The following is a 226,887-nucleotide window of genomic DNA, read 5'->3' as shown; positions in this document are numbered from 1 at the left end:
CCGAGGATCACCTGTGCCCTGGCATGATGGAAGCCTCTCAGATCTGAGCCTGACTGGGGAGGAGCTGGCAGCTGGAGGCAGCCCAGGGGACTCAGGCTCAGCCCTGAGTACCCAGTCCACTGAAGCTATGGAAGGGCTAAGTGAGCCTGTGCCCAAGGCTAGTGGGCGTCAGGATGAGGCCAGCACCCCCAGACGAGGGCTGGGTGCCCGCCTGCAACAGCTGCTCACTCCTTCTCGCCGCCGCTCCTCTGCCTCTCGCATTCCCCCACCTGAGCTGCCCCCTGACCTGCCTCCCCCAGCCCGCCGCAGCCCCATGGATAGCCTTCTGCACCCCCGGGAACGCCCTGGATCCACTGCCTCTGAGGTAGCCAGCAAGGGGAGGGTCCAGACACTTAAGCACCAGGAGGCCTGGGTGGGGAGGGTCTGCTAACAGGAGAGTGCCAGAGGGCCCTGAGGGGTGGTTGGAGTCAGCATCCTGGGTGAAGAGGAGCATGGGTTGGCTGACCATGCTTTCTCACGTAGAGCTCAGCCTCTCTGGGCAGTGAGCTGGACCTCTCAGAATCTTCTGTCAGCAGCCTGAGCCTTCGCCGTTCCTCAGAGCGCCTCACTGAAACCCCCGGATCCTTCCAGCCACCTTCCCTGGAAGTGAGGATAATCTCCCACACAGATGTGCTTGAACACACACACACACACACACACACACACACACACACACACACACACACACACAATCACACCCATTCACTCTGTCAAAGGTGGGGGCTGGGAGGAGGTGGAAGGAGGCTGGGCTGGGATTTGGAGGTAGGAGGGGCTGGGGAAGGAGCCTGGAGGCCAAGCAGGGCTTGTTTTTGTGGTCTTCTTACCTGCAGATCCTGCTGTCTAGCTGCTCCTTGTGCCGTGCCTGTGACTCGCTGGTATATGATGAGGAGATTATGGCTGGCTGGGCACCTGATGACTCCAACCTCAACACAACCTGCCCCTTCTGCGCCTGCCCCTTTGTGCCCCTGCTCAGTGTCCAGACTATTGATTCCCGACCCAGGTGCCCAAAGCAGGGCAGGTGCTTTGGGTGGGACAGGGAGGTGGAAGTCCAAGTGCTGAACCCTCCTGCTATCCCCCTGCAGTGCCCCCAGCCCCAAGCCTGCCCCTGCTGGTGCCAGTGGCAGCAAAGATGCTCCTGTCCCTGGGGGCCCAGGCCCTGTGCTCAGTGACCGCAGGCTCTGCCTTGCCCTGGATGAGCCCCAGCTATGCAACGGGCACATGGGGGTAAGGGCTGGGCCAGAGGAGCATGAGGAATGGGTGTGTGTTGCCCTGTGGGGGGGGGGGCCCAGTGGTGCTGTCGAGAGATGGGCATTGAGGGCATGGGGCATCCCAGAAGCTGTTGGACATGTGGAAGCATGGCTCTGAGGATGGGGCCATGGCACATGCCCTCCACTGCCCTCCCCATTTGTGCCCAACAGGGTGCCTCCCAGCGGGTCGAGGGTGGGGCATGGGCATACCTGAGCCCCCTGGTGCTGCGTAAGGAGCTGGAGTCCCTGGTAGAGAACGAGGGCAGTGAAGTGCTGGCGTTGCCTGAGCTGCCTGCTGCCCACCCCATCATCTTCTGGAACCTTCTGTGGTATTTCCAGAGGCTGCGCTTGCCCAGTATTCTGCCATGTCTGGTGCTAGCCTCCTGCAATGGGCCCCCACAGCCCCAGGTCAGTGCCCTCATGTGGTTCCCTGCTTCCTGAGTGCTTCCCTCATCGCCCAGCTCTCTCTCAGTCCTCTGTCCTTGGTACTGTAGGAAGAGTCTATGCTTTGGAGTCAGGCATGCTCGGCCTTACTCCTCAGCCTTTCACTTCACTACTGAGCCTTGATTCTCTCATCTATAAAAGGGCGTGAGTGTTCCCCCTCAGGGCTATTGTTAGACACCTTGTGAAATGCCTGGAACCCAGACAGTGATTCGTTAAGATTTGTCTACTCATTTTACCAATATTTATTGAGCACAGGCACAGTTTTTTAGGCACTAGGAATGTAGCAGATTATAGAACAAAGTCCTTGCTCTCAAAGAGCTTGCGTTCTCATGGGGGGCAAGAGTTCCTTTCCCTCTTCTCTTTGGCTATGACCTGTAGTGTCCCTGTGTGTCTTGGAACATCGTCTGTCCATGTCCTATCCTTCATGAGCCTCACCGTCCCCTTTTTCTTGGCCTCCTGCAGGCCCCGTCTCCTTGGCTAATGCCTGATCCAGCATCTGTGCAGGTGCGGCTGCTGTGGGATGTTCTGACCCCTGACCCCAATAGCTGCCCACCTCTCTATGTGCTCTGGAGAGTCCACAGTGAGTCTGGTATTTGGCCGAGGGTAGGAAGGGATGGGTCCCATGCCCCATGGCTCAATAATCCTGATTACCTTCCTTTCTTTCACCCAGGCCAGATCCCCCATCGGGTGGCATGGCCAGGCCCAGTACCTACATCCCTTACCCTGGAGTTGCTGGAGTCGGTGCTGCGTTTCGTTGGTCTCAATGAGGTGCACAAGGCTATAGGGCTCCTGCTAGGAACCCTAGGGCCCCCTCCCACAGGCCTGCACCTACAGAGGTATGGGGGCTCCCATCTTGGATTTGCTGGCCTGTACCAGACTCTGCATCCCCTTTCTCTCACTCATGTCCTTCTGCCTCCACTCCAGGGGCATCTACCGTGAGATCTTATTCCTGACAATGGCTGCTATGGGCAAGGACCACGTGGACATAGGTGAGGATGCAAGCAGGGGGCTGAAGAGTTTAGGGATCTGGGGTCAGGTATGAGAGGTTGGAATCTTTATATATTGACCTCCTTTTCACCCTCTTCCCTAGTAACCTTCGACAAGAGGTACAAGTCTGCCTTTAACAAGCTGGCCAGCAGCATGGGCAAGGAAGAACTGAGGCAGCGGCGGGCACAGATGCCCACCCCAAAGGCCATTGATTGCCGAAAATATTTTGGAGCACCTCTGGAATGCTAGGGATCCTTAAGCTTCCCCTTCCAACCTAGAGTGGGGAGGTAAGGGAGAAAGGATTCTAGAGATAATCTGCTTCCCTGTTCCTTTCATAGGGGAGCTGGGAACAGGCTAGGAGACATGCCCAGCCATAGGCTCCAAGTGGGGGCAACAGGAAGAGGGGCCCACTATTACCAAAAGTCACAATTCCCTGTCTCCAACCTGTCCAGTATGCTCATGCTGACATTGGAGGAGGTCTGGGGGCAGTTGGCACAGCTCTGTTTCTCCCTGTCCTATCCTAGGAACTCCCCTCCAGTGTACCCACAGATCTGCACTGCCCTGGTCATTTTATAAGTTTTTGTTTTAAAAAACAACTGGAAAGATACAGAGTTACTGAGCCTTTGCCTTGAATGGGAGGGAGGGCTGTCATTCTCCATCAAGGATGGTCCCTCTTCACTAGAATTGCTGAAGAAGTCCAAGGCTCTCCATGCCTTTCCAGCTTAGAATTTGTATTTTAAGTTATTTATTCTGGAGCCACAACCCCCTTGCTTATGAAGTTATTATGGATGTTGAAAAAGAAAAGGGAAATGGGGCCCCATGGTTCAGTGGTTTGTAGCGCCTTAAAAGTCAAGAAGTGGGAACTAGAGGAGTCCCAAACTCCCCTTAGGAAGAATTGGTGGCCCCTTTAAGTCCTAATCCTTCTTGTCCACTCTGCCTGGGGAATGCATCACCCACCCAGGGCCCTGACTGTGCAATAAGGATTGTTCCTCATGAAGTTTTGTTGGATGTAAATATAGTAAAAGCTGCTTTTGTCTTTTTTATTCTGCCTCCTGTTTCCTTTTCCCTTGGCTGCACATCTTCCCTTCCACCTTTCCACCCCTTGCAGGCTTCAGGTATACCTTGCTTTCCCTGACCAGGTCTGCTACTGGTCCCTTGAGGCACAGGGAGTTCTCAGAGCAGGAGAGGGGTGAATCTGGTGCTGGCTTTGGTGGTGCCAGTCTGTGTGGCACTTCCGGCCCTCCCACACAATCACCCCCTTGTCCCTCATCTGTCCACCCATACAAAGGCTCCATTCTCTGGGGACCCTGAGCTCATCTCTGCCTTCTTTCCTCTCCCCCAGCTCTCCTCTCCCAACTCCAGTACCTTCATAGGGATGACAACACTCTCCCCAATAGTTGGTGTTGGTGGCCCTCATGCATCCTAGGAGCCCTGGCAGTCATCCTAGGCCTCCTTGGTTGCTCTAGCTGGAGGAGGTACTTTTCCAACCAGGGTCTCAGCATGGGGACAGTGCCAGGAAAATAGGGCAAGATTTAAGGGGTTTACTGCATGTGTGCATCAGGGAGACAGGCATCATTTTTCTAATCCCTTTGGCCTACTCAGAGTTCTCCCTTTCTTTCCTGTATAATGAAACAGATACAGAAACAACTCCTAATAGAGCTTCAAAACCAATTACCAAAGGGAATTAGCCAACAAAACATAAATGCCTTGGGGAAGGAGGGTGGGAGTGTCAATGGAGGAAATAACTTACATAAGCGTTTAGCGCACATTCCTGGGCGTGAGATCAATGGATGAAAAGTACTACTGAATTCTGGGACCTTCAAGCCAGAGGACCCTTCACCATCTTGTCTTCAGCATGGTAAAGAAGCTGCACAGGAGGAAAGCAGGGGCTTAGGAAATGCCATCTGTTTTGCCAGGAACCAGGAGATGCCTTCTTCAGAGGGAATCCTCATGTCACCCCAGGTTCTGATCAGACCTCATTCCCAGCATCAACCTCTCCCTGTATCATTCTCAAGAACCTTCTGCAAGGGAGCCACTGCTTTCCTGAAATCATAAGTTTCTATTGAGTGTAATGTACCTAGCAATATGCTAAACCATCTGACATTGGAGAGATTTTTAGGGCTCAGTCCCTACCTTAATAGACCATACCATACAATCTTACTGGTCTAGAGGGCCTCTTGGTTCACAAACAATAATGGTAATCAACCCTGCCCCCAGCTTATGTTTCTCATTTTGGGGCTTCCTTCTAGAGGTCTACAGTCAGGTGTGCAGAACCACAGAATTCTTTAACGACAAGAATATCTGAGAATTCAATTAATAAAGTACTCACTATGGCATCTGATATCTCTCTGTCCTGTGGCTTAGGGAGCTGTATGAAGGGAAGGATATGAACATATTACCTGTCCCAGCTTCTCTTCCCAGACTTTAAAATGTATAGGCTTGAGTATGAAAAATTTTAGGTAAATCTTGTCTCTGCCACTTAATAATTGTATTACATCTGACAAGTTACTTATGCCTCAGTTTTTCCTCATCTGCAAATTGGAGAGGTTGTTTAAAGATTAATTATGAAATCCATATAAAATACTAACATGTAAAAAATGTTAGCTTCAAAAAGAAAATGAAGCGTCTGCATAGAGCAAAGGTCATGTCCACTACAGCAGTGGCCTCACTCGTCTTCCTTGGAACTTGATTATTCCAGATTAAAAGTCCCCCTTCATGGCCTGATTTTAATTTTGTTAGAAGGTATTTTCTCAGGCCTCATTAGTATCTTCTTTGGGCTGGTATCCACCAACACATTTCTTATGTCTCCTCACAGCCCTTAAAGAACGGCCCTTCAGATAGCAGAGAACACATTGGACTGATCATGGGTAAAGCAGCAAGTTAGGGAAAAAGGACTGTACCCTCCATGAGGGCAATGACTGTCTCATTTACTGTTACAGCCCCAGAACATAGAAGAGTGCCTGATGACATAATAGGTCCTCTATCATGTGTATTAAATAATAGTCAATGAAAGCACTGAAATTAAGGGGTTGTTAGAGAAATAATTTTCAGTTCAGTACAACTACTATTGGTAGAATACCAACTGAAGCTGAATTTTGAACTAAGAGGGTGAAATTGTTGGAAAAGTGAGGAAAACCCATAGGTTACTATTTATTATTTATTGAGTACTTAATGTAGCCTTAGCACTGTCCTGAGCATTTTCTTTCTTTTTTTAAAAAAACATGTTTTATTGATTTCAGAGAGAGGAAGGGAGAGGGAGAGAGATAGAAATATCAGTGATGACAGAGTCATTGATCAGCTGCCTCCTGCATGGCTCCTACTGGGGACTGAGCCCATGCCCTGACCGGGAATCAAACTGCAATCTCCTGGATCATAGGTCAATGCTCAACCGCTAAGCCACGCCAGCTGGGCCATCCTGAGCATTTTAAATGGACTATTTTATAATCCTCACAATTACCCTATGAGCTAGGTACTGTTATCGGTCATTCCCATTTTACAGACAGGGAAATTAAGGCATAGAGAATGGAGATTAAGTACCTTGCACCCAAATCACACAACTGGTAAGAGATAGAGCAAAGATGCAAACCCAGGTAGTCTGACTCCAGAGACCATGTTCTTGGACACTATACTAGAATGAAACAAGATTTTTTACCCACTTAAAATAAGAATTGGGACATGCCTCTGCGTGTGTGTGTGTGTGTGTGTGTGTGTTCAGGATCCTTCATTAGTGTGTGGCCATGTCCTTCATTAGTTTAATTTCCATTGCAGAGCATGACTTCTAAATAATTTGAAAAACATGTTCTAGTGCTTCTTGAATCAGTTGTTTCTGGGTTCAAACCACTGTTTAGTCACTAATCAGATGTCTGACCTTTGCAAGTTACTTAACCTCTCTGAGCCTGTTTCTTGAGCTATCTGAATTAGAATTTCAGCTCTGCCACTTAGCATGTGTAACTTTGGGTAAGCCATTTGATCTGTACCTCATTTTTCCTCATCTGTAAAATGATAACAATTACTCGACAGTTATGAGGAGTAAGGTAATCCATGTGAAGCTCTTAAAAGAATAACGCATGTATAATAGCACAGTGCCTGGCACAGCCTCTTTCCCAAAACATTAGCTATTATAATTCCCTCGACACTTGTTCCTTATCTGCGAGGTGCTCAAGAAATGTTAAGAAAGCTTAGGTGGGCCTAACAGCTCCCGGGAAGTAGGGAGGCGTGCAAGAAGAGTTGGGCCTTGAGTTGATCAGGTGGAGTGGGGTAGGAGGCTCTTTCCTTCACTGTGAACCTAACCAGACAAGATCCCGAGAGAAGGAACTAGGAGGGCTTTGCACACTGTAATTTCTCAGCAATTTGGCTAGCTGCCTTTTTTCTGCTGCTGTGGTTTAGTCACGACAGGACCGTGCTAGGGTACATGAAGACCAGGAAGCTCAAGGCCTTTGGCAGACGGAGACAGGCCACGCCCCAAATAGACAGCAAGGCCCAAGTGCCTAAAGATACTTCTATCTATCGTGAAATTCCTGGATTTTGTCAGGATGAAACACCACCTAACGCAGAGCCGAGCGCCGTTCACCACTTTCCATCTTTAGAATTGGAAGAACGAGAGCTGGCCAAAGGGGAATCCCGGTTTTGGGATTCTAGGGTACGGCGGCTGCCTGGGGACCAAAACGTCTCCAAGGTAAAGTTGCAGCCTGAAGCGATTTTTTAACCCCCGACACTTAATGGACTGCTGAAGACCCGGATGTGTCTGGGACTGGCCGAGGTACCCATTAACGCGCCCCCGCTAGACCATCCCCCTCCTCCGTTTACTATTGGGTCTCAGGTACGCCAATCATCTCTTCCCCAGCCACTCACTCTTCAAGGGTGGGGTGTAGTCTCGGCATCCCAACTTCTATTGGTATGGCCTAGAAGAAGAGGGCGGGGAGGCCGGCTTAGGTCGCCCAATGGGCGTCGTGGCGTGTGGAGAAGGCGGAGCCGAGGCGCTTGGCAGCTGCCCAATCAGCGTCCTTGTTTGTGTGGTGCCGCCGCCGGTGCAGCCGCCGCCGCCGCCGCTGCCCCCGTCTGTACCGCAGTGTCTGCTCCGCCCGCCCGTCCCGGTCCGGCCCGCCCCCCTCTCCCACCCCCATCCCTGGTCCGGTCAGCGGGGTCCGGAATCCACTGTGCCGTCGCCTCTTCCTTTTTCGACGCCTCCGCTGCCGCCTGAAGAGGCTAGCTAGCCGGGAGTTACACCGCCACCGCCAGGTGAGGAGCTCTGGCCTAGGCCAGCCTGGCCGCCTGCCCGCCCGGGGGCGGTGAGGAGCTAGGAAGGGAGGGAGGCTGGGAGGAGGCGGTGGTGACGGAGGTGGGGGAAGGGAAAGGTGGAGGGGCGGGGGAGGGGAAGCGCCCGCGAGCCGACGCCCGCCCGCGCGCCCCCGCCTTGCGTCCCCCTCCCCCCACCCCGGCACCGCGCGCCCCCGCATCGCGCTCCCCCTTCACCTCATCCCCTCCCCCCGCTCCGTGCGCGCGCCCCGGTCTTTCACTTCGGCCTCGCGCGCCCCCAGCTCGTGTCCCTTCATTCCTTCTCCTTTTACTCTTTCTCCCCTCCCTCGCGCCCCGTTTCCCCCGCCATCCCCGCTTTCACTCACTGCCTCATGCCCGCCATGCTCCCCTCCTTTCCTCTCTACGCGCCCCCCTTTAACTCTCCACCCCCAGGGGTGCCCTCAGGGTGCGGGGGCCGCTCCCTGCTTTCAGTGTGATGTGTGGCGGCGGTTGGGACGAATGGGGGATCCTGAAGGGTAAAGGAAGCACGAGATAATTATCTTTATTTAGGTAAAGGAATTAGGAGCGCAAAACCCGACCCCTTTATTTCGTCGTCCACGGTTCCCTCGCCCTCTCTTAGGAAAAAGGAATTGTCTCAGTCTGTGTTGGATACTTATTTTCTATAGGGACTAAACCACCCCTTTCCTCAGCTAGGCTTCTGGGGCACATCGGATCTGTATCCCAGTTCAGTGCCTGAGGGTCTATGGAACCAGAACTTACCCTTCCCTAACCATTCCGGGACTTAAGAGTACTTTTTGCTTCAGTTACGCTAAGGAGCTAGCCATTCCTGTAAGTGCAGAGGTTTGGGTGCCATTCGCTGGCCCGGGACCTTTCTTTCCTCATAAAGGTATGGTAGCCTCTTTGCACTCTTTCTCAGCATTAACTTCCCTCCAAACACAAGATGTTAGCTCACTAAGCTGGAGATGGAGGCACTGTGGTGGGTAGGTAGGTGGCTAACTACCAACCTTTTCTGCCCTGTCATCTGGAGAATCAGGTAGCCTCCCAAGAACCAGTTTTCTCATTTCTGATCAATGATTATTTGAAGGCCTTTTGTGTGAAACAGAGCTGGGAGATACTTAATAAATTTTAGCAAAGCAAAAGAGCAGACTGCAACAGAGATAATTGTACTGGGCAGCAGCTGGAGTAAAAGCAGGTTTAGCAGATCGGTGTTGGAGAAGAACTGATGTTTTTGAGGTTTTGACGTTTCTCTCTAAAAATTTATTTTTTGAATAGACTGCATATATGTGATACAAAAGTAAAAGAAATGTTCCTCCAGCTGTCCAACCCCCCTTTCAGTGCAGATGACTTCTGATTGTTTTCTGGCAGCAACATGGTGTCTATATGTTGTCTATATGTCAGAGATTAACCTATTTCTGAGTTTAGTGGTAACTTTATTGCTTTTTCTTTGATACACCGACTCTTCCTGAAAGTCTGATAACCTCTTGGATTCATGTTTTTGGTGCTGGAGCAGTCTTGATAAGAGTATTGTCCTAGAGTAGCATTTCTGTTGGTACTTGATTGGGAAGGAGGCTACTTCTGGAGCTGCTAAAGGTGTTACTAAGGAGGAGCTCAGTATATTTTCAGGGAAGGCTCACACCTGTTGGAAATGCTGCTGCTTTTTTTGTGACTGATATCCAACCTCTGACTGTTTTGGGATGGGCTAGGTTAAGGATAGTTTTTCCTTGGGCTTCTTGAGCAGATAGGTTGTATGAATAATGAGGTAATGGCAGTACTAATCTGGTAGTGCTGTCTTCCGTTTTTAGAGGAATATAGGTTTTAGTCTAGTGACAGTGATGGTCATCACAGTAAAGAATGAAGAAAATAAGTATTAATCAGCAGGAATCAGAAGGCTGGACCTGTGGGCTGAGTGACCCAGTTTGAGAAGAGGTGAAGCTTATGGACTTTTGTTCTGCCTGTTCCTTACTTAAGAACACTTTCCATGAGGTGAGAGTGATTTGTAGCTGACAGCAGCATCCATCTTTGTTTTATGACACTGTGGTTTGCTTCCCCTGTGTGTGATGTCTGTTAACTTCCTGTTTAGAGGCAGTCAGAATAGGGTCTGAATAGTATTCAAATACTTATCTAGGAACAATGTTAACCAGGTTCCCTGATCAGCACTTCACATCTAAGTTCTGGCAGTAACTTTTATTGCTGTGTTTAACAGCATAAGGCCACAGGGAGGTGGGGGAGGGAGATGTGAGAAATTTGTTCTGAACTTCACAGTGTTAAAGTACATTCAAAAACCTCTGTATTGCCCTCTCCCTTTTGGGGGACAAATGTTCCCGTCCGGACCCCATGTCCCACCCCCACCTCACACCTTTTTTCACCCTTCTAGCTGGGCCTGGCCACCAGGTTGGATTTTGGTGGTTAGAGAACAGCAGTATGAAAGAAGGGTCAGTGTGTCAATAATAGCATCCTAATCCTTTTCTGGGACCTCCAGATTCATACCAACCTTAAGCAGTGTCTTGTATGGAAACCAGGCCTCTCGTTTCAATTTACTGTTTTTTTTCTACTTTACGTCCCACACCCACCAAACTGGAGTTTCATGTGTAGGGGAACAGTACTGTGCTGTCCTGGTTTCTAGACTTGGGTGCATACCACCCCACTGGGAGTCATGCTGACAAGCAGACCCTCTGCATTCAGCTCAGAATGCTCATGTTGTTTGGCTCATTGAGAAAAACCAAACCAGCTTTGGTTGATTAAAACAGGTGCTATAGAAATCGTAAGATTTGAACCATCACTGGGACAGAGGGACTTTCTTTTCCACATCCTTTGCAGTACTTAAAGCCCTGCATCATTACATATCAAGGCACGATAGTCACGCATTTTCTGAGGCAGTTTGGAGGGGAAGAAAGAAAAAAGGCACACACCCAGATTGACTATAAATCTAGTCCTGGCATAAAGCTGTCCACCTCTTGCTCAGAAGAAAATGCAACCTATCAGACATTGCCACACAAAGTTGCAGTTCCCCTGCATTGGCTAAGCATGGGAAAAGATAACACATAAGGAAGTTCAATTTCTGTTGAAAAGGACTGGCTTTGGGGGGGAAAGCTTCTGTTAGCCATACTATTTGGTTTATTCTTAGTACTGTGATGCTTTTTCTATAGGTTACTTGTTGGGGATTTTGGTGGCTCCGGGGTCCATGAAGCAGAGAGGCTCCTCTATTTGTATAATGATGAAAACTTCTGAATAGATCTGATTTGAAATGCTCCCTCCTCATATTCCATCTTTTACCTTCTCTCTTATGGATATGTGAAATATTCCTATGCAGTTTGAGTTCATCCAGTAGGAAAGGACTGACCCAGGACCATTAAAGGCTTAACCTGTCTCATATACTTCTTAGATGGTGTCTCTTTCAAAATCCTCTAATTTTTGCCATTGCTTTAAGTTGCCATCAACTGTCAAACTATCAAGAGTTTTGGGTTATAGTACCAACAGCAACAGATGAATAAGAGCATATATTTTGTTACTTTTGAGGTATGAAGTGGTTAAATCCCAGACCTCAAAGAGTCATGAGTAATTGCAAAAGCTTCTTTGACAAAATAATTGTTGTTAATACATACCAGTGAACTATTAAGGGAAATGACAATACTTCCTGAGCCATTCCCTGGTTGCTTTTCACATCTGGCTAGTATACATTTTTAAAATAATTCAGGTTACTGTTACTTGAACCTGAAAGTCATGCTTTAAGCCTTGTGATCAAAGCATTCTTGATTTTGTCTCATTTGGGGGGAAGGTGGGATTTGTAATATCCTAAAATATAGACTGCAATGTTAGTAGGATTTAGATTAGACATTAGGATTCCCATTATGGTTGTGAGGGATTAGAAATATTAACTGGAGAGCTTGTGCATCTCTTACCTTAAAGGTATTTATAAAGTTAGCTTTTTGAGAGTTTTTAAATTTACATTTCCTGGGAGGGAGGTTGTCAGCTAATAAGTGGCAAATTGGAATAGTAGAACACAGGTATAAGAGTCTAGAAATCCTGGTTGAAATCCTAGCTGCTTTGCCATTTATTAACTATATGACTTTGAGTAAGGCTTGTAATTTTTGAATTCTCATTTCTCTCAGAGTAAAAGTCAGTCCTTATAGTGGCCTTATGTGATCTGCCTGCCCTCCCCACCCCTCTTCTCTTTTGATTACCTATCATTCTCCCTCTGCTCTCTGCACTCCAGCCACATTGACTTGTTCCTTAAATACAGGGATGGGCAAAAGTAGGTTTACAGTTGTGAGTATGTGAAACAGTTTATTCTTATATTACTTATTAATTATTGTATTATTTATTTGTATTATAATTATAAATCTACTTCGCCCACCCCTGTATATTAGCCACACTCCTTTTTTTAATCCTTACCTGAGGATGTGTTTTTAATTGATTTTTTTTTTTAGAGATAGGAAGGGAGAGGGAGAGAGAGAAACATCACTTGATTGCTTCCCTTACCTGCCCTGACTGGGGATTGTACCCCCAACCTGGGTATGTGCCCTAACTAGGAAGCGGACCCAAAATCCTTCCATGCACTGGACAATGCTCCAACCAACTGAGCCCTACCACACTGGCCAGGGCTCAGCCACATTTCCCCCCCCAAGTATATCTTTATTGATTTCAGAGAGAGGAAGGGAGAGGGGGAGAGAGAGTTGGAACATCATTGGTGAGAGAGTTGTCATTGATTGGCTGCCTCCTGCATGCCCCAGCTGGGGACTGAGCCCGCAACCGTGGCATGTGCCCTGACCAGGAATCAAACCGTGATCTCCTGGTTCTTAGGTCGATGCTCAACAGCCAAGCCACGCCTGGCAGGCTCAGTCACATTTTTTATCTTAGGACCTTTGCCCTAGCTATTCCCTCCAGTGGGAAATAGCGAGTTTTCCGCACAGAGATAACACAAATGAATTTTCTAATTTCCTTCAAGTCTTAGCTTAAATGTCACCTTTTTAAAATTATACCCCTATTTAAAATTATACCTTCAACTACCACCTCTCATTCCTAATCCTTCTTTACTCTGTTTTCATAGCACTTGAAACTTTATAATGTACTTATATGTTACATTTATTGCTTTTCGGTTCCCTCCTATTGTATAAGATCTATGAAGGTATGGCTTTATTTTGTATTTTGTTTAATGCCTACTACAGTACCTGACATACAGTTAATGCTCAAATATTTGTTGATCAAGTAGGAATAATAACTTTTCCTAACCTCATGTTTGTTTATAATGAAAGTATGAAGTGTGATAAGTATAATATGAGATCTTAAAACATTTTGTGAACTTTGAAACATTGTACAAATAATGATTATAAAATAATTGCCTTCCCATTGAAATGGTAAATAATACTTGGTTACTGAAAAAAGTCTTCACATATATAAATACTATCACATCTCTTCTCAACTCTAGTCCTGTGTTTCCAATTGTCTATAGTGTGCTGGACATGCCTACCTCTATTCCATTGATACCTCAAACTCAACATATTTATCATCAGTTCCCCTTCTGTGATTCATTGAGTCACCTAAGCCAAAAATGTGAGCATTGTTGTCAGTTCTCTCTTTCTTATCCATTACTTTTTAAATATTTCTGAATCTCTACCATTTCCTGTATTTCAATTGCTGGTCTTCTAATTGAAGCCCACAACACTTAATTCGGAATGTTGCCGTAACCTCTTACAGTTCTCTCTGCTTTTTAGTCTTGTTCCTTTTTAAAAAATATATTTTTTCTTGACTTTAGAGAAAGGATGGTAGACCGATAGAGAGAGAAAAACATCGATGAGAGAGAAACATCGACTGGCTGCCTCTTGCACTCCCCCAACTGGGGTTCCGAGTCCTCAACTGGAGCTTGTACCCTGATTGGGAATCAAACCTCTGTCTCCTGGTTCACGAGAGGATGTCCAACCAACTGAGCCACACTGGTCGGGCAGTCATGTTCCCTTTTATTTATTTATTTTTTAAAATTTATCTTGATTGATTTCAGAGAGAGGAAGGGAGAGGGAGAGATAGAAACATCAATGATGTGAGAGAGTCATTGATTGGCTTCCTCCTGCAGGCCCCCCTCTGGGGATCGAGCCTGAAACCCGGGCACGTGCGCTGATGGGGAATCAAATCGTGATCTCCTGGATCCTAGGTCGATGCTCAACTGCTGAGACACACCTGGCCGGGCCCTTTTATTTTATTTTTAATTTTTTCTTAATCCCCATCTGAGGGTATATTTTTATTGATTTCATAAAGAGAGAGGAACATTGATTGGTTGCCTCCCATATGCACCCTGACCAGGGATTGATTGAACCCGCAACCTAGGTATGTGTCCTTACCAGGAATCGAACCCACAACCTTTTGAGCATCTGGATGATGCTCCAACCAACTGAGTCACCTGGCCAGGGCATTCTTGTTCCCTTTAATTAATTAATTTTTTTGAAAATATATCTTTAATGATTTCAGAGAGAGGAAGGGAGAGGGAGAGAGAGAGAAACATCAATGGTGAGAGAGTCATTGATGGACTGCCTCCTGCACGCCCTGGACTGGGGATTGAGCCTGCAACCTGGGCATGTGCCCCGACGGGGAATTGAACCTCGATCTCCTGGATCTTAGGTCGATGCTCAACCGCTGAGCCCCGCCCCGCCAGGCTCTTGTTCCCTTTTAAACTCTTAGTCATATTGTCTTCAAAATGTTCTAACATAGATCTGATTCTTCTACTTCCCCTTCTCAAAAGTATTCAATAGTTTCCTTACATAGTATTCAAGGCCCTTTATAATTTTGGCCTTTGCCTTAGTCTTCCTTTTCTTCCTTGTAGTTTATATGTGAGCAAATAACAGTTCTTTTAGTTCCCATATTAGCTTCTGAATTTCATTTCAAATGCTGCTTTCTCTGGGAAGCCTTCCCTGACATGCCCAAAGAGACTTAGAAATGCTTTCTTCTTTGATCGCACTCTAATTTATAAATATTGTTTGTCTCCCCTCAGTGGTCTATGAACATCCTGAAAGAAGATGATACCATGTTTTATTTTACTATTGTGTCTCCAGTGCCTAGCATGGTGCCTGTCACCTAAAAGATATTTTAAAATATGAATAATCCTATGGGTTGAAAAAATGCTGCATACATTTAGAAGATGGTCCTTTTGTTATGTTCTGGAGGCAGAAGAACAAAGTTGGAGTTTTAGTTCTACCATTTATCATCTCTGTGACATTGGTCAAGTCATTTGAAGTCTCCAAGGCTGTGGTTTCCTCAGATTAGAAATGAAGATCAATAGCTGCTTTATCTATTTCACTAGGTTTGTCTGTCAGTCAGAGGAGATTATACATATAAAGGTGCTTTATAAATTGTAAAGCACTGTACAATTGTTAGTTATTACAAGCTGATACAAGCTGAGCTTTCCTTACAACTCATTTTTTTCTCATATCGATAATGAGGCCCTTTTATCATTGAAGTGATAAATATTCTTCTACATGTTCTCATGTTCATTTTCTTTCTTTTTCTTAAATTATTATTGATTTGATAGAGAGAAACATCGATTTGTTCCACTTATTTATGCATTCATTGGTTGCTCCTTGTATGTGCTGACCGGGGATTGAACTGGAAACCTTGGCATATCGGGATGACACTCTTAACCAGCTGAGCTACTCAGCCAGGGCCTCTTCATATTCATTTTCATTAGTAGGTGTAGTGTACTCCTGTATATCATCTTAAGTGTGGCACATTTAAAGGCTTTCCCAATATCCCATTGGATAAAAAGGTTGCAAAGTCCTGAGAAGTTGGACTTTTCATGGAGTCTCTTGGTCATGAATTCTATATTTTTTTCTCAGATTTAAAAGAAATTTACATTTTTGCAACTTTTAGAACTTAAAAGGAATTTTGTAAATGTAAGCTCATTTGTTCACTTTTTGTGTGTAAGACTTTTTACTATTCTTACAGTAACTCTGTGAGGGAGATCTTTTTACAGATGAGAAAACTCAATGCGGGGAAGTTGTCATTTTGCTAGAATCTCACAAATTAATAAAAGTGGAGAATCTAATATTTGAACAGCTCTGACTCTGAAAGTTGTGATCTTACCATACTCCTGTCATTTCTTATATAGAGTTTTGTTTTGCCTTTTAAAAAAACAAAACCTATGATAGTTCTCAGTATTAATAGGTTTTATGTAAAAAAAAGTTATGTGATCAAATAGGGTTTGAAAAACTCTGGGTTAAATTGAGGCAGATTTCCTTTTTTTATTTTAAATATGTTTTTGTTTTTTGGTTACTCCTCACCCAAGGATATTTTTTCCATTGATTTTTAGGAAGGGAGGGAAACAGAGAGAGAAGCATTGATGTGAGAGACATCAATTGGTTGCTTTCCAATGTGCCCTGACCAGGGCAGGGGATCAAACCTGCAACCCAGGTATGTGCCCTTGACCAGGAATCAAACCCATGACCCTTGTGTGTGGGGGACCATGCTTTAATAACTGAGCAACACCAGCCAGGGCTTAAATATGTTTTTATTGATTTTAGAGAAACAGAGGAAGGGAGGGGGGAGAGAGAGACACATTAATAAGAGAGAAACATCTATCTGCTCCCTCCTGCACGCCCCCAGGCATTTGCCCTGACTGGGAATCAAATTGGCAGCCTCTTGGTGCCTGGGACAGCGCTCAACACTGGTCAGGGCAAGGCAGATTTCTTTTCTTTGTTTTTCTAGAGGAAGGGAGAAAGAAACATCAATTTTTTTTGTTCCACTTATTTATGCATTTATTCGTTGGTTGATTCTTATATGTGCCCTGACTAGAGATCAAACCCACAACCTTGGCATATCAAGACGACACACTAACCAACTGAGCTATAGGCCAGGGCTCAGATTTCTTTATTGCTTGACTTCCCATATCCTTGCATTATGCATTGGGAGTGGTAAAAGAAAGGCTAAAGGATGCAGAGCTTCTCAAAATTATTTGACCATGAAAGAGCATCTTAGAGTACTAGTGATCTCACTGAATGCTTTGAACATACTGCACTTTGCTATTCTGCTTCCCTGTAGTTCTCTTTGGGTTGAATTGTTTTTAAAGAATTGCAACTTTGGAATGAGGGAATTGACTTGCTTTTGTGTGCTGGTTTTCCAGAGAAGTAGAATGGGGGTGGCATTAGGCCAGATATTTTTTAGAGACTTCATTGGTGTGGAGGCTGCATTCCCCCCATGAATCTTCTAAGGCAAGTGGCACAGCTCATTTAACTTGGCCCTGCCTTCATTGAGTTCCCAGGTGGATAACTGTAACTGAGCTGCTGCCTCCACCTTCTTTCATCTGACATGTTAGAAGCAGGAGAGTAAGGTTTCAACTTTGTGAGTGAGCAGAAACCCTTGAGCCAAGAGCAAGAAACCCTTTCTTTCTGTAAAGATGGTCATATCACAGTAAGAAATCTGTAAAGCCCATCATTTTTTCTCTTCTGTGAGACATGCAGACAGACCTGGGGATCAGGGGAGAGGTCAGTACCTTTAATTTTTCACCTTTTTAAAGGTGGTATATTGGCCTTTAAATTAAAACAGAACTTTGGGAATTTGTTCTCTGTCATTTAAATGCATAAAAGCTACCTGAATGGTGTTCACCCCTGAATTCCAAATTTTATAGTTTGAGCTACTAGTGAAAAATATTTCCCCAATAGGATAATGTTTTTAAATTGATTTTTAGAGAGAGAGGAAGGGGAGGGGGAGAGAAACATCGATACAGGCAATGTGAGAAGGAAACATCAATTGGTTGCTTATCTGCAGTGCATCCTAAGTATGGGCCCTAACCTGGAATCAAACTCACGGCCTTTTGGTTTATGGGACGACGCTCCAACCAGCTGAGCCACACTAGCCAGGGCTCCAATAGGATAACATTTTTTGGAAGGAGGGGCAGTTTTCTAATCACTCCTTAATACCTCTTTTGTTAGATCGTGTTGCTAGCAATTGGTCATGTGTATTGCTGTTAGCCAGGACAGGTTGGCTAGAAGAGTCTAGATTAAGTTGTGTGGAAATTTGATGTGAATAGCATCACACTCGTCCTATGTACTAAAGTTTGGCTTATAGTAAGTGTCTATGAATAAACTGATGTTACTCTGATGCCATTCTCATTTTGTAATTCAGGTAGTAAAGAATGCTTAGTTCTTCAGCTGAGTGCATTGTGAATTTGAAAGTTTTGCTTTTTTAGAGTATTTTAAATCCAGATATCTTCTGCCAAATAAATGGAAACTAGAAAATGGGTCTCTAATTGAACTAAGATCCAATCCTACGTTTTCATTAGCCTGCATTTTTAATTCTTCACTTTCTGCTTGGAGATCTATTTTCCAGTTGAATTCTGTATAATGCATTAATATTGAACCTGAAGGCTTTCAGGGAATGTGGGTGACTGGAAAAGAATCTTTAATAGGTGTATTTTGCATCTTTAAGAAACCTTAAGAATTCAAAGGAGTAAGACATTTTTAGCCTAAATAATGGTGAAAAAATTTCTTTGAGATCTAATGATTACTAGATACACACACACACACACACACACACACACACACACACACACACACACACACTCTCTATCTGTTAGGAATTTTTTTGATTGTTGCATGACTTTGTATTACCAAGGCCTTGATGTCTATCTAGTATTGTATTGTAGCTTCCCAATTTTGACAAATACAGAGTAATAGGTGTCACAAAAGGGTATAGCCAAGGATAGAATCTGGGCAGTCTTCATTTCCAAATTAAACCTTCTATTCTAGCTGGCTGATTACCTGATAATATTCACAGAGACAAAATACAATATGATAAAGTTGTACCAAAAAAAACCCATAAAAGTGTCTGTAGTTATGTGTGACTTTTGTGCTGTCTTCTGGATTTAGTTGTTTTGAGGGCGTGAAACAACTGTTATAGTGCAGAGAGTTGTTAGAGGGCAGTGAGATTTTTACTCATTGTTCTATAGTTTTATGAATTAACTAAAGAAACCTTTGGAAATTAGCATTTTAATTTTGTTGTTAATGGGGCTGTTTAGCACATCTTCCATGTGCTGTCTAGACTGCCACGTTAGTTTTTGCTGGTTTTTTTTTTTTTAAGGTTTTCAAAATATATAATTTTATTGATTTTTTTTTTTTTTAGAGAGAGAGAGAGGAAGGGAGAGGGGGAAAGAGAGAAACATCAGTGTAAGAGTGAAACATGAATCAGCTGCCTCCTGCACACCCCCTACCAGGGATCAAGCCTGCAACCTGGGCATGTACCCTGACAGAATCAAACCAGCAACCTTTTGGTCCACCAGACAGCATCCAACAACCAACTGAGCCACATTGGCCAGGGCTTTTGCTGGTTATTCTGAAAAGTTTTAGTTGTTGTCTCTCTCTCTCTCTCTCTCAGAACCAACCACTCTCAATGTTGTGTATAAATTGAACTTTGGTGTCTGGATATGAGAAAAATAGTTTAGTATGGGTACTGTTCTTAGTGGATGTTTTTCACTTGATTATTTGAAAGCTTTCCTTTTTTGGTTAAACTAGAATAACTTCTGGTCACTGTAAAGATTAAAACTATAGCTCTTCAGTCAGAAGGTCCTGGGTTCAAATTTCTCCACCACTAACTTGTAAGACCTTTTACTTCTCTGTGCCTGGCAGATAGTAACTATTCAGTAAATGTTAGACTTTCTTATAAAAGACAATGGTAAATTTAGCACGTAGTTTTTGTGTATGTGGGAAAATGTACATAACTTATTTTTAACATTTTAACCTTTTTTAATCCTCACCTCAGGATGTTTTTCACTGGTTTTAGAAAGAGGAAGGGAGAGAGAGAGAAAAACATCTATCGATTGCCTCCTGTATGCATCCTGGGGATCCAACCCGCAACCTGGGTATATGCCCTGACCAGTAATTGAACCCGCCATGTTTAGGTGTACAGGATGATGCTCCAACAGAGTCACACCAGCCAGGGCCCATTTTAACCATTTTTAAGTGTACAGTTCCTTGGCATTAAGTACATGCATATTTTTTGTGTAATCATCACCATTTTTATGTCCAGAACTTTTTCATCTTCTCTAGTCTGAAGCACTGTACCCATTAAAAATAACTTCCCATTATCCCTCCCCCCAGCCCCTGGCAACCACCATTCTACTTTCTGTTTCTATACCTTTGACTACTTTAGGTACCTCATGTAAGTGGAATCATACGATAGTTGTCCTTTTGTGTCTGGCTCATTTTACTTAGCATAATGTCTTCAGGATTTATCCATGTTGTAGCACAAGTCAGAATTTCATTCCTTTTTAAGGCTGAAGAATATTCCACTTTATGTATATACCATATTTTGTTTATCTGTTTATCAGTTTGATGGACACCTGGGTTGTCTACCTTTTGGCTATTGTGAATAATGCTGTTGTGAACATGAGCATACAGGTACCTGTTTTGAGTCCCTGCTTTCAATTCACTTAGGTATATATCCAGAATTGGAATTGCTGGATCATAAGTCGATTCTATGTTTAATTTTTTGAGGCGTTGAAATGCTGTTTTCTACAGTGATTGTACGATTTACATTCCCATCAGCAATGTACAAGTATTCCAGTTCTCTATATTCTTGCCAACACTGGTTATTTTCTCTTTGTTTTTATGAAAGCCATCCTAATTGATGTGAAGTGGTGTCTCATTGTGGTTTTTATTTGCATTTCTCTAATGATTAGTGATGTTGAGCATCTTTTCATATACTACTTGGTCATTTGTATATATATGTTCTTTGGAGAAATGTCTATTCAAGTCCTTGCCCATTTTTTAATTGGGTTGTTTTTGTTGTTGAGTGGTAGGAGTTCTTTCTATAGTTTGGATATTAATCATTTATCAGATATGGATTTGCAAATGTTTTCTCCCATTTTGAGGGTTGACTTTTTACTCTGTTGACAGTGTTCTTTGATGCATAAAAGTTTTTAATTTTGATTGGATCAAGTTTAGGTTTTCTTTTGTTGCTTGTGTTTTTGGTGTCATATTCAATAAATTGCTGCCAAATCTATTATCATAAAGCTTTTATAGTTTTAGTTATTACTTTTAGGTCTTTGATCCATTTTGAGTTAATTTTGTATATGATGTGTAAGATAAGGGTCCAACTTCATTCTTTTGTATGTGGATATCCATTTTTTTCCAGCACCACTTATTGAAGACATTTCTTTTTCCATTGAGTGGTCTTGGTACCCTTGTCAAAAATCATTTGATCATATATGCAAGGGTTTATTTCTGGGTGCTCTATTTTGTTTCATTGGTCTACATGTCTGTCTTTATGCCATTACCATATCATTTTGATTAGCATTTTGGTAAGTTTGAAAATCAAGAATTGTGAGTCCTCTGACTGTTCTCTTTTAAGATTATGTTGGCTATTTGGGATCCCCTGAGATGCCATATGAATTTTAGGCTGGGTTTTTCATTACTTTTTTTTTTTTTAATATATCTTTATTGATTTTAGAGAGAGGAAAGGAGAGGGAGAGAGTTAGAAACATCAATGATGAGAGTCATTGATCAGCTGCCTCCTGCACGCCCCCAACTGGGGATAGAGCCCACAACCGTGGCATGTGCCCTGACTGGGAATCGAACCCCGATCGCCTGGATCCTAGGTCGACGCTCAACCACTGAGCCACGCCTGGCCGGGCTTCAATACTTTTTTTATATTGGGTCAGACTATAAAGCTAAACTGAATGTAATTACATTATGGTAGCTGATTGCTGTCATAGAGTTTTAATTTCACCTGGCTTCTTGGATCACAGTAGTTTTCTTTATGGTATTAGAATCAAGGTTATGACAAATATCTTTGCTTTTATATTGTTATGATTGGAAAATCATTAAGTTTCATTCAAATTTTTATTATTTTTATTTTTTTTAAATATATCTTTATTGATTTCAGAGAGAGGAAAGGAGGGGGAGAGAGAGAGATAGAAACATCAATGATGAGAGAGTCATTGATCGGCTGCCTAGCCCACAACCCGGGCATGTGCCCTACCGGGAATCAAACCCCGATCTCCTGGATCCTAGGTCGATGCTCAACCTCTGAGCCACGCCTGGCTGGGCTGATTCAAATTTTTAAAAAAATCAAGATACACATCAAAAAGTTTCTCATTTCTGTTTCTGACCTGCCTAGTTTTAAACCCCATCACTGTCATTACCTTCTTTTATTATTTGAGTTTCTTTATATATGTGTGTTTATATATATAAGTAAATATGGATTTACTTTTAGTCTTTTTACACAAAAGATAGCATAGTTTTCCACATCATGCTTTTTTCCATTTAATAATATTGGAGGTGTGTTTTTTTCCTGTGCATAGAGAATTTTAAGTAAAAATTTTAAGGGTAAAAATCTTTCTATGCCTATATAAGAACTTCATTGAGAAATAAATATTTGAGTTTATGGCTGTGTACCTTTCCTGTTGCCTACAAGTCTTGCTCTTTAATGACTTTCATATCTGTTATTCTCTTAATTAACATTGGATAACATAATTTGAATAGTACTAGCTTTAATTTAGGAACGCTGTTACCTAGCTCATGAAGACTGTCTTGTAATTTCATCTGTAGTTCTAAATCCCAAATTCTGTCAGAAAACCCAAGGCCCTGATCAGTGAAATGGGGTTATTTTTCTAATTTCTGGAGTAGAGAGCCCAGGTGGTTTTCTCTATCCTATACAGGTTCAGTCTAGGAAAATGATAATTATTCTGATAAAGAGAAGATTTGGGTCCCACTTATCAGAGCTCTGTTTACTTTGTAACCACTTACCCCCACTAGTTTTGGGGAAAGGCCTGACCATTCATATAGTCACAGAGCATTTGTGTACACCTACTATGTAAAAAATATATACATAGGGCCCTGGCCGGTCGTCCCATGCACCAAAAGGTTGCCAGTTTGGATTCTGGTCAGAGCACATGCCTAGGTTGTGACCTCGATCCTCAGTAGGGGGCGAGCAGGAGGCAGCAGATCGATGTTTCGCTTTTGCATCCTTTCTCTTTCCCTCTCCTTTCCTCTCTCTAAAAAAAAAAAAAATACACACACACACACACACACACACACACACACAGGTGTTGTAGAGTACATGAAGATAAATGACATTACCTCAGTCCTTAAGAAGATACATAGTCCAGAAGAGGAGAGAAGACATGAATGAAAATAACTATAATATTAAATTCAATGTGCTTATAAATTAAGTAGTCAGCATATTAGGAACTGCCTCTTAAATAGGAACAGTGCCTTTATTCAGCACTTTTTTATTGTTGTAAATCCTTACCCAAGGATATTTTTTTCCATTGATTTTTAGAGCGGAAGGGTGGGGGGGCGGGGAGAGACATAGATGTGAGAGAGACACATTAATTGGTTGCCCCCCACATATACCCTGACTGGGGCTGGGGATCGAACCTGCAACCAGGTATATGCCCTTGACTGTGAATCGTACCCACGACCCTTCGGTGTACTGGCCGACACTAACCACTGAGCCACACTGGCCAGGGCTGTTCAGCACATTTTACACCTTAGGTCCAAGTGTGAGACAGGTTAGCCAAATCCTGAAAGTTCTGCTTTCAAAATTTCTATTCTATCTATTTGTGTCTATCCCAATTTCTCTTGCTCTAACTTCAGCCATTGTGATTGCTTGCTCATATCTATTTAGTGCTTTGTATATGTTTTTAATAATAACACTTAATTGGGCTTTTCTGTGTGACGGGCACTGTTCTAAGCACTTTACATTAATTAACTTTTTTAATCCTTGCAGTACTCTAAAGGTAGATGCTATTATCATTTTACAAATGAAAAACTGAGGTGCAGAGAGGTGTTAAGTGATTTGCATAAGGACACATATGTAGTTGAGTAAGAGCTCAGATATAGAATCAGGAACTCTTTTTTTTTTAAATGTATCTTTATTGATTTCAGAGAGAGGAAGGGAGAGGGAGAGAGTTGAAACATCAATGATTAGAGAGTCATTGATCGGTTGCCTCCTGCATGCCCCCAACTGGGGATCGAGCCTGCAAACTGGGCATGCGCCCTGACCAGGACTGGAGCCTCCATCTCCTGGATCATAGGTCGATGCTCAACAGCTGAGCCACACCGGCTGGGCAGGAAGTCTGACTCCTAAGCTCAAACTGTTGAGTATTATTCTGTACTCTTATCTGTGTGTGTGTGTGTTACATATATGTGTGTATGTGACACATGTATGTCATTGTTTAAATAGCTGTGTAAGATTTCATTGTACGAGTATACTTTAATTTACTTAATCTGTCCTCTCTAAGGAACATTTGGGATGCTCTCAGTGCTTGTGTGTGTGTGTGTGTGTGTACTGTCATAACCAGGATTCCAGTGAAACATCATATATGCACACCTTTTTTATGTAAGGAATGTCCAGATCTGTAGAGAATTTTTATAAGAGTTTATTTGAACTAAAACTGACAATTGCTAGGAAGCAAGATCTTAAATTCTCCAGAGAAAAAGTTTTGCATTTTCTTTTATGCACTTGAAATTGAGGGAACTAAGGAAGATTACATGAAGGTAGGAGAAAGAAAGGCAGGGATTGGATTACAGGGTAGTTAACAAGATTATGTACTCTCTTGGGGGTTCTTATTTTAAAGGTGAGTTAACCTAGATACACAAAAACAATGGACAGGGCTTACTTAAGGTAAAGATATACTAAAGAAGTTATATGCCAGGAAAGTGACTACCCACCATGACCTGCCCAATTAGGAATTTATGATCAGATAACCTTGTGAGATTACTTTTCATAGAACCTTTTTTTCATCTACAATCTTTACGCATTTTAGTATATCTGTAGGTAAAATTCCTAGAAATATAATTACTGGACCAAAGGGCTTGCACATTTAAAATTTTGTTAGATGGTATTAAATTATCCTCCAACTTTGTACCAATTTACATTCATACCAACAGGCTACAAGAGTTTCTAAAACTCAGCTGAAATCTAAATTTGAGGGAAGTAGTGTGACTGAACAGTGATGAGAACTGTCTTCAAATGTCTTTAGGAACAGTCATGTCATTCCTTTGTTCTGCAGATATCTTTGGATTTTGATTATTGGCTGTGTGACTGTAGCCCAATTGTTAGAAAGAGGAGTAAGCATTTTATTTATTTATTTTCTTTTTTATTAAATTTTTGGGGGTGATAATCGTTAATATGAACATACAGGTTTTAGGTGTGGGTTTCTGTGTTATAAGATTTGTATATTGCTCTGTGTGCCCACCATACAAAGTCTTACCTTTTCCTGTCAGTATATATTAAGACCTCCTTCACCCTCCCACCCCCTTCCCTCTGGCAACCACTACACTGCTGTTTGTGTCCACGAGTTTCAGTTTTATATGAGTGAAATCATATGGTTCTTAGTTTTTTCTGACTGTTTCACTTAGCATAATATTCTTAAGGTCCAACCATGTTGTTGCAAATGGCAGTATTTCATCCTTTCTTATGGCTGAGTAGTAGTCCATTGTGTACATGTACCACATCTTTATCCAGTCTTCTATCACAGGACACTTTGGTGGTTTCCATGTCTTGGCCACCTTGAATAATGCTGCAGTGAACATAGGGGCGCATATACCTTTGTGAATAAATGTTTTCGAGTTTTTTGGGTATCTACCTAGGAGAGGGATTGCTGGGTCATATGGTAGCTCTATTCTTAATTTTTGAGGAATCACCAGACTGCTTTCCATAGTGGTTGGAGTAGGCATTTTAAAAGAAAAATTTTCTGCCCTAGCAGGTTTGGCTCAGTGGTTAGAGTGTCGGCTTGTGGACTGAAGGATCCTAGGTTTGATTATGGCCAAGGGCATGTTCCTTGGTTGCAGGCTCAATCCCTGCAGCTTGCAGGAGGCAACCAATCATTGGAGTTTCTCTCTCTCTCTCTCCCTTCCACTGTCCCTGAAAAGCAATGGAAAAAATAATCCTCTGGTGAGGATTTAAAGGGAGGGAGGGAGGGAGGGAGGGAGGGAGGGAGGGAGGGAGGAAGGAAGGAAGGAAGGAAGGAAGGAAGGAAGGAAGGAAGGAAGGAAGGAAGAATTTTCTTTGAAATGCCCCTCAAATCTCTTGTCAATCTAAATGTAAAAGTTTTGATAAATTGATCTCTTGTAAATTTAGTCTTTTAAAATCAGGACAACTTCAGGAATAAGGACCATGTACAGTTCCCAGGTGACTGCTTACATAGAAACTCCTTCCTAGAGTTTTTGTTGAACTCCCAATAGGCAGAGACAGAGAGCTAACACAGTTATATCCGCAGGGTCATACTGTTTTCAGGGAATGGGGAGGTTAAGATGGATAAATGTCTTATAGGACTTAGATTTCCTTTCTAATTAGTTTTTCTTCGCAGTGGATCACTTACAGTGGTACCTTGGTTTTCGAATGTCTCCGTTGATGAACATTTCGGTTTTCGAACATGCCTTGGAAGTCAAACATGCCACACAGCTTCCGCTGAGTGCAGGATACTGAGGCTTAGTTGTCAGCTGTGGATCCCTCGGTTTTTAAACGTTCCAGAACTCGAATAGTCTTCTGGAACGGATTACATTTGAAAACCGAGGTACCACTGTATTTGTATTGCTCTTATCCCATTTCTCTGCTTCTAGGGTGGAGGTGATTTGTTTTATTCAGTAGATTTCAGTTTTGTTTAGTGAACTGAGAACTTACTAGTAGGTTTTCACCTGCCCAAATTAGGGTCAGAGTGTGTGTGTGGGGGGGTACCTTTGGTGGTACCATGGCCCCACATTCTTTTATCGCAAATTCAGGGCCTACTGTCAGGAGTAAAATGAAACAGACTTAGTTTTCATAAGTATTCTTAAGGAGTGACAGGAAATTTGACTGGTTCAAGAGCATGAGATGTGTTCAAATTTACCATCTTCTTTGAGATTAAAAGAGCATCGGAGATTTTTTCATTAATTTATTGGTGGTGGTGGTGCTGTCTTGCTTAATTCTTATTCAGGAAGTCTGTCATTTTACTTCTAACAGTAAAGCTTGTCTTCTAGACCTGTTAATTTGAGTTCTTTTAAGTTTTGGATTATTAAAACATTTTCTTCTGTTGATTAATTAAAAGATTTAGACCCACTGCTGATCTTTATCTTCCTTACTGTTTGACAGTTGGTTTTTGGAAATGAAGAGGAAAAGAAACTGGAAGTTTCAGTTGTCGTATCACTACTGACCTGTTTATCGTTTAAGCCTGAGCGAAGGCAACTGTGAAGGAGGTTCTAATTTTAAAATGTTGATAGCTTAATGATTCTGATATTTGAGGTGAAAGTTAATTCTGGAATTTTCCTTTATCTCTGGCTTAAGCCCTGGCCGGCGTGGCTCAGTGGTTACAGTGTTGGCCCGCCCACCACAAAGGGTCTTGGGTTCGATCCTGTCAAGGGCATGTACCTGAGTTGCAGGTTCAGTCCCAGCCCTGGTTGGGGTGTGTGTGGGAGGCGGCCAATGTGTCTCACATCCATGTTTCTCTCTGTCCTCCCTCCCCCCCTTCCACTTTCTCTAAAAGTCAATGGAAAAAATATCCTCGGGTGAAGATTAAAAAAAAAAGAAACATCTTAAATAAGCCTTAATGAAGGGGAAAGGATTTCTCTTCAATTTACTTAAGTTGTTGGCTTTTTATCCCTTCATGTTTTTCATTTTTCCAATAAAATTAGGCTAGGGCCACTTTTGGGACCTCATTAGGGAAAGAGAGAATATTAGTAAAGAGAAAGTGTCAGAGTCTATCAGAGTAAACCATGGAGGGAAGTATTTTGCCTCTTTCATGGTTGTAGCCCTTATACCTACAACCATCCTGCCATATAATATGTGATTAATTTGTTGAGGGAATAGGAAATAGAAAACTTAATTGTGGTATACTCCTACTTGGCATTCTGTACAACATGTAAGATGAATGTTTCAACTAGGGTAAAAATCAAAGTTAATATTAAAGGAGTTGCAAAGGGATATATGGTATATATGTGTGTATGTATGATACCATAAAAAATTTTAAACTTGCAAAACAATACAGTATTTTTTACATAGATATACCTGCACACATAAAGTAAAAGTACTAAAAAAAAACCCATGGCAATGATAAATACCAAGTCTAGTGTAGTAATTAATTACCTTTGAGGAAAAGAGGGAGGAAAGGGGATTTGAATATTCAGAGAACTTCAGTTTTATTTGTGATGTCTTATTTCTTAAGCTAGATGATAAGTAAATGGTTGTTTGTTGTTGTTTATACTTTTTTTGTAAATTTGAAATGTCTAATAAAAATAAATGAGAGTTAGATCAGAGGTCAGCAAACTAAGGACTGGTAGGCCAGATTTTGCTTGCTGCCTGTTTTTGTCCAGCTGATGAACTAAGAATTATGAATGGCTTTTACAATTTTAAATGGTTGAAAAAACAAAAGGATATTTTATGAGATGCAAAAATTATACAGAATTTATATTTTGGTGCCCGTAAATAAAGTTTCATTGGAAATAACCACACTTATTCTTTACATGTTACCTATGGCTGCTCTTCCACTGTTAGAGTGGTCAGAATTAGTAGTCACAAAGGTAAGACCCCCCCAAAGCCTAAAGTATTTACTGTCATTTTCTTTACAGATAAAGGCCAATCTGTGGTGTAAAATAATTTTGGTCTTAGAGTAATAGTGGCATAACTGGGCAAATGAACTATTATTTGGTGAATACTTGTAGTAACTTGGAGGTAATTATCCCCAGATAGTGTTTTTTGAAAGGACATTTTAATCAGAAGAAAATCAGTCAGCCAGATACTGACTCTTATGGAAGCTTCAAAATGGTTGTCCATTAGTAGTCTCAACTTATTGAATAAGTCTAAATCTTCAACTTACTTGTTATTAAAGTTCTTGATTCTAATTTAACCTTGGGTATTTGAAAGTTTGAAATACCTACTAGAGCAGTGTGATTTGGGATTGGTATTTTAGTAGCTTATTATTTTTTATTTCCAACAATTTTCAGTAAACCAGCAGCATTTTAGAGGAATGTTGTATTTGAATGTGTAAACATTCAAGTCACTGAAGTAAGAGTATCTTTTTCAGCAATCCTTCTTTTAGTTTTAAGGTGTAACAAACTTTGGCAAAGTGTTTAGATTTGGGAACTTGACTGTATAGCAGGAGTGGTGATTAGAATCCATTACAATATAGTTGGCATTTTTTAAAGACATAATGCTGGGTCCCTATAGAAGAAATTTTTCTTAAGCAGATACTTCCACTTCAGAGCAACATGATATAATTTTAATTATTTGTAGGAAAATACTGACTTACTTAGTAATTAGTATTTCCCTGAGAAGCACTAATCTTTTCCTTGCACTCCATAGTAGTAGTCAGACTCTTGTCACCAAAAGTCAAGTAATCCTATTAGAGGTAGCTCTCTCTTATTCACATTCTCCCCAGGTTGCATAAGATTATTCTGTTCTCATATTAGAAGAAACAGAAGAGGCAAAATCAGATGATTTGAGTGCTCTTTATCTTATAAAATGTTTTAAGAGAAATTGATTTAGTTTTCAAAGCTGTAGCTACAGTATTTTTTAATTTACTGGAAGTGTTTGCTTAACCATTTTCTCTTTTTAAAAGACCCTTCAAAAGGTATCTTAATAAAGTTGCCCTAGATATAAAAAGCAATGAAATGTAAAAGATCTAGTCTGATGACATTTTTTTCTCAAGAAATTTATGGATGTATAATTAGAATACAAGAAGATCTTCTAAATTCCTCTATAGTTAATATTTCTATAATATTGGGAATTGCTTTCTTGGTCTGAAATTTTTTCTGTCCACTCTTAAAGTCCACAGGCCATTCTGTTATATGGTCCCTCCTACTTTCCTCCCCCACCCCCCAGATTATCTGCTTTATCTGCCCTACTTGTTGGAGTAGAGAATTCAGTTCTTGTTTGAGTGGTGTTTTTGCTTGGGGATAGGCAACTGTCTTCTTATTAGGAGCCAATGTTTCATGCCTGATCTCATGCAGACCTCTTTAAAGATTTTTTTTATTAGAGGAGTTTTAGAAGAGCCTTTTTAAACTTCCAAAGTCAAAGGTATGAAAGTCTCAGTGAACAGGATACATTGACCCTGACCTCAGATATGATTATCAGTCTTACAAAGCTTTATAGGTAAGGAATGGGTAACTGGAGCTGTGTGGCTGAAGGAAGCATCTGAATACTGTCAAGTATCTTGAATTCAAGGGTAAATCGGTGTATTATCCAGAAATATTTAGGGACTTGTCTCCCTGCCCCCAGATAGATATCTGGGTTCTGTAATTCTAGCAGCGCTGAGGCAAGGAATACCATCTCTTGCTTATCAATTTTTGTTTTGTATTTTTAAATATATATTTTTATTGATTTCAGAGGAGGAAAGGAGAGAGAAAGAGAAAAATTGATGAGAGAGAAACATTGATCAGCTGCCTCCTGCACACCCCCAACTGGGGATCAAGCCAGCAACCTCCTGGTACATGGGAGGGTGTCCACCCACCTGAGCCACACCGGCTGGGCTGTTGTATTTTTTGGTAAACATTTTTTTTACTGAAGTATAATAATGTATACAGAAAAAGTGTTATAAGGAACCTAGATAGTGATATAGAAGATACCTCCACCCAGAAGGCTTTTTCATGCTCCCTCCTACTCATTATCCTTCCTTACCTCCAAAGGTAACCACTATTCTGACTTCCTCTGGTAGTATTTGTGTCCTAGGGTTGAAATTGTTGGTGATAATAGCCACAGACCTCCTTGCTGGTAAAATCATGTTGTTGTTGTTTAATGATTCTCAACTGGGAGGATTTTGTGCCCCAGAGGACATTTGGCTGTGTATGGGGACATTTTTGGTATTCAGAACTGGGGGATGGGGTACTACTGGCATCTAGTGTGTGCCAGAGGTGCTGCTAAGCATTCTGCACTGCATAGGACAGCTACCTGCAACAAAGAATTATCTGGCCGAAAGTATCAATTGCTAGAACTGAGGTTTCAAAACCCTGTTCTGATAACTAGGGCCTATTGAAGGGATTATGGCAATAAATGATACATTAAATTGTTGAAATTCTGCTTTTGAAACGTCTTTGAGAAATCATCAGAAATCTCTAATTTACAGGGAACTTTTAATGGTTAACTTTTTCTTTAGTATGTCTTTATTGATTTTAGAGGAAGGGAGAGGGAGAGAAAGAAACATCCCCACCCCTCACTCCTACTATTATAAGAATGAAGTTACTGATAACACAGGGCAGAGGAAAGAGTCGAACATGGGGTTGATTTGACTCTATTTGCTTTATTTCGGAATAAATGGAGTTAGCCATTAAAAAAAAAGAAAAAAAAAAAGCAGCAGCCAGGAACATCAATGATGAGAGAGGGTCATTGACCGGCTGCCTCCTGCAACGTCCCCTGCTGGGGATCGAGCCCAAAACCCAGGCATGTGCCCTGATCAGGAATTGAACCCAGATCTCCTGGATCATAGGTTGATGCTCAACTGCTGAGCAACACTGGCCAGGCAAGGATAAACTATTGGATAAACTACTTTTTTTTTTTTTTTAATATATCTTTATTGATTTCAGAGAGAGGAAAGGAGAGGGAGAGAGAGAGAGAGACATCAATGATGAGAGTCATTGATTGGCTGCCTCCTGCACAGCCCCAACTGGGGACCGAGCCCTCAACCTGGGCATGTGCCCTGACTGGGAATCGAACCCTGATCGCTGGGATCCTAGGTCGACGCTCAACCACTGAGCCACGCCCGGCCGGGCTAGGATAAACTTCTTAAGGTGAGCATCAACCTATGATCCAGGAGATTCCAGTTTGATGTCAGGGTAGGCTCAGTCCCCAGTAGGAGTGGTGCAGGAGGCAGCTGATCAATGACTTTCTCATCATTGATGTTTCTATCACTCTCTCCCCCTCTCCCTTCCTATCTATGAAATCAATAAGGACATACTTCAAAAAAAAAGCCCCGGCCAGGTGGCTCAGTTGGTTAGATCATCCCAATACACCAAGGCTGTGGGATTTTTGGTGTGTTTTTTTTAATCCTCACCCAAGGACAGTTTTTCCATTGATTTTTAGAGACTGGAAGGGGGGAAGAGAGAGAAAAGAGAGACAACCGTCTATCAACTGGTTGCCTCTTGCATGCACCGAGACTGAGCTGGGGATCAAACCTGTAACCCAGGTAGGTGCCCTTGACCAGGAATCGAACCTGCGACCCCTCGGTCCATGGACCAACACTTGAACCACTGAGCCAAACTGGCTGGGGCAAGGTTTCAGGTTTGATCCCTGGTCAGGGCACATACAAGAAGCAACCAATGAATGCATCAATAAGTGGAACAATAAATCAATGTTTCTCTCTCTCTCTCTTCCCCTCCCTCTCTTCCTCTCTCTCTAAAATCAATAAATAAATTTAAAAAACACTCCTCCCAATATGCTGCTTTCCTTTTTAAAAAAGTCACTTTAAATTTATAATGCCTGAATTATCTGTAGAAAGATACCAAGAAACAGGTAAGTTTTTAATTTATTTTTATTGATTTGAGAGAAAGGAAGGGAGGAAGGAAGAGAGAAACATCAATTTGTGGTTTCACTTACTAGGGCATTCATTGGTGGTGGTGGTTGTTTTTTAATTCTCACCTCAGTATATGTTTTTATTGATTTGAGAGAGAGAGAGGAAGAGAAGGGGAGGGAAGGGGGGAGGGAGAGAGAGACACACCGATGACAGAAACATCCATCAGTTGCCTCCCGCATATGCCCCAACCTGGGTATATGTCCTGACCGGAAATCAAGCCCATGATCCTTCGGTGCACAGGGATACTCCAACCGAGTCACACAGGCCAGAGTCATTGGTTGCTTCTTGTATGTGCTCTGATGGGGGATTGAACCTGCAACCTTGGCATATCAGGACAATGCTCGAACCAACTGAGCTACCTGGCTAGGGCCAAGAAACAGGTAAATTCTGCCTCCAGAAAAGTCCTGTTTTACTGAAATCCTTTTTCCAATTGTGAATACTGTACTATGTGCATATATTATCTATCCAAAAGTTTAATGAACTTCAAAAATAAAAATACTGGTTGAACTTAACATAATTTTAAAGGATATATATATATATATATATATGCACAATAATGTAAGGGATTAGCCAGAAGCAGCATAGGCCACTAGCAAAATTCAACAAGATTAGTAACAAGACTATTACAGTAGCATAGCATACAGAACACTAGTGAAGATACCTTTAACTTTTAGTAAGATCAGAGATCTAGGAAAAAAGATCTAGCTGACCAAATACTAAATATACTTGTAAGTTAAAGGGGTTTTTCAGAGTCAAAGCAGCACTACTCACCTAGAACTGTCAGTACTGCACAGGATTACACTAATATATATCTACTCAGTTAACTCGTAAATGGTCAAGAAAATTAAAATCAGAATTGATGGATGAAACATTCCAATAGGGCATTTTGAACGTTCATCATTCCTGTATAGTTGGGCATCAAAAAGGGCCCAGGATTAGATGTATCTTTCATCCAGTAACTTGCAAAAAACCTTCCTTACTGAAATGAAGGGAGAACATATTCATATAAAAGTGGATAAAGTGCTCTGAAATTGTACCTAAACAACAGGCCAAAAGGGGAAAACTTGCCTGGTCTGGATTTCACCTATGGGGAGCTTTTGGCAGTCTATTAGCTGAGATTTGCCTATCAACATTAAAAAGTACATGGAGCCTATACGACAAAAGGTGTCATTTTTCTTCAGTCTAGGGACAAAGATCTGGGACTACTGGTAGGATTTGGTATACTTGCCAAAAGTTTATCATTTTACCAAGCAGGTGAGGATTAAAAAAAAAAAATTGAAGTCAGAAATTGAGTGGAACATTAGCATGTACAGGGTAACTATCTTTTTTTGGTATTATTTTTGACTTGAGAGAACTCTGAAAATAAGAGCAGTCTTCACAACGGAAGTCAAAGATGAGAGGCTTAATGTAAATATCTGAATCTCTGAGTAAGGCTGTTTATAGACTGGGAGCTCTATCATTGTAAAACACTCCAGAGTGAGAGACACTGGTGGATACTTAGTAACAGAAAGAAAAGCCAGGTCAAAAAGTAAAATACAGCCAGGCTCAGTGGCTCAGTGGTTGAGCTTCAACCTATGATGCAGGAGATCTCATTTCAATTCCTGGTCAGGGTTTCGGGCTTAATCTCCAGCAGGGGGCATGCAAGAGGCAGCCGATCAGTGACTCTCATCATTGATATTTCTCTCTCTCTCCCTCTCCCTTTCCTCTCTCTGAAATCAATAAAAATATATATTTTTTAAAAAATAGAATACAAGTGCTTAGAAAAGCTGTGACAAAACATTAATATGACTACTAAAACACAACTTTTCTCTCTTTTCTCTGCACATAGTTAATGACAGGTGTTAGCACATTAAGATGTTTGAGTTGAATTTTTATATCAGAAAAGTATGAATATTTGTGACTTGTCTGAAAAGAACTTGGTGCCCCTACAAAGATACAGGAATGGTACAAATAGAGAATAAGTATAATCAGTCAGAATTCAAGTATTAAGAAATAAAATATTCTCAGGCCTGGTCACTGCAAATCATCAGCATGCTGCTGATGTAAGAATGAGAATAAATTAGGGATTCAGGACTATCCCAGTTAGGGTATCTTGTGGGGGTTAAATACTAATTTAATGCTTTAGGTGATTTTCATGTTTCTGTTTCCTAGGGATGGGCAGTGGAATTCGCCAGTGCCCTTGGGAAAATAACCCATCCTCATAGAAAAGACTGGTCTAGAAACATCTTGTATCAGATGAGAAATGAAATAGCTGGTTTAATTTACTTCCTCTATTTCTGTGTGGTGATTAAATCATTGAGAGTAGTAGGGTATGACAGTAATTTTTTATGCTTATTTCCAATACTTGAGTCAATAGAGGTCTTTATGGCTTCTACTACAATCTTATTTCCCATAAACCTAGACATAGTGAATACATTAAGGAATGCTACTTTGAGAAAAACAGTACATATGCCCTAATTTAAATGCTATCTCAGGACAGGGAGTCTTATTTTCATTTCCTCTTGTACATATGTAAAACCCAATCCATATTTTGCTTTATAAGGCAGTATATTTAGTTATATTCTACTTTAACCAAAATTTTAATAAATACATTCTCCCAGTTAGTGGTAGATGCTTTAGTGTCAGTCAGTCAGTTGCTATAACTCCCAAGTAATTGAAGATTGATTCCCCTCCCATTAAAATAGAAATTATTCTGTTTTAATTAATGAGCACAAATCACCTATTTCTAGAGACTAAACCAGTGCATTATTTTGGAAGTAATTTCCAGTTTCTGTATCATGTACTGGTAAAGCAAGATGGTTTTCTTTGTAGTACTGCTTGATTGCATGGTGCACCATTTGTAAATTTGAGGAGAAGGGACTCCTGTCTCCTAAAAATTAACTTCTTGCCCAGCCGGGCATGACTCAGTGGTTGAACGTCGACCTAGGATCCAGGCGATCGGGGTTCAATTCCCTGTCAGGGCACATGCCCGGGTTGCAGGCTCCATCCCCATTCAGGGGGCATGCAGGAGGCAGCCAATCAATGACTCTCTCATCATTGATGTTTCTATCTTTCTCTCTCCCTCTCCTTTCCTCCCTCTGAAATCAATAAAGATATATTTAAAAAAATAAAAATAAATAAATTAAAAAAATAAAAATTAACTTCTTTTAACTAGTTGAGCTTTTCCATACTTAATGAAAAAAAATTTGAAGCTTGTTATCATTTGAATGGGGTTCTGCTGTCTATGACCTGATTTTTTTATTGTTGTAATAGTAGCAATTTTGAGACATAATGAGCTAATTTCTCTAAAACTGTAGTTTTCAGTAGAGGACTAGCAGGTAAACTTTAGCTTGTTTTTTGGTAGACACCAATAAATTGTATGTGAAGTAATCTAAGTATAGGTTAAAAATTTTAAGTTGGCTTTTTAAAAAATATTTTTTGTTTTTCAGTCTTAGAATTGGTTCTTATGATCCGCTTGTTCTTTGACCCCAAGGAGATGTGTTAAAATCGGCACAAAAAATATAGCAAGTTACTTACAAAATTTGTGAAGAGCAAAGATGGCTACTTTATAGTTATAGTTTTTGCAGATTTATTTCTGATACTGCTGAATTTTTTTTTTTTGTATTTTGTTTTATTTTTAAGTGTTTGATTCTATAAAGTTCACATTTCTTTTATAGGAGTACCTTTAAGCTTTAATCATAATTAAATTGAACTCTGTTTCCTGAGCCCAGCTAGATATCACCTCATTCCTTATGGCTCTTACCTTTATGATTTGACCTTTGCAGATTATCTTATTTATCTATCAGATCTTTTTTGTACATATCTAGATTGTATGTACTTATTAGCTTTTCCAAAGAAGTCCTGGATGAAATCTTCTTTGAGTAGAAATTATATATGCCTGTCAAAGAGTTTGTATTTTTAAATTTTTTTAAGGATTTTAAATAGATTTTTAGAGAGAGAGGAAGGGGGAGAGAGAGAGAGAGAAACATCGATGTGAGAGCCAAACCTCAATTGGCCACCTCCTGCATGCCAGTTCACTAGGGACTGAGCCTAAAACCTGGGTATGTGCCCTGATTGGGAATGGAACTGGCAATCTCTGAGTGCAATTGAACCACCCTGGCTAGGGCAGAGAGTTTGCATTTTTTACTTCCATTTGGCTAATATTTTCTCTAATCCAGTGGTTTGGAGTGGAGATTGGCAAGGCAAGCCTACTGGGCTCTTGAGTTTTGGTCAAGAAATGCTCAAGTCATCATGGTATGGAATGAGTATGTCCTTTTCAGTGAGCATCTTCTATTGTTAGCTGAACAGTGACTGCATTCAAATTTCTTAATTTCACCAACTTAATATCCATATCTATAAAACAGGAAAAGGACTCTGCCTTCTGATTTGTTGTGTGGATTAAATAAATACTTAGTGCTTTAAATGTTAGTGAATGTTAGGTATTTTCTTTTCCTTAAGGAGTTTTATATTCTTTATAGCATCACAATTTGGATAACATTTACCAAGAAGTTTTTTTTGTTTTTGTTTTTTTAAAACTATATCTTTATTGATCTCAGAGAGAGGGAGAGAGGGAGAGAGAGAGAGAGAAACATCAACGAGAGATTGAGTCATTGATCAGCTGCCTCCTGCATGCCCCCAACTGGGAATCAAACCCGAAACCTGGGTGTGTGCCCTGACCGGGAATCTCCTGGATCCTAGGTCAATGCTCAACCGCTGAGCCACGCCCAGCCGGGCTACCAAGAAATATTTTTAAGTTTATAGTTTTCAGTTCACATAATTAAGCACCTTTGGTTTTGGGTGATTATAATTTAGCTGAAAAGAGCAACGTTGCTGGCTACCATATAGTTCTTAACGTTCCAGGGCTCTGAAGAAAAATACCTGTTGGTTTGGGAGTATCTACCTCTGGACTACTAATCAGTAATCAATTTAATATACAGAAGCAGATACAGTGGAACCTTGATATAACGGACTAATTTAGACAAGGGGGTGTCCATTAAAGCTGAAAGTCCATTATATAATAAAGTAGGTTTTCCAAATGTATGTTAAAAAATTGACAAATTGCCCTGGCCAGGTTTGCTCAGTGGTTAGAGCGTCAGCCCAAGGACTGAAGGGTCCTGGGTTCGATTCCGGCCAAGGGCACGTACGCCAGTTGCAGGCTTGATCCCTGGCCCCAACCAGGGTGCATGTGGGGAGGAAACCAATCGATGTGTCTCTCTCACATCGATGTTTCTCTCTCTCCCTCCCTCCCTCCCTCTCTCCTTTTCACTCTCTGAAAAGCAATGGAAAAAATATCCTCAAGTGAGGATTAAAAAATAAAAATGACAAATTAGTTAGTTTACCTGTTTATACTTATGTAGACATGTTTTTGTAATTAAAATTAAGTATGTATGAAAAGATTAATTTCACAAAAAGTTTTCTGTATGTATTACAGTAATTTTAAATTTATACTGAATAGGTCTAGTAAATGCTTGCATTCACCAGTCACTGTGAGAAAACAAATGCACACAGCTGAGGTGTGGCTTAGCACATTTGGCTAGCACACGTTAAAACTGCTGCAGCCCGGCCGGGCGTGGCTCAGCGGTTGAGCATCAACCTAGGATCCAGGCAATCAGGGTTCGATTCCTGGTCAGGGCACATGCCCAGTTGCAGGCTCGATCAATGACTCATCATTGATGTTTCTGTTTCTCTCCCTCTCCTTTCCTCTCTCTGAAATCAATAAAGATATATTTAAAAACAAAACTGCTGCAGAAAGTCGTCACATGACAACAGAACCCATTGCCGCTTGCTATGCAGTGTGATCACGTGCTAATCGTTCCATTGTTTATGAGCGGTGGCTCTTGGATATAAATATATAGACTATAGTTGTAAATATGTAATATTTATTTATATCAGTGAAATTACTACAGTGCTTTTTTCCAACATATGGCCTATTCAATAAAACCTGTTGCCTGGCCGGGTGTCGCTCAGCAGTTGAGCGTTGACCTACGATCCAGGCGATTGGGGTTCAATTCCCAGTCAGGGCACATGCCTGTGTTGCGGGCTCAATCCCTAGTCGGGGGTGTGCAGGAGGCAGCCAATCAAGGACTCTCTCATCATTGATGTTTCTCTCTCTCTCTCCCTCTCCTTTCCTTTCTCTGAAATCAACAAAGCTATATTTTAAAAAATAAATAAATAAAATTTGTTTAAAATAACAGTGAATTGGGATGGAGGAGGGTAGGTGGGTGGAAGGGGAGAGATTAACCAAAGAATTTATATGCGTATATGCACAACCCAAGGACATGGACAATGGTGTGGAAAGGGACTGGGGAGAGGGCTGGGATGGGGTGGAATGGGTCATTGGGGAGAAAAAGGGACATCTATAATATTTTGAACAAAAAAATAAATAAATAAAATAACAGTGAATTGCCCTAGCTGGTTTTCTCAGTCATTAGAGCATCAACCCATGGCCTGAAGGGTCCCGAGTTTGATTCCAGCCAAGGGCACTTGCCTTGGTTGCAGGCTCAGAGGCAACCAATAGATGTGTGTCTCTTACATCGATGTTTCTCTTTCTCTCTCTTTCCATTCCACTCTCTCTGGAAAGCAATAGAAAAAATATCCTCGGGTGAGGATTTAAAAAAACACATAAAGAACCCCAGTGAATTAATAACAAAAAATTAATCTGTTAATTTGCTTATAAGCAAATCTTGGTTAAAAGCATTTTAAAATTAACAGAGTGTTAACTTTCACATGTGACATACAGACCAGAAATTTTGTCTGTTAAATCTGAAGTTTGTTAAATCAAAGTCCGCAAAATCAAGGGTTTACTGTATTGTAGTAAACATAGTGTACTGCTTTATCCTATGTAATTGTTGGAGAATTAACTCATGGCTAATGGTAATCACTTCTGACAGCATAATTGTATCTAAGCCTTTTATGTTATCTTAAAGACTGATAAAAATTGACCAGTATTTAAATGCAGTCAAATGTATGCAGTATAAATGGGCTTGATCTGTGAATCATTATTAAAAGATAAGCAATCTTCCCTCCCCTGATCAAACATAGAACTAGTGAGCCTCAGTTTGAATTCATAGTTGGTCTCTTGTGGAAATGTTTTAAGTAAGAGGAAAATGGATTATTTTCTTTGCTGCGTATATCACAGACATCATTTTTTCCTTTATCTCCTAAAATGATAACAGTACCTAGATCTAAAGACCTCTGATGGGCTCCTATTAAGTACCACTTACTGTGACTGAGATGGTATATCAACAGCTTGAAGCTTAGCTTGGTATAGATGTAGGGTTTTCCTTTGTAGTTGGTAAATTATTGAATGTCTTATGCCAGTGGCCAATACTGTATTTCAGATTTAGCTCAGTATTCATTTTCTGAAAATTGAAGTTAATATTAAATTGCTCGGGAATGCTTTTTTTTACAGATTAATATCTTTGGATAGGGTGTTGAGTTTTTTCTCTATATTCTATAGACATTAGAAGCTTTAATATTTGGAAAAAGCAAGTGTTTCTGAGAGATTCTGATGGAGTCAGTACAATTATGATTTGAGTTTCAGAGGCCCAAATGAGGCAGGCATTTGGGTGGTATGTTGATAGGAGATATCAATTGAAAAGTAAGGAAACTCCCTCTTGTTATTCCTTGTTACTGTTCAGAAAGAACTTCTTCAAACAGAGATCCTAGAGTTAAGGTCCCCAGCCAGTAGATCTCCAAAACAGTTACCACTGCCTTGCCTCTTTGGTTTGCTTGACATTTTCCCCCACCAGTTTCAGGCCCCTTATAAGGACTTTTGGGAAAGGAAAGCGTCTTTTAAAAGGGATTGGAGACAGTTGCTCTAAAGCAGAAAAAGGAAGGTTAATCAGGAGACTAGGCTCAGATACGTCTAGAGTCTTGCTCTACCTATAGAATGACATAGGATATGTGTGGTAAGTGGTACAATGGTGGGTAAGGAGTTTGCTGGAATATGAAGAGGAAAGAGGTTCTAGATGGGACACAGAAAAATAAAATAATTTTGTAACCATATTATGGCTGGGCCTAAGCCAGTTAAAATTTATTATTTTTAAAGTTACGGTAAACACATAGATAACAAGGGCCTGAGCCATTTTTATAGTGTGCATATACTGTCATGACTACTTGGCTGTGAAAGCTTGCTATAATTTGTATTAAATGTGGATTCAACTGCCCTGAGCAGTTTGTGAATTGATAGGGCTAAATCAGATATCTACCTGTGGGACAATTTCAGGAAAAAATCTTTAAACACATCTGTCATATTGGTGCCTGTTCTCTACCACTAGCAGTAGGGGTTAAAGAAAAGGAGGTTGGTTGGCAGTATGTCTTTTTTTTTTTTTTTGTAATTTGACATATGTTTTGGTATTGTTTCAGTGATTTTCTGTCTTAGATGTTGGCTTTGGAAACTAAATGGTTAAAGCATCATGATTTGAGAGGAAACTAGCTCTCATGAATGAAGGCAAAGTTTGGCACTAGGCCAGAATAATTGGGGGGGGGGAGGTAGTTAGGATGGGGAGACTGACTTTTGTACCACAAATGACTTTTAAAAATTAAGAGATAATTCTATGTCCTGAGGTTATAAACCGGCTACAACTGGTTTTTCTCCCCCCTCCCCTGCCCTCGCTAGGCATCATGGGTAAAAGTAAGCATCCCCTTGTTTCTTTTGTTTAATATAACAGTACACCATGTGATTGGCAGGGCAGTGCCCGCTTGGAGAGACTGGGTTTGTGCAGGTCTCTCAAGGGGGCTGGCACGTATGGGGCCGCCCTGTGCCGTAGAAAGAGCTGCTTTTACGATAGGAAAGAAAAAGGGAATCTTCCCTCTCCTCCCCCCCTAAAAAAAACCCCATACTAAAACCTAAACCCATCTCTTATTCCTTCTTTTCCTCCTTTTTCTGTTTCCCCCCTTTTCTTGTCTCCAGCCTTCCTGGCAGCTAGAGGAGGGAGCAGAAAAATGTATACCTGTAAGTACTTTTAACTGTCTTGCTCGCCCCACCCCTCTTCTTTTTCTAAAAACAGAAACTCAGAATTGTTCTGAGTTTCTCACAGCCTTTTCCTATGTGTAGAGGTGATATGCTGATGTTTCTCATGAGATTGAAGTAATAAATACTGTCGCTTTTTGAAATTTGTTGCGGAGTAATTGTTCTCATACAAAGCTCCTTTCGGTTTGGATCCTCAACCCTTCTGCTTCATCCTTTTGCTGTAATGGTCTCTGGCTTCCAGTTTTCTTTGAGCTGGAGCTGTAAGAGGAATGTTATGCTAAGGTTTTCTTTTTTTTAAAAATTTCTTTTGTCTGTAGCAATGATGGTTCTGGTTCCCCCTTACCCTCACTACCCACCCCCTCCCTTTTCCATGTCAGCTCCAACCCTGCTCTGTGAATGGAATCAACCAGCTGACTGAGTGCTGGCATCATGCCAGTGGCTGCAAAGCAATGAGAATGTGTGCGCGCTCGCGTGTGTAAGTGTATACAGAACACAAAGGGAAAGGCCTGCAGTCTAGGAAATCACAGGCTATTATATAAGGAAGTCTGCGTCATCTCTGCTTACTTGGGCTGATGGACAAGGGAAGGTCAAGGCTTAGGGCAAGAAAAAGATCCTTTTCTCATGCACACACACACACACACACACTTTTTTCCTTGCTGTCTTAAAAATAAAAACAGGTATTTGTTGTGGCAGTATGAGAGAGAGCTTCTCTGTTTCAGTGATAGTGACCATGTTCCTAGTAGAAGTAGTAACTCTTTGGGGAGGTGAAGCAGTTTGTTTTGGGTCTCTTCTTCCTCCCCCCAGTCAGAGGAAGAAGAGGAATGACTAGAAGAGAAATGCCTCCTGGATTTAACAGCTGTAATTTGTTAAGATACTTTTTTCCCCTCCAAACTGTTTCTAATCATTCAGGGTTGCCAAGGGTACAGGGAGGGATGGGCAAGAGGGTGCTCTTAAGGAGAAACAAAAGCCAGATAATTGAGCAAAAAATATCTATTAGCTACTCCTTTGATTCCCCCCCTTTTTTCTCTTAAATTTTTCTTTATTTTTCTTTTAACCCTCACCCAAGGATATTTTTTCCATTGCTTTTTGGAGGGTGTGGAAATGGGGGGGGAGAGAGAGAGAAACATCGATGTGAGAAAGACCCTTCAGTCCACGGGCTGACACTCTAACCACTGAGACACACTGGCTAGGGCAAATTTCTTTCTTTTTTAAAAATTTTTATTGATTTTGAGAGCGAGAGATATCAGTCTGCTGTCCCACCCATGTATGTATTCATTGGTTGATTCTCCTATGTGCCCTGACCAGGGATTGAACCCGCACCTTGGTTGTATCAGGACAGTGCTCTAATCAACTGAGCTATCTGGCCTGGGCTGGGCTGGGTTTCCTTCCCTTCCCCTTCCCCTTCCCCCTTCCCTTCCCCCTTCCCCTTCCCCTTCCCCTTCCCCTTCCCTTTCCCCTTCCCTTTCCATTGAATTAAAAAAAATTTTTTTAATTATTTTTATTGATTTTGGGGAGAGAGAGAAACATGGATCAGTTGCCTCCAGTACTCACTGGGGATCGAATCAGCAACCTGACTATGTGCCCTGCCAGGAATCGAATCCATGACCCTTCAGTGCACGGGCTGACACTCAACCAACTGTGCTACACTGGCCAGGGTTTTATTGAAATTTTTGAGGTTACATTGGTTAATAAAATTATATAGGTTTAAAGTGTACAATTGTATAAATACATCACCTGTATATTGTGTGTTCACCACCCGTCATGTCTCTTTTCATCACCATTTATCCCCCCTTTACCCTCTCCTGCCTCCCCCACCCCCTTCCCTTATTTCTTTTATTTCTTGTTGTTCTATTTAGTATATTATAAAAATGCCGTAACCCCTCCCACACACACATACCATCTGCTGCATAGTTACAGTTGTACAAAAGGAAAGAAGGAAAAATTAGAGATCTAAGCCTCTAGATATGGCAGGCATCACAGTTTTGGTATTCAGTTGGAATAATTGTATCTCTCGTTGGTTATTAGGAATCTAACATTCATTCAGAAATTATATTTCAGCTTACCACCAATTTACCATGGTGCCTTTTTTCTTAATTTCTCTTTATGTGCTTCCTAGGTGTGGTACATATATGAAGTACCTCTAGCATTAGGTGGAAATGTGAAATAAAGTATATTAATGAATAAAAGGTCATACTGTAACACTTGTTTTATGAAAGCTTATTTTTGCCCCTGTCCGACCATTCAGAATAATGGCACTGATATGCAATATTTAGGTATGGGGAGTTTGGAGTGGGAGGGAACTTTTGAACTATTTTATCCTATAATAAGGTTTGTCAGGTTGTAGTCTAGAGGTAGCTCTTTAATGTTTTTGTTATAGTCTATGAATTTGTGATCTAGCCACATTTGCACAAGCAACAATCTTTGAATATATGTACATTTTCAGTTTTGGTGCAAGTGTTAGGAGGTACATATGAGGTTATGCTTTCTTTACGGGTTGCCGGATGGGATTTAGTAGAGTGGCTGTACTGCTCATTCCCTAGGCTGCCCCCAGTTATTTCTACACTCCAAGTACCTGGAGCCCACTCTTTTAAGTTTCCTTTATAAATGAATTAAGGGAGATCATTTCACAGTCAGTTGAATACTAGAAGACCAAACAGTTTGAAGAACAAGAATAAGTAATGATAGTAATGGATTATAACCCATGGGATAAAATAAATATTTACAAGTCTATACTGCTATAAATAAACATTTGACTAAATAAATGGAGGAGAGAGGTCAGCTGTTTATTACAGTAAAATTCAAATTAATAAATATGGAAGGACTGATGGAAACATTAGGCAAATACTACAGTAATAATTGTTGCAGGCAAGAATTACCTATGGATGCTAAAATTAGAGGGTGGAAGTTTGATGCAAAATGAGATTTTGCATAGCCTTAAAGTAGCTCCTCATAATAACTTTTCAGTGGAGAAATCTGGCAGACACCACCTCAGTCAACTGATCAAAGTTAATGTTAACCCATAGTGCAACATGCTGACATCATGTACTTCCTGATATGATACATTGAGAGAGGCACAACATTGCTTTTGTGATATTCTTTTCAAAAACACACACCCTTTTTTCTTTAAAAAAAAAATTGATTTCAGAGAGAAGAAAGGAGAGGGGGAGAGAGAGAGAGAAACAAACATCAGTGACGGGAGAGTCATTGATTGGCTGCCTCCTGCATGCCCCCCAACTTGGGGTGGAGCCCACAACCCGGGCATGTGCCCTGACCGGGAATCGAACCCCAATCACCTGGATCCTAGGTCGATGCTCAACTGCTGAGCCCCTCCCGGCCGGGCAACACACACCCTTATTCTAATCATAAAAAAACATCAGACCAACCTAAATTGAGGGGCATTTTATAAAAGAACTGAGCAGTACTTTTCAAAAATATGAAGGTGAGGAAAGAGGGAGGAAGAAGTTGTCACAGATTAAAGGAGAGCAAGTAGACATGACAGCTAGATACCCTGGATCTAAAAGGGATATTAGTAGGAAAACGGATGAAATTTGAATAAGGCCTGTAGAATAGTTAATAGTATTGTATCATTGCTACTTATTTCCTGGTTTCAGTAATACATAAGATGCTAACATTAGGGGGTGCAGGATGAAGAATATGTGGAACTTTTCTAAACTATTTTTGCACCTTTTCTGTAAGTTTAAAATTATTTCAAAGCTGAGAAGATTTTTTAAAGTAATGAGTTCATTAAAGACTTTACATTAAAAAAATACTCTTCCTTTTCTAACTACAGTACATATAGTGTAATACCAGATTTTTTCCCATATACTTCAGCTAAAACATATTATAGCAGATTGAATGCAGAAACAGCTATGAGAATCCAGCTGTCTTTTATTAAGCCAGACATTAACAAGATTAGCAAAATGTAAAATAATGCCACTCTTTTCACTAAATTTGTTCTCTTTTTTTGGAAAATAGTTACTTTTTATAAAGGATGTGTTATTTATGTTATCATGGAATGTGGACTTACTGTTCTTTGAAATAAATTAATATTTTTAAAATTCTGTTTTAATTTCTAATATGGTGACTGGTTTTTAAAATATGTTTTTATGGATTTTAGAGAGAGAGGAAGGGAGAGGCAGAGAGAGATAGAAATATTGATGAGTCAGAAACATCAATCACCTGCCTCCTGCATGCCCCCCACTAGGGATCAAGCCTGCAACCTGGGTTTGTGCCCTGACCAGGAATTGAACTGGTGACTGCTTGATGTATGGGACAGTGCTCCAGCAGCTGAGCCACACCAGCTGGGCTAATATGGTGACTATTGACAGCTATAGCCCACAAGCAAAATCTTTTTGGAGTCCTTGATTTTTAGGAGTGTTCTTTTAAAGGGATCCTGAGACCAAAATATTTTGAGAACCAGGAGAGTGTGCCTGACAGCTGCAACAAAAATCCAAAAATGCAATGGCTCAAACAAGATAGAAAGCATTTCTTTCCTGTAATTGACCAAGGTGAGTGGTTCCTGCTGTTCTGTTCCATGTAGTGATTCAGGAGCTTTGGTTCTTTTACACTAATTTTTCTTATGACCCCTAGTACAGTAGTCCTCACACTTTAGTGTGCATCAGAGTCACCTGCAGTGCTTGTTAAAACACAGTTCCTGGCCTGGCTGGCGTGGCTCAGTGGGTGAGTGTTGACCTGTGAACTAGGAGGTCATGGTTTGATTCCCAGTCAGGGCACATGCCCTATTGTAGGCTCCATCCACAGTAGGGGGTGTGCAGGAGGCAGCCAATCATTGACACTCTCTCTCATCATTGATGTTTCTATTTCTCTCCCTTCCTCTCTCTGAAATCAATAAAAACGTATTTCAAAACAAAAAACCCCCCAGTTCCTAGTTCCCATCCCCAGAATTTCTGATTCATAGGTCTGGGGGAAAGGGCTCAAGAGTTTGTACAGGGTGAGCAAAAGTAGGTAAATATGCCCAGCCAGTGTGCCTCAGTGGTTGAGTGTCAACCCATGAACCAGGAGTCATGGTTCAATTTCCAGTCAGGGTACATGCATGGGTAGCGGGCTCAATCCCCAGTAAAGGACGTGCAAGAGGCAGCCAATCTATGATTCTTGCTCATCATTGATGTCTCTCTCTCTCTCCTGTCCTCTCTCTGAAATCAATAAAAACAATAAATAAATAGATGGATGGATGGATGGATGGATGGATGGATGGATGGATGGAAGGAAGGAAGGAAGGAAGGAAGGAAGGAAGGAAGGAAGGAAGGAAGGAAGGAAGGAAGGAAGGAAGGAGAGGGAGAGAGAGAGAAAGAGAGAAAGAGAGAGAGAGAGAAAGAGAGAGAGAAAGAAAGAAAGAAAGAAAGAAAGAAAGAAAGAAAGAAAGAAAAGAAAGAGAAAGAAAGAAAGAAAGAAAGAAGAAAGAAAAGAAAGAAAGAAAGAAAAACGTGTTTCATGTACTCACAAATGTAAATCTACTTTTGGCCACCCCTGTATACATATTAGAATCTGAAAAAATTATTTGTTGAATGAGCGAAGTAGAAAGTAGTCACCTCACATGACTTTGTGGTTTCTGGGTTGGTCAAAGGGAATGATGGTATCTATTATAAATATGGAATACAAGAAAAGGAATAAGAGCAAAGGATCCCTTCTCACTTTAATATGACTCACAAGGCAGAAGCAAGAAGAATTTTGTAGGAAAGGGGAAGAAATAGAAATCAAAACCAGCTAGTCTGAGACTATTTCTTTAACAGTTTATACATACTTTATTCACTCAGTTGAAAAACTTTTCACGGTACATACAATGTTTTACTTAGTTGATCTTAACTTTGTTCACACTGACGTCAGTGAATTGTATTTGGGTTTTCTATGCTTGAGACCGCTCAATTGCTGCTATTGTCATTGGTTTGGTTTGTTGTTTTCAGGACCAAGGTGGGTACTTTCATATAACGTCTTTTTAAAATATATTTTTATTGATTTTAGGGAGAGGGGAGAGAGAAACATCAATGTGAGAGGGAGACATCTATGGGCTACCCCCCCAGGGGGTATCAAGCCCCAAACCCCAGCATGTGCAAAATGAAAAAGGATATGTTATAAGAGCTACTTTTTAAAATACAATTTATAAAAATATACAAACTGTACTATATATTATTTATGGATACATACAGATGAAATAAGCTTATAAAAATATTCACGAGAATGATAAATTTATCATAATGCCTTTTTCTGGGGAGAGGAGGGAGAATAAAGAATAGTTTGGGGGTAAAGTTACGCAGGGTGCTTCAACTGTATCTGTAATGTTTAATTTCACTGAAAATAAATTAGGAAGCCACATGTATGACAGATGACTAATGTCTAGAACATGTAAAGAACTCTCAAAACTCTGCAGTAAATAAAAAACCCAAACAGTTCAATTAGGAAATGGGCAAAAGACATGAACAGAAGTTTCACAAAAGAGGATTTACAGATGGCAATAAATACATAAAAAGATATTCAACATTATTAGCCATTAGGGAAATGCAAATTAAAGCCATAGTGAAGTATCACAACACACCTATTGAATGGCTTAAATAAAACGTAATTACAACACCAAATGCTAATGAGGATATGAAGAAACTGGATTTCTCAGACATTGTTTGTGGAACTATATGATGGTACCACTACTCTGGGAAACAGATTGGCAGTTTTTTATAAAACCAAACATTTCCCGGCTGGCGTGGCTTAGCGGTTGAGCGTTGACCTATGATCTAGGAAATCACAGTTCAATTCCCAGTCAGGGCACAAGCCCAGGTTCCGGGCTCAATCCCCAGTGGCAGCTGATCAGTGACTCTCTCATCATTGATGTTTCTCTCTCTTCCCCTCTCCCTTCCTCTCTCTGAAATCAATAAAGACATATTTTAAAAAATAAAGTAAAACTAAGCATTCATTTGCCGTATGACTCAGCAGTTGCATTCTTGGGCATTTATCCCAGATAAATGAAAACATGTTCCTACAAAAACTTGTATATGAATGTTTGTGGCACTTTTGTTATAGCAAAAAAACTAGAAACAACTCAGTTGTCCTTTAGCAGGTGAGTAAATGTAGTACATCCATACCATGGACTATTCAACAATAAAAAGGAACAAATTATTAGTACATGCAACAACTTGGATGAATCTCAAGGGAATTATGCTGAGTGGAAAAAACCCAATCCCAAAGTTATATACAGTATATAATTACAATTAATATATTTTTAAAGATTTTTTAAATTGATTTTTAGAGGGAGAGAGAGAGGAACATCAATGTGAGAGCGAAACATTGATCAGCTACCTCCTGCATGGCCCCTACTGGGGCTGGATCCTGCAATCTGGGATGTGCGCTGACCAGGAATCTAATTCAGTGAACAAGACAACACCCAACCAACTAAGCACCACTGGCCAGAGCTAAAATTGATTTTTTATTGTTAAAGAAATACTGTTTTGCTTTATAAGGACTACAGTGTCTTGTTCGGTATAAATACTGAGAATTCTTCATGAAGTAACGTCTTTTAGACTGTTGCTACTTTAAACTTTTAAAGCCATGTTATATTATTATAGGCTTAAAGTTCATCGTTTTTGAGAATTGGAGGCTTTTTAACTGAGCTGACAATTTAAATTTTTTAATTAATCCTCTGATATAAATGAGAGAACAAATATAAAGAACCGTCCACTCTGCCTAAATAGCAGGCACTCAGTAGATGCTAATTCATTTTGCTTACCCTCTCTCTCCCTTCATTCTCTTACCTCAGGATCCTCGTAAGTCTTTTTTGCAGATTAGGATTTTGGTTTGGGGGTAACAGTGAGGCAGAAACAAGCATGGATGTAGAGCAGTGTTGCCATTTGGCTATTCTTTTTTTTTACAACAGTCAACAGTAAAGTTAAAGCTGGACATTTTTTTGCTGTAATTGTTGGACACAATTAAGTACTCTCTTCTTGAAACTCTAATTTGTTGACATGCCATGCTTTCCTAGTTTCCCCCTAGCTCTCTGACCAGCCAACCCTTAAATGTAGATACTGCCTTGTCCATGGTTCTATCCTTGGCCCTTTTCCTTCTAACTATATATTCTTTTTTTTCTGGGTTTTTACACATCCCCATACTTCAATCACCTCCTTCACCCATTCAGATACTTATCTCCAGCTCTGGTCTGAGCTCTTGATTATTTTGTTTATGTGCCATGTATTTAGCTGCTTATTGGCTATCTTAACCTTGATTTTATATTGGCACTTCTGACAAGTTTTCTGTTAGAATATTTTCAGTTTAAGTAGCAGAAAACCTATCTCATACTGGCTTAAGCATTAAGGGTATTTATTGGCCTATATAACAGGAATCCAGAGACTAGCTTTAGGGTAGTTTGATCTGGTGGCACAGCTGTATAAATTAGCTCCCATTTTGGTGCTCTACTGTGCAGTGTCTGCTTTATCTGCTAGTTCTCTTCTTTCATGGTCACAAGGTCGCTGCTGGCAGCAGCATGCCAGGGCTACATATTTTCTCATTTACATTCAGAGGAACAGAATAGAATTGATTGGACTTGGTGACTTAGATTTAAGAGTCAGGAAACGTTAGGGATGATTCCCAGGGTTCTAGCTGTTGCCTCTGGATAAGTTGAATTCTCTTCACTGAAATACTGGAAAGAAAAGCAGGATATAGAAAGGCAGAAAAAATTAGTTCATGTAAACATCCAAATACTTATTTTAGTTATATGCACATCTCTCTCTTGTCAGAATGAAATTGTTAAAGATAGTGACATAATCTTCTTTCACCATTGTTCTTAGCACCTAACCCTGAACTTGGCACATAGTATATACGTAATATTTGGAGTGAGGGGGAATGGATGGGTGTGTAAATATGTGTATATATAATACTGCTTCTTGAGATTATCTATCTCTACCCTGAGCAGAACCCAAAATACCGAACTTATAAGAGTTCTTAATTAAAAATTAGGTGGGTACTATCAATAATAACAGTTATAATGGCAGTATTTATACAAAACCCCCAAGGAGACGGCTTGAGTTCTTGGTGGCCATGTGTTCAGAATTCTTTGTAAGTAATGTTATGTAGAATCCAAACTCATATTTCTAATGTATGTGTTCATATTTTATACAAAGGAATATCTTGACAATACCAACTATTGAATTATTTAAATCACTTGGTATTACAGGTGCTTTTTTTGTGGAGTAATCATGGTGTTTGAATATCAGCTCTAATACAGTTTATAGTATAGACTCTTAACTACACAGTGTACGATGTAGAAGTTAAGTGGAGGGGACATAGATATCAGCCAACCATAAATTCCTCCTCTGCTTCATACAGCTGTGTGCAGGGAGATGTACTATATAATAGATTTTTGAAGTGAGCTCAGCCAGTGTTGGAATTCTAGATTCACTAAAGCTTTGCAGTCTTGGGATACTTGCTTTAACACTTTTCCCAACTGTAAAATAGGGCTAATACCTCTTATTAACTAAGAACACATGATAAAGTACCTACTAGCATGTTTGGTTTTTAAGCAGCTACGTAAGAAATATTAGCTATTATTATTAGCAACCCAGAAGAAACAAAAAAAGTTGGTTAGGCTTTAAAAGGCAACATGTGCCTGTCCGGCATGGCTTAGTGGTTGAGCATTGACCCAGTGAGCCAAGAGGTTACCAGTTCGATTCCCAGTCAGGGCACATGCCTGGGTTGTGGGCTCAATCATTGGAGGGCATGCAGGAAGCAGCTGATCAATCCCTGACTGGGAATTCAACTTCCATGTCCTGGATCATAGGTCGATCCTCAACGGTTGAGCCACGTTGGCCAGGCTAAAAAAAATGTTTTAAGGTGTTATACAACATTCACTTTATAGAATTTTTGTTTTGCTTTTAGAGAGGAATTTTTGTGTGACTAGTTTACATTGAATATTATTTTTACAGCTTTATTGGAGTATAATTTAAGTGTACGATTCAGTAATTTTTTTTTTTAGTAAATTTACAAATTGTACAGCTGTCACCACAATCCAGTGTCACAATATTTCCATCGTCCCAAAAAAATAGCTTGTGCCATTTTATTTAGTCTCTATTACATTGAATTTTAAAAAAACGTTTTATTGTGACAAAATATACGTAACGTAAAATTTACCATTTTAACCATTTTTAAGTGTACACATTCAGCTGCTTTTAAGTACACTTACAGTGCTGTGCAACCATAACCTTATCTATTTTAAAACTTTTTCTCCATTCCAGGGACTGTTTCTATTAAATAATAATTCCTCACTCCCCTCCTCTCTAACTCTAACCACTGGTAGCCTCTGTTCTACTTTCTGTCTCTGTGAATTTGCCTATTCTAGGTACCTCAGATAAGTAGAACCATAAAATATTTGTCCTTCCATGTCCTTTGCTTAGCATTAAGTTTTCAAGATTCATTCATGTTTCCTCGGATTTTGAGGCAGGCATGGCTATGAGTACATAAAGTTGAGACTTACAGATCAGTTAAGTTGAGTGGGCAAGGAGCCCTGGCCGGTGGTTGAGCATTGTCCAGTACACCAAGAGGTTTCCAGTTTGATTGCGAGTCAAGGCACATGTCCAGGTTGTGGGTTTGATCCCCAGTAGGGGCATGCAGGAGGTAGCCAGCCTATCAATGTTTTTCTCTCTCTTCCTCTCCCTTCCATTCTCTCTTAAAAAAAAAAAAAAAAAAAAAAGGCAAGGAATTTGGGACAACATGGATGGACTTTGAGGGTATTTTTATGCTAAGTGAAACAGACGAATACCGTATGATCTCACTCATACTTGAAATATTTAAAAGTAAGTAAAACAGAAACAAACTCATGGATGCAGATAAAAGGCTGGTGGGTTACCAGAGGGGAAGGAGTCAGAGGGAGCTTGAAATGAGTAAAGGGGATCAGTTGCATGGGGACAGGTAAAAACTAGACATTTGGTGGTAAGAACACTCGTATCTATAATAGATGTCAAATTATAATATTGTACACCTGAAACTTACTATAAACCAATGTTACCTCTATTTTTTTTATCCTCACACGAGGATATTTTTTCCATTGCTTTTCATAGAGGGAGGGAGAGAAACATTGACGTGAGAGAGACACATCGATTGGTTGCCTCCTGCACATGCCCCATCCGCAGCCAGGGATCGAGCCTGCAACTGAGGTACATGCCATGCCCTTGGCTGAAATGGAACCCGGGACCCTTTAGTCCACAGGCAGACGCTCTGACCACTGAGCCAAACCAGAGAGAGTGGGCAAGGAAAATTTGATCAGAGTTCTCAAGCCATCTCTTGGGAAAGATTGCCTTAGACATTCAAATATTTGATTCTGGTTTCTCCCAACTTCTAATGTATCTGTTTGTGTCCTTGGAGTATAATAAGGGGAAATTATTTGAACTGTTTTCACCTGTTTGTATAACTGTCCATTGAAGAAGCCAGGATAATGGTGGCATCCCAGACTCCAGTCAGCTCTAGGTTATTGAGTTTTGTCATATACTTTCATTACTCATGAATATAATTTATCTTAAAACTTGGAACACTGTACCGTATTAAGTTTGTATATCTTGCTGTGTACTTTTCTGAAGTTCTTTTTGCACCTAGGTGTATAATCAGTTGAGTGATAGATTATTCCCACCCTCTGCAACTCCTGGTATTTTCATTTGTACTCTCAACATGAGATATTGATCAAGCTACCCAAGACATTGTTACTGTGGAGTTAGGGCTTAATTTTTGATGTTCCATATAGCATTCAGCTTTCCAGTCACTCCATCAGGCTATTTTTCACAGACAAACCACTTCAGAAGTAACACATGTCAAAATAACAAATGTTTGAGGACCTGTAGCTAAGTAATGTTTATATATTCTATAATACCTCGTATCTGAAACTGTTAACAGAGGACTAAGAGAGTATGGAGAAATTGGAACCCTCATACACTGCTGGTAGAAATGTGAAATGTTATGGCTACTTTGGAAAATAGTCTTTCAAATGTTAAACAGAGTGTTGCCATAGGACCCAGCAATTCTGCTTCTGGGTATATACCCAGGAAAATTAAAAATATATGTCCACACAAAAACTTGTACACAAAAGTTCTTGGCACCATTATTCATAATAGCAGAAAGGGGGAAAAGACAGATGTCCATCAATTGATAAATGAATAAACAGAATATGATACATCCATACAATGGAATACCATTCAGCCTTAAAAGATGTGGTCATGATATATGCTACAACATGAATGCACCTTTAAAAACTTAATGCTGCCCGGCCGGGTGTGGCTCAGTGGTTAAGCGTCAACCTAGGATCCAGGCGATCAGGGTTCGATTCCCGGTCAGGGCGCATGCCCGGGCTGCGGGCTGCAGCAGATCAATGACTCTCTCATCATTGATGTTTCTATCTCTCTCTCTCCCTCTCCTTTCCTCTCTCTGAAATCAATAAAGATATATTTAAAAAAAAACACAAAAAAACTTAATGCTAAGTAAAAGAAGCCAGTCACAAAAGACCACATGATTTCCTTTATATTAGAAGTTGAGAATAGGCAAATTTAGAGACAAAAAGTAAATTAGTGGGGAACAGAGATGGGGGTGGGTAGAGGAGAGTGACTGCTAATGGGTATGGGTTTTCTAGGCGGGAGATAATGAAATGTTCTAAATATTGATTGAGGTGATGGTTGCACAACTCTGTGAATATACTAAAAACCATTGAATTATACACTTTAAATTGGTGAATTGTATGATATTTGAATTATATCTCAGTAAAGCTATTCTTTTGAAAAAAGAGGATTAAGAAACACTAAAACTCTGAGTTCTGACTTTTCTCTGGTCTCCAAAAGATCTGTTTCCTTTCATTGGAAATTTTGTGTTAGTTACTCTTTTTCTTCATTATAACCAGATCAGAATTGGAATAGCTATTATTTTACTGTGCACTACAGAAAGGAAGATGCCTCAAGTACATACTTTTTTTTTTTTTGCAAGAGCACCAATTACCGTTGGTAGTCTTTTTCATCCTAATACTTGAGTCTGTGAATTTGGGGACATAATATCATATCTTAGGTATGAAAGTCATAGCCCAAGGGTAAAGAAATTAAATTTTGTTTAGCACCTTCTAAGTGCCCACTTTACAAACTTGGGGAGGTAAAGTAACTTGCTAAATTTTTTATCTTGTAGAAGTAAGCAGTTTGAACATATGTTTCTATGACTCAAAAAATTTTCTTTCCAGTGCCTCAGTTATTTCCTACTAAGAAAACAACCCTGGATTTAAAAGTGTTGGAGAAATTCTGTATTTACATTTCAAAGGTATAAAAAAACAAAGTGAGAAGGGAAAATGAAAATTAGCTTGTCTTTAATAATTTTGCTGCATTAGTAGAGAAAATACTACCTCTTAACAACTTTAGCACCTGAGTTGTTCATTAAATAAAGCCAAGTTTTGGGTTTTTTTTAAATATGTTTTTATTGATTTCAGAGAGGAAGGGAGAGAGAGAAACATCCATGAGAGGGAGTCCTTTATCGGCTGCCCCCTCCATGCCCCCTAATGGGGTTTAGAACATTTCATTAGCTCACGCCTAGAAAACCCATACCCATTAGCAGCCAGGCATGTGCCCTGACTGAGAATTGAACCGTGATCACCTGGTTCATAGGTCAACGCTTAACCATTGAGCCACACTGGCCAGACACAAAGCCAAGTATTTTAAGATAATGAATCTGTATCTGTAGAATTAAGGGCAAATAACAATGGGCTCCTCTGATCCTTGCTATATTCAGACAACTGAGGCTTCCTGTTAGATGCTCTTTATCTAATTCATCTTTCTCATATTTCTCCCTTTATAAGATAGACCAATTCAAGATAATGCGTGTGTGACGTGAAGAACTTTTACCATTCATAAGATTATTTTATGTGAGAGTTAAAACCAAAGCACCTGACTTTGAGTGCATGCACAAAAGGCCAGTCACAAAGGAATGTCTCTTTTTTGAGAGATGTAGACTCAATAGACTGTCCAGGTGAGTGTAGTGTTTGGTTTCAGGCATCTCTACAGTAAGGACCTAATTGACTGGAGAGTATTTGTAGTTTACTTAGTTTCTAGGAAGATATAGGTTAGGTTAGCTGAGTTAACTGAGCCTCCATGTATATATTTATGATTCTTCTCAGTACCTTTACCACCCCACCCTCTTTCCTTATGGACTATTTAAGCAACTTGATTCTGATTTCACTTGTATTTTTTTCCCACAGGATGGATAGGATGACAGAAGATGCTCTTCGCCTGAATCTATTGAAGCGGAGCTTGGACCCAGCAGATGAGCGAGATGACGTCCTGGCCAAGCGACTCAAAATGGAGGGGCATGAGGCCATGGAACGTCTGAAAATGTTGGCACTGCTCAAACGGAAGGATTTGGCAAATCTTGAGGTGCCTCATGAGTTACCCACCAAACAGGATGGCAGTGCTGTCAAGGGCTATGAAGAGAAACTCAATGGGAACCTCAGGCCTCATGGAGACAACAGGACTGCTGGAAGGCCAGGCAAAGAAAACATCAATGATGAGCCTGTGGATATGAGTGCTAGACGGAGGTATGGCTTGGTTCAGCTGCCTCCGGGGATAGTGTTTTCTCATAAACTAAGCCTATGAAAATGGAGTGAATTCCAATGAGAAGAGGGTTTTTTCCATCCTAAAGTTTCTCTTTTTCGCCCCGGCTGGTATGGCTCAGTTGGATCATCCTCCCGTGGACAGAAGGGTCTCGGGTTCAGTTACCAGTCAGGGCACATACCCAGGTTGTTGATTCAGTCCCCAGTTGGGGTGCATGCAGGAGGCAACTGATTAGTGTTTTTCCCCACCACCACCACTCTCTTCCTCTCTCTCTAAAAACCAGTAAGTAAATAAATGAAAACATTTAAAAAATTATTTTTTAAAAAAATTGATTTTTTTTTCCCCCCAAAATATATTTTTATTGATTTTTTTAGAGAGAGAGGAAGGGTGAGGAGGGAAGAGAGATAGAAACATCGATCTATCAGCTGCCTACTGCACTCCCCCAACCAGGGATTGAGCCGGCAACCTGGGCATGTGCCCTGACCAGGAATCAAACAGGTGACCTTTTGGTGCATGGAACAGTGCTCCACCAACTGAGCCACACCAGACAGGCTTAAAGTTTCTTGAAAGAAGACAGGGTGTGTGCCATATGGGTTGACCCTGAATTCCCTCTCATTTCCAAATGAAACTAGGTGTCTCAGAAATTGGCTTAGCATAGAGAGAATCATAGTTCTTACTCTTAAGATAAAGTAGTCGTGCCCTAGCTAATTTTCTCAGTGGTTAGAGCATTGGCCTGTGGACTGAAGGGTCCCGGCTTTGATTCTGGTGAAGGACATGTTTCAGGATCGGCTCGTCAGGACTTGTGCAGGAGGCAACTAATAAATGTGTAAATAAGTGGAACAGCAAATCAAGCTCTCTCCTTCTCTCTCTCTGCCCCTCTGTCTCCTTCTCTCTCCCTCTTCCCTACCTCTCCCTCTCTCTCAAGTCATTTTTTAAAAATTTACTTAAAAAGATAAAGTCATTTCTGAATAAAGGTGAGACTATAGTATTGATACCCCAATTAAGAGTGAGTTAATACACACTTTCACTCTAATCTTATGGCTATTTTAGGAGGAAAAAGTAGTCTCTTCTTCAGATCATCCCAGGAATTTTAGGACCTGTTTATTATGAAGTCCCAGCTTTTATTACATAAAAAAAACAAGGCCCAGCTTTTCTTGTGCCAACAAGGAAATTATCTCCATGTGGTAATTCTCTACATTCTTGCTTCATTTGTGCCACTTCCCAACATATGCATACAGATTCGCTTTTACACATAACACTCATGCTTTGTTCTCTTTCTCTCACACACACATAACACAAGCACACATTTTTACAGGCTTTTTTTCTGGTGTCAAGGTTGAGTACTTAAAACTGTGGAGTGCACACTGACAAGAGGAACCTAGAACTGGCTGAGGGTAGAGCCTCCCTTGACAGTGAATCACAGTATAGACAAACCCTAGTTTTAAAAACATTCAGTTTGTTGTGGTTCAGAAATAGCTGATAGGCATGAGAATTACTCTTCAGTGTTCAGTTGCTTTCCAGCTGATCTTCTGTCTTTGTCCTAGAACTGGTCCAAGGCAGGATCTTTAAACTGGACTGATGGAGAAAGATGAAAGGAGGAATGGCTATAACCTTACCTGAGTTTCTTTCTCTACACTTTTTTAAAAAATATATATCTTGCCCGGCCGGCATGACTCAGTGGTTGAGCATTGACCTAGGATCCAGGTGATCGGGGTTCGATTCCTGGTCAGGGCACATGCCCGGGTTGCAGGCTCGATCAATGGCTCTCTCATCATTGATGTTTCTATCTCTCTCCCTCCCTTTCCCTTCCTCTCTCTAAAATCAATAAAGATATATTTAAAAAAATAAAAATAAAAACATATCTTTATTGATTTCAGAGAGAGAAAAGGGAGAGGGAGAGAAAGAGAAAAACATCAGCGGTGAGAGAGAGTCATTGATTGGCAGCCTCCTGCACGCCCCCAAATGGGGATCAAGCCCGCAACCAGAGCATGCACCCTGACCAGGAATTGAACCGCGATCTCCTGGATCCTAGGGTTGATGCTCAGCCGCTGAGCCATGCCCAGCAGGGCTCTTTCTCTACATTTTATTGTTTACTTACTAGTATTATCTCAGGATTACCTTTTTAAGAAACACACAATGTGCCCGGCAGGGCGTGGCTCAGCAGTTGAGCGTCAACCTGGGATCCAGACAATCGGTTCGATTCCCGGTCAGGGCACATGCCCGGGTTGCGGGCTCGATCAGTGACTCTCTCATCATTAATGTTTCTGTCTCTCTGTCTCCCTCTCCTTTCCTCTCTCTGAAATCAATAAAGATATATTTAAAGAATAAACAAATAAATAAAGTCAAAATACATTCCCAAACCCCCTTTAAAAAAAAAAAAAGAAACACCCAATGAGGGAACATTATTCTTGGTATAGCATTAAAAACCCTTAGCACCCTGGCTGGTGTGGCTCAGTTGGTTGAGCGTCATCCCATGCACCGAAAGGTCACCAGTTTGATTCCTGGTCAAGGCACATACCCAAGTTGTGGGTTCAGTCCCCAGTCGGAGTACATGTGGGAGAGAACTGATCTGTGTGTGTCTCTCTCTCTCCCTCTCCCCCTCCCCCCTTCTCTAAAAAAAAACACATTAAAAAACAAAACAAAAGGAACCTTAGGAAATTTCCTTAGTGGTCCTGGAAGAGGAAAAAATCCTTGGAAGCTATAGGTAGTGTCAGCAAAATATTATGAAAAGAGGTCAATCCTTAGATCCTTTGGGGGAAAAACAATGTGGGTGAATGAGATCATGTATCTGAGCAACCCATTTGCCCCGTAATCACTCTTACCCTTCTGGAGCTAGTGACTAATTCTATTTCACTGGGGCAAGAGAAGAGGAAAAATGTTAGGTGGATTTCTCAACATCCCAAATTGAAACTGAAAATGCATTTTTCATAGAAACATTGTTACATGTTTTGGTAAGATCTCATTAGTGCTATTGGAATTATACAGTGTCACAGATAAATTCTGTATTAAAAAGCCAGACTACCCTGAAAACCCTACCATTGCTTTTAATTTTATTTTAGAGGGATGACCTTTTGGAACTTGATCCTCTATAAACTAGGAGTTTTTTTGATGGTCTCCAGGGAAAGAGGCCTGATGTAAACCAACTAGAATCCCATTCTACATAGAAAAGTAGGCCCTATTGGCCCATGTCTCTTCACCAGATATACTGACCAGATATTTCCACTTAGCCCCAAAGTTTTTATAAGAATGAGTAAGATAAAAAGCAGAAAGAAGGAAATGCTCTTGACATAGCCATATCATAATTGCCTTTTTTTTTTAATCATTTGAGCAAGTTATATCTACTATGAAGTAAGGTATAAATGAAAAGTACTGCTAATATTTTGTAATGCTAGAAAGACATGACAGTTTTCTTTCTATTTAGTTGTTTTTACTGTGGGGTTAAGGGTTAGGAATTTTATAGCTTCTGGGCATCTGCCAGTCTGAGTCACAAGTGATGTCAGCAGCAAGTCCAGCTTTTAATACTCTCTCTCTAACTCGTAGCATTTCATACTTAGGAACATAGAATATTGTTTATTATATTTGTTGGGGAAAGTGGCCATTTCTATCCCTGGAAAGTTTAATAAATGAGGCCGGAACCCCAAGTCAAAAGTTAATTAAAAATTTGAGGTATGAAATTTGACTTCAGCTTTATCTTACCTGTGCTGTCTAGCTATTGTGGGTCTGATTATATCTGGGAATAAAATACCATTTAGGGTTGTTCTCAGATACAACTTCCTGATAGATGTCACTCAGTTGCAAAATCTCCATTCAGGAATGTCTCTGCCTGTCTTGTTGCTGGGCAATCCCTAAGCAGTAGGTAGGTGGCACTCATTTGAGCAAGTAACAATTTCTTAACTTAGAAATATGTGGTGCATATATCCAGCAAGGACCAGAATGGAAAGAGCTTCTGACTATTGATGCAGTAAACATTGGGGAATCAAGTAGAAGTAGTAGAAATCTATCAGAGCTCAAAATTGTTCACCCATGTCAATGTTAGGGATGGTGGGGAGATGAAGGAATATAGAAATGACAGCCACCAAAAAAAAAAATGAATTCAAACACTTTGTTTAGGCCTGACCATTACTCCAGGAACTTGGGATTAGAGAACGAAACATTCTTTTTCCCCTCTAGTGCAGGGGTGGGGAATGTCCAAGCCCATGGGCCATATACAGCCCGCAAAATCATTTGGTCTGGCCCTGCCAAGGCCTCACCAGAGAGAAGCAGTTCCAGCCATCACATTAGGGGTGAGTTAATTAAATGTTTGTCCAAATATAGCAGGCTACTTTTCAAGTTGATAATTTTGTATGACCCTCAAATGATGTTATAAATATCCAAATGGCCCTTGGCAGAAAAAAGGTTCCCCACCCCTGCTCTAGTGGCTTCTTTTTCTATAACCCACATTCTCAGCTTGCTATGTCTTTAACTAGTGGTTATAGAGTAATCCAGAAGAATTGGATAATTATCAAGATAGTCATCCTTTTTTTTTTTTTTTTTTAAGCAATTTTTTACTTTTATTTTTTATTGATTTGAGACGAAGAGGAAGGGGGGGAGAAGAAAGAGAAATATCAATCAGTTGCCTTCCTCCTGCATGCAACCCAACTGGACCCTCAACCGGGTATGTGCCCTGACTGGGAACTGAACCCACCACCTTCTGGTGTACGGGACAGTGCTCCAACCAACTGAGCCACACCAGCCAGGGCCCAAGATTTTTTCTTCTTTTTTAATGTTTTTTTCATTGATTTCAGAGAGAGGAAGGGAGAGAGAGAGAAACGTCAATGATGAGAGTCATTGATCGGCTGCCTCCCGCACCCCCCCCCACTGGGGATCGAGCCCACAACCCCGGGCACGTGCCCTGACCGGGAATCAAACTGTGACCTCCTGGTTCATAGGTCAGTGTTCAACCACTGAGCCGCGCTGGCTGGGCAAGATAAGTCATTCATATTACTCTGTCCTCTTATTCTATTTCCTCTGCTAAATTTGGTTGATTTTTTTATAACTCAGTTTTGCCCTGTAGAGAAATTGAATGCCTATCCCAGCGATCCTGGTTGCCTAGTTTACAAGGCACATGTCAAGCCCTGAGAAGTGGTAGAGAAGCTTTCAGAACTAAAGGTCTGGGTATATTAAGAGTTTGAGTTATATGTTTATTTTATTTTATTTTAAACATATCTTTATTGATTTCAGAGAGAGGACAGGAGAGGGAGAGAGAGATATAGAAACATCCATGATGAGAGAGTCATTGATGGAGCCCGCAACCCGGGCATGTGCCCTGACCGGGAATCGAACCCCAATCGCCTGGATCCTAGGTCGACACGCCCGGTCGGGCTGAGTTACATGTTTAAATAAGACCTAAGAGCACATTGCTTAGACTTGTGTACTCCAACTACAGTGAAGAACTCAAGGAAGGAAGGTCTGGGAAGGTATCTTTGAGTTAAGAAAGTAGAGGAGAGGAGGAAGAAAGATAATGGTCATTGATTTGGGTACCTAAGTCAATTAGAATTTCCAGGATTCTTATTATCCAGGTCTTACGTGGTGAGTGCCATTTTTCATCATCTTAGTGAAACAAGTATGATTCCTTTAAGGCAAGCCCCTCAAAGACCAGAACTAGAGTTGTTTGATAATAAGCTCCAGGGAAACCAATGTGGAAGATTTAGATTTCAAATTCATTTCTAGACAGTTTCTTTCTGAGGAAAGGTGCTAAACAGAACTCTGACAAGTAGATGCAAATTTCATATATATTTACATCTGGAGTGTCCTCCAGAAGGCTTTTCTGTTCCCTCAAGCCAGTGAGAACACTATCTTCTTTTGCCTTAACTCTTGAAAGGGTAGACTATTATGGAGTTGTGATATAATCTCCTTTCTTGTAAGTCCTCAGATAACCAGGACCATGTTGTTACTGGTATAATGAGCTGCCTCCTTAGCAACATATCAGCTGTACCTGGGGTGGGCAACTAGGCTTTACTGCCTTTGCCCTTCTTCCCGTCAAGTTTGCCATTTTCTTCTTGCCCCTACGTAACTAATGAAACAACCCAAAGGAGTGTGGTATAGGGAGAACATTGAGAATTTTGATTTAATCAGTGTGATGAGAACATTGTTGTTTCCATTTCTGAAGCCTGTGTCTTTGTCTCTGCATTCTCTGTGAGGAATTTAGACAGGAAAAGTACTTTTGCTGAGGTTTTATCACTTATTTTAGTGTCCTCTTTTTCCTAGGATTTGAGCTCTCTGTCTTCCCGTGGATGAATCAGGACAGACATAAGTTCCCTTGAAGTCTTAATAACTTTTCTGTGAACTTTCACTGCTAGACATATCTTAATTTTTTTCTTTTCTTGTTAGTGAGCCAGACAGAGGAAGGCTAACTCCCTCCCCAGACATCATTGTTTTATCTGATAATGAGGCTTCCAGTCCCCGTTCCAGCTCCCGAATGGAAGAAAGACTCAAAGCAGCCAACCTAGAGATGTTTAAGGTAAAAAAAAGAAGGAAAAAAAAGAAAAAGAAAAATGTTTTTCTTACTCCTCCTATTCTCTTTAGTTCTGTAAGAGTCCCATTTCTGTTATTTTTATGGTTTACTTTTTAAATCTAAATAACTACCCATTGATGACACTTTATAAATGATTCTCAACCTTAAGGGAACTATTAGACTCAAGTGGAGAAAATAGTTTGAAAAAGCATAGTCAATATAATTTATCTTTGGAAAATGAAAACAAAACTTCCTAATTCAAGTTATATAAAGTAAACTGTTAGCTGGAAGGATACCTTCTACACTCTGCCTTGGGCTTTAGAATATGGAGAGATTCCTAAATTTTTAAGTATATATCTAGAGGAAACATGGCTTAAAGAGATTTAAAAACATTGTTTTAAAGGAAAGCAGTTGTCTCCCTTTGGTCATTCTTACATTTTGCCAGGAATCTGGTTGATTAGCATTTATATGTGGTCTCTCCTTTCATTCTATAAGTATTTTTGAGTACAGTAAGTTCTTGAATAATGTTTCATTCAACATCATTTTCTTACACTGTTGATGAGGGGGGGAATGAATATTCCCAGCCCGGGCCAATGTCTGTGTAGAGTTCACTTGTCATTCCCATGTCTGTGTGTGTTTTCGCTGGGTACTCTGGTTTCCTTCCATATCCCAGAGATGTGCACATTAGGTTAAATGGTGTGGCTCAGTTGTCAGTCTGAGTGGGATGTGGGTATGGGTTTGAGTGTGCAGTGTCGTGTGCAGGGTCAGCTCCCTCCTTGGGTCCTGAGCTGCCAGGATAGGCTCCAGCCACTCGCAATCCTGAACTGGAATAAATGAGTTGGAAAATAATTACCTTACTTGTTTTTATTAGTCTTTCTTAAATATATGTATAGCTTACATTTATTTTAGTGTTTAATATTAGAAATGTTTTGGTCTTTATTTAGAAATTTGGTGATGTTTTTATGACCAGAAATATGTCATAAGAATTCAACTCTTGTGTATATTAGTTAGCCTATGGCAAAATTGGTTCCATTATAAATTATTTTGCTTAAAGTTAGTTTCCAAGACCCTATTGATGATGTTAAGTTAGGACTTACTATACCTACTGAATACCAGGCACTGTGCCAGACCTTAAGAACACAAAGATAACAGTCCCATCACTAATCCTGCTGCTTGTGGAAGATGAAGGTTTCAGACCTAAAAGAAGGGATCATCTTGCAGGAAGGGATTCTGGGCACCTGCTACCATAGCTGATAGTCTCCATGTTTCCTTAGGGGAAAGGCATTGAGGAACGGCAGCAGCTCATCAAGCAGCTGAGGGATGAGCTGCGACTGGAAGAAGCTCGACTGGTGCTGTTAAAGAAACTAAGACAGAGTCAGCTACAGAAAGAGAATGTGGTACAGAAGGTAATGTGCCCTAGAAATAACGGTCTGGGGAAACAAAAGAAAAACTGGTTTGAGAATGGGATGCCCTAGGTAGATTCATCTGAGTGGCGTATTATTCTGTTTTTCCATGGTTTTTTAGTCTCTAGGAATGGTGATTTTTATTTATTTGTTTGTTTATTTATTAATGTTAGGCCTTAATTAATTAAGAAAACCTTGATTCTTCCCCCCCACCCCACCCCCGGTCAGTGGGAGCTTCACACTGAAAAGAACTGTAGAAGTTTAGGAGTGTTCCAAATTTCTACCTCTTTAGCCTTTTCCAACTGTTTCGTTTTCTATCCTTTCCCCCAGACTCCAGTTGTACAGAATGCAGCATCTATTGTTCAGCCATCTCCTGCCCATGTGGGACAGCAGGGCCTATCCAAGCTTCCCTCCCGGCCTGGGGCCCAAGGGGTTGAACCTCAGAATTTGAGAACATTACAGGTATGTGACCCATAGTGGGATCTTACTGTCAGAGGGCCATGAAAGAGGTGTTATTTCTGCAGACTATCCTGTTGTCCTTTATGGCGTGATGTAGTGTGCAATAGAAAGATGAATAACCCTCATCTTTCTACTCTAGTTTTTCTTTTCTAGAGGAGGTTTTCAGTTTAGCCCTTTTCCATATAGGGTTAGATAGCTTAAACCAAAAAAAACCCAGCCCGGCCGGGCATGGCTTAGTGGTTGAGCATCGACCTAGGATCCAGGAGATCGGGGTTCGATTCCCGGTGAGGGCACATGCCCAGGTTGCGGGCTAGGCAGCTGATCAGTGACTCTCTCATCATTGATGTTTCTCTCTCTCTCTTTCCCCCTCCTTTCCTTTCTCTGAAGTCAGTAAAGACATGTTTTAAAAAAAACCACAGGGAATTTCTAGCCACTAATGAGAGTTTACAGTGATGGTAGACTTATTCTATATTTCCACTCAGCTATGTGTTATAAACAGTGTTTTTCCTTTTGCATTTTGTGGGGCATTTTACCACCTATGACTAGCTCTTTTCCTTTTCTTCCCTTTCAGGGTCATAGTGTCATCCGTTCAGCAACCAATACCACCCTCCCACACATGTTGATGTCTCAGCGTGTTATTGCACCAAACCCAGCCCAGCTACAGGGTCAGCGTGGCCCACCTAAGCCTGGCCTTGTACGCACCACAACACCCAATATAAATCCCACCATCAATTACCAGCCGGTAAGAGAGAGCCCTGTGTGGAAACACAGAAATCTTTTATTTGCTTTCTCTGTTAAAAGAACCATAGATTTTACGTTTTTGGACATAGAAAAACTTAGGACAACAGAATAATTTTGGTGGAACTTGGACAGCTGTCCCAAAAAGTGGAAGCATTGAGGAATTATATGAAAGTAGAGGTGGAACAAAGAAGTTATACACTAGCACATCAATAAGCTGAAATCTGCCTAGAAGAAAGATAAAGAAATCTAGGGAATATTTTTATTTTTTATTTTTCCCTTAGCAGTTTTAGCTCATAGTCACTATCGTTCTTCTTTCCTATGTGCTGTAGTTCTTTTTCAGTGAAGAAGTTGGACACCTCCTGTCTTTCTCTGAGCTTGGGGAAGCTAAGTAGCCTAAACTAAGATCAGATAATGTTCTCTGCCACAAAAGCAAAAATTGGTCATTTCTCCCACATATCATCACTGACCCCTGTACTAAATCTATTACAGCAGTCAAGTTCTTCTGTTCCCTGTCAGCGCACAACATCCTCTGCCATCTATATGAATCTTGCCTCCCATATCCAGCCAGGGACCGTGAACAGAGTGTCCTCACCACTTCCTAGCCCCAGCGCTATGACCGATGCTGCCAACTCACAGGCTGCAGCCAAATTGGCTCTTCGCAAACAGCTGGAAAAGACACTCCTGGAGATTCCACCCCCTAAACCTCCTGCTCCCTTACTTCACTTTCTGCCTAGTGCAGCTAACAGCGAGTTCATCTACATGGTAGGCTTGGAAGAAGTCGTACAAAGTGTTATCGACAGCCAAGGTAAGACTTTTTTTTTTCTGGTCAGTCTTTTTATCTAAGCAAGAGGTTGCCAAGCCTGATTGACATAAGCAGAGTATCACAGGGTGTTGTGTAATATTAAATAACTTCTTCTTATTATATATTCCGTATTTTGTGTGTCTTGTATATTTTTTGCAGTATATTATTTCTTTTAAATGGTACCTAGCATGATTCATACATAATTTGATGACTAGAACACTTATTTTTAATGTCAGTGTTTATGATTCATTGTGTTACATTATTATATATTCAATCCCTGCCGTTTGAGAAAATAGACATAGGGATGTAGATAAATACCTATGACTACGTAAAAGTTTGTAAACTAACACTGAACCAGACTAGTTCAGTTACTACTGTGAAGTATTAACACCGTACAGTCTATACAAACATAAGTTATTAAGCCTGAATTTCCAAATATATGGGCTTAGGGGAATCCCTGACAGTAAAGTGCCTGAAGGGCTCAATATTGGCTAAATTCAAATCATAAAGTGAATAGTCACTGATAACTAAAAGTTATAAACGTGACAAGGATAAATGCAGTCTGAGGTAAAGAGATACTAAGAAGCAAAAATATTGGCTGAGTTAACCGGAGTCCTTTGAGTCTAAATTCACACTTTTTTCCCCCCCTCATTGTAATATAATAGGAAATCAGAAGACTTGGGTTCTTGTGCCAGTTTTGTCATTTAGGAGTTATGTTTCTTAGATTTTGTTTCCTCCTTTGTAAATCGGGATGGTACTATCTGAATTCACTAAAGTAATGTTACAATAAAAGGAAATAAAAGTATTTTATAAACTGTAGAGTATTCTTTTTGTAGAGTCTCTTTCTTAATTCAGCAGATTAAACTGGAAAAAGATTCATTTGATGAAGAGAAACAGGAGATAGGAAGGAAATGTGAAACCACTGATTATTATTCTTGTTGGCATCTAGGCAAAAGCTGTGCCTCACTTCTGCGGGTCGAACCCTTTGTTTGTGCCCAGTGCCGCACAGATTTCACCCCTCACTGGAAGCAAGAGAAGAATGGTAAGATTCTATGTGAGCAGTGTATGACCTCCAACCAGAAGAAGGCTCTAAAAGCTGAACACACCAACCGGCTGAAAAATGCTTTTGTTAAAGCTCTACAGCAGGAACAGGTAAGAATTCTGACTTCTCACCAACTACCTGCCCAGATTGGGTTTTCCCAAAAGGTAGTTACTTCTAATTTAGAGGAGCTGTCTATGTGATCCCCATGGCCCTGGTGATCTAGGTTCCTAAAACCTGGAGGCCTGGGTTCCCTTTTTTCCTACTTACCATTCTGTCTTTCCCATTTCCATTTGATTATTTCTGATTGGGTAAGAGCACGGTGAGTGATATATAATGACTGAGGTTAAGGGAAAGAGACAGAAAGCTTGAGACTCTTGGCTTTCCCTAATAGCACTAAAGAAATACCTTTATTCTCAACTTCATTTCCTCAAACAAATGGATTTTGATGGGAGGGATTTGTATTTGTACTAGAAATCTTTTTGAGAGAAGTAATTATCTGCAGTCCATATTTGACAAAGAAATGACAATGGAAAGGGTAGATTATAAAGTAGTCCAGTGAAGGTTAGTGGTGCTAGAGTGTGTGAACACCACCTATAGTATTAATACAATGAGTCTATCTTGAAGAGGGAAGGATGTGTTGGGAAACTCAGATTCTTTTCCTCTATCTCATTTTCCACCCCACCACCCATCAGACCTCTTTGGATAGCATCATGGACCTTCTGGAAAATGGGTAGACAGGAGTCAAAAATAAAACCTCAGTAACTCATCAGCCATAATGACACTGGTCAGCTCATTGCCACTACCCAGGTCTCTCCAGCCAGCTTCTGAGAGCCAGCTTTCCTGGAGAAAGGAACTACTTGTACCCAGAGATCTTAGTGCATCCTACCCACCACACTCTTTTGCCTTTTCCGTATCCCTCCAACTAGCTGGCAGCATTAGAGATAAGACCTCTAGGTTTTCTGGTTAGGAAATTGGATGCTGTCCTGCCCAACTTGACCTGATGACTCCCAACAGGAAATTGAACAGCGATTACAGCAGCAGGCAGCCCTCTCGCCGACTACAGCTCCAGCTGTGTCCAGTGTCAGTAAACAAGAGACCATAATGAGACATCATACACTTCGGCAGGTGAGGATTTCTCTCAGGATTTGTCAGCCATTTATCCCAACTTGGTTTTCCTTCTGCAGGAAATCATACTACAATCCTGCACTCCCATATCCTTACCTCCCCCTTAAACCTTCCATATGCAGAGTTGTGATGAACTGTCTCCTCATCGTTGCAGGCTCCACAGCCACAAAGCAGCCTCCAGCGTGGCATACCCACATCTGCCCGTTCCATGCTTTCCAACTTTGCACAGGCACCCCAGCTGTCTGTGCCAGGTGGCCTCCTTGGTATGCCAGGTAAGAAGGGTTGATCTGAGAACTTTTCTCAGGGATTGACTAGTTAGTGCACAACTCTTTAGAAGCTCCTTTCAGTGAATTGTTTCTCCTTTTGTTTTCTGCTCTCTTTAGGTCCTACTCCCCTCGCTCTTTTTTTATTCAGCAGATGTTTGCTAAATTCATATTACATGTCAAGCATAGTGCACTAGGGATATGGTGGTGAAAATGACAAAGTCCCTGCCATTAGAAATGTAATGTCCAGGGCACATACCTCGGTTGCAGGCTCAATCCCCGGCCCTGGTTGGTGCAGGAGGCAACCAATGAATATGTCTCTCTCATATCAATTTCTCTCTTTCTCTCTCTCCCTTCTACTCTCTCAAAAGCAATGGAAAAAATATCCTCGGGTGAGGATTAAAAAAAAGAGAAATTTAATATCTAATATGCCCCCTTGGTGGGCATGTGGTTATTGACCTCTTTTGGCCAGAACAGCAGGATCAACTGCCCTAATCCTGTTTGAATGATACAGGGATGCCTCTCCACAATCAGCAGCCCCAAAACCAAAGCAGATTCAATGATTTCATCTCTTTGCCTTGGTTATTTTCTTCTCAACACTGTTTTCTTCGACTCTCCTATATCATTAAGACACCATGTTTATTATTCCTGATAGAACTGAAGTTTCAGGAAGACCTCTTTCCCTAAAGCTTAGAGCAGAGGGATAGTTACTGCTGAAATAAACCTTAACTGAGTCTGGACAGAAGTAGGCAACTTCTGATATTTTCTCCCCATCTCCAGCTCTGCAGCCCCAAGTACCAGAAGAAGGCATCATTTCCTCTTTTAGTACCTGACCTCCACTTTTGTCTCCTGGGTCTAGGTGTCAACATTGCATACTTGAACACTGGCATCGGAGGACACAAAGCCCCCAGTTTGGCAGACCGACAGCGGGAATACCTTTTAGACATGATCCCTCCCCGGTCTATATCGCAATCCATCAGTGGACAGAAATAACGCCTGTTCCACTTGTACTTCCCCAACCTTGAATCCTTTACCCCTCTCTCCCTTTGCCCCAACTTCCGTCGCATGCAGTGCCTGTACTGGTGCCTACCATACACGGAAAACAAAACAGAAAAACAGAAGACAAAAAATAGAAATCAACAAGAAAACACATGCCCTGCCCCTTCACCTCCCCTTTATTTCACACTGCTGCGATATGTTCTTCTGCCGCTCTGTCTTCTCTCTTCAGTTTTCTTTAACAGTGAGGTGAATATTCACCTCTGACAGAGGTGAGAATGAGGTCCTGGGGAGAAATCTAAGCCCTCTGACGTGTGTTTCTAAAGTTTGTTTTTATGCTATAATGATTATCATTATTTTTAATGATGTTGTGTGTCCTCCCTTTGTTCAGTGGACGGTTAAACCTTTTTATTTCCCCCCAATATTTTTCTTTTCCTTTTTTCTTTCCCCCCCTCTTTTTTTTTTAAATAAACACAGATGACATTCAGTTAAATGATAGGAGCATTGCAGTAGGGTCCCAGCTGCCAGGTAGGAGGACATGACTAGGAGTGTTAGGGCAGAGTTCTTATGTATGCACTTAACCAGGAGAGGTGGTGGCATCAACCAAGGAGGAACAGCACACCCACTGTGGAGCCTCTGGGCTGGACAGTTCAGGAGGCAGTGTTCAGTATTGAAGTTGGTCTCTAAGAATGAGGGGGAAGAGCCTGGAGGGAGAAGCTTTAAAATGTAACCACCCTGCAGTTGACTCATAGAGAGGGGCACAAAGGCGCATGATGATGAGCATAATGTTGAGCCAAGGAGGACTGAGACCAGGTCCTGGCCTTCTGGGTGCTGGGGGGATAAGATTGGTCTCCTGATCCCAGTTGGAGACATGGAAGTCTATTCCAGGCTAACTGGCCCAAAATAATTATTTCATCTTATTTTCTTCATAAAACTTGTCCCCACCCCCACTTTTTTTTTTTTTTTTTTTAATCCTAATCTTCCCCTGGTAACCACAGCCCCATTTGTATTACAGAGGAATAGCTGTTCCCAGCCTGAGTTTGCTGGGTATCCTAGAGTTGGAACGGGCATGAGTTAGTGAAATGATGAAGGGAAGAAACAGACTTAAAGGGAGGAAGAGGGGCTTTCTCTCCCAGCAGTTGAGGCTCACATTTGTCTCTGTCTTCACCCTCTGAGTGCAGGAGGTGAGTGAGGGCACCTAATCAAGTTGGAGTCCTGCCCTGACCCTGCTGCACTGACTGCAGAACCAACTGCTCAGAACCAGATCACTCATGTCCAAACCAGCTTTGGGCCTGTGCTAGTAAAGTAGTTGTCTCCACCCACCCCTCCCCACCCCCTTGAATTCTATTAATTTTGTTTCCCCCACCCCCACCTTAAGCGCTACTAATGTAGAGAATGAATTGAATTGTGCAATGTTGCTGTTCTGGGGATTGGGGAGGTTAGCATCCCATTTGCCCATTCCATGGGGGAGGGGGAAGGGACCAGGCTGTTTTTGAGGTAAAGGGAAGTCCCATAAAGGTGGGGTTCCTGCTTTCATAGTGTACACCCACCTGCCTCTCCAGCTCTAGAAGCTATCACAGTGCGAGGAAGGGATACTCTTAAGCAGAGAGGTGTGAAGAGGAGTTCAACATTTTGCCCTTGAAAGCCACCTGGGGAAGTTCCCCCATTTTTATTTTTTAAAATTAAAATAATTTTTTTTAAGTAAGAAGGCACTTTTAAAATTAATACACACACAAACTGCACATCTTCCCTATAAAGTTTGGGGATGGGATGGGAGAAGGAGCTAGAATCAGGCTCAGTTCTCCCCACTCTGGCCTCTATTCCCCATACCCCAGAGCCACTGTGGGTGATTATACTGGCCCTGCAAGGCCTTCCTGGCTTTTTTCTTTCCTCCCTTCCCCCAAATTCATTGAGCACTTAATAAAGGAGCAGAGCTACAGCCTATGTCTGGGCTCCCCCAGTGGTGAAATGATCTGGAAGCTAGACACTAGTAACAGGTAGTGATGGGGTCGTTTCGAGTATTTTTCTGGGGAATGTGGTATCCCTGACTATAAGTGGTGGGAGGGGGGTGTTAATGGAACTGGGAGTGGGATTATTTTAAAATTATATATATATATATATATATATAAAGATATATTCTTACATCGTTTCTTTGCCCTCTGTGCTTTGAAAGCACTGGATAAATGGTTTGGTTTTGCTTTTCTCTCTTCCATGAAATTGGAAGCTTTTTTAAAAAAAATATTTTCCCTACAAGTCATCTTGCCTTGTGGCATGTCTGTCTAGCCTCTTCCTCCCCACCATGATGAAGTGCCATTTCTGTTATGTCTCCCCTCCCCCAGCTCAGAGGTGCTCAGAGGTACGAGGTCCCCAAGTTTGTCAGTTGAGATTAAAAGTAAGGAACAGAGAATGTGCAATACCGTTTGGCTGGGGGCTGTCCCTGCCCTGAGCTGAGCCCCTTCCCTGGGAGCCAGGCCACCTTTGAATAGTGTTTGGAAGTAAAGTGTAGAGAAAGGGGAATGTGATGGGGAAGGAAAGCCTATAGCTGAGTGCCTGCCAAGGTGCTGAGGCAATGGGGGAGAGGGTGGAGTCTTCCCTACTTTTATCCCCTCAGGGTCAATTACATAGAGGCTGCTTATTCACTAGTATAGCTCCATGACCCTTTGCTCAATCGCTGAGGTTTGATTTCTTACCCTCTCTTCCCATTTTCATACCCTTCCCAGGGGTTAGTGATGGGGGTAAGGTTTCCCTAATCATGATAAAGTGTTAGCCTTCCACCTCCTTCCTTCCCTCCCTCTCCCCTGTCCTCCTGTCTTCCTCATTTCTCTACTTTTTCACCACTGATTACCTTATGTCCCTCCAAGCCTATTGTTGCTGTCCATCCCCAGGCCTTGGGCCCCATAGACACTAAAGACAGGAGGAAAGACCCTCTGTTCAGAGCTATCCTTTACCCCAGAGAGCTCTGAAGCTCAGGATAATATAGTGAGGATCCCACTAGTTCTGCCTGGCTGTCTCCATCCCCAAAGGCTCTAAAAGTAGTAGTTTATGGACAGTGGCTTACTCCCTGGAACAGGTGGATGAGTGGTAAGGCTTGAGTAAAGCTGAGGGACAGAGGTCCTTATTTGTTTTTTTTTTTCCTTTCTTTTTTTTTCTTTTTGTCACCTGAACACAGCATCTGGACTTCCTCTATCCCTGGAATAAGTATTTTTTTCCACATTTTTGTATGTATGTATGGTAGACATTTTTTTTTAAGACAGAGATAAATGTGTTCCTGCTTTGGTTACCTTTCCTTTCCCCTTTAAAACGAATTAGCTATAGAACTGCTTTGTAAAGATGCTTCTTGATATTTTACTTTTGTTCCTTTTCCCCATCCACTCCCTTTTCTCCTCACTCTTCCAGAAGGTATAACCCTTCTTTCCACCCCACCCTACCCCAGTCCTAGGCTCCCTTCCCCTCCAACAAGACCTTCATTAGCTTATGATATTTGCTGCCGAGATGTTATAACAAGGACTCATTCGTGTATATAAGCTATTTCTTGATCCATTTAAAAGGAATTGTACATTGTGTAGAAAAAAAAAAAAAAAAACTGAAAAAGAGAAAAAAAAGCCCTAGCCATGGATATTGTGAAACCGTGTTATGTCATTTTGTAATGTGCCCGTTTGTGTATGATCCGTGCAAAAGGGTTTCTGGGGAAGGGGAGGGGGTAGGGAGGCAGGGCTGTGGAGGGTGGGTAGGAGAGTGGGCCGGGCCCAGCACACTGAGACTGGCAGCTGCTCCAACCTCATCCCTCCTTAGAGATGCCACCTCCCCCACCACCCACCCCTCATTTGTGCCTTGCCTCCCCACCCTGGAGTATTCCCTCCGGGTCACCAGCACTGCCTTGGCAGAGCCCACTCCCTACCCTAACCTGCCCACCCTCCCTATCCCCCAGCATTAGGGTGATACTGTGGGGAAGTGCTGGGGGTCGGGAGGTAGCCGAGGAATGGGGCAGTTCCCGGGGGCATTGAAACCAAGTATTATGAATTGTAATTGTATTTGCACTGTTTTTTTTTTCTCTTATTGCATCAGCATATATACAATATACCTATATAACAAAATTTAGTGTCAAGCTTTCTTACGCAAGGGATTTCCCTTACCTCACCCCCCCCCCCAAAAAAAAAACAAAAACCTAGTTTCCTGGGCCTTTGGGGGGGGATTGCCAGGGGATGATAGAAAGAAAGGACTTTAACAAGTCATCCTAAGAAAGTCTCACCTAGAGACAGCCACATCCGTCTGCGCACAGTTTTAGGCTTCATAAGTTGGGGTGAGGATAGGCTACTATGAAAGCTAAGGCTCCTAGTCCAGGCTGGAGAGTAAAGAGAACCACAACACAAAGCGGGGTGTGATGGTGGCACAGTCTGGAGACCTGGGGTCTAGTCCCAAACTTCCCTACTAACTTGCTATGGTAGAGTTAATTTTCTGGGTCTCAGTTTTCTTATTTGTGAAATGACAGTGGAAATCATCTTGCCACCAGTTAATGCTATGCTTCCTTCCCCAGCCTGCAAAACAACTTGAGGTGAGGAGAATGTTGGGCTGAAAAACCAGGGAGAAAACCAGAGTGACTAGTGCTGAAGTGGTTATATGTGTGACAGTGCCCTTGGAGAGCTGCCAGGCTTCTGCTGTTACTTTTGGTTTGGGAAAGGCAGCAGAGTGATGTCTTGGACATCGGTAAACCTGTAACATCTTTCCCCTTATGCCTCTAGTCATTTGAGGGTAGGGGCAAGCCTCAAGCCCCACCTCGCAAGCAGCCACAGGACCCTTAAGGGTGACTGACCAGTGAGTGCCCCAGGTTAGTGGTCTAGTGACTTACACCCTTTGTGAGCTACAGGTTTTGAAACTTCCCCTATCATCTTGGTGACATAGTAGGAGAGCTCAGACTTAGTCCGCATCTTGTCTCCTTTCCTCATATCCCATCTGAACTCCCTAAAGGCAGCTGTCTCACACACAGCCTGTCTCCTTCAGGGGCCCAATTTCCCCACAGCCTGGGCTAAATACTCCCACACGCTTTAGGTTCTTGGCTGGTAAAGCCTGGAGAGGATACAGGATGATGGATGAGGCCTTGGTGAAGGTAAAAGGATAGACTGGGATGGGGGGTGGGGAGCAGGGAGGTGGAACGGGGAATGGCCTTCTCTGAATGGGGTGGGTGGGAGGGGAACAAGACCCTTTTGCACAACTCTCTTTTAAGTTTCCTTTTTTTTTTTAAACTCATTCTAATTTTCTGCATTGTGTTTGGGAATTAAAATGAAGACTAAGACCAATAGAAACTGGGTTTCAAAAAGGCAAATACACTCCCATCTGTTTCAGATGCTGCTGAGCATTTCAGTAGTGACAGATTCAAATAATAAGCTAATTTTTGGAGAAAGGATTAAAAGAAAAAAACTTTGTAATATTTATCACTTGCAAGCTATGTTTAATAAAGAAAGGAATGGTTTCTAAACTTTCCTGTGGCTGTGCTTTAGTCATGGTGGGCAGTTTGGTGGGAGAATTTTAGGCGTAATTGGGAGATGAGCTATGGGTTGTACTCCCTACAGTCATGGGGTGCCTTTGGTTTGTACCCTCTCCTTCAATCCTTTAATTGTGATGGTTATTTAAAACCCTTCTGTATTCACATTCCCCTCCACCTTTATGTGGAGTTAGTGTTCTGGAAGCCACTGACCCCACTTTAGTTACCTGATGACTTAAGGTCTAAAGGTATCTGGAAGGAGGTAGCATTTATTTTATTTATTTATTTATTTATTTATTTATTTATTTATTTATTTATTTATTTATTTATTTATTTATTTAAAATATATCTTTATTGATTTCAGAGAGAGGAAGGGAGAGGGAGAGAGAGAGATAGAAACATCAGTGATGATAGAGTCATTGGTTGAGCCCGCAACCCAGGCATGTGCCCTGACCGGGAATCGAACCCCGATCGCCTGGATCCTAGGTCGACGCTCAACCGCTGAGCCATGCCCGGCCGGGCGGAGGTAGCATTTAACCCAAAGCCTGGGTCTCCATTCTGTCCTAGGGAGAGGTGTTTCCTACCCCTCCTCAGTCCTTCCCATCATACTGCTCTAGACTCCAGCAACTGAATCCTTTGTAACATGCTGGTTTCTCCAGGTGGGAACTTATAACAACAGCTCACACTGTTCTTAGCGAACTGCAGAATAGCTCCTTTATCTATATGCACCATCCCCTGAAAGACCTGGAATGCTGTATCTTACCACCTCATCAACCCACTCCCCCAAGTTTTCCTTTCAACCCAGGACATTAACCAGATCCTAATTTGTTTTTCCATTTTGGTTTTTTATTTCCAACAAAGCACTTAAGACCAGGCCCACACAGAGGAGAGGATGTCATTTCCCCAAGGACTTAAAGTTTGGGGCTGTTCTTAACCCTTGGTCCCCTGCAATATGCTTCCCCTCACACAGAGGAGCAGTTGTGGGGAGGCAGGGCCCAGCCTTGCTGGAGCCTGGTCATTGGTACTAGCATCACTTTATAAGAGCACAGGGGAGACAATGTTTGGGGTACCCTCAGCCCTGGGTTTTCCTTCCTCCAAGGCTCTCCTCGCTTTTTGGCACAATATTGGACAGCCGTGGAGGGAGAGGCTGATTGAGGGAGAGCCTGAGCCTGTGGCTTGGCTTTAGGGCCAGGTAGAGCTGGGTAAGGAGGGACAGCAGGGCCCTGAATGCCATAGGCTTGCAGAGGGAGGAGTGGGAAAGAGGCATTCTTTGGACACCTAGAATTGAGGGGAATAGGTGGGTGGTGTCCTTCACAGCCTCTGTACTCTTTCTGCAAGGGATTCAAGACCACCAAAACCCCAATTCAAACTAATACGTCCTTTCAAAAATAGAAATAAAATGGGGAGGGATGCCCCCTGAAGAAGGCCCAATGCTTTGGATCTGGAAAGGGAGAGAGGTGTATTTGGTTGCTCAGAGAAGCAGCTTATGTGAGCTCAGATGTTAAGGGCTCTTACGCTGTTGGGACAAGGGGGTAAGGAACTCGGCACCCCCTTTGCCCATCTGCCCACTCAGACCACAAGGAATGCAGGTTGCCCATCCCTGGGTCATACCTCAGCTTGGGCATGAGTAGACAAAAACAGATTTCAGACCGATTCTGGTTATGAGACAGAGGTGATGACAGAGTCCCTGGCCTGCCTCCCAGCTTTGGGGGGAACCCTTAAAGCTACATATCTTTGGGTAGATTCACATACTTGGATCAAGAAGGTATACTGGGTGGAGTTATGAGGCAGGAGTGGTGGGGTAACGCCCAGCTGACTTGATTTAGTTAGAGGTTACTTGGTATATTTGGGAGGGCATAGATTCTCCCATTTCTTGAGGAAGAGGGAGGAACAGAGAAATCACACCCTCTTCTCTCTCCTGATGGTCAGGCCTGCCCCTCCCGAGAGGGGCTGAGGGACTTTGGTTCTTTCCTGACTCCGGGATGGCAGGGACAGATGATGCAGATTCTTTGGTGGGACCAGAGTTAGTGGCATCTAGGAGGAAGTGAACTTGGAGGGCCCTAGGCTAAGGGCGGCTGTTCCAGGGTCACTTGAAGAGAAAGAAGGTGTTCAGATCTTGGCCCCACGGGCTAAGCGCACCACTTTCACTTACCCACTCCCCCTCGCTTGAATCCCCGTAGCTGGGTGATGGGTTCAGTCTTCCCCGGCTTCCCTCCACTCAGAGCCTGGCCTCGACGGCCCCCAGCTCTGTTCGAGGCAGGGTGAGGCACTGCCCAGCACTCTCAAGACCCCTGTCTACAGAAGAGGCTGCCCAGAGAGGAAGGGTTAGCACCATGACCTGTCTGGGGCCTCCCTCTGGCTTACCATCTGTTGGCCCTCGCCCTTCATCCTGTTGATACTCCCCAGGGATGGAGAGGCTGGGCCCCTGTGCAGGATGGCAGGGATGGGGCTCTGGCCCACTCTGCCTTCTGTCCTGTCCTTGGGAACCGCAGTGCTCTCTGTCCTGCTTCATGCAGCCCACCAGGCCTCCTCCTACGCCTGATACTACACAGCTCTGAGAACTGGTTCTCCCACTTAGCCTCATGTTCCTCATTTATAAAGTGGACTAACCCGGCCAGGCGTGGCTCAGCGGTTGAGCATCGACCTAGGATCCATGTGACCAGGGTTCGATTCCCAGTCAGGGCACATGCCCGGGTTGCGGGCTCGATCCCCAATCGGGAGCGTGCAGGAGGCAGCTGATCAGTGACTCTCATGATTGATATTTCTCTCTCTCTCCCTCTCCTTTTCTCTCTCTGAAATCAATAAAGATACATTTTTTTTTAAAAAGTGGACAAGTAATGGATAAGGTCTCCTTCTTGCTCTTTGGCCCTAAGCCACAGTCATGCAAGCCATCTTTCTAGCAGTTTTCCAAATTCTCCATCTTGACCCTTACCTATGTCTCCAGCCCAGGAGGAGGCAGAGGAGGCAAACAATGAGGGCAGCCAGGCCCATGTGAATGCCCACCACAACCCCAGGTAGTGAGCTGCTCTCATCCTGGCTGCATAAGCACCCAGCTTTGGACTCTGTGGACACAGTGCCATCTGTCAGAAGACCAGGATGGAGGCAAAGCCCGGCTCCTCCCCCCTGAAGACTGCCAGCCATGGTCTTATGGGAGGAGCCTTCTCTGACTCCAGGCCTACTACCCTCCTACTGGACCCCACTCACCAGCGGTGGCCAGGGACACATCACGCAAAGAGACCAAGTGAGCACTGCTGTCACCATCCCCATTGCCATTAAATGCCTGGAGCTTGATCTCATAGAGGGCTCCTGGCTCTGCGGGGAGCAGGAGATTGTGAGGGGAACAGGACTTTCTGGGCAGGAAACACAGTGCCTGGGGCAAGACCCCACTGAGAAGGGGATTCAGGCGGGGCACAAGAAGGTTCAGAGCCTCACCCAGATCTGTGTAGAGGAAGGAGCTGACACTGCTAGCCAAAGCAGGGGTCCCTCAAAATGGGCTGCTGACAACTTGCGGTGAAAGAATTTGAAGCCCTGGATGGGCCCCAACTGGGGTGGCAGCTCCCAGGAGGCCTGCATGGAGGTAGCATTGAGCACTCAGTGGAGAAGCCCAGGGCTGCAGGGGCTGCAGAGGAAATAGGATGAGCCACTTGGCAGCCCGTCTGCCTGAGGCCAGGAGGAGCTCTACAAGGCTGCAGGGGCTGTCACTCACTGCTACCCATGGTGGAGGCGTGGATGGAGGCAGAGTCTTGGCTGCACCCTCCGTCGAGTAGGCCCACAGGTGGATGGAATAGACTGGCGGGCTCCAGGTTGGAGAAGACATGCTCAAAGGTGCTGTTGCAACTCAGCATCCCACTCCCTCACTACAGACATCCCCCAGCCCACACAGTGGGCATGAAGCCCCTCCTGGTGCCTGGCTGGAGAGCAGGGAAGGGGCTGCAGAAGTTGGAGCTAGAGTGAGAAAGGCTGAGGATGGGAAAGGGCCAAGGAGCACAAGGAAGCACCAGAGGACCACAGCTCCAGAGGCCCAGCAAGAGTCTAGATGGGCCTGGGGTTGTGAAGAGCGAGAAGAACTTGCCCAGAAACACACCACTCACGGGTAGAGGTGGGCTGGAACCAGGGACCCCTGTTCACCCGCCCATACCCACCTCCCACAGGTCGGAGGTTCAGCACATAGCCGATGATGTCCCTGTTGGAGGGAGGCGCTTCCCAGGACACTCGAATGGCAGAGGTGGAGAGAGCCATCGCGCTCAGGCCCTTGGGGGTAGAGGGTGGCTCTGGGTCCCCTGTCACAGCCAGGTTGGAGCCCGCAGTGTTCTCTGCCACACATTGGTTGATGGCCTTGTCCTCGGCCGAGACCCCTGCCAGCATCAACGTGCTAGGGGAAGACCACAGCTGCTGGGGGCTCTTTCCCACCAAGCCCCCTGTCTGGTGGGGTGGCTGCTGTCTCAGAGACCCACAGACCTGTGTGTGGGCATTCCTTACAGTGGATCAGCTAGGCCAAGCCTCCTGTGGGTGGGGGCACTTGCTGGGGGTTTATGTGGATTATAGGAGAGTAGACTTAGGTACGGTTATGTGTAGGTAGGGAAGGGGGTGGGTGAGGGTACCTATTTGACAGGCAGGAAAAGGGAGGGGGCAAGACACCAATACCTGTTGTTTTGGGTCAGCCGAATGTTATCTCCAGGACTCAGTGCCTTCCCATTCTTCAACCAGACCACATGGAGCCCAGGGACACCCTGGGCCACGCAGGTGAAGATGGCACTGCTGCCTGGAGGCTTGTACAAGGACTGTGGCCACTGGACAAACTTGGGGGGAACTGGGCAGGCAACAGTGGAAGGAAAGGTGCCATGAGGCCTGGTCTCTTGTCCCCCTCCTGCCCTCCCCCTTCCCCATCCAGGTTCCCATGGGGGGATGGGATTCCCCAGGACCCTCTATACTGGGCCCTCAGCGCTCACCCTGCACAAGCACGACTCCCTGTGCTGTGCGCTGTACACGGGTGCCCGTTGGCAGCACAGACATAGATGCCTGAGTGCTGGACTGACACGTCAGAGATCATGAGGTTCCCGGTGCCCAGGACTTGGATCCCCTCCACGCCGATGGAGCAGCCGTCTGCAGGGAGGCGAGGGGTCAGGGCTGGCAAAGGTCAAGGGGCTGGGGGCTGGGGGAAGTGGGACAGAGCAGCTGCGCACCCACGCGGCTCCAGGAGACCAGTGGCCTTGGGTGGCCGGTGGCAATGCACTCCAGCACCGCCGTTTGGTGCACTGTAAGCATCAGGTTCTGAGGTCCCGACAGGATCTCGGGCTCCTGTAGCATCCTTAGGGATCCCACTGTGAGGTGGGACAGCAAGTTGAGAGATCAAGAAATAGAACCTCCCCCCACACCCAGTCCCTACTTCTCCCAGAGCCCCTTTCTAATCCTCAAGTCACCAGACCTCAGAGTGGCACTTAGCAGCTGCTATTTTATTCCCAGTTTACAAATAAAGACAATGATGTGCCCAAGGTCCCATGGCAGCATGCATCAGGGAAGAAGCTCTGGGCCCGGCCGGTTGAACATCGATCTATGATCCAGAAGATCTCGGTTCAATTCCCAGTCATGGCGCATGCCCGAATGGCCAGCTTGATCCCCAGCAGGGGGCGTGCAGGAGGCAGCTGATCAGTGACTCTCCTCATTGATGTTTCTATCTCTTTCCCCCTTCCTCTCTCTGAAATCAATAAAAACATACTAAAAATAAATAAATATGTAGACTATAGTTGTAAATATGTAATATTTATGTCAGTGAAATTACTACAGTGTTTTTTCAAACATATGGCCTATTCGCTAAAATTTGTTTAAAATAACAGTGAATTAATAACAAAAAAATAACCTGTTAATTTAATTATAAGCAAATCTTTGTTAAAAGCATTTTAAAATTAACAGGGTGTTAATTTTCACATATGACACACGGACCAGAAGTTTTGTCCATTAAATCCGAAGTCTGTTAAATCGAGGTCCACAAAATCAAAGGTTTACTATACACTATTTGGGTCTAAATGGCATCTTTGTTTTAAGCCACCCTCTCCCATTTTATTAGGTTATTTAACAAATCATCACTGGGGGTACCATGGCGAGGTGCTGTTCTCACACTGAAAGTGTGGCTATGACAACAGAGGGATAAATAGGCTTTTGTTTTCCTTTATCCTGTCCCCTTCTTTTTTGTTTTTCCGCTTTGTATTTTATGAGACTTTGTAACATATCTTTGACCCTTTCATATATGTCCTTTATTAAGAACCTCATACAAAATTTTGTGTCTCTAAAAATTTTCTCAAGGACTTGTATAAAGTCTTACAAATCTTTAAATATTCCTCAAGGCCTAGAATAGTATTTCATTCATTCATCCATCCATCCATTCCTACTTGGAGCCAGACTCTCCTCACTTTGTCTCTTTTAAGCTCCAGTTCAGCCAGGGGCTGTCCTGAAACATCCTGGCCTTGACCAAGGAGGCTGTGTTCCACCTGGTCAGACTGTTTCCTGGGGTAGAACTTGGACACTTTGTCTACCACTGGCTGAACCCCTCCTCATTCCCGGGCATTGTACTGTGAGCACACACGCCTTGTCTCACTTCATCCTCACTAAAGCCTGGGAGGCAAGTGCTTTAATTTCTCCAGTTTACAGATGAGAAGACCACGTGTCAGAGAGGTTGAGTAACTTGTCCAATGTCAGTGGGACTGGCAGAAATGGGACTCAAACCTGGGTCTTGGAGACACTGGCCAGCTGAGAACATACCCCTCCTGCCAATGTTAGCACCTTGAGAGTCTGGGAAATCCTGTCTCCCTGGTGCTGCCCAGAGTCAGACCCACCCCAGGGGAGTGCTTTAGGAGTGAATGGTTTAGGGCCTTGATCCCCAGCTCCTGTCCCTGGGAAAGAGGCTGCACTGACCCCAGCTGCTTTCTCAACATTCAGGAAACCTGGGAACCCTCTGCTACTGGTTGATCCTCTGCCCCCAACAGAGCTTGCTCCGCCTCCTGACTCCTGAGACTCTGGTCATTCATTTCCTTGCCTCCAAGGGCAGCAGGATGGAAGATCATGCATGCCCGCTACCCTGGCATTTGACCGGGAGCACCGAGCATCATGGAAGCATGGCATCCTGCCCTGCCCTCCTGCCCCAGGTGGTTGATGGGAATGGGAAGCAGGAAGCCAGAGGAACCCCACCCAGACTCCCCTCTGCTCTCAGGGAGGAGCCCCTGAACCCCACTCTATGCTTTCAGTTTCTAGGTTGGTTCCAGATCAGAGACACGACAGCTCCCTTCCTTTCCCTTTCAGTCTTCAATTTAAAAGTTATGCATCTGCTCTAGCAGATTTTGCTCCGTGGTTAGAGCGTCAGGCTGTGGACTGAAAGGTCCCAGGTTCGATTCCAGCCAAGGGCACATACCTCAGTTGTAGGCTCAATCCCTGGCCCCTGTGGAGAGGCAGCCAATCAATGTTACTTTCACATCAGTGTTTCTCTTTCTTTCTTTCTTTCTTTCTTTCTTTCTTTCTTTCTTTCTTTCTTTCTTTCTTTCTTTCTTTCTTTCTTTCTTTCTTTCTTTCTTTCTTTCTTTCTTTCTTCCTCTTTCTTTCTTTCTTTCTTTCTTTCTTTCTTTCTTTCTTTCTTTCTTTCTTTCTTTCTTTCTTTCTTTCTTTCTTTCTTTCTTTCTTTCTCTCTCTCTCTCTCTCTCTCTCTCCTCTCTCTCTCTCTCTCTCTCTCTCTCTCTCTCTCTCTCTCTCTCTCTCTCTCTCTTTCTTTCTTTCTTTCTTTCTTTCTTTTTCTCTTTCTTTCTTTCTCTTTCTTTCTCTCTCTCTCTCTCTTTCTTTTTCTCTCTTTTCTCCCCCCCCCTTCCACTCTCTCTGAAAAAGCAATGGAAAAAAATATCCTCTGGTGAGGATTAAAAAAAAAATCAGTGAACTTCTTAAATATATATATGTGTATATACATACAAAAGAAAATAAAAGTTATACATCTTTTGACCATGGCCGGTTTGCCTCAGTTGGTTGAGTGATCGACCTCCCATGTACCGAGAGGTCATGGTTCAATTCCAGGTCAGGGCACATGCCTGGGTTGGGGGCCCCATCCCCAGTAGGGGGTGACCCTCTCCCTCCCTCTCTCCAAAACCAATAAAAACACATTTTGTAATAAAACAAACAGGTGATATTTCTGGGAGTTCTCACAATAACTTAAAAAAAAAAAAAGTTATACATCCTTTGGTGAAATTTTGTCAGAAATGTTTTGGAAGTCTATGCCAAGGTTCCAGGACACTTTCCCAAGGTTCCCTTGTTATTTCTACTATGGAGCCCCCTAGTGGACAGTTCAGGTGCGCTGCCACCTCATACACCTGTGGCGTCCCCTTCAGGCTGAGGTGTCTGTCTCATCCTAGTCTCCTGCTAGGTACCAGCTCCTCAGAGGCTCTGGTGGGAGCCTCGCATTGGGCACAAAACTCTCCCACCCCACTAGGCCTGCACTTGGGGTCATCCTGGGCGTTTCGTCTCAGGTACGAAGCTATTGTCCTAACCCCAAGGAGAAAACATGCAAGCACACACAGGTACAAACACAGGCACACCCTCGCATGTACACACACACACACAACTGCACCCAGGCATCCACCCCAACCAAGACACAGACTGACTCTGAGCCCCCCACTCTAAACCCAAGGGTTCCCACAGCCTTCTGGATCAAGTCCCAACTCCTTTCCACAATGGGCCTGGCCTACAACGACTCTGTTACCCCCGGTTGGGCCCACTCTATTCTCACCTTGTGCCTTTACACAAGGAAATGTCCCCCTTTGACATCCAGCTTAGTAGAGCTTACTCCTGAAGCCCCTGACCATCTCCAGCCTACAGCTGGGTTAGAGGCCCTTCCCCTGGGTTCCCAGGGCCCCTCCCTCTGTACCAGGATGTTTGGGCTGCTTACTGCTGCACCCCCACAACCAGCAGTGCCTCACAGACAATAGGTGCTCCAAATGTCTGTCTTAAAAAGTATCTGTACCACCTACAACCACATAGGCCACACCTACTCCCAGTGGCACCAGCTCCCCATGCCCTCCTCTCTGCCTGGTGCCCACTCTGATTCCCCTGGTCCTTGCTTACCACTCAGGGTGAGCTGGGCATCCTGGCTGTGCTGGGTATTGGCCACATTGCGTGCCACACAGCGGTAGGTGCCCACCTCAGTCTGGCTCACGCTGGTGATGTGGAGGATGCCACCAGGCAGCAGTGTGACCCTGAGGATTAACAAAACAAAAAAGTACTGATACATGCCCCAACGGGATGAACCTCGAAAACGTTATGGTAAGTGAAAGTCACCATACACAAAAGTTGATTCTGGTGGTTGCCAGGGCCTTAGGGGAGGGAAATGGAGAGTGACTGCCAGTGGGTAGGGGTTTCATTTGGGGGTGATGAAAATGTTCTAAATTAGGTAGTGCCTATAGTTGCACAAACTTATGAATACACTAAAAACTCAAGTCTACATTTTTGAAGAACGATTTTTATGGTATGTGAATTACATCTCAAATAAAAAATAATTGCTCCGTGCGGTTGCCCTCTAGAGGCGCAGAGGAGAACTCCAGGCAGGTCGGCCCCGCCCCTCCGGCTTCCGCGGGAGCGCGGACGGCGGCGCCCTAGTGCGCAGGCGCCTCTCTGTGGCCCGAGACCCCGGGTCGCCTCCGGGCCTGGAGGGGCGCCCGCCGTGGGGACGTGGCCCCTGGGGCGCCAGCCGGCCGGCGGTAGGTGGGAGAGGAGCCGGGCTGCCGCGGGGTAGGGCCTTTCCTGCCTCGTGGTCCCGAGCGGCGCCCAGGCCGGGAGCCGGCGGCCCCGCCCCGCCGGGCGCCGCGGGAGCCGGGCCAGCGCGGGCTCGCCCTGCGCGCGGGAGGACTGCGGCCGGCGCCGCGCGGCGGGCGGCGCGGTGTTTCTCTTAGGGGCCACATAGTAAATATTTCATGCTTTGCAGGCCGTACGGTCTCTGCCACTACTCATCTCTGCTTCTGTAACACAGAAGCAGCCGCAGACAACCTATAAAGAAATGAGCGGGGCCTGTCCCAATAAAACTATAAACACTGGACTCTGAATGCCATATAATTTTTACATGTCGTGTAATATCCTTTTGATTTCCTTAACCATGTGAAAATATAAAACCATTCTTAGGCCACTGGCAGATTAGAGAGTGAGCAGAATAAGCTAAATTCTTCGTTTATTGGTCAGTGTGGGAAGATGTCACCCTACACACCCCAATGTGCACCTCAACTAGTCAGTTGGTGACGCTGAATCGGGTTTGTTGGGGGCGGGGGGGTGGTGAGCGAGGTGTTCATTTTGGAACTGGAGGGTTAGCCACAGGGACCCCAGGTTGGTGGTAGGGTGCTTCCTCATGTGGGGAGAGGAGTTGGAAGGGGAAAGACAACAAAAGGGGAAGTAGCAGAAAAGACGAGGACCCACAGCTTAAAACAGAGGCGGCTTTAGTTCTAGGAGAAGCAGGAGTTTGATCATTTCAAGCTTCTTTTTAAATATATCTTTATTGGTTTCAGAGAGAGGAGAGGAGAGAGAAACATCAATGATGAGAGGGTCATTGATTGAGTCCACAACCCAGGCACGTGCCCTGACCGGGAATCAAACTCCGATCGCCTGGATCCTAGGTAGATGCTCAACCGCTGAGCCACACCCGGCTGAGCCAGTTTAGGCTTTTAAATGATTAACTTTGATACCTCATTTGGGGATCAAGGCCTTTTTCCTTTTTTTTTAATCCTCAGCTGAAGATATTTTTTCCATCGATTTTCAGAGGAAGTGGGAGGGAGGGAGGGAGAGAAACACTGAACATTGATGTGAGACACAGATTGGTTGCCTTCCACATGTGCCCCGATCGAGCTTGCAACCGAGGCACGTGCCCTTGGCCAGAATTGAGCCCAGGACCCTTCAGTCCGCAGGCCGGCGCTCCAACCACTGAGCCAAACTGGCCGGAGGGGCCTTTTTCCTTTTGATTTCTCCATCCCTCCTGCTGCCACAGGCACACATGCACTCTGAGCCCTGCTCCAAGGAGGGTCCTCAGTCTCACTCTTCCCAGAACCTGCGGGGCCCCAGCCTCGCCTGCTACTTAAGGGAACATGACTAAGATGAGGTGAAACTGGGAACACCTGAGTTGGGAGGCTGCATGACCCTGCCCTTCCTCCTCACTGACTGGCTTATCAGAGACGGCTGTGAGGGAGAGCGGTGCCTACAGTGTCCTTTTCCCCAAAATCAAACCTTTGATTTTCCTCATGGAGACTTCCCCAGGCCCCACCACCTCTGAGTTTGTGGAGACAGTTTGGGGCAGTGTTTCTGACCACCTCTGCCTTCGAATCAACCCCTGGAGGCCTGCAGCTCACGGGAGAAAGTAGTGGGGGCCCTGAACTCAGAGTGAAGCTGGGACCAGATATACAAGAGCACAGACAGACATCAGTCACCAGGGTTCACCAAGAACAAGGATCATCTGGGGTCACCTGAGAGGAAAAACACCGAGGCCCACATAAAGTCAGGGCAGGAGGGCCCTGGCTCTGTGCCAGGAGCAAACATCGGAGGAAAAAAGTTCCTTAGCAGACAGGGAAGATGTACTAGACATGAGAAAGACAGCCAAACTGGCTCTGGCCACATTTATTACAAAATAATGATTACAAATCTGGTATAGAAAAGATCCCGGACAGCCCCGGTGCACCTGCAACACCCCTACCCCACAAAGCCCCTCTCAGCTGGGCATGGAGGGCTCTCAGATTCGAAGGTCCCCAGCCAGGAGGGCTCTGTACCGGGCGGGTGTGAGGGGCAGGTAGGCGCCCCCAGCCAGGTCCAGAATGTAGAGTGGGTCGGACAGTGTGCTCGGGTCAAAGCCCTCCTTTGCCATCCGAACCTTCTGCTGCTTGAAGGTCTCTGTGGTGGCCAGAGACTCCTGGGAAGGGGGCGTCAAAGGGAGTTGAAGGGAAGGGTACTCTGCCCAAGTGGCTCAGGTGAGTTGCCTGAATATTATTAAGGGCAGGTCTGGCAAAGGGGGGTAATGAGGTGGGGGTTTAGGGGAGGAGGTGACAGGAAAGAGAAGGAGCACGTCTGGGAAGGAGCTGCTCTTTCTCTTCAGAGTGTATTACGTGGGAGTCCCTTTGTGGGGTTTGGGAGCCACCGATTGCTGCGCATATATGGGGCAAGAGGTCACAGCAGGAGTGGATGGTTACCTGGAGCCTTAGGAACCGGGGCCAGGCATAAGGTGGCAAGTTCTCAGAAACATAGGTGTAGAGCTGCACAAGGTCCAACGAGTGCGGGGGACGCAGAACCAGGGCTGCCATTCCAGCCCTGCCTTCATGCCCTGGAGATGTTGGGGGATGACTCAGCGTCACGCTCCCCACACCCAAGTCATATCAATTCAGGGAGGTGGGCCAGGTGCCCCCCACCTCCCATGCTTGGGCACCTGGCACAGTGACTCCATAGACGTTCACCTCCTGTAGAAAATCCAGGGCCTCCAAGGCCTCTGCCACCTCAGTCGTGGCCACGTTCTCTCCCTTCCACCTGCCAGAAAGCAGAGATTCAAAACTAGGAGTCAGGAATCAGAGCCTTAAGAGCTGGGTGGGAAGACGGGTGTCAGAGATGAGGGCAGGGTGCCATACGGTCACAGGAAGCAGTGTTTAGTCTGAGATGTGAGGTTAGACGAGGAGCTGGGTTGGAGCAGGGGATTAGGGAGCTGAGATTTAGGGGGCTTGGGCCACAGAGATGAGATGCCCAGGAAGGAATCAAAGTTACGGGCAGATACCTGAAGGTGTCTCCAGTCCGATCATGGAAGCGAAGAAAGCCCTGGTCATCACAGACCAACAGGTCCCCAGTGTTGAAGAAAACATCCCCAGGCCGGAAGACATTCTTAAGCAGCTTTCCCTGGGCCAGCTCTGGTGCCCCAGCATAGCCCAGGAATGGGGACTGCTGGCTTACTGGGGCCACCAGTAGCCCTGGCTCACCTAGCAGAGTAACTGGGGTCAGGGGTGGCTGCCCATCTCCCCTGGAGCCTCCTGCCTCCCACCCCATCCTCCAATGCCAACCCTCCCTTGCCAGCTTTACCACCCCCCCACCCTCCCACCTGAGCACAGACCTGGAGATGTGGCCACACAGTGCCCTTGGGTGTCCCGAAATGGCTCCCCTGTGGTGACATCATAGCGAATCAAAGAGAAGGGGAAGACATGCTGGTGGAAGGGAGACCCAGGTACTGGGTCATTTCAGTTGCATGAGCCCCCTCCCAGCCAATCCCCCTGTCCCATGGGGTCTCCAGTTTCCTTCTTACCCCTCACCTTATAAAGCCAGGAAGCTCGGCCCACAGCACCCCGCTGTCCCGTGTAGTTGAAAGTGGCCACGTTCCCCTCTGTCAGTCCATATGTCTCCAGCACCTGCAGGGGCCCGAAGCGCCGCACAAAACGCTCCCAGGTGTCTGGGCGCAGCCCACTGCCCACTGCCAGTCGGACCTTATGTCCACGTTCTGCCTGGTTCTGAGAGGATTGCAGAGAGGGACAGGGGCTTCAACATCAAGATGCCAGCTCCCCAAAGCGAAGTCCTGTTCCCCATTCCCCAGAAGTCCTTTCCACTGTGATGCTCAGGTTCCCCAGGCGTCAGATGTCCCACCATTCCAGGATTCCTACTCTACCCTGCCATTTTCCTCTTGCTGCCTCTCCCTCTAACTCCCAGACAACTGTCTCAGTGTCTCCTGTCAACTGCCGGTCTCCCTGCCTTGGCGGCTCTGCCAGCATCTGTGCCCACGCACCGGGGGCTGGTTGACAAGATAACGGCATAACTCCCCGATGTACTGGAACACCGTCACCCTGTGCTTCTGGCAGTCCTCCCAGAACTGACCAGCTGAGAACTTGGACTTCAGCACCACGGTGGCCCCTGCCAGAAGTGGGGAGGGAGGAAAGAGGTGAGGTTAAAGGCTATCGGGGGAGCCCTGCCCCCTTCTTCCCAGATACTAGCTTGCACAGTAGTGCAGCTCCCCTGTGGCATTCCTTTTTTTTTTTTTTAAAAAAATATTTTTATTGATTTCAGAGAGAGGAAGGGAGATGGAGATAGAAACATCAATGATGAGTCATTGATCAGCTGCCTCCTGCACACTCCCTACTGGGGATGGAGCCCACAACCCGGGAATGCGCTCTGACTGGGAATCAAACCCTGGGATCTCCTGGATCGTAGGACGATGCTCAACTGCTGAGCCACGCCGGCTGAGCCCCTGTGGCATTCTCACTTGTGGGCCAGCCAAGTTGGCCCTCTTCCTTTTCCACCTGTGCCTCAGAGAGGTTAATGCCCTTTTCCTCTCCCCATCCCCAAACAGTCCATCTCTGTACTCTGCCCCAAGTCCCAACCCTCTTCTCCATTTGCCTCCTCCTGGGCTGACACTCCCAGCTCTTCCATCCCCTTGGCCCTGGAATCTGGAGTTCTGTGAACCATATGGCCTTCCAAATTGCTCAGTCTGCAGGTCTGTGCAGGTGACATTTCTCCATTGCACCAGGAGCTCCTGGAGAATAGGCTCTGGATTCTCTACCTGAAGGACTCAGGGGCATCTCAGGTAAGCACCACAACAGGTGCTTACTAAATGTGTGACAGAGGACTGAATGGGGGTTGGGTAGGGGAGACTGACCAATGCCCAAGCAGCCCACGATGCCCAACAGAGAGCCAGACATGTGGTAGAGTGGGAGGGCCACGTAGATCACATCCTCCTGGTGGGCACCACACAGCTGGTAGAACCCCTGGCACTGCAGGACCTTCAGGTGACTGATCCGAGCAGCCTTGGGGAGGCCTGGGGGGTGGGGAAGAGATGGGGGGAAGGGGCTCAGCTCCATGCCCTGTCTCCTTCTTCGCCCCTGCTGGGTTTCCCACAGAAAGAGGCAGAGAGGCAAGACTGAAGCTGAGAAGGGAGGCCAGACTATCTTGGAAATGTGGGAAGTTTAGGGAGGTGGGGAAACGGTCAGGGGTGAGAGGCTGGTGAGAGAGGACGCGGCCACTGGGATCAGCATCCCCTCTGAGGGGTTTGGAGGGGTGGTCTGGGAGTTGAGGAGTCCTCCTGTTCCCAGACCCTTGCCTTTCCTCTGCCTTACTTTCTGGGAGGTAAGCATGGCTACCAGCTCTTACCAGTAGTGCCAGAGGTGAAGATGTACAGGCACGTGTCCATTATGCTCTGGGGAGCAGATAGGTACCCGGGCACAGGGGCATCCACTTCAGCCGAGACCTCAGCCAGCAAATTGCTGATTCCAGCAGAACTGGTTTCAGGGCCTGCAGCCCACAGGTGGAGCCCCATTGCTCTCAGGGCCGGCAGGTCAGGCTCCAGGGACTCCAGGAACTCTGGATGCGGTAGGAAGGCAGTTCCGAGGCTCTACCTCCCGCCGCGCAGAAGCCTTCGCCACCCCTTAGCTTAGGTGCGTCGCCACTCTCCCCGCTTCCCCGGCCCCATACTGCTCTAGGGTGAGAGTAGAGTATGGACATCCCATCACTGGCCTGGGACTTGGAGCCCGACTCTTCGGGAATCCTTGGGAAACCAAAGACCCAGCTCCATCCCTTCGCAAATCCAGAGACGTGTCCCCACCCTCTGCGAACCCCAGGAAAAGTTCTTCGGTCCCTGCCGACCTCCAACACGCCCCTTTCCGGCCAGCCCCGCCCCGCAGGGCGCTCCAGCCTTACCTGGCGCCAGCACCAGCGCGCTCGCCCCGCAGCTGCGGAGGCAGTGCAGGAGGGGTCCTCGGCGCAGGGCGGTGGGCACAAAGGCCGTGAGCAGGCCGGCCTTGGCCAGCCCGAACCAGAGCCACAAGAACTCCGGGCTGGCAGGGAGGAGCAGCGCCACGGTGGCCCCGGGTGCCAGAGGGGCCGCGCCATCCCCTTCCCTCGCTGCCCGCGCCTCACGGCTTCCGGCTGCCTCCTCGCCCTCCCTGGCGCCCACCGAACGGCTGCCGCTGCCGCTGCCGCCGGGGCCCCCTTCCCAGCCCCGTGCGCGCAGGAAGGCGCGCGCCGCGCGGTTGCTCTGGCTCTCGGCCTCGGCGTAGCTAAACCGCCGCGCGCCGTGGATGAGGAAGGTGTGCGTCGGCCGCTCGCGAGCCAGTTGCGCGAGGCGCCAGGCCAGGCTGCAGCCTCCCTCGGGACTCTGCGGGTTGCCTGCGGCCGCGGCCAGGGCGCGTGCTCTGAGCGCGCGTTTGCATCGTAGGGCGCGTACCGCGAAGGCCAAGTCTGCCGCCAACCAGCGCCACTGTGGCCAGAGGTGCAGTAGCAGCGGCAGCAGCAGCAGCAGGGGCAGCAGGAGGAGGGCAGCCATGGTGTCCTCTTCCTCGACTTGGCGACGTCTGACCCCAGCCGCTCACTGCCAGCCCTGATACTCGCTTCCGAAAAGCTGGGGCCTCTCCTTCTGGCTCGGAGACCGCTCCTCCCCTGGAGCGCGCGTGCGCTGGCACACGCCCCTTCCCCCCCCCAAGAAGAGTGGGGGCGGAGGTGGGGGCCGCCCCCCCCCTCCCGGCCTCCCCACCCCTACGCTCCGCCCTGGGCGCGCTCCTTCTCGGCTACTCGGCTGAACCTCTCACCAGGTCCTGGGTGGTGCTCAAGCCTTCCCTTAATCCCAGGGTCATCTCATTTTAGGTCCCTTCTCAAGGGCGGTTTAGGCATCTGGCTGGACTTTGGCGTCCAGGTCTGAGCACCAGGACTTTGGATCAAAGTCCACCTCTCTCTCTTCTATCACATTTGCACCCGTGGGTGCCACTGCTCTCTCCCAAGAGACTGAAGAACTCGGCCCCTTGCCTGTTTGGTGCTGCAAGTCCCGGCACGGTAGCCAGACCCATGCCCTCCCTCCAGCTGCCAGCAGCAGCAGCAGCAGCAGCAGCAACCCCAGGGGATGGGTTGGGGCTGAGAGTTAAGTAGGGGAAAGGTGGAGGCCCAGCCAGCTAGATTTCCGGAGGGGCCATGGCTGAGGCCCCTCCCTTTGGGCAAGGGTACAATAATTGGGGCCAGCCAGCTAATGCTTTCCATCCTGGTTTTAATTGGGGCAGAGAAAACTGGGGAAGGAGAGAGGAAGGAAAAGAGGCCTCTGGCGGTTTAGACTTTCAAAGGAAGGGGTAGCAGCTTTGAGGGAGGGGAGAACCTGGATTCTGAGACAAGTTTGCAGGCTGAATAGGAGCTGTCTGCAGTCGGCCTGAACTTTGCTCCTCTCTTTAGCTGGCAACCCCACCTCCCTGGACAGCAGGGGAACAAAGAGTAGCCAAGGAGCTGTTTCTGCTGGTACACAGAATGTGGAAGAAAGAGGGAGCCTCCTCCCTGGCAACTGAACTCTCTCCATGCGTTCTTCAGGATCTGAGTTGGGAGCATTCCTCGTAGTTGGCATTTGGCCTTACTAAATGGAATGACAAATACTAGCTTGTGGAAGTCTCTAATTACTTGAGAGATGGTTTAAGGACAGACCTTGGCCTCCTGGGAGTTAGTGCATCAATTTCTGCCTGGACAGGCCAGAGCCTGGCCTTCGCTGCCAGTGGCAGCCAGAAGGATGGGGGAGAAAGCCAAGACAGGAAGAGGGGAGGACAGAAAGGGAAAAGAGGAAATTGTGAAGCCACAACAAGGGGTGGCCCATTAAACTGAGACTACCTATATATGCACAGGGTAAACTGGGGCAGCAACTTCAGCACAAAAGAGGTTCTGGCTTGTTTTATTGTCATTTAAAAACAACTTTTAAAACACGATTATCTCTGCCAAAAAACCCCAAAGACGACAACCAAGGAAACAGGACCATGTGACAGTTCTATGGAACGTTGTCTCTCAGACTCCCTAGGGCTCTGGCCCAGCTTGAGGTGCCAACCTCAGGCCAACACAAGCCTCCAGGGCACACCAGGTGGGGCTGCGGTCTCCCTCTCAGGTTCCTTCCTGAACCCTTCTGGCATTTGCCCCATGGAAAGAAATAGGCAGCCCAGCATTGTCACAGATGCCCATTTCATACGGGTGTATGGAGAGCAACTATAAAATGCCTGTTCAGGGTAAATCAAGACCTAAAGGGGGTTGGCAGAAGGGACACCAGCATCCTTGTCTTTCCTCTCATCCTTGTCTCTCTGGCCAGCTGCCCCTTTGCTATTTCTCTTCTTGGTTTAAATAGCTCTTTGGGAGGCTGAGGGAGGGGGCAGGGACCTGAGGACTTCCACCGCAGTCCAGGTTTTGCACAGCCTCTGGCTTCAGTGGGAACCCAAGTATTGGTGGGAGCAGCAGTGTGATGGGGCTGGAGGCCCCCGGGAGGGGGGAGGAGGGACTGGGGGCTGCATGGCAGCTTATCAGGCTTCCCACCAGGTGAGTTTTGGGATGGAGAGAGAGGATGTTTCCCCTACTATCTCCCCAGCCCCTATTAAACCTTTGATTCACCAAGGAGGAGAGGGTAGTCCAACTAGGAGTGGGATGGGAGCACGAGACTCAGTCACTGTCAGACCCCACTGCAGAGGACCCTTTCCGTTTCCGCTTGGTGGGCTTCGGTTTTGTGTCTTCTTCCTCCTGGAAGAGATTGAAATGAGAGGGAACATTAGCCTGATAGCTGCTGCCCCAATGCCACCTGCACCGCATGCTCATTTTCCTGTGCACTGGCTAGGGGGTCTCACTGAGGCACTGCTAGAACCAGACTCTTCTTCCGTGTTGGGGGGCTGTGTGGCATTCTTTCGACTCCGGGGGCTGGAGAGAGCTGCTTTTCGCCGGCTCTTGGGTGGCTTGGTGGAAGAGTCCTCATATTCCTCTGCCAGGGAGAAGAGGTCGCTGAACCTGAGGGGAGAACAAGCTCTCAGAGCGGGCCCCTCTGACTTCCTTCCCATCTCCTCTGCCCCATGCCCGCAGAGTCTCTTATTTCTCTTCAACTCCACGGTCTTTCTGGTCATTAAGTTTATGTCCCCCTCCCCTAGGCCTTCTCCCACTATATCCCAAGGAGCCTCACTTCATCTTGTGGGCTTCGTCACAGCTCGCCTGGACGTGCTGCAGAGCCTGGAGAATTGGGGTCTGGCTAAAAACTAGAGGGAGGAGGGAGGGACAGTAGGGAAGGAAGAACAGTCAGATATCTGAGAGCGTAACAAGCGGTACCCAGGGGTGATTTTCTCCCGCCCTTGCTCCCACCAGGCTCTAGGGGTGGTCTGAGCCAGGGCAGCACCAGGCATGCTAGATTCAGGGAGGGCTGGCAAGCATACAGTTCTGCTTAGTGTTGGTCAGGTTGAGACGCAGGTTGTCCAAGTGCTCCAGGATCTGCTCCAGAGTCAGCTGGGCCAGCTTGCTGCTGGAGCTCCTCAGGCTGCAGAGAAGTCACAAGAACCAGATTCTGAGCTCCAAGTGAGGGTTCGAGGAGTGCAAGACACTCTCCCACACCAGGGTCCCTCCTGAAGACAGAGGCAGCCCATACAGGGAGGGGACAGAGGGTTGGGAGAGGTGGAGTGGGATCAGGAAGGTGGGCTAGAATAGGGACTAGACACAGGGCACTAGGAAAAGAGGGGAAAGGGCCACAATAGTCGTGCTTGCCATGTAGCATCAGACCACTAGGTGTCACCCACAAGCCAGACAGGGACAGCATAGGCTGCTCTGGGGATGGCCTGTGGACAGCAGCAGCCTGGCCTGGAGGGTCCCAAAGGGGCCACTCCCACCTCTGCCTCTTGCGTGGGAGGCTGTTGTTCTTGATGAGCAGGGACTTGATGTGCTCCGCCAGCAGCTCATCGTGCTTCATGCACCAGTGTCGCAGGATGCTGGTGGTGAACTGGTCGTCAGGGTGGCAGGGCCGGCTCAGCACCATCTTCACCATCTCCTCGCTGGGCCTGGGGGTGTGAGGGGGCGATGGGCACCCTGCTCACACAACTGGCCTCAGGAACCTCCAGATCTCTCCCATGTACTTATTTCCTAAACCTCAGCCTTCCCCACCCCTGCCCCACCCAAGTCCTGCTGCAGCTTCCTCCTCTCACATCCCTCTCCATGTTCTCTCTGGGCCAAGGAATGCCTGGTTTCATCCTCTGCAGAAGCCAGGGGACAAGAAGTGAGATTCTTTAGTTTCTGTGGTAGTAGAAGGTACCTGTATGTATGTGGGGAAGGAAGCCCCCAGATCTCCCCCCTTTTGCCCAAAACAGTCAGGAAATGGGCCAGGGAGGCAAAAGGACAGCAGGTAGTGTGTGAACACTGCCCCCCCCCCCCCCAGCTGTTAGCCACCCTGGTATCCAGCCCAGGGAAGGCACAGGGTGAGGGCTGGGAAGTCACAGTCCCCACATAGCCCTCCAACCTTCCCACTTCCTTTAGGATGCTCTGTACCATTCTAGTCTCTCAGGCAAGAGAGGAGAAAAGGTGAAAGACAGACAAGAAGGTAGGAAGGAAAAGATGCACAGCTGTTGCACCATTTATGTGGGGCTGTTGCAAAAAAGCCTGGTAGAGCCTTGGCCCAAGCACTGGAGTCTTGGGTTCGATTCCCAGTCAAGGGCACATACTTGGGTTGCAGGTTTGATCCCCAGCCCTGTATGGAGTGTGTGCGGGAGGCAACCAATGGATGTGTCTATCTCACATCAATGTTTCTCTCTTTCCCCCTTCCACTCTCTCTAAAAAATCAACGGAAAAAATATCCTCTGGTGAGGATTAACAACAAAAAGTGCTGTGATGGAGGGAGGGGCCTCTCCGCCCAACCCCACCCAGCAGGGAGCACAGCAGGTTGAGGAGGAAGGTGGTGTGTGATTCTTCTGCTCTGACCCTTCCTCCTCTTAGATTAGCAGAGTGGTGGCCTCAAGAGCCTGGGGGAGGGGAGCAGAAGTCACCGGGATTAGAACTACTGTGGCAGCAGGAAACAGGGATGTCCGGTCCCCACCTCTCAGGGCAGCTCCTGGTGGGCAGGGGGGTAAAGTCTAGAGGAAGCCCAGATCTCAGGGGAGCTGCTTATTTGTAAATCACTTTGGGGGAAGGACAGAATAAGCCCATGTCAACAATAGTTTTGAAAAAACATGGCCAAAGGGGAAGGACCAAAGCCCTTGATTCAGCAGCATCTCTTGGTAGGTTGGACAGGGGACTCTTCAGCTCCTGGGGTAGAACTCACTTCTCTCTCCGGAGCTGAAGAAGAAGGCAGGACAATGCCTCTGGATGCTCTGTGGAGAAAGGGTAAAGGCCATTCAGAGGAATGCATAGTTACAGGAAGACATCATGGCACCTCTCCCATCCCCCAACCAACAGCTGACTGGGAGAAGCAAAAACAATCTTCAGGAGTCAGGAAGAACAATCCCCTACCCATTCCTGTAAAACCTGAGCCCCAGCCCAGCACCTGGCTCAGAATGGGCCTGCAGGACTCAGCTAAGAGCAGAAATAACTGACTGGGAGCCTGCCCTTCCACAAGGCGCTTCAGTGGGAAGGGGAACAGTGGGTCTGGGCTCATCTAGAAGTCTAGAAGCCTCAGCATTGCCCCAGCCAGACTAGGAGTGTCCCATCACCATGCTCCCTACCCACAACCCTACTCACCCTTGTATTTGAGGTGCTGCAAAATAGGGATGATGGTCTCTAGGGGTATGTTGTGGGCCAGGAAGAGCTGCCAGGCACAGTACTGCTCAAAGGTTTCCCAGTCTAGGCTTTGGACTGTGAGAGACAGTGAAGAGACATTTATTCTTTCTCTTTCTCTCCCTGCCTCCCTCTCTTCCCCTAACAACCAGCATCCCACTCCTAAGCCTACAGATACTTTTCCTTTCCACAAAAAGCATATTTCCAAAGCCTTCAGATAACTTCTGTAGCCCCAACAGCCCTGAGGCTGGAGGGCATCTTTCCATTTTACAGAGCAAGAAAGAGATTCAGAGAGATTTGACCCAAGACCACACATCAGGGTGGAGTGCCATTCTATCCCATTCTCAGCCCCAGAACCAGCTCTCCTGTTTCTATTATACACAGGGCTGCCACTCCCTCTTCTCCCAGGGTTCCTAAAGGGTCTGCTTACTTACTGAGTATGTTGAGGACTGAGTCTTTTCGAAACATGACCAGGTTCCCCATCATCACATGGCAGACCAGCTCCTGGAGCTAAGGAGGAAGAGGAGAAGGAAGAAGGCATAACCCATCGATTCTAAAAGAGGCCGGGAAGCTAGTATGGAAGGAGAACAAGGAGGGCTCATATGGGGGAAAATCAGAGGAAGTGAAAGCCTAGTTTTTAAAAGGACAGAGAGGAAATGGCATATGATGGATGCTAGTGACTCTGAAGGATAAAGGAGTCTGGGAAAGAAGCAATAGGCCTGAGTGGTAACCACAGGCCTATTTGGGGCAAAAATAGTTAAGTAAAACCACCTTTCACACCTTGAGGCAAGAAAATGGGCAATTTCTCTAACCTGGCCATAGTCAGGGCCTCTGGCGCATCCCAGCCTGTACCGAAGGAGGGAAGGGCCATGGGAGGCTGAGCTCTGGATTACAGGTGTGGGGGAAACCAAAGCAAAGGAAAGACTCTTGAGTATTAGGCTTCTTCCTCTATGGATGGGACAACCGAGTGGAGAGGAAGAACAGAAATGGGACCTCGTTCAGGCCTGAAAATGGACATAAGCAAAGCTATAGCTTCTTGGGGAGTATGCATGGTGGAAAGGTCAAACAGAAATGGTGTGACAATGTTCATCCTGGGTCAAGGGGGAGGCTGGTTGAAAGAAAAAACAATCCCCTCACTTTCCTTGTGGAACAGAAGTGCCCAAAGAATATAGAGAAGGGGAACCGCCCTGGGGGACTGCCAGCCCACCCTGCCTCTCTGGGGCTCTGCTTTCCTCCTAGCCCCATGGGGTAAAGTGCACACAGCGGCAGCCAAAAGCAGCTCGGATTCTCTGTCTGCAGGCCTGGTAAGAAGCAGAAGCCCCGATTTACAGTCCTGCCTCCCACACCTCTCGGGATGACAACTCGATGTTCACCTGTGCAGAGTCAATAACAGCCACAATCATGTTCAGCAGCTCCCCGCTCCGCAAGGTCTCATCTGGAAACTGGAGAGAAAAAAAGGGAAACTAGGGCAGGATTCCAGGACACACTCCTTGGCTTTCACCTCATAACCCATTCCCCTGCCTTACCACAGCTTAGGGGGTGGCTGGATTAACTAGACACAGGGTCCTAACAGAAATCCCTAAACAAAGACCCAACAGCTATGAAGCTGGGAACCTAACCACTGAGAACTGGATTGTGTTATGTGCGTGGTTGTGTGTGTGTGTGTGAGGAAAGGAATGGGAGCTAAGCAGAGACAAAGCGAGAGCCAAAAGGGATTGGACATGATGGTTTATTCTGTGTAGCAACAGAACACGTGTTTGCATTTCCGGCAGCAAAGAAATCCAATCTATTCTGACCCTTGGCCAAAGAAGAGAAGGTGTAGAGAGTAGGTGGATGTTCAGGGAGTATTTGGGGTGGGCAGGACCCCTACTGGAGAAACTAGTTCACCAGGGAAGGAGCAGAGAAGGAAAACTACCATCTGCTGGGCATCTGCACCCCTCCTCCCTCCAGTTTTGGCTGAAATCACAGTTCCTCCTGTCATGCGCACACCCTGTGCCATGATTTCCCAGTTCCTGTGAACTTTCACCAGAGGAGGAAGAGCTGATACCTCCTTGTATGTCCCAGTTCCTAGAGAAGACTGTGAGTGAGCTGGGGGAATGAAAGTTGTCTCCACCAGAGGCCCTGGTCTTTGGGAACAATTAGAAAGAATCCAAGAGTGATCCAGCAGCTGGCAAGAGGGCTGAGATCTGTGAATGTGAATCTGGATGGGGGACCCACCCTGGGTCCAGAGGATGGGGCCAAAGCTACAAAGCCAAATATATAGGCCCAGATCCCAACTCACACAACAAAGCACAGGTTAGAAACTTGGGAGCTTCTAGACATTTAAAAATCTTTAATAAAGAGGTTGAAGGTGGGGACAGCTGTGGTATGGGAAGAAATGGCTCATCAAGGCCAGTGGGGTGGGTAAAGGAGGGTCAGCATTGTGTGCAATGAGATGGGGCACACTGCTACCCCATCCCCATGGATAGGGGCAAGCACTGACCTCTGTGTAGATGGAGGGTGTGAGGTGGCACAGCAGTCGCACGTCGTCCTCCTGGCAGGCCTTCATGTCCATCATTAAGCAGGTGTGCAGATCACCCAGCTGGGTGGCCTGGGCAAATGACTCGTACAAGTTCATCTTCCCTGCGGCGGCTTTGCTGCAAGACCAGTTGAGCCTAAGCCAGCGCCCAACCTCAAACATCCCACAAGTAGGTTCCCATTAGAATCCTTTTGCTATCTCAGATGCCTGGGGCTAGTCTATTTCATGGCTCTCCCCTGCCTCCCCAAGAGCTTGATAGTTTATGGGAACTAGGAGACACTCTTCTTTCTCCCTATCCTTCCCCAGTGCTCTAGACAGGGCTCTGACTACAATTAGTAAGCTACTAAGTGATGAGAGTCAAGAACAGAAGAAAGAGGGCTCTGGTCAGGCTACAGAAACCTTTCTTTCCTGCTTTCTGGACTCTGAGCAATGAGGACAATAACACATGGAGACCCCTACCTCACAACACATACAAAACTTAACTCAAAACGGATTATAGGCCTAAATGTAAAAGCTAAAACTATATACTTCTTAGAAGAATAGATAAGCATAAATCTTCATGACACCAAAAGCACAAGTGACAAAAGAAAAAATAAACTGGACTCTTCAAAATTTAAAACTTTTGTGTTTCAAAGGATGCCATAAAGAAAGTGAAAAGATAACCCACAGAATGGGAGAAAATACATGCAAACCATATATTTGATAAGGAACTTGTATTCAGAATATGTAAAGAACTGTTAAAAATCAACAATAAAGAGGACAAATAACCTAATTAAAAAATAGGAACAAATTTGAACAGATATTTCTCCAAAGAAAATATGTAAATGCAAAAATAATTAATTAAAAAAAAAGAAAAGATGCAAATGCCCAATGAGCACATGAAAATATGCTCAACATCATTAGTCATCAGGGAAACAAATTAAAACCATAATGAAATACCACTTCACACTCATTAGGATCAAAAAGCCAAACAATAAGAAGTGTTGGGGAAGCATGTGGAAAACATAGAACTCACACACATTGCTGACGGAAATGTAAAATGGTTGCAGTCACTTTGGAAAATAGTTTGGCAGCTCCTCACAAATTTAAAACTAGCATTACTATTTAACCCAGCAATTCCATTCCTAGGTACATACCCAGGAAAACTAAAGCCGTATGTCCACCCACAAATTTGTACATGAATGTTCACAACAGCTCTATTCACAACAGACAAAGAAGTGGAAACAACTGCAACGTCCACCACTGAGTGAATGGCTAATACAAAATGTGGAGTATTACTCAGCCATAAAAAAGGAATAAAGTACGTTACGTGCTGCAGCGGGGATAAACCATAGAAACAGTAATGTTAAGTGAAAAAAAGCCAGGCACAAAAAAATCACACATTGTATAATTCCATTTATACGAAATATCCAGAATAAGTAAATCTACAGACAGAAAGCAATCAGTGGTTACTAGGGCTGGGAAAAGGGAGAATGGGAAAGCAACTGCCAAAGGGTACAGGCTTCTTTTTAGGGGGATAAAAATGCTATTAGATAGTAATAGTGGTACAACTTTGTGAATATGCTAAAACCCACTGAATTGTACTTTAAAGTTGTTATTTAGCCCAGCTGGTGTGGTTCAGTGGTTGAGCATTGACGTAGGATCCAGGAGATCGCGATTTGATTACTAGTCAGGGCACATGCCCAGATTGCAGGCTTGATCCCCAGTCGGGGGTGTGTGGGAGGCAGCCCATCAATGACTCTCTCATCATTGGTGTTTTTTCTCTCTCTTCTTTTCTCTCTCTAAAATCAATAAAGCTATATACTTTTTAAAAAAAGTTGTTATTTAATAAAAGAGAACACATGGAAGGCCCTGGTGATAACAGACAAGGGTGGGGGAATCAGCCTATGGCAGGAGAGAGGCTCTCTAGGATGCTTCCTGACCCCTTCTTTTTTTTTTAAATCCTCACAGGAGGATATTTTTCCCATTGCTTTTCAGAGTGGAAGGAAGAGGGAGAGAGAGAGAAACATCCATGTGAGAGAGACACATCGATTGGTTACTCCTGCATGTGCCCGTATGGGGGCCAAGCCTGCAATCGAGGTATGTGCCCTTGACCAGAATCGAAAGCAGGACCCTTTAGTCCACTGGTCGATGCTCTAACCACTGAACCAAACCAGCTAGGGCCTGACCCCTTCTTAAATGTGGGGACCATACCCACCTGGCCCTTAGGTAGTAGAGCAAGTGGTAGCCAATCTTGGGCTGCTTCTGATATAGCTCGGAGAGAAGGTCCAGAAGCAGAGAGAAACTGCTGTTGTCTTCCTGCATCTGGCATAGGTTCCTGGAGGTGGAAGATGGGAAGAAGGGAGCAGAGCTTACCTTGGGCAGACTCTCCTATGGAGCTTCTGGGGAGGCTTGGTCTGTTTGTGGTCACTGCATACCCCTTCCTTCCCGGAAAGGGGGGTCCCATCACCCCAGGACAGAAGCATGTGTGCTATGGGAAGGATGGAGGGCAGAGCAGTGTCTCCTACAGCTGGATGCTTACCTAAATATTAGGTACAGAGGCTTCCCCACAGATTCCTCCAGGGACCTATAAGAGGAAGGTGATATATGAGAGTTCATGTCAGTGGAGAGGGTGGACTACAAGTAGACGTTGTGGAGGACCAGCTTGAGGCAAGATGCCAGCCTGATGCTTTCCTAACTAAAGGTAAATGTCCTCCAGAGGCTTGGTCACAGAGAAAACAGGTTCACAACATGGGACTACATCTGGGTTGTCATCGTCATTGAAAGTGAGATTCCTGCCCTTCAGGGAAGATCCAGGGAAGGTCCGATCCCACCTGAAGCAGCAAGGGAAGGGCGCACAGGGCACATAACGCCTCAGTATGCTTGGCTTTCAGCAGGGAAAAATAAATCCTTGTTTAAATGACTTAGTACATACGAAAATAAAATCAGTTGAACAGATTATTTTTGTCAAGTCCCCAGCAAGGTGCCTCTTGGATTTGGGCTATAAGAGCACACTTCTGGCTGCTAAAGGCCCAGGGGGTCAGAAAGATGAGCCTTACTCCTCCGTGACCTCCTCGGGAAGCACCTCCCCTCGGAAGTGGGCCTTGAAGAGCTCCTGTAGGCAGGATGCAAGGACAGACAGCTGCTCTGAGTCAAAGTCTTCCTGGGTGGTGAGACAAGGGATAGGATATCACCATCAGACTCAAGCCTTACTGTCCCTACTACCCAGACTTATCAGCTTCCACATCCAGGATTAACCAGCCCCTCCCCGCAGAAGAGGGGACCCACTGGGCAAGGGGAAGGAGGCAGTCAGCTGCCAGGGGGGCTCGAAGCTGTGCAGGCTGGGCTGCTTCCTCCCTAAGGTGATGGGTTCCATCTTACCTCCAGGACCTGGTCCACAATTTCCTGCATGACCTCACACTGGGCTTCTGTATCACTGCAGTGCAGAAGTGATAGGGACATAAATGATAGCAGAGGGCAGGACAAACACCCACAACAGCAAGCTCACTCTCACGCACAGAGACAAAACAAAGGAGCTCTGTGTGAATCCGGGCTTGTGTGGGGAGGATTGGGGCAGAATTTGCTGCTCTCCAGGCAGAGGCCCTAAAGAAGCAAAATCCCCACAATCTTGCTTCAAAACTCATATGCTCAGAACATAAGGAATGAGAATATACAGAGTGAGAACCTGGGATGCTGGGGAATGAGACTGCCTCACTCTCAGTCCACCCCCCCCCCCCAATATAAACTGCAGAAGGCATCTCTCATGCAGCTTCAACTACCTCTCCATACACCTACTATGTCACCAGATACAGAGCCCGGGGCTGGATGTCTGGGGGCTGAGAAATGGGGTGCACCTACCTGCCCTTCTGTAGTTGGAGTACTTTGTCCCTTAGGGACTCATCCAGCTGGTCAAGGTAAGGGGTGATATCAACTGGCTCCTCCACAACTGTCTCCTTGATAGGGTGGAAGCGAAACTCTCTCTTCTTTCCTGAAGGGAGTGATTTGGGAAAGAAGCCACTTTGCCCAGACACCAGCAACAGAGACAGCCCCTCTAAACAACCTGTCCCTCCTCACACGTGCACTCAGCCCTGTGAGTGCCTGAAGCATTTCCCCGAATGTGTGCATGCCCTAGCCCTGAGGAGCAAACAAGGCCAGGGACCACTTCTTTTTTCCCCTCCAGATCCAGTGCCAAGTGCAGGGCTCCGCACCCTAGTCTCAGCCAGTACCCGTTAACAAAATTAACTCACAGAGGCAAAGGTGATAGAGAAACTGGGGAGAGGCTGCACCTATCAATGGGTCCTCCAGAGTTGACACACCCTGAACGACCCTTGCTTCTAGCCTCACCTTTGCTGTTGAGATCCTCCTCATCATCACTAAAGGCTGCTTCTGCATTGTCATAGCAACTCTCATCCTTGTCTGACATATGGTTGTCCATCTCCATGGAAACTGGCTCCTCAATTTTGACTTGGGAAAGAAAGATAAGGCATTTGATTACCTCCTATGTCCTCACACTTAGAAAAGAGGAGACTGAAGGGCAAGTGAGAGAATAAGGAGTTCGTGACCTAAATGGAATATGAACACTGGAAGGATAAAGGTCTTACCCTCCCAACCCTCTGAGACTTGCAGGGGGACTCTGCCAGGAATAAAGTAGCACAGGCCATGACTCCTCTGTGCTTAGCTCAGATCAGAGAGTAGACAAGACCAAGGTCAGTCCTAAGTACTCTTTAACTTAAAACCAAGTTGGGAAGTTTTGCTTGGCTTAACCCCTCCCCTCAAACAAAAAGTGTTTGTGTGTCTGGAATTGGGAGCAAGATTTGAGACCCAACATGACAACCTTTCTCCAAGGCCAGGGCCCTGGCTGGGAAAAGATGGATAAGATTAAAGTAAGGTAAACACATTCCATCATTCCATGAACTTATCTACCTACTGCAGACAGACAGGTTAATAAGAGGAAAAATAGGAGTTCAGAGAGGAAGAGAGATTAGCGCAAGTCAGATAAAATTAGATGAAAAGGCTCTGACTGGGTAATTTAGTCGGTTAGAGCAACGTCCTGATAGGTTGTGGGTTCAATTCCTAGTCAGAACACACACAAGAATCAACCAATGAATGCATACTTAAGTGGAACAACAAATCAATGCTTCTCTCTCTCTCCCTTCCTCTTTCTTTAAAGATCAATAAAAAAATTAGAAAATATTAGATGGAGAGGGAGAGCCTAGGAAGACAATGAAGATGAGTAAGAAGAGAAGTAGGGAAGGAAAAACAAATAGACAGTGTCAGAGAGGCAGAAAGCTGCACAGGTATACCTAAACAGGGGTTCTAGTCTGAAAGCCCTGAATGTCTCCGTTGCTCTTCTGAAGCAAAGGACAGAACTGGAGGGTTCCATACCTTCCACAGGTGGGCTGGGTGAACTGCAGAACTCAGGAAACTTCTCCCTCAGCATTGCCCGCAGCTCCTTATCCAATTTAGGGTTGTCAAACAGGGGAGCCAAATGCCTAACAGAAAACGTGAATGAAGATCAACATCAGAGCTCCTCACTTCTAACTCTACATGGAGGTCAAGGGGTAGGTCAAAGCCCAATCAGTATGACTGGGCTATCTAGTCAGATCCTTAGAAAGGGTCACCAGGGGACAAGGAAGGCATTTGAAGCCCTTTATACTATGATGGCAGGAGAAACATTCCTCTGAGTCAAAAGAACATATGCCTAGACTTCTGAGGTGGAGCCAGTACTTTTTATACCTCTCAAAGTAAAGGGTCAACAGTTGTATGGCAGTATCTGGATGTGCCTGACCTAGTGAGAAATGGGAAAACCCTTCCCTCTCCCCACAGACATAGAAAGTCCTTACGCCAACACCCGTTTCTCCACAATGTGGTTGAGGGAGGAAAAGACACCCTGCCGTACATGGCCCTCCAGTGGTGGATAGAAGTTGGGAATGATCTGGAAGGGAAGAAGCGGGGGAGAGAATGAGCATGGGATCTAAAAAGCTGCTTTAAAAAAATACTTGTATGAAACATTTCACGAATTTGCCTGTCATCCTTGCATAGGGGCCATGTTAATCTCTGCATCGTTCCAATTTTAGCCTTATGTGCTACTGAAGAGAGCACAAGCTGCTTTGGTTTTGGTCAAGGACCAAGAGAGAGTATGGTCCCAGAAAGGGCTAGAATGTTCCTGACTATTCCAGGTGCTAAAATGGGAAACTTACTGGACCTGGCTGCTCCTCAGGGAGACTAGAGTCTATGTTAAGTCACCATCCCTAAGGTTGAGAAACCTCACGGAGACATGGAAAGACCCAACTGGAGTCGACGATGGGGATAAAAGAAATATTTACTAACTTGGAGGATGAGACCTACGACCACTTCTGCTCCCAATCAAGGGGCACTGGGAAGACCTATTCACTGACAGAGAAGATTACAGGGAACTCACACTTAACTGCTCAGCCAGGCAAGAGGAGAAAAGAGGGTGGTGGCACTTACACGGCACATGAAGTCCAGGAGTGTGGCAGTGATGGCTGGGTGGGGCTTCATGGAGTGATGCATGACCAGAATGGCTGGCTCTGGAGAATGTGGAATTAAAGAGACCCCTATATTAGAGAGTCTGTTCCTAGCTCCATAAACCAAATGATCAATATATATGAATGGTTCCAGAGAGCTGTGTCTATCCCTGCCCCCTATTCCCACTGAGCAGATCCAAAAGCAGACAACCCCCCAAACAGCCGGTAGGCATCTCCCTCCTTGTCCCCAGTACTCAGGAGGAGGGAGATAACAGGAGAGGAGAAGTGGGATGTGGTACAGCCATTTCCTCTGCAGAGATCCCTCCACCCCCACCCTGAAATCTAAGCATCAGGCTGTAGGGAAAAGAGGGTGGAGTACTGCTTGGCCTCATCAAAGCAACTTTCCTTCTAGGTCAAGGGAGCACTGACGAGGAACAACGGAACTGCTCCCAGATAAGCTGCCTCCACACCACACTGCTGTGTGATTTATGACTGCTATCTCTGAGACCCGGGGGTTGGGGGAGGGGGGGTGGAGAGCGGCACTGCCTGGTCTCATTCACATACCTATGTTCATAATGCTATCCTTGTCTGGGCTAAAGAACAGCCAGTCGTAAAACAAAGCCAGCTTGGCATTAGAGGCAGCGACATTTGACTAGGAGAGAGAGGGGGAAAAAGAGGGCTAGTTTCATCAACCAGCTCCCTTTCCTTTAGAAGCCCAAGACAGATCCCAGAGCCCAAAATATTGCTCCATCTACAAAATTCATATCCTAGTGAGACAGAGTGGAACCCCCACAGAGGCGAGGGACACCCAAGTCTGTATACGTATGAGTCTCTTGTGGTCTCACCAACCCAGGGGCTGAGGCTCGGCCTGGGGTCTCACACATCCAGTAGAACACACCCTGTTCCCATAAGGGAAGACACCTGGGCCTGGGAGTCCCTGGTCACTCCTGAGCTGAGACAGCACTAGTCTGAGCCCTTGCTGGACTCTCCAGGCACATTCCTAAAGGAAAGACCCCTAGGAATAGCTTGCTATTATATCTGAATCAGCACATTCCAAGGAACCAGTCAGATGGGGGAGCGGGAGTCCTGTCAAAAGAGGTCAGAAGGCAACTAAATGGGAGGGAACATAGAGTTTCCCACCCTGAGCATAGGAGGGAAATGCTGGGAAGGAGGTGGTTCCATCGTAAATTCACTACTTTTAGAGAAGTATCCAAAGCTGATGCCAAAGGCATGGAAGTGAGGGTCTGAGGAGCACAAACTCTGGAAGAAGGGATGCCTAGAAACCCAGGCTTGGGGTCTGGCAGTAAAGGCATAGATAAACCTGTCCAACCCAAGCCCAGATGGGAAATAATGAGTGCAAGTAAATTTCTAGAGACTTGAAGGGAGGGCAGGTAAGGGCTGAGACATTCAAGAGGCAGACAGTGAAAGAGTCAGAGGTCGGGGACTGGGAGAATCAGGAAGATGGAAATATGGGGAACTCGAGGCAAAAGGGAACCTCAGCCTCCATGGTCCAGCCTCTCACCGTGCATGTTGTCAGCAGCCAACCAATGATGGCCCATCGGGGCAAGATATCTGAACTCAGCACTTCATTAGAAGGGTGGACAACCCCACAGATGTAGCGAATGAGGTCACAGCGCAGAGACTGACTGTCTGGAGTTGACAGGTACTGACGCTGGAACCAATCCTGGTATCGCTTTTGTTGACCAAACCGAACCTGGGGGAAGGATGTTAGAAAAGAAACTTGGAAGGGAAGGTGAGGTCTCTGGGTAGAGGAAAATGAGCACCATTCAACTCTAGGCTTGAGTCAGACCTCAATTTCTTCCCACAATTTATTCAGTAACTAGTACTGTCTCTCAAGTCTTCCCTCCTTGAGTTTAAATAAAATGCTGAAAGTCACATGCCAGTGGTGCATTAATTCTTGCCACTGACCTGATGTCACATTACCTGCAACTGCAGTCCACTTTTGGCTCCTTACTCCTATACTGGTTCCTGATTCTCCAGTCATAAGCATAATCTCTTATTTTCTTGAGCTACTTGTGAACAGCAAGCAATGTTCTTTGAGAACAAAAGCTGAGCCTGTTTACTGCTCAGCACTGCCTGAAAGCTTTCTGTTACTAAATGACTTAACATGATCATTATACAAGGTACATGCAACTTCCAAACCTTCTTACAGTTAAGTCCTTCCCCTAAACAGACTATGTGATTACAAATAACAACACTAATTAAGAAGAAAGACCTGGCTTTCCTCTTCTATTCCCCAAATTCAACCAAAACTGAGAGCAGAAGGATTAAACAAACAAACAAACAACAACAAAAAACACCAAAAAATATCTAGACCAACAATGTCCAAAAGAACTTTCTGCAATGACAGTGGCTACTGAATGCTTAAAATGTAGCTAGTGCAACTGAGGTACTGAATTTTTAATTTTACTTAGTTTTAACTTTAAATTAGAACACATGGCTACTGGCTACCACACGAGATAGCACAGATCAAGACAGTTCTCCTGGATGCCTTGGGAAACTGAAAGTTGGCTACAGCAGTTGTTCCCTAAGGTCAGACTGGCTGCAGAGGAGCTGTTGCCTGGAAATTCTGTTAGAAAGACAGATTCTTCAGATTCTCTGGGAGAACGGGATCCAGGAAGATGTATTTTTCAGATGCTCCTCAAACAATTCTGCCATAAGTCAGCCATGTTTGGAAATGAAAAGACCAGAGCTCTTTTTCTGAGAGTTCATGGTTCACCTAGAGGAACAGTGGGTTTTCCTGAATGAACATCCTCACTCTACCCTTTTAAAGCACATTTCACACCTGTCAATTACATTAATTGTTTACAATTATTAGTTTAATGACTGTTTTAGACAGACTGGAAGCTTCACAAGAGCTGGAATTGTCTCTCTCTCATTCAGCAATGTATCCCAGTTCTTAGTACCATGCCCAATGCCAGGCAGAACAGGGGCACCCACGTGACCAGCATACCACCAGTCAGTACTCAATGGTGACAGACTATTAGGCTGAAGGAGGAAGCCCAGCTAGTGCCTGCAGCTTCTTCTGCTGCAATAGGTGAGCTTACCCGGGAGGTCATGAAGAGGAGTTTAGTCTCCATGTCTGGGGTTAGACGACACGCTAGGAATTTTCGGGATGTCCTTGACTGAAGAAGCTGCAGGATACCTGAACCAAGTGTAGAAGGGAAGAGAAAAGAGAGAAACTTGAGGACTAGAAAGAAGGCAGGTGGGGAACCTGGGGCAGTGGTCTTGCTCATGGGGAAATTCTAAGACCAAGAGAAGTCAAAGGCATAGGTACAAGTGGGGGTTCTAACCAGCATCTGTATGTTCTGCTCCAATGAACCACCAGCCTCAGGACCCAGGTATAATCTCTTCTACTGGTCATCCAGAGCCCTCTACTAACATTATTCCAGTTGGAAACACGGGGGAAAGTTAGGGAGGAAAATATGGGAAACCCTAGCCTCTCTTCCTGCTCCTGATTGTCTCATCACTGGGTCCTGGGATCAATGTGGAGGTGTGGCATAAGCATGAGCCCTGGAGCGAGACAGACCTGAAGCCAAACTCTGCTTCTGACACTTAATCTCCTTGAACGTAATGTTCTTTACCTGTAAATATGGAAACTAAAATATCCATCTTCAAGACATACAGGGATGTCTTGAAGATGAAATGAGCTAATATAGGGTGTCCCCAAAAAAATGTATACACAGCTTAACAGCTGATAACTCACTTTATTTTCACTCCTTTTCGGGTTTAACTGATTTGAAATAATGGGTGAAGCCAGACTAAGCTTTGAACAAAGAAAATTTATCCTAAAGTGCCACTAGACTTTTTTTATGGGGATACATAAAAGATAAAATTTACAGTAAAAAAACAGCAAGTGTCAAGGAATTAAAGTCATACAAATACCGAATAAAATGATTCTTGATGTTTGCGATTCTAATTGCTTCGCATTATCAGAAATGCCTGGACCAGAACGATCATTAGTTTGAAAAATAGGCATTGACAAAAAAATTATTCATTTCTGTAGATTCTTTTAAATTTTAAAACTGAACTATATATTAATAAACACTGACTATAATCATTCAAAGTGTGTATACATTTTTTGGGATACTCTATATACATGTGCCCAGCACACAGTAAGCACTCAAAACAACTCAGTACATGTTCAATATAAGAGCTGTACAATATAAGGTAGAACCAGGATTTTCCTCTCTTCTTTCCTGACTTTCCAGGTCCTAACCTATTGCTTTCATGTTGTGGGTGTACACACACATACATGCACACATGCATGCATGTTCAAAGTGGGGTGGGGAGTAAAGCTGTACAGTTATAGTTCAGCCCATAAGTTGGAACCTGGGAAGGAGAAAGGGACATGAAAAGGACCTTGTAAGAGGAGGCACATAGAGCCTCTTTCCCTTCCCCAAAGAGGATTTTGACCAAGCTGGACCCTTGGAATTCAGAGACAAGATCACTCCTGGGAGGAGCCCTCTCTTACAGGACTCATTCCAGGGCCTCTGCTGACTCAGTCTCACGAGCTGACCTCTGACTCTCCTGATGGACTCAGTGAAGCTGGAAACCGGTCATCAGCTCACCTCCTGAGCCAAACAGCTGCTGGGAGAGGGGGAGGAGAAGCGTCCCAGTTCTCTGTCTCACTTTTTCTTAGGAGCAACGACAGCTGGAGCCTGCCGAATAGGGGCTGTCTGGGAACCACATGGATTGTTCTGTAGCTCTGCCATTCCCTTATCCAGCTGTACTTGGCAGAGCCTGCTTGGTCCCAAGCTTCCTATATCTAACTGCCACAGCCTCTCCTACACACTAAACTCTGCCGTCTTGATTCAAGCAGTACACATATACAGACCTCCCACCTATCAAACATAGCACGCCCCAGCCCTTACTTACCTGTGAACTGAGGACTCAAGGCCTGAGGGTTATGAATAATATCTTTCCAAAGCAGTTCAAATTCTGGTATCCTGGCAACATTCTGAAGTAGTCTTACGAGGTCCCGGCCAATCATCAAACATTCCATGAACTTGATGGGGGTGAGGGGTTACAGACACGAAAGAGAATAAAAACATGGACTGTTTACCTGCTGCAAGGAAGACAAAGGAACAACGTGTTCTAGGGAGGGAAGGAAAGGGCTGAAGGGATTATATGATTTCTTCAGGAACCACACGACCGGCTCCTAGCTGTTCAAGGGAAGACAGTTGGAAGTTGGGGACTGATATCAAGGATGAGAGGTTACTGCAAACTGCTGAAGCCCTTTTGGCTTTCACATTACTCTCTCACCTTCTCCCAGAATTGTTTCAATCCGGGTCAAGAGAGACTAAGATTCTAAAATGATAGGATTGGCAAACTGAGTCCCATACACTTTACCCCAAAACTCACTCAGTCCCACAGAACATTCTGTGGTAATGGAAATGACCTATATCTGTGCTGTCCAAAAGGATACCCTTTAGCCACATGTGGCTAATGAGCACTTGAAAAACGTGGCTAATTCAACTAAGAAACTGAATTTTAAAATTTTATCTAATTTAAATTTAAATTGCCACACGTGGCTAGAAGCTACTACATTCGAGAGCATAGCCCTAGAATCAGTCACTCTTGGGAGATCTGATAGTGGACAATTCACAATCCCATCTGACCAGGCAATTACCCAGCTAGGTAGGTGTGGGGGTAACAGTAAGCATACAAGAATAGATTGTGTCTGTGGTATGCAAGTGTCCACAAAGCTAACCAGGAAAACCCCTAGGATGCCAGAGTAACAGGCAGCATTTCTATGATCTAGGGCCACCCCACACTAACCCCTACCCTCTTATCCTCATCTGTCTTAGAACGATGAGTCCTGTCCTGGGTTCACTTCCCTATACTGTAGTGTCCTCACCCGTTCCCGAAGCAGTGAGATGCAGAAGTCCACCTCCTTCTGCCGCAGGGCCTGAAGCTGGGCGGTCCCGTGGTGGTCGACAATCAGGCGGAGGTATGTGTAAACGGCCATGGCAATGAGGATGCTGCTCTTCAATACCCACTCCCTGCAGGGAGGGAAGACAATGGCATCTGCACGCTGTCTGCACCTGTCCACCCTCCCAATTCACCCCATACTTGGCTCCAGGACCTTAGATATGTTTGATGATTAGCACTGGAAGTAGGTTCTTAGGTTCTTTGCGCTCATGCTGTCATTATCTAGGACTATCAATTGGCAAAGGTGGGGACAACTTCCTACTACTCTACCAGGTGTCCAATAAAGATAAACACTGATGAAAGCAATTTCTCTTTACTATATAACTACCTAGCTCCCAATAAAATAATTTTGTTTGTTGACTCACTCCTTCAAACATTTACTGAGTACCTCTCATGTGCCAAACACGTGTGAGGTACTAGGGACAGAAATAAGCCATAGCTTCTACCTAATTCAGATATGAGGAAAATAATTTGTAAGTGTCCCTAAATTAGCAGTTCTTCAAATGCAGTCCAAGCACCCTGGAGGTTTCAAAACACCGTCTGAGCCCTTCTATCATCCTCCATTAGCAGCCCGCCATGCCACAAACCCTTCCCTGGCTCTCTCTCTCTCTCGCCACTGAGTCCATTTCCAAATGATGAGTCTCACCTGCCCTAAATCACAATCTGAAAAGAACTTGATTTTGGATGGCAAAGCCCATTTTCCTAGGAGTTTTAGAATTTCTCTGGAGAAAAGGGGGTAATGAAAGAATTGTGTTCCCTACTGCTTTAAAAAGGGTAGAAAGGCGTAATGGGGAAATTCTAAAAACTCCAATGCTGTCTCAGAGTGCAAAATTGGGGAGCTGTTTTCCCCAAGCAACTAGTTTGTAACAGCTTTGGCACCCCTGCTGGAAGGAGGGAACCAGAGGAAGACAGGGAGTTTAATTAATCCAACCAGGCAACATCCTGATTCCGGAAAAGTGCTCCAGCCACCTAATTAAGAGACTCTGGCCTTTTCCTCGCACAGAATGAAAGCAGCAGCCAAGGACACCGGGGAGGGTCCCCCTCCCTGTCTGCTACCTTTTAATTCCACAGCCCTAGAAACACTTGGGAGGGAGGGAGAGGAACGGTGTGGAAGAGGATAGTGTTAAACTTCTAGGGACTTGCACCAGAGGATGTGAGTGTTCTAGAGGACAAAAAAGGTAGGAGAGTTATCTAACACTTGTATACTGAGACTGCACTCTAACTGCCCAAATGAGGGAGATTCAGCTTTAAGGTATGGGAACAGGAGGTATCTGGCATCAGGAACAAAATGAAAAAAATCACTTTTTAGGGAGACTGCTAACAGACATGATGAATGTATCTGAATGCTGGGATGGAGTAACGAAGACAAAGAGAAAAGGGAGTCCCTCTGACAAGGACACAGACACTCTGCACAGACACCTAAGAGAAGCAGAGGCCTGATAAGAAATCACTAGGATCTCATGTGCTTTGCTATGGTACCAATGATGATGGAGGAAGTGACTCCAGCCGCAGCTGCTGGTGCACCTCCATGCCCAGGGCACTAGGTGGCACTGCACAGCAGACCTGGCACAGCTCTCAGCTTGGGCAGAGCACAGAATACAGCCTTCTCTTCCAGAACTATGAATAAGGGAGGAGGCTTATTATTCTAAACGTAGAAAATATGGATACTACTAGCCCTCTCAATTATTTGACTACTATGGTGCCCTCACCTAGAAACAGACTCTGAAATCAATCAATAGGAAGACCAAGGCCACAGGACTAAGAGGAAGGCCTCACCCCCAAAAAATTTCAGCTGAGGAACAGCCTCATAAAATTTCTGGTCCTTTACTTTGAGGGGAAGGGAAAGAATAAGCAAGAAAACCCAATATGCGCCCCTTATGCCCTATCACCGGAGCTGCCAAGCCCTACACGCAAACTCTAGAGGGTCTCGATTACCTCCTCACTCGTGCTACTTCAACAAAAGAGTATGGAATGGATGGAAAGTTTTGAAAGGGAGAAAAGGGGTACCTGCCAGGCCTGGGTACTTGGCTGGCCTGATTTTGCTGAGCTCATTCTCCCCCGCTCCCCACAAAGATAAACATTCCAAGGAGGTCTGGGTCAAAAATAAACCCTTATCAGATGAAACTAGTTTTTCCTGGGCTCTGAGATATTTCAGCAAAGACCTTCTTTCCCACTCCTTCATCCCTTTGACCATATCGTGGTATTAATTCCTTCACTTGCCACCAATATAATTGCCTCTCCCTTCCCTGCCTTAGTCTCTCTAATCTTAGGTGTTTGGGGCCACCTAACAGTCTTCGTATAATCCTTTCGCCCCCATTTTCCACATTAGCACCAACAAGGCCATCTTTGGCTCTCTCTCCACTCTTCATGGTAGTCTCTACCTCTGCTCTGTCAGGATATCCAGGACACTTTCTGCCAACCAGATATTTTTTGCCGTAACATCCCCACCTAAACAAAGGGGAAGAAAAACAGAGAATCAGAATGGCTTTAATTAGCTACTCGGATATACAATACATTTCTTCACCCATCCCACCGGTCCATCCCTAACTGTTATACCATCACTGATGTTCTGAGAACCGGAAAATTGCCTTTTGTTTTGTCAAGTTTTAATGTTCCCCCCTTTGCCTCCAGAGAGAAGGGGAGGGAAGGTTCTGGATTTTTCCAGAAACTAGAGCTGCAACTTTTCCATAGACTGGGGTTTGGAGTGGGAATACTTTGGCTCTTGAAAGGGAATGTCTGGGAAGGAGACATGAAAAGCCCATGGTTGGAAAGGATGACATCTCAGATAGGGTCTGAGAGGTGCGGGTGGCTGGTAACAGTGGCAGTCCAGAATCTGTATGTCCCAAATCCTGTGTCAGGCTCATGACAGGCTGAGGGTTTATTGTTTCCAGGTATCACAGTCTTCAGGGCTTGCTAAGGAACATCTTGGGGTAGAATTAACATGCAGTAATGCCAGACCAAAGTCTAAGGATGAGAAGTAGGGACTGGGAGTGCCAAATGGGGAAGAAAATGCAGGGAGAGTGGATAAAAATATCCAGCACAACACTATGTCTTGCCCCAGGTCCTAACTTAATTCAATGTTCACATAGTCAAACGTCACATAAATTAAGGTTTACATACATCAGAACAGGAGCATGAGTGTTATATAAAATCCTAAAGAAGAAACAAAAGAACCAATGGGGAGTGGTGAAAGAGTGGCAGGGTCATTTTTAAACAAACACATGCCATCTTGGGAGAAGAGGTAGCACAGGCAGGCCTCTTGGATATTCAGTGGCTTACAGATGTCACCAATGCCAAGAAGATAATAAAACCTAAATGTCAGGGTCTGTTCTGTGACACAGTTCCTCCCTCAAACTGGCCCTAATCAGATATCATAATTATTAGGGAGCAAGTACTCAGAACATGGGGGTGGAGCCAAGGAAGATGTCTGTGTTTCTGAAAGCATAATATGATGGGAACAAATTATTGGCCCTCACTTCTCTCCCCATTCCTTCCAGATCTTTCCAATACACCATGAAACCCCAGTATGCATTTCACTGATTATTGATGAGATTGAGCAACTTATCATGTTTATTGACTATAGGCTTGACTGGCTAAAAACAGGCCAACTATTCTATGTCAGGCCCTGAGTTTGGCAGGAAGAAAAATGAGGCAAGACTTATTGCTTCAAAAGGCTCCCCGTGATTTTTCAATGTCTTCTTCAATGTATGTGGCCAGAAGATGCTTAAATCAGGAGAGTCTAAATGACCCAGGAATCGAGTCCCTCGGGCACTCAATCATTCTCCATTGCCTGGATTTAGTCTCTGGGCTCCTCTCCTTTCTTCTTTATCCTCTTGCCATCAAACTCACCAGCAATCTGCTTCATGAATGTCATGCATACACCATCAGCTCCCAGAACCCCACTCTTCACTAGTTCCCGTACCAACCACACCAACTAAAGGAGAGAGGAGAAAACAGATGAAGAGAAGGGCCTATGAATTTGAGAAATGGGATAATCCAATAACATTACAACTTAGATGTGCAAAGGTGGGGGTATGTTACCCCCAATTCCTCCTCTGTTATGTCTTTGAGCTAGATCTCTCTTTTCTTCCTGGCTTACCTGAGTACGGCAGGTGTCTTGCAACTTCAAGTACTTCTCCATAAGTATCTGGTTGATTTTATTCAAGACAATATTCATGCCATCACGACTCACCAGAGCCAAGTCCCGGTAACACTGAGAAGAGAGGTTTGTGAGCAGTTAGCAAGCTGAGGATCTGCTCCTGACCCCACCCACAGGGGGGCCCCTGGCCAGTTCAACTTAAACAACACGAATACGAGTAGCAAAGAAAGAACTTCCACTCTGGATGCGAACCTATCCCTTGCTCTATCACATGGGGGAAGGGGGACAACACAGACTGAGCTATTCTCTAATAATGTAGAAAAGCCTGCTAAGAAAGGCTCCCTGTCCCCCCACCTCCCTTCTTAGGAAATGTCACACTGTTTGATGCCACAAGCTGAGCAAAAACAGGTGGAGGCCATCTGCTTCTCATCTGCCAGTAAAAGGTCACCACAGAATGGGTTTGGTTGAACAGACCAGAAAGGATCACAAACCTGTATTGGCCCAGTGATATGAAGCAAAGGGCTAGGAGTATTAAAGCAAGAGGGGCCAGGGACCTGGGCCCCAGAAAGAAAGGGCAGAACCAAACTGAATTTCCTTAACTAAATGTCTTTCTTCTTTTCTCTGCGCTGCCCTTTGCTTCTGCCAAGTATTGAAAAAGGGGGGGGTCCTTATGCATACCCCACCCAGGGGGAGGCATTCCAATTTCCTCTGAGAACTCTTGCTTCCCTTTCCCCCAGAGCTTTTCTCACGCAGTCTCTCTAGAGACCAGACTCCTGGAGGAATACCTCAGGGGACCTCATTATCGACCTCCTCAGCCTGCTGGGTTCTATGCTGTCAGGGTCTGCGCACCAAAGGGTAAAATCAGGTAGGCAGCATTCCATGACCTTGGAAGGCTGGCAGAAGGGTGGCATCAACCATAATAGCAATTATAATGCATTGGCATTATGTACAAACTTTGTATTATATATATTATCGCATTTGAATTACATAACAACCCTTTGAAATAGGTTCTACTTATTTGTTTACAGATGAGGAAACAGGCATAGAGAGGTTAAAATAATTCGACGCATGTCACTCAAGAGATAAGAGGAAGAACCAGGATTTGAATCCAGACAGTCTAATTCTAGATTCCATGCTCTTAACCACCCCTATCCTGCTGTTACAAATAACTAAAAGAGGCTGCTGGGGATGGAAAGAAGAGTTTATTGTGGTTTTGAGACCACTATATTTCTAAACTCTTTCATCCTAAGTAGTCAAAAGAGAAGTGCTCCTCAAGCTGCTCCCTGGCCTTGGTGTGTCTAGGGATACCTAAGAGATTAGCTACTATCACTTCCTCTTGTCCCTAGTGTCCTTAAGTCAAACCAATCAATATAATAAAAATACTAACATTTAGGAAATCCTACCACATGCCACAAACTTTTCATACCCAAAGGAAAATCCAGTTATCCTCTGACTCCATCTGAGGGGAGGGCAGGGAGATGAAAAGTATAAGCAAGGGAACAAGGAAGAGATATAAGGGCCCAGTGAACTGCTGCCAATGTGCAGTCAGTAAATGTTGGGAGTTCAGCCCTATAGCCTGCCCCAGAGGTGTGAGCCACAGAATGGGCAGAGAGGATGAGGGGGCAGAAGGAAAATCTGTGTTAGACCAAAGATAAAGACACTACTAACCAGAGAAGAGCCCTGACTATGCAAACAAAAGCAGAAATCCCAGGAACGTAGAATAGACCCAGAACAGGGAAGGAAGACAAATCTCTGAGGAGACACAGGGTCAGATGAAGGGAGCAGATACTGTCTGCCTGGTTTCATGCTCCAGCTGGGACCTTATCAACCACAACTGCTGGTAACACATGGCAGCTGGGTACCAGGAGTATCATATTCCTGATGTTGCCAGTTTTCTCACCAACCTCTGTGCCAGTTTGCTGACTGGCTTGGAAAATAAACAGAGGGGGGAAAGTTCAGTAGGGAACAGAGAAGAGGAGAGGAGAGTCTCAAAAGAAAGGAAAAGTGACAGGATGGTGCTGTGGTAGCACATCTGTCCTGACTCTGTTGAGAGTAGATATTCCAGTCTCAGCCCTCACAGCTGCCAACTTTCTGGAGCTGTCTGCTTAAAGAACTGTATCTGGACCAAGAACTGCCAGGGCCTGAGTCCTTGACCCCTTGATGAAGAGAGACCTTAACAGTGATGTTGGACCCTTCTCTTTACCTACTGACTGCTAGAGCCTGTGCAGAAGGTAAGGCCTGCAGCTTAGCCTCTCTTCTCACCACAGTCCTTCAGCCAGGCCTGCTCCCAGTTACTCAGTTCAGACATCAAATAGGAAATAAATAAACTCAAAGAATATAAACATTCGTAAGAGTTGCCAAGAAGGCAGATGTAAGTCAACAAAGTACAACGGGAACAAAATCCACCCCAAGCATATTCCACTCTCCACCAATACCTGATTTGTTTTTACCTAAACTGAGTTCTCTTGTTTGATCCACCCTAGTTCCACCACTTAGAATTCTGTCTGAGAGAGCTGGCTGCTCACTCCCTAAACCTGCCTGCCAGCACCAGTACAGGCTCCTCACCTCACTGTTTCAGAGCAAATTTCTCATGTGTTCAAGACTTAGTTTCTACTACCACCTTCTCCATTATCCCCTGTGGAGATGCAGGAACAACTGAATCTCCAATCCACCCTGAGGTTTCTGTTCCAGAGATAGAATTAACCCCAAATAAACCCTTAAAAAACACTCCCCTTGTTCAAGCTGAAGTCTAAAACAATGCATTAGGATCAGTCCCCATCAGTAACTCCCGCCTAAGACTTCTACAGGACAGCAATATTTCACAACATAGTCGCCCTTTAGGGAGAGGGATCAAAGCACGACGGGAGACGTCACTAATGCTTCCACCCCAACCTGACGTGGCCAAGGTCTCTGAATGAGTCACCGATGCTTCCTCACTTGCCTAAAACTGTGTCCTTCTATTTCCCCTTCTTCACTCCCTTTATCTGAAGAGGCCTGATCTGGGGGCCTGTCTACCTAGGAGGCTCCCAGGTAGAGGGTTTACTTAGCACCCTTTAGCATGTGAACATTATCCTGGTGTAGCTGGCAACCAGCAATGAGACCCAAGGTGAGGGTCTGGGTCACCCTCACAGGGCTGTCATAGGGCACAAACAGGACAAGGTACGCTACTCCCTTGCTATGTCTGGATGGGCAAATTCACAACATAATAAGCATTCATAATGCAGAGCCGTGGGCCTCTTACTGCCAGGTCAGGCAAAGAACTAAAAATACCCCCCACACCCTGCTCCCTTGACTGGGGCTTACTGATTTACCCTTACTGATTCAGATCCCACCTGAAACAAATAAAAAAAAATGGGCAAGATGACTGTGCATTAAGATGACTAAATGAGATTTTGATCATATTTATGAAACTCACATGAGAAAATTAAACCTTAACCCCAACCCCTTCATCCCCATCTTTGCCAACAATTTCTTTAAAGTAGAGCTGCCCTGGTCAGGTAGCTCAGTTGGTTAGAGCGTCATCCCTATATGCCAAGGTTGTGGATTCAGTCCCTGGTCGGGAGACATACAAGAATCAACCGTTGAATGCATAAGTAAGTGGAACGAATCGATGTTTCTCTCTCTGTCTCTTTCCCTTCCTCTCTCTAAAATCAATCAATAAATAATAAAATAGAGGTACTAGGCTGGATCATATCACTGTTTAATACCACCAAATTGGAGATATTCATTTGCCTTCAAGGATCTTGATGATAAATTCAGTATGAAAATGAAATGCAAATTTAACTCAACAAGGTCCCAGTCCAGAAATGCCCTGTGAAACCAAAGACTTGTTAATACTTACTGCCCCACCCTCCCAGCACGCACACCAGACCCTACTCCAGCTGGCATCAGAAGAGTACAAATACACCTGGTTGTCATGCCCATATATCCTTTCCCTGAGGTTAATTCATGCGGCTATGCCAGGGGACCTGGGCATCCTGTCCTTGTCCCTAGGAATGATTTTGCTTTGGTCCTCCTTAAACAAACGACAATGTCTCTGACCACCAGTTTTCTTACAGGTAAACTGGGAGCAGTCTGGGGAGAGAGGACAAATCCACCAACCTCATACGTGTTTTGAAAGGATTAAATGAAATCCTGTGTGGATGTAGCCTAACACAATGCTGGGCACAGAGCGTGTTTGTTTCTTTCCATGCTCCCCTTGCTCAGGGAAGGGCCAGTGAAAATATTAAACTCTCCCACTCCCAAGTTCTTCTCTGTTAGTGACATACAGTTAATGCTAGATATCAGACATATACTTCTAAACCAACATGCCATGACACAAAGGACACAGAATTGCTGGAAAGGGGAAATGTGAAGAGGCAAAAGACAGAATTTTGCTACTTTATTATAGAAAGAAGAGAATCCAAAGAGATCATCCCGCGCAGTCCCTCACCTCAGGGAAGGACCCCACTTAAACCATTCCACATAAAGAAAACTCTGTGAAGAACCCCAGACTAGTTTTCACATGGTATTCCTCAGAAGTCTAACCCAGTTACTGCAGTGTTCTCTTACTCACTACATTATTACTGTATCAATTATCTAACATTAAGCTGTCTAATTTAAATCCTACTTGCTGCAGCCTTAAGCCTGCTTTCTATTCACTGGCCAGTGACAGAACCTGGAAACTACAGGTTACACCCTTCTGGTAACAGTTGTTCTGTTATCCAAGTTACATCCCATGTCTTTTAGCCTTGACTAGTAAACCTAAAATTTGAAACTCTTTATATGCTTTTTCACTCTTAGCTGCCTTTTCTCCCCTTTTAGTTTCAGAATCTAGAGATAGAGAAAGGACATTAGTCAGAGAATGACAAATTCACTGAGAGTAAAGAACTATATTTAGAAAACAAGGTGGTCCAGCTCTGGTCAGAGAGCCTGGTATTATGCCAATGAAACCACAATTACACTCCACCATATTCCCAGATCGTATCTGAGAAGGGTTTGTGGGTCCAGAGCAGGGTGTCTTACCTTCTGGGCTTGAGCAGGTTCAGTGAGGACAAGGGTGAAGAGACCCAGACAGACTTCCTCATGCTGAGGGGGACCTTTGCATACCTAGGATAAAAAGAAGGAAAGAAACTAGCTGTCACTCACAGGAGAAAAGTTCTTGAGCACAGTTTCTCCCAGAAAACTTTGGAATCCTAAGTAACCTGCAAAGGAGAATCAACTCTTAAATCTAATGACTTCCTTCTCCTAAAAGTGATGGGGCCTCTGTTCTAGGGGAGAGGTGGAGGAAAGGATGGGTCTTTATTACTTTTTCCAAGGGCAGACTAAGGGCAGAAAATAAAGTGTTTAAAATGGAAAAGAAAAAAAATTCTCCTCCACTTTCTTCACCGGAACTTAAGAGCCTTCAGCAGAGCAGGAGCTGCAAAGTCAGTCATGGAGTAACAAGCATAACTACCAAGCCAAGACCTTGGGCAAGTCACTGAACCTCTGACATTTATAAAGTGGAGACATAGTAACGATTAAAAAGAAATTAATAATAATAAAAAAATAATAGTAAGCAGGTAATACTTATAGAACATTCACTATATACCGTTAGTTTAAGCCCTTTTATACATACTACTTAAAATATTTTCAATCTCACAGATTAGGATATGTAAAAGATCACATGTGTAAGAATGGTTCACAAAGAAAAAGTCACTATAGAACTATGAGTTATTATTTTAAATTGTTATTTAAAGATGCCTAAGGCTCAAAGAGATGAACTCCCACAGTGAGAAAGAGAAGTTGGAAGCCTGGTTCGGGGAGCCAAGACACTGACTTCAGTTCCTTAATTCCTAGTCACTTAAGTCTTTCCATCTTTCTGATGACGTCTCAGAGTTTTCAAAGAAGCAAAAATGAATATGGGGAAAGCATTATACTCACGTAGGCATTAAGGGCATCATTTGCCTCTCTCTCTGAGACACCAGTAGTCATCGATGTCACAATGCTCATACATCTTTCCAACCTCTGTGAATGAGTGAGAAAAAATTAAGAGCGTTTCACACCAACACCTACCAAATACTTCTGGCCCCCAATAAGTTTTAGAAATTCCAACCTCATCATGTCTCTGGGGCTAACTGCCAATTTACAACTAACATCATTATGGGTATAATCAGCATAAAATACAGAATGTGGAAAACAAGACATGTGACCTATTTCTTTAAAACATAAATTGCAAGGAAAAAGCCCTGGCTGGGTGGCTCAGTTGGTTGGAGCATCGTCCTATACACCAAAAAAACACTGCAGGTTTGATTCCCAGTTGGGGCACATACCTAGGTTGCGGGTTCGATCCCTAGTTGGGGCACATACAGGAGGCAATCAATCAATGTTTCTCTCTCTCTAAAAGTCATTAAAAACATTTCCTCAGGTGAGGGGGAAAAAAGAAAACAAAAAGAACATTAAAAAAAATTGCAAGGAAAAAAGCAGGAAGAGGGAAATTCATATACTAAAGGAGACTTAAAATTATAACCCACTGAATAAAATAAGAATCCATGAGTCCATGCTGATACATACATAATAGAGAAGAGAAAGCTCTTCTGTACAGTGGAATGCCAACTAATAAATGCAGAAGGAATGACGGGAGTAATAATCCAGGCAAGTATCATCAATGGATGCTAAAAGCAGAGGTAAAATTTTCACAAGAAAGAAGATATTTACATAGGTTCAAAATATTTATTAATTAGAGAAAATAGTAACTGTAGGAAATTCTGGAGGATACCACCTTAACCAACTTATCAAAGTTAATATGTACTATAAACTGATACCTGATACTACATGCCTCTGATGTGATGTACTGAAAAGCCTATAGCATCACTTCTATGGTTTTCATGCCAAAAATGAATAATCTCAGTCTAATCATGAAGAAACTTCATACAATCCAAATTGAAAGACAGTCTACAAAATAACTGGCCTGTCAGTGTTTAAGGTCATGAAAGATACAGAAAAAGTATCTGTTTCAAATTAAAGAAAGTGACAGCACACCAAAATACAATGTATGACCCTAGAATGCTATAATGGATATTACTGGGACAACTGGCAAAATTGAAACATGTACTATAAGTTAGGTAAGAGTAACATATCAGCATTAGATGTTCTGATCTTGGTAATAGAACAGTGGTTATGTAACAGAAGCTCCTTGTTCTTAGAAAATATACACTGAAGTATTTAAATCTAAAGTGGCATCATGGCTGCAATTTAGTCTCAAAAGGTTAAGATGATATATATAGAGATAACGACAAAGCAAATGTGGCAAATGTTAATTATTGGTGAATCCAGGTGAACAATATATGAGTTCTATGTGTTATAACTTTTCTCTAAGCTTGAAATTATTTTAAAATAAAGCTATTAAAAAATTAAAAAGACACAGCAAGAAAATGCAAAGTGTGGTCCTTGTCTGATTACTGATATGAACAAACCAATTATAAAAAGAATTTATGAAACAAGAGAAATTTGAGCACTGAATATTTTATCATATTAAGGAATTATTGTTAATACTTATAGGTGTGTTATTGTGGCTAATTTTTTTTAAAATCTTTTTTTATTTCAGAGAGAGGAAGGGAGGAGAGAGAGGGACAGAAACATCAGTGATGAGAATCATCATTGATCGGCTGCCTCCTGCATGCCCCCAACTGGGGATGGAGCCCACAACCTGGGCATGTGCTTTGAAAGGAAATCGAACCTCGATCTCCTGGATCCTAAGTTGATGTTCAATCTCTGAGCCACGCCCAGCCGGGCTGGCTACATTTTTTTTAAACCCTTTTCTCATAGGCATATGTATGAAGTAACTACAGATGAAATATCTTGGATTTGCTTCAAAATAATCCAGACAGGCGGGGAAATAAAACAAGACTGCCATGTGCTAATAAGTACTGAAGCAGAGTGATGGCTACACTTTTCTCCCTACTTTTTTATGTTTGACATGTCCTCCCCAAAAAGTTAAAAACAAACTTAAAATATGAGTGAGGAAGGACTAACGAAGAACAAAAAGCCAAACTAAAACCTTCCAGCCTCTCTAGTCAAACAAAGGTGGGGATGGCTGCATTAAAGCCCACTCAGGAGCCACTCTGGTTTCAAAGGTCAACTCTAGAACATGGAATGTGCTCAACATTCTAAGGAGATCTTAGTCAGTGGTCACTGTTTGAAAGAAGCATTTAATACTAAATATTGAGAAAATATTGACAAAATATATCCATGTTAAGTCAGTGGGTCTCTTTCACATCACCACCTAAACTACTCTGAGTCTTTTATTTTGAGGATTAACCCAAAAACTTTTAACGAAAATCACTTCCCAATTCCCAGTGATTCTGATGCTGGGAAAACAGGAACAAAGGCAGGCAATTTACTTCCCTCGACCCTAGAGGTCATCACAAAACATCTTGTTGAGAACTGGCTGTACAGCAGCATTGTTAGGAACCAATAAATAAGGGCAATGGGAAAGAGGCATAGGAATGAAAGACAATCATGTTTCTCCTTTGACTACCTAAGAGTGTAGGGTGGCACAGGGTAGAACTGAGTGTTAAGGCAAGGAGCTCCCATAGCCACAAAACTTCAACCTAAAATAGTCCCAAAGCCTCTCAGGTTTGAATGTACAACTTCACAGGTCTATCGCTCAAATTAGGTCAGATCACTGATCGCGGCCTTAATCAACAGCACCTGTGTACTTGTGACAGGGAGCTGTGAGATCACATGAAAGCTGAGCTGTGACTCTCACAACCCACCTCATCCACAAGCTGAGATTCATCATTACCTAGCCTAGCTCCTATATGACAAGGGGAGGGAAGCAAAAACTTCAGGTTGCATTTTCTCTTAACTCTTATCCCTCTCCACTCAATGTAGTTACCAATGACAGCAGCATCAGTGCCTCCAGTGGCTAGGTCCAGACTATTTTTGCTGGCAGCTCTGGGGAGACCTGTTTACCCAGCCTAGGTTAACAAGCAGTATCAGAGCGGAGGGAGATGGGGAACAGGTAGCAGCACAGCATCCTAGAATTCTAGATATTGCTTTTCCCTCAAAGGAAGAAGTCCACTGAAACAACAGAGATGCAAGTCAAGTAGCAGCAGCAAGCTAACAAGTAAATTGACAAGAAGAAACCTCCACCCTTGCTAGCCCTGGGCTAATTTGGGGTGAATTCCTTAGCCTCTCCAAACCCTGGTTTTGTCATCTAAAAATAGAGACAAAGCCTATATTGCGAAGTTGCTGAGGATTAAACGAGGTAACATAATGTGAAAGCACCTAGCATATAACCTCAGTTGAATCAGAATCTACTCCCTTTGTGAAGAAGCTCAGCAACTGTACAACTAAATCTACAAGGACCGGCCTGACCCCCACACCCCATCACTATGGCTAAAGGCTCATCCTTAAAGATTCCTGAAAACTGAACCCTGCTGCTTCAGGACATGGGTTAAGTCCCTGGTCAGACTGAAAAGCTTCCTCTCCTACTTACCTTCTGCAAACTTTTGCCTCCTAGGAGAGAAGAAAAAAGCACAGGGGAGAGGGGAGGAAGCCTGACTGATGGACCTTGCACCAAGATCCTAAGGCAAAGCCAGATACATAGGCCTACGGCTGTGATATAACAGAGACCTTGGACTGAACCAGGTTTCTCCTCAATATTCTAAGCTCCACTTAGAGGCCTGAGGCAATTCTATGGGTAACTGTCCAGTCAAGAAGAAAAGTGGCCTCTTGGAACAGGGAGGCTCAGCTAAGGATGTACAAAGTGGGAGAGTCCAGAATTTGGATGTGTAGATTAAAGCAATGAGTAAAGAAATGTGAGGGCCAGTCCTTCCAGGCAACACAAGTATAAAAGATGCTATTCTTCCCAAACTACAGAAATTACTTTTCCAAACAGGGATGGGAGAGCTCATTACAAATCATTCAGGGTGACGGACCACATTGCCTCAAAGAGGGCTACAGGAGGCCAAATCTCTATAATCAAGTAGTAGTACCCCCTTCCCCCCCAGTCTCCAGAGGCCTTAAAGATGGAATTGGCCCGGCTGGCATGGCTCAGCAGTTGAGCATTGACCTATAATCCAGGAGATCGTGGTTCGATTCCTGGTCAGGGCACAAGCCTGGGCTGTGGGCTCGATTCCCGACAGTGGACATGCAGGAGGCAGCTGATCAGTGACTCTCTCTCATCATTGATGTTTCTATTTCTCTCTCCTTCTCCTTTCTTCTCTCTGAAATCAATAAAAAAATATATTAGCCCTAGCCAGGTTTGCTCAATGGTTAGAGCATTGGCCTGCAGACTGAAGAGTCCCGGGTTCGATTCTGACCAAGGGCACGTACCTTGGTTGCAGGCTTGGCCCAGGTCAGGGTACATGCAGGAGGCAACCAACCGACATGTCTCTCTCACATCGATGTTTCTCTCTCTCTCCCTCCTTCCACTCTCTCTGAAAAGCAATGGAAAAAATATCCTCAGGTGAGGATTAAAAAAATTTTTTTAATATATTTTTTAAAAAAAGATGGAATCATACATGCAGTTGCCAACAACAGCTAGTAGAATGGCTCTGTTCTGAGCAAGCCCTCCACAACAGCACCTCAGAGAGCTGAGAAATTATTTTTCTAGTACTAAGAGTACCTGAACATGGTTTCCATGACACCAGCAGGTGGAGCAGGGGTAGAGGGGGTGGGAGGTGGCCTTTCAGTTTGCCAGTATATACCTGAAGCTGGAGACTGAAGTCAGAAGGATACCTCTAACCTCTTAGCTTCCCCTCCCTAAGGCATGTGAATATACAGTCTGGTAAAAAGTGCATATTAACTACTACCCCCTTATAGAAGTCAGTGAGTGGCCTTGAAGGACTAAATTCCACTATCTTCAGAAAAAGAAGATATTATCCAACCTGCAAAATCCCAAGGACCCACATTCGTAGTTATTGAACAAGTTGGGTTCCAAGTCTTCTGCAACCAAGAGTCACTTGTCTGTGAAATGAGGATTTAAGGCAGGGCGGTGGAAATCAGAGATGACTCAAAGTCCATTCCCTAGACATTCCTTACAGACAAGATAGGAATTATTCCTTGGAGAAAACCTAGAAGGGACACCTCTAACCAAAGGCAACCCTGAGACCTGTCTATAGCTTAAGAGGAAGTTCTGACTTGTTTGGGCCACAGCTCTTGCTTTCAGCCTGACTTCCAAGTGGATAGGGTTCTTTTCTCAGCAGAGACCAGGAGCTGAGACTTATGAGACTAGGAGCTACATGTTCTAAATGCCTCCAATCTGTGGCACTATTTTTATCTCATTCCCCAAATGGGGATGGGGATGGGATGGGGATAGGCAAGAATTCCTTCTTCAAAGAGAGGAACGGGGCCAAGGATAAGAAAGGATACAACAAATGTTCCCTTGGGTAGAAGAGTCACAGTCCCTGCCTGGGATGCTCCTCACCAGTGCTTCATACTCCAGACCCCTAAAGGGCCTTTCCTATCAAACCAACTAAAATGTCTCCAGTCTCTTCACTACCATAAGCAGTTCTGTTAACCTTCTTATGGGTGTGTTAACCCAGTCTTTAGATGGTAAGTTCTGGAAAGCAGACCTTGGGTGCTGCTCATCCTACTTTCCTATCAGACTCAGCACACAATCAGCATATAAGGTTAGGAAGCTAACTCTGTGTTCCTGGGCAACAGGTAGGCCTGTGTTAGAAAATAACCAAACAAGGACAGGTCAAGGTCTGTCAGTCTACATCAGGTTTTGATAACTTCTGTGTGCAGAGATTTGTGGGGAGACCCAAAGAAAGAAGCCAGTAAGTCTTGCCCTTTGAGACACTTTGGTCTAATGGGAACCATACACATGGGGTTAAAAACAGAGTGGCAAGGCTTGCTGGAAAATTCAAATGCAAAGGACAAAGGGCAAAGAAAGAAAGGGGGGAGCTCAAGACATGCTGGGAAACATCCATATCACAAAAGATTTCAGAAAAAAAAGAGACCCTCCCTCCCCCTCTCCCTGGAAACAGTTGAAAGTTCACTTTCAGACAGTCCAAAAAAGCAAGAAAATAAATGCTTCCTCTCTTTTGTGTTCCCCTCCTGCCATACCACTTCATTTACTAGCAAATGTGTCACTGCTCAGAACAGGATGCTGTACTGCTCTGTAGCACAAATTAGAGCAGAGGCAGGATGACACCTCTAGCAAGCAATTGGAGTGGGAAATAAGCAGATTTACATCCAACCTTTGGGGACTTTTTCCCTCCACTCAAACTGGTGGAGGGATCAAAGGCAGTCAGCTATTGTCTTTCTACACTTCTAGAGCTCCAGTACTAGAAAAAAGGGCTCAATAAATAGTTTGTCAATGACAGTGGTCACTTCTAAAAAAGTGGATAATTCAAACTGCCAAGCAATCCTAAGGTCATTAGTTGTTTGGGAATACATTATTTTTAGAAGCACTGTTTATGTTCCTAATTATATCTACCTTAGCTGATAAAAACAACAGCAGAAAAGAAACTTTGATTTACCTAGAAGTACAAAGAATTATGGGGGAGAAGCATGATAGGAAGCCAGTTTGTGAGGAGACATTTTTGCTGATGGATAATCCACAAAGTTGCTATTCAGCCTTCTCTTGATTCACAAAGTTCATTTCTACATATATATTCTATCTGTATCTGAACCAACATTTTTTCAAATCTAAATTATGAATTCCACCTATCTGCCTGCCCACCCTCTAATATCTGATAAGGGGCAATGGCAGTTAGAAGCAGGGAAATGGCCAGTGAAGAGCCAGAGTCTAACTCACCCTGTCCCTGGATAACCAAATTGAACGTATTAGGTCTTATAAGCAATCATGCCCAGTTTTGGGTCTCATATTCGTAAGTATGTCTCTTGGTGTGTGACAGTGAAAAGAGATGCATGATCAACTTTGGGGGGGCAGGGGAAGAGGAACAAGTGGGGGAGCATAGGGGAGGGTCAACTACCCCTAATCTAAAATCCCCATTAAGGTCCACTCCAGCACTTTACTCCATCCTCTTTCTCAGCATCTTTGTGTGTGCTATCTGGTCCTGAAGATGTCCTCTCACCCCACTGCTGCAGTTGATACTAACTATACACGACTCACTTTTCCTTAAGTCTTCACTCATTCTAAATGCCCAGTTAAGCGAGCATTTGAGATCTTGCTCCCTAGCATATGTCATCAATTTAGCTCATGTAAACTATTACAAAAACTCATAAATAAATAAATACCTAGTTAACATCACTGGCAATTGACTGTGAAGTCCATACTATCCAACAGAAGGGTGAAAGATCTGCTGCAAGTTCCTATGAGCCACCAGACAACTACACACATACATTACTACTCAACATATGACCTTAGTCTGAAACAGGGTAAACATTAAGAAAAGCTGTTGCCTGTTTGTGGAAAGGAATGTCAAAAATAAATCAGGTAGGTCTGGATGCTGTATCCCTTCTTCATCAACAACCCCCCCCCATTTTCATATTAGTGGCTTCTGTTGCTATGGCAACCTGTCCAGGAAGTTGGCCCACACTTCTTCCTTCAGGAGCAGGAAGTCTGGAACAGTGTTTGTGTTGCCTTAGAAAAAACTTGAAGGCCTCCTCCCCCACCCCCACCCCGTATCCGCTCCAGTATCCCTCCTCAACCCAATTTCTTAACTCCCTTCCCCACCCCCCACACCTACCTCCTCTAACTCATCCTTGGCATCCAAACTGGTTGAAAGTAGCAGCCTCCCCCCTCCTGAGGCTCCTGCTCCCGCTCCTCCTCCACCTCCCGCTGCTACCGAAGCAGCAGCAGCTGCTGCCCCCTTTCCCTTCTGTAACTCCATGGCTGCAGCCAGGAGACGGGAAAAGGCCGGGGAGTGGATGGGTGGGAAGTCCTAGAAATGAGGAACTCTGGCTTGCCAGGGACTGGCGGCAAAAGGGGCTAGTGGGGGAGGGGAGGGAAAGGGTCCCTGTCCTCTCCACTCCTCCCTCCTCTCTGAAAGGCCGCTCAGTGGAGGAAGCGAAGGCGGACGGCCCTCTAGGTCCTGCCTCTGGAGTGGCAGCGCTGAGGAAAAGCTGTTCCTAAGTATGCTGAAGTAAGGTCTGCACTCCTATGGGTAGGGGAAGAGAGGCTTCCGGCTCTAAAGAGGTGGAAGATAAGCCCCTTCTGGCTTCTGACCCTAAGAGAAGTAGGGAAAACCCTAAGTTTCTGCCTCAGGAGGTGGGTGAAAGAGGAGTCCTGCCCCAAAGTAGGGGGTCGGAAACCTTCCTGGCTGGTGCCCCAAGGGTTGGAGAGCGAGGTTCCTTTGGATCCGTCCCCCGGGGATGAGGGTGAAGCAATAAGCGCTACAGGAAGGCACTGAGGGCCAGCTTCTCCCTACACCACACTGAGGCGGCCATGGTGGAAGGGCGGGGGGTGGGAAGGCTGAGGGCGACGGCGGGGGAGGGGAGGAATCGTGGAGGCCCGCGCCGGAAGTGAGCAGTCGCTGTCCTCGGCCTCCGCCAATTGCGGCTTCCGAGATGACGTTGAGTCTCAAAGGATTAGGCGGAGGACCGCGGGCCGGCCTTTTCCCCAGCTGCCAATGGTATTAAGAACAGAGACCGGTCTGAGGGGCAGCCATAGTGCCCAATCGCATTCCTCCTTTGTTCTTGGCGGGCGGGGCGCGCCGACTTCCGGAAGTGGGGTTGGAGTGCAAGGTGATCAGGAAGGAGCGACGCTGCGCTGTGCTCACTGATGCGCATGCGCGGCGCTGGTGTCCGCCCTACTTTCCGAGCTCCATCTGCAGCTTGGGAGTGTGCAGGAACTGGGAAGCTGTCTATGGTTGGCTTTGGGAAACCCCAATTCTACATATGAATTGGCAGTACCGGGCAGGGAAGCAGAGCTGTTTCTCTAAGCTGTCCCAGAATAAATACCGTCAGATGGCACTGAGCCAGCAACCTGCCTGAGAATGCATTACACAAGCAAGTGTATGCGTTCATGCAAGTGCAGTTACCCAGACGCTGCAAAAAAAAGTGCATGGAGCCACTTGTGCAAATAATACAGTCGTGCCGGCACTAGATCTCGCAAAATTTTACTAAATGATGGGACCATTTCACCCGAGGACATGCTTTTATTGATTTTAGAGATAGAGGAAGGGAGAGAGAGAAACATCAATTTGTTGTTCCACTTACATATGCATTCATTTGTTGCTTATTGTATGTGCCCAGACTGGGGATTGAACCTGCATCCTGAGCTACCCAACTAAACTACTCAGCCAGGGTTGAAATTTGTAATTCGTTGTAATTTATTTTCACATTCTAATTAAAAATTTCTTTCATACCCAATTTTGTATTCTTTTTATTTCATTCTTTTTTAATCCTCACCCAAGGATATTTTTTACATTGCTTTTTCAGAGAAAGTGGAAGGAAGGAAGAGAGAGACACATCATTTGGTTGCCTCCCCCACATACCCCAACCAGGGCTGGGGATGAGCCTGCAATTGAGGTACGCGCCCTTTGGCCAGAATGGAACCCGGGACCCTGCAGTCTACAGGCTGACGCTCTAACCACTGAGCCAAACTGGCTAGGGCTTTTTCTTTTTTCTTAATCCTTCCAAGGACATGCTTAGAGAGAGGGAGGAATGGGAGAGAGAGAAACATGGATGTGAGAGAGAAACATCGATCGGTTGCCTCTCTTATGCACCCTGACCGCTCTGAATGAGAATGGAACAGCAATCTTTTGGTGCATGGGACAATGCTCAACCAACTGAACCACTTTGGCCAGGCTGTATTCTTTATCTTAAAGAGGACGCACTAAGCTGTATAAGTTTCAGGCCTCACAAAACCTGGATCCACCCTGGCCCAGGACCCGCTGAAGATAGAGATGGACTTTGAGGAGACAGCAAACCTATGTCATGGAGTTTTTAGATAGAAATGCTGTGCTCTGTGTGACATAGCCCTTCTCTTCCCCATTTCCTATATGAAGTTTTTAGGAAAATACGTATTTTTCATTTTTAAAAATATTTTTATTCATTTCAGAGAGAGGAAGGGAGAGGGAAAGAGAGAAACATCAATGGTGAGTCATTGATCGGCTGCCTCCTGCATGCCCCCTGGTGGGGATCCAGCCTGAAACCCGGGCATGTACCCTGACTGGGAATCTGACCGAGATCACCTGGATCATAGGTTGATGCTCAACCGCTGAGCCACCGTGGCCAGGCTAGGTATTTTTCATTGGAAAATTTAACAAAAAACGGGGTGGGAAAGTCTTAGATTAACAGCAGCAACATGAGAAAAATGGTGTGAGGGTGCAGGGAGGAGTTGTGTATGTGTGGCCACAAGTTCCATAATAGCTCATTGTGTGACAGACACAGGGAGGTGACAGTTTGCTCTTTGCACTCCTCCTACTGCATCTGGATAGATTCTGCTCCAGACAGGGAGGCAGATGGTTGTCAAAGGGATATTGACACACTAGGGCGAAACTACAGGAGCTCATTCAGAATGAATGGTAGAATTTGGAGTCAGATCTTGAAGGAATCTCTAAAGAAACTAGTGATGCTATGTTGCTGAGACTCTGATATGGGGGTGTGGGTGGAGGAAGGTTTCAGACACTGTTGCTGGAAGAGAGAAGAGACTTGTGCGTAGCTAGGAAGGGCAGTGCTAGCACTGTGAAGGCAGATTGGCTTTTCAATAAATGTAAAGGGAGTTTAATAACTACCCAACATCAAACAATTTATAATTCACATTGGAAAGATATTCATCAAATGTTAACAATAACTATTTCAATGGTAGAATTTTAGGTCACTTTAATTTCTTCTCTGTGCCTCTATATAAGTGTGTGTCATTTCTAGAAAACAACAAAGACATTAGTCTTTCCCTTCTTTTAAAAATATGTTTTTATTGATTTTAGAGAGAGAGAAAGGGAGAGGGAGAGAGAGAGAGAAACATTGATCGGCTGCCTTCTGCATGCCCCGCCACGGAGGATTGAGTCCACAACCTGGCCATGTGCCCTGACTGGGAATCGAACCCTCCTGGTGCATGGGAAGACCCTCAACCAAGCAAGCCATACGGGCTGGGCAACATTAGTCTTTTTTTTAAAAGTCTCTATTAGATATATCTGGTCTCCAAAGCCCCAATTCAGTTACTAAAATATTTCTTCTCTTGCTTCTTTGCTCAACTATTGCACAAACGGATCTAGTTCATTCTGAGCTTTATAATTTCTATAAAAACTCAGTTCTAAGCTCAGCAAAACAAAATTGCGCCTTCCTTAGATGGCAGTTGAAGGGGCAGGCCCCCTTGTCCATAAACAAAATGATTCCCTCGAAAGGAATTCTAATGATTGAAGTATCTCCATCTTGCTATATCAGGAAGAACAGTCTAGTTACAGCTGTTCAAAAATAGAATAGTTTGAGTTCCAAGTTCCTGAAAGTTTTCCAATAGAACACGGAAGAATACGCAGATATTTTTAAAAAGATGTTGGGCCTGGATAAGCAGCTGGACTGCACAACCTCTACTTTTTCTTCTGAGGTTTTTAGGCCTTACCAGTACCTCTCACTGAGGGTTCTGTTCATGTGCTGCATTTTACTTCCAGCCCTTCTCTGGACAGCGGGAACTTCTTACATGTAGCATTGTGGTTTGCATTATGTGGACTCTTAATAACACTAGCAAACACTTATCTAGTTCTCACCACTTGCCAGTCAGCATTCTAAGCATGTAACAGGGAGAATTAACTCACATAATCTTCAAAGCGACCCCATGAGATAGGCCTTCTGATCATTCCAGTGTTACAAAGCAGAAAACTAAGGCTTAGAAGAGTTGAGGAATTTGCCCAAGATTACATGGATTTTGAGGGACAAAACTGGGATTTGAATCCAGGCAGGCTGTCTCCAGAGTTAGCCTCTTCTTAACCAACATCACACTGCCTCTCACTTGATAGGGGTTTGAAATTGCTCCACCAAGATACACGTGGTATTCTAGCCTGGTTCTGGCCTGCTGGGAGGTTGGTGGGCTGACATGATCATGGGACATATCAGCAGCCAAGGTATGCCATGTGCCGTCCACATTTGAAAGCCAAAGGCAGAGAATAATAGTGGGATAGTTGCATCAAGTTCAGAAGGGGTGCGTGCCACAGTGAGTAAGCGATGCACCTGATTGTGGAATCTTTGCTACGGAAAGGTCTTAAAGGGCAACCAGCCGAGCCACTCAGTGATGCAGTACTTTTGATAGGGAACTGAGTGGGGTTTCTTCCTATCTGGACCCCCTCACTATACCTGGGGTTAGCACTGCAGTCAAGCCCATTTCTGCCCCCCGCCTCGCGTCTTTCTTGGTCTCCTCCTCCTCCTCCTCCTCAGCATCCTTGTCTCTGCTTTGTGCGCCACCAGATTCATCAGCATCCTAACCCCTTCATTTTGGTGATAAACACCTCGCCTGTAACCCTGCCTGCCTTCCAACTCAATGAGATTAAATCTCCTTGAACGGCATTAGGTTTTTTTTTATGGTTAATTTATTTACTTTTATATTTTTACAGCTCCTGCAATTTAATTTAAAAAAGACTTTCAGGCTGCAAAACTGGCCCTGCTGCTAATTAGATTCCATGGATCTGTCCCGAAAGGTATAAATAATTTTTTTGTTGTTAATCCTCACCTGAGGATATTTTTTTCCATTTCTTTGCAGAGAGTGGAAGGGAGGGAGGGACGGAGGGGCAGAGAGAGAAAGGGAGTCATAGATTTGAGAGAGACACATCCACTGGTTGCCTTCTGCATGGGCCCCAACCAGGGATGGGGAGCGAACCTGCAAACCAGGTAAGTGCCCTTGACCGGAAATCGAACCTGTGACCCTTCAGGTGCACGGGGCCCACGCTCTAACCACTAAGCAACACCGGCCAGGGCAAGGTATAATTTTACATCGATGTTTCCCTCTCTCTCTGCCTTCTTCTCTCTCTCAAATCAATAAAAATCATATTTTTAAAAAGCTCAAAAACATTATTACTTAATGTATTGCTACGATAAATTACCCAAGCTCTTTGACGCAGAGAAAGAGGGGTGGGGAAGAGGGTATTTGCCTTGTCAACTGCACATTTTTCCGGGCCCTGGCCTTGTGCAGGGCTGATTGAGCTGGGGTTCCCTCTGCACACTGTCTACAGCGGGCCCTCCTACCCACAGCTGGACCTCAGCTGGGCCCTTCTGCCCCCAGCTGCGCGGCCTGCGCGCCCCCCCCCCCTTCAAAGAGTGTCAAGTGGCCTGAGGAGCTAATGTATGTGAAAGCCTTTGTCAACTGCAAGGCACAACTGAATGCCAGTTACTGTTACTCCTGGCGTCCTCCGGGGAAACCCAGTCGCCCCCTCACCCCTCCACACCTACTCGGCCGGACCGCGGGGGAAACAGCGAGGCCACACCGCCCCTCCCCGCCCCTCCCACGTGGGCGGGGGTTCCTGGCGCGAATCTGCCTCCCCAACTGGGAGGAGCAACGCTATCGCTACCCTCGGACCCCCACCCCTCGGTAATGGCTTTCCCAGCTCTTCCTGGCTTCGGAGACCTTCCTCCGGAAGGAAATCTCCTCGGTTGCAGTGAAAGTTTTCAAGCTGCTGAAATCATCCACTCCTTGGGCTCCTCCTGACGCCCACCCCCGGCGCCCTCCCCTCGAGCGCCCGCGGCCGAGCCAGGCTGCCCCGGAAGGATCTGACCAGCAGTTTCCTAGAATTGTCTTGCTGGAGCTCCTCAGTCACTCGGCTCCCCGCCCCCCTCCCCACCGCATCTCCCACAGTGTCCCCTCCCCAAAGTCCAGTCTCCTTAGACGCCCAGCCCCCACGCCCAGCTTCCCAGGCCCCCGTTCTCTTTAGCATCCCCACTCTGTTCTGAGGCTGTCTACTGCCTTTGGGAGGAGGAACTGGGCATGGGAGTCAAGAGGGCCACCAGGGCCCACCAGGAAGTTGAGTATGCTGTGTTACCAGGGCAACCATCCTTCTGCTAGGCCTTCCCAGTGCTATTCATCCCCAGCTGAGGAGGGTGAGGACTTGACCATGCAAGCGCCCTCTCCCAATAAATCAAAGCTGACTGAGGCCAAAAAGGGTGGGTAGGGAGCACAGAACATCAAGAAGGTCACTGTACAAAACAGAACAATTTATTCTTTCTTCATCCCAGGCCACCACTTGTGTATCAGGGAGCACAGCTCTGAAGGCAGATCTCCAAGCTGCCCACCCCTACCTCCAGGTCCCACTGGGTGTGGACTCCAGGAAGAGGCTTGGGGAGGTGGGAGGAGGGGCCTGTCTGCACTTGATGGATGGTACAGAAGAAATGTCTGGCACTTTCTTTCCCCTTGGGGGAGGTGAAGCTGTAGCCACCTCTCCCCCTCATCTGCATTCCTGCCTGCCTGCCTGCTCAGGAAGGGGGTGGGGTGAGCTGTCAGAGCTGGGACAAGGGGGCCCTTAGCCTAGCTGAGAGTAATTCCGCAAACTATCACTCATATTTGTCTACATTGGGAATGGAGGGACATGTGGACAATCCTGAAATCTTGACTGAGTTAAAAAGGGATCCATATGCTCCCAGCCCCATCCCTCCTTCTTGACTCCCAGGCCTCTTGGGGAAAGAAATACCAGAGCTCTCCATTCAGTCCCCACTCCTTTTCCTGCTTCTGATTTTCATGCTCCTTTTAGTATATGATTTGCTGTATTGACTGTGTCATTTGCACTGAGGGTGCCAAAGCAATGGGGGTGTGTGTGTGTGTGAAATTGCTGGTGTCTAAGCATAAATCAAGGCAGTAGCACCAAACTAGTCATTGAAATCTTAATTACCACATATTGGCAGTTAAAAGAAGGCCAGTTTCTCTCTCTTTTTGTTTCTGTTAATCCTCACCAAAGGATATTTTTTCCATTGATTTTTAGCGAGAGTGGAAGGGAGGGAGGGAGAAACATCGATGTGGGAGTGACATTAATTGGTTGCCTCCAGCAGGCTCCTGGACTGGCCAGGGATCGAACCTGTCGAACCTGCAACCCAGGTATGTGTTCTTGACCTGGGAATCGAGACCCTTTGGTGCTTGGGCTGACACTCTAACCACTGAGCTACACTAGCCAGGGCTGCCAGTTTCTCTTAAGAATGTCCTTGAAAGCAGTAAAAAGTTACTAATGTGATGGATTTATTATAGTTATTGTAAACAAGTTAATAGCACTTGTTTTACTTTCTAATACCATATATATCGATAGATATAGCCTACATAAACAAAAGCTTTTTGGGGCCCTCAATAACTCTTAAGGGTGTAAATGGTTCCTTGGATCAAAAGTGTTGGCACTGCTTGGGTAATTCCTAGGCTGTTCCCAGCTTGAGAAACACGTCTTATCTGACAAGAAAGGGTGGAGAACATGGTGGTATTTTCTGGCAACCCTCTCTCCCTCAAGAAGAGACACTGTCACTAGAATAAAGATTTTAATGGTCTCCACTCACAGGAGAAGCAAGAAATACAGGCCTTCAGCCCCTCCATGCCATGCCTCTCCCCTGCACACTGTATGCAATGTTGGGTGGTGGGAGATAGGGGTGTGTTTGTGATCCATGTGGGCTAGGCCCAGATGTGGACTCCCCCACCCCCTAGATTCACTTAGAGCCCCTTTTCCTATTTTCCCTAAGATGGCTCTTCCCCTTCCCCATAAAAGTCACAGTGTAGCAAGGTTGAGGGTAGAGGGCACAGGAAGGGGCAGGAGGATCCAGGAATCCACACCCCAGCCTGGCCTGAGTCAGGGTAGATAGCGGGGAGGGGGGGGGTGCCTAAGTCTATGCCACTGGGCATGACTGTGGGCTTTGGTCTGGTTCTGTAAGCTCCAAGTTCTCTCTCCCCTACACCAGTCCTCTTTCAGAGGTAATATGTGGTGTCTCCACTGGAGTGAGCACACCTGAGCTGTCAAACCACTTCTCTGATCCTTTGACAATGGTGGGGCTGCTGTGGGCGAGGGTGAGGCCTGGCACCTCTCTGTCACTTCTGGCACAGGGAAGGGAGGTGTGGAAGGCCAGCAGGAGAGGCAGGTCAGCCTCGGGTGCTATTCCCCCGCTCCCCCAGGAGCCAGTAGGTCCGAACTTTGCCTTTGCCCTGGAGGGAAATAGAAGAGGAGGTTGGGATGGGGAGTGGTAAGCCCACTTTCCCAAGTGATGGGAGTGGAAATGGCTGCTTTAGAAAGGGCCTGGGGGAGGGTAGCCCCCCCGGGACCCCAAGAGATGGAGACAATAGGGGTTTCCTTTTCTACCTTCATTTCTACATCCCCTCGAAGCTCCAGCTCGAAACCACCAAACTCCTCCAGGACAGCCTTAGTCTCAGAAGACAAGTGGATCTTCAGGGCTGAGTAAGAGGGAGAAGGGAAGGTGAGGGACACAAGAGAAGGGACTGTGGGGGTAGAAAGATGCTCTCTCCTTCTTTTTGGTCCAGGAAGCTTCCTAATTCAGAGTCCCACCCTCTCAGTGTGGTGTCTGACCATACTAGCCTCTAGAACTTGAGAGCTGTGTTATCCATCCTGGTAGTGAAGAGTCACATGTAGCTATTTAAATTAATTAAAACGAAATACAGTTAAAAATTCAATGCCTCAGTTGCAAGACCACATTTCAAGTGATCAATAGCCCCCTGTGAAAAAGCTACCATATCAGACAGCTCAAATTAGAGAACATTCTCATCATTGCAAAAAGTTCTATTGGACAGCACTCTAGAGCATCACCAGGCTCCAGACAGACAGTATGGAGCACAGTGGTCAGGAGCTCAGACTTTGGATCCTGCTCTGCCTAGCGTGAAGGCCAGCGTGAGCGCTTGGGGAAGTAATATGAATTCTCTGGGCTTCATTTTCCTAGTCTGTAGCGTGCTGATAGTGACAGTATCCATCTCAAAGCCCTGTTGTGAGGATTAAATTTAACATTCAAAAAGTAAATAGAATCTGGCACATAGGAAGCACTGTATCAGTGGTTGCTATCAGTTATTTAACTCACCACCCGCTTTTCCAGCTGAGGTAACTGAGACGTAGGGGAGGAGATCTTCCCAGGCTGCTGACTCCTGACTAGGTATCCCCACACCTGGTTTCTCTCTGAACTCGTTCCCACCACTCCTGGGGTCTGCATCACAGTGGCCTTGTTCTGTTGTTTAACTATTTCTAAGAATGTGCTCCTTGAGGACTGAACCTCAGTGAGAGGCTTTCTCCTACCCTGATAGCCCCAAACACAGTGCCGAGGGAATATCTGCTGAACCAGAGTCTCTCTTGGCTCCAAGTAGCCCTTCTTCCGCCATGAGGCTTGGATGGGATCCACGTGGACTCTCCAGCTACCTTTGGGTCTGGGTCTTCTCAGTATGCCAGGGCCTGGCACTCACAAATTGCTCAATAAATGTTTACTTGATTGAATTGTGTTGAATACAGCAGGAAGGCAGAAGATCAACAGGAAGCAGGACCCCAAGGGAGGAGGTGGGAGCAAACATTTATTAGGTACCTACTGTGTGTTGGGGACTGTGCTAGGTTTTTTTACAACCTGAGACAGGCATCATTTTTACAGATAAACAGCTGAGGCTTGGAAAGGTTGAATGACCATTATGTGCTCCTCATGTTATATGGCTTTTTCAGACAACTAGTGAGGCAGATATTTTATTATTTTTGCAGATGATGAAAACTGAGACTCAGAGGGGTGTAGCAAATTGACACCCAGCTGGGATAGCTGTAGAGCTGAGATTTACACCCAAGTGGTCAGCTCTGAGCCTGAGGGGCTCTAAAGGTGGGATTCCCACTGGGAACTGGTGAACACTGGCCTGGAAAGACTTTCCAAAAATTTGGAAAGACAGGGCAGCTAGGATCTGAATCTCTGATTAGATTCAAGGTGATCTGCCCAGGTTGGACCCTTATGAGCAGGAGCCTGGGAGGCGAGAGGGCTAGAAACTGGGACAGGGATTGGACGGGCACAAGCTGTCCAAGAGGACTTTCCTCACGTCCTCCCATCACGTTTAGGGGGCCACCATACCTTCCCCGTTAGACTCCATTCTTGAGGCCGTGTTGACTGTGTCCCCAAAGAGACAGTAACGGGGCATCTTCAATCCTACCACACCAGCACACACAGGCCCTGGGGGGGGGGGGGGGGGGCGAAAGCCCATCAGCGAGGGGCGGGAGGGTGTTAAGGGAGGGTGGTAGAAGGATGGAGGGTGGCCACGGGGCGGAGCTAGGGTGCTCCTGGGGAGGCAGGAGATGGGACCCGAGGCCGGTGGGAACGAGCCGCACGGCTGCAGCTCAGCCTACCCGAGCCCCTCCCCGCGCCTTCGGCGGCCTCACCGGTGTGGATGCCGATGCGCAAGCGCAGCTGCTCTTGGGGCCGGTGGCGGATGCGAAAGGAGCGCACGGCGTCCAGCAGCGCCAGAGCCATGCGCGCCACCTCGCAAGCGTGCAGCCGCCCGTTCCTCACTGGGAGCCCCGACACCACCATGTAGGCGTCGCCGATCGTCTCCACCTGGGAGGGTGCGGAGAGGGTGCAGGACACGAGGGCTGCAACTTTTTCTTCCCTGTGCCGCCCCCAACGCCTCGCGCACTGTCATTCTGCACCCTTACCCTCCATCGCCCATCCCCCGCGCGGTTTCTCTCCCCATGTGCCTTAGTCTCCTCTCTTAAAGATTCTATTTCATTCTTCCCGTCACCATTCTCTGACCCTGTCCAGGAGTCTCTCTGTCTGTCCCTTCCCATCCACACTCGCATTCTCACCTTGTACACATCGAAGTTGTCTATGACGGCATCGAAGCAAGTGTACAGGTCATTGAGCAGGGTCACCACCTGGAAAGGAAGAGAGTCAAAGGGGCGGGGAGTAGGGACTCCACCTGGGCTTGGATAAGAAAAGCAGAACCAGAAGGCAGGCCTATGGCATGGAGATGCTAGGCCAAGCATACCTGCTTGGTCTTCACTTGCGGCTGCTCCCTGACTCACCTGCATGGGTGTGCTCTCCGCCGACAGGGCCGTGAAACCCACAATGTCACTGAAGTAGATAGTAACGCTGTCAAAGGCTTCGGCCTGGACTGTCTCCCCACGTTTCAGCTGCTCAGCCACTGAGCTGAGGGGTCAGGGATCAGAGGGTGAGGTGGGGCTGGAACAGGGGTGGCAGGGCAAGTCACCACACACGGGCACTCACTGAGGCAGGATCTGGTAGAGCAGGGCCTCGGCCTTACGCTTCTCCTCCAGGTAGGCCTGGGTCCGCTCCTCCACCAGCTCCTCCAGGTTGTTGGCATATTGCTCCATGCGGGACAGCAGGTTGTCCAGGATGTTGCTGCTGTTCTCTCTGAGGGCCAGGGAGCAGCAGACAGGGGTGAGAGAGTGCCCACCCCAGGCCTTCCCCTTACCCAGACTTAATGTCAACCCACCTCCCAACTGCAGTGGGGACCCTGGAGAGGGTCTGGGTTGAGGGGCACAGCAAGGTGGGGTGGCAGAGGAAAAGGGTAAGAGGAAAGTTCAGTTCATCTTTGAGATGCCAGGGTCAAGTATGAAGCTTCACGCATCCTGGCTGTTTTGTTGAACAGTGAGTTAGAAGGAGGCAGAGGAGGTGAGAAGGGACAGGGATTGATTGAGAACAGCAGGAGGGCACACTGGCTCAGCAGTGCATCTGGCGGCACTGGCCTCCAGAGTGGCACACTGGGGAAGGGAGTTCACAGGGTGGGGTGGGAGCTCCTGTGGAGGGTGGAGAGGCCCCATTTACTTTGCACACCAGTGAAGACTAGGGACCCTGGGGGGCTGGGCAGGAAGGATGTGGGGTGGCTGTATTGCTGGAGGAGAAGGGTATGAGAGGTAGGGGACTGTGGGGACATCTTGGTCATTGGTCATATGGTATTCACACAGGGGGCTGTGAGGCTGTGGTGGCTGCAGTAAGCTATGTAAGGAGTGGCTCCCTCTGCCACTGCAGGGATGAAACTTTAATTTTAACAGAGAGTAAGGGGGAGGAAGGGAGGGAGGGGCAGGGTGGGGAGAGGGAGAGAGAGAATTTGTTGTTCCACTTTTTTATACAGTCTTTGGTTGATTCTTGTATGTGCTGTGACCAGGGATTGAACCCGCAACCTTGGCATATTGGGATGAAGCTCTAACCAACTGAGCCATGGCAAGGATGAAACTTCAGTGTGAGGTATATGGTGGTGGAGGGGTCAGGGGAGGCTGGGGGGGTGCTCCATGACTAAGGCAAGCGACCTGTTAAACTTTCGCAGCATCAGGCGGATCTGCTGGAAGGGTGGCCGCTCCTGGGGGTCTTCAGCCCAGCACCTCTGCATCAGGTGCCCCAGTTCCTCCAGGTGACTCTGCAGGGCCAGGGAGGGCCGAAAGGGGGGCTGCTCGCCCCTAGTCACATGCTCAATGATCTCTGTGTGGTGGGAGGAAAGGGGCTTAGGGGCCGGGTCAGCCAAGGGCCTGTTGAGAGATGGGGTGGGGAAGTCCAGGACCAGGGCACGGGGCAGGAGAGCCCTGTAGGGAACTGGGCCAGTCATGCATTAGGGTTACTGGCAACAATGGAGCAATGGGTGGTGACTGAGCTTTGCAGAAGGAAGATGTGGCATTTCCAGGAGTGTCTCTCTAGGGCTGAGGTTAGTTGAGACTGGCAGGGCTAGGAGACAGCATGGTCCTCTCACCTTTGGGGCTGAGGTCCAAACCTTCCACGTGGAATACGCCACTCCTCAGGGCAATCTCCTGAAGGATGATCCCAAAGCTGTAGACATCACCAGCCTGGGAGCCCCGGGCAGGGGGTGAGGCCATTCGCAGGAGCTCAGGGGCTGTCCACAGCTTTTCTGTGGGTCAGAGGTAAAGAGTCACAGGGTGAAGGGCCCCAAAGCGAAAGGGAAACAAGGATGTAGCTAGAAGATTTGGCTGGGACTGATCTGAAGTCACCAAACTGAGTGCTAGAGCTAGAAGAGGCCTGGAGATTACTTCATCCGATTCCTCTTTCTACTGGTGAATGAACTGAGCAAGACTCAGGAAAGGTGTGCTCAGGCCCATCAGAGACCAGGCATCAGTCTCTCTCCTGGGCAGGCCTTCAGTCAGGGTTGGGGACAGAGTGGGTCTAAACTCACTCGCATAGAGGGTGTGTCCTTGGTCTGGCTCTGGGTCCCTGAAGCTCTCCAGCCCATAGTCAGTGATCTTGAGGACAAATCGACCGTCTACCACACAGTTGGATGACTTGAGGTTTCCATGGGAGCAAATGGCCCCATTGTGCAGGAACAGCATACCCTGGAGAATATGGGAGGCAGGGGTCTTGGGTATGAGTGGGACCTACAACCACGGCCAGAGAAGCACGCCTCCCCCACATCCAGTGGGCTCTCCTGGACCTACCTTGACGATGTCATTGGTGAGAGAGTACCGGAACATCCAGTCCAGGGTGATACTCTCATTTTCCAGAATGTCCTACTGGGCAGTGAGAATCAGACCTCTGCCCTGCAGACTCCCCCAGAAGAGGAGTGCAAGCATCCTGCTGCCATAAATGGCAGAACAGGACAAAACTTTGCATTTACTCTAGTGCCACTGCCCTCCCCCACTCCCATTTTACAGATGGGATAAATAAAGATCAGAAAGAGAGAGAGGCTTGCCTGGGGTCAGAGCCAGGGCTAGACCCAGGTTTCCTGACACCCCTTTGTCCCCTCACCTGTAGGCTCCCCCGGGGACAGTACTCTGTGAGGATACAGATGTTCGGGGGATCGGTGCAGGCACCCACAAACCTGGTCAGGTGTTCATTCTGTATATCCCGCATCTGCAGGTGGGAGCCAGCATCAGGAGCCTGACAAAGACCTCACTCCTCAAGCTGTCCAACCAGTCTCAAGGATGCCTCCCTCTTCTTAACTCTATTTATTCTCTGGACATTCTAGGACCTTCGCTGGTGATTCCCACCCACCTTCCCTACCATCCCTCCAAATCTGCTCCCTACTCCCTCTGCCTAAGCCCTCTACCCCTCAGGGGCATCAAGTATGACATGGTCCATGGAGGACCTTCCTCCAGGGTATCTCCAGTCATCCTTTCCCCATCTATGACCCCTCCTCCCATGCACAATATGCAAAGGCCCATCCCAGGGCTACAGATAACCCTGAAGGCCCTCCATAACCAGTGCTGTTGGTCAACCTCCCCTGTGTCCCCCTGGGGCCCTCCCCCAGGCCACTGCCTCACTCCCCCGCATTACATGCTTCAATTCAAACAGGACTTTTCTCGTCAGCTCAATGCGTTTACGGTTCACACGTTTCACAGCCACGAGGTTGCCCTGGGCAAGGAATGGAGACTGTCACTGTGAGGAGATGGCCCAATACCCTGGGAACTCCTGACAGTCCACCCATGCCTCCCAGACCCTCCCCCATCCTCTGTCAGAGAATACCCTGCCCCAGTCCCCAGGCCCACCTTATAATACACTGTCTTGGCAAAGACTTGGAACTGGCCCTCTGTGGTGAGCAGGGAGCCATAATTGGAGCCTCTCTGGAGGAATGGAGAGTAGGAGGGATGGTCAGCCCACGATGGGCCCAGCTCTCCCTGCTGGTGGCTGGAGCTCTGGTCTTCACCGCCCTGCGCTTCTCATTCCACATCATGAAATCCTCTCCTCACTCACTTTTTCTTTTAATGTATTTTCATATATACTATCTTCAACCTTTGAAAGAGCACTCTGAGGGAGGCTCTGTAATTGTAATCATTACCTGAGGTAGTTTAGAGAAGGGCTGTGACTTGCCCAAGGTCACACAGCAAGTGAAGACAGCTGAGACTAGAACCTTGCTTTCTGCTCTCTCCCCTACCCATCAGGCATTGCACTCCACCCACCCTGTACCTAGCAGCCCCCATGCCCCCTCAATACCAGTGTTCTTACCCCACTCAAGGTCAGCCGGCTGCCTGCACTCCGGAGGTGCCTCTCTAGGCTACTGGGCTGCAAGTCCTCCCAACGCACTCGCCACAGCTCTGAGGCGAGTTCCTTTTCCAGCTGCATCTTCCTGAGGCATGAAACTTGCATCTGAGCCTTTGACCCAGGGCGGGGACGCTCTGTCCCACAGCCCCTTCTCAGAGCCCTGGGACCACTGCATGTGCTGAGAGACAGCCCCACTGCTATGTTAAAAGGCAGATTTCGGGATTGTCCTCTGGGCTGAAAGTCAGGAGGCTTGGATGAAATTCTGCCTCACTGGGACCTTGGGGTAGTCCCTTCGTTTCTTTGAGTCTCATGTCTTTATGTCCAAATGTCCTCATTTGGAAACTGGGAACCTCAATATTTATTTCAAAAGCATTGTTATAAGAATGAAAAGAAATGTGGTGTGGGAGTGTCTGCACAGAGTATATGATAGACCAGCACTGGTTTTCTTCCCTCCCTCCTTGCCTCCCTCTAGCCTTAACTTCTCCTGAACTTACTCTCCCTGGCCACTCCTATCCCAGTTTCCTTCTCCTCTCTTCCTTGTGCCCTAAGGCTTGTTAGCCTCTTTTCTCCCCCATTTCCATTGGCCTTCCCCTGCTGTGCCCTCACCCTTTCTCCCTTCCCTCTGTGTCCCTGCCACCTCCCCTGAGGCTGGTCTCCCAGCTTCACTCACCGCCCTCATCCCAAGGTTCACCTGTATATGAAGATGGAGACAATCAGGATGCTGAGCAGCGAGAGGCTGCCTACCAAAGCCAACGCCTCCAGGGTGGAAAAGTGGGCTGTAGGAGAGAGTCCGAGTTGCAGCAAGAAAGACTTTGATTAGACAGCAGGAGGAAGAACCTTCTAATAGCCAATCAGTGAACTAGGGTGATGGATGAAGGGAAGAAAAAGGCAAGAGTCTCTCCAGAAAACTCAGTGTGGGAGGGGAGCACTTATTTGACTCCTGGTGAGGGGAAGCAGTGTCTCCAGAATGGAGGCCTGGTTGGCAGGGGGCAGGCACCTTGGTTGCAGGCAGGGTCCTCATTGTCAAAGCCACATTTGGGGATGTCAGGAGGCGGGTATCCTAGAGGCCAGTGCAGTGTGCGCCCTGACACAGCCACCAGTTCCTGGGAAGTCCCATTGTAGTTCAGAACGACCTAAGGGAGGGAGGGCAGGAATGGTAGGCGGGCTGTCCTGTGGGGTACTCCCATGTACCCCATTCCTGCTTCCAGGCCCTGTATGTGGGATGCCAACTATGTATCGGACGCCTACTGTGAGTGCACACTCAGAGACCCCATACCCATGCCCCATGTTATTAGAGTGGAATAACTTGAAAACTCTTTAAGGGAAAAAAATAAAACTCCATATAGGAAAGACTCCACACGCAGAAACTTCCATATAGAACCTCAGTCCTATACTCAGGGAGTTTATAGGTTGAAACACATAGAAAACAAAAAATCAGTGTTCTCAGTCCACATTCCAGGCCTAATCCATGTATCCTTCCTCCAGGAAGCCTTCCCTGGATGATCTGCTCCTTGGTGTCTGTGCTCAATCCCTTCCTGTTCCTGACTGCACTCAGAACTGTGCAATGTGTGTTCATCTTGGCTCTGAGCTGCCTGTCTCTGTGGGAGGAGTTCTGCGATCTTAGGAGACACCGGACTTCCTCAGGGCAGGGCTGCGCTCCCTCCTCAGACATGGAGTTCCCCAAGGGTAATCTTGTAAATCCCTATCATTCTGGTTGCTCTGCCAGACTAGAGCAGATCTCTTTAATCCAGCGCTCTCCATAAGTGACCAAGCAACTACAGAGTAGACAGATGCCCTGCCAGGGCTGTGGGGGGAGGCAGAAGGGCGAGATGTCTTTTTCAGTTGGTATTGTCTTCTCCAGGCACAGCCTTACCCTAAAGGCACTAGTCTCAGGATCCATATCCCAGAGGGAGAAATCAGTCTCTCGATCTCCATTGCTGTCCATTTTCAGGTATCCTGTCACACCTGGGGGCATGGACAAAGATGGCTATGCTTTGAGGGAGTCGAAGGAAGTTCAGGGACATTCCCCCCCCCACCTCATCTGCATCGCTTGATTGTCTCTGCCTTGCCCTCCAAACACACATATATATGGAATGATAATAAAAGGGACAGACACTTCAGCAGCAGGACTGATTGGGGCTGGACACTTAGAAGGACTTCTTGATGGAGCTAGGGAGATGGGGCAAGAGGGCCTAAAGGAAGCTGCGAAAGACTGGCATGGGCAAGTGACTACCTGTGCTTCAGGGCTAGAGGCTTCTCATGGCCTCCTGCTTAGTGCACCCCAAGGCAGCCCATTCTTGCCACCTCCAGGCCCTGACCTTGGAAGCTTCGGTTCCACATCCTCTGAGTGATGCCCTCCCCGTCGGTGACAGTTCCCCCATGAGCCAGAGTCTCTGTCACTGCCTGGACAAAGAGCAGGAGCCCGTCGTGGAAGGACGCTGGGATGGTGTTCACCTGCAGGGACCAGCAGAACCTAACTGGGGTGGGATATGTGAAGGGTACAGAGTGGGGTACTGTGGGGAGGAAATGGGAGGTGCTGGGAGCTTGGAAGGGGATGGTAGAAATCACCTCCACATGACAGAGATTTGCTACTGATAAGATGCTTTGAATCCTGCTAAGCAGATAGGGCAGGACATCATCCACATCTGACTGTGAGGACCTGAGATTCAGAGGTTGAACTGGCCAATGCCATTCCCCCCCACCCCCCATCATCAGGAGAGATACAGAAACAATGGGAAGGGAAAGAAGGGGAGATCTGGGGATACTGGGATGACTGAGAGAACAGGGTGGAGACTGGCAGAGGGCCATGGAGTGGGGGCTGGAGGTCCATACCGGAGGGTCCCAGGACCCCTTCCTACCAGGCCATCTTCCATGGTGAAGTTGAATTGCTCATGAGCCAAATGTTTTAGCTGCTGCAGGAATTCCAAGTACTCAGGATTATCTGGTTCTTTATATGTAATGATTTTGGCAGCCTGAGGAAGGGGTCAGTGGAGAGGGGTGAGCTAGGAACTGACCCATCCTCACAGCACCCTGAGGCCCACCTCCCAGAGCTGCATCTCTGCTTAGCTTAAGGGCTAACTGGGCCCTGAGTCCTGGGTGAGGTGCTGTCTGCTCCAAAGCAGGGGATCCAAAGGGATGGCTTCTCCAAATCCAGTTAGTCTGCAGGACTTGAACACCCTTCCACCTCAAGCCCATTCTTAAATCTTGTTATCCTCTTGGCTCTGAGTCTCCTGGCCCTCCATACACTCCTGCCCTTTGTTGTCTAACTCCCTGTGAGCATCAAGAACCTCTTTTCTAGAATCCTTTCAGATTTTGTGGGACCTATGGCCAGAAACTACGTGCCACCAGCTAGGAGTCCCACAGCCTGGGCTTGGGACAGGACACTTGCCTTCGACACTCACCTGAAAGGCGAGGTGGGCACTGACATCCTGTCCATCCCCTCTCTCCCAGGGCCTGTAGGAACCAAGGCCATGTGCACCTTGCAGGCTTTGCCCAAAGAGATCCAGGTGGAAGAAAACATAGTCCTCCCCAGTCAGGCCAGCTTCCAGAGCCAGAAGCATCAGGGTTCTGAAGGCATCTGGGGAGCTGCAGATGTAGATAACTGGGGAGAAACGGGGAGGGGTCAGAGAGAAAAGCCTAGGTCTTCAGGTAGGGAAGCTGGGGCACCCAGGGGGACCTTCGGAGACCCTGCTGTAGTTGAGTGGAACTCCTGACTCACTCCCTACCGGCTGCGGCAGGAGAACGGTGGAGAAGGGTGGGAGGAGAGGGTGGGAGCAGAAAAGGAGCAGGGGTAGGGGGAGTGGGCAGGGCAGAGCTGAAGGTGGGGAAGGTGGGGTCAGGAGGGGAGGTTGCGGGAGAGGAGAGCCAGCTGGAGAGGGGACCGGAGAGGAGCTGGCGTGTGGGAGCAACGGGAGGAGAAGATGGAGGAGGGAAGCAAGGCTGTTGGGAAGAGACAGAAAATGGGAGAGAAAAAAGGGATGGGAGCTGAGCCAGGGACCTACTAAGTGTCAGGGTGGCGGCAGGCATCCCTTCCAGCCGGTTGACTGCCGAGGAACTGGCGGGCAGAAAGGTGAGGAAATGGGGGAGGTGAGAGGAGAGGACCACAGAAACGGGCAGAGCGGGAGGGATGGGGAGAGAAGGAGCTAGAAACTCGGGGATGGACACGGCCGGAGAGGCTGAGACGTGACTGAGCCGCGAGGAGGAGGAGGGGACTGGCCCGAGGGAAGACAGGACGCCCCGGGGCCTCCGAAGGGTTAGCGCGGCTCGGGGCGCAGCGGCGGCCCGCGCCCTCTCACCTCGGCCCTTGCGCTGCACCGTCCGCAGCAGCCTGGAGTAGTGGTCGAGGTCGTCCTCGGCGAACTCCACGTGGTCCACCGTGATGTTGAGGAGGTTGCGGACCCGCATGTACAGCCCCTCCACCACGAAGAAGCAGGCCTGGTCGTCCCCGGGCCGGTAGGCGTAGAGCACGAGGGCGCGGCGCTCCCAGCCCAGCCGTCGGTGCAGCGCCGCGACCAGGTCGCCCAGCTTGGCGTGGCTGGGCCCCGAGCGCGTGGTCAGCGCGTACTCATCCTTGGCCCCGAAGCCCAGCGCGGGGGCGCCGGCCGTGAGCAGCGGCACCCGCCAGTGGGCGGTGAAGCGCGCCACCGGGGCGGCGGCGTACACGCAGCCGGGGCCCAGGAACACGGCCGGCTTGTGCTCCCACTTGAGGTCCACCGCGGCCAGAGGTGCGGCGGTGTCGGAGCAGACGCCCCGCACGTTCTCGCTGCTGCCCAGCACCGTGCGGACCGTCCAGCCGGGCAACAAGTCCGGCTGCGCCTTCACCCTGGCCAGGGCCAGTTGCACTGCCGGGCCCACGCGCGCCCACGACCACGGGTACGAGGTGTTGGCCAGCGGCAGCACCACGGCCACCGTCAAGTTGCCCGCGTGGCTGCCCCGGAGCAGCAGCAGCAGCGACGGCAGGAGCAGTAGCAGGCGCAAGTGGGCGCCGGTGGGGCACCCCGGGTGCGGCATTTTCTCAGCGGGCACCGCCGCCTCCGCGGTTCCTTGGGGCCCGGGGCGAGCCCCGGTGGGAGTGAGGTGGAGCGGGGCGGGGGCGCTCACCCCCGAGCACGCAGTCCCCTCCAGCTGCGACAGTCACCGTCGGGAGCGCGGTGGGCGCGAGGGCGGGCGGACCCGCGGCCGGCCGCCCGACGGCGAGGTGCGTGGAGGGCGCTGCGGAGCAGGTGGGTAGGAGAAGGGGAGCGCTGGAGCGCAGGGGATCCGGGTGAGCTAGGGTGTGTGTGTTAGAGGAGAAAAAGCGCTCGCTGGGGCTCCGGAGAGAAGGTGGGAGACGGCACGAGGGGGAAACCGGAGTGAGCGCTGCCTGCGTGCAGGAGCGCGGCCCCAGCGCGTCTGCCAGGAGGCGTCAGGCTGGCCCGAGTCTCCGGCTGTCCGCGGGGGACAGGGGAGGACCCGAGCCAAGCTCCAAACCCTCCCTCCCGGGCTCTTCCCCTCCCAGACCCGGGAACAGCAGAGCCAATCCCGGATCTTTAACTCCTTCCTCCCCGCCCATGGCTGGAGCGCTGTCCCCTCTTCCCGCTTCTCTGTCGCCCAACGCCCGCCCCCCTCGGAGGGGCGGCCCCAGAAGAAGGGGCTCTCTCTCGCGGGGACGGGAAGGAGGACTGAACAGACGAATGTGTGGGGACCACCGGACGCCTCTTGCGTTCCTACCTTTGCCCTCCCCTCCTCCCGGGTTCCGTCTGGGGAGAGAGACGTTCTGGTGCGAGATCTCGGCTGGAAAATGTGTGAATGTGCGGATGTGTGTCTGGGAGTGACGGGTTTCTGGAAAAGACGTTAAAGTACGTGAACCCCAGGGTCCTGGTGACCCGGTCCATCTAGGAGGTCCCTCCACCCCCACTAAGCCCCTCCGCGGAGAAAAAGGACCAGGTGTAAGGGCAGGGTTAACTCTTTAGTTCCCAAAGGGTTGTTAGGCAGTGGAGGGAGAGTGTGCGTGCGTGTGGCCGGAGGGGGAAGAGGTGTGACCTCTGAGCTGCTCCGAGGATGTAACTGTGTGTGTGTGTTGGGTTGAGATGGATTGTTAAAATGTGGTTCGTGGTGGCGGCGAGAAATGGTTTTGCGAGTGACCGGCGGAGGAGGTTTGGGTGTATGTCCTTCCCGGCTAGGCAGCTGGTCCGCGCCGCTGTGGAATCAGTCTGCCCTCTAATGGTCAGCAGGCGTCATCGACGGTGTTGTGCGACCGATCTGCTCCAGCCCTGCGCCTAGGCCAGGACCCAAGGTCAGCAAACTTGTCTGTTCAGCAAACAATTGCAGGGGACCTAGTACGCATTAAGGACAGGCTAGATGCCGAGGGCAAAAAGAGAAACACGTATAGTCTGTACCTCTAAAGCTCTATTTGGAATGTACAGTCATAACATAATATCATTAAGCACTACAATATAGAGATGGATAAATTAATAAGAGCTTGAGATGAAAACTATTGCGCCTGTCTTGGAACCAGGAAAAACTTCAAAGAGAAATAATTCAACAAGGGTAAAAGGATGAGAAAGGTATTCTGTGTAGGGAGAGTAGAAAACTGAATGAAGTATGTTTCCTATATAAAGAATTTTAGGAGAATTTTGAACATTTTTATGGTTAGAGTAAACAGTAGCCCATGGACCAACTTCAGATGACAGGCACGTTTTGTTTGGCCTGCATTTTCTCTATATATATCTAATTTAATAGCCCAAACTTAAAAATCAGCAGATGGGCCCTTGCAGGTGTGGCTCGGTTGGCTGGAGGGTCCTCCTGTACACCAAAGGGTGGTGGGTTAGATTCCCTGTACACCAAAGGGTGGTGGGTACATACCTGGGTTTCGGGTTCAGTTCTCCATCCGGAGGCAACTGGATGAATGTTTCTCTGTGAATTGGTTTCTCTCTTTTTCTCTCTCTCTCTCTCAAAAAAAAAAAAAAAGATGTCACATGAATTTTGATGTCCTGACTTGTCTTGAAATATTGGAGAGCTGATAATGTAGGTCCTGCATCTATCCATGATCAATCAGCTGGAACCAGTATCCATTACCTCCTTGAGATGTTTAGTTCATGATGGTTCTTTTCCACCCTGTTCACTCATTGGCATTACCAACTACAGTAGGAGTTTATGTTTTCAACTCTGATCTATGATGTAAGGTGTGTACAGGTAGGAACGACTGAGAAGAAGAGGCAAAAAAGGGCAGCACAGGGCAGCTTATGCAAGCTTTTGTGTGACAGGCATGTCTTTGTCCTGTAAGGGGAGCTCTAGGGGGTATAGAGCTGGATAGGAGATTGGGAAATTAAAAAATTTTTTTACATGTTTTTATTGATTTTAGAGAGAGAGGAAGGAAGGGGAGGGAGAGAGAGAGAAATATCGATTGCCTGCCTCCCGCAGGCACCCTGACTGGCCCCTGAACCCAAAACCTGGGCATGTGCCCTGACCAGGAATAGAACCAGCAACCTTTCCGCACTGGAGGGAGCTCAAGGAACAGAGTAACAACAGCCAGGGTGATTTTTGTTGTTGTTGTGTGAATTTTTTACTGATATGCAGCAAGCCACTTAAAATTCTATTTTAAAAAGTTTGGAGAATGTACTAAGGTTCCCTGATGAAATGTTAGCCTCTGCATACACTACCAGGCAAACTGTCGGAGAGGTCACAGAACAGAAAGTTCATAGACAATATAAAATTGCTTGAAGGACATAGCTTATTAACTCTTAAAATTTTTTCAACGTTTTTACTAGGGAGATTTAAAAAAAAGTTTTATTGAGGTATAATCGATACACCATAAACTACACCATACTTAATGTATACAATTAGATGTGTTTGGATATATGTATATACCTGTGAAACCGGGTAATAAATATATCTATCATCTCAAAGGTTTCCTTGTGTCTTTTTTTTTTCAATTCTCCCTGAGGATATGTTTTTTTAAATTGATTTGAGAGAGAGAGAGAGAGAGAATGAGTGCTCCTTTGTATTAATACATCTTCAAAAATAATCGAGCTGTGGGTTTAAGATCTGTGCTTTTTGTTGTAATAATCATATGTCAATAAAGTATTTAAAAGAATTACGCAACAGCAATAGCATATAATTCTGGAAGGAGTGATGGTGGTTAATGGGATTAAATTATTCCTGCATTTTCACGAGGAGAGTAAAAGTATTACATAAAATTAGACCTTGCTAAGTCAAGGATGAATGTTGTAATTTGTAGGGTAGCCACTCTAAGAGGAGAAAAAAGAGTGCGTAACTTTCAATTAACAAAGGCAGGGAGGGAATAATAAACAGTGCAAAAGGCGGCGAGCAGGGGGAGTGAAAGTATTACAGGAGGGACGGACAATGTAGAGGATGGGTCGGGTCCTTCTCTCCTTGCTAGTTCCCTCGCTCGCTTTTTCCGAAATCTCTTTCCGAAGCTGCCTCAGTTTCCCGTCTAGTCCCTCACCATCAGTGCTTTCCGCTCTCCGATTCAATAAATACACTGCCTCCTTTTCTCATAGCCTCTTCTAGGTAATGTTCATCGTTGCCTAAAGTCCCTTCCTATTCCTCCACTTCATTTGCTGATAGCAAAAACAGCTTCTAAAGGTTGCATTTTTGAGGGTGGAAAAAGTAGAAGAATGGCGTTTACTTTTACTGAAAAAATGAAAACCAAAAATTCTGTTGTATTCTGAAGAGAAACAAAAACCAACTCTGATAGCAGAGGATGGTTTCGATCCATCGACCTCTGGGTTATGGGCCCAGCACGCTTCCGCTGCGCCACTCTGCTACCCGTGACAAAAGGCTTTCAACGTTCCTATAGAAAGTTTTCTACGTGGTCTGTCCTGATTTCTTTACACAGCGCCGTCTAGTGTCTACAAAAAAAAAAAAAAAAATCGTCATTACTGTCTAATCTGTTCTTATTGGCTACTTCCTGACACCGCAGGGATTTTTAATTGGTTCACAAGCCTGTTTCCTACGGTGAGCCAATAGGCATAAGCGGAGGGGTAAGGCGGGAGCCAATCGCACCGGAGTTTGTTGGGATACGCCGGCAAGCCACCTCTCCAGGGGTCGGCTTCTCAGAGGAGAGGGGCGGTTGGTGCGGTTTCCATTGTTCGGGATTTAGGGCGCCATGAGGTGAGGACAGTGAGGTGCTCTGGAAAGGTTTGGGGTATTTGCCCGAAAACTTTGGGGAGGTGGGCCGAAAGGAGTCGGAGTACCTGAAAGGACCACGTGTCTGGGGGCTGCCCTGAAACCTGAGAACTCCAGGTCTGGCCTAATGGGGGAGGTCGGAGGCCTCGAAAGTGGGGAAACCTGGGCCTCGGACGGCGGTGGAGCCCAGGAGTGAGATGACGGGTTCGACAACTTGTTTTCTGAGGGGTTTAGGTGAGGGGGTACCAGGATGAGCACCACTCTTGTCCCACTTCTAGCCTCAGAAGGTTTGAACGTGCCTCATTCATCCTCTTCTAAGTGCTTGACCAGATGTGCCCGATAAGTGTTTTACTACGTTAATGAATAAAAAAGAAATCACTTTAGTTTCGGGAGTGTTAGAGTTGGCATGGCCCAGGGATTATGGGGTATTTCTTGTAGGGGCTCAATGTTTGAGCCCCGTCATTATTTGGTGTGGGTTGTGATTGAATTATCCAGAACCCGGAGGTCATGAGGTGAGGCTGGGCTTTTGGAATGGGGAGAAATGTAAGTGGGAGTGGGGATTCTTGGTTACCAAAGGAAAGTTCAGAGTGATGGAGGTAGACAAACTTGAAATGATATGGCCGGTATGGTGGAGAGATTTCTTTAATGATTTCAAAACAAGTTTAAAATCTATGCGTTTCTAGGGGTGACAGAGGCCGAGGTCGTGGCGGGCGCTTTGGTTCCAGAGGAGGCCCAGGAGGAGGGTGAGTGCCAGTTCTTAGCATCTCTGCACTGGTTAGTTGCCATTTCAATCATCTAAGAGTTTGGAATGGACCAGTATATCTCCTTTCCTGAGATCCAGCTGTGGTTTAGAATGACATGCTCTCCTGCTAAATGAGTTTGGCCCCATTATGCTAAGTTATTAAGTTTCTGTGCTAAATAACTTGGACTGTTTCTCTTGTTTTAGGTTCAGGCCCTTTGTGCCACATATCCCATTTGATTTCTATTTGGTGAGTACTATGGTCCTTGTTCACCCATTGAGATAGAAATGGGGCCTGATCACTTTTCACTTTGTTTCCTGGAGCCCAGCATCTATCTCCCTGTTAAAATAGTGGTTGCAGTAGGAAAAGGGATTAGTGAGTAGAGTTGGGGTTTTGAGTCAGCTGTGTGTTGCTTTACATACAAAAACAGTATAACCAGGGTAAGTAAGCTAACTCTTTGGCTACTGTTGGTAGTAACATGATTATAATGTTAGTTCTTAATAGTTATTGTATCTCTGGTTTATCTGTTCATATAAAGGTAGTGAGAGTTTAAATTATGGCTGTTTCTTCCAGCCTTGTTTGAACATCTTAAGGAGTAGAAACAAGTGTTGCGAAATTTTCTCTCTTCAATTTTTTCTTTTGTAACAACAGAAAAAACAACCTCCCCTATATATTATGTTTGATAAATAATAAGTAGTTTATTTCTGGTTTAGTGTGAAATGGCCTTCCCCCGGGTGAAGCCAGCACCTGATGAAACTTCCTTCAGTGAGGCATTGCTAAAGAGAAATCAGGACCTTGCTCCTAATTCTGCTGAACAGGTATATTCTTTGGGCTTTTTTCCTGTGATTTCTCTAAGAAAGCTAGAGAAGTAAATAACTACTGGTGAGGTTACTGTTATTAAAGCCTAAACGTCACAGGTTTATATTAGTACCCCCCGACCCTCAACCCCAGCCTTGTACATACATGGGGATATGGCATTCAGGACCCCCACTGGATGCCTGATACTGTGGACAGTACTGAACCTTGCATATAGTGTTCTTTTTTTTATACATACATATCTATGATAAAGTTTAATTTACAAATTAGACACAGTAAGAGCTTAACAGTGATAACTATAACTTGTAAAATAGAACAATTATAACAATATACTGTAATAAAAGTTATGTGAATGTGGTCTCAAAATATCTTACTATACTGTAATTACTCTTTTTTGAAATATATATATTTTTTATTATTGATTTCAGAGAGAGAAAGGGAGAGGGAAAGAGAGAAACATTAGTGATAAGAGAGAAGTAATTGACCGACTACCCCCTGCACGCCCCTCCACTGGGGATTGAGCTAGAAACCCGGGCCTATGCCCTGACCGGGAATCAAACCTTCTGGTTCATAGGTCACCACTCAACCACTGAGCCATCTTTGCCAGGCTTTACTTTTTTTCTTGTGATAGTGTGAGATGATACAATGCCTACATGATGAATAAAGTGAGGTGAATTGTAGGTACTGTGACGTATAACCTTAGGCTGCTTACTATAAAGGTTACTTGAACACAAGCACTATGACACTTCAACAGTTGATCTGATAACCAAGAGGGCTTTGGGTGAGTAGCATATGCAGCATGGATATACTAGACAAAGGGATGATTCACGTCCTGAGGGGGATGGTGCATAATTTAAAACTTATGAATTGTTTATTTCTGGAATTTTCCATTGAATATTTTCTGAATGCAGTTGACTTTGGGTAACTGAAACTATGGAAAGCAAAACTGTGGCAAAGTGGGGACTACTCTGATTGTTCTCCTTATTTCTCATTGTGGGTGGAGGAAAGAGTGCCAGATTACATGTGTTCATATTTTTATTGGGGAATTTATCTTTGAGATCAAAAAGTTGTTTTCTTCTGGCATATTCAAAACCAGACAGGTCAGAGAGTTTTCAAAGCACTATATCGGTACAGATTCAGCTTGTAGGGAAAAATATTCAAATAGAGAAGTTGCTTATAATTTTTCACCTTAGGTTGTTTTTGTTTCCTGCTGTTTTTCAGGCCTCTATCCTTTCTCTGGTGACAAAAATAAACAATGTGATTGACAATTTGATTGTGGCTCCAGGGACATTTGAAGTGGTGAGTTTTCCATGATTTAGTCCTAGAAAAGGGCAGCCTCAGTAGTGTGGAAATGACATTGGCCCCTGTTTCTTAATTCTTCCATTACCCATTATCCAAAGCCAAGCCTCAATGGGAAAGTACAGTAGAATTCCTTTGTGGTGCTGATTTTGGGGACAAGACTTGTATCGTTGTTAGCAGCTAGCCACGATGATCAGGCTTTTCTTGTGGTTTTGGGATATGATTTGACCTCTGCAACTTCCAAGTCCGGGTAATAAGAAGCTGTGTTGTAATTGAGCTCTGAGAGGAACTAGGCAATCTTTCTACTTTTTTTTCCTTTCTTTTTTCTGCAATCCCTTTTCCAACAGCAAATTGAAGAAGTCCGACAGGTCGGATCATATAAAAAGGGAACAATGACTACAGGACACAACGTGGCTGACCTGGTGGTAATCCTAAAGATTCTGCCAACGTGTGAGTGTACCTCTTTCTGGCTATGGAAACGGAACAGAACATAGCAGTTGGATTTGAGGCAGAGGGATATTTAAAGCCCAGATTTCTTGTGAGAAAGGCTTATTTGGAAGACAAATGGGAAAATTTATTTATAAAAGGTCTTAGTTTTCCCAAATTTCTGTCTTAGGTACTGCTGCCTTCCCAGGGTTAACGATGTCAGTGACCATTTGTTTCTGCTGAAGTAGTCTATTGGTCATGCACTTCCTGGTCTGGATAGTTACTGTGTCGTTCATGATCATAGCAGATCTTCAAGTAGTCAGGGAAGGAAAAAAAAGTGGAAAGTTATTTTAATGTGTGGGGGTAATAAGGGACAAACTCTGGGGTGTATGCCTGAAAGAATGTATGACCAGTTATTATAGGGCAGCATTTCTCAACTGGGGTCCGCAGGGGACATTTGACTATCTAGAGACATTTTTGGGCTACTGGCATCAAGAGGGTAGAGGCCAGGAATGGACCCTACCCCTCAACTCCCAAAGAATTATCCAGCCCAAAGTGGCATTAGTGTCACCCTCCTGCAGAAAGAGCATGCGGATATCGGAGATGTCCTGTGCCCTGAGTCTTCTAATTTCTCTGTCCAGGCATTAGCTTCCCCTTGTAAAAGTTTTTTCTATTGCTTGCCCTTGCTCTAGCCTTGAACATGGGGCAGAAAGTGCAGAGTAGATAATTATAATGTTCATTATCTCCTCTTCTCTCATTCTAGTGGAAGCTGTTGCTGCTCTAGGGAACAAAGTCGTGGAAAGTCTAAGAGCGCAGGATCCTTCTGAAGGTTGGTTTGTTGCTGAACATGTATTTAGTGGTCATAGGAGCTAGGTCTGTAATTCTAAGTACACAGTTAACAAAGTGTCAGTCTAGAAGGAAGAGTGAATGCAGTTTTATGTTGGGGAAGTTTTTGTTTTTTTTTAATATATATATATTTTTACTGATTTCAGAGAGGAAGGGAGAGAGAGAAACATCAATATGAGAGTCATTGATTGGCTGCCTCCTGCACGCTCCCTGCCAGGAATCAAGCCCACAACCCGGGCATTGAACTGTGATCTCTCGGATCATAGGTCTATGCTTAACTGCTGAGCCACGCTGGCCAGGCTATGTTGGGGGTAGTTTTGGTGAGATCTCCAGTATTCAAAATCTCGATCTCCTTTACTTTTTTTCCCTCTATTATTGTTGACATGATCTTTACTTTTAAAACTCTGTATTCTAAATCCTTATTCTGGGCTCTTGCTGCTTTTGAAAACCTATCTATTCCCTGACCCTAGGTTTACCTTTGGTCATCTAATGGAAACATGAGAGTTAGAGCTCTTGAATTTTTTCTTTCAGTTCTGACCATGCTGACCAATGAAACTGGCTTTGAGATTAGTTCTTCTGATGCTACAGTGAAGATTCTCATTACAACAGTGCCACCCAATCTCCGAAAACTGGATCCAGAACTCCATTGTTAGTCCTTTTTTTCCATTGCTGGGAAATTTGGAGGAAATTCAAAACATGGTATAAAGTTGCTGTTGAGTTTAGCTTGTTGCTATTGCACATAAAACCTTCTGCAACCTAAGTTTACTCCCAAACTTGGCTACCTCCATCTATAATCTGAAGACAGGTTTACCAGGCTTGGTAGTGGATGGTCAGAAAAGCAGTTTGAGGACCTAAGAACTGTGGAAATATTTATGGACATGGGTTTGGGTTTGGCTTTTGGAGAAAATCGTGGATCTTGTATACTTCTAGATTTGGTTTAGGAGTAGTGAGTTTTGGACAAGTGATTTACTAATCTGAGGAACATGGAGTGGTTTGTTTACTATTATTTTTTAAAGGACTGAACTACTTTTTTTATGTCTATTGATTTCAGAGGGAGGAAGGGAGAGGGAGAGAGAAACATCAGTGATGAGCGAGTCATTGATCAGCTGCCTCTTGCAGGCTCCCTACATCCCAGGCCTGTGCCTGACTGGGAATCAAACTGTAATCTGGATTATTGGTCAATGCTTGACCACTGAGCAACACCGGCCAGGCTTTTAATTTTATTTTTTTTTTAATCCTCACCTGAGGATTTGTGTGTTTTTTTTACTTTTTGGAGAGAGAGAGAGGAAGGGAGAGAAAAACATTGATTGGTTGCCTCCGGGACATACCCCGATGGGGAATTGAACCTGCAACCTTTTAGTGCATAGGACGATGCTCCAATCAACCGAGCCACCCGGCCAGGGTGAACGTTATATAGCTTAGGAATTACATTATCCTGTCCTTCCAAGTTACTGAACTGTGGCAGTGGGATTGAATTGCTTGCTTAATAGGAATGTTTCATCTTGGCCTGTCATGCTTCTAGTGGATATCAAGGTGTTGCAGAGTGCCTTGGCAGCCATCCGACATGCCCGCTGGTTTGAAGAAAATGCTTCTCAGTCCACGTGAGTTTCCCCCTCACTATTTGAGCTAAGATAACCTAAGCCTTAGAACTACAGCACAGGATACCCCTGTACTTCCTCTAACAGAACTTTTTTTGGCTCTAACCTTCTGTCTAGATTTTGAATTTTACCTTAAGTAAGCAAATTTAAATTGAAAGAAGAGAATTTGTAGTTCTGGAAATAGCTTCAGCTATGTACCTCAGGTGTGGAAGTACATGATCATACTACTTTTAATCCCTGGGTCCCTCTTACCTACCTCCAGAGTTAAAGTTCTCATCAGACTTCTGAAGGACCTGAGGATTCGTTTTCCTGGCTTTGAGCCCCTCACACCTTGGATCCTTGACCTACTTGTAAGTAAAGAAGGGCAGTTGAGTTCCTGATCATCCCTATCTAACCGTAGTTACCCTGACATCAACCAGAATCTGCAGTATGGTGAAGCTTAAAAAAATCTCATTGGTGGACAAGTAATCCAGTAAAGATTCAGTGTTTATGACTTCATTGGGTTTTTAGAGTATTGAGTAGTTATTACTGCCCCTTTTTCTGTTGTTACTGCTGTCATTTCATTAACGTGATCATGGAGAGAGCGTAGATGAGCAGTCACTTCAGAATTGCTTCTGAAAGTAAACATTTTGGCTAGGCCTTAACCAGTTTTCCTCATGATGGCTTTTTTTATTTTTTTGGAAAAGATTGCTATTTTTATGGCACACCTTCCAGACTTATTCTTTTCCAGGGGCACTATGCTGTGATGAACAACCCCACCAGACAGCCTTTGGCACTAAATGTGGCATACAGGTATAGCATGCTTCTCTGGGTTTGGGACTGGATGTAAACTGTCTTGTATGTTCTTTTAATAGCTCCCTCCTGTGTTTCAGGCGTTGCTTGCAGATTCTGGCTGCAGGACTGTTCCTGCCAGGGTCAATGGGTATCACAGACCCCTGTGAGAGTGGCAACTTCAGAGTACACACAGTCATGACTCTGGAACAGCAGGTATTGGGACAGCTCTGAAATGGTTTGTTGTGCGGCACTCTTGAATGCTCCTGGGTCAGAAGGCAAAGGGAATGTAGTCTTTAGGGGTCAAGGATATGGGGGTTCTCACATACTTTGGGCTTGAAATTAAAAAGTTATCTTCATCTCTGTTTTCATGAGAATGTTAGTCAAACAACATTCAATTCTTATTTATCCTCACTTTGCTCTCCCCTTCAGGACATGGTCTGCTACACAGCTCAGACTCTGGTTCGAATCCTCTCGCACGGTGGCTTTAGGAAGATCCTTGGCCAGGAGGGTGATGCCAGCTGTGAGTGTCAGAGGTTCTTTAGGGTATTCTGTGGTCTACAAAGAAGCTCTACACTACTCAGATGTTTTAATATTTCCACTGTGTAGATCATGACTTGTATGCTGGGCTACTTGTCTAAAATCATCTTTTCTTTTCTAGATCTCGCTTCTGAAATATCTACGTGGGATGGAGTGATAGTGACACCTTCAGAAAAGGCTTATGAGAAGCCACCAGAGAAGAAGGAAGGAGAGGAAGAGGAGGAGAATACAGAAGAACCACCTCAAGGCGAGGAGGAGGAAAGTATGGAGACTCAGGAGTGATCTTCCCTTCTCACCCTTTCTTACCCAAGGGGAAGATTGGAGTCTAAGCTAACTGCTGCTGGGCTTTATACAGTGGCATTTTTGAGGGATGGGAAGACCTGAAAGAAAATAAAAATAAACTCTACGGAAGGAAGGGTCATTCCACTGAGTTCTTACATTGACTTAGTAGCCAGAAGTCTCCCGTCTATAGTGAAGCAGGATACCAACGTTTCTTCATAATGCTGTAGAATCCCCAGCTCCTGGAAACCTCTTTTAACCAGTACTTTGTTGTTGAAATGTCAACTGTTCATGCCTGGAAATATTTTTTTCTAAGAAAAATGAATAAAGTACTTCCGAGTAGGGCTCTTGGTCTTGTTTTTCCATGGTATCTGGCCACCTTTTTTGCTTCCTTTTGCTTTCTATACTCTTCATTGAAAATGCTACTTGAGTCTTTTCATTGTGAACACTTAGATCACAATTTGAAGCTGTATTTGAATTTAAGTACAGCAAAGATTCTTGGGACCTTTCCATGTACCAGAGTAAACTAGAATACTGTTTAAGCATTTATTGAATTAAATGGTTCTAGCAAGACTGCTGTATTCAAGCCAGTGAAATCTACAAGAGGGTAGATAGGTGACTTTGCTTGCCCTCTCCAAAACTTCAGTATAAACAGGAAAATGAGAAGTCAAAGGTAGCGGACATGCTGCCCAGGCCCCAACAACCAGCTATATAATAGGAAGCCCCTCCCTGGTTAACTAGATTTGAAGGTAGAAGTGAGCCTTGAGTATGTACCTTTAAAAAAAATGTAGGAGGTCTCAGTTCATTCTTGGAAGGAAGCAAGAGCTGGAATAAATCCTTTGGGATCCTGAGTCCTGCTCAACATAGGTTTCTTTCGCCCCCCCCATAAATGGGTAAGACTTTTAAGTGCTTCAAACACACAATCCATAGGACTGTCTTGATATCCCAAGGTTTATAGGGTGTCCTGAAAGAAATGAGGCAGCTGGAAAATAGTACTTGTACTATTCTGAGGCCCATCTTCTGTTACTTGCTTGGGGAGCCAGGGGGGTAAACTCCAGAATCCAGCATTGCTCTCCTACGGGCTGTTTCCTTGGCAACACTGTGGTTTAGCCGCCTCAGCCGCTCCTACAAGACAAGATTTGGAGCTCACTGTCACCCAGGCACTGTAAAATATCTTAGGCTTGCTCCATTTCAATGTAGGTCTTCTAAGGTATACAAGAATGTAAATGACAGCAACTGGGTATTGAGAATAAACAGTTCTAGCATGGCAGACGCTAGCTGACAAATCCCTTTCCCCAAAGACTTGAAAAATTATGACTAAGTTGGACGTTCCTTGAAAACTAGAGATACACCCTGAGAACTCAGAAAGCAGAGCAAAGAATCACTTGGTAGAAAATTCTTTTACCTGGGCATTCTGCAGAATGTTGTTGACCAAGACAACTCGTCGCCGGGCATTAAGCAGCTTCTTTACATAGGGGTCGAGATCTAGGGCCACTTTCTGATCCTCATTTATACGGCACAGTTCTGTGGGTGGAAGGAAGGTGCAACTAATACCTATTGGCTCGTTTCTTGTTCTTAGGCAAAGTAAGCTAGTAATTGGGATAGAAAACACTCTTGCACCCACATGGGCCGGAGTCACTAGAAACTTAAAGGAACCTGTTGGCAGTATTCCCTGATGCAAGGAAGTAACAGAAACCCAGCTCAGAGGACGGCAAAACATAAGGTTCTAAAAGTAAGCTGGAGGATTTCTGATACACAAGGGATGCTTACTCACCAGTAGCTAGGTTGTCAATTTGTTCCCGAAGCTCTACCTGGCTCTCTCTGCAAAGAAGTACAAGCCCTATAGGGTCAATCAATGGAACGCAAGAAACCTGTTCCCCTACGTGTTTCCCAAGTGCTGAGAGAAGCCAGCCTCACGCCCCCATCCCCCACTCCGAGGCCGTTTTGCCTGCCTGCCTCGTTTCCCAAATTTATTCTAAGTCCTGTCAGAATTCTGGCAGAGACCCATCTTGGCTCCGCCCTTTTGTGGCCTCGCCCCTACAAAGCCAAATCGAGAGGCCCCGCCCAACCTCCCTTCTCGGGCACCTCACGGCGTGGACGTGAGAGTCGAGCTGCTGCACAGCTGGTCGCAGAAACTCTAGGAGCCCCTCGGCAAAGAGGTCGCGGCCTGCGGGCCCCGCCACCGGGGTCCCTGCCCCGGACACAGCGGCGGAACCAGCCCCCGCCATCACGAATTACCCTCACCCCCGGAACCTGCCGCGAGGGCCGCCGGGAACTGAAGCCCCGCCGCGGGGCGCCTCAGGGGTGTGTCCGGAAAATGCCGGCTGCCATTCAACCCCTGGGATTTCTGGGAAATGGAGTCTCCGGAGCGGGCAGGGCTGGGGAAAACGCTGGGCCTCAACGCTCTTTGTAGTTGTAGTTCTTTATGCACCTGAAAGACGATTTTTAAAATCTTCAGACTTCAGGTGCTAGGGGAAGGAATCATTTAAGGGACGGGTACTTTTTGTTTTCTCCAAAGGTGAAAAGTAAACTATTATTTATTTACTTACTTATATAATTCCTTTTCATTATTTTTATTTTTATTGAAAAAGAAATTTATCCCTAGTTATCCATAGCCTTCCTATGCTAACTTATGAGAAAACCAGATTACGTTTATAGTATAGCTTTATATTCCTAAATTTATGAGTGTTTTTTTTTTTTTAAATCCTCACCCTAGGACAGTTCATTGATTTGGGAGGGTGGGGCATTGATACATTGAGGAGTCCGGGCATATACAGAAGGCATCCAATCCATGTATCTCTTTCACATTCATGTTTCTCTCTCCCCCACTTCCTCCCTCTCTAAAATTAATTTTAAAAAATGGTTAAAGTGCTAAATTTTGTGTTATGTGTACTTTGCCACAGTAAAAAAAAATTAGCCCTGGCTGGGTAGCTTGTTTACTTAGAGCATCCTCCTGATACACCAAGGTTGTGGGATCAATTGATCCTCCGTGAGGGCACATATAAGAATCAACCAATGGCCCAGCCAGTGTGGCTCAGCGGTTAAGCAATGACCTAGGACCCAGGAGATCGGAGTTCGATTCCCAGTCAGGGCACATGCCCGGGTTGCGGGCTGCAGCCGATCAATGACTTTCTCATCATTGATGTTTCTACCTCTCTCTCTTCCTTTCCCTTTCTCTCTCTGAAATCAATAAAGATACCTTAAAAAAAAAAAAGAATCAACCAATGAATGCATAAATAAGTGGAACAACAAATAGATGTCTCTCTCTAAATTCAATAAATAAATAAATAATTTTTTTAAAAACTTGCACGTGTTTTCATATTTTTATTTTCCTTCCTTTCAAAACTTTCCTTAGTATTGTTTAATTTTTTGGCTTTCCAAAAAGTTTACATCCCTCGTTGACTTCTCAACAAGAGACACAGCCTTCTGTCCCTTAAGTTGTAACGTGTTCCAGTGGCTCACAATTCTCAATGCTTAAAAATGCTCCTAGAGAGCAAAGGGGTCCATAGAGATAAGTGGGCGCTAGTCTGTTCAGCCTTGAGCTTCATTCTTAGGAATAAAGGAGGAGAAGATGTTTAAATCACTGTGGGAGCGAGCTAATCAGCAGCTGTGAACCTGAGACCCCCAACTGTGATAACTTTTAAAGCCTTGTACACTTTCTATTTATTGTATTTGTCTCCCATTTCCCTGTGTCGTTCTCTCCAGTGATTAGAGGTAAAATTCTCATGAGTGGCTGGGGATTTATTTTGCGAGTAAGCAGTAAGGAAGTGAGTATCTAGGGCAACTGCAGCCTGCTTCATAGTCAGGCCTTCAGAAGGGGGAGCCCAGGAGGTAGAGAGAGTGGTGGTGACACTGTGGAAAGGAAAGGGAAAAGGCCCAAGTCCCTTAGGCCTGAGAGAGAACAAGGGCTTGCCCCAGCTGGGGAGGGGAGTTAATGGCCCAGTATCTAGACACAAAGCCCCTGCATTAGGCCACAGTCTTTTCTTTTAGGTACCTCTTGGGTGTAGGGTTGCCAGATTTAGGAAACAGAACAAAAACCCTGGGACAATAGGTAAATTTTAATTTTAGATAAACAAATAATTTTTTAGTATAAGTATTTTATCTGGTAATCTTACTTCAAAGGCTGGTTCTCTGAGGAAAATAACTTTTTGTTTTATGCTTTATGCCTTCCTTTCCACTCCTTATCACCTTGAGTTAGCTCTTATCTCTCGGGAAGGCATTTGCAAGAGCCTCCTGACTGATCTTGCCTCTAGTCTTTCTACTCTCCAGGTCATTCTGCATTCTAAAATACCAGTCAGATGAAAGGGACTTTTAGAATTCTTTCCTTGGTTCCTTGGACACCTCTGTGAGGAAAACTGGGCAAGGGTCTTACAGAAACACTGAAGTTTGATAACAGGTTGAAGGCCAGTGCTGGTTCAATTATTCATTCTCTAAACATTTATCAAATTCCAGGCATCATGACACAAGGTATTCAGCACAAAATCCCCCTCCTCCCCGCTTGCACCCCTATCACATTGCAGTGGCATTCCAGTCCTTGGCTTTTCCATAGAGGCTAAAGGAGATATAGGTCCTAAGAACTCTCCCTCTCTTCTGTCTCCCCTGGATGCTGCTGAGGTTGACCTGCCCCCTCCTAGCTGGTGACTTGAAGGTGGGTCTCTGGGTAGGTCCATGAGGAAACTTTGTAGGAGTAGCTGTTCTGGCTCAGGCAGTACAGCCACACGGTACCCTCTGCCTGGCAGGCTAGCTGCACCCCTACACCCAATGAGGACCCTGGATGGGGCAGAGGAGGTGGTCAGGGTTATCAGAGGGTCCTTCTGTGGTAGTGGTGGTGGTGGCAGTGGGCACAGAATGGTATATGGTGATGGCTTTAACAGGGGAGGGAGGCAGACCTGAGAGTTAGACTTGTTAGGCCCAGGTAAGGGACAAGGATTTCCTGGTCCACCCGGCTTTCTGGGAGGTGAGAACTTTGGGGAGCTCTACAATGCTTCAATGGCAGAACTGAAGGGGGCAGCAGTAGTGGCAGGAACAAGGGGTAGGATGGGCAGTCAGGAGGCTTGAGATTCTAGCTGTTTTATCAACTGGTGCTCCTGGGCAGCTGCCATCCCACCTCCCCCATGGGTGAATTCTCTGGTCAGATCAGTATCAGGTCAGACTCTAGGGCTCCTGCTTATCGCAAAGGGGTCAGAGGCTGAGGGTGGGGTCCTGGCATTGGCAGCACTGGGAAGTTCGAGGTGGCTGAGGAGACCTGTCCTCTTTTCATCTTCCTTGTCTAGCTTTCCTCCATCTCCTCTTTTCTCTATTTGCTGACCTGGCTTTGCTCCTGAAATGAAATTCCTTTAATGGATGTGCTTTTGGTTAAAGTCCAAATAGTAAAGCTTTAGGAGTTTTGGGAGCCCTTGTTTCATCCAAGACTCTTACAGATAGCCTTTTCACTGTGTGTGTCTCTCATCCATGTGTCTTTGGGTTCCTGGACCTAATTTCAATGTGTGTGTGTTCCCCTACACCTCTATTAAAGAACAAAATTCAGCCCTGGCCCAGTAGCTCAGGTGGTTAGAGTGTCATCACCATACACCAAGGTTGGGGTTCAATCCCCAGTCAGGGCACATACAAGAATCAACCAATGAATGCATAAATAAGTGGAACAATAAATTGATGTTTCTTTCTCTCTCTCAAGTCAATTAAACACACACACACACAACCTAAAGAACAAAATACAACCTAGTAAATTTGAAGACCTAATTAGCTTTAATAAGCCATTCATAAATCTCATGAATTGGCCAGCATCCCATTTAACAACTAGAAGGGTGCTCCCAGGAGTTGTGTGAATTGGAAGGTTTTTATAGGCAGAAAAAGGGTGGGACAAGAAAGTTAAGAGTGCATTATTTTAGGCAAGGTCACTTTCCCTTAGGGGAAGGCAGAGGTTCTTATTGTGTAGATTACCTCACTGGTGCTGACCAGGTAATTCCAGAATGATTGGTTTAAAATTCCACTCCAGGGAGAAGCTGAAACTGCAATTAAATTAGTTATTAAATTTTGATTTGTTGATATAGCTTAGCAATGGTGACTCCATTTTGGCCTGTTGTTTCCTTTTTTCTTTCTTTAACACCTCTAACAAGCAATTGTTAGACACCAGCTGAGTGTCTGAGAATTCAACTCAATTCTGACACTATCTGCCTGGACAGCCAACCAGGCAGCAACATCAGATTCCACAGGTAGATGGTTCAGTTCTAGAAGGCCCATCCCTACTCCCACCCCATTTGAGATGCCAGTTGAAAGTGCAGGTTGTTACCTGTGCTTCTGACTTATTGGCTATAATCAGAGGTTTCCATAAGTCCCTCCTAGGGTTCCATTAATTTGCTAGAGTGACTCACAGAACTCAAAAATTTTACTTACTAGATTACCAGTTTATTATAAAAGAATATAACCCAGGAACAGCTAGATGGAAGAGATGAAAGACAAAGTATGAGGAAAGGGAACAGAGATTCCTGCCCTCTACAGGTGCTCCAGATCCATGTGTTCACCAACCCAGAAGCTCTCCAAACCCTTCCTTTGGGTTTTTATAAAGGCTTCATTACATAGGCATGATTAATTAAATAGATCATTGGTGCTTGAACTCAGCCTCCAGCCCCTCTTGCCTCCCTGGAGGTTGGGGCAGGGGGACGGAAATTTCCAACTCTTTAATCATAAAGTTAGTTCTCCTGGCAACCTTTAGATGGGTCCAAAAGCACTTCATTAACATAACTCAACCTTCAGTCCCTCTCAGCTCCCCAGAGGTCTGGGGGTAGGACTGGAAGTTCCAACCCTCTAATGACATGGTTGGCTCCATTGGCAACTAGCCCCCATCCTACAGGGTTCTTTAACACAAGACTCCATTATTGCTCTTATCACATAAAATTTCAGGAGCTCTGTGCCAGGAACAGGGTTCAAGACCAGATATGTATTTCTCATATGTCACATATTACACCATAGATGTTTTTAAATCTTAAGCCAATAATCACTTTACATTAAAAGGTAAAGAAATTAAATAAATCAAGCCTAAATGGAGAATGAAGTTGTCAAGAGTTGGAGGCTTTTCAAGACATGAGAAATTTATTAAAGGGCCTTAAAGTTTGCAAACATGGACCACAGCTAGGTAAAAAATCAGAAATGTTTCAAAGAAGAAAGAAAACTTAAGTTTTTAGAGTAAAAAGTACATTCTTGTGTATTAGTCCTGCATTCTTAGCCTTAGGATTGGTCCAGGATGCAAGATGGTTATCAGTCAGCTCTCAGGTGGTCTGGAAGATGGGCACCAGGAGGTCTGGTCAAGCCGGTGGTCTAGATAATAGATATCAAGTGGCCTAGATGTGTGAGTCCTCCAGAGGGGTAATCAGAGGGTTACCTGGAGGTCCAGAGATATATACAGGCATTGACACAGGACTGGGAAGTTCAAAAAGTTAAAGTTCCCAGGCTAGTTAGAACAAGAATAGAGTCTTTCCTCATGCCTCAGTCTTCATGGTGTTGATAGTTTTAGCAGCTTAAAGTGACTCCATTTTTTATTCCCTATCTTCACTCTTTCCCCAAAACAAATCCCTTAAAGAGGCCTCATTAGCCCTGGCCGGTGTGGCTCAAGTTGGTTGGAGCATCGTCCTGTACACCAAAAGTGGCTGGTTCGATTCCTAGTCAGGGCTTGATCCCCAGTAGGGTGGGTGCAGGAGGGAGCCAATCAATGTTTCCCTCTTACATGGATGTTTCTCTCTCCCTCTCCCTTCCTCTCTCTCTTTGCTTCAAGCAAAGATGGGCCAGTGGCCCCTACCAAAAAATAAATAACTTCAATAAAAACAAATAAATAAATAGGTCTCATAAGACCTCAGCTGCTCCAGGCCTACTGGCTTGCCAGCCCTACAAGGTAAGAGGCCCATGGGGGCTGCTGCCCATCACAGTTCCCGGAGCCTTCGTGGGCCTGTCTTCACTTCAGACACACTCACTTTCCTTGGCATACATGCTCTTTTAGGTCCGGATACCTTTGTTATATATTGTTCTAATTGGAATATTTTCCCTTGTCTGTTAAACTTTCCTGTGACTTTCAAGATTTAGTTTATCAGTCTCTTCTCTGCTCAACCAGTGCCCTTCTAACAAACAATGCCTTGTGTCTATATGGCAAGCCCTCAGCAGATGGTGGCTGAATGAGTAAAAGGCTGACCTAGGAGCCTGGCTGATCCTCCTTGTCCCACTCTATCCGGGACACTTACCAGGGACAGAGGATGGCAGAATTGGGGCACATGCCTCAGGATATGCTGGAACTACAGTGAGTAGCAGGTGAGGCTACAGAGCCTGACTGTAGGAAGTTCCTTGTATACCCACTGTTGGGAATGAAGGAGGAATAGAGGCAGAAAGGAAAGGGGGATTAGGCTCCAATAGTCACCTCATTGCCCTATCTCCACTGGGATCTCAAAGCCCTCACCCTCCACCCCACCACAATGCCTCAGGGTCCCCTAACCATCAGGCCATGTCTTGACATTTTCATAGTAGTAAAGATTTCAGATTCTAGAAACATGAGCCCCAACCTGGTCTTCGCTTCCTACACTGCCAAATATAGCCAGTGTAAAAGAAGGGAGGGTGTAGAGGACATGGGGCAAATCCTTTTGAACAGCCACTGTGTGCACTGAGAGCAACGAGTCAGCAGAACGTGGTGAGACTGGAAGCACTCTGGGCAGGGGGAGCCTGAACTAGAAGAGGCTGACGTAGAGTGGCTAAGGTACACTCAGCACCTTGGGAAGTTCCTCTTTCTCAAAGGCTCCAGATTTTCTGGCCCCAGCTTCTCTTCCATAGCCCAGGAGGTTGAGGCATCCAGGGACTCTGAGATACACCCGCCCTCCACCTAGGAATTCCATTAGTGGATGAAGGGGGTGGTGGTGGGAGGCACTTGCTGCCATCCTGTGCTCTTCCCCACGTCTGGACTCCTTCCATAGTTTTTACCTTGGAATCCTGCCTAGTGTGGGGAGAGCTCCAAATAAGGAAAGATGGGCATGAGCATAGAGGTGTGTGAGCTGCATGGAGTTGGAATGGAGCAGTTAAGAACTGGACTGCTGCTGAAGGGCCCTGCTGTGACTTCTTCCCCCTCTATCCAGACTAGGTTCCCCTTTACTCACACTGCTCCAGAGCCCTTAGTGCCTTTCACTCCTCACAGACAAAGGATTCCAGTTTATGTATTATTGGAGATGGCCCAAAAGCCACCAGATAAAAAAACATGGAGGGTTAAGTTCTAGGTAAAAAGTCGTTTTAGGGGGAATATACTTATTAGCTACCTTGGGGGAGGGGCAAAGTATTTGGGAAGGGGGAAGAGTGCTGGGGGAAAATCCTAGTAGGTCATCCCAGGTTGTACGAAGAGGGTAAGGAACCCACCTGCAGCTCCCCATTTCCTTTCTCTTCCCAATGGTTTCCTAGAGGCCCTGGGAGGTGCCTGATGCAAGGCAATCAGGGTATGTGAAATTTGCAAGGTGGCCTGCCCACTACAGATGACCACCTCCTTCACAGAAGCCTTGGGGGCTGCCAAAGGAGATACCCTTACAACTAGCCATGACCACACAAAAATACTTGTTCCTTCTAATTAAAGGTTATGAACACCTGCCTGGGTTGAAGACCTCCAGTCTCACAGTCCATTCTTAGTGAGAGGAACTATAATACACTTGGAATTCAGGTCAGGCTGGTTATGTCAGCATGGTTAAGTGTGCCACCCCCACATGATCTTTTCAAGCTCTCCTTTCTACAGTTAACTAAACCACTTGCTGCAGAGGGGTTAAGTAGCCTAGGTCATACAGACAGGATTCAAGGTCAGGATGTTCTGATCCAAATCTCCTTCCCAGTATGCAATAAACACAACCTCCCGAGTTTAGAGTACCAGGTAGCTCAATGGTAATTGTTTTGGTTGGGGGTAGTTAGATTCTTTTCCCTTAAAACATTACAGGGAAAAAAAGGGAAACCAGTGCTGGGTTCCAGGAAACTGCCTAAGACCACCTTGCTTGACCTTTCTATGGACCAAACCGGTCGATACATTACTTTGTGTGGCTAATCTTTCTGCAAGGCTTAAAGGTGGGCAGGTTCTTTTCTTTCTGTCTCAAAGCAACAATACCCTCTCTCTAGAATTTTAACACAACTATGAAGGACTCAGCACTACAACGGGTATGTCAAGATGATGTTATAGTAGCCATAGCATTTCAAAGAGCACAACAGACAGAGAAAGTCCTGGATGGATTTGAGAGAACAATTTCTTGTTATAATAAACCAGAAATACAAGATTCCACTGAAACTGGAACAGTTGACAGAATATGGTTGAACTTATAAACCTTCAAAGGAAGAGTGTCAAACAAAACCAATGTATGGAAAAGCCCAAGAATAGTTTGGGATAAATATAAGAATTACGTTCAGCACGGCTATCTTCTGACCCCTCCCCAGCAGGTATCTGCCACAGTTCTCCCATCCCTTCTGAAGCATCTGCTTAACCAATGGCTTTTCCCTCTCTACTGCAGGTGCAAGCCAACCCAACAGTACCCCTTTTGGACATGATGCAAAGCCAAGAGAAAAGTTTGTAAATCTCATTCCAGGGTAGAAAGTATGCACACATCCAAACCAGTTCACATTATGTGCTGTCAATTCACATGGTAGCAACTAATCAAATCAGAGCTGCTACCATGTATAACCTGTTATGTGATACTAGCTAGGCCAATGTTCCTAATTTACTACACTAAAATATCAATGTGGCAGAATGCATTTTTTGAACTCCAGATTTTCTAACCACTTCTAAGAGGCTATTAAAGTGATATAGAACAGAACTGTCTTCCAGAAACCTAGGCATCAGGGAGGAACACTGAATGGATCCTTTCTGGGACTTTTTTAGGGGGTACAGAGATGAACAGAGGAAATGTTAGACCATCAGAGCATTATAGCAGGTGAGGGGAGGCAGAGGTGGAAAGAGGGTCGACATAGTCATGTTCAAAGAGAAGTCTGGAAGAAAAAACCAACCAACAAACCAACAAAAACAAACCCAAAACAACAAAATGAAACCAAACCCAAGTCAGAGGAAAAAAGGGTTTCATACAATACAGTATCAAAAAAGTAAAAGGAACACACTAAATGCACAAACTGGTGGCAAGTTAAGTCCATAGTCTATTGGGATAAGTCCTTTCAGCATCAATCAGGTAGGTTTCTTCTCATCTGTTATCTCAAGGTTATTTACAGACGTGATAACTTTAACAAGAGTCTCTCACAGGAAAGCAGGCAGGCTTCAATCATTGGTTTCGGGATCTGTCTGTGCCATGTAGGCATCCAACTCCGCATCCAGGTGTCCTTTTGTTTTTGACATGTATGCATCCAATTGGTTGTCCAGTTGCTCCTTGGTCAGTACAGGGCGAGCAAGGGCACCTCTCCCTCGTCCACGGCCTCGGCCTCTGCCTCCAAAGCCCCCTCTTCCCCGACCTATCATACCCCGACCTGGCCCAAGGGAAAAAAAAGACAGTTACAAGTAGGTTTAACGGGTGCTATAGTAAATGCCCCTTAGAGCAGTGGGGCCTAGCTGAGAGGCTGAAGGGTAGGGCAAAGAGGAGAAATCTGGAAAAATAGGAAACACACTGGGTAGCAAGCAACACATGGAAAGCACACATAATGAATCCCTTATTATATTCTCATCTCTAAATGCTATTTAAAAATTTTATTCTATAAACAAAGGGGAATTGATAATTTACAAAATCTTAATCTTTCTTAAAAGAAGTTATCTAAAGTTTGACCCACATTATAAGTTCATCATTAAAATACATTAAAGATAAACTCATTTATTAAGACAGGGAAGAGGTAATAGGGGCACAGAGCAACAGGGGTGTGCAGCCAGTTTTCAAATTAAGCTTTGCTGGAGATCCTTCTGGAAAATTAGCCCATCTCTCCTCAAATTTATCAAACCTAAAGGACTAATGAGCTGACCCCATGTCAGGAAAGTGAAGAGTTATTTTTACATAGGAACAATGTGGGGAAATGGGAAAGAACATCTTAAGTAGTCTCAGCCACTTCTATCTCCTATGCTAGATACTTATAACAATTATGGTTATCTGAGAGGTGGTTTCAATTTACTTAAAACATATCCAGCTAAGACTTTAGATTCCCTCACCCCTGTGTTGTTGCTCAGAGACCAAGTCAAGATAAATTGGAAACATGCTATTTCATTCTGAAACCCAAACTAGCTTGCACTTCACTCAATAAGCCAAGCAACATATAATAGAAGAAAACAAGCCCTGAGCTATCAAATTTCCTTTCCTAACAGTTATTATCCCTTGGCAACTTCAAGCTTATAAATTATGGAAGATCCACCACACACTTTTAAAAGGACCAAAGCCAATATACACAGGGGCTAAGAGAATAAAGATTTTCTTTTTCTTGGATAGGTGTTGTTGGGAATTTTCCACTAAACTCTAAGCCAGAAAATTCCCATGAGATTTGGCATTTTAACAGCAACACCATTAAACTCTTCCAATCTGGGTCAAGAGGTCATAAGAGAAATATTACTAAGTCTCAAACGTAAGACTATCATCAAACATGAGTCAGTTAGTTAACTGACACAATACCATCCTTGCTTCCTGCCTTGATAAAAAGTCATCTCTGGGCACTCTCCCTCCCAGGAGCAAGCCTGCACCTTTCCCTCCCTCATCTCCTTCCCCCACAGGTGTGCATCTCCTAAACTCTAAGGGACCCCATGAGAGACTTGCAACTAGGGGAGCAATGGGCAGCCACATCTGGTCTTGGGCTAACTCTCTGAACCTATCTCCAAGGCCCCTTTTGTTTCTTCTTCTATCCTAGGCCCTTCCTTGTTTCACTGTCCCCAGTTTTAATAAATATACCTTCAAAAAAAGTCATTTCTGGTTTCCCATCTAGACACAAACTTTACCTTGAATTTACTTGGTTTCAGAGTCCAAGTCTCACCATCCTTATCTTTAACTCTGCTTCATTTTTGTGGATCTTCCTCTTCTAGATTCTTAGACTCAAAGGTGGGGTTTTGAGTTATGGGGTGGGTCGTGTGTGGTGACGGGGCAGGGACAGAGAAAGGTAAAACCCCAAACCCACCACTTTTGTCATTTTAACAATACAATTTAAACTCACAATTGGAAGACTGCATATAATCTGGCTCTGTAACACGCACATGACTAGTTCTTGGGAAACCCATAAAAGACTTGTGTACTACCACCAAGTGAATTTAGAAAAATAAGCCAGTTTCAAAAAACAAAACAAGACAAACAAATAAGCCTGCCTATGACTTGAAGCTATGCAGAAAGGTGGCACTGAGTTTTGAAGGGAGAGAAATAAGAGGGAGCTCTTCTCTGAAGTTGGTAGCTGACTAACCTCTACCACCGATTCCGCCACGACCCATAGCTCCACGCCCTAGGCCCCCTCTCCCAGGACCTCCACGACCTCGAACACCACCTCTTCTTAAGCCCATTCGGGGAGCTACGGCTCGTCCACCTCGGAGCAGGTTTTGACCTTGGAGAGGAGGCATACAATGTATATGCAGGTAAATCCAAGAGAAACAAAGTAGATTCTAACCAAAGGAAGGCGGTAAGGGTTAAGTAAGTTAATTCAGATAATTTTTAGGTTGGGTAGGGTAAGCTGCATACTGAGTGTGAAAAGATTAAGATGCTCTTTATTGAATCAATTCAACAAGTCTGACCAAAAATCCTTTTGGAAGAAGCTGGGAGGAGTTAAGGCAATTAGTAAGTATGTACGTTTAATAAGTATCTATTGAGTAATCAGACAGGTGCCTAACATTATGATAAATTTACAAATAAATGATATGGTTCCTGCTCTCAATACACTCTTGTAGGGGACAAGAACTACACAGGGCCCAGTATAACAGTGCCCCAAATGTAATGTATAGCTAAGTGTTATGGGTCAACTTGTATTCTCTTTTTTACAGATATAACAGTATTTCACTAGCACCAGAAAAGAGATGATTGGTTAAGCTAATAGGCCAACAGACCCATACATTTCTTAGACTTATTTCTAGAACTTGAATGTGCTTTGATTCAAGCAGCAGCAGGGTGTTTTAAAATGGAATGGAGATGACATGGATTACCTGTTGTTATGCAGGTCATAGCCTCTCACCATTGCACATTATCAGAAAAGGTATGATATCGATAAAAGGACATGCAGCACTATTAAAAATATGTGATTTCAAGTTATTAATTATATTAATACAAATTCAGGCTTAAAGATGTTAAACAGATGTGTCCATAAGCAGCCCAAGAGAAAAGGAAATGGGGTGGGGCTCAACAATTATCAGGAACACAGCACTGACCTCGGAGCGACATCCCGCCCCTAAGTAGGGTTCTCGTGGCACGTCCCCCACGTAGTCCTCCTCTGGGCAAGCCTCTCTGGATTATGGGCAGGCCTCGTCCTCCGATTGCTCCCCTGGCCAGAGCCCCTATGGGCCGGCCTAACCGTGCCTGGATGTTACTCTTACCCAGGCGCTGCTTTAAGCTCTTCTGGAAGAAAAGGTGTTGGGGGATTGAGATCAAAAAAGCAATCCAGTGGGATTTCGTAAGTCAAAGTGCAGAGAAAAAGAAGCAAGTGAGATGACTTGTGGAGGCAGATAAACCTGCTGTGGGTGTCATAAGGATGTTAAACCAGAAGCAAGCCTCAGAACATGGTATATAAGCAAATTTCTGATCCAGAGCTTCTAAGAAGCTTGAGTATGGTCCCACGAAATTGGCATCACCACAAACTACCTCACCAGTTTGGCTACAAAAGTTATACACCACTACTTGAAACTTATGTTTTATTAAGAATACTATTATTTCAAATCCTAATTCTGTTGTTTCTGAACCACAGGTTGACAATTATACGACTTGATTCATACCTGCCCAAGGACTACCACTGTCTTCAAAGGTTTACTCAAACACCATAGGAAGTTCACCACACTCTGGACAAAATTTAAATTAAAAGTTCATCTGAATTCTTGTGATTTAAGAACAACATTTGATTTCTCAAAGAGGCCAATGTGTTCCATCTTTCCTGAGTATATATCTCCAGACGGTCCACTTTTTACCTTAAGATGTAAATAAACACAAAAAAGTCAAACCTCCTATTCTTACATTTCTTAAATAGTCATATTCCATATCTACCCTTATGAACAGCTCCATTAAACCAGTATGATGACCTATAATTCAAAATAAACATAACTCACATGTATCTCCATAGAGCCAGCCAAATTTGCATTAGAATAAAGACAGGTGAGTATAATCACAAAACTCACGCCCACACTCGAGGACAAAAACATACCAGAGAAAAAGATTTTCAATAATCCATCCTTCAAAGAAAAACTAAGATGACCACATCCCAAAGAATTAAATCCCTTCGAAGAAAAAGGTGATTGTGTAGCCTTGAACACAACCAAGGCCTTAGCAAACTTGTTTTCCTATAAACCCATCAGTCAATATAAACAAAAATAAATTCTCTGCATCCCAAGGCTTCACCAATAAGCAACTGCTAATAACTGCACCTAGCATAAGCCCATTACATCACTCCCCTGACAGCATATTACGAGGTCAGGACTTCATTCCACATGTCACTTGTGTTGTCATCCTGAGAATATTCTCCCAAGACTGTGTTTTAAGGAGAGAATGTAAAGTGCTTAGAAATTCTTCTCTCCTCCCAAGCCTTACTTGCCAGCAATAATTGTCTCTAACATTGACAGAAAGCTTAAGGATGTCCATTGTATCATCCAGTTTCTACTCTAGAACTGTGCTGTATGCTAAGGTAGCCACTAGCCACATGTGGCTATTCAAATTACAAGTAAATAAAATTAAAAAGCTTCTTGTTGAAAGAGCTTTTGGAATGATCTGTTAGAGACTTGTCTTCAGCAATTTTTTATATTTACTTTTGGAAAACGGTGGTGCCTTTTACTGCTTTCCTGAGTCAGGAACGAATGCGGTCACTCCAAGGCTTAAGGTAGCTGAAGCAGAAGGCCTTGTTTATTTTTGGTCAGTGAGCCCAATGCTTCTGGGTGGGGGTGGGTGTTATATTTAACTGCTGAATTTATGCACAGCCATGCAGTGCTACCAGTTAAAGTCCTTACAGTTGCATGGCACCGCCCTCCAGACGCCCAGCCACAGCTTGGACATATCCTTCCACAGCCACTGTCCGGACTTGCATATAAAGTCTATGAATAATAAAGAGCAGGTTTTATTTCAGGTCTGAATAGGACTGTCTCTTACTGGAAATTTGAAAGTGAACCCCATTAGCTTTTAAAGTACTCAGTACTCTCATTCTACTTTACTGACAAAAGTTTAGGTGCTGTGGAGATGGGGGTCATCCTAATAATTCCATATTTTAGCACTGAAAGCCACTGCCTGAGGCCATTCAGACTTCCTGGACTAGGGGAAAAAGAATAAAATTATTTCCCTAATTTGTAAACCATTTTAACAGGGAATAAAGGATTTTTTGAAGGTCATCTAAAACAGAAACCAAAATTTCTTTGTGGAAAAAGCCGGTGAATTTACTTTAAGGGCAAAGGATCAGAAAACAAGAGAGATTAGCACCCATTGATAACAGAGAAACAGGCCACATTAATGGCAAACTCCTTAAAAGACAACAAAAAGTTACTTATTGGTACCTGCTAAAAGGGAATTCTCTGAACTTCTCTTTCTTCCAGAGAAGCTTCAGCTTTTGCCCTGAGCCACATTGTATCATTCCTGCCAGTCTTAGTGGGCTGCTTGACAGAGATCACCAGCTGCTTCTGGAACATTAAGACTCATTCTCTCACCTGCTTAAGTTTTAATGCTGCCTGGACAGAGGGTCTATTCTCCATCTGCTGGGCCAGTCTTCTGTTTCTGGCACTGGCTAGCTGCTGCTGTTGCTGCATCGAAGCCCGAATATTCACTGGCATCGGCTGTTTGTTCTTCAGCATATTAGTAAAGCTTCAAGGTCGAACAAAATGGATGTTTAAATAAAAGCTTTATTATAAAACATTTATTGGCATTTTCATGGCTTGCTAGACCAGGAACTCCAGATCCCACGAACTTTTAAGTAAAGCGGTACACTCAGATCAAAGCTGATGTGGGTTAAAGACTCCTCTGCTTCCATAAACTTGCAAGAATCAGAAACTTAGAAATGCAGCTAAGTGCAGCACATTCAATCAAAAGTGATAACAAGGGCTCAAGTAACGGCTTTTAGAGAGGTGGAAGGTATGAAAAACACGCAATAAGCAGATATGATGACAACACGAGACAAAAGATGTAGTTTCAAAGACAAACAAAGAAAGTCAAAACCTTAGGAGAACTGAGGGTACATTTTAAGGGCAAATATGAGGACTACCACCTTCAAAGCTTATGGAAATAATGTACCCATGTAAGTTACAGGAGTGCATCACATTTTCTTATATATTTGTTCACTTAGTTATGTAAATATGAAGAATTAGTGTATCATACCCTAAGAGAAAAGGAGCACATATGCTTCAGAAAAGGCAAAAATATGCAGTGGTCAAAGGCACTCAGTGAACAGAGCTCTCATAGATAAAACTGCCTTTTTATATCTTTTCTTTTCTTATTCTCAAATGATTACTTTTGACTTCAACTGATTACTTCTGAAAAAGTTAGCTTAGTTCAACTGTTTAATAGTTTGTGAAGACACTCTTCTATTATTCCTGTAAAGGTAAGTTTAATGGAATGGAAGAGAAGAACACTTAACTGTAAAAGAATCCAAAACAAAACAAACTAAAAGCAGAACAGAAAGAAAGTGAAATGGAGCAAAAGCAACTGCCTCTTACAAGGCCCAAGAATGGCATTCAAGGGCCTTTGGACATATTCAAAGCTTGCTACCTGCCTCTTACAGGCCAGACACAACACTGCTGGCCTTGGACTGGGCAGCAAGCCTACTGCAGCCAGGGTACCGTGCTACCGAGCTGCACCATCCCTGTATCAATGTTTAAAAAAATGTGAAGAAAAGGGAGGGTGTGAGGAGTCTTTTAAAATACATCCCACCAGATAAATATTTCAGACAGCTTAACATAAAAATCTACTGATAAGGGGTTTTGAAACAACCGCCCAATTTGTGCTGTGTACCACATAAGTAAGATGCAACTAAGAACAGAGGTCTGCAGCCTTCTGTTGGTACTTAGTTTAAAACCGGTTTTTGTGCATTGGACCCCAGGGCCAATTTAAGTAATGCTTTCTTATGAACGAGCTGAAGTTGCTGTTCGCTGCCTCACCGCTCATTTAGAGACATCTTGGTGGTGCTTTTTAGCACAACTTTCGGCGCTGACTGTGCAGCCATCTTCAAATCCCGAGGATCTATAAAGGACAATAAGCAGAATGAGTAAATCAGAATAACAACGACCACATTTCTACAAGGGTCAAAGGCCCAAAGCACCAGTGAATGAATGAGTGAAAAGGCCTGTCCTTAAGAGCACACTAAAATTCATTTCAGGTGCTTAAATTTGTAAGTGATGTCATAAAAACCCTGAAATGAAGTGATGTATAATTTACATTTGGGAATCTTTATTTGAGTTATGTCAAACTAATACACTTCAAGGCCAAAGGACGGAAAGTATCTGCCAAAGCCGCCAAAATAGCAGACCTAGACCTAGCTAAAATAAGTATAAGAGTTTGAGAGGCATGACCACATCAAGAGGGCAAGAGAAAAAAAAAGGGGTATAAGAGTTTGGCTTTTCATCTATAGTCGTTCTTTTCAACAACCTTGGCTGCAGGGAGCTTTTTAAAGAAATGCAGGAGTCTGGGCCCAAACCAATTAAACCACAATATCTGGTGGTGAGGGCTGGGGATCAGCAATTGGAGAGGGGAAAAAAGGTTACCCAGTGCTTCTCACGTGTAGCCAAAATCGAGAACCATTTAATCTAGACTAGAGAGATGACACAGGCATACCGAGTTTCAAAGTAGGTATTCAACTCCAAAATAAGCAGGGGCCTGAGCAAGGGAGTGGGGATCTGGGGGAGGGCGCAGGCAAGGTTTCCTAATTGGGCATGCACCTGGGAATTAGCTCCCAGAGAGCGTTCTATAAAATTTAACCCTAAAGCCGCCATTCCTTTCCAACGTTCCCCCAAATCCCGTAGTCCTCATTTCATCTCCCTACCATCTCAAAGTCTTGCAAGACAGCCAACTTTGCTCAATCCGCCAAAAATTTTTCCTTTTTCCCCAGGTCAAATCCCATCCTTTTCCAGCAATCCCGCCGCCAGTTTCCAATTCAGGCCCGCCCCCTCTACCTCCCCAGGGCTCCGCCCCCTCCCCCGGGCTTCCACGCTCCAGCACCCCATCTGCTTCCACATAACCCAACACCGTCCGGTCCGCCGGCCCCTTCCGCTCCCCAGGACGTTCCTTCTCCCCACAGAAACTTACCGAAGGAAAAGGACGCCAGTGCTCCTCCTGGGGCTGCCACGACGGCTGCGGAAGGCGGGCCGGGGGCCGGCCGACACTGAGTTGATGGTGGAGGGGCTCGGGTTAACTTGTTTGGTTGGTTAGATGTGTAAGTGGTAGACTGCTAGGATAGTTCGTTGCTGTTGGCTGTCTGTCTGGTCAGCCGATCCACCTGCTCTCACCCGGCCTACCCTTTCCTGCCTTTCGTCTGTGCCACCACAACCGCTGCCTCCAACTCCCGCTCGGTGTCCAAACAAAATGGCCGTCACGCCCAGTGCGGAGTGGGACCGGCTAAAATGGCGTCGACGCAATTACGTCATACGTCAGATCCGCGCACAACTAGGGGGCGGAAAGGCTTGTGCTACGCCTGCGCGGGAATCAGGGCGGAGTCCTAGGGAGAAGGCGGGGCTTTAGCACGGGCCCCTTCTGAATGTTCCCAGTGCTTCGCCACGGAGGGGCGTGGCCAAGGCCTCGAGTTGGAGGCTTGGAGGGACTTCTTGGCAGAGCTGTTAGTACAAAATTGGGGCTCCTCTGCGCGGATTTGGTCCCCATGAAAAATGTGTTCGTATTTCCTTACGCGCCTGCTCGCCTCCCCAAGCTAAGGCAGACCGTCTAAAATTCTTTACGTGGGATTTGTTTCGGTCCCTCTTCCGGACCTCGGGGCCTGGGTTAGTTTGCACTGGTTCTCCCCTCTCATCATTCGCTGTGTCCCGAGCTGTGGCCTGCCATAAACCACCCAGCCAAGTCCTGGGGGCCAGTGCTGGCGGCACGCCTCTACTGGATCCTGCCCCCGTCACCACCTCCCGTCCGTATTTTCCTCTTCACTTTCTCCCCTCCCCAACTTGGCCTGAATATTGTGAAATTGTTAAATCCTTATTTGGGTGGGATCTTTGAATCTCTGTTCCCCCTTCCAGGTCCTCCTTCTCCGCCTGCCATCCATATGGGTTTTGACACAGACATACCGAGTTTTTCTAATGCCTGGTTATACAAAATGCTTAAATGTTTGATGAATGAATGAATGAATGAATGAATGAATGAATGAATGAACACATCTTCAACCCTCCTCCCTTCCTCCCGCTCCCCCCTCCCCCATATATGCCCATCAGGATTCTTTCATTTTCCTTCCTAGCATTTCTGTGTATGTGTTTAATTAATGGTTTGGCATCCTTACTGGACTTTATGTGCGTGAGGGTAAGGGTTGTGTTTGTTTCATTCACTGCTGTATCCCTAGTTCCTACACAATATCTAGCACATGGGAGATCCTCTAAATATTCTTTGAAGGTTGAAGGGAAATTCTTTTTCTGGCTTTATAGCTGAGAAGCCAATGTCTCATTCACTTCCAGCTGGAACCTTGAACCCCTACCTTCCTAGGCCTTGAGTATTCCTCAAGTAGGAAGATGTAATGGTCCCCTGACTTGTCTCCAAATAAGACCCCATCCCAAATACGGCAAGTTGGAAGTGAGCCACCTTCACTTCCCCACCCACTTCCAGAGCCCAAAGGAGACAGACAGCAGCTGGCGAGAGAGGAGCCTTTAATGAAAGACGAGTTGCAGGCCTGGCCCACTACTCTTGCGCCCTTGTTGGAGGGTGGGCAAAGGTGGGACTATGGGAAGGGAAAAGTAGGGTGAAAGGAAAGCAGGGTGTAGGGGCAGGTATGGCAATGCAGAGGGGAAGGGCGCTGCCCACTGGGGCTGTCTGCTCAACTGTTCTCCCAGAAGAAGTTGTTACAGGCCACTGTGAGGGCAGCCACCAGCACCACATACTCCTGGAAGTCCACCTCCCCGTCTCCATTCTCATCTAGCTCCTTCATCACCTTGTCCACAGCATCCGCATCCTTCTGGGCCTGCGAAATGAGATAGAGAGGTAGTTGTATAGAGATGTATATAGCACTGAGTCAGAGGCAAGGGGGTGGTTGATTGAGGAAAAGGAGCCTTAGATGAACAAGAGGGAGAACTACATCTAATTACGGGCTCTACTGCTGCCCTCCTCGAAACCAGCTGACACTTGTGGCCTCCTGTTGCCTACAGAATAACCTCAGTCATTATATGTTGAGTGCCTACAATGGGGTAAGCAGTACATCTGGAGTTTATAAGCATTGTCTAATTTTTTTTTTTTTAAATCCTCACCCAAAGATATTTTTTCCATTGCTTTTCAGAGAGAGTGGAAGAGAGAGAGAGAGAAACATCGATGTGAGACATATTGATTGGTTGCCTCCCACACACACCCTGACTGGGAGCCGGGGATCAAGCCTGTAACTGAGGTACGTGCCCTTGGCCGGAATGGACTAAGCCAAACTGGCTAGGGCAAGCATTGTCTAATTTAATTCTAACACAAATAGTATAAAGTAGGTTTCATTATTTCCAGTCTAGAGAACAAACAAATTGACAGTTGGTAGATAAATAATTTGTCCAAAGTCACACATCGAGAAAGTGGCAGTGTCAGAATTCGAACCCAGATCTAATAAAACCTCACAGCTGTACTTTTTTACAAAATTGATTTGAGAGAAAGAGATATATATAGAGAGAGGAAGCAGAGGCAGGGGAGAGAAAGAGAAATATCGATTTGTTGTTCCACTATTTATGCATTCATTGGTTGCTTCCCCTATGTGCCCTGATTAGAGATCAAACCTGCAACTTCGGCATATGGGATGATGCTCTAACCAGCTGAGCAACCTGTATCCTTTGCTCCAATCAAAACTACTGAGCATGCTGCATAGTCTTCTCTCTGCCATGCTTTTTTATTCATGCAGATACCTCCTCCTAAAATGTCTACATTTACCCTGATAATCTTCCACTGGAAATCTATGGCTCAAGCGCCACTTCTTTGGAGAAGCCACCCCACTTCTGCCAGGTTAATATTCTCCCGTAGTCTTTTCTGTCACTTCTGTTAAGGATCTGTGTGCTTCCCGGTGTTCGACGTTTGCTTTTAAGGTTTGCTTTTAAGTCTTTCCCTTCTAGACTGAGCCTTGTTATTGATGCATTTACACAGGGCCTGGCACAGGTGATTAATAAGTCAGGACATTTTGACTTGAACCAGGAGAGGAAAGAGATGGATGAGGTAGGCTGGGATGGGGTAGGGAGATACCCATTCTGTTCCCCCACCCTTCACCCATTCCACCCAGTGCTCACCCACCCTTCACCCATTCCACCCAGTGCTCACATCCAGGAAGCTGGAGAGCTCGGTCTGCAGCAACTCTTTCAGCTCCTTCTTGCTCAGCTTGTACTTGTCCCCCTCCTTGCCCGAGTGGGCATGGAACACATTGATGAGAGTCTCCATCGCCGTCTCCAGCTCAGAACCCATTGCGCAGCTCACCTACCCACCAACCACCATAGAAGTGAGCTGGGAACCATGCTCAGGATATCTGGGGTCAGGGTCAGGGGAGACCACAGACCTGGCCCTGGTTCCACAGCCCAAATAGCCATGAGATCGGAGGCCCATTACAATTTACCTTTCACTGGGATATTAGGATGTAGGGGAACCCAAACAGATCTAGGTCCAGAGCTGTTCTTTGTGTCCCTCAATCCATACCCCAGCCAGAGGGAGTCAGGGTTTAGGGCGTGGAGGAAGAACAGCTGGAGAAGGGCTGGCTCTAGAGGCCTCAAAGGACTTTGCAGTATCTCCTGGCTGCCTGGAAAGACACTGAGGAGGGTGTGGCAGGCAGGCAGGCAGGCAGGCAGGCAGGGGTGGTCACAGGACCCAGCCAGGCTTCCTCTGGCTCTATTTTTACCCTGGACTTTGCCTGCCCAGCATAGCTAAGCTCTGTTGTTGGGGTGGTGGGCTGGGCTCCTCGCTACAGATTTGATTCTGCTGCCCACCCTGAGCAAGGAGTCAGTCTGGTGCCCTTGGACACCTGATGGAGAGGGTGCAAGCCTGAGTGGGTGGCCCAAGTTTCATGAGGAGAGGATCTCATTGCCCCTGAGCCTCCTGTCAGCAGATTGGGGGCCTTTTTTGGTCCTTCAACTCTGCTCTGTCCTGAACATGGCACTTTGGCTCCCTGGGGTGTGCCTCAATTACTGCTAGTTTGGTTCCTCTTACTCCTCTGCAGAATAGGCCCTTCCATAGGGTAGTGGTGGGAAGGAAGAGAGGACTGTCTGACCCTTTGCCCTGGAGTCAGAGCTTCCAGGGTAGAGGAGAGGAGACCTGTGTGGTTTTGTCCCTGCTGCTGACCACTCCCACCCCAGGTAGATGTGGGGACAGTGGCAGCAGGGAGAAAGGGGCTGGTATGTATTGGGGGAGATAAAGGGCTAAGTGAATGAGGCCCTCTGAGTTTAAGGGGCTGGGAGAGAGGAGGAAAATGGAGAGGTTTGTGGAGGAGAGGGGACTGCCAAGCCAGGGGTCTCTTTTCCTTCATCTTGGGACAGTCAGCCCCTCCACAGCCTCAGGGGGCAGCTCAGGTATCTCAGATCAGGTGTCCCCATCCTGCCCCAGGCCTGAGGGGCTGGACAATGGGCCCTGATCGAATGACATCCCAGCTCTTCAATGGGGCCCTTGTGAGTGTCACCTGAACTCTGGACATGAGAAGCGGTTGTCACAGAGACGTGGGGGAGATGGAACCCAAGCCTGGCTGATGGAGGGGATAAGGGGCATGTGAGGGAGGGGTGCTGGTGGCTCAGTTACCAGCCCATCCAGGAGGGGCACCTGGACGTTGCCTGGAGCTCTGAAGTAGAGCAGCCAGGCATTTTATGTAGGGGCAGTTCTGAGAGGACCTTGACAGGAGGGGGCAGATGGGAAAACAAAGAAAAAAGAATTGGGGGAGAGAGGAGTCTGGCGGTCTGGACCAAAAAAGAGGAGGAGACAGAGGAGGTTATATGAAGGGAGAAATGGGAGTGGGTATAGTACCCTAGTGCCCCCTCTTCCTGATATCTCATGGTCTATGCTCTGCCCCCTCCAGGCTTCCCTGGGCCCTGAGCTCTTGTCAAAGCTGCGTTGGGGTGGCAGAGGCTGAGGATGTCGGGATTGAGCAGAAGCAGCTGTTCCGCCTGCTCTCATTCTTACCTCGCTGGAAGTGAGCCCAGGGTTGGGTCCCATCTCCAGCACTTGGGAGATGGAGGGAGCTTTGGGAGGGCACTTGAGGGCTCCCTGGTAGGACGGCCTGGTCTTCTGGAAGCTCAGCGGCTAGGTTCCCCACTGGCTTCCTCACTCACCTAGTTCTCAGATAGCCCTCCAACCTTCATTTGCCTCCCCTCTCTACCCTCCAAACCCTGTCTCCCCTAAATACCAAACTGCTATCATCCGAACTCCTCCCAGACCCTCAGTGCACTACGATGCCATTCTCCCCAAGTTCTTGGAGCCCCGCTGAAGTCCCCTTTCCCTCAAGCTGGCCAGGGTTTGATGGGGCAGGATACTCACTGTCAGTCTGGGCCTGAGGTGGGAGCAGGTTCTGGACAGACAGACAGGCTGCAAATGTGGCTACTGGAGCTGTGCGGGGAGACCTGTCTTCAGTCCTCCTTCCCCCACTGACCCCCCCTCCATCGACTCCACCCCTTCACAGACAGACACCCAGTGGGGCAAGGGGCCAGGAGTGGACAGAGGCGCCCTCTGTCTCCTGGGCTGGAACAAGCTGCCCTATGTCTTCTTTTCCAGGCTTGATTGCCTCTCCCCCACTGCTGGGCCCCGACAGGCAGGGCCTGGGAGGAAGGGAAGTGGGAAAGGTCCTGGGAAGGACACTGAGGCCCCCCCCCCCTTCGTGTCCAGCTAGGTAGGGGAGGGGAGGAGTCCACGGAATAATTTAGTCTTGGAAGTCTCCCTCAGGGGTTTCAGGGTGAGACCTCACTGAGGGATTTCAATCTGGGGTCTCCTCTATGGGGTCTCAGTCTGGGATTCTCTTGAGGGGATCTTGGGCTGCAGGGTCCTCCGAGAGGCCTCATTCTGAATTGGGTGTTTCTTAGATTGGGCCTCTCAGTGCTGAGCTCCCTCAGTTGGTTGTTTCAATCTGCAGTGTCCCGTGTGTCCCCCCCCCCCCCCCCCCGCCCCAATACACACTCCTGATTAGACGCGGGCGTGTGGCGGGGCGCAGGCTCCCGTATTGGGAAGGACAGGACCCAAAGCTCCAGCTGAGCGGGGATCCCGTCAGGCAGTTCCAGGCGGGTCCTCCTCGGGCCCAAGGGGGTGTGTGCGTGGGCTGGGCTAGCGCGGGGGCGGGGGCACCCGGGTTCAGGGGTCGATCGCCGGGCGCGGGGCGGGAAGGGGGGCACCACGCGCGGTCGGGCGTCTCCTCTCTTCAGAATCAACTAGGAAACTTGACACCTCCGGGCTCGCGGGCGGCGCCCGCCTGCAGCCTGAGCGCTTATAAACCTCAGCCCGAGGCTGCGGCGTGCTGCACCCCATCTCCGCGACTTGCCCCGGTGAGTCGCATCCCCCTAACTCTGGAGGGAGCCTGGGGACCCTTTTTCCTCCTTGGGCTCCCAGGCCCCCCCGGATCCCGCTCCGATCGGGATTCAGGAAGTGGCTTGGAGAAATCAAGCCTCAGTCCCTGCGAGGGGGGGGGGCTGGAAGGAGGGGGGCGGCGGGCGCGTCCCCTCCCTCCAGCGCTCCCCCGGACCCTGGGGCTGAGTGCGGGGACGGAGCCCTTCCCGGGCGGCGGCCGGCGGAGAGGCCCATCGGGGCCCCCGTCACCCGGAAACAGGGGTGGGAGGTCTGGGGGTCCTGTGCTCTGCCCGCCAGCCCAGCTGGGAGGCGGGGACGGGTCACCGCGAGGCCGGGTCTGGCCCGGGGGAGCCTCCCAGCCTGGACCACAGATGGGCCTTTGCCAGACCGAGGCTGCTCCACTGGAAGGAGCAGACGCAGGTCCTCACACAAACAAACAAGCTTTGGAGACAACCTCCTGACCCTTTGAGGCTGAGTGAGATGCCAAGAAAAGGCCCTTGGGACTGAACCCCACGGAGGGGTGGGAGACTGAGAGGATCCAAAGACAGCCCTCAGGCTGAAAGCCTCCTCCCTGACAGAGGGGTCTCCAGGCTGAGGGACCACCACAGAGGGGTCCTTAAGACACAGGCACCTCAAAGGGACCCGTGGACTGAGATCTAGAGAGGAAGGGGCTTCTGGAAATGCACACCCCTTCCCCCACCTACACTGAGGTCCCCCGTGCCCCAAGCTCCATCCCTGTCTCCTTCCTTCTCCCTAATGCCTTGTCCAGGCAGAGCCCTGAGGTGGTGACCCAGGGCAGGGGCACGCTGGCCTATCCTGACTCTCCCTTTCTCTCCTTCTCCACCCAGCAGGTCAGCCCAGTGAGGACATCGGCTATAGCCCCAGGGTCCTAATGGCAGCAGAGCCACTGACTGAGCTGGAGGCAGCCATCGAGACAGTCGTCACCACCTTCTTCACCTTTGCAGGGCGAGAGGGTCGGAAGGGCAGCCTCAGCATCAATGAATTTAAGGAATTGGCCACTCAGCAGTTGCCTCACTTGCTCAAGGTAGGTAGGCGTCTCTGGGCCTGAGAGTTTGGGAGACAGTGACTGTGGGACAGAATGTATGTGATGTGATAATGTGACCACAGGTGTGTTGTGGAGAAGGGTGTAGGTGACTGCTTGTGCAAGTGGTTCTGGGTGTTCTTGCACAGTGTGTGTATGTAAGGAGGTAACACTGTGTCTGTGTGAGGGTAAGTGTGTTATTGGGCTTTATGTTCCCATCAGAAGATGCTGTTAGGTTCTTGTGTCTGCTTTGTGCCTCTCTGGTCTCATTTCCCTTACACAGGACTGGACCCAGAGCTGCTTCCAGGAGATCCATAGACTATCAGAGCTAGGTGGCCAAGAGCAAACACGGTCCACATTCCTCACTTAACAATTATGGAAACTGAGGCCCAGCTGTGGGAAGGGGTTTGTCAAAAACACCCAACAACAGCAAAAACAAAAAAACACAACCCACAGCCCAATTCATGTAGTCATAGAAGCTCAGTGACCTGTGGTTACATCCCACCCTCTTTGGGAATCCCCTCAGTAGCATGCCTGACAAGGTCATTCCTTCTTTCCTCACTGGACAGATTAGGGATTTAAATTTCATCCACACTGGTTTGGATGAAATTTCTTCTTTCATCCAGTTTCTTTTACATCCTTTCTGAAAACTCACGGGCACATAAAAGTGTATGAAGATGTATTTAAAAAAACAAACAGCCTGCCAGCATGGCTCAGTGGTTGAGCGACAACCCATGAACCAGGAGGTCATGATTTGATTCCTCCTCAGGGCACATGCTGGGGTTTTGGGCTTGATCCCCAGTAGGGGGCGTGCAAGAGACAGCCAATCAATGATTCTCATCATTGATGTTTCTATCTCTCTCCCTTCCTCTCTTTGAAATCAATAAAAACATATGAAAAACAAAACCAAACCTCGTAGTCTATCATTTGCAAAATCCCCTACATCCATAGACTTCCTGGACTTTTCCCTTCCTCTTCTCACAGGAAACTTTAGGCTCTCTCCTGAAAGTACAGCATTTCCTGTAGCCTTGTCAAACAGTGACTGTTTTTTCTTCCAAATCCAACTTCCTCTGGGCCTGGAAATGCAGGAGTGACCTCTTTGCTTTGTATCGCTGCTTCCAGAACTTAGTTTTTTTTCTTCCTAAGATGCCTAGCTCCTTGGAAGCTCATATACCACCTGCCTTTCTTATAGCTCTTCAGCTCCTAGCTTATTTTTTTCTCATCACTGGTACTGTAATTATCTTCAGTATCCACAGAGACAGCTCCTCTAGCACCTGGGCCTTTCCATTTCTTGAACTCCTCACTTCCAAAGATTCTATCTTCTTGCATCTCAACATCCCACTCCTCTGTTCATGCTTCAGATTTTGTCATTACCAAAATAACCCACCACTTCCAAAATCTCAATTTTAAGCCTCCCTTTCTGTGTCTTCTACCTCCTGTCGTTCTGATTCTGCTCCTCTGTAGGGCAGTAAAAATGAATTTTCCCCCTACCTTTCTGTGTTCTTCTGGCTAGTGTAATAATCAAATTAACATGAGATAGATTAAGAGGAGAAAATAACCAAATTTAATACATATGTACACGTATGTATATAAGAATATAGGGCCCGAGGAGAGTTGAGGCTGACATGCCATTCTCGAGCTAAGGAGAAGGGGAGAGGATTGTGATTTGGGACTTGCATTTTAGGCATTTAGGGGGAAGGTCAAAGGCTTTTTCCTGAGGTTTTCTAAAAAAATTCTCACCAGTGGATATGTTTATTGATTTTAGAGAGAGAGGAAGGGAGAGAGAGAGAGAAGCATTTATGTGAGAGGGAAACATGGATCAGTTGCCTCCGTTATACGCCCCAACCGGGGATTGAACCCACAACCTTTTTTGTGTACCGGACAATGCTCCAACCAACTGAGCCACCCAGCTGGGGCCCAAGTCTTGTTTCTTGAAAATAATCAGCTTAACCAGTTTCCACCCCGAATGGCATATTTTGGGGTGGCAAACTCTGCTCCTCTCACCTCTATCTAGTTCTCCCACTCCAGCATTTCCCTGACTCCCTGTCACATTTTCAACTTCCATCGTTACCCCTTGTGTATTGATTTCCCCTCTTCCTCAGCTGGCTTCTGAGGCTCATCCTTATAACCACTCCCTCAACTCTTGATTCTGTTTCTCTTTGTCCTTATTTGACAAATCCCAACCTAGGTTAAATCCAGCATTTCATCTTCATGAACTTGCTGGTTAAATCCACCATTCTGACCCTGGCCGGGTAGGTCAGTTGGTTAGAGTATCCTTCTGGTTGTGGGTTCATTCCCTGGTCAGGGCACATACGAGAATCAACCAATGAATGCATAAATAAGTGAAACATCAAATCAATGTTTCTCTCTCTCTCACAAACCAATTAATAAAAAAAATCCTCCATTCTGTGCTTGTACTTATACAGCAGAATCTGGCTGGAGAAAAAAGCACCACCATGTTGACTTGTCTTACTTTAAGTCTATAACCACAACCCCAAGGGGACTCTCAGCAATGCCTGCCAATTCTACTATATTTCCCTGGTTGATTGATTCATTTACCAGCTCTTTCAGATTATTATTTCACTTTTCCTTTTGCCTAAAACTCTAGTACCTCCTTCCACATTCTTCCTCTCTCTGAGAAATTTTCTCACTGAGAAAATTTTTTGCAAACATCCTTGTTTGTATATCTTTACATACTTGAAGGGAAGGTCTGGTGGTACAAATACCAGGTCAAAAGGCATGTATGTTCTTAATTTTTATAGATATTACCAATTTACCTCCCAATAAGTGTGTACCAGATTTCATGGCCACCAACAGTGCATGGGAATACCTATTTCCCATGTACTTGCCCAAACTGAGTGTTTTTTCTCTAAACTATTTTATTTCAGTAATGAAAAGAGAAAGATTAATTCCTTTAGATGCACAATTAAAGCCTAAACAGAGCCTTACCAAGACTTTTTGTTGTTGTTGTGTTGTATTTTTTAAAAAATCTTATTTATTTGTTTCTCATAGAAAATCTCATTTTTGACTGGACTCAGAGGTAGAAGCTCTTAGAGAAGACGGCCCATGTCTGTTCCTGGTGTTTTTCTTTGGCCTCCTTCATTCTCTTGGCCCTAAGTTTAGCATATTCTGCGGCTTCTTCTTTATTTTTCTTACTATGCTGTTTATTTTATTTTTTTAAAATGTTATATATTTTTTAATCCTCTCCCGAGGATATGTTTATTGACATTAGAAAGATGAAAGGGGAGAAAGAGAGAGGGAGGGAGTGAGAGAGAAACATCTATGTGAGAGAGAGACATGGCTGCCTCCCATGTGCACCCCGACCGAACCCAAAACCTGACCAGAAATCAAACCCGAGATGATGCTCCAACTGAGCCACACCAGCCGGGGCAGGACGCTGATTCTTTAGAGCAATCTGCTGACTTTTGTATTGTAAGACTCATGGAGTAAGACTCACATGTCTATTTTTAAAAAAGAATTTTAGTAACATTTAATCATGTTAAAAAGAATCCTGTAGCCCTGGCCCGTGTGGCTCAGTTGGTTGGAGTTTCGTCCTGTTTACCAAAAGGTGGCTGGCTCCATTACCAGTCAAGGCACATGCCTAGGTTGCCGGTTTGATCTCCAGGCTGTGTGCCTAAGAGAGGCAACCGATCCATCGATGTTTCTCTGTCTTACTCTCTCCCTTCCTCTCTCTCTGAAAAAAATCAGTGAACATATCCTACGATGAGGATTTAAAATAAAAAAAAGCATCCTGTAGATTGTTAATTGGGATCATGTAAATAAATATATTTTAGGGAAAATTGGCATGTTTACACTATTGAGCCTTTCTCTCTAAAGAAAGGTATGTTTTTATATTTATTCAAGTTTTCTTTTATATTAAATACATATTCTGAGACCGAATTTCCAAATATGGTGGGGCTCACCTCATTGACATAACAAAGGATACCTTTATCACTCTCAACACTTTAGGAAATTCCAAAGGTTTTGGGAGTTGTGAGTCAGGAACTGTGGAGGAAGACCACATACTGTATATATGAGAATGATATTTTGGTCGGTCATCTGAATGACCAAATATATATTTTTTATAAATCACAATATTGTAGATATTCTTCAGTTCAGTTTTCTTCACAAAACCTAAGTAGACTTCTACATTTATGCTAAGTGCTTTATTTTTTACTATTTTTAATGGGATCTTTCCTATTAGTTTCTAACTGGTTAACATTTATATACCTAAAAGGTATTGGTTTTTGAGAATTAATATTATAATCAGATACTTTATCATTTCTAATAGTCTTTCTTTTTGGGTGGGGGGAGACATACGTAAGGGCATAAGCTTTGAGTCAGACAATCTATGTTCAAATGCAGGTTCTAGCATATCATCCCTGGTTAGTTATTTAACCTTTCAGAGCCTTAATTTCTCATCTGTGAAATGGACTCATAATAATGTTTTTTGTTGGATTGATCTTGCATTTATTCAATCAGCACTCTGTCCTGTCCTGATGCTGTTCTAAGCTTTGGGTTACAGTGTGGAATAGACATCTGCTGTGTGCCAGACATTCTCCCAGCATTGGCATTACAGTAGTGAACAAGATGCCAAAGTCCCTGTGCTCATGGAACCTTTCATTCCAGCAGATTATGAAGATTAAATGAAGTCAAAGCGAGTAATGTGTTTAGCATAGTGCTTGGAACAGTCAGCACTATTAAGTGCTTACACTTGTTGAAATGTTAGCCTTTATAATTCCTTCATTTTTTATCTAGGTACACAATGATATAATTGCTGATATGATAAGAAGTGAATTTCCTTCTTCTTCCCTAATACTTATTATACCTTTAATTTCTTTCTCTTGACTAATTGTGTGTTTTCTCTCCCTCCCCAGATAGTGTTACACTGGGCATCCTTGCTTTCCACTGGCAATGCTTGTAGTATTCTACAATTAAGCATGATTGTCACTTTAAAAAAAGTCTCCGGTACCTCTTACACGGATTAGCTTTGTGCCATCTATAGAACAGGCAAATTTTCTCTACCTTCATCCAAATGTTGATTCAGATGTTTAGCATCAAGCTGTGCCTGAGGCATCCTTCTCTGATTTGACACGGACGCATTGTTAAACAGTCCACTTTTTGGTTGTGATTGTTTATCTGGCAACAAATCCTTTGATCTTGATGGTCCAGCTTATAATGTCCTTTGATTTCACAGGCCTGTCATGAGAGACTTAGTCAAGGGCCCCCTAGAAAAACAAACACCTTATGTCTTTGCTATTCCCCTGATCTACCAGGCCAGTGACTCAAATGGAGAAATGAGAAGACATCAGGTTCATGCGGATGAGCAGCCAAGTGCTGTGAACTTCTCCAGCTTTCTGGGAACGAGGAGGATGGCCTGAGAAGGCTCTGAGGGTGGTCAGAGTGGGTCCATGGTTACAAGGGCTCCCCGAGTATCCTTGGACAAATCCCAGGGCTCGTGTTGTGGTGTGCGGGAACCCGCCTGCACCTGCAGATAAGGGCCCATTGTGTGCATCTTTTCCTAGCTCTGTGTTCATTGACGTGTTTGTGGTTCATAATCTCCTGTGGTGGAAGTATTTACACTCCAGCAAACACTATGAATCAAGTCCCCCACCTTCCTGTGCTCTTGCCCCTTGGCGTTGGGCACCACGGCACCACAATAGCACTGTCTTGGGCTGCAACCCCGTCTCGAAGGTATGGGACAGATCCTCATGCTCCCTGAGGGAAGGGAATGGCAACTAGCAGTTCTTGCCTCTCTCCCTGTCTCAGAACCCTTGTTTCTAACCCCACCCTTCCCTTTGGTGTTTCCTCAGGATGTGGGCTCCTTGGATGAGAAGATGAAGAGCTTGGATGTGAATCAGGACTCGGAACTCAAGTTCAATGAGTACTGGAGACTGATTGGGGAGCTGGCCAAGGAGATGAGAAAGGAGAAGGCCCTGGAGATTCGGAAGAAGTAGAGCCGGCTGGCCAGGATGGGGCGGGCAGGGCAGGACCAGGCAGAACCCCATTCCCCTCAAATAAAACCTCCTCCTTGAAACATGAATGTTTCTTATTCACACCCACCCCGATTTCTTCTCTTGAGACTAAGAGTTGGGAAAGCTCTGCTCTGATCTGAAGGTGGGTCCAAAAATTATGAGCTCCTTGAGGACCAGGAATGTATTCATCTTCAAATATTCTGCAGCATCTAGCACCTAGGTCTTATGCTCGGGGTGGGTTGTTCAACAAATAAATGGTTGTTGAATGAATATATGAAAGGTAGAGACAGGGCCCTGAGGCAGGTGAGGTGACTCCGGTGCCTCCTGGGGCTCAGGAGCTTGGTCTTGGCTCCCATTTTTCTTATTCCTGGGGTTTGTGTCATTGGATGAAAATGATAGCAGTGAACATGTGTTGAGGGCTTGCTATGTGCCAGGCACAGTGCTAAACATTTTCTTGCATTATCTTAGTTAATTCTCACAGCCCTTTGAGGTAGGTTCTATTTTTAAGTCTTGTAAAAAAGAGATTTTAGAGAGGTTGAGTCACAAAGACATGAACAGGTGGAACTGGGTTGAAATTCCAGAGCCTCTGATGAACTGGCATCCTCTCTGGATGGGTGCTTGGAGACACTGGACCCCCCTTCCCTCCCCCCTCCCTCCAGAGCAGGGGTGAAGCAGAAGGATGGACACAAGTTTCTGGTTTGAGGACTGTGGGGTAAGGAGGTGCTGCAGGATGCAGAACATTAGAGCACCGTGGTGCCCCTCTCTGTCCTTGGCTTGAGGGGAATGTTGCTTGCATGGCCTGCCACCAGAGGGAGCAGGGGTGGGGCAGCACAGTGGTTACCGTCTTTCAGGGGATGTTTGTGCATGCCATTGGGTATCCATTTGGGGCAGCTATTAGCCCAGAGGGACATGTAAGTTTCCTACCTCACACCATGAAAGGGTCCTAGATTGAGACCTAAGTGCCCCTAGACAGAGACCTCAGAGGGATCCCCAGACAGGGACTCCCAGGTGTCATTTGTCTGAAGTATTCCAGAGGGGCTCCCACACTCCAGGGCTTCCCCACAGTGAGAGACCCTAGAAGGGATCCCTAGACCGAAAACCCCCCCTTTTGTTAATCCTCACCTGACGATATTTTTTCCATTGCTTTTCAGAGAGAGTGGAAGGGGGGAGAGAGAGAAACATCAGTGTGAGAGAGACACATTGATTGGTTGCCTCCTGCATGTGCCCCAACCAGGGCCGGAGATCGAGCCTGCAACCGAGGTATGTGCCCTTGACCGGAATTGAACCCAGGACCCTTCAGTCTGTGGGCCAATGCTCTAACCACTGGGCCAAATCAACTAGGACAGGCTGAGGCACTTTTGGGGAAGCCCTCAGATTGAAGGACTTTCAGAGGGTCCTCGGAGTGATACCCTCTCAGAGGAACTCTCAGAATGAGACACTCTTGGAAGGGCCTCATTGAAACAGATGCCTCTCACTGAGGCCACAAGTATAGGGGAGTACTAGAAGGGGCCTTAGAGGGGCATTGGGAATGGTCACCTAAAATTAAAAGGATGGAGTGAGGCAACAAGCTCTTACTTGAGACCCAAAAGAATATCCTGGAAGCACTGATTGAGGCAGAAACCCAGATAGTGTTCTGATTAAGAAGTGAAGGCAAGAGGCTCTATATGAGAAAGGGAAGGAGGATAATTACAGGAGGAGAGAATGAAGGATTTATTTATTTTTTTTTTGTTAACCCTCACCCAAGGATATTTTTTCCATTGATTTTTAGAGAGAGTGGAAGTAGTGTGGGGAGAGAGAGAGACATTGATTGGTTGCTTCCCACATGTGCCCTGACAAGGGCTGGGGATCAAACCTGCAACCCAGGTATGTGTACTTGACTGGGAATTGAACCCGGGACCATTCGGTGTGTGGGCTGATGCTCCAAACACAGCCACATCAGCCAGGGCAAGGATTTATTTATTTATCTATTATTTATCTTTATTTTAGAGAGAGGGGAAAGGAGAGAGAAACATCGATTTGTTGTTCCATTTATTTGTGCATTCATTTGTTGATTCTTGTTTGTGCCCTGATGGGGGATCGAACCCACAACCTGGTGTATCAGGAGGATGCTCTAACCGACTGAGCTACCTGGCCAGAGTGATGAAGGAATTTTTTATGGTGTTAATAAACTAAAGAAGGAATTTCTATAGGTGCAGATAAGCTACCATAGTAATGCTAATTCTAAGGAATGTCTTTAATTTTCAGTCTGTTCTCTTTTATCTTTGCAAACAGTTGTTTGGGATACAGTGCTGTTAGGCCCAGTCCAAAGGTTATTTTGCCCAGTTTTAAAAGGTTTGAAGAGTAAGATAAACATGGCAGTTCCTCTGGGATGGCACCCTGAACTCCATTTTAAAGTGGTTCCGTTTACATTACTTTTTTACAGGAGTTATGCTCTGATCTCAGAGTTTAGGAAAGGAGCCCAGGAGTGTTAGGGTTTGGGCCAGTGATGTGCGGGCTGTGAAAGAATTCACAACTAAGAGAAGAGATGAGGAGAGGAAATTTATTTTATTTTCCAAGGGAGGAAAGGGCCGATGTATTGCTAGTCTATAAAGGGCAGGGAAGAAAGAGTGGCTTGTACTTTTCAAGAGCAAGCAGTTGCTCACCTAAAGAGGTGTCTTATCAGTATTTTCCTCAAGCTCGTAAGACAAGCTTAGAACAGAAGTTATGAAGAGTTCAAAAGAGGGAGGCGGGGGTTTGAAGAGGAGGTGGAAAGGGAACTTTCTATTAATTAACTAGCGACTCTTTGGTGCGAATTATTCCCAAGTCGTTAAAACCTCAGGGAGGAGGGTGAAGCAGGAATGCAACCTTGAGAGTATAGTCTTATCTTGCCCCACCGTTTGAGTAGAGAGGCAGTTTGAATCAGGAGCCAGCAATCTCCGCATTTTAATTACCAGGTGCTTCTCATACATTCTGGAAGGCGACAGCAGAGAAAAGGAAAGGCCCCTTTCTGTCCTTAGGAGCTTTGGAGCTTTGCCTCTGGGCCCCACCCCATCCTTGCCCTGACCCCCTGCCCTTCCCCAACTGGGGTTGGGCTGAGTCCCTGGATCTGCTCTCTGGGATGTCATCCTCGGTACTAGATTCTGTGTGTTTGTGTGTGTGTGGTTGCTGTGGAGTGGCTGGGTTAGGGAAGGCATGAGGGAGGGAGGAGCAGGCAGCCCAACCAGTTTGGAGAGGTCGTTAGCTGCCAGATAACTCATTTGGGCCTTGCACATGGGCACCCTGGTTGAGGGGAGCTGAAGGGGAGTCAGGACAGCACCCGGCCTGGCCCCCTCTACCAGGCTGCCCCCCTCTGGCTTCTTCTTCCTGATCTAGCCCTCGTTCATCTCTCTGCCATCTGGACTGAGGAAGGCCGGGGTCTGGGGTCTGGGCAGACTTGAGTGTCACTATCCAAATTGGCCCTGGTGTATGTGTGTGTGTGTGTGTGTGTGTGTGTGTGTGTGTGTGTGTGTGTGCGCACGCGCGCGCGCCTGCACAACATCAAAGAACAGAGTGGTCCCTGAAGACCTCTCTCAACCCATGTGTCCCTCATTCCCTCTGTGCCATGAACCTTGCTTTGATCAGCTTCTGCTTCTCCTGGTTATTAACTCAGGGTCCCTTCACTTCCCTGCCCTATAATTCCTCCAGGTCTTTCCTCCCAAGCTCAACCTTACAGTGTTTCCAAGCCCTCCCCCTCTTCCTCCCCTCCCTCTCTTCCCCTTTCTTTTCCCTGCACTCTGCCTCCTTTTCTGGGGCCAGGGGCATCTCAGACAGCCCTCCATGGCTCCCTCCTCCTGGCAGAGATGGGGGCGGACTCTGGAGCTCTGGCCAGTGGAGGGTGGGGCCCACACAGCTGGCTCACAGCCCAAGCAGCTGCAATAGCAGGGGTGGCTTAGGGATGAGGCCCAGCCCCTTGCCTCTCTTCCCTTCCCCCTCCTCCCCTCCCTTCCCCCAGGTATAAGAGCTGAGCTCAGGTGAGCTGGCTCATCCTGTCCTGTCTCAGAGGCTGTCAGCAGGTAAGGAGACCCAGGGCTTTTCACCCAAAATGGGCTGCCCCCTGTCCAGAAGGCATGCTTAGCCTATCCCACCCCTAGTCTGCCAGGAAAAGGGCTGGGGGGCCAGGCCCTGGAGGCTGGTGTGTTTGCCTGGTACAGGAGTGGGTGAATGGAGGAAGAGGAAGGAGTGAAGCTAAGATGATGAGGCCCAAGGGATTCCCTCTAAATGGGTAGCCCTGGGGGTTGTCCTGGAGCCTGGGTGGGGATGTGGCCTTGTGTGGAGTTGACCCTGACCCCCTAGATGAAGCCAGAATATCTGGGGTGGAGCCAAAGGGAGTAGTTGAAAAAGAAATGCTGGGGTCTCCCCTCACCTCTAGGCAGATCATGAGCCATCAGCTCCTCCGGGGCAGGCTGTAGAACTACACAACTCTCACCAAAGGACCAAGAACACCAGGCACCATGGGACAGTGTCGGTCAGCCAATGCCGAGGTGGGCCCATTCATTCATTCCTGGCCTGTCTTTCTGTTCCCACACTCCTCTTCTTTATCCTGAGGGTCTGTGTTCCCCCATTGACTTCTGCCCCCTCACCGTGGTCTTGGCCTACCTGCCAAACTCTGGCAGTGAGATCTGAACCCCCTTTCTGGTGCCCACACAGGGTGATGCAGATGGAGCCCTCCCAGGAAGATGATGCCTGGGCCACGTGCTGAGACCTGCCCTGCCTGGGGAGGGGTGTTGGGGGTGGTGGGAAGGAAGCCTTGTCCAACCTGTGGCTCAGGGCAGAGGCCAGTGGGGGTGAGGAGGGCTGGATGCTGGGCTCTGGAGTGGGCGGGAGCCTGTGTGCCTTCCAGCCGTCTTCTGCCCTGTTGGCCTGGCCAGGTTCCTGGGGAAAGCAGGGTGTCGTAAGGTGGAGTGGGGCCTCCCTGATGTGGGTGATGTCCCTTGCCTTCAGGATGCCCAGGAATTCAGTGATGTGGAGAGGGCCATTGAGACCCTCATCAAGAACTTCCACCAGTACTCGGTGGAGGGTGGGAAGGAGACACTGACCCCCTCCGAACTACAGGACCTGGTGACTCAGCAGCTGCCTCACCTTATGCCGGTACTGACGGGGTGACCCCACACTTCCCAAGCAAGTGCTCCAAGGCCCCACCCACACAGCCACAGCCCCTGGCACCAGCAACCCCTAGTCCTTCCCCCTCGCCAGTGCTGGGTAGGCTCAGGTCCTGCTTCCTGCCCCTGGGCAGGGCGGCGTGGGAAGATTGGAAGGTGCTCCCTTGCTGAGCTGTACTGTCTTTCCTCCTTTCAGAGCAACTGTGGGCTGGAAGAGAGAATCGCTAACCTGGGCAGCTGTAACAACTCTAAACTGGAATTTGGAAGTTTCTGGGAGCTGATTGGAGAAGCAGCCAAGAGCGTGAAGCTGGAGAGCCCTTGCCGGGGGAGCTGAGAACCTTCCCTTGGGATTCTTGGGGGGATGTTGGGGAAAGGGGACCTTACAGACTGTGGGCCTGGAAATAAAACTCCTCTCTTTACCATCACCACACTGTTCCCCAGCCCGCACCTGTCTCACCACTGCAAGGCTCAGGTTCCTAACAGCCCCTCCTGGGGATCTCTGCACTTCATCCTGGGAGCTCCGTGGAGCTAATGGGTCCAGGAATCCCCACCAGAGGGAGGCTCAAGGGGTGGGTTGGGGCCAGGGATGGATGTGGAAGGGTAAGAATGGTGAAAGGGCCACGCCATTTGGTAGTGGGTGCTGGGCAGAGAGGAGCTGGACCATGGGAAATGATTTGAAAGGGACCGGGAACAATGTTGGATATTTGGTATTAAAAAAGGTCTCTAAGAACCTACCCCTCCTAATCTCTTCCCCAACCCAAACTAGCTGTCCAATGCTATATCTTCCTGCCTCCAGCTCTGCCCCTGCCTCCTCCCAGGACTGTCCTTGGGCTAGGGCAGGGGAAATGAGAGAGCAAGGTGGGGGAGAGAGCAAGGCTAAGGAGGGTGTGACCATGGGAGTAAGAACCAGCTGGGTGCTTGGGCATTTAAAGAATGATGGTTGTTTTGTATCATTTGATTAATAAAAAAATGGAGAAAGTGAAAGATGTCTTGACTGGACAACCTCCCAGGTCCGTGGGTCCATGGGTGAGGGGTGGTTGGGGTGAATGGCAAAGCCATTGGGTGGCATGGTACATGTGGGGCTGCAGTGGTTGTCAGAAGTGAATAGGAACCCACTTTATTCCATAGATTTGGGTTGAGGGTGGTACCAGACCCAAAAGGTGGGAGGCCTGGTCCTCTGTGGGGGACAAGCTCCTCTTTGCCAGTTGGCTCGCCCTCTGGCAGGAGAGGAAGGCGAGTGCACACCTGGGGATATAAACCTAGGTGTGCTGGAGCCTGGCTCATGATCAAGGGAAATGTGAGGATGATGGCCTGTGTGTGAATCTTTGGGAATTTGAGCATGCTCTCGGTATCAGTTTCCTCATCTGGAAAATGGGGATATTAATAGTACTTCCCTCACAGTATTGCTAGGAGGATAATTTGAGGCATCATATACTTAGCAGAGAGCCTGGCACAATGAGTGCCCAGTGAGCTGAAGTCACAGCTGTCAGAGTTGGTGAATGGGCCCCCTCTGGTTTCAGCTGCTGCCCCATAGGGATGTGGAATTGGCCAGTTTCCTTGGGTACCTCAGGGAAGGGCTAGAGGGTGTTTCCGGAAGAATCTTCTGCTGTACAAGAGCAGTCCCAGGGAGGGGGTCAGGAGAGCTCCGGTGGGCTGACCTGGAGATGAAAGCCCAGGGGGCCAGAGTTTGGTCCCTGGTGTCTGCTTTCTGACTTGAGCACACAGAAATCAAGCATTACTCCTGAAATCCTAAGGGCAAGGAAGTTTCTGTGGCTAGCCAAGCTGGCCTGGAGTGCTTACTGAACTTGTCTGTTTGGAGCCCCTGAAACTGAGCTCCCAGTGACCTGGGTGAGAAGGGCAGGCGACAGTCCTTTCCCTTCCTTTCTCCACCTGGTAGGTTCTGTCAGGCCCTGCGGGGCTAGGAGGGTGGGGTTGGGGGAAATGCCAGCTTCTACCACTCCTTCTGGGGTGGGACAGAGGGGTGTTAAAAAAGGTGTGTATCCCTTTAACGAGGGCCCAACCCCAGGGCCAAGTCGAGGGAGCTCAGTCACTACCTCCCCACTGAGCCAGCTCGGCCAGGCAGGGAAGGAGGGAGTGGGACACATTCTGGGAGTGCGGCGGGGAGGAGTTCTGGCTGCGCTAAGCGAGGGTTGCTGCTTGGTGGTGCCAGAGCCCAGGCCCCAGAGCCTTGCTGGAGAGGACGTGAACCGAGGAGGCAGGTGAGCACCCCAGGCCCACCCTGGGAGGTCTGGGACTGTCGGAGAGGCCCCACAGGCTTGGGAGGCCAGGAAAAGGGGCAGTAAAGGGGGCCTGGGGAAGGGGGAGGCCTGCCAGAGACTGGGCAGGGAGGTTTCGTAAATTGTTAACTTTCCCAAAAGACTGGTTTGTGAATGGAGAATTCTGGTGGGATTGGGGACTGGAGAGGCCTTCAGAGGAGTGGGTGGGATGGTGAGACCCCCTCCCCAGTCCAGCAGCTGCCTGAGCTCCTCTCCAGGGGCTGGGCCACTGGGCAGGGTGTTTGGGAGCTTTGCCCGCAGCTGCTCCGATCTTCTCCTAACAGAAAAAGGGCAAATGCGTGCTGATGGAGGTTGGGGGTGGTCGGACCCGGGATACAGGCCTCACTGGCCTCTGGGAACTGTGTCCTGGGAGAGGTAATTGGGTCCAGGAAGAGTCAGGGATGGCCCAGGGAGCCTGAGAGCCTGAGGGGAGGAGAGAGGTGGCTTCTCTCCACTTTGGGACTCTGGAAGGTCCCTGGACGCAGGCCCCATTGTGCTCTGAGAGCTGTTCCCTGGGAGGGCAGATGGGACCTGGAGGAACCTGGGTGACATCCTAGGGGAGCCTGGGAGCTCTGGGATAGGGGCCAGGAGTCTGGGCAGCTTCTCCTCCACCTCAGGACCAAGGCAGGTTCTGGCTTGACTGGCTTTGTTTGTCGGAGCCACCTGCACTATGGGAGCATTCCCCTGCCCAGCCCTGTCCGGGTGGGGGTGAGGGCAGAGGTGCTGGGGGAGGGGGTACTGGAGGTGCTGATGAGTGGGGCTCAGCCTTTCCCCATCCAAGAGTAAAGAGCTCTCTGGGTGCTGGTAAAGCCAGGGGCAGTGGAGTGTACGTGTGTGTGTGTGTGTGTGTCCACACTAAACTCCTTCAACTTCACTTGTCTGGAAAAAAATTTAGAGGAGCTACATTCTCCGAAAACACAAGTGGGTGGAAGGTAGATAGGTTACCCAAATAGAGGGGGTCAGGAATGGCAGAATTCTTCACTCCGTGTATATATGTGTGTGAATTAGATGCAGTGAGTCCTGTGAGGGTGGGGAGGGGTGAGGCAGGGGCACTTGTATGAGATAGTAGCCTCTGGAACTGGGAAAAGACCATGAGAAGACAGAGCAGAGACTGGGGCTACTGAGGCTGAAGAGGCTAGTTTGGAACAGCCTTGCAAACTGAGTAAAGCACTACCAGCCCACTTCAGATTGCACCTTCCCTGTACATTGAAGTGAATTAAGGAAATGCATGAGTGAATGAGTGAGAATGAATGAGTCAATGAATGAATGAATGAATGAGCAAATGAATGGTGAATAAGTGAGTGAACATATTCGAGGTAGATGAAAGGGACACAGAACATGCCAAATTTAGGCTTGAGAGTGGGCTAGGCTCTAGAGAGGATGGTGTCTAGGAGGGATAGGAATCCAGGGACTTATCCCACCACTTGGAAACAATTTAAGACTCAAGAAATGTGTGTGGCAGTGGGAAGGGAAGGTGAGTTTTGGAGAATATGGTGGATATTCAGGGCTCCAGACTGAAGGGGATAGAGAGCTGAAGAGATGAGGGATGGTTAGGAGGCACTTGGAGAGGTGGGGCCCAGAACCTGGGGGAGGAAGGGTGGGGCTGGAGTGGCTGAGACCCAGGGGCATGGTGTCAGGGCAATTTGGTCTTTTGGAGAAGTCATCAAGCTGAGGTAAGCAGGCTGGGGATAGGGGCTTCTTGGTTGCTCAGTGATGATTCAGCCAAGGAAAAGACAATCATGAGAGGGCTGAAGGCCCAAGGTGAGGGAGTCCTTTGGAGAACCAGTGGCTTCCCCATTTCCACTTTTTTGGGAAGACTCCAATGTACATGTCTACCTCTCCCCAACTCTCAGGCCAGGATCTACCTGTAGCAAAGTCAATGTAGGACTTACCTTCTGACAGGACTAGATGCTGCATACACCCACCCCCCCAATCCTGTGCCTGGAACCATCCAGCCTCCTTGGTGGGAGGATAGGGCGGGCAGGGAGGAGCAGGCGGTGGCTATGACATGGGTGTAGTGGCAGAGCCTGTCTTCCAGCCCCCAGGGGAGGGAGGAAGGGCGGAAGAGGGTAGACACCTGACTATACCACCGTGACATTCTTTTTTTCAGAAGGGCACTTATCCAGATGTATCTCCAGGGGTATCCATTTGACTAAAAGAAGGTGTGGGTGGGTGACCGGCAGACTATTGGGAGGTTTGGGAACTGAAGTGCAGAGCTGCTGAAGCTACCTCTCTGGGGCGATCGCATACCTGACAGCAGGTGGCCAATTGTCACCCAGGTGCTCACCTGGGTCCTTCCTACTTGGCTGTCAGAGGCCCAGTAGGGACTGGGGCATAGTATCAAGGAAGGGCAGGAGGTTCCTCTGGTTAGAGAAACAAGACTCCAAGTGGTAGGAGGGGTGGGTGGGTTTTGGGGAAAGGGGCAAGACCCCCCCAAATGGGTTTCTTTCCATTTCCTCTTCCTATTTCCCACACAGTTCCTCACTCAGGGAACAATGTCTGGGATGATTAAGGAGGGGCGGCCTTCTCTGAATTCTCTTGCCACTCACAAAGCTTGGTTAGGAGCAGACTTGGCACAGTCCTTGCTGAAATGCGTACAGCTTTTAGAATCCTGCAGTGCTGGTTCTGCCAGTGGTGGTCAAGGGGGTCTCTGGCCGGAGACAGTACTCTCTGCCCCCTAGTTCTTGTCTTGCTTGTGGGAATGAATTCAATCAAGAGACTACAAACGGCAGCAAAGAGAGGAGAGAATTTATTTGTAGGAAAGAGATACACTCAGATAGGACCTGAGCAGGCAACTCAGCTGGCTTAAGCGGAACCGAGTGCCCCAATATCTGGGAGCTTGGAGGATTTATACCCCTAGGCTGGAATGCCCCTAGGCAAAAATATGTTTAAAAAATAAGGCTCCTGCACCCAGGTGTTATGCCACTGGTTAGACCACACCCTGGAGGGGCTCTGAATCTTTCCTGCTCACATAGGGTCTGCTACCTCCATTATCTATTTTCAGTTGTCACATCTCCCACATATTTCCTCCAAGCCCCAGCTGCCTCTCCCAGCTCATATCTTTCTATCTGCCTACTCTAACTGTTCCATACTTCATCCTTTTGGCCACAGACCAGGGGAGAGAAGGGAAGGATTCCTGGTCAGAGATGCTGCAGCCTGACTCCTCTCCCTCTCAACTCTCCTTCCTTCCTGTGTCCTGCCTAATCTCATTCTTCTTTACAAAAAAACTTTGCAAAACAACAACAGTAGCGACAGACATTAGGAGGGTGGTCAGGGGCTTTGCACAACTGATATCAGGACTGGAAGAAAGCAGGGCATTTATAGAACATCTTCCCTGAACAAAGCACTGGGCTGAGCAATACAGGCTAGAAGAGATGCAGAGATTAAAAAAGCAGTGAGCCCTCACTGGTGTGGCTCAGTTGGCTGGGGGTCATCTGGTGCACTGAAAGGTTGCTGCTTGATTCCTGGTCAAGGCACATGCTCGGGTTTTGGGGGTAGGGTGCCTGTAGGAGGCAGCCTGTCAATGTTGCGCTCTCACACTGATGCTTCTCTCTCCCTTTCCCTTCCTCTCTCTCTAAGATATCAATAAAAATATTAAAAAATAATAATAATAAAGCAGCGAGGTTGTCTATGCAGGATTAAAAAAAATGATCACAAAGCTTTGTCCTGTGTGGTTCAGAATACACCATGGCTGTGTGTCAGAAACACTCGCCTTGCTTCTGGGAATGTCTGGTATCTGGGGAGATAAGACTCAGGTCAAGGCTGCGGCCACACCAGTTAGTGGGCTCCAGCCAATGCCGAGTGAGAGTCTGTGGGAGCCAGGGGAAGAGGGCATGGAGGGCAGGGGTCAGGGCAGGCTTCCTGTAGGAGGTGCAGTTCTGGCAGGCTTCAGCTAGGCAGAGAGGGCAGGGCAGTGGCACAGAGCAGGACGTCCCCGAGGGGATTAGAGAGCAGGTGGCAGGGGCAGGGACTTGGACTGTGGATGCCTAGGCCCTTATGGTGGCTGTTTACCTTCCCCCACCAGGACCTGATGGGCAGGGTGGCTGCAGCTCATTCCTGGGCTTGGGGGCGGGAGGGGAGGCTCATGTGCCCAGGTTCACTTGGTGGGGGCACTGGGCATGGGCGGCAACTCACAGAGTAGATCCGCCTGTTCCCTTCATATCCTGTTATTCAGAAAACTGTATCCGCTGAGAATGTGAGTGTCTTTTGTCCTGGTGTGAGGGGGTGACTGTGTGGCCTCTGGCTGGCTGCGGCTCTGTCTCCAGCTTCGGCAGAGCCAACTGGCTCCTCTTTAGGTAATGGGGTGAAGGGTTCTTGGATCCTGCTGGATATTTTGGGGTGGGTATGAGGGAGACTAGGCTAGTGTGGTGTGGCTGGGAGTCTGCAGAATGTCTGACTCAATGAATCAGGACATTGTCCTTTCCCTGGAGCGGCATGGCCTGGGACTCTGGACTCACTCTCCCGGCGCCTGGCCGAAGGGGTTGGGGAGGGCCTAGGTCCCTACCTCCTGCTTTGTTGCCTGGGTCTGGGGTCTCAGGCAATCTTGGTGTCTTGGTAGGGGACCACAGCTCCTGCTCCCCTCCCCCCAGTCCTCTTGGCTCACCCTAGCAGTTCCTAGCTGTATTTGCCCCCAGGGCAGAGGACCTTGGTGAGACAGGTGTGCAGAGGGTGAGGGGATGGGCACTTACTCTCCTCTTCCCACGGGAGCCTCTTGCTCTCTCTGGGACTCTGACAAGCCCAGTGCCTGGGGCTGGGGAAGGGCCAGGAGAACCTGTTAAGGCAGTTGAGCTGGGGAACACCTGGATTAGAAGAGCCGCATAGTACTCATTCCAGGCTCCCCCCTCCCACCTACCCTGTGCCTCCCTTTCCCTGCCTCCTCCTCCGGGAGGACCTGCCAGCTTGGAGGACCCAGGGCCCTGGGTGAGTGTGTGGGAGGAAGTTTGGCCTGTGGGGTCTCTTCTCATCTGCGATTCTCATGGTGCCCAGGCCCCTCGAGGAGTGAGGCAGTGAGATGGCAGACTGCTACACGGAGCTGGAGAAGGCGGTTGTAGTTCTGGTGGAAAACTTCTACAAATATGTGTCTAAGCACAGCCTGGTCAAGAACAAGATCAGCAAGAGCAGCTTCCGAAAAATGCTTCAGAAAGAGCTCAACCACATGCTGACGGTAAGCCCCCTCCCCCCCCAAGGGCCTTATCTCTCCCCAGCCCCTGAAGCCCTGTGCTCTCAGGGTGTCCTTCCCCTCTGCAGCCTCTGTTCTTTCAGTTACCCCCAAACCAGGGTCTTGACCCCGCCCAGGTCTCCATCCTCTTGGGGTACCCAGGCCTGAGCCAGTGAGGGCTTTGTTCCTGTTTGCCGAGGGCAGAGGCTGCCCAGGCCAGATCCTGAGCCTCTGCCTAGGGTCCTGCCTGGAGGCTCTGTGGGACTGTCACTCTCAGCATTGCTGACCTGGGTTCCTTTCCAGGACACGGGGAACCGAAAGGCTGCTGACAGGCTCATCCAGAACCTGGACGCCAACCACGATGGACGCATCAGCTTCGACGAGTACTGGACCTTGATAGGAGGCATCACCAGCCCCATCGCCAACCTCATCCGCCAGCAGGAGCAGCAGGGCAGCAGCTAAAGTACCCCCACCGTTCCCTCGCGGCACTGCCCCGGTGCCCGCCCCTCATGCTCTTCCCAGCCTCCTGCCCACCCAGGCCCTGTCCTCACTTCTCCCTCCAGACCTTCTGCTGACCGTTGCTGAATAGGGGGTGGGGATGATGTCAGGGCCTCTTTGTGAGCATCTCAGTCTGGGGGTGCCTCTCTCAGGGTCTCAGTCCCTGGAGCCAGCAGGCCCTGGGAGTCCGGGCTTCGGTGAAATTTCAGTGCTGTTTGGGGACCCCCAAGAGTTTCCTCAGTCCATCTATCCTTCCAACATCTGACGTTCCTGCCTAACTCTGAGTCTCTCCTGACCTCTGGAGGTCAGCTCGCTGCTCTAGGTCTTCCTGCTCCTGGCATCAGCAGCGGCCACCTCTTCCCTTCCCCTTAGCCCCTCTGCTGGGGAAAGGCTGCCAGGGACTGCCCTCCAGGTGCCTCTGGGTCTGGGAAGAGATAAGCAGGGTTGAGCTCGCTCCCTCCTCCTTAGCCCCTGAAGCATGGCAATAAAGGCTGGATTTGAAATTTATGTCCCTCTCACTCAGTCCCTTTGTGATGATCATTAAAACCTTTCCACTCTTGCCCTGGCCGGTGTTTCTCAGTGGTTAGAGCGTCGGCCTGTGCACCAAAGGTTCAGGGGTTCGATTCCCAGTCAAGGGCATGTACCTGGGTTGCAGGTTTGATCCCTGCCCTGCCCTGGTCGGGGCATGTGCTGGAGGCCACCAACCCATGCATCTCTCTCGCATCGATGTTTCTTTTTCTCTTTTTCCCTCCCTCCCCCCCCTCCCTCCCTCTCTCCCTCCCTCTCTCTCTTTCTAAGAAATCAATGGGAAAAATATTCTTGGGTGAGGATTAATTACAACAAAAAACACCTTTCCACTCTTTGGAACCTCCTCAAGCTTGGTGGTCTTTGCCCTGGGCCCCTGGCAGAGCAAGAAAGAAGTAGCGCTCTTAGATCCCAGCGGGTGCTGCCAGCCCTGGCCCAGCAGCTCCTTCCCTTCAGCTCCGTGAAGGGCCAAAGGCCACATGTCACCATCTTGAGCCCTCCTGGGCTAGACTAATACTCACTTTCCAGCCACACAGTGTGTCCCATGTAGTCCTTGCTGCAATTCTATGAGAGAGGGACCATGACCCTGTCTTGAGCCATGAGTTGCATGGAGGCCCTGAATGCTCATCAACAGATTCTAATACACAGAGAATTTGGTGGGATGGGAGAGTATGGGTGCGAGGAGAGAAGGGTGTGGGAGGCTAGAGTTGGAACTGGGAGAGGGAAAGGAAATCACAGCTTGTAGCTGCTGGAGGGGACAATGCCAGCTTCTCTCTTCTTGCCCTGCTCTTTCACTGATGAAGCCCCTGCCATGGAGAGATGGCCTGTGCTCTGTGAGAAGGCAGAGAAATGGCAGGAAATCCAGCTTACAGAGCTCTGCATCCCTGGTTTTTGACCTGGGATAGTGTACGCCAAGATTATGATTTTTCTAAAGATGCACAGGCACAAACAGTTTTACTGGAATCCATTTGCAGATCCTCAACCTTCTAAAATTGACTTGCCTCAGAACAGGTCTGCAGGTAAGGTCACAGGCTGGTGTCTCCCACTTCTTTCACAATAACCTTTCCCTAGGTAAAAATAGAAAGGGTTACTATGCTGCCTTGACTGAATAGTGAAGAAGAACTCATTCACATATTTGGAGGGATATATATCTACATCTACATCTACATCTACATCTACATCTACATCTACATCTACATCTATATCTATATATCTATATCTATATCTATATCATCTATATCTATATATCTCTATCTATCTATCTATCTATCTATCTATCTATCTATCTATCTATAAAACACACAATATAATATATATAACATACATATAATGTGGTAAAAAATACATTACAAATTTACCCTCAACACATTTTAAGTGTACATTACAGTATTGTTAACTATGCACAGCCAATCCCTAGAACTTTTTTATCTTGCATGACTGAAACTACCCATTGAACAACATCTCCCCATTTTCCCCTCCCCCTAGTTCCTGGTAACAACCATTCTACTTTATATAAGTGGAATCATGCAGTATTTGTCCTGTGACTGGCTTATTTCACTTAGCTTAATTTCAAGTTTCATCCATGTTGTCGCATACGACAGAATTTCCTTTTTTTTTAAAGGCTGAATAATATTTCATTGCATGTGTATGCCATGCTTTCTTCATCCATCCACCTGTCCATGCCATTTAGGTTGCTTCCACACCTTGGCTATTGTGAATAGTGCTGCAATGAACATGGGAGTGTTAATGTCTCTTTGAGGTCCTGTTTTCAATTGTTTTGTATATGTACCCAGAAGTGGATTGCTGGGTCATATGGTGTTATATTTTTGAATTTTTGAGGAACTTCCATACTATTTTTCATAGCGGCTACATCATTTTACATTGTTAACAAGACTGCACAAGGGTTTCAATTTCTCCACATTCTTGCCAACACTTGTTATTTTCTGTTTTTTTGGTAGTGGCCATCCTAATGAGTGTGAGATGATATCTTGTGGTCTTTTGACTTGCAATTTTCTGATGATTAGTGATGTTGAACATCTTTTCATGTGCTTGTTGACCATTTGTATATCTACTTTGGAAAAATGTCTATTCAAGTTCTTTGTCCATTTTTTAACTGGGTTATTTTTTATTTGCTCTTTTTAAATTTTGTTATTGAGTTGTAGGAGTTATTTGTGTATTTTGGATATTAATCCTTTATCTGATATATGGTTTGCAAATATTTTCTTCCATTCTATAGGTTGCCATTTCACTATGTTGGTTGTTTCTTTTATGTAACAAAAGTTTTTAAGTTTGATATAGTCCCATTTGTCTATTTTCCCTTTGTTACTGCTTTAAGTATCATATTTAAGAAATTGCCTTGCCTATTACAATGTCATGAAGATTCCCCCGTTTTCTATTGCTTTAGAGAACAGCAGGGTTATGGGAGATATAGGGTAGGGCTACCTGGGAAAGTTTTGGAGGAGGGATGAGATGAGCTAGAATGTAAGCAGAAGAGGGGCAGACCAATTGAGAGAAAAAGGGGTCTTGGAGAATAAGACAGGGATGGCAATCAGGTGCCAAGGCCTTGGTGTGGTGGAGGAGGTGGCTTCTTAAAGCCAAGATGTGGGGGGGTGCCATGGGAAATACCAGAGGCACTGCCTTCTTGCCTCCTCCTTTCCAATGACCAGCTCATTTTCCAGTCCTCCACACTGGATCTGTCTTAGAAGAGGGTGGGAGGGGGAGTGTTGGGTAGGCCAACCCCAGAGCTGTTGCTCAGGACCCAGCTCATGCTTTCTTGAGAGGAAGGGCTATGCTCCTTTCAGTGCCCTGGGACGGGTCTGGAGCTCAGCACTTCCATCCTTCCAAGACTTTAGAACAGCTGGCAGGAAATGAGAGGACGCGTGACCTCAGTTAGAGGCCTGTTTCTAGGAGATTTAAGCTCAAACTTAGAGTGCTGGGGAGGACACTGAATTTTAGTGGAGGTCAGAGAGTCTTAATGGCATTCAGAGCTTGGGTTTCCGGGACTAGAGCCAAATAGGCCCGAGAGGGACAAAAGCTGTCACTGCAGAATCAGGCAGCTTGGCCTGAGGCCTCCCTGGGGAGTGGTGGGGTCAGAGAAGGGTAAGCTTCCTCCCTTACCCAGGAGCCCAGGGACCAGACAGCCTGAGCAAGGCCTGAGCAGAGTAGGGGAGAGAGGGCCAGAAGCAAGTCCCACAGTAGTATTGAGAAGGGTCCCTCTGTCTGGAGTCTCACACTGGCCTGGCCTAGTATTGAAACCACTTGGGTCTGAGGTGGTGGGTGCCCAACAAATTGTGCCTGTCAAACCCATCTGGAGCCAGACTTGTCTTTCTATAGGGTGAGAACCTGGCTTGTTTTATCGCATTAGTGTAAGAAACCAAAAACTACCTGTGTCAGCTTTTGTACTTTCTGTACATTTGGTTTTTTCTTTCCATTTAGATTTCTAGTAATTCCTTTTGAAAAACTAAACAGTCCTTTCTGCTGGTCCAATGTTAAAGGTTTTAAAAATATTCTCGTTCAATTCTCATTTGGTCCTTCTGACAACCTGTGAAACAAGGATCATGATCCACCTTTTACAGATGAAGATATCAGAGGCGACGTGACTTAGCCAAGGACACACTGCTGGTGACCAGTAGACCTGTGATTCAGGCCCCATCTTTTGTAAACTGTGTGGGCTGTCCCTTTCTCTTTTCCATTTTGAAGACTGAGAATATTCAAAATGTACTTCTGGTCATGTTTATGTCTTTATTTCATAGACATGATTGATTCCGGGCACCAGTGGTATGTCTTGCAATTCAACTCAATTCTGACACAAGCTGCATGGAGATAGTGTGAGATCCCAAGGTTAAGGGCTCAGTCCTCTTGAGTCTGCATTCACTTCAGCTGCCAGTCACAAGTCCAGGATGTTACCTGTGCTTCTGACCGACTGGCTACACATCAAAGGTTCCCATGACCCCCTCTTTGGGTTTGATTAATTTGCTAGGGTGGTTCACAGAACTCAGAGAAACATTGGACTTACTAGATTACTGGTATTATAAAATGATATAACTCAGGAACAGTCAGATGGAAGAGATGATAGGGCAGGGTATGTGGGAAGGGGTGCATGCCTTCCAGGTGTGCCACATCAACCCAAAAGCTCTCTAAACACTGACATTTTTTAAAATGTAGGCTTTATTACATAGACATAATTGATTAAATCATTGGCCACTGCGGATCATTCAACCTCCTGCCCCCTCTCCCATCCCATGGGAGAGTTCTAACCCTCTAATCACACGGTCGGTTTCTCTGGCAACAGGCCTCCATTGTCAGGTGCTTTTCAAAAGTCACCTCATTAACATGAACTGAGTTATGGTTGAAATGGGTTTGTAATAAATATCATGACACCTTTTTTGCTCTTATCACTTAGGAAATTCCAAGGATTTTGAGAGCTGTGTGCTAGAAATGGGACCACTAAATATATGTTTCTTATTATACATCACAATAACATAGCATCTGGAGCTTAACATGTCCCAAACTACTGCCTTTTGTTTGCCCTCAACCTGCTCCTCCCATGCTTTCCAGCTCGCAATCACTGAAGTCAACTTCATTCTCCCAATGCTCAGGACTGGAACCTGGAGCCTTTTTCAGTTCTGTTAATCTAAAAAAAAAAAGACAAGGTGAGAGGCAACAAGCATTTATTTGAGATCCAAAAGAATAGCTATTTGAGAAGCAGAAACCCCTAAAGTGTTTCCATTAGGGTCTTTTATGAGAATGGGAAGGGGGATGACTACATCAACAGAAGGAAGGCATTTCTTTAGGCGCAGATAGGCTAACACGGTGATACTCACTTTAAAGAATGACTTTAATTTTCAGTCAGGTAACCATAATGTCTGCTTTCCTGTTATCTTTTTGTGAAGATAACAGGAAAACAGACATTAAAATATATATATATATATATATATATATATATATATCTTTATTGATTTCAGCAAGAGGAAGGGAGAGGGAGAGAAAGATAGAAACATCAATGATGAGAGAGCCATTGATCGGCTGCCCCCTGCACGCCCCCAACTGGGGATCGAGCCTGCAACCCAGGCATGGGCCCTGATGGGGAATTAAACCTCGATCTCCTGGATCCTAGGTTGATGCTCAACCACTGAGCCACGTCCGGCTGGGCCATGATGTACTTTTTAAAGTATAATAATGGACTCCATTTGCTAATCATTTATTTAGGATTTTGTTTCTATAATTATAATTGAGATTGCCTCCAATTTTTCTTTCTGATATGGTACATTCTTTGTGTTAGTATTGTGAAAAATAATATAAATGGAACCACTTTAAATGGTGTCAGAGCTGCCATCCAAGAGGAACTGCCTTGCAGGCCTTACTCCTCAAACTTGTGGAATTTTAAAACTGGGCAAAATTACCTTTGGATTGGGACTAAAGCAGCATTGTATCCCAAATAAATATTTGCAAAGATAACAGGGAAGCAGACTTTATGACTACTGACTGAAAATTAAAAACATTCTTTAGGCACTGGCCAAGTAGATCAGTTGGTTAGAGCATCGTCCTGATATGCCAGGTTGTGAGTTCGATCCCCAGTCAAGGCACATACAGGAATCAACCAATGAATGTATAAATAGGTGGAACTACAAATAGATTCTCTCTCTCTATATATAAAATCAATAAAAAAGAAATAGCCTGGCTAGGCATGGCTCAGCGGTTGAGCATCGACCTAGGATCCAGGAGATTGTGGTTTGATTCCCGATCAGGGCATATGGCTGGGCTCGATCCCCAGTCAGGAGCGTGCAGAAGGCAGCCAATCAATGACGACTTTCTCATCATTGATGTTTCTCTCTCTCTCTCCCTCTCCCTTCCTCTCTCCAAAGTCAATAAAGATATATTAAAAAGAAAGAAAGAAATCGCCCTAGCTGGTTTGGCTCAGTGGTTAGAGCGTCGGCCTGCAGACTGAAGGGTCCTGGGTTCGATTTGGGCCAAGGGCACATACCTCGGTTGCAGGCTTGATCCCTGGCCCTGGTGGGGGCTCATGCAGGAGGCAACCAATTGATGTGTCTCTCTTACATCAATTTTTCTCTCTCTCTCTTCCACTCTTTCTGAAAAGCAATGAAAAAAATATCCTCTGGTGAGGATTTAAAAAAAAAAAAAAAAAGAAATAAAAAAATAAAAACATTCCTTGGAATTGGAATCACTACGTTAGCTTATTTGCATCTGTAGAAATGTCTTCCTTCTATTCGTGTAATTGTTTTCTTCCTCTTTCTCATAAATACCCTTTGCCTTCACCTCTTAATCTAAACACCATCTTAGTTTCTGCCCAAATCAGTGATTCTTGAATACCTATGCTTTTGGATCTCAAATAAATGCTTGTTGTCTCTCACTTTGGCCTTTTATTTTTAGGTTAACAGTATTTAAGGTGATCTACTTAGCACACAGATTTGGCACACAGATACCAAAAATAGCAGTGGCTTGAATGAAGAAGTTTATTTTTTGTCATGTACTACCTGGAAGTAGGTGGCTTATGGCCGGTTTGGTGGGTGGTGCTGCTCAGCCATCCCCAGTTTGTATAGTCCAAATGTCTCATTCATTTCCCAAGCAGCAAGGTGAAGGAGTGGCATGTTCTCTGTCATTAAGGGCATGAATCAGAAGTTACATACATCATCTGTCTACTTCTTTTGGTCAGAGTTTAGACATGTGGCTACACCTACCTGCAAGAAAGGCTAGGGAGCATGGCCTTTATTTGAACTTAAAAGTAAGGCTTCTTTTGCTATGAGAGACAAAGGGAGGAAAAGTAAGGGAGCAACTAGCAGCCTTTACTACAAATGATATTTTACACCTACTACAAAAAGTAAATTGGCAGTATTTCCTCCTTTTTTTATTTTCTGGAAATTTGTATAAGATCCCCAACCCCCACCCCATCTTGATTTGGTAAACTTGCCCATAAAAACCATCTGGATCTGTTTTTTTTTTTAATTTTTATATTTTTTGGTATAGATTTATACTACTGATAAGTTTCTCTTTTTTTGCAACATTGGGCTTTCCTTTAGCTCAGTATGCAGCAATATCCTTTCCGTATTTCTCCTTCAGCTTAGCAGCCTTCCTTTCCTCAGGCTGCTTGTCATCTGCAGCAGTGTGACTCCACATCTCTCCCAGCTTCTCTGCAGCATCACCAATGGACAGGCCTGGATGCTCTCCTTTGATTTTTTGGGCGTTACTCAGAGCAAAACATGAAAAAGGCAGAAGGAGGCCTCTAGCGTGCATTGAGATCCTTGAACTTGTTTTTTGTTTCCCCTTTAGGAGGGATATAAGTTTTTATTTCTCTTTCATAATGGGCCCTGTCCGCCTTTGCCATGTCTACAAATTTTCCTTTCTCTTTAACAAGCATGGTCTTCCCCCTCTCTGAGCACTTCTTAGAAAACTCTGAGAAGCTGACTGGAGCATCTGGGAGCTTCTTTTTGTGCTCCTCTAGCAAGCTGGCACAAAGTGCTTTCTTTATGATGACATTTTTGCCTCTTGGCTTCCTAGTGTGAATGAAAAAGGGGCCACATTCTAAACCTGACAAGCTCAGGGGAGGCCTGTGTGGTGGCCGTACAAACTCAGAGACCAAAAGTAGCAACATAGGAAGGTCTAAAATGAAAACTTTCTAACTAAAAGCAGTTCTTGGCCGGTAGTCATGTCCTAGGGCAGGCAGTGTTTTTCCCTATCAAAGGTCAATCTTCGCTTTAACTGAGCCTGTCATCTTTTCGCCTCTAAGATAACATACCTGATAACATGCCTGTGGAATAACAAATCCCCCCTCCCCACCCCAGCTTCAGAGCACAACCACCGCCCCAGGGTGGAGACCACAAATCCCCTCATTGCTGTTGAGTTAACTGTTGACTGTTAACTCTCCTGTACTCACCTGTGTAAAAGGAGTGTGTGCCCATTTGTTTTACTTTTTATCCCAGCAGTTGTCATCAGTTTGGCTCAAATAAACTCATAAAAATTCTCTGCAGGCTTGAATGTTTCTTACACTGACATTAGGATCTCCTTTGCCCAGTGTGGTCGCCCAGGGCCTGGCCAGCTTGCGCATGCGCGGGCGCGGTCTCCGTGGAGCTCAGTGTCCTGCCTGATCAGTTTCTTTCTTTTTTTTTCTGATCATTTTCTTTAATGGTTATAGGTCTTCACATTTTCTCTCTCTTCATTAATGTTGGCAAGTTATATATATATTTCTGCGAAACTGCCTAGTTTATGTAATTTTTCAAGTTTCAAACTCAGTTTTATTTGGGAAATCTAGTCAATTTGGTTTAAGGCTGTGAACATCCAAAGTAATTTCGCTTTTCCCAAGTGCCCCAGTGATACCGGAGAAAGTGGGGCTCCTCTTCCCCACTGAGTGCTGCTGGGGGTGGACTTCTTATGATAAGAGGACCCCCCATTTCTTCTGGTATCACCAGGGCTAATACCAATTTAGCAGCAATATTTTTTTTCAACCCTCACCCAAGGACATGTTTTCATTCATTTTAGGGAGAGAGAGAGAGAGAGAGAGAGAGAGAGAGAGAAACATCAATGTAAGAGAGAAACATCGATCAGCGGCCTTCCTTACATACCCCGACCAGGGATCTGCCCTGACTGGGAATTGAACCCTCAACCCTTTGGTGCACCATTTTTATGTTAATTTTTATTTGGGGATTTTCTGACCCATGCTTGTCATGTAAACTAAAATCTCAAATCTGCTTGAAGGTAGGGCATGGTCAAAATTTCTCCAGGAAAATGATTTTTCCCATTCAGATCCAAGGCCAAGATATACAAATTTCCTGTAGTCTCACTTTGCTGGTGGGTGATTTTTCTTTTAACCCATTCTTTCACCAGTGAAGTCATCCTTTGAAGGTAAAGACCCTCATGTAGGAACTTTCCAATTCCTAGCTACTTGCAGAAATAAAGACTCATCTCTTTTCAGTTGGTCCTTAAAAACTGAAGCCCCTTGTTTCCTGAGACTACAGACCACCCTGTCCCAGGGACAGCTGCAGCATTAACTCACGCTTCCTTGATTTTTAGTGCCTGCTTTGCTTTGAGGAAATCTGAAGATTTTCTTTATTTTCTTTTGAGCTAAGCTACGAATTAAAAAGAGTTGACTGTCATGTTTTAACCAGATGGAAATGGAAATAATTTCTTTTCCTTAATACAACAACTTTGTTGGAATATGTCTTGCTTTTGATCATTCTGGATCGTTTTCTTCCTTGGAATATGGTGTGTCTGCCAGGGCTATTGCAGGTATTTTATTCTTTTTGCTTTGTTCTCTGTTTCAGAAATACCAGTTACATGTTGGCTGGATTTTTCTGGTTTCCACATTTCTTATTTTTTCCATAATGATATTTTCATTTTTGTGCTTTTCTGTTTCATTTTTATGACTTTCTTATTCCTATTTATGATGTTCCTGATTTTGTTTTCCATTGTGTTTATTCTACTTTAAAATATGGCCCTCAGTCCTGGCTGGGTAGCTCAGCTGGTTAGAGTATCACCCTGATACACCAAGGTTGCTAGTTTGATCCCCAGTCAGGGCACATACAAGAATCAACCAACAGCCTGGCTGACACAGCTCAGAGGTTGAGCATTGACCTAGGATCCAGGAGATTGAGGTTTGATTCCCGGTCAGGGAACATGCCCGGGTTGTGCGCTCGATCTCCAGTAAGGGTGTGCAGGAGGCAGCTGATCAACGACTCTCTCATCATTGATGTTTCTCTCTCTCTCACTCTCTCCCAAATTAATAAAAACATATTTTAAAAAAATCAACCAATAAATGCATAAATGAGTGGTACAACAAATCAATGTTTCTCTCTCTCTCCCTCTCTATTAAAAAAAAAGGCCTTCATCTATTTAATGTTTTAATTTTTTAAAATTTCTTTTCTAAAGTCTTCTGATTCTCTCTCCTTCATCTTATTTTGCTATATAATCATATTTTCTTTGACTCGTTTCTCTTTTTAAAAAACAGGTTGTGTTAATGAATTTTTTTTAAGATTATTTTTTCTGATTATTATTTACTTTGAACGGAGCTAGTTATGACCTGAAGGATGGTATGCTGTGGCATGGCATGGGAGGGTAGTGGGCTCGGTGGTACCTGGGAAGGTATGGAGAGGCATAGCTCCTCTCAACTCCTGGCACTCGAGAGGTAGGGTCTTATTATAGCAAAACTTGGTGGCATGTGGTCTGACATTCTGATTCCTCTCCTGCTTCACCCCAGTTTACTGTGGTGGCATCTTTGAATAGGACACCATGTCACAAGGCAATAGGAATGTCATGCCAGCATGGTTTCTTCCTGATACCCCTTCCCTGTTGTCCCTGAGGTGTCAAACTGGGTCTCCATAGGGCAGTCTCGCTTCAGCTTGCTCTCAGCCTCAAATATTATTGCTTTAAATGAGAAGCACATGGGATACCCATTTTGGGGGGTTCTGCCCAAGGGTCTGGGCATCATGCCTCTGCTGTCATGTAATGCCCTTGCTTAGATCCACATGTAACTATATTTGGCAGGTGTCCTTCATGATTTGTGGCTTGGAGTTATACCAGTTTCGTTAAACATAGTCTTTTCCCCTCTCGACGTTTTCTTTTGTTTGATATTCTTAGTGAGGTTTCAGAGTTGAGAAACGAAAAAATACCTCTATTCTGCCATCTTTTTTTTTTTTTGGTAAATCCTCACCCAAGGATATTTTTTCCATCGATTTTTAGGGAGAGTGGAAGGGCTAGAGGAAGAGGGGGAGAGAGAGAGAAACATCAACATGAGAGAGACACACTGATTGTTGCCTCCGAAACTGGGCCCGACTGGGGCCAGGGACTGAACCTGCAACGCAGGTGCGTGCTCTTGACCGGGGATTGAACCCTCCATCCTACCCCGGCCAGAGCTACTCTGCCATCTTTCACTGAGCGTTTCCAGAGTCATCTTTAAGACCTAAATTAGATTGTGTCATTCCATTACTTAAAATCCTCTAATGGCTTCTGGCTGTAATTAGAATAAAACCCAGACTCCTTATACGGGCCTATAGGCCTCTGCATGATTTGACCCCTCCTGACCCTGCAATTTCGTCTTACGCCATCTCTCTCTCACCTTTCATGCCCCACCCACGGCTCTTCTTCCACTACTTTCGCACCCCGACTCCTTCGCATCTTTGGGCTGCTGCCCGAAATGCTCATCTGTGTGGGTCACTCCTTATCTCGGGCCTCAGATGGAAGGTCTCCTCAGCAAGCCCTTTTTAGGGCACCCTGCCCAGGTGGTGATTCTCAACCATCGTGCCCATCTGTTTCCATTTATAACACGCACTACAGCCTGTAATTATACACTTATTCCCTGTCTTCCCCACTTGATTACATGCTCTACCAGGGCAGAGAATGTATTTATTTTATTCACCAGAGTGTCTCCGGGGCCTAGCGCCATGTCAATGCCTAATAAACATTTGTTGAGTATATGAATGAAGAATGGATTGGAGAGTCGTATCTTGAGAGCCACTTTGAAGAGTTTAATTGATGAGGTGGGCACCAGAGAGAGCCAGGGCTTTGAGCAAGTGACTGGCAAAATGGACAGCTCTGATCAGAACGGCTGAGGAGGGAGAGACGAGTCCAGAGGAGACTGGTGAGGGGGTTGCAGTGTCAAGGCAGCTGGGACGAGGCAGTGGCGACAGGCGCAGAGAGGAAGCTGCGAGGGAAACTCACAGCACTGGTCAGGCTGCTCGGCCAGATCTGGGGTTCCACAGAGCAAGGGGGAGACAACGTGGGTTAGGGCTGCACGGCGGGGGGAGCAGGGAGAGCTCGGTGCTGGAAGGATGGGGCCCATTCAAACCCTTTGTGCAGACTCAAACCCTTTGGTTTTAGTGCTCTAACCTGAGGGGATGCTGCTGCTGTGAGACAGGCAGAGGGGGAAAGGAGCCAGAGAGAAGCAATCAAGAGAGAAAAGAGTAGAAAATAGGCGCCCAGCAGAGTTAGGGAGAGGAGGAGGAGCCAGGCGAGTGGCCAGAGAAGAAACTTTGCGTGAGGGAGTCGCTGTCAGGGTGATTGACGAGTGGCTCTGTAACCAGGCCAACCGGAGTTCCAATCCTGGCTCTGCACTTAATTCCTTATGTTTCTGTTTCCTGATCTATTAATCACAGACATTGCCCACGTTATAAGGCAGTTAGGAGGATTAAGTTAGGCAACACAAACAGAGTACTTAGAACAATGTCTACGCAGAGTAAACTCAGTAAACTTTAGTTTCTCCTCTTACCTGTCTGCTGCCCTCTTCCCTGTTTGGAAGATGTTTATCTGCCCAAAACGCTGGGCAGGTTCAGAAAGTCATTTTTTATTGCTGCACTTAGGGATGATCTTGTTCTGAGAGACTAATTCTTGTCATTCTTACGGCTGCACGGTAATGCCAAACTTTCCAGAAATCAGCTCAATTTCTTGCCAGAAGGAAAGTCCCTTTGAGCATCTAAATGCAAACCAGAAGCTGGTTGGTGAATAGAGAGCTGGGGTGCCTGGAAGTGAAGGGTCTGAAAGGGTTGGTTGCACAAGTAAGCTGGGGGTGACCACCAGTGTGTCTACACCACGTGGGGAATTGATTTCCTGATCTATGAAATGGGGTATGGAGAGGCACTGAACTAGATCAGCCTGGGTTGTCACCAAGCTCCACTATTTTTGAAGCTGGACCTAGGTGTTTTGCCAATTACTGTAATAGAAAAAACATGATCATTTCCAAGCTGGGAGAAAGAATGAAGCAAATAAACAGACTTTTCTCAATTTGAAAGTTTCTTTATTATTTTTTCTTAAATGGTTAGCACGACATTAGCAGATGACAACACAAGGGCTCAAAGGACAAGTGAATATTGACCGAGAAAGCAGGGGTCAACTATTTCCCGTGTTTTAGTGGCTGTGTGAGGCTTGGTCGTGGTTTAATGTTGCTGACACGGCGGACTGCCTCGGCTCAGCAGGGGTGCTGGTTCTCGCTGTGCGTCACAGTTTCCTCTTCTGTGTATCTAATAACATACATCGAGTACTCACCATGTACTTTGCTTGTGTTATCTCATTTGATCTGGGAGGCGAATGATAGTATCCTCACGTTACAGAAGAGCAAACTGATGCTTAGAGGGAGGTTCGGTAATGTTTGTAAGGTCACTCGGCGAGTGGTGCAACTGCGGGAACTTGCTTTCTTCTTTTGGTGAGAGACTCTTGACCATAGGTCTGAGGACATGACACACGCAGGTCAATCACAGCAGCCAGACTTCCTAGAGACAGGGATTGGGCACGGCTGAGTACACGAACCAAGCAGGGCCAATCAAGGCTCTTCCTGGGGTGTATGAACACTGGGTTTATAAAGCTGGAACAGTCTGTGGCCATGTTTCTCATTACATAGAGAGGTCCTGCTACAGTAAGAGTAAAGCCCACGTGCAAAGAGAGACAGTGGTGAGAGCAGGGTGGATACATGGATGGTGCTGAGTTCCCTGTTCTAGTCCCCAAGACGGTGTTCATTGATCCTGCAAAGTGACTTTACCAGTTATGTAACACATGCATCCCTTTTTTCTTCAGCGGGCTTTCATTGACCTCCTGTCTCTTACGGCTGAAAGATCTTGATTAATACAACTAGAACATGGGAGAGTCAAGATTCAAGTTCAGAATCCAACATCTTAACTTCTCTGCAGCAACTATTTCCTAGTATTACACGTTGATCTCTTAAAATGTCACTTTAAACTACTTCCTCGTGAGTAACACCCTATAATTTTTACAATCACTGCTCACTCTCCTGAGTCACCTTTCTTTTCCTGAAGCCAGCCTTAGTCCCTTTCTGAGATTTATGAAGTTCCCTGGGTTCATCAGGACACATCAGAACATATCTCTCAAGCTGAGTGTTTCTGAGACAATGGTTAATCACTCTGTTTTATATTAATTCCTGTTAGCACCAGTTTCACCAAGTGATATTTTCCATTCTTGGCCCTCCATTCCAGCAGATAGCAGAACCCAGCTTCGGACCCAAGTGTGCCTGACACCCAGGCCTGAGTGTTTGTTGGGACAGCAGCTGGCCTCCAGGCTGTGGGAGGCTGTGAGGAGTCTGCAGGCTGGGGTAAAAGTGTCCCCGGCTCATGAGTCAGGTGTCAGATCTCAGGAACCACCAACCTCTGTTCACTGAGTCTCTGTGAGGAGTTGTGGGTTGGAGAGAAAAGTCCCCAAACCTGAGGTCTAGCAGCACAGGGGCTGGCCCAGAGTGGCTGTGCTCCTGTGAGCCTGCTTTCATGAGGACACAAATGGTGGTGCGGGTGGCCAGATGTTGGGGGTACAACAAATGGTTTGTTCTTGACCAGATTCCATGAGAAATGATGCTAGTTAATGGTGTAGATGGGAAAAGAAGGGCCAATAAGAGGAGGCTGAGTATTAGGGTTTCTGAGGGTGCTGATCGTTCACACTCCTCTTTGAGTTCTGATAAACTCTCCAAATCTCAGCTGTGAACCAGAGAATGTAATTTGGAGCTGGAGCCAAAAAGATCTTTATATTGTAATCTTGCTGCTTCCTGGACTGACTTCCCCCATGCCATCACAGAAAGCAGCTGCCTAGCTGTACCCTGCCCTGTGGGGTGGTGGGGTCACCTGGGAGGTGAGGAAGGGGAGCAGCAGGCTGGTTCAGAAGGAGAAAGCCGCAACCTAGAAGGAGCTGAGCCTCACCCCTCGTCCTTCAGAGGAGGGAGGGGTGATGGAGAGGGGAGTGGACTGGCTTCTCCCTCAGAAGAGCCCTTCCTAGGAGGGGGGTGTTAAATTGCCCCCTCCCAAAATCACGCCATTGGCAAGAAGGAAGCTTCTGGTGCCACTGGAGACAGCTGGGTCCATAGAGTATAGCAAGTGAGCTTTTAGAAGGTTCAGGGGTGGGGGTAGAGAATTTAGGGCCTGTGCCTGGAAATGTGGTATTGAAGGGAGGAGAGAGGATGGTGGCGATGGTGATAGCACTGGTGCCCCCCTCTGGTCATTCACCAAACACCCGCTCTGTGTCAAGCACCAGGGACAGTGGAAATTAACAATACTCGGTCTGTTTTCCAGCAGCCCAGCCTAGTGGAGGAGACACGTTGTCACAATTAAACTTAAAATTTAAAAAAAATGTTTCAATAACAGTTGACATTCAACATTATTTTATATTAGTTTCAGGTGTATATTAGTTTCAGTGGCCAGGCATCCATATAACTCACAAAGTGGTCCCCCACCCATGACTCCAACACCCACCACACGCAATTATTACAATACCATCGACTACATTCCCTACGCTCCACTCCACATCCCTATGACCACCCTGCAGCTAAGAATTTGTACCTATCAGTCCCCCCGTCCACCTAGCGCCCCCCCACCCACATCGGCAACCATCAGTCTGCTCTGTATCTATGAGTCTACAATTAAACTTAAAAGATATTGTTATAGGGTGATGGAGAAAGGAGCTGAAAAAAATACATAGGAGAAATACTTAACTGTGTGTGTGTGCATGCTTGTATGCACACTCAGGTTTTCTAGTATACGGGAGACTGGGAAGTAGGTTTAGGGATGCTGTACAGAGGAGATGATATATGAGCTGAATTTAAAAGGTGGTTAGGAGATTGACGGGGGGACAAACTGAGGAAGGGCTTTCCAAGAGAATGAATGGCATAGGCAGGGCTCAGAGGTATGGAGGGGCCTGGCATGTGCATTAGTGAAGTTTCATACCTGGAAAGTTGGGCCATGTCCGGTAGTCTTCTCCTGAAAGTTATGGGGGTTCAATCAATGTTTTCACCTGGGGAATGATGTGCTCAAGTTTGAATTTTAAGAAGATCACCCTGGTGGCAGAGCTGAGAAGGGGTCAGAGTGGGGGACAAGGTTAGAGTAGGGAGGAGAGTCCAGATGTATTTGCAGTATCCAGGGTCAAGATGCTGCTGCAGAATTGCAGGCAGTGTGGGACAGAGCTGAGTGGTATGTAGGAGGCAGGAAGACACATCTACTGATCGGATATCTGGGCAGCGGTGAGGGGGAAGCAGGATGCTAGGAGGACAGCCAAGTTTCTGGTTTGGATCATTGGGTGGATGGTGGTGTGTTAATTGTGGCACAAAGGAGGGCTAAGGAAGATGGGAGATCTGAGGATGGTTTCGTTTAAGCTTATTTTAAATCCAGGCCAGAGTGCAATTAGAGGCAAGAGGAAAAGGGATCCTCGAAGGTGACAAACCAGAGCAAGCAGAGGAGATGGGCTCCTGAGCACCAGGGGAAGTTGAGGAATGAGACTGAGTGGCTGGGTGAGGAGAAGATGGCAGAGAGACCAAGGCTGGCCTGAGGAGGAATCAGAAAGTTAGGGATTCTCAATGATTGGAGCAATAGAGGAGGTTTACCTGTGTTGCCTCATAAGTTGTGTGAACTCAGGCAAACTTCTCTGAGCCTCAGTTTTTCCTTCTGTAAAGTGGGGTGAGATTGTACCAGCTTCCTGGGGTGGTTGTGTGAATTGAAGGGGAAAATATATGGAAATCACCTAGCACACAGTAGGTGCTCCATGTCACATGCACAAACCCATCATATACAGCAAATCCAGAATGACCCAGATTCACTGTTTAAACACTTTCATGCCGATCATGCTATCAGGGGATAGTTAGATAAACTATTTAATGCAGATTTTTAAGAGAAAATGTTTCAAAGCATATTTTTTGAGGGCAGAGGGATAATCAAAGAGATCCTTGTCATGAAACATTTAAGCTCAGGGGTGTGGTGCAACTCACTGAAGGTGGCATGGTGAGTCAGAGGGAGAACCAGGCCTTAAACCTGGGGCCCCAAACAGTGAGGCCATTTCCCTTTGCACCTAACTGCCTCAGAGAAGGGGTTTGGTGGGCAGTGTTTGGCCCCTGACTTCTGCCACCTACTTCTCTTCTGCCCCTATCCTGAGGCTTTTAAAATAGCTTCCAGGCATTTGGGTTACTTCTAGAAATCCACCTGGGCTGCTCCACAGGGACTGTCCAGGAAACACCTTATATGTGAGGCAGATGCGAGGGGTGTGGGTGTGAGAAGGCTCCTTGGAGGTGAATCACCACTGCCTCCTGCAGCGTGAGTCAAGTGCAGGGCATGGCAGGGCTGGCCCACAGGAACTAGAGGAAGGAAAAAGGAACAGGGAGAGACCAGCCTGTAATGACATGTCCCTACCACCAGGGGGCATGAATCAGACGGGCAAACCCCATCGGCTGCTGGTGGAAAATCATGTGTGTGGGGGTGTGTGTGTGTGTGTGTGTGACAGAATGTGAGGAACCAGCTTCTTAGGCTCCGCAGAGGCAAAGTCATTGCCAGAAATGTGCCCATTGCCTGTCTCTTCCTTCATAGAGAAGTGAAAAATCCAGAGGGGCATTGGATTCTAGGGTTGGTTCTAGCCAACCTTCCTGTTCTGCCTAGGGGCAGGGAGTGGCTCGAGATCACACAGCAAGTTAGTGGCAAATTAATCACCAGTCTTAGTCACGTGGCCACTTGATGGGCACTCTCTGGCCTCAGTTTCTAGGTTAGGGACAGGTCTCTAGGTGGGGCCTTAGGAATCCGTGGTTCTGCTCCTCTCCCTCCCTCTCTCTCTCTCTCTCTCTCTCTCTCTCCTCTCCTCTCCTTATTTCCTTCTCCCTCACATTTTCTTTGTTTCGGTAGCTATTTTTCTCTGATCTTTTCTTCCACTTTCCATCTGACCGCCTCTGTGTTTCTCCTTCTTGTCTCCATCTCTCCCGGATGGGGAATTTGCTCATTGGGCCCCTGGAGTGAGATGTTTCCTGCAGTCTTTCCTCAGGGACTTGTAGCTCTCTGGAGCTCTGTTTTCCATCCCAGTGTCTCAGTTCCACCCCTGGGAACCAGAAAAGAAGTTATGACTTGGTAGCATAACTTGGGGAGGTGAGAAGGCCTTCTGCCTTCTAAATACTACCCCTAGTGACCCTCTTCCCCGTTGCCACTCAGTAAGCATAAACACTGGTTGGCACCTGGTGTGGGAGAAACCCTTTGCTCATGCAGAAATGAGTAAGACCCAGTTCCTGCCCAGTGAGCTCACCTTGGGGGGGTGGTGAGGGCAAGAGAAGACGAGTGATTCAATCTAGAGAAGAATGCTCTACGTACACAAGGACAAAAGGAGTGCTTTGTATGGGACAGAGCAGGTAGAAATGGAATCTGGTCGGGCCTGGGGAAGGCTCTATGAAGTAGGTGGTGTATAATTTGCCTTTGAAGGATAGGTGGAATTTCAACAGGGCCCCTCTGCACATTCCGATCAGAGGGATCAGCATAAGCAAAGGATTTCGGCCATATCAGATGCAGTATCCATGCACTTAAGTCACAATGAGAAAGGCAGTTAGAGTACATGCAGGCGAGAGTAGAAAGCAGGTGAGGACCAGAGCCTGAGCACCTCACTGCCGGGCTTCATAGAAGAGCCGGGTGGACACCACTGCAATTTCTGAGCAGAAGAGGCATCTGCTAAAGTCCTCAATTAAAATGAAGAACTGCTGAGAAAAACAATGCAGTGCACCTGTTGATGAGCACAAAAGGGTCAGGAGGCTTGGGTTAGAAATAAAGGCAAAGCTTTATTCAAGGGTCTTAGGATTTGCAAATCGAAAACACAACTAGGCAATAACCTGAGTGTTTTGAAGAAGAACGAAAAGCTGAGAGTCCTTATAGGAAAAAGCACATTCTTGAGAACAGTCAGTCCTGCATTTTTAGCCTCTGGATTGGTCTGTGACAATAATCTTTCAGATGTTCAGTGGTCTGGATAATGGATGTCAGGTGATCTGGACACATGGACTTTTTTCCCTAAGTCCTTCAGAGGGCTATCTGTAGGAATTTATGTCTCTCCAGGCACTGATGCACAACTGGAAAGTTCAAAAGTTTAAGACCTCAGGCCTTAGCTAAAGTAAAATAAAATCTATTCCTCATGCTTCAGCCCATTTGATCTGAACCAGCTTGACAACAAAGAATCCATTTTAAGTCAGCTTAGCTGTACCGGCTCCATGTTGTTTTCTTCACTCATTCCTCAACACCCCCATCCCCTCATCGGTCCTTACACTCAGGGTGAAGGATTTTTATTCCAAGCTCTATGTGAAATAGGTTTTGATGGGGAAGGGCAGTAGCACGAGGGGTTCAAGTGCCTTGGGGAAGAGGGCACACTGGGCGGTGTGCAAAGGTCTAGAAGACATTTGAGCCCCAAGCCTGACTTTATACATGGTGCTCAGGTGGCCCCTAAGTCCCAAGGTGACCCCCAGGCAGAGACCAGTCTGGCTTCACATCTGATCCTAGCTGGTTTTCGCCTGAACTCTGTGGTGTGATAATCCAGAGCTCCCCAGGGTGGGCTACTGCAGGTCCTGGTATCAGCACTCTCCCCGGCAGGGTTGGAGTTTCCGCCGGCTGCCCTGGCCCTGGGGCAGGGGTGTGGCGAGGGTGCCGCTGAGTCACTGCCTGGGCATCTGGGCTTTCACCACAGGGTGAGTCACCTAGGAGGGGGCGGGGAGGTTGGGAGCTGGGGGAGGGGAAGAAGCTGCTGGACATCCGGAGGGGGGGAGGGGAGCTGGGGCTGCAGGAAGGGCCGTGCCCAGACTGGCAGGAAGGGCGGTGCCCACACTGGGCTGGGGATAAACCAAGAGCAGTAGGTAAGGTGGGCCTAGGTGGGGGCAGCGTGAATCCTGGCCTCCCGGCTTAGAAAGCTGTCCTGCCCCGCCCCTTCCCTCCAGACTATGGCTTACCCAATGCCAATTATAAGCAGAGGCATCTCCATCTCTCATGGTGTCTCTGTCTCCTTCCAGACCTTTTCCTACCCAAAGTGGGTCTTTCAAGGTATTTTTTAAGCACACCCACGCTCCTCATTAACAGGTATTCTGGTGGTGGCTATTATTTATTTATTTATTTATTTGAGAGCAAGAGAGAGAGAGAAACATCGATTTGTTTTTGCACTTATTTATGCATCATTGGTTGATTCTTGTATGTGCCCTGGCGGGGATCAAACCCACAACCTTGGTGTACTGGGAGGACGCTCTAACCAACTAGGTTACGGGGCCAGGGTTTCTGGTGGTGGCTATTCACAGTAACTCTGTTTACCCCCCTCCATGAAGCCTTACCCTCCTCTCCTTCCCGAGATGCCCCTCCCCACACCTTTTCTGGGTCTCAGCTTTCTATGGGTGGCACAGACTGCTTCA

General features: G+C 46.1%; 12 protein-coding genes and 2 non-coding genes across 24 annotated transcripts in view; 6 read left to right on the top strand and 8 right to left on the bottom strand.

The window, feature by feature from the left end:
* Positions 1 to 3,760, top strand: part of DENND4B (DENN domain containing 4B) — a 12,444-nt gene extending 8,684 nt beyond the window's left edge. Inside the window, exons 19-27 of the mRNA XM_016221634.2 lie at positions 1 to 364; positions 523 to 645; positions 870 to 1,039; positions 1,122 to 1,263; positions 1,458 to 1,694; positions 2,193 to 2,310; positions 2,401 to 2,566; positions 2,655 to 2,719; positions 2,821 to 3,760. The exon at positions 1 to 364 is cut by the window's left edge and continues 28 nt beyond it. Of these exons, the coding sequence (XP_016077120.2) occupies positions 1 to 364; positions 523 to 645; positions 870 to 1,039; positions 1,122 to 1,263; positions 1,458 to 1,694; positions 2,193 to 2,310; positions 2,401 to 2,566; positions 2,655 to 2,719; positions 2,821 to 2,966 (1,531 nt within the window). The 3' untranslated portion in view covers positions 2,967 to 3,760. The remainder of the gene's footprint in view (positions 365 to 522; positions 646 to 869; positions 1,040 to 1,121; positions 1,264 to 1,457; positions 1,695 to 2,192; positions 2,311 to 2,400; positions 2,567 to 2,654; positions 2,720 to 2,820) is intronic.
* Positions 3,761 to 7,770: 4,010 nt separating this feature from the next.
* GATAD2B (GATA zinc finger domain containing 2B) lies at positions 7,771 to 74,741 on the top strand. 3 transcript variants are annotated; one of them, XM_087827913.1, is made up of 11 exons: positions 7,773 to 7,955; positions 55,593 to 55,928; positions 62,314 to 62,443; positions 63,712 to 63,843; positions 64,171 to 64,302; positions 64,871 to 65,041; positions 65,530 to 65,845; positions 66,792 to 66,994; positions 67,899 to 68,009; positions 68,164 to 68,281; positions 69,132 to 74,741. In XM_087827913.1, exons 2-11 carry the CDS (start codon positions 55,594 to 55,596, stop codon positions 69,263 to 69,265), a joined length of 1,782 nt encoding a protein of 593 aa, XP_087684039.1. In that variant the 5' UTR covers positions 7,773 to 7,955; position 55,593; the 3' UTR covers positions 69,266 to 74,741. The 3 variants fall into 3 exon arrangements, with proteins under 3 accessions (XP_087684040.1, XP_087684039.1, XP_016077028.1); XM_016221542.2 differs by lacking the exon at positions 7,773 to 7,955 and adding an exon at positions 53,882 to 54,661; XM_087827914.1 differs by lacking the exon at positions 64,171 to 64,302 and having other exon boundaries at positions 7,771 to 7,955.
* An 11,599-nt stretch (positions 74,742 to 86,340) lies between these two features.
* Positions 86,341 to 91,113, bottom strand: SLC27A3 (solute carrier family 27 member 3). The gene is made up of 10 exons (XM_016221337.2): positions 90,402 to 91,113; positions 89,856 to 90,065; positions 89,365 to 89,523; positions 88,498 to 88,622; positions 88,031 to 88,225; positions 87,835 to 87,925; positions 87,505 to 87,703; positions 87,166 to 87,263; positions 86,933 to 87,063; positions 86,341 to 86,655 (listed from the first exon to the last, which is right to left on the bottom strand). Exons 1-10 carry the CDS (start codon positions 91,024 to 91,026, stop codon positions 86,479 to 86,481), a joined length of 2,010 nt encoding a protein of 669 aa, XP_016076823.2. The 5' UTR covers positions 91,027 to 91,113; the 3' UTR covers positions 86,341 to 86,478.
* Positions 91,114 to 92,384: 1,271 nt separating this feature from the next.
* INTS3 (integrator complex subunit 3) lies at positions 92,385 to 129,601 on the bottom strand. Of its 3 annotated transcripts, none has more exons than XM_016221531.2 (30): positions 128,889 to 129,601; positions 121,165 to 121,248; positions 120,268 to 120,351; positions 115,264 to 115,377; positions 115,014 to 115,098; positions 113,546 to 113,612; positions 111,091 to 111,235; positions 110,109 to 110,238; positions 108,278 to 108,375; positions 106,732 to 106,923; positions 105,774 to 105,861; positions 105,193 to 105,272; positions 104,565 to 104,656; positions 104,107 to 104,213; positions 103,066 to 103,185; positions 102,580 to 102,709; positions 102,103 to 102,157; positions 101,781 to 101,884; positions 101,264 to 101,308; positions 100,940 to 101,059; positions 98,707 to 98,860; positions 97,598 to 97,666; positions 96,659 to 96,734; positions 96,189 to 96,302; positions 95,773 to 95,821; positions 94,352 to 94,519; positions 93,905 to 94,005; positions 93,658 to 93,730; positions 93,332 to 93,488; positions 92,385 to 93,227 (listed from the first exon to the last, which is right to left on the bottom strand). In XM_016221531.2, exons 1-30 carry the CDS (start codon positions 129,030 to 129,032, stop codon positions 93,150 to 93,152), a joined length of 3,123 nt encoding a protein of 1,040 aa, XP_016077017.1. In that variant the 5' UTR covers positions 129,033 to 129,601; the 3' UTR covers positions 92,385 to 93,149. The 3 variants fall into 3 exon arrangements, with proteins under 3 accessions (XP_016077017.1, XP_016077019.1, XP_016077020.1); XM_016221533.2 differs by lacking the exon at positions 128,889 to 129,601 and adding an exon at positions 121,795 to 122,842; XM_016221534.2 differs by lacking the exons at positions 115,014 to 115,098; positions 120,268 to 120,351; positions 121,165 to 121,248; positions 128,889 to 129,601 and having other exon boundaries at positions 115,264 to 115,338.
* LOC148090887 (U6 spliceosomal RNA) lies at positions 104,719 to 104,823 on the bottom strand. The gene has a single exon (XR_015716160.1). It is a non-coding gene; the product is annotated as a U6 spliceosomal RNA (small nuclear RNA).
* A 7,207-nt stretch (positions 129,602 to 136,808) lies between the features above and the next one.
* On the bottom strand, positions 136,809 to 149,015 carry NPR1 (natriuretic peptide receptor 1). The gene is made up of 22 exons (XM_087827967.1): positions 148,290 to 149,015; positions 147,396 to 147,595; positions 146,853 to 146,966; positions 146,313 to 146,448; positions 145,868 to 145,959; positions 144,992 to 145,127; positions 144,686 to 144,770; positions 143,959 to 144,079; positions 143,502 to 143,576; positions 143,290 to 143,367; positions 142,762 to 142,866; positions 142,452 to 142,523; positions 142,193 to 142,349; positions 141,755 to 141,910; positions 141,321 to 141,489; positions 140,278 to 140,424; positions 140,076 to 140,199; positions 139,857 to 139,925; positions 139,434 to 139,608; positions 139,129 to 139,227; positions 137,388 to 137,479; positions 136,809 to 137,233 (listed from the first exon to the last, which is right to left on the bottom strand). Exons 1-22 carry the CDS (start codon positions 149,002 to 149,004, stop codon positions 137,171 to 137,173), a joined length of 3,180 nt encoding a protein of 1,059 aa, XP_087684093.1. The 5' UTR covers positions 149,005 to 149,015; the 3' UTR covers positions 136,809 to 137,170.
* A 3,674-nt stretch (positions 149,016 to 152,689) lies between these two features.
* TRNAM-CAU (transfer RNA methionine (anticodon CAU)) lies at positions 152,690 to 152,761 on the bottom strand. Its single transcript has one exon. It is a non-coding gene; the product is annotated as a tRNA-Met (tRNA).
* A 1,045-nt stretch (positions 152,762 to 153,806) lies between these two features.
* Positions 153,807 to 160,782, top strand: ILF2 (interleukin enhancer binding factor 2). The gene is made up of 13 exons (XM_016221578.2): positions 153,807 to 153,866; positions 154,070 to 154,112; positions 154,577 to 154,681; positions 155,901 to 155,978; positions 156,326 to 156,428; positions 157,168 to 157,233; positions 157,782 to 157,898; positions 158,773 to 158,851; positions 159,111 to 159,198; positions 159,579 to 159,640; positions 159,721 to 159,835; positions 160,052 to 160,142; positions 160,281 to 160,782. Exons 3-13 carry the CDS (start codon positions 154,583 to 154,585, stop codon positions 160,439 to 160,441), a joined length of 1,059 nt encoding a protein of 352 aa, XP_016077064.2. The 5' UTR covers positions 153,807 to 153,866; positions 154,070 to 154,112; positions 154,577 to 154,582; the 3' UTR covers positions 160,442 to 160,782.
* Positions 160,783 to 160,970: 188 nt separating this feature from the next.
* SNAPIN (SNAP associated protein) lies at positions 160,971 to 162,667 on the bottom strand. Its single transcript, XM_016221579.2, has 4 exons — positions 162,524 to 162,667; positions 162,213 to 162,259; positions 161,844 to 161,962; positions 160,971 to 161,563 (listed from the first exon to the last, which is right to left on the bottom strand). Exons 1-4 carry the CDS (start codon positions 162,664 to 162,666, stop codon positions 161,462 to 161,464), a joined length of 411 nt encoding a protein of 136 aa, XP_016077065.1. The 5' UTR covers position 162,667; the 3' UTR covers positions 160,971 to 161,461.
* Positions 162,668 to 170,664: 7,997 nt separating this feature from the next.
* Positions 170,665 to 180,073, bottom strand: CHTOP (chromatin target of PRMT1). Of its 5 annotated transcripts, XM_087827994.1 has the most exons (7): positions 179,803 to 180,073; positions 178,659 to 178,740; positions 177,216 to 177,369; positions 176,529 to 176,612; positions 174,750 to 174,936; positions 173,798 to 173,935; positions 170,665 to 171,904 (listed from the first exon to the last, which is right to left on the bottom strand). In XM_087827994.1, the coding sequence occupies exons 2-7, from the start codon at positions 178,721 to 178,723 to the stop codon at positions 171,699 to 171,701; spliced, it is 834 nt and encodes a 277-aa protein (XP_087684120.1). In that variant the 5' UTR covers positions 178,724 to 178,740; positions 179,803 to 180,073; the 3' UTR covers positions 170,665 to 171,698. The 5 variants fall into 5 exon arrangements, with proteins under 5 accessions (XP_087684120.1, XP_016077056.2, XP_087684117.1 ...); XM_016221570.2 differs by lacking the exon at positions 176,529 to 176,612; XM_087827991.1 differs by lacking the exon at positions 176,529 to 176,612 and having other exon boundaries at positions 174,750 to 174,933.
* A 1,262-nt stretch (positions 180,074 to 181,335) lies between these two features.
* S100A1 (S100 calcium binding protein A1) lies at positions 181,336 to 185,875 on the bottom strand. The gene is made up of 4 exons (XM_016221372.2): positions 185,803 to 185,875; positions 185,170 to 185,238; positions 182,980 to 183,132; positions 181,336 to 181,663 (listed from the first exon to the last, which is right to left on the bottom strand). The coding sequence occupies exons 3-4, from the start codon at positions 183,118 to 183,120 to the stop codon at positions 181,520 to 181,522; spliced, it is 285 nt and encodes a 94-aa protein (XP_016076858.1). The 5' UTR covers positions 183,121 to 183,132; positions 185,170 to 185,238; positions 185,803 to 185,875; the 3' UTR covers positions 181,336 to 181,519.
* A 144-nt stretch (positions 185,876 to 186,019) lies between these two features.
* Positions 186,020 to 193,255, top strand: S100A13 (S100 calcium binding protein A13). 2 transcript variants are annotated; one of them, XM_016221351.2, is made up of 3 exons: positions 186,020 to 186,164; positions 187,038 to 187,231; positions 193,042 to 193,255. In XM_016221351.2, the coding sequence occupies exons 2-3, from the start codon at positions 187,079 to 187,081 to the stop codon at positions 193,183 to 193,185; spliced, it is 297 nt and encodes a 98-aa protein (XP_016076837.1). In that variant the 5' UTR covers positions 186,020 to 186,164; positions 187,038 to 187,078; the 3' UTR covers positions 193,186 to 193,255. The 2 variants fall into 2 exon arrangements, with proteins under 2 accessions (XP_016076837.1, XP_016076838.1); XM_016221352.2 differs by having other exon boundaries at positions 187,035 to 187,231.
* A 3,925-nt stretch (positions 193,256 to 197,180) lies between these two features.
* S100A14 (S100 calcium binding protein A14) lies at positions 197,181 to 199,290 on the top strand. Its single transcript, XM_016221366.2, has 4 exons — positions 197,181 to 197,234; positions 197,591 to 197,702; positions 198,163 to 198,309; positions 198,517 to 199,290. Exons 2-4 carry the CDS (start codon positions 197,673 to 197,675, stop codon positions 198,652 to 198,654), a joined length of 315 nt encoding a protein of 104 aa, XP_016076852.1. The 5' UTR covers positions 197,181 to 197,234; positions 197,591 to 197,672; the 3' UTR covers positions 198,655 to 199,290.
* A 1,141-nt stretch (positions 199,291 to 200,431) lies between these two features.
* S100A16 (S100 calcium binding protein A16) lies at positions 200,432 to 206,759 on the top strand. Of its 2 annotated transcripts, none has more exons than XM_016221357.2 (3): positions 200,432 to 200,539; positions 205,583 to 205,760; positions 206,058 to 206,759. In XM_016221357.2, the coding sequence occupies exons 2-3, from the start codon at positions 205,608 to 205,610 to the stop codon at positions 206,214 to 206,216; spliced, it is 312 nt and encodes a 103-aa protein (XP_016076843.1). In that variant the 5' UTR covers positions 200,432 to 200,539; positions 205,583 to 205,607; the 3' UTR covers positions 206,217 to 206,759. The 2 variants fall into 2 exon arrangements, with proteins under 2 accessions (XP_016076843.1, XP_016076842.1); XM_016221356.2 differs by lacking the exon at positions 200,432 to 200,539 and adding an exon at positions 204,783 to 204,891.
* The last annotated feature ends 20,128 nt before the right edge of the window (positions 206,760 to 226,887 follow it).

The sequence above is a fragment of the Miniopterus natalensis genome, chromosome 19 (assembly GCF_054644295.1).
Source record: "Miniopterus natalensis isolate mMinNat1 chromosome 19, mMinNat1.hap1, whole genome shotgun sequence".
NCBI lineage: Eukaryota > Metazoa > Chordata > Mammalia > Chiroptera > Miniopteridae > Miniopterus > Miniopterus natalensis.
This window is presented reverse-complemented; position numbering and strand designations above follow the sequence as displayed.

What these genes read in the sequence shown, in the direction of transcription:
- GATAD2B (XM_087827913.1), top strand. Translation starts at nt 55,594, where the DNA reads ATGGATAGGATGACAGAAGATGCTCTTCGCCTGAATCTATTGAAGCGG. An exon ending in GACATCATACACTTCGGCAG is followed by an intron (nt 68,010 to 68,163) that starts GTGAGGATTTCT and finishes TCATCGTTGCAG; the next exon opens with GCTCCACAGCCACAAAGCAG. An exon ending in TGGCCTCCTTGGTATGCCAG is followed by an intron (nt 68,282 to 69,131) that starts GTAAGAAGGGTT and finishes TCCTGGGTCTAG; the next exon opens with GTGTCAACATTGCATACTTG.
- SLC27A3 (XM_016221337.2), bottom strand. Translation starts at nt 91,026, where the DNA reads ATGGCTGCCCTCCTCCTGCTGCCCCTGCTGCTGCTGCTGCCGCTGCTA. An exon ending in CTGTGTGGCCACATCTCCAG is followed by an intron (nt 87,704 to 87,834) that starts GTCTGTGCTCAG and finishes TTACTCTGCTAG; the next exon opens with GTGAGCCAGGGCTACTGGTG. An exon ending in CTATGGAGTCACTGTGCCAG is followed by an intron (nt 87,064 to 87,165) that starts GTGCCCAAGCAT and finishes CAACATCTCCAG; the next exon opens with GGCATGAAGGCAGGGCTGGA.
- INTS3 (XM_016221531.2), bottom strand. Translation starts at nt 129,032, where the DNA reads ATGGAGTTACAGAAGGGAAAGGGGGCAGCAGCTGCTGCTGCTTCGGTA. An exon ending in GGAGGATCTCAACAGCAAAG is followed by an intron (nt 102,710 to 103,065) that starts GTGAGGCTAGAA and finishes CACTCCCTTCAG; the next exon opens with GAAAGAAGAGAGAGTTTCGC. An exon ending in CTGGTTCTAGCAGTGCCTCA is followed by an intron (nt 93,228 to 93,331) that starts GTGAGACCCCCT and finishes AATCTCTTCCAG; the next exon opens with GAGGAAGAAGACACAAAACC.
- NPR1 (XM_087827967.1), bottom strand. Translation starts at nt 149,004, where the DNA reads ATGCCGCACCCGGGGTGCCCCACCGGCGCCCACTTGCGCCTGCTACTG. An exon ending in GGACCCTGCCTGCAACCAAG is followed by an intron (nt 144,771 to 144,991) that starts GTGCCTGCCCCC and finishes TCTCTCCTACAG; the next exon opens with CCCACTTTTCCACCCTGGAG. An exon ending in ACAACTTCGATGTGTACAAG is followed by an intron (nt 139,609 to 139,856) that starts GTGAGAATGCGA and finishes GCACCCTCCCAG; the next exon opens with GTGGAGACGATCGGCGACGC.
- ILF2 (XM_016221578.2), top strand. Translation starts at nt 154,583, where the DNA reads ATGGCCTTCCCCCGGGTGAAGCCAGCACCTGATGAAACTTCCTTCAGT. An exon ending in CTCCAGGGACATTTGAAGTG is followed by an intron (nt 155,979 to 156,325) that starts GTGAGTTTTCCA and finishes CTTTTCCAACAG; the next exon opens with CAAATTGAAGAAGTCCGACA. An exon ending in CCAGGAGGGTGATGCCAGCT is followed by an intron (nt 160,143 to 160,280) that starts GTGAGTGTCAGA and finishes TTTCTTTTCTAG; the next exon opens with ATCTCGCTTCTGAAATATCT.
- SNAPIN (XM_016221579.2), bottom strand. Translation starts at nt 162,666, where the DNA reads ATGGCGGGGGCTGGTTCCGCCGCTGTGTCCGGGGCAGGGACCCCGGTG. An exon ending in TCTCACGTCCACGCCGTGAG is followed by an intron (nt 162,260 to 162,523) that starts GTGCCCGAGAAG and finishes ACTTCTTTGCAG; the next exon opens with AGAGAGCCAGGTAGAGCTTC. An exon ending in AATTGACAACCTAGCTACTG is followed by an intron (nt 161,963 to 162,212) that starts GTGAGTAAGCAT and finishes TTCCACCCACAG; the next exon opens with AACTGTGCCGTATAAATGAG.
- CHTOP (XM_087827994.1), bottom strand. Translation starts at nt 178,723, where the DNA reads ATGGCTGCACAGTCAGCGCCGAAAGTTGTGCTAAAAAGCACCACCAAG. An exon ending in AAGATGTCTCTAAATGAGCG is followed by an intron (nt 177,370 to 178,658) that starts GTGAGGCAGCGA and finishes TCGACCTTGAAG; the next exon opens with CTTTACTAATATGCTGAAGA. An exon ending in GGGCGGGATGTCGCTCCGAG is followed by an intron (nt 173,936 to 174,749) that starts GTCAGTGCTGTG and finishes CTCCTCTCCAAG; the next exon opens with GTCAAAACCTGCTCCGAGGT.
- S100A1 (XM_016221372.2), bottom strand. Translation starts at nt 183,120, where the DNA reads ATGGGTTCTGAGCTGGAGACGGCGATGGAGACTCTCATCAATGTGTTC. An exon ending in AGCTCTCCAGCTTCCTGGAT is followed by an intron (nt 181,664 to 182,979) that starts GTGAGCACTGGG and finishes CTCATTTCGCAG; the next exon opens with GCCCAGAAGGATGCGGATGC.
- S100A13 (XM_016221351.2), top strand. Translation starts at nt 187,079, where the DNA reads ATGGCAGCAGAGCCACTGACTGAGCTGGAGGCAGCCATCGAGACAGTC. An exon ending in AGTTGCCTCACTTGCTCAAG is followed by an intron (nt 187,232 to 193,041) that starts GTAGGTAGGCGT and finishes GTGTTTCCTCAG; the next exon opens with GATGTGGGCTCCTTGGATGA.
- S100A14 (XM_016221366.2), top strand. Translation starts at nt 197,673, where the DNA reads ATGGGACAGTGTCGGTCAGCCAATGCCGAG. An exon ending in GTCGGTCAGCCAATGCCGAG is followed by an intron (nt 197,703 to 198,162) that starts GTGGGCCCATTC and finishes CCTTGCCTTCAG; the next exon opens with GATGCCCAGGAATTCAGTGA. An exon ending in AGCTGCCTCACCTTATGCCG is followed by an intron (nt 198,310 to 198,516) that starts GTACTGACGGGG and finishes TCCTCCTTTCAG; the next exon opens with AGCAACTGTGGGCTGGAAGA.
- S100A16 (XM_016221357.2), top strand. Translation starts at nt 205,608, where the DNA reads ATGGCAGACTGCTACACGGAGCTGGAGAAGGCGGTTGTAGTTCTGGTG. An exon ending in AGCTCAACCACATGCTGACG is followed by an intron (nt 205,761 to 206,057) that starts GTAAGCCCCCTC and finishes GTTCCTTTCCAG; the next exon opens with GACACGGGGAACCGAAAGGC.